The sequence below is a fragment of the Heterodontus francisci genome, chromosome 4, assembly GCF_036365525.1.
Source record: "Heterodontus francisci isolate sHetFra1 chromosome 4, sHetFra1.hap1, whole genome shotgun sequence".
In the NCBI taxonomy this organism is placed as follows: domain Eukaryota; kingdom Metazoa; phylum Chordata; class Chondrichthyes; order Heterodontiformes; family Heterodontidae; genus Heterodontus; species Heterodontus francisci.
Window position 1 is genome coordinate 55,531,794 of NC_090374.1, and position 288,358 is coordinate 55,820,151.

The following is a 288,358-nucleotide window of genomic DNA, read 5'->3' on the forward strand; positions in this document are numbered from 1 at the left end:
TGGAAGCATTTGATTAGAATTCGCCTGTTCCAGTTTGGCTCATTTGTTCACACTGTCACTTCTTCAGTCAGAAGATCGTAGATTTAAGCCCCAGTTGAAGAACATAAGCTAGGCCAACACAAGTGCTGCACTGAGGGAGTTCTATGTAATCACATCTTTCAGATAAGATGAGGTTCCATCTGCCGTTAGGTGGCCATAAAAGATCACCTGCCTCTATTCAAAGAGTTCCCTGCTGTCCTGGTAAACCTCCTTCCTTCAACCAATACTGCCAAAGTTGCTTATTTGGTCCTTTATGTGGGACCTTACAATGTGCAAATTGGCATCCACATTTATCCATGCAATAATAGTAACTACACTTCGAGTGTTTGTGGATATCCTGTGACCATGATGAACTACTTTATAAATGGAAGATTTTTTTTTGTCTTTTGCAAGTGTCTCTCAGAGATACTAAAGGTGTAGGGCCCAGAAGGAAGGAACAGAATTTTCTGGTTCTGCACCTTTGCGTTGAAATAGCACTTAGCAATGTGTAAGATGAAGTGCAGGCTGGTAAAGTAACAAACACAAATCATTGAAAGCTTTCCTATCAGTTCAAAATGGACAGACTGAGATTCTATACTTGCAGAATTTTTGATATAGCGGAGGCAATAGATCAATAGAAAAAAGATTTACAACACAGAACGAAGCTATTTGACTCATCAGAGGTGATTTTAACTTTTGATGCTGTAAAATGGATGTTATTGGCTCAGCTGCCCATTATAAATCATACCACATCTCCCTTTCTGTTGAAGTTAATAGAATGGAAAATTATGTAGGGTGTATAATGTTTCTGTACTTTTCCCTTAAACAATGCCTCAATTATTTCCTGTAGCAAGGCATTCCTTACTCTAATGACGGGATAAAAGATTTCTCTCAATCTCTCTTTTCAATCTTTTGGTCAAACTTTAAATTGATAACCCCTTGTTACCTAATGCCCAACCAGAAGAAACAGAGTAAATAGGGAAAGACTATCAAAAACTCAACATAATTATAAAAACCTGTAATAAATTCCCCCTTAGCCTTTTCTGTCACTGCAAATAGTTCCAGTATCTGAAGACTCAAAACTATGATATATCATTCCGGTGGACATTCACCGTATACTATAGCTTTAACACTTTCCAAATGGAGATAAAGGTACACAGTACTTTAACTGTGGCGTAACCAATGTTATATATAAATTCATTATTACTTCTTTATACTTGTTCTCTGCCCGAATTTCTAAAACCTAAAATTCTATTTGCCTTTTTAATGGCTTCATCAACTCGTACTTGCCCTTGCGGGGAATTTTATATTTGAATTCCTAGGCTTCATGTTCATCTGCATCCCTCAGTGTCTTTTTATTAAACATATGCCTCAATTCCTTGTTTATCTTCCAAAATGTATCATCTTACATTTATCCACATTAAAATGTATCTGCCGTCTACCTGTCCATTCTGCTAAGCGGCTATACACTCTTGAAGTATTTTAAAGTTTTCTCAGCTAATATTGCAAAGGTTCTAGCTCATACTAACAGTTCCCTAGACACTGGCACCCTTTCAGTATCTTGTCCAAATAGGCATTCTGCATAGGTGTGCTTAGTCAGGGGGATGTTGGTAATCTTTATCTATTGCATATCCTCACCGAAAATTGACATATGCACTTGCCAGATGCGGTTGCTGAATATCGATCAGGATTGCAACCCTGGCTAATTTTTTTTTTTCCTTTCCAAAGTAGTAGGGCCAATTATGTGGCCATCACCGTAATTAAATGCGAAGTTTTCCTTACTATTTTGTAATAAATTTCTACCTTTTGCTTCCAAAGTCAGAAGGTCAAGCCCTACTCTAGGACTTGAGCACATAATCTAGGCTGGCACTTCAATGCAGTACTCCATTGTCGGAGGTGCTGTCTTTCAGCTGAGATGTTAAACTGCTGCCCTGTTTGCTTGTTTGGGTGGGCATAAAAGATCCCATTGCATTTTTCAAAGAAGAGCAAAGAGCATGCCTGGTGGCCTGGCCAACATTTTCCCTTATACTAATACCTTCAAACAATGGAGTAACTAGTTACTTTTCTTACTTTCTATTTGTGAGGCTTACAACATGGCAATGACTACATTTTTTAAAAAGTAGTTTGCTATGGAGTGATTTTAGAATAAGGCACTATATAGGTGCAAGTTCTTTTAATGCAGTGTGCAAGCTATTGAAGAAACTCATCCACTTGGGGAGATAGAAACATAGAAAATAGGAGCAGGAGTAGGCCATTCGGCCCTTTGAGCCTGCTCCGCCATTCATTATGATCATGGCTGATCATCCAACTCAGTAATCTGTTCCTGATTTCACCCCATACCCTTTGATCCCTTGCACCCCAAGAGCTATATCTAACTCCTTCTTGAAAGCATACAATGTTTTGGCCTTAACTGCTTTCTGTTGCAGCGAATTCCACAGGCTCACTAATTTGTGGGTGAAGAAATTTCTCCTCATCTCAGTCCTGAAAGGTTTACCCCATATCCTTAGACTATGACCCCTGGTTCTGGACTCCCCCACCATTGGGAACTTCCTTCCTGCATCTACCCTGTCAAGTCCTGTTAGAATTTTATAGGTTTCTATGAGATCCCCCCTCACTCTTCTGAACTCCAGAGAATATAATCCTAACCGACTCAGTCTCTCCTCATACGTCAGTCCCACCATTCCAAGAATCAGTCTGGTAAACCTTCGCTGCACTCCCTCGATAGCAAGAACATCCTTCCTCAGATAAGGAGACCAAAACTGCACACAATATTCCAGGTGTGGCCTCACCAAGGCCCTGTATAATTGCAGCAAGACATCCCTGCTCCTGTACTTGAATCCTCTCGCTATGAAGGCCAACATACCATTTGCCTTTTTTATGGCCTGTTCAACCTGCACGCTTACCTTCAGCGACTGATGTACAAGAACACCCAGGTCTCGCTGCATATTCCCCTCTCTCAGTTTATAGCCGTTCAGATAATTTGCCTTCCTGTTTTTGCTACCAAAGTGGATAACCTCACATTTATCCACATTATACTGCATCTGCCATGCATTTGCGCATTCACTCAACTTGTCCAAATCACCCTGAAGCCTCTCTGCATCCTCCTCACAACTCACCCTCCCACCCAGTTTTGTGTCATCTGCAAATTTGGAGATATTACATTTAGTTCCCTCATCTAAATCATTATTATATTGTGAATAGCTGCGGTCCCAGCACCGATCCCAGCGGTACCCCACTAGTCACTGCCTACCATTCAGAAAAATACCCATTTATAGCTACTCGCTTCCTGTCTACCAACCAATTTTCTATCCATCGCAATACACTACCCCCAATCCCATGTGCTTTAATTTTACATGCTAATCTCTTATGTGGGTCTTTGTCAAAAGCCTTCTGAAAGTCCAAATAAACCACACCCACTGGCTCCCCCCTCATTAACTCTGCTAGTTACATCCTCGAAGAATTCTAGTAGAATTGTCAAGCATGATTTCCCTTTTGTAAATCCATGCTGACTCTGCCCGATTCTACCACTGTTCTCCAAGTGCCCTGCTATAAAATCTTTGATAATGGACTCTAGAATTTTCCCCACTACCGACGTCAGGCTGACTGGTCTATAATTCTCTGCTTTCTCTCTACCTCCCTTTTTAAATAGTGGGGTTACATTAGCTACCCTCCAATCTGTAGGAACTGTTCCAGAGTCTATAGAATCTTGGAAGATGACCACCAACGCATCCACTACTTCTAGGGCCACTTCCTTAAGTACTCTGGGATGCATACCATCAGTCCCTGGGGATTTATTGGCCTTCAATCCCATCAATTTCCCCAACACCGTTTCTCTACTAATACTGATTTCCTTCAGTTCCTCTCTCTCACTAAACCCTGTGTTCCCCAACATTTCTGGTATGATATTTGCGTCCTCCTTTGTGAAGACAGAACCAAAGTATGCATTTAGTTGGTCAGCCATTTCTATGTTCCCCATAATAAATTCCCCTGTTTCTGATTGTAAGGGACCTACATTTGTCTTCAATCTTTTTCTCTTCACATACCTATAGAAGCTTGTAGTCAGTTTTTATGTTCCCCGCAAGCTTGCTGTCGTACTCTATTTTCCCCTTCTTAATCAATCCCTTGGTGCTCCTTTGCTGAATTCTAAAATGCTCCCAATCCTCAGGTCTGTTGCTTTTCTGGCAAATTTATATGTCTCTTCCTTGGATCTAATGCTATCTCTAATTTCCCTTGTAAGCCACAGTTTGGCTACCTTTCCCGTTTTACTTTTGCACCAGACAGGGATAAACAATTGTTGCAGCTCATCCATGCGCTCTTTGAATGTTTGCCATTGCCTATCCACTGTCATCCCTTTAAGTAACGTTTCCCAATCCGTCATGGCCAACACGCGCCTCATACCTCCGTAGTTTCCTTTACTAAGATTCAGGACTCTAGTCTCAGAATCGACTATGTCACTCTCCATCTTGATGAAGTATTCTATCATATTATGGTCGCTCATCCCCAAGGGGTCTCGCACCACTAGATTGTTAATTATTCCCCTCTCATTACACAATACGCAGGCTAGGATGGCTTGTTCTCTAGTTGGTTTCTCAATGTACTGGTCCAGAAAACCATCCCGTATACGCTCCAAGAATTCCTCCTCTACGGTATTGTGACTAATTTGATTTGCCTAATCTATATGCAGATTAAAGTCATCCATAATTACAGATGTTCCTTTATTGCATGTGTCTCTAATTTCCTGTTTAATGCCATTCCCAATATCACCACTACAGTTTGGGGGTCTATTTTTGCCCCTTAGTGTTTCTCAGCTCTACCCATAAAGATTCCACGTCATCAGAGCTAATATCTTTCCTCACTATTGCGTTAATTTCCTCTTTAGCCAGCAACGCAACTCCACCACCTTTTGCTTTTTGTCTGTCCTTCCTAAATACTGAATATCCCTGGATGTTCATTTCCCATCCCTGGTCACCTTGCAGCCATGTCTCGGTAATCACAACTATATCATACCCGTTTACATCTAGTTGCGCGATTAATTCATCCACTTTATTGCGAATGCTCTGCGCGTTAAGGCACAAAGGCTTAAGGCTTGTCTTTTTAACATTACTTGTCCCCTTCCCACTATTTTTCACTGTGGCCCTGTTTGATTCTGGTCCTTGATTTCTCTGCCTATCACTTCTCTATTCCCCTTACTGTCTTTTGTTCTTGTCTTTGATCCCCCCTCCTATGACTCCTTGTAAAATGACTCCCATCCCCCTGCCATTTTAGTTTAAACCCTTCCCAACCACTCTAGCAAATACTCCCCCGAGGACATCAGTCCCGGTCCCACCCACGTGTAACCCATCCAGTTTGTACTGGTAGCAGAGGGCAACTGGCATGCCCAGTAAGAACGGAACACAGGACAGGAAAAGAAAGAGTGTTTATAGTACAACTTAGATGTCATCAGGACATTCTAAAGTATTTCAGACTAAGTATTATTTTTGATGTGTTGTGTATACAAATGTTGTAGCCAATGTTGTGAACAGTAAGACCCCATAAACAAGAAATGAGATAAATGATGAACCATCTGTTTCTGGTGATATTAGCTGAGATATGAAACTCGACCAGGAGAACTAATGCTCTTCTTTAAGTAGTGCTACAAGGTCTTTAACATCCACCTGAACAGTCGGGGAGGGTTTCTGTTTTGTATCTCATCAAATAAAAGGAAACTCACACAATATACTATCCCCTCAGTACCAAATTGAAGTATCAACCTAGATTACATGCTGTAGTCCTGGGGTGGGGTAGAATCCACAACAGGGAAATCATGCTTGACAAATCTTCTAGAATTCTTTTGAGGATGTAACTAGTAGAGTTGATGAGGGAGAGCCAGTGGATGTGGTTTATTTGGACTTTCAGAAGGCTTTCGACAAAGTCCCACATAAGAGATTAGCGTGTAAAATTAAAGCGCATGGGATTGGGGGTAGTGTATTGCGATGGATAAAAAATTGGTTGGCAGACAGGAAACAAAGAGTAACGATAAATGGGTCTTTTTCCGAATGGCAGTCAGTGACTAGGGGGGTACCGCAGGGATCGGTAGTAGGACCACAGCTATTCACAATATAATAATGATTTAGATGAGGGAACTAAATGTAATATCTCCAAATTTGCAGATGACACAAAACTGGATGGGAGGGTGAGTTGTGAGGAGGATGCAGAGAGGCTTCAGGGAGATTTGGACAAGTTGAGTGGGTGGGCAAATGCATGGCAGATGCAGTATAATGTGGATAAATGTGAGGTTATCCACTTTGGTAGCAAAAACAGGAAGGCAGATTATTATCTGAATGGCTATAAACTGAGAGGATAATGGGGAAATGGCAGACATGCTTTGCCTCAGTATTTACAGTTGAAAAGGAGGATCACTTGCCGGAAGTCTTGAAAAAATTAATAGCCGATAGGGGACAGGGGCCTAATACAATTAACATAAGTAAAGCATCAGTAACAAGGAAATTAATAGAACTAAAGAGTGAGAAATCCCCAGGACCTGACTGTTTCCATCCGAGGGTGTTAAAGGAAGTAGGGGAGCACATTGTAGATGCCCTAACTATAGTCTTTCAGAGTTCCCTAGATTCAGGAGTGGTCCCTCTGGATTGGAAAGTTGCACATGTCACTCCACTTTTTAAGAAGGGTGAAAGGGGGAACCAAGGAAATTAAAGACCAGTTAGCCTGACATCTGTGGTGGGCAAGTTGCTGGAGTCTATAATCAAGGATAGGGTGCCTGAACAGCTAGAAAAATTTCAGTTAATCAGGGACAGCCAGCTTGGATTCATGACGGGAAGGTCATGCCTGACAAATCTGATTGAATTTTTTGAAGCGGTGACTAAGGTGGATGTTATTTTTATGGACTTCCAGAAGGCATTTGATAAAGTCCCACATAAGAGACTGTTAACTAAGGTAGAAGCCCATGGAGTTGAGGGTGAATTACTGACATGTTTAGGAAGTTGGTTGAGTGGTAGGCGACAGAGAGTGGGGATAATGGGTAAGTACTCCGATTGGCAGGATGGTGTCCCGCAGGGATCTGTGTCGGGGTGTCAATTATTCACATTATTCATTAATGACTTGGATGATGGCATAGTAAGTCAATCTATGCCAGTATATTACCTCCTATCCCATGTGCTTTAATTTTGCTAACCAACCTCCTGTGGGGGATTTATCAAAGGCCTTTTGAAAATCCAAGTATGCCACGTCCACTGACTCCCCTTTATCAATTCAGTTAGTAACATCCTCAAAAAAACTCCAACAGGTTCGTCAAACATGATTTCCCATTCATTTTGACTATGCCCAATCAGATCATTATTATCCAAGTGTCCATTTATCGCATTCTGTAGAATAGATTCTGGCATTTTCCCAACGACTGATGTAAGGCTAACAGGTCTGTAATTCCCTGTTTTCTCTCCCTCCCTTCTTAAATAGTGGGGTGACATTTGCAACCTTCCAATCTGCAGGAACCGCTCCAGAATCTATAGAATTTTGGAAGATGATCACCAATGCATCCACTATCTCCATGACTACCTCTTTCAATACTCTGGGATGTAGAATATAAGCCTGGGGACTTATCAACCTTCAGCCCCATTAATTCCTCCATTACAACCTTCTTACTAATACTAATTTCCTTCAATTCCTCATTCTCCAAGTCCCTTGGATCTCTCATTCTGGGAGATTTCTTGTATCTTCCTCAGTGAAGACAGACACAAAGTAATCATTTAGCTTCTCTGCCATTTATTCCCCATTATAAATTCTCCTGAATCTGCCTGTAATGGACCCACATTTGTCTTAGCCAAATGTTTCCTTTTTACATACCTATAGAAGCTTTTACAGTCCATTTTTGTACTTTTTGCCAGCTTACGTTCATATTCTATTCTCCCTTTCTTTATCAGTTTCTTCATCCTCCTTTGCTGTATTCTAAAATCCTCCCATCCTCAGGTTTACTACTATTTCTGGCAACTTTATAGGCCTTTTCTTTTAATCTTATACAGTCTTTAACTTCCTTTGTTATCCACGGTTGACTGCCTTTACTTTTGGAGTTTTTGTGCCTGGAAGGAATGTATAGTTGCTGTAAACTATGTAATATTTCTTTAAAGACTATCCATTGCCTCTGTACTGTCATATCTTTTGATGTATTTTCCCAATCCACCTCAGCCAATTTTCTCAGCATACCTTCATAATTTCCTTTATTCAAATTTAACACCCTGGCTTCAGATTGAATTACCTCACTTTCAAACATAAATCAAAATTCTATCATATTATGGTCACTCATCCCTAAAGGTTCTTTTACAACTAGATCTAAAGTAGCCTGTTTTCTAGTCGGTTTCTCAACATACAGTCTTAGAAAACCATCCCTAACACACTCCAGAAACTCATCCTCCACAGCATTAGTGCTCATTAGGTTTACGCAGCCTATATGCAGATTGAAGTCACCCATGATTACTGTATGACCCATGCTACATGCTCCTCTAATCTCCTGATTAATGCTATGCCCCACATAGGTGGCCTATAAACAACTCCTACCAATGTTTGCTGCCCTTGCTGTTTCTTAGCTCCACCCAAACAGATTCCACATTTTATTCTTCAGATCTGAGATCCTCTCTTGCTAATGTACTGATCCCATCCCTTTATTATCAGCACAACACCACCTCCTTTTCCCTTTTGCCTGTCCTTTCTAAATGTCGAAGATCCTTGAATATTCTGTTCCCAGTCTTGGTCACCCTGAGGGAGTGCCGTCTTTCGGATGAGACATTAAACCAAAGTCCCATCTGCCTGCTGTCAGGCAAGCCCCCCACCTGCCAAGAATGGGGAAAATTAATTTCGCCACTTGAACATTGATTTTAAACTGCTGATGTTGAAGAAAGAACTTGCTTTAAAAGACAACTGGAGTCTTTGGCTGGAGAGAGACATTAGCATATCAACAGACAAGTACTTCAAAGGACAAAGGAGCTATTCCCTGCTCCAATTTAATCCACAATGGACTTTTGATTACCAGACGTTGAAGCATTCCAGGTTAACCACTAAGATGGCCGAATACACAAACAGATGTAGTTAGGCCAGTTTGGTCACATGACTGACTTGGAATTTTTTGAATTTGAGCTTCCAACAGAATTCTGAGCTCAGAGGGCTGTTTGCTCCTGGACTGAGAACACCTCTCTCCTGTCTGCTCTCATCTCGCTCTCACCAGCTTCGGAAACCATTGAAGACATATGAACCCCAAGAGAGATAAGGCTCCTACAGTGAGCAAGGTTTAAGAAGAATACTGGGCCCCAACAAAAAGCAAGACTACCTACAATCAAGGACCCTACACCAAGCTCAAAGCACAGTAAAAAGAAACCCTCTTCAGAGATTACCTCAAATCTCTCCATTTTATTTTTCTCCTCTTTTCTGTCTCTATTTGCATGTGCATATCGCATGTGCATGCTAGCATGGGCGCGGCGTGTATCCATAGGCGTTAACCAAATCAGAGTTTAAGTTTAGGGTTTAATAAATTTCACTTTTCTTTAAACCTAAAGAAAACCTGGTGTGCTCATTTCTTTTGCCTTATAATTGGAAAACTGTGAACAAGGATTCCCAAAGACGGAGCTCAAACCACAATAATTTGTATATTAAATCCTGTTACAATAAGGCCAGGTGAAAACCATAAGAGACCCCTAGATAACTTTCTCACCTGGTCGTAACACTGCTGTAAAAGATCCCATGGTGCTACTTTGAAGAAGAGCAGGGGAGTTTTGCCTGGTGTCCTTGCCAATATTTATCCCTCAATCAACATCAGAAAACAGAGGGAGTTTGATGTGTGCAAATTGGCTGCTGTGTTTACAACAGTGACTACACTTCAAAGGTGCTTCATTGGCTTATGTTGTTTAATATGTATATATGAGTTGTCTGGTGGTCATGAAAAGCGCTATATAAATGCAAGTTTTTTGTTTCTTTTAACTGGTATTGTGAGGTAGGCAGAGCATTTAATATCCTCCTTCATGTCAGCTGTTTCCCAAAAAATGGCATCAGTCCTGGCCTAATGTCTGTCCATTTTCACACTTTGTAGCATTCCCCATCCAGCTCAGTAACATGCAATATTGTGCTCCACCACCACTTCAATTCAGATCATGCAATTCAGCACAGACACCAAGGGTCAAACCTGGTTGTTTCCTGCTCAGTACCATGTCACATGGTACATTTATTCCCTAAACCATCAGCCAGCCATTGGTTCTTAAAATAATTTAGAGGGATCATCTTTAGGGAGGTGGAGATTGAAATGAGATGCATGTCAGATGAGTAAATTACAATGTTGGAGGGGTATAAGAAAGTGCTTGTTGCTGAGACTGCAGGATTGTAAAACAATAATTCCAGCTGCTGCAGTTAATGATGTCATTCAAATTAAAGTATAGAAAACATTTCCCTCGGTTATTCCCCACATATAATACTTTTAAAACATGGAACAAAGTGATTTGATGTGGAAGTTAGCATCTGGGTGACGCTGAGAGGAAAAAAAAACATACATCAGTAAGAAAGAGACCAGTGTCAATCTTGTCCCTCACCTTCCTGTAACTTTTCAACAGGAGAGTTTTATTTAAATTAGCTCATGGCTACTTCTAGAATCATTATTAATACTTGTGGTAGCAGCATAGAAAACTGAATATGAAGATGGTGCTGAAAAAACATGATGTCGTAGGGGACATGTTTCCAATCTGTCATCTCTGGAGGCCTATTACTGTTTTTAAAAAAAAACATTCTGCTTGTGAAAGTGAAGGTTGACAATCGCAGCCAATTGACTGCAGGTCAGGATTGGTTCCTAATTATTCTCTATACTGTAGTTCGCTTATCTTGGGGAACTTTGCTGAGTTGTGAAACTCCATTTAACAATTTATGCACAATTTTCAAAATCTAGTAACTATTTACATTCATCCAAAAAGAAATTTATAATAATTTGGCAGGAGATATTCTGAAGTGGAGTAGAAAGAATTTGCATTAGCAAAGTGTCTTATAATGTATAAACACAAAGCAGGACTAGAAGTATTAATTACAATTGATTGTAAACAGGTACTTTTAATTTAATTTAAATCAAACATAGCCATCAAACATTCCTAATATTGATAGAACGGGGTGCGGAGCGGACTTTCAGCTGAGCGGTCAATTTCAGTAAGTTACAAGTTAATCCCTTTTTTGTTTCGGAGGACCGGGGACTGCTGGGTAGGGGAAAACTATTTATTTGGGCAGTTTTAAAATCTTTGTCTTTTGCGAGGAGCAGCCTTGATAGAACGGGGTGCGGAGCGGACTTTCAGCTGAGCGGTCAATTTCAGTAAGTTACAAGTTAATCCCTTTTTTGTTTCGGAGGACCGGGGACTGCTGGGTAAGGGAAAACTATTTATTTGGGCAGTTTTAAAATCTTTGTCTTTTGCGAGGAGCAGCCTTGATAGAACGGGGTGCGGAGCGGACTTTCAGCTGAGCGGTCAATTTCAGTAAGTTACAAGTTAATCCCTTTTTTGTTTCGGAGGACCGGGGACTGCTGGGTAGGGGAAAACTATTTATTTGGGCAGTGGCAGTACCCGAGACACTACACGTGTAGTGTCTCCCAGCCACCCTCCTCCTCTAACCAAAAAAAAAAGGACTCTAGGGTGTTGATAAGGTAAGCTTTTTATTTAAAACGTCAGTCCGTCGGATTGCTAAGCGAACAAGTTTTGACTTTTTTTTTTCGTTTGGTTTTTCAGTAGATTTATTGGGAATCTAGAATAGTGGGAATGGAGGTAAAGGCAGTTGTATGTTCCTCCTGCAGAATGTGGGAGGTAGGGGTCGCCAAGAGTGTCCCTGCTGACTGCATCTGCGGGAAGTGCACCCAACTCCAGCTCCTCGCAGACCGCGTTAGGGAACTGGAGCTGGAGCTGGATGAACTTCGGATCATTCGGGAGGCGGAGGGGATTATTGACAGGAGTTATAGGGAGGCAGTCACACCTCAGGTAAAAGAAGTAGGTAGATGGGTTACCGTCAGGGGAAGGAAAGGGAACCAGCAGGCAGTGCAGGGATCCCCTGTGGCCGTTTCCCTCAACAACAGGTATACCGTTTTGGATACTGTTGGGGGGGACGACTTACCAGGGGTAAGCAATGGGGTGCAGGTCTCTGGCACAGAGTCTGTCCCTGTTGCTCAGAAGGGAAAAGGGAAGAGGAGCAGAGCATTAGTCATTGGGGACTCCATAGTTAGGGGAACAGATAGGAGGTTCTGTGGGAACGAGAGAGACTCACGGTTGGTGTGTTGCCTCCCAGGTGCCAGGGTACGTGATGTCTCCGATCGTGTTTTTGGGATCCTTAAGGGGGAGGGGGAGCACCCCCAAGTCGTGGTCCACATAGGCACCAACGACATAGGTAGGAAGAGAGATGGGGATTTAAGGCAGAAATTCAGGGAGCTAGGGTGGAAGCTTAGAGCGAGAACAACCAGAGTTGTTATCTCTGGGTTGTTGCCTGTGCCACGTGCTAGCGAAGAGAGGAATAGGGAGAGAGAGGAGTTGAACACGTGGCTGCAGGGATGGTGTAGGAGGGAGGGTTTTGGTTTCCTGGATAATTGGGGCTCTTTCTGGGGTAGGTGGGACCTCTACAAACAGGATGGTCTTCACCTGAACCAGAGGGGTACCAATATCCTGGGGGGGAGATTTGTTAGTGCTCTTCGGGGGGGTTTAAACTAAATCAGCAGGGGAATGGGAACCTAAATTGCAGTGCCAGTGTACAGGCTGTTGAGAGTAGTGAGGTAGGGGATAAGGTTACAGGGACGCAAGAGGGCACTGGCAAGCAAGAACTTGGTTTAAAGTGTGTCTACTTCAACGCCAGGAGCATCCGGAATAAGGTGGGTGAGCTTGCAGCATGGGTTGGTACCTGGGATCCTGATGTTGTGGCCATTTCGGAGACATGGGTAGAGCAGGGGCAGGAATGGATGTTGCAGGTTCCGGGATTTAGATGTTTCAGAAAGAACAGAGAAGAGGGTAAAAGAGGGGGGGGTGTGGCATTGTTAATCAAGGAAAGTATTACAGCGGCAGAAAGGACGTTTGAGGACTCGTCTACTGAGGTAGTCTGGGCCGAGGTTAGAAACAGGAGAGGAGAGGTCACCCTGTTGGGAGTTTTCTATAGACCTCCGAATAGTTCCAGAGATGTAGAGGAAAGGATAGCGAAGATGATTCTCGACAGGAGCGAGAGTAACAGGGTAGTGGTTATGGGGGACTTTAACTTTCCAAATATTGACTGGAAATACTATAGTTCGAGTACTTTAGATGGGTCTGTTTTTGTCCAGTGTGTGCAGGAGGGTTTTCTGACACAGTATGTGGACAGGCCAACCAGGGGCGATGCCACATTGGATTTGGTACTGGGTAATGAACCCGGCCAGGTGTTTGATTTAGATGTAGGTGAGCACTTTGGCGATAGTGATCACAATTCGGTTAGGTTTACCTTAGCGATGGGCAGGGACAGGTATATACCGCAGGGCAAGAATTATAGCTGGGGGAAAGGAAATTATGACGCGATTAGGCAAGATTTAGGATGTGTAGGATGGGGAAGGAAACTGCAGGGGATGGGCACAAACGAAATGTGGAGCTTATTCAAGGAGCAGCTAATGCGTGTCCTTGATAAGTGTGTACCTGTCAGGCAGGGAGGAAGTTGTCGAGCAAGGGAGCCGTGGTTTACTCAAGAAGTTGAAGCGCTTGTCAAGAGGAAGAGGGCGGCTTATGTTAGGATGAGACGTGAAGGCTCAGTTAGGGCGCTTGAGAGTTACAAGCTAGCCAGGAAGGATCTAAAGGGAGGGCTAAGAAGAGCAAGGAGAGGACACGAGAAGTCATTGGCGGATAGGATCAAAGAAAACCCTAAGGCTTTCTATAGGTATATCAGGAATAAACGAATGATAAGAGTTAGAACAGGGCCAATCAAGGATAGTAGTGGGAAGTTGTGTGCGGAATCAGAGGAGATAGGGGAAGCGTTAAATGAATATTTTTCGTCAGTATTTACAGTAGAGAAAGAAAATGTTGCCGAGGAGATTACTGAGATACAGCCTACTAGGCTAGATGGGATTGAGATTCACAAGGAGGAGGTGTTAGCAATTTTGGAAAGAGTGAAAATAGATAAGTCCCCTGGGCCAGATGGGATTTATCCTAGGATGCTCTGGGAAGCCAGGGAGGAGATTGCAGAGCCGTTGTTGTTGATCTTCAAGTCGTCATTGTCGACAGGAGTAGTGCCGGAGGACTGGAGGATAGCAAATGTTGTCCCCTTGTTCAAGAAGGGGAGTAGAGACAGCCCTGGTAATTATAGACCTGTGAGTCTTACTTCGGTTGTGGGTAAAATGTTGGAAAAGGTTATAAGAGACAGGATTTATAATCATCTTGAAAAGAATAAGTTCATTTGCGATAGTCAGCACGGTTTTGTGAAAGGTAGGTCGTGCCTCACAAACCTTATTGAGTTTTTCGAGAAGGTGACCAAACAGGTGGATGAGGGTAAAGCCGTGGATGTGGTGTATATGGATTTCAGTAAGGCGTTTGATAAGGTTCCCCACGGTAGGCTATTGCAGAAAATACGGAAGTATGGGGTTGAAGGTGATTTAGAGCTTTGGATCAGAAATTGGCTAGCTGAAAGAAGACAGAGGGTGGTGGTTGATGGCAAATGTTCATCCTGGAGTTTAGTTACTAGTGGTGTACCGCAAGGTTCTGTTTTGGGGCCACTGCTGTTTGTCATTTTTATAAACGACCTGGATGAGGGTGTAGAAGGGTGGGTTAGTAAATTTGCGGATGACACGAAGGTCGGTGGAGTTGTGGATAGTGTCGAAGGGTGTTGTAGGGTACAGAGGGACATAGATAGGCTGCAGAGCTGGGCTGAGAGATGGCAAATGGAGTTTAATGCGGAGAAGTGTGAGGTGATTCACTTTGGAAGGAGTAACAGCAATGCAGAGTACTGGGCTAATGGGAAGATTCTTGGTAGTGTAGATGAGCAGAGAGATCTTGGTATCCTGGTACATAAATCCCTGAAAGTTGCTACCCAGGTTAATAGGGCTGTTAAGAAGGCATATGGTGTGTTAGCCTTTATTAGTAGGGGGATCGAGTTTCAGAGCCACGGGGTCATGATGCAGCTGTACAAAACTCTGGTGAGGCCGCACCTGGAGTATTGCGTGCAGTTCTGGTCACCGCATTATAGGAAGGATGTCGAAGCTTTGGAAAGGGTGCAGAGGAGATTTACTAGGATGTTGCCTGGTATGGAAGGAAGGTCTTACGAGGAAAGGCTGAGGGACTTGGGGTTGTTTTCGTTAGAGAGAAGGAGGAGGAGAGGTGACTTAATAGAGACATACAAGATAATCAGAGGGTTAGATAGGGTGGATAGTGAGAGTCTTTTTCCTCGGATGAGGATGGCAAACACGAGGGGACATAGCTTTAAGTTGAGGGGTGAAAGATATAGGACAGATGTCAGAGGTAGTTTCTTTACGCAGAGAGTAGTAGGGGCGTGGAACGCCCTGCCTGCAACAGTAGTAGACTCGCCAACTTTAAGGGCATTTAAGTGGTCATTGGATAGACATATGGATGTAAATGGAATAGTGTAGGTCAGATGATCGGCGCAACATCGAGGGCCGAAGGGCCTGTACTGCGCTGTAATATTCTAATTCTAATTCTAATTAACATCCAAATTAATTAATTAAATAGAATAGAGATGGCTGGGCAGCTGATGTGTTGCAGCTGTAGTATGTGGGGGCTGGTGGACGCCGGTGCGATCCACGGTGACCACATCTGCAGCAAGTGTTGGCTGCTCGAGGAGCTTTGGCTCAGAGTCGATGAGCTGGAGTCCGAGCTGCAGACACTGCGACACATCAGGGAGGAGGAGAGTTACCTGGACACTGTGTTTCAGGAGACAGTCACACCCCTTAGATTAATTACATCAAATTTGGACAGTGGTCAGGAGGGTGTGACTGTGAATGAGGCAGGTATGGGGATCCAAAATTAGCCTCAGCCAGTGCCCTTATTCAATAGGTACGAGGTTCTTGCTCCCAGTGTGGACAAGGGTACAGACTGCAGGGAGGATGAGTGAACTGACCACAGCACCGTGGTTCAGAGCGCCATTCAAGTGGGAGGAAGAAAAGAGTAGTAGTAATAGGGGATAACATAGTTAGGGGAATGGATACTGTTCTCTGCAGTAAAGACAGGGAGTCCTGAAGGCTGTGTTGCCTACCTGGTGCCAAGGTTAAGGACATCTCTTCTGGGCTGGAGAGCAAGTTGGAGTGGGATGGGAAGGATCCAGTTGTCGTAGTCCACATAGGTACCAATGACATCGGTAGGACTAGGAAAGAGGTTCTGCTGAGGGACTATGAGCAGCTCGGGGCTAAATTAAAAAGCAGAACCTCAAAGGTATTAACCTCTGGATTACTACCTGAGCCATGTACAAATTGGCATCAGGTAAATAAGATTAGAGAGGTAAACGAATGGCTCAAAGATTGGTGCGGGAGAAATGGGTTCCGATTCATGAGGCACTGGCACCAGTACTGGGGAAGGAGAGAGCTATTACATTGGGATGGGCTTCATTTGAACCATGTTGGAACCAGTGTCCTGGTGAATCATATAACTAGGGTAGTAGTTAGGACTTTAAACTAATTAGTGGGGGAGGGTTCAATTGAAGGGAAGTTTAAAAAATCAAAAAGAAACGAGAGAACAGAGGTGCAGGGTAGTGAAGAGGTGAATGGTAATCAAAGTGAGACAGGAAGGGGCAGAAAATATAAGCAGAAAAGTGCAGCAGAAACTAGAACCAGAATGAGTAATAATGGTAAAAAGTCAAAGCTTAAGGCTCTTTATCTGAATGCACGCAGCATTCGTAACAAGATAGATGAGTTGACAGCACAAATAGAAATAAATGAATATGACTTGATAGCTATTACAGAGACATGGTTGCAGGGTGACCAAGACTGGGAACGCAATATTCAAGGGTATCCGACATTCTGGAAAAATAGGCAAAAAGGTAAAGGAGGTGGAGTCGCTTTGATAAAGGAAGGTATCAGTGTGGTGCTGAGTAGTGATATAGGTGCAATAGATCGTCATGTGGAATCAGTTTGGGTGGAAATAAGGAATAGTAAGGGGAAGGAGTCACGGGGGGGGGGGGGTCGTCTATAGGCCCCCGAAGAGTTGCCTCATTGTAGGACAAAGTATAAATCGGGAAATAATGGAGGCATGTAAGAAGGGTGCTACAATTGTCATGGGTGATTTTAATTTGTATATTAACTGGACAAATCAGATTGGCAGAAGTAACATGGAAGATGAGTTTGTAGAGTGCATCAGGAATTGTTATTTCAAGCAATACATTGTAGAACCGACCCAGGAACAAGCCATTTTAGATCTAGTAATGTGTAATGAGGTAGGATTCATAACTTAAGGATCCTCTAGGGGGTAGCAATCACAATATGGTAGAATTTCAAATTCAGCTTGAGGTCGAACAACTCGGGTCTCAAACCAGTGTCCTCAACTCAAACAAGGGCAATTACGGAGGTATGAAGAAAGAGCTGACTAAAGTGGGCTGGGAAAATAAACTAAGGGGAACGTCAGTGGATGAGCAGTGGCAGGCATTTAAGCAGATATTTCAGAACACTCAGCAAAAATTTCTCCCGCTCAAAAAGAAGGACTCTATGAAAAGGACGAACCACCCGTGGTTAACAAAGGCGGTCAAGGAGCCTTTCCAATCAAAACTAAGACATACAAAGCGGCGACAACTAGTGGTAGGCCAGAGGATTGGGAATATTTTAAGAACCAGCAGCTGATGACTAAAAAGCTAATGAAGAGGGAGAAAATTGATTATGAAAGTAAATTGGCAAGAAATATAAAAACAAACGGCAAGAACTTCTACGGGTATATAAAAAGAGTAGCTAAAGTGAACGTGGGACCCTTGTAGGATGCAACTGGAAAGTTGATAACGGGTAACAGGGAAATGGCAGATAATTTAAATCAATATTTTGCATCGGTCTTCACAGTGGAAGACACTATAAATGTTCCACGACTCACTGGATTCTGGGAGGGTCCCAGCGGATTGGAAAACTGCTAATGTGATGCCCCAGTTCAAGAAGGGAGGGAAACAAAAAGCAGGAAACTATAGGCCAGTCAGCCTGATATTAGTCATTGGAAAAATGCTGGAGTCCATTATTAAAGAAGAAATAGAAGGACATTTAGAAAAGCTTAACGCTATCAAACAGAGTCAACATGGTTTGGTGAAAGGATAATCATGTTTGACAAAATTTGGTAAAGTTTTTTGAGGATATAACAAGCAGAGTTGATAAAGGGGAACTGGTAGATGTAGTATATTTGGATTTCCAGAAGACATTTGATAAGGTGCCACATAAAAGATTGTTGCACAAGATCGGAGCTCACTGTATTGGGGGTAATGTATTAGCATGGATTGAGGGTTGCTTAACTCACAAAAGACAGAGAGTCGGGATTAATGGGCCTTTTTCAGGTTGGAAAGACGTAACTAGTGGAGTGCCACAAGGATCAGTCCTAGGGCCTCAATTATATTAATGACTTGGAGGAGGAGGCAGAGTGTAATATATCCAAATTTGCTGCTGATACAAAAATAGGTGGGAGGGCATGTTGCGATGAGAACATAAGAAATCTGCGAGGGGATATAGATAGGTTGAGTGAATGGGCAAAAACTTGGCAGATGGAGTTTAATGTAGGAAAGTGTGAGGTCATGCACTTTGGTAGGAAGAATCAAAAGGCAGACTATTATTTAAATGGAGAGAGATTCCAAAAAAGTGCAGCACAGAGGGATCTGGGTGTTCTTGTGCATGAAACACAAAAAGTTAGCATGCAGGTGCAGCAAGTAATTAAGAAGGCAAATGGAATTTTGGCCTTTATTGCTAGTTTAAAAATAGGGAAGTCTTGTTACAACTGTACAGAGTGTTGGTGAGGCTGCACCTGGAGTACTGTGTACAGTTTTGGCCCCCGTATTTAAGGAATGATATACTGGCATTGGAGGTAGTTCAAAAGAGATTCACTGGACTGATTCCTGGGATGACAGGGTTGAATTATCAAGAACGGCTAAACAGGTTAGGCCTTTATTCATTAAGAGTTTAGAAGAATGAGGGGTGATCTTATTGAAACATCCAAGATTCTGAGGGGGCTTGATAGGGTAGATGTTGAGAAGATGTTTCCACTAGTGGGGGAATCTCGAACTAGGGGACATAGTTACAGAATAAGGGAACACTCATTTAAAACTGAGATGTGAAGGAATTTCTTCTCTCAGAAGGTAGTGAATGTCTGCAATTCTCTACCCAGAGAGTTGTGGAGGCTAGATCACTGAAAGTATTTAAAGAGGAGCTAGATAGATTTTTGAAATATCAGGGAGTTGAGGGCTACGAGGAGTTGGCACGAAAGAGAAGTTGAGGTCTGGGGCAGATCAGCCATGATCTTATTGAATGGCGGGGCAGGCTTGAGGGGCCGAATGGCCTACTCCTGCTCCTATTTCTTTTGTTCTTATGTCCTCAGGACATGTCAACGTGTTCATTAGCAATTTTATGCTAATTGTATGTGAATTCTTCATAAATGAATGAGCACATCTGTTATATTCAGAATGAAAATGCAGATGAGTGTCTTACAGTACATTTCCATTAAGGAAGGTGTGTTTAGATTTGAAATTGTTCACTGACTTTCAATAGTGAATAGATTTTAAAGGAGATAAAGCAAATAGTGCTTTATTAAAGGAAATTTTGTCTACATCAAAATTAGTCAAGCAATTCTTTAAATCAATGTGTATCCATTTTACTGAGGTACTTTTAATGAAAGTCATTGTGGACTTTTACATAATTGTACAAAGAAGTTTTATTCTTTAAAGTTACTGATTTCAGGCAGGTATTTTGAGAATGAGAATGAGAACGGGCAGAGACTGCTTGAGTTGTGTACCTATCATAACCTCTGCATCACCAACTCGTTCTTTCACACTAAACCCTGTCACCAGGTTTCATGGAGGCACCCAAGATCACGTCGTTGGCACCAGCTAGACCTCATTGTCACAAGGCGAGCCGCCTTAAACAGTGTTCAAATCACACGCAGCTTCCACAGTGCGGACTGCGACACCGACCACTCCCTGGTGTGCAGCAAGGTTAGACTCAGACCAAAGAAGTTGCATCATTCCAAGCAGAAGGGCCATCCGCGCATCAACACGAGCAGAATTTCTCACCCACAGCTGTTACAAAAATTTCTAAATTCACTTGTAACAGCCCTTCAAAACACTCCCACAGGGGATGCTGAGACCAAGTGGGCCCACATCAGAGACGCCATCTATGAGTCAGCTTTGACCACCTACGGCAAAAGTGCGAAGAGAAATGCAGACTGGTTTCAATCTCATAATGAAGAGCTGGAACCTGTCATAGCCGCTAAGCGCATTGCACTTTTGAACTACAAGAAAGCCCCCAGCGATTTAACATCCGCAGCACTTAAAGCAGCCAGAAGTACTGCACAAAGAACAGCTAGACGTTGCGCAAACGACTACTGGCAACACCTATGCAGTCATATTCAGCTGGCCTCAGACACCGGAAACATCAGAGGAATGTATGATGGCATGAAGAGAGCTCTTGGGCCAACCATCAAGAAGATCACCCCCCTCAAATCTAAATCGGGGGACATAATCACTGACCAACGCAAACAGATGGACCGCTGGGTTGAGCACTACCTAGAACTGTACTCCAGGGAGAATGCTGTCACTGAGACTGCCCTCAATGCAGCCCAGCCTCTACCAGTCATGGATGAGCTGGACATACAGCCAACCAAATCGGAACTCAGTGATGCCATTGATTCCCTAGCCAGCGGAAAAGCCCCTGGGAAGGACAGCATTACCCCTGAAATAATCAAGAGTGCCAAGCCTGCTATACTCTCAGCACTACATGAACTGCTATGCCTGTGCTGGGACGAGGGAGCAGTACCCCAGGACATGCGCGATGCCAACATCATCACCCTCTATAAAAACAAAGGTGACCGCGGTGACTGCAACAACTACCGTGGAATCTCCCTGCTCAGCATAGTGGGGAAAGTCTTTGCTCGAGTCGCTCTGAACAGGCTCCAGAAGCTGGCCGAGCGCGTCTACCCTGAGGCACAGTGTGGCTTTCGTGCAGAGAGATCGACTATTGACATGCTGTTCTCCCTTCGTCAGATACAGGAGAAATGCCGTGAACAACAGATGCCCCTCTACATTGCTTTCATTGATCTCACCAAAGCCTTTGACCTCGTCAGCAGACGTGGTCTCTTCAGACTACTAGAAAAGATCGGATGTCCACCAAAGCTACTAAGTATCATCACCTCATTCCATGACAATATGAAAGGCACAATTCAACATGGTGGCTCCTCATCAGAGCCCTTTCCTATCCTGAGTGGTGTGAAACAGGGCTGTGTTCTCGCACCCACACTTTTTGGGATTTTCTTCTCCCTGCTGCTTTCACATGCGTTCAAATCCTCTGAAGAAGGAATTTTCCTCCACACAAGATCAGGGGGCAGGTTGTTCAACCTTGCCCGTCTAAGAGCGAAGTCCAAAGTACGGAAAGTCCTCATCAGAGAACTCCTCTTTGCTGACGATGCTGCTTTAACATCTCACACTGAAGAATGCCTGCAGAGTCTCATCGACAGGTTTGCGTCTGCCTGCAATGAATTTGGCCTAACCATCAGCCTCAAGAAAACGAACATCATGGGGCAGGATGTCAGAAATGCTCCATCCATCAATATTGGCGACCACGCTCTGGAAGTGGTTCAAGAGTTCACCTACCTAGGCTCAACTATCACCAGTAACCTGTCTCTAGATGCAGAAATCAACAAGCGCATGGGTAAGGCTTCCACTGCTATGTCCAGACTGGCCAAGAGAGTGTGGGAAAATGGCGCACTGACACGGAACACAAAAGTCCGAGTGTATCAGGCCTGTGTCCTCAGTACCTTGCTCTACGGCAGCGAGGCCTGGACAACGTATGCCAGCCAAGAGCGACGTCTCAATTCATTCCATCTTCGCTGCCTTCGGAGAATACTTGGCATCAGGTGGCAGGACTATATCTCCAACACAGAAGTCCTTGAAGCGGCCAACACCCCCAGCTTATACACACTACTGAGTCAGCGGCGCTTGAGATGGCTTGGCCATGTGAGCCGCATGGAAGATGGCAGGATCCCCAAAGACACATTGTACAGCGAGCTCGCCACTGGTATCAGACCCACCGGCCGTCCATGTCTCCGTTATAAAGACGTCTGCAAACGCGACATGAAATCGTGTGACATTGATCACAAGTCGTGGGAGTCAGTTGCCAGCATTCGCCAGAGCTGGCGGGCAGCCATAAAGACAGGGCTAAATTGTGGCGAGTCGAAGAGACTTAGTAGTTGGCAGGAAAAAAGACAGAGGCGCAAGGGGAGAGCCAACTGTGCAACAGCCCCAACAAACAAATTTCTCTGCAGCACCTGTGGAAGAGCCTGTCACTCCAGAATTGGCCTTTATAGCCACTCCAGGCGCTGCTTCACAAACCACTGACCACCTCCAGGCGCGTATCCATTGTCTCTCGAGATAAGGAGGCCCAAAAGAAAGAAAAGAAATTTTGCATTAAAATCCCTCTCAAATAACATCAACAGGTTCTAATCTAATATAATCTAATCCAATTGTGGGTTGTGAATAGTACTTGCATGAAGCCATCTGAGTGGAGTTCTGCACAAAGGGATGATTTGAACTCCTCAGCAGGAACACAGCAAAGTGAGCAGCTAACCTGGTTGCAGGCAAGCTTAGCAGATATTCGTGGCCAGCCCTCATTAAATGGCACTTGGCGACTTCCTGAACAAAAGGGACAGAAAGTCGACGAGAAGCAACTACCTGACCATTAAAATCAAATGTTGGGGACCCAGGGAAACTGTCCTCAGCACAAGTTTAGTCTCCAGAGGGAAACCTGATCGGGGAGGAGAGGGGGACTTGGGTCAAGGGAAGTCCAAGGTTTCCTTGTGGAGCTTGGAAAAGGATTCCTACTCTCCTGGCCCACAAGGAAACATAAAAAGTTTCAAACTTACCTTGTGGGGCCCCTTCTGGCTCTGGCTCTGTTTTGGCTGATGGGGAAACCACCACTGTTCTCCTACTCAGGCCTCAAGTTAAAATAGCAGATTGGGTCCTGATGACGTCAATTAGTTTTCTTTTAAATTGCAGTCAGCCAGATCGGGGCAGCAATGGAGTAAGTTTCCCATTCTACACTGTCTCTTACCTAATGGAAGTGACTCCAAAACGTTGACCCCCAGCCTGCTTATCTCCAGCAGTGTTAAAGGACAGAAGAAGGTAACTAAGAAACATTGATTGATAAATGCACGAAATGCAGTGGTTTTTGTCGAGGTTCATCCCAAGCAGCTCTGTAACACAGGAGTCTGTGCTCTACGGGCTGTTCCCAGGGATGCACACCGAGATAAACATCAACTGCTGCTGGAGGACTATCAATTCGATGAAAGGCACCCTTTGGTCTGCCCGAAACTTGCTGGTCTTCCAGCACAAAGAGTTGTCCCACCACCGAATGTTGCAGACTGGCACATTCCAAGGTCCAGGACTACGTGCTGAGGATGCACTAAAGCATGGGGCAGCCGCAGCAAAGGCTCAATGGGGAAAGACCACAGTGTAAGATCCCCCACCAAGCTGAACTGAGGGGCTGGATCCATGGGAAACCCCTCGAACTGTATTGGAAAAAATTTCATTTGCTGTAAAATGTAAAAATGTTAATGGCATGACAAATGAAATGGAAGGGTTGTGAGGCAACTCATGATTGTATTGAAGGAACCTGATCTTCCTTGCAATGTTTGTATTTTTTGGTGCTGTTTGAAACTGTTTGGCAATGTATTTTTTACAGATTTTTATGAATAAAGTATATTTTGGAAATAAAAAAATAAATAAATGCACATCTTCTATCTTTCTCCCTTTATATTTAGAATTATGAGAACAATTTAGACAATAGTATTTCCTCCTTAAGTCAGTTAAACGCCCACTCTCCAAACAAATTCATATATAAACTCTAATTGCTTTAATGCAAATTAAAAGTGGACTGCAGTAACATAAGTTTGTACGGTGTAGTTTTGTCAGAAATGAAACAAACCACAAGGTGTGTTATAACAGATTCTATCCCTCTCCTTGCAATTAGTTTCTCATAATTCAAGCAGTCAAAATTAGTTTAATGTAAGGAGTGACACCTGTGCTCAAAACAAGAGTAATTTCTGATCCTTTAACTGTGTAGCTGTGATTGCTTTTAAAAGTAATACATTAAAATAATGTCCTCCTGTAAATGATTTAGAATTGACAGAACTAGATTTAGAATTACACAATAGACAAGGCCTAGAGGTGTAAATGAAACTTTCTGTGATTGCTGCAAAATTGCATTACAATTTAAGCATCAAAAGTATCACAGTTCAATTTGATTTAAGTATTTACCTTCAATTTTGTTATCATGGTTTAGGCTATGATTATGACAGAATATATCTCTAAATAGAATCATCAATAGATCATTGTTACAATAAATCATTTAATTCCACCAAGGGTGCAATCTCATACAATTAGTTAAGGTTAGCTTGTAAGCACTGGGCTAATTTGAAATTACATGCTGTGGAACAGTGAGGACTCTGCATCGTCCATAAAAACACAAATTGACCAATTTATTCTTTTTACTGCCAGGTTAGAATTGATTTGATCATTTGATGTCTAACATTAAATGTTTCTGCTGAGGGTTCTTCCTGTCTTTATTGAGAATGGTGTTGAATTAGGTCATCAATCTTTGCAACATCATACCCCTAAATTCCCTACTGTTTGCCATCCCTAAATCATAGAGCAAGAAAAAGTTAATTGGCCCATCCAATCTACTCCCTCCAAAGATAATCTACATTCTATCCTATCATGCAAAATCTAGAATGTTCATTAATATTCATATCACCATTGTTTAGCCTGTCCTCCAAAACTTCTCTCAATTTGTATTTCATTATCTCATTCCATGCCTATCATATTTATCCACTTCTTTTGAAAGAGTTTAATCCACTCGACCTCGACTGCATTTGTTGCACCTAATATTAACTACTGTGTGGGAAAATAGCTCAGACTTCCTAATTTTTAACTGGTGTCTTCTAGTTCTGATCTTGCAGTCCAATTTAAATAGCCTGATTGCCTCGACATCATACAGAGCTCTTGGCAATTCAACCATTCAGATCATTTCTCTGTCACAAGAGTTTTGTTTTTTTATTTGAAAGCTTAGAATTCTGTGTTTTTAAAAAGACTGAGAAAAAGGATTTTCTGTGAACATTGAATGCTGAAACTTGGTGTTTGAACTGATTGGAACAGATGTCTTGCAGTCTGTCCTAACAACAACAAGAAAAATGACCGGTCATATGACTTGATTGTTAGAGTTTCAGTTTCATTTTTGCATTGGTGGAGACCAGTAAGCTGGGCAGCAGGAGGCAGAACAAACTGGCTGGGACCTGTTTTTTGCAGACCAGATAAAAGACCTCTCCCTGAAAAAGAAGGCTTGTCGCTCTTGTAAAAAGAAATTCTACATTTGAGGTGGTGGCTGTGGTATGCCTGGAGAGAGAAAAAGACTCCTGGAGAGAGGAAAAGATCCAGGAAAAAAGGAGTTGCTGCTGTCTGTGGAGGAAGGCTGCTTTGCAGGGAGGAAGCCCTGTATTTTTAAAGGTAGCAGATTCCTATTGCCTCCAGTCTCTGAAGTATCCCTGCCACAAGAGTGATTCCTGTTGCCTCTTATGTTTTGGGAGATCCTGAAAGCTTAAGAAAGCTTCTATTGCTAGACTGCTATTTCAAAACCCAAGTAGACCTGTTGCTACACCCTTTGCTGAAAGATCTGTGTGACACCTGCTGCAGACGAAGTGCAGTGAATGCCTACCCATCAGACTGTTCATCAACTTCACCTGGAGAGACTTTGAGTGGCATCCGACAATTCGACTCTGGGGTACCTCACTGACCCAAAAATATCCCAACAGAACGTAACAACCCAGTTATTTTATTATTCCTAAGAAACAGGTGTAAACCAAAACATCCTTTTAAAACCAGTTAACCATTTTTTTTAATGTATGTGTGTGTGCATGAGGGCTAGGAAGAATAAGAAATTTGAAAAGAATCCTTTCACATATAGAGTTATCTCATTATTGTTTAAGACTTAGTTTATTAATAAATAGTTAATTTTGTTGTTTAAAGAAACTTGGCTTGGTGTGCTTTATTCTGGGGGACAAATAGAGTATTAAATTTTGCTATTTTCTGGTTGTTGGGAAACTTTATTAGATATGCTATGACCTGTGGAGTAGCGGGACTAAATTGACGGTGTATGACTCCCACCAGAGACTGCTAAGGTGATCCAATCCAGGACTGGTTAGACTATCTGGTCACATGACTAACTGGCTGTTCTTGGGTCTTTTAAATTATCCACAGAGAGTTTGAACTCAAAGATTGTTTGCTCCTGGATTGAGAAGATCTCTCCTGGCTGCTCCCAGCTGTTTCTCACAAACCTCTGAATCCACTGAAGGCACTTGAACCCCAAGAGAGAGATGTCTCCTACAGTGAACAAGGTTTAAGAATAATACTGGGCCTCAACGAAAAGCAAGATCTATCTACAATCAAGGACTCTACAGTGAGCTCGAAGAACCGTAACAAAAACTCTTCAGATATTGTCTCAAACTTTTCCACTTTATTTTTCTTCTCTTTTCTGTTTCTATCTGCATATGTATATCACATATGCATGCTAGTGTAGGTGCGTTGTGTATCCGTAGGCATCAACCGAGTTTAAGTTCAAGTTTAATAAATTTCAACTTTTCTTCTTTAAACCTAAGAAAGCCTGTTTGTGCTGGTTTCTTTGCCTTATAATTGGAAAGCAGTGAACAAGGATTCATCAAGGGGGAGCTAAAAAGACAGTGTGTTTAATATTAAACCCTGTTATGGTAAGACCAGGTGAAGGCTGAGAGGGACTCTCAGACACCTTTCTCACCTGGCCCTAACGCAATAATTAACCTTATTATGTCTTTAGGATATTTGAAAGCACTCCACTGCCAATGTGTTTTTTTAAAGTGTCATTACTGCTTTGTAAAAAATTGTGCAAAATCACGCAAACACGACATTACCGGTTAACCTATTTTTGGTTGCTGTTACCAGGACAATATCATGTTCTTCTGTGAAATTGTTTATATTCACCTGAACAGGCAGGCTGGGCCTCGAGTTACCATTTCATCTGAAAGATGGCTGATCTAATCACTACCCCCCTCAGTCCTACTCTGAAGTGTCAGTCTAGATTATGTCCTCAAATCCTGGAGTGTAGTTTGATTCCACAACCTTCTGATTTAGAAGCGAGAGTGCTATCAAATGAACTAACACATTGGCCTGTGTTTTGCAGTGGCAACCACAGCAAAACTCAGTGTTCACCATCATTATTTCACTAAAGCTGACAGCAGCCTCTGGAGCCCCCATATGCACGAGTAACATGGAAATCCATACATTCCTGTCAGTGATTATACACTTTTCTAGAGGTTGCGCTGTTGAGACACCCCAAGACTGCAATCAATAGAAGATCTATGAATTGATGAGAACTTCTACTCTTCTGCTGTTAATCTCACTAAAAATCTTGAAAAAGTTATACCTTGTCGAATGAGATATAACTGGGCTTTTAACAATGTCCTAACTTTATAATTACTGCTCAGCACCCTCACTGGGCCTGAGAAGCTGAATTCTGATATCTGAAAATTTTAAAGTGAAGTTTATTAAGTGCTTTTAATTTCTTGGTTTGCTGTGTGTGAATACTTTAATATAATTGGCTTTTTATCTGCTTGCTGACATCCCCTTGACTTGGCAGCAGATTTAAACTGCAGACTGGAAAGCCAAAGAGATCGCTAGGTCAACAACGAGCACCATCGCTTCGCCGCTGACTGCAAAATTCAGGCCATTAATACAGAACTGTTAGACACAATAAATGACTGTCCTAATAAAGAACCTCCAGGTATGGTCTCACTCTGTTTATATTTCAAAACTCTCAATCTTGCTCCTTTTTAAAGAAGTTAATAATTTCAGATTTAATTGCTCTCAAATGTCGTTAATTTAATGGATTAGAGTCCAGGACTTACAGTAGTGTTTGTTTTCATAAGGTCTAATTATATTCCATTTAGAATCACAGACATTTACTCCACAGGCCATTCAACCATATTGCGCCACCTCTCTGCTCTCTCCCCATAACCTTGAATATTCCTCTGCTTCAAATATTTATGCACTCTGTAAAAGGTGCATTGATCTCTGCAACTACTCCCTGTGGCAACACATTAACTTTGTGTCCAGAAATTTCTCTCCTCACTCTGACAATTTTAAATTGATTACCCCCTTTGTGCCGATTCCCCAAAGGAAAATATGTTTCCCTTTTCACTCCAGCAAAGCCCTTGTACAAATTTCCCATTCGAATAACTATGGACTGGGACAGCAGGTGGGAAATGTATTTACCTCATACTTGTGCATCTTACAAACATTGCTGGGGAAAAAAATAACCACAACTCAATTGTTGTATTTCATTTTATTGTGGGTTTTAATTTAATTGTTCCCTTTACATCAAATACTCCAGTGGCAGGGGATATTGCACACAATATCTGAAAAGCACTACATAATACTTTCACTGAAAACTAAGTTCTACATTAGATATGACTGGATAGAATTTTGCAGGATTATAAGACATAAATACCATACACAGCTGCAGTTTGACACATAAAACATTATTCAGATAATGGGAGGATTGTGAATTGCTGCTCAGCCAGCAGTAAGGCTGGTGCTTTCCATATTTGGAAGATAAAACTGCATGCAAGTGTTAAAGCAGATTTTTTATGTTCGCAGTCTATTCATTTTTACAAGTCATCAGCGGAACCTCTGTGAATTAAGGATGAGAGTAAATTTGGACAGTCACAAGATTGGTTGCAGTCACTTACTCAGCAATTAGGCATTAACAGTTTTTGGTCACTATTACTTTGTAATGTCACAAACATCCCATAAACAGCATCACTTAGTAAATCAGCTGATGTATCATCAGGTCACAGCTACACAATGTGGTTTCACACACATAATTCAATGTTTCAAACATTCTTGCAATGAGATTTGTTTTTTAAAAACACATTCGGAACCCCAAACACACGTTCATTCTGATCTTTAAAAGCAAGCCAGTTCCCTCACTGCAGTTGTTATCCCAATTTTAATGTACTCAATTTTTCTTTTTATTAAAACAAACTTCACAACACATACCCTTTTGATCCACAGACTACTATAAAGGGCACATGTTTGTGGTAAGGTGGGAATGAATTGCATTGCAACCTTTAAACTTGCAAGTGGATTGTGAACAAAGTTGCACCAGAACCCAGTACATTAGTTTGGATACAGTATATAAATCTGGAAGAAAATTAACTATGGCAGGATTGTCTATTTCAAAAAATGTTGGTTATTGGAATGTAACATGTTCATACCCACTTAGTTATGGCAATTCGTCATGGCTAGTTCTTTGATCCTCAAAGTCCTTGGAAACCGTCAGAAATAAGTACACAATCATTTTCACCTTACTGACATTGTGAGATTGAAGGCTTTTAAAAATACCACACAAAAAGGAAACCGTACAATACATTGTTAAATTCAGGTAAACTCGTTCCATGCTCCCACGGCACAAAGTTCGACTCCTTACCAAGTTCCTTTTAATATTGACATTTATTATCATAGTGCAATCTCACAATTACACAACATGATTTGTCCAACTCAATAAAATGACCTTTATTATGTGAGGAAATGTAAACATGAAACAGGAAACAAACAGGGGTGCAATCATCAAATACAACTTGCCGTTTATTTTTACAAATAGCAAACTTTGATTATCTAGACTTTACCCCCACTTCCATATTTGCTGTCCCCACTTTGTTACAGCAACTTAACCTGTTCTCTGAAGGCCCGGTTTTGATGTTTTATTTTTCTAAAGAAAAAACGGTTCCTACAAAACATTCTATCCCTTTTCAGTAGAAATGAAGGAAAAAAGAGCCATGGGAAGAGACCTGTAGAAAGGTAAGCTTTAAAAGTACAACAATGTATTTAAAGAACTACACCCCTTGTCAAAAAAAGTGTGTACCATTCAGAAAAAGTTATACACCACAGTGTGCATATATGCACCTTGCTCTGGGCAAATGACATGCCACTTCAACTAGAACTATTTGAGAGGGTGTAAAGACTCATTCAAAAGTTGAAGCAAGTCTCCACCAAAATTTTACACAGGGACATCAATACAACAGCACACCACGTGCACATTCTCTCAACACTCAATCCATGATAACACAACTATTTACTCGAGATGTCATTATGCTTTCAAAGAAGTGTAGGGAAGGGCAATTTATCTTTAACAGTCATAACAAACTCCTTTGCAAAAGACATAAATTAGAACAGCTTATCTTACAATATTTTTAAATTCAACCATTGATTCTAGACTAAAATCATACAGAACAGGAGGAGGCCATTTTGGCCCATCATGCCTGTGCTAGCTCTTTCAAAGAGCTATCCAATTAGAAAAGGAATTTTTTAAAAAGAAATTTTTATAGTTTGTAATTTTGTAGAGTCACAGCTATGGGCTATAATGGAACTAAATCTTCAAAAATTCTGTGTTCAAATAAGTTAGTACAAGAACAAAGTTACTAGTGTCAAGAAGCTGGAGGGTTTGAAACCAGGGCTGGTACATCTTTCATACTTTGTCTGTCTTCAAAGCTGTGCTAAGGATGTTCCCCTGTGTGAAGAACCATTCAAACAATTTGAATCTTTTGAATTTAGCTGTTTTTGTATCTCTCCATGATTCTACAAATAAATGCTACTCAGCAACGTAATGAGCACAAGAAGATAGGTGGCATGGTGTCACTTTTGGACCTTTGTAATGTGCCTGATCCATCCCCCACCCACCTACCGTATGCTCCCAGTCCATACCACACTACTCTTGAGCCAGCTGGCAGGAGATGTGCAATAGTGCCCTGGGGCTTAGTTCATTGAATTTTTTAAAAAAAATCCTGTCTTGTGGGGGAAGTATCAGAGATTTCACCGGGCTCTTTGTCTTTACAGTGTGGTTGCTAATAGGACCAAATGCATAGAGGTTGAATTCTGTCACCCTGTAATATAGTGTATTAGAGGACCATCACACAGCAACACCATGCAGTTTCTAACAGTAACAGCTTTGAGCAGCTCAAACAAGCCAAATATAAAGTACATGGTCACTGACTTTTTAAACTTCTATTATTATGAGGGTGCGGCCATCGTTTAAAAGTAAAGTCTTTAATTTAGTCGGCATTCAAACCATACAGGTACAAAACCAACACCTTTAGAGCATCTAAAATTTACTTAAAATTGAAGTGTTGGCATTAGTTGTAGAAGCTAAAATTAAAAAGGTTTTTCTTAAATAGCAAAAACAAATAATTTAAAACCATGTGCTCCAGTAATGCTTCTTAAATAATCTACTTTGAAAAATATCCTCAAATAAAATACCACAATAATAAAACTTTATATTACAAATGTAATATTGCATAAGTTCAGTGTCTGAAGCAACACGATAAAATTTGACTCCAATGAAGCCTGCCCACCTTAGGAAAGCTGCATACAAAAACAGTGCAAACGTAACGGTGCTTTCATTTTCTGTTAAAACAACTTTGCATCACATTTTTGTTTACATAAAGTATTTAAAAATAAAATAAATCACCTTTTTAAAAAAAAAAGTACTATATAAAAATGAGGTCATACCTGTGGGGAAGCAGCTGCTTAAGTTGTACATCTGACAAAGTTACAATCAGTGGGGTCAAAGGTCATCTAATTCCAGACTAAGGCTCATCAACTAGATCCAACAGTGGACATATTTGGACTACGATGGAGAAGGGAGTTAAATCAGATATGAAGGGTTACTAAAAAGTCAGTAAGTTTTCACTGTCCTCATACATATTTTTTTCTGTGCATCAATTAATCATTGTGTCAGGGCAGAAATCCCATTACGTAAATACTGTAATGATCCACTTTGTAAATAACAAGCTCTATAGGTATTCTGGCAGGTGTGCACAACACTACCTACATGTAATGCCTGCCTTTCATCACAGTAGTTGGAGGCTATAATTATTAAACCCTATCAAGAATCTCAATAAAGAATCCATAAATCTGAATGACACATGATACGACAATCCAAGTGATTTCTGATCCTGCACATTCAGCTGGAGGTGGAAACGTGCAAGTATTACAGCAAAGAAATAGCTGTCATATTTGGTATAAAAGAAAAGTACATTTGTGTCACAAAGATTTACATGGTATTCTGCTCTCAGCTATTAGGATTTTTAACTGGGAAACAGCAAGCCTTGGAAGAGTAAGCATAGAAGAATGAATCAAGACGATAAGAAAATAATGGGCTTTAGATTATCATTAATGTTGCACATTCACATCTTATGTAGCACTGAGTGTTGTACTGCACTACCACTTATCAGATTAAAACGGAACTACTGTAGTTCTCAATGCATTTCACTTGAACATTTAGGCATTTGTTGACTTGCATTTCTCCCAAAACTAATTTCCCCTCATTCAACAAACCAAATATATTTACTAAAATATACACCTAATACATTCTCAACACAAAAATATAATATTCAAAAATATATGAGCTTCCTTGCTAGGTTTTCTAGGAAAGGTTCATAAGTAGGAACAAATTATGAGTATTCATGAGAGGGTATTTGCAATTGTCATAGATACCTATATGGCTTATGTGGACTCCAATCATACTGCTGAAGAATTCCCAAATCCGCCTTACAAGTGCCTAGTTCACTGTTGAACTGCTGGTAAACCAAGTGAAATAACTTTGAATTGAAATAGCTTCATTTTTCCAGCATTACTTCAGTCTTCAACTAACCAATCATCATCCACACACACATTTTTTGTTAAAGGTACAAATTGATTTCTGAAAACTCTCCCAATATTTCCAACAGCACCATCTCTAATTGGGAATCCATTTTTATACAACATGAAGCTGCTTAATTTACTTGCTCAAAAACATGCAGCATACATTTTTTTCTTTACCAAAATAATGTAAAAAATCTTCTAGTGCTTCCCAGGTTCTGACACTGCACTCCCTCACTTTTCAAGTCATTAGATTGATTAGTTTTAACCTTCTAGTAAAGCAGTGGTGTGAAGAAATGCACTCAACACTTCTAAATTCCTTGCATGACACAAAACTACAATTCTGTTCACCACAGTCTGGTACACTTAGACTTACACCTGTACAACTTGTGTCTTGTGTGTGGATTTCAAAGTAAAACAACTCAATTTTATAATTACAAATGCTTTGCATGTACAACTTATTGAAGAAGATACACCAAAATATTTTCCACTGTTGGATCTTTTATCAAATATGAATTAAAACAGAATTAATTTAAATTTGGATTATACTACATTAACAGCATTACACCAGAGACTGCACATTACCAGATCTAGTCAAAATTGGATGTACTAAGCTATAAGGATTATCAATAAGGTCCTAGCAAAGATAATTTATAGAACTATAAATGGTCAATAGTTTAGCGAGTTACAAAAGCCAGCACCCCTTCTGCCCAAGTCAGCATAATGCACCCAGCTAGTGAACCATTATTGACTTTTTTGGCTAAAACAGAAATTAATTCATACAAACAGCATAGGCTACATATTAATAACATGGTACATAACCAAAAGCAAGGAATGAAACTTTCTGCATACTTGAACTGACTTTTCTCCATATTTAAGTACCACCTGATCCTGTGCTTGCTAAAAACTACTTTAGAAAAAAAAGTATACATCACATTTGAACATCTGCTATGACTGGTCTCAAGGAAATCATGGTGTCGCATACACAAACAGACACATCCACACCCACACCCACACCCACACACATCACAGCACTATTCAAACTACTGTCCTACACTGATCTTCATTACTGATCTGTTGTCTGCCTCATACACTTCCCATTTAAAAAAAAAGTGCAACCTAGATCACAATACATTCAAGTCACTGTCTAAGGCAAAATGACTAGTATGTGTACTCCCAACTCCTTTGGTCTCTGCTTAAGTATATTAGCTGTCATTTTTTTAAGCATGCAGTTTTATCAAGGCTTAATGGCAATATGCCATGTTCAAATGCAGAATTAAATCTGTCAAGAAGCTGGTACACAGGGAACATGCCTTAGTTAAATATCTCTGCATATTTATGGAGGGTGAGGTGGATGGGCTGGTTATGTGAATAGGGTTCAAAATACTTGAGTTTTGTACATGTTGCATCACCATGTGGACTTCAAAGTTGTATACTGCCTTGTACAACATTATAGTCATTAAAAAGCTAAATCTCACACTTTTTAAAACTATTGTTGTTTACAGTTTGTTATGGTTTGCTGCTGTGTAAAGGTTCTATTCCCACAGGTAAGAATCATGTAACTTTCCTTCACTAAATCAGTTTCTTCTAAACACAAAGACCCTGAACCAGGATCAACCACACCACAAATGTAACAGATTTGGAGCTTAGCAGATTCAAGTATTTTAAACCCTGCTGTTACTTTTTTTTAGGAATACGAAAGTTTTGCCTTAGCATAGGAACTAAATAGTCTGGAAAGTGTTACACGCTAGTGACCTGTATAACAAATCTATCGTACAATATTCAGCAGACGCTGATTTACATCTGCTTTCCCTCCTTTTTAAATTTCCATTTGAGTGCTTCCCCTTGGACAACTGGTTGAATGTTCTGGTTTTATGGGACTCCCAATTACAGTTCGATCTTGCATGCAGGAAACGACTCGTCTTGCATGACGACAGTGCTGCTGCTTGCTAGTACCATGATGTTGAGGTCCTGTTGCTTCTCATGAGTTTGCTGGTACCATTCCCGCATGACTTCGGAATCATGGGTTGGGATCAGGGTAACCTAAAATCCAACACAAAACCATGGTGAAACTCTACTCCACCTACTATTTAAACAATCAGAATCACAACTACTCAATATTCCATGAGTCGATATGTGGATAGTAGACGTATGAGACAAGTTGCCAGCTGGTGCGTTGAGTACTGACCCTCTGCAAACGTTCAAAAGAGAGCTGAACCAGTTCCCGGCTGGGGCAGAAATCATATCTTATAAAATGCAGCTGATCTATCAGCTAATAAAAGCAACAACAACTTGCATTTATATCGCACCTTTAGCGTAGAGAAACATCCTAAGGCACTTCACAGCAGTAACTTTCAAATGAAATTTAACACTGAGCCATATAAAGAGTTATTAGGGTAGATGACCAAAATCTTGGCTAAAGAGGTAAGTTTTATGGAGTGTTTTAAAGGGAGAAAGTAATGTTGAGAGGTAGAGGGGTTTAGGGAGGGAATTCCATAGCTTACGGTCTAGGCAGCTGAAGGGACGGCTGTCAATGTTATAGCAAAGAAAATTGGGGATGCTCAAAAGGCTAGAATTGGATGAGGGCAGATACATTGGAGAGTTGTAGAACTGGAGGAGATTACAGAGATGGGAAGGTGTGAGGCCATGGAGAGATTTGAAAACAAGGATGAGAATTTTAAATTTGAGGCGTTGATGGACTGGGAACCAATGTAGATCAGTGAGCAAAGAGGTGATGGGTGGACCAGACTTGGGGTGAATTAAGATACAGGCAGCAGAGTTTTGGATGAGCTCAACTTTGATGGACTGTGCAAGGTGCGAGGCCAGCCAGGGTCAAAGTGGTCTCCTGGACTGGTTTTGATTGCCTAAGCGGGGTCGGAGATGCTTTCTCCTGGTTTCTTTTCTGTAAATTGGCTATGGGTTTTTACCATTTCTTTGCCTCTCAAAGGAAATTGCATGACTGCTAGTGAATGGGTGGAGGAGGGGTGACTAATCATGATGCTTCAGGCATCACTACTGTGCAGGCTTGAAGGACCAGATTGTCTTTTTCTGCCCATCATTATTGTATGTTTGTATGTTCATGTAAATGATGCTGATTAATAAAATCGGTCTTTTTAGACAATACTAAGCAGGATTTGCTAATTATGATTTTTTTCATCTTTACAGTAGTTAATATTTTATATTACATCACTGGTTTTGAGGCCGCCATGCTTGGCTTTATGTTCCACCTTGGCTCCTGCCCTAACTGTGTTGATGGTGAAATAGCATTTCATTTCTAAACACTGCCTTTTACTCATTTCTCCAGCTCCTTCTCCATTTTTGAACATTTCATTCTTACAGGCCTCACACCGCTTCATGATCCTCCTTATTTAATCACTCACAGTTGCTTTCCTCAGAATTTTCTTCCCTCATAACTGTCCATATGACTTTTTTTCATTCGTTCCAGGGGTGTGAGTTTCGCTGGCTAGGCCAGCATTTATTGTTTATTCCGAACTGCCCTTCAGCATGGTGAGCCGCCTTCTTGAACTGCTGCAGTCCATGTGGTGTACGTACACCCACAGTCCATTTAGGGAGGGAGTTTTTTTTTGACCTAGCCATATTGAAGGAACAGCGGTATAGTTCCAAGACAGGATGGTGAGTGATTTGTACGGGAACTTGCAGGTGGTCGTGTTCTCATGCATCTGCTGCCCTTATCCTTCTAGGTGGCAGAGGTCACGGGTTTGGAAGGTGCTGTCGAAGCAGCCTTGGCGAATTACTGGAGTTCACCTTGTATATGGTACACACTGCTGCCATTGTGTGCTGATGGTGGAGGGAGTGAATGTTTTAGGTGGTGAATGGGGTGACTATCAAGTGGGCTGCTTTGTGCTGAATGGTGTCGAGCTTCTGAGTGTTGGAGCTGACTCCTGACTTGTGCCTTGTACATAGTGGAGTTACTCTGGGAAGTCAGGAGGTGAGTTACTTGATACAGAATTCCCAGCTTCTGACCTGCTCTTGTAACCACAGTATTTAGAGGGCTGGTCCAGTTAAGTTTCTGGTCAATAGTAACCTCCCAGGATGTTGATGGTTGGGGATTCAGCGAATGACTATTGAATGTCAAAGGCAAGTGGTTAGATTCTCTCCTGTTGGAGATGGTCATAGCCCGGCACTTGTGTGGCACCAATGTTACCTGCCACTTATCAGCCCAAGCCTTATTGTTGTCTCTGTACCGAGAATCCACATCTGTGGTGATATTAATTTCCATCTGATCTCACCTTGGCTGACTTCCGTGCCCTCCCTTCCATTGCCAAACTCACCCTTCAAACTCACTCCCCCATTGATACCATGGCCATCCTCTTTAATGTCATCACACGAGTGGAGAAATTGGACTTGCACCCAAAACGTGCGACAACTCAGCAGAGAAATTGCTTTGCATGCTGACCTGAGACCCAAGTCAAATTTAGCATTGGACCTTATTTGAATAAAAGCAGCGAGTTGTGGGCACCAAAGAGACCTCCCGACTTCAGCTTGCCAGTCACGGCCTGACAAATTCTGGCCACTCCACACTGAGCCTGGTGCGTGTGCAGGGTGTAGGAGAGGTAAAGCTGAGCCTAGGGTGGGAGAGTGGGAGGGATGGGGGTCAGGGAAAATGAGTGTGGGTGGCTGAAACCTGCCATATATAATATTTTTTAAGTTTTGAGGTCAGTTTTTTAGCAGTCCACAGTGGTCCCTTTAGGGATTACAGGTTAGGCCATTCATGACCTCCAACCTACTCCAACACTAACCCTCTATTCAGGATGACTAACACCGTTATTTTCAGTAGATTCCAGTCTATTATGAACTTAAGAAATAGGAGCAGGAGTAGTCCATATAGCCCTTTGTGCCTGCTTCACTATTCAATATGATCCTGATTGATCTAATGCCTCAAAACCACTTTCCCACCTGCTCCCCATATTCCCTGAGAGACCAAAAATTTGTCTTTCTCAGCTTTGAAAATATTCAATGATGAAACATCCACAACCCTCTGGGGTAGAGAAATCCAAATATTGACAACCCTCTGACTGAAGGAATTTCTCCTCATCTCAGTCCGAAATGAACAACTCCTTATCTTGAGACCATGTCTCAAGATCATGTTCTAGGTTCCCCAGCCAGGGGAAACAACCTCTGTGTCTACCCTGTCAAGCCCTTCAGAATCTTTTATGTTTCAATGAGATTGCCTCTCCTTTTAATTTCCAGAGAGTATAGGCCCAATTTACTCAGCCTCTCATCATAGGACAAACCCCTCATCCCAGGGACCAATCTAGTGAACCTTCGCTGTACCACCTCCAAGGCAAATATATCCTTCCTTAGATATGGAGACCAAAACTGTGCACACAGCTCCAGGTGTTGTCTCACCAAAGCCGTATACAAGTGTAGCAAGACTTCCTTATCCTTGTACTCCAATCCCCCTGCAATAAAAGCCAACATGCCTCTTGCCTTAAATAAAAACAGTAAGTACTGGAAATACTCAGCAGGTCAGGCAGCATCTGTGGAGAGAGAAGCAGAGTTAACATTTCAGGGTCTGTGACTATTCATCAGAACTGGACTGTTTGGAGCCTTGGATAATGAAGAGAGAGGATTTAAAAGGGCAGGTATTACACCTCCTGTGATTACATGAGAAGGTGCTGTGGGAAGGGGATGAGCTGTCGAAGGTGATGGAGAAGTGGACCAGGGTGGCGCAGAGGAACGATCCCTTCGGAATGCTGACAGGAGGGGAAGGGGTGTTTGGTGGGGGCATCACACCGGAGGTGGCGGAAATGGTGGAGGATGATTCTTTGGATGTGGAGGCTGGTGGGGTGGAAAATGAGGACAAGGGGAACCCTGTCATGGTTCTGGGAGGGAGAGGAAGGGATAAGTGTGGGAAATGAGTCGGATATGGTTGAGGGCCCTGTCAACCACAGTTGGGGAGGGGGGGATCCTCAGTTGAGGAAAAAGGAAGACATGTCAGAAGCACTGTTGTGGAAGATAGCATCATCAGAACAGATGCGTTGGAGACAGAGAAACTGGGAGAATGGGATGGAGTCCTTACAGGAAACAGGGTTTGAGGAGGTGTAGTCAAGGTAGCCAAGGAAGTCGCTGGGCTTATAATGAATATTAGTAGACAGCCCATCGCCAGAGGTGGAGACAGGGAATTCGAGGAAGGGAAGGGAAAGTGTCGGAGATGGACTATGTGAAGGTGAGAGAAGGGCGGAAATTGGAAGCAAAGTTGATGAAGTTTTCCAGTTCAGGGCGAGAGCAGGAAATTGCACCAATACCAGAAAAAGAGGGAGGGAGGGGGCCTGAGTAGGACTGGAACAAGGAATGTTCGACACATCCCACAAAAAGATAAGCATAACGAGGGCCCTGCAGGTACCCATAGCACACCTTTTATTTGAAGGAAGTGAGTGGAGTTGAAGGAGAAGTTGTTCAATGTACGAACAAGTTCAGCCAGGTGGAGGAGGGTAGTGGTGGATAAGGACTGGTTGGGCCTCTGCTCAAGGGAGAAGTGGAGAGCCCTCAGACCTTCCTGGTGGGGGATGGAGTTGAAGAGAGATTGGACGTCCATAGTGAAGAGGAGGTGGTTAGGGCCAGGAAACTGGAAATTGTCAAAATGATGTAGGGTGTCTGAAGAGTAACGGATGTAAGTGGGAAGAGACTGGACCAGGGGGGGAGAAAAAGAGTCAAGATAGGAAGAAATAAGTTCAGAGGGGCATGAACAGGCTGAAACAATGAGTCTGCCAGGACAATCCTGTTTGTGGATTTTGGGAAGGAGGTAGAAGTGGGCTGTCTGGGGTTGCGGGACTATGAGGTTGGAAGCTGTAAAGGGAAGATCTCTGGAGGAGATGAGGTCAGTGACAGTCCTGTGGACAGTGGCTTGATGTTCGGTGATGGGGTCATGGTCCAGGAGGAGGTAGGAATAAGTGTCTGAGAGTTGGCGCTCAGCCTCTGTAAGGTAGAGGTCAGTATGCCAGGCTCTATGACTCTATGACAACAACAGCACCACCCTTGTCAGCAGGTTTGATCACAATGTCAGGGTTAGACCTGAGAGAACAGAGTGCAGCAAGTTCAGAGGGAGACAGGTTAGACTGAGTGAGGGGAGCAGAGAAATTAAGATGGCCGATGTCACGCCGACAGTTCTCAATGAAAAGATCAAGAGCAGGTAAGAGGCCAGAGGGAGGGGTCCAGGTAGAGGGAGAATACTGGAGGCCGGTGAATGGGTCTACTGATTGGGGGGAGGACTCCTGGCCAAAGTACTGAGCCCGGAAGCGAAGACGACAAAAGAAGAGCTCAACGTCAGGCCAAGCATGAAATTCAGTGAGGTGGGGGTGTAAGGGGATAAAACTGAGCCCTTTGTTAAGTAAAGATCATTCAGAATCAGGGTTGGGAAGGTCAGAGGGTATTGTGAATACACGGCAAGGGGTCAGATCAGAAGGGACCGGGTCAGAGAGAAGTGAAGGGGAAGAAGGATCTGGAGGGGCACTGGTCCTCATGAGCTGCTGGAGCTTGCATTCCTCAGCACCTGAAAGGAAGAGAAAAGGTTTTTTGTTCACATGTCGGATAAGATGATGGATGAAATGAAACTGCAGAGCAGAACAGCTTTGAGATAGGGTAAATCTGTGCTTCTGGAGAGAGAGGTCCCGTGTGTACATGTGGCAGCGCATGGCACTGAGTGTGGATCTCAGGATGTGGAGAGAACAGCAGTCTGAGGAACACTGTATTTCTTGGAGATACCTGTAATCCTGGGTGGATTCAAAACATGAAGAATGAAACTTCAGTTGGAATCCACGTGGAATAAGTCGGAGCCGGAGACAGTCACTGAGGAAGGAGATGTGGATCTGAAAATGAGTTTTGCTAGAAACCTTATCAAACAGCAGGAGGGAAATAGAAAGCAATGAAGGTGAAACAAGGTAAAAGAGACAAACAGAAATTCCGTCGGAGAGAAGAGCAGAACTTCTTCAAGGTCGGCATTCCTGAAAGAGAAGTGACAGTGAATTAAACACTAAAATAAAAGCAAAATACTGCATATGCTGGAAATCTGAAATAAAAACAGAAAGTGCTGGAAATACTCAGCAGGTCTGGCAGCATCTGTGGAGAGAGAAGCAAAGTTAACGTTTCAGATCTGTGATCTTTCAGAAGAAATGCCTTTTGCCTTCCTAATTCATGCTGATTTTCTGTGTTCCTTGTACGTGTACACCCATGTCTCTCTAAACATCATTTAGAAGTTTCATGCCTTTTAAAAAATATTCTGCTTTTCTGTTCTTACTACCAAAGTGAATAACCTCACACTTTACCACATTATACTCCATCTGCCACCTTGAGCTGACACACTTCACCCGTCTATATCTATTGACAGCCTCTTTGTGTCCTGCTCACAGCTTACATTCCCACCTCGCTTTGTATCGTCAGCAAACTTAAATACATTACATTCGGTCTCTTCGTCTAAGTCATGAATATCGATTGTAACTAGCTGAGGCGCCAACACTGATCCTTGCAGGATTCTACTAGTTACAGCCTACCAACATAAAAATGCTCCATTTATCCCTACTGTCTGTTTCCTGTCCATTAACCAATCCTCCACCCATGGGGTATTCACCTTTTGTGTGGCCTCTTAGGTACATCCTGAAGAACACTAATAAAATTGTCAAACAGGGTTTCGCTTTGTAAAACCACGTTGACTCTGTCTGATCATACTATGATTTTCTAAGTGCACTGTTAAGACTTCCTTAATAGTAGTTTCCGGCATTTTCCCAATGACTGATGTCAACTGGTCTTTAGTTCCCTTTCTCTCTCCCTCCTTTCTTGAATAGTGGTATTACATTTGCTAACTTCCAATCTGCTGGGACCGTTCTAGAACCTAGAGAATTTTGGAAAATTATAACCAGTGAATTCACTAACTCTGCAGCTACCTCTTTTAGTGTCCTAGAATGTAGGCTGTAGGCCATCAGGTTTAGTTTAGAGATACAGCACTAAAACAGGCCCTTCAGCCCACCGAGTCTATGCCGACCAAGAACCACCCATTTATACTAATGCTACACTAATCCCATATTCCTACCACATCCCCACCTGTCCCTATATTTCCCTACCACCTACCTACACTAGGGGCAATTGCTAATGGCCAATTTACCTATCAACCTGCAAGTCTTTGGCATGTGGGAGGAAACCGGAGCACCCGGAGGAAACCCACGCAGACACAGGGAGAACTTGCAAACTCCACACAGGCAGTACCCAGAATTGAACCCGGGTCACTGGAGCTGTGAGGCTGTGGTGCTAACCACTGCGCCACAAGGTCCTTGAGATCTGTTAGCTTTTAAACCTTTAAGTTTCTCTAATACTTTTTCTCTTCTGATACTAATTACTTTAAGTTCCTCACTCTTATCAGCCCCTTAGTGACTCTCTATTTCTGGTTTGTAATTTGTATCTACCACCATGAAGACAAATACAAAATATTTGTTCAACATCTCCCATTTCCTCATTCTCCATGATAATTTCTCCTGTCTCTGCCTCTAAGGGACCAATATTTACTTTAGCTACCCTCCTCCTTTTTCTATACTTGTAAAAGCTCTTATAATCTGTTTTTATAATCCCGGATAGTTTACTCTCATATTTCTATTTTTTTCCTTTTTTTATATATCAAACTTTTCGTCACCCTTGCTGATTTCTAAAACTCTTCCAATCCTCAGGCTTACTATTATTCTTCGCAACAGTGTAAGCCTCTTCTTTTAAACTAATGCTATTCTTAACTTCCCTAGTAGTTTCTCACTGATTTTTTTGTTTTTAGCAGAACATATTTTTGAACATTTTGAATCATTTCTTTAAATGTTTCCCTTTATTTATTTACCAGCATACCTTTTAAACTATTTACCCGATCAGCCATAGCCAGCAGTCTCCCCATGCCTATGTAACTGGCTTTCTTTAAGTTTAAGATTCTTGTTTAGGACTTGAGTATGCAGCTCTCAAACTTTATATGGAATCCAACTGCATTATTATCATTCTTTTCCCAGAGGATCTTTCACAATGAGATTACTAATTAACCCTGCTTCCTTACACAATGCTAGATCTAAAATAGCTTTATCCCTAGTTGGTTCCACGATGTATTGTTCCAGGAAACTGTCATGAAAACATTCTACAAACTCATCTTCCAGACTATCTTTGCCAATTTGATTTGTCTAGTCTATATGAAGATTAAATTCCCCCATGATTATTACATTGCCTTTGTTAGAAACCCCAATTATTTCTTGCTTAACATTCTACTTGGTACATTAGCCATCTTCATAGCCTAGTACAACTAGTCCCACAAGTAGACCCCAATAAGTATAGAAAAGCAGTGACCAGCCGGTTTCAGGTGGGCAGGCTGCTCATCCACTTAGAGCCCTGGCACTTGTCTGATTTACAATTCTGTGAAGAGCCTTGAGATGTTTTCTACATTAAAGGCACTCTGTAAATGCAAGTTAGTCTTCTTGTCATACAGATCTGAACCATAGAACCATAGAAAAGTTATGGCACAGAAAGAGGCCGTTCAGCCCATCGTGTCTGTGCTGGCTGAAAGAAGTAGGTGCCCAATCTAATCTGATATTAAAAGTTAATGGCTTTCTGAAGAATCAAGGAGTTGAGGTACAGGTTTAATCAAATGGTGTAGCAGGTTCACAGGGGGCTGAATGTTCCTCTGTTCCTAAGTTGAACAGGAAACCAGGATTCTTAAAGACAATTTTAGTAATGAAGATATTTTATTCGAGGACACAGTGATGCTGAATATAACAAGAGATGAAGAATGTTTAAGGTTGGAGCCAAAGGAAATAGTTACAACTGTTGATTAAGCTTGTGAAAGACATGAAACTGTATGTTACAGGAATTAAAAGGAACAAAATTGAAGGGCATGCAAGAAATCAAGCTACAGCAATTCAGCTAGTGTACTGCAAGAAGACAGGGGGGAAGACTTAATACCACAGCGTAACAGTGCAGCCAGCAGTGAAGTTCACTGACATGCTTCTGCTGGAGGTGCCTGTTTGTACTCATCAGTGTTCACTTAAACTTATCAACAGTAACATGAATGGAAAATAGATTTATAATGCCGTGCAGGTAAACATTTAAAACATTATAAATACATTATTTAACTGTGAATCATTTGGAAAATTGTAAAAACATAAAAATTATAAAATAGGATTTGGAAAGAGAGAGGTAGTAACCTTACCTGCATGTTACTGCCCCACTGAGACTTGCCATCCAGGAGAGCATCCAGCACAGCCCTGCTTGGTTCCTCAGCTGCATGGTCATTTCCACTCACTACATAGTAGGAAGATCTCACTTGTTTGAAAAACTCTGCATCCACAGTCTTGGCACTGCAGTGATTTGGAATGTATACCAGGTCAAGGTACACAGGAGGTCCTGGGGGCACCAATGGCATACCTGCTGCCTTACTGCCACTGGAAGCTTAAACAGAAAGGATTCAACGTTTCACTATAATGGCACTGCAAAAATCAATTCCCTAAAAAGAGAATATGAATTCCAAAGTTTTGTTCTAAACACAATAATTTAGCGACAATACTTAAATCAAATGCGTTTTCCCCCAATGTCTCCATGCCATTTCTGGAGGCACTGATTCATGTTGGGTATAGTTCTGCAGGCGCTGGTAGCCCAACAGTACCTTGGTCAAGGTATTCATCATGCCTAGACAGTGCACACTGGTAGATGATTCAACCACTGGGGGGTCTAAGTTGTCCTTATCTGACGTCTACACACAATGGCGTAGAGTTTTATCTTGGGTGGTCGTTCTAAATGGAGGGTTTCACATCGCCACCAGTTATATGCCCCACCATATTCAGTTCAATTGTGTATTACCATCCAAAACTTCCACCCCATACATTTTCCAGCAAGAAGCACCAAACAGTGATTAGCAGCGGGAACTCTGGTTGATTTTTTTGTCCTCCTTAACCCAGGGCCTTTGAAGCCATAAGCTTTGGGGTCTCCTGTTATCTTGGCTGAGATCAGTGAAGCTAGCACAGACTGGCAACTGAACCTGAAGCTTTCCTTGTTTTATATTGGAGTTCTCAATTAGATGGTTCCCTCTACCCAATGATGGGCAAACCTGTCATGGATTTTAATAGACATGGGGCATTTTGTTTTAAACAGTTGGCTTTAGCTTGAACTAAATCAATCCTATCTCTGCTGTAGTTACAATGGGCTGAATTTAGTGCAGCCATTTGGAGCGGGAATAGTAGTGTGAGGGGACAGAAAATTGCATTGGAAGCGTCTGCCCCAAAATCCGGCGTCGTGATATTGGTTCTGAATTTAGTCAGCGGCGGGAAATCACCAATGCAGCATCGATGCCCCAACGCAACGGGAATGTAATTTAAATTGTAGAGCACTTATTTTTAATACATTTGCATCGAATTAATCGTGATTCAATGGGGGACTTGGGATTAAGTGGACCGCAGTTACCCTTATGTGCTTTCGGATTCCCAGCCTTTAAAAGCTGGCAGCACCAGTGCCACAATGGGTTGGCAGCCATGACCAGTGCTGCATAGGAGGAGGGGGGAGCAGAGGCCATTGTCGGCCTACAGTGCTGTAGAGTAGCCAGGAGGATCGTGTTCTCGGCTACTCTGCAAGGGATGTCGGAGTCTCAGGCGCTCTGCAAGGGATGGGGGGGGGGGTGGATTTTGGGTTTTGGTGGCTGTATTGGGAGACCAAACTGTTGGTGAGATATTTGGTTTTCCATACTGCTGGATGAGAGGGTCAGCTATCAGCAAGGGTGGGCACTGTGGGCCATCAGGGATTCTGCTGGGAGAAGTACTAAAAGCATAGCTGCCAAGGCAGTGTCATCTCAATATTGACAGCACTCTGGAGGCCCACTGGTCACATGGCATTGGTCTCATACACCCTGTCTTTTTGGACCCCTGTGGCATGATGCGGCACCTCCAACGGAGGGAGGGCCAAGAGTCATCCGTGCCTGCCCATGAAGCTCCACAATGAGAGCAACAGCAGCCAATAATGCCAAGAAGGGCACACCTGGACCGGAGAGTGTACCAGACTTGAATCAGCTACCTCCATATGTCTGAGTGGCACTGTCAGCAAAGACTACGCTTCTCCAGGGAGACAGTGACTGGATTATGCACCCTGCTGCAGGACCAGTTGTGACCTATGGTGTTATCTTCCAAAATTCTATAGATTCTGGAAGGGTTCCTACAGACTGGAAAGTAGCAAATGTAACCTCACTATTTAAGAAGGGACTGAGAGGGAAAACGGAGAATTACAGACCTGTTAATTTAACGTCAGTAGTAGGGAAAATGTTAGAATCTGTTATAAAGGATGTGATAATTGGACACTTGGAAAATAATGATAGGATTGGGCAGAGTCAACGTGAATTTTTGAAAGGAAAATCACATCTGAAAACCGGCTGCAGTTTTTGAGGATGTTATTTGTAGCAAAGAAAAAGGAAAATCAGTGGATGTGGTATATTTGGATTTTCAGAAGGTTTTTGATAAGGTCCCGCACAGGTTAGTAAGCAAAATTACAGCACCTTGTTTAAGAAGGGTAGCAGGGAAAATCCAGGTAATTATAGACCGGTGAGCCTGACGTCAGTGGTAGGGAAGCTGCTGGAGAAGATACTGAGGGATAGGATCTATTCCCATTTGGAAGAAAATGGGCTTATCAGTGATAGGCAACATGGTTTTGTGCAGGGAAGGTCATGTCTTACCAACTTAATAGAATTTTTTGAGGAAGTGACAAAGTTGATTGATGAGGGAAGGGCTGTAGATGGCATATACATGGACTTCAGTAAGGCGTTTGATAAGGTTCCCCATGGTAGGCTGATGGAGAAAGTGAAGTCGCATGGGGTCCAGGGTGTACTAGCTAGCTGGATAAAGAACTGGCTGGGCAACAGGAGACAGAGAGTAGCAGTGGAAGGGAGTTTCTCAAAATGGAGACGTGTTCCACAGGGATCCGTGCTGAGACCACTGTTGTTTGTGATATACATAAATGATTTGGAGGAAAGTATAGGTGGTCTGATTAGCAAGTTTGCAGACGACACTAAGATTGGTGGAGTAGCAGATAGTGAAGGGGACTGTCAGAGAATACAGCAGAATATAAATAGATTGGAGAGTTGGGCAGAGAAATGGCAGATGGAGTTCAATCAAGGCAAATGCGAGGTGATGCATTTTGGAAGATCCAATTCAAGAGTGAACTATACAGTAAATGGAAAAGTCCTGGGGAAAATTGATGTACAGAGAGATTTGGGTGTTCAGGTCCATTGTTCCCTGAAGGTGGCAATGCAGGTCAATAGAGTGGTCAAGAAGGCATACGGCATGCTTTCCTTCATCGGACGGGGTATTGAGTACAAGGGTTGGCAGGTCATGTTACAGTTGTATAAGACTTTGGTTCGGCCACATTTGGAATACTTCGTGCAGTTCTGGTCGCCACATTACCAAAAGGATGTAGATGCTTTGGAGAGGCTGCAGAGGAGGTTCACCAGGATGTTGCCTGGTATGGAGGGCGCTAGCTATGAAGAGAGGTTGAGCAGATTAGGATTATTTTCATTAGAAAATCGGAGGTTGCGGGGGGACCTGATTGAGGTGTACAAAATCATGAGAGGTATAGACAGGGTGGATAGCAAGAAGCTTTTTCCCAGAGTGGGGGATTCAATTACTAGGGGTCACGAGTTCAAAGTGAGAGGGGAAAAGTTTAGGGGGGATATGCGTGGAAAGTTCTTTACGCAGAGGGTGGTGGGTGCCTGGAACGCATTGCCAGCGGAGGTGGTAGACGCGGGCACGATAGCGTCTTTTAAGATGTATCTAGACAGATACATGAATGGGCAGGAAGCAAAGAGATACAGACCCTTAGAAAATAGGCGACAGGTTTAGATAGAGGATCTGGATCGGCGCAGGCTTGGAGGGTCGAAGGGCCTGTTCCTGTGCTGTAATTTTCTTTGTTCTTTGTTCACATGGGATTGGGAGTAATATACTGGTACGGATTGAGAATTGGTTAACAGACAGAAAGCAGAGAGTAGGAATAAATGAGTCATTCTCTGGATCGCAGGCTGTACTAGTGGAGTACTGCAAGGATTAGTGCTTGGGCCACAGCTGTTCACAATCTATTTAAATGATTTGGATATGGGGACCAAAAATAATATTTCCAAATTTGCTGATGACACAGAACTAGGAGGGAATGTAAGTTGTGAGGAAGATGCAAGGAGGCTTCAAGGGGATTTAGACAGGCTAAGTGAATGGGCAAGAACATGGCAGATAGAATATAATGGGAAGAGGTGTGAAGTGATCCACTATGGTAGAAAAAACAGAAAGACAGAGTATTTCTTAAATGGTGAGAGATTGGGAACTGTTGATATCCAAAGGGACCTGGGTGTCCTTGTTCATGAGTCACTAAAAGCTAGTATGCAGCTGCAGCAAGCAATTAGGAACGCAAATGCTACGTTGGCCTTCATTGCAAGGGGTTTTGAGTACAGGAGTAAAGTAGTCTTGCTGCAATTGTATAAAGCCTTGGTGAGACCGCACCTGGAGTATTGTTTACAGTGTTGTCTCCTTATCTAAGGAAAGATATACTTGCCATAGAGAGAGTGCAACAGAGGTTCACCAGACTGATCCCTGGAATGGCAGGATTGTCTCATGGAGAAGAGACTGCAGAAACTGGGTTTGTATTCTCCAGTTTCGAAGAATGAGAGGTGATCTTATTGAAACTTACAAAATTCTTACAGGGCGTGACAGGGTAGATGTGAATAGGATGTTTCCTCTGGCTGGTGAGTCTAGAACAAGGGGACACAGTCTCAGAATAAAGGGCAGGCCATTTAAGATTGAGATGAAGAGGAATTTCCTCACTCAGAGGGTGGTGAATCTGTGGAATTCTCTACCCCAGAGGACTGTGGAAGCTCAATAAATGAACATGCTCAAGACAGAAATTGATAGATTTCTGGATACTAATGACATCAAGGGATATGGGGACAAATGGCATAGAGGTCCATGTTCAGCCATGATCTGTTTGAACGGCGGAGCAGGCTTGATGGGCTGAATGACCTACTCCTGCTCCTATTTCCTATGATCCTTTGGATTTGGGGGTCACCCTATGCCAGTGGCCCTGAAGATCACAGCGGCACTAAACATTTACGCATCTGGATAATTCCAAGGATCCACTGGGGACATGTGTGGGGTCTCCCAAGCAACAGCCCACCACTGCATCAAGGAGGTGACCAATGCCCTATTCAAGAGGGCTGGTGACGTGTGCTACTGAACTGACCCTGACAGTTAGACTGAGAGGGCCATTGGATTCAGGGCCAATGCTGGATTGGGCCGGGAGCAAGCTGTGATGCCTCCTTCCCCATGTCCCACTTCCTCCTGTGTAGCCACTTGCAATCACTGGAAAAAGAGAAAGGTGTGGTGCACTCACCTTGGCAGAACACAGGAGGTCATTGACCCTCTTGTGGCATTGTACCCTCTTCCTGGGGGTGACCCCATGGCTGATGACCTCCTCAGTGATCTCCATCCAGGCTTGCTGAGTCAGGCGAGAGGACCTCATTTTGCCATCGCTGCAGAAGTGGATCTCCCGCCTTTCCCTTGCAGGCTGGAGGAGAATCTGTAGGGAGGCATCACTAAACCAAGGGTTGGGGGGGGGGGTGGTGCGGGTGGCTGGAGTGGTCCAGGAGTCACTGCATCACCGGTCTCAGTTGTGAAGAGCAAGCAACAAATGAGTCCAAGGCAGCAATGAAAGCAGGGCTGGCAGGGATTTAAATATGGTGCCAAGACCTGCTCCAGAGTTTTCGGACATTATATTCAGTGTCTCGCATCCCGTCCCCGCCAGGTGAATGACTGGGCCCCACACCATCATTACGCAAAGTGAGCACCCACCACATGATCACAGTGGGCTAACTACCCACATGACTAGCGAGAACAGCGCCCACTTCCGGGTCCACCGCCGGGCTCACTAAATTTATTTAGGGCTGGTATATTTGATATTTGTCCCAGACTAAAAGTATAGACATCCTCTGCGCTCAGTTATAAAATGCAAACATAACCATTCACACTTCAAGCACTGAATCAACCATCTTTTCGTTAGTTATTGCCTAAAATGCATTAAAACATGCAGGTTTATTGGAAGTGTTTGCTGTGAAAATATGAGACAGATTTGGCAAGTGCAAGCTTGTTTATGCATGTATAGTTTTTTTTAAAAATTGGCAATAAAGTTGCTGGAATTGTAAGAGCAACAGTGATTTTTTTAAAAATTCTTTCACAGGATGTGGGCATCACTGGCCAGGCCAGCATTTATTGCCCATTCCTAATTGCCCTTGAGAAGGTGGTGGTGAGCCGACGCCTTGAACCGCTACAGTCCTTGTGGGGTAGGTACATCCACAGTGCTGTTAGGAAAGGACTTCCAGGATTTTGACCCACTGGCAGTGAAGGAACGGCGATATAATTCCAAGTCAGGATGGTGTGTGACTTGGAGGGGAACTTGCAGATGGTGGCGTTCCCATTCATCTGCTGCCCTTGTCCTTCTAGGTGGTAGAAGTCACAGGTTCGGTAGATGCCGTCGAAGGAGCCTTTGTGAGTTGCTGCAGTGCATCTTGTAGATGGTACACACAGCTGCCACTGTGCATCAGTGGTGGAGGGAGTGAATGTTGAAGGTAGTGGATGGGGTGCCAATCAAGTGGGCTGCTTTGTCCTGGATTGTGTCGAGCATCTTGAGTGTTGTTGGAGCCGCACTCATGGAGGCAAGTGAGTAAACCTTCTCTGAACTGCTCCAAAGCAGTTACATCCTTCCTTAAATAAGGAGACCAATTCTGTACACAGTATTCCAGATGTGGTCTCACCAATGCCCTGTATAGCTGAAGCATAACTTCTCTACTTTTGTATTCAATTCGCCTCGCAATAAAAGATAACATTCTATTAGCTTTCCTAATTACTTGCTGAACCTGCATACTAACCTTTTGCAATTCATGCACTAGGACACTCAGATCTCTCTGCATCTCAGAGCTCTGTAATCTCTCACCATTTAGATAATATGCTTCATTTTTATTCTTCCTGCCAAAATGGACAATTTCACATTTTCCTACATTATACTGCATTTGCCAGAACTTTGCCCACTCACTTAACCTCTCTTTACCCCTTTGCATCCTTCTTATGTCCTCTTCACAAGTTACTTTTCCTACCCTACCTGTGTGTCATCAGCAAATTTAGCAACCATACCTTCGTTCCCTTCATCTAAGTCATTTATACAAAATGTAAAAAGATGAGGCCCCAACACTGATCCCTGTGGCACACGACTCGTTACACCTTGCCAACCAGAAAATGACCCATTAATGCCTACTCTCTTTCCTGTTAGCTAGCCAGTCTTAGAACTATAAAAATGTTACTGCACAGAAAGAGGCCATTCAGCCCATCGTGTCTGCACCGGCTGACAAAACTATCCGCCCAATCTAATCCCACCTTCCAGCATCTGGTCTATAGGCTTGCAGGTTACAGCACTTCGGGTGCAGGTCCGGGTATCTTTTGAAGTTGATCTTCTATCCATGCCAAAATGTTACCCCCTACACCATAAGCTTTTATTTTCCACAATAACCTTTGATGTGGCATCTTATCAAATGCCTTCTGGAAATTTAAGTACAATACATCCACCAGTTCCCCCTTATCCACAGCACCTGTTACTTCTTCAAAGAACTCCAATAAATTGGTTAAACATGATTTCCCTTTCACAAAATTTTCCATGATTACCTTGAATTTTTTGAAGTGCCCTGCTATAATGTCTTTAATAATAGCTTCTAGCATTTTCCCTGTGACAGATGTTAAGCTAACTGGCCTGTAGTTTCCTGCTATCTATCTCCCTCCCTTTTTGAATAAAGGAATTACATTCGCTATTTTCCAATCTAAAGGAACTTTCCCCGAACCCAGGGAATTTTGGAAAATTAAAACCAACACATCAACTATCTCACGAGCCACATTCTTTCAAGACTCTAGGATGAAGTCTGTCAGTGCCCGGGCACTTGCCAGCCTGCAGCTCCAACAATTTGCTCAGCACCATTTCCCTGGTGATTGTAATTTTCTTTGGTTCCTTCCTCCCTTCCATTTCCTGATTTACAGCTATTTCTGGGATGTTTCTTGTATCCTTTATAATGAAGACCAATGCAAAATACCTGTTCAGTTCATCTGCCATCTCCTTATTTTCTCTTTAGTTCCCCAGATTCACTTTCTCTTGGACCAACACTCACCTTGTTAACTTTTCTTTTTCAAATATCTGTAGAAACTCTTACTATCCTTTCTTATATTTCTCGCTAGCTTGCTCTCATACTCTAATTTTTCCCTCCCTATTAATATTTTAGTCGTTCTTTGCTGCTTTTAGGACCCATTTTGTCCAATCTTCTGACCTGCCACTCTTTGTGCAATTATATGCTTTTTCTTTAAGTTTAATACTATCTTTAACTTTTTTAGTTAACCATGGATGGTGGGTCCTCGCTTGGAATTTTTCTCGTTGGAATGTATCTATTCTGTGTATTCTAAAAATATCCCCTTAAATATCTGCCACTGCATCTCTATTGACCTATCGCTTATTCTACTTTGCCAGTTCACTTTTGCTAGCGCTGCTTTCATGCCCTCATAATTGCCCTTATTTAAGTTTAAAATACTAGTCTTGGACCCACTCTTCTCTCCCTCAAACTGAATGTAAAATTCAATCATATTATGATCGCTGCTGCCTAGGGATGCCTTAACTATGAGGTCATTAATTAATCCTATCTCGTGGCACAATACCGGGTCTCGTGTAGCCTGCTCTCTGGTTGGCTCCAGAACGTGCTATTCTACGAAACTATCGCGAAAACATTCTATGAACTCCTCATCTAGGCTACCTTTGCCCATCTGATTTTACCAGTCTGTATGTAGATTAAAATCCCCCGTGATTATCGCCGTACCTTTCTGACAAGCACCCATTATTTCTTCCTTTATACCCCATCCTACTGTGTGGTTACTGTTAGGGGGCCTGTACACCACTCCCACAAGTGACTTCTTGCCTTTACCATTTCTCATCTCGATCCAAACCACTTCTACATCCTGGTTTCCTTAACTTAGGTCACCCCCTTCTGTTGTGCTAATATTATCGTTAATTAACAGAGCCACCCCTCCACCTTTTCCTAGCTTCCTGTCCATCTGAAATGTCATGTACCCTTAAATATTCAGGTCTCAATCTATCTCATTCTGCAGTCATGTCTCTGCAGTGAACATCCCCACTTCTGACCTTATGAAGGCGGGGGGGGGGGGGGGGGGGGGGAAGGTCATTGATGAAGCAGCTGAAGATGGTTGGGCCTAAGACACTACCCTGAGGAACTCCTGCAGTGATGTCCTGGGACTAAGATAATTGACCTCCAACGAGCACAACCTGATGAACAATGGGACAAACAGTGTATCTCCTTGACCAAATAAGATTTAAAGATTGAGAAATAAACTGAGAAGGAAGGTGATCTGGAGTGGATGAATTCATTGTCAAAGTAGGTACAGAAACAAAAATAAAGGGAAAGAAAGATTGGGTTAAGAGAGGGAAAAAAAGTAAGAAAAATACTTAAATTTAAAATTTTACATTTTTAAAATCTCGTAAAACAATTCACAACCTGAAGGAATGAGATTCCACACTTACAATGTTCACTTTCTGGGCAGGAGAGGTTGAATGACACTCATTATCAATTTTTACATCATTAAAAAGGTACTTACACTCTTAATTACTAGATTGAACTTACTGTGGCAAGTTTAATGGGAAATTAATGTGAAAATGCAGCAACTTCATGAAACTCAGGGAGGTTAAATGCAAGATGTCATTTGCTTGAAGCTAATAACAGAGCAGTGCAAATTAGCCATTCGCAATTCATGGGGTACATCTTCCTCACTCCAAGTTGCTGGCCAATTTGGGCATTAATAGTGAGTGTAATTCAGATGTCTGTATCTTTTTAGGAAAATCAGGTCCAATGTTTCAGGTGTAAACAAACGGTCAACACATGAAACAGTAACTGGTCTCTTCTCTCCCCAGGTGCTGACTGACTTGCTGTTCCCAGTGTTTTCAGCTTTTGTTTTAGACATTACGAGTCATTCTTTGTTTTCTACATTACTATGCTTTACATTTATTTCTTTGGGGTGACTGACACTTTGAACTGTGGAAAAATATATGCCCAGATGTATTTCAATCTAAATCACACTATAAAAAGGGAACTTTATAACTACAAAAGCCAAGGCCATTTATTTCTCAGTGCATTCATTTTAATTAAGAAGTGCACATACTCAAACAGGGAGAAAGTGGTAAAAGATTGTTTGTAATGCTACTCTATATCCTGCTCCCATTCCAAAATGTGTTCATGGAAATTAGTAACACAAAGTACATTTTGCTTATCAAAACCAATTATGTCAATCAAGAACAACTTGGTCAGAATTATGCAGTAGGACAGCAGCAGAAGGAAAGAACAAAGAAAAGTGGGGTTGAGTTCCAGTTCAGAATGGTGTTACACAGGACAAGATTTCAATGTATCCACAGCACTCAAAAGTAAATGGTATAGATGAGCTTTCAGTTCACAGCTAGTGCAGCAGCCATTGCTGAGTAACTTTTAGTGCACTGGGTTGGAAGAACAGAACAACCTAAGAATACAGAAAGCAGATGAGCTCAAGTCTTGGAGAACAAACACTGCAGACAGTAGATTTAGCACAAGAGCATGAAGAACCAGGTAGCTTGACAAAGGTGCAATAAGGTTGCAAGTTGAACAGAGAGGGGGCATTGTTGCACACTGACAGTTGATGGAATGCCACCAGAAAAAAAGAACAGTACATCTAGGCATGGTGTCTATGCAATGTTTTCATTCTGAGGCTGTCAAATGTGACAGAGCTCCATGAAGGAGAGGAATAAAGAATAACTGGCTTTTTGAAGGTGTCAGCTACATTGAGCAGCCATGCCCAGTGACACCTTTGCACAATCCTTCACAGCAGAGAACAGGACAGGGTCTCAAGTCCAAACTCTTTGGGATCAAAGTAGCACTAAGATGACAAAAAGAATGGAAGGTTGTAACCAAGCCAACCTTCCACGGTAGATTCAATTATCTGATACATGACCTGGCCAGTTCACAGTGTTCTAAGGACTACTGATGACTGACGAGCCAGCCTGGCTCAATAATGGAACATCAAGGGATATGCAGGTTAATGTCAGATGGTATTCATCCCACTAAGGCTCTAGATATCCTGAAAGCCAATACCCTAATGGATAATAAAAGCAAAATATTGCAGATGCTGGAAATCTGAAATACAAACAAGAAGTGCTGGAAATACTCAGCACCTGTGGAGAGAGAAGCAGAGTTAACGTTTCAGGTCAGTGATCCATCATCAGAACTGGCAAAAGTTAGAAATGTAATAGGTTTTAAGCAAATAAAGCGGGGGTGGGGTAAGAGATAACAAAAGTAAAAGTGTTGATAGGACAGAGTCACAGAATAACTGACCAGAAGGTCATGAAGCAAAGGCAAACAGTATGTTAATGGTGTGTTAGTGCAGAGAGGGTATTAAAGGATAGAATGGACCCTAATGGATAAGGCAGGTCTAGTGGAACAAGTAGCAGGAAGCTTACCTACATTCTGTGGTAATAAACCGCAGTTTTAGTTGGTCCAACTCAAGGAGTACGTTTCAAAAGAAGAGGAAAATATGGCTCATAATCAACCATTTAACTCCTTGAGGAATACTACAGCAAAAAATGCACCAAAATCGTAGAACAAGAGCACTATGAGTGAACAAGTACTCAATCATTTAGTGTATTCCTGCTTCTACTTAACACTAACCTTTACAGAAATTGAGGTTTCGATACAAGATGGAATACAAGCAAGAGTCCAGAAGGTTGTGTTGCCTGCCTGGTGCCAGGGTTCAGAACATCTGCTCAGGGCTGGAGAGGAACTTGCAGTGGGAGGGGAAGGATCCAGTTGTCGTGGTCCATGTGGGTGCCAATGACATAGCTAGGAGAAGGAAAGAGGTTCTGCTTAGATTATGGGCAGTTAGGGGCTAAATTAAAAAGCAGAACCTCAAAAGGTAATAATCTAGAGATTATTACTTGAGCCACGAGCAAATTTGAGTAGGGTAAATAAGATTAGAAAGTTAAATGCATAGCTCAAATATTGGTGTAGGAGTAAAGGGTTTCGATTCATGGGGCACTGGGGACAGTGGGAGCTTCACCTGAACCGTGCTGGGACCAGTGTTCTGGTGAGTCGTATAACGAGGGCAGTAAAGAGGGTTTTAAACTAAAGTGGGGGTGAGGGATCAAGTGAGGGAAGATGTGATAAATTAAAGAGAGAGGACAAGGCAAGAGAGCAAGGGGATTGATAATCTGAGTGTGGCAGGAAGGAACAGAGCATACAAACTTAAGAGTGCACCAGAGATAAGGCTAGATGTTGTGAAAATAATAAAAAGACAGAATTAAAGGCACCCTATCTGAATGCACACAGCATTCGCAACAAGCTAGATGAATTGACGGCACAAATGGAAGTAAACAGGTATGATCTAATTGCCATTACGGAGATGTGGCTGCAGAGTGACCAAGGCTGGGAACTGAATGTCCAAGGGTATTTGACATTTAGGAAGGATAGGCAAAAAGGAAAAAGAAATGGGGTAGCGCTGTTAATAAAGGGTGAGATCAGTACATTAGTGATAGAGTATGTTAGATTGGAAAATCAAGATGTAGAATCAGTTTGGGTGGAGCTAAGAAACAGCAAGGGACAGAAAACATTGGTAGGAGTTGTTCATAGGTCAAACAGTAGTGGTAGTGTGGGGCATGGCATTAATCAGGAGATTAGAGAAGCATGTAGCATGGCTAATACAGTAATCATGGGTGAGTTCGATCAGCATATAGACTGAGCAAACCTAAGGAGAACACTGCTGTGAAGGACGAGTTTCTGGAGTATGTTAGGGATGGTTTTCGAGAGCAGTATGTTGACGAACCGACTAGCGAACAGGCTATTTTAGATCTAATATTATATAATGAGAAAGGGCTAATTAATAATCTTGTCAAAGAACTTTTAGGGATGAGTGACCATAATATGATAGAATTCTACTTAGTTTGAAAGTGAGGTAGTTCAATTCAAAACTAGGGTCTTCAATCTAAACAAAGGAAATTACGAAGATATGAGGGGCAAATTGGTTATGGTCGATTGGGAAACAACGTGAAAAGGTATGGCGGTAGACAGGCAATGGCTAGCATTTAAAGAATTAATACATGGTTTATAACAAATTAAAGTTCCTTTGTGGCACAAAAACCCATTAGGAAAAGTGATCCAACCACGGCTAACAAGAGAAGTTAAAGATTGTATTAGATCAAAAGAAGAAGCTTTTAAAGTTGCCCAAAAAATTAGTAAGCCTAAGGATTGGGAGCATTTTAGAATTCAGCAAAGGAGGACAAGGAAACTGATAAAGAAAGAGAAAATAGAATATAAAAGTAAACTAGCGAGAAACATAAAAACGATTGTAAAAGCCTCTATAGGTATGAAAAAAGGAAAAGATTGGCAAAGACAGATGTGGGCTCACTACAGGCAGAGACAGGAGAAATTATAATGGGGAATAAGGAAGTGGCAGAGAAACTAAACAAATACTTTTCAAGGAGGAAGATACAAAAAATCTCCCAAGAGCACGGTGAGAACCAAGGGACTAGCGAGAATGAGGAACTGAAAGAAATTAGTATTAGTAAAAGAGTAATACTACAGAAATTAATGGGACTGAAATCCCCTGGACCTGATGATCTACATCGCAGAGTGTTGAAAGAGGTGACTGTAGAGATAGTGGATGCATTGGTGGCCTTCATCCAAAATTCTATAGATTCTGGAATGGTTCCTGAAGATTGGAAGGTAGCAAATGTAACCGTACTGTTAAGGAAAGGAGGGAGAGAGAAAATGAGGAACTACAGACCTGTTAGCCTGACATCAGTGGTAGGGAAAATGCTAGAATCTATTATAAAGGATGTGATAACTGGACACTTAGAAAATAATGGTAGGATTGGGCAGAGTCAACATGGATTTATGAAAGGGAAATTGTGTTTGACAAACCTGTTGGAGTTTTTTTGAGGATGTAACTATCAGAATAGACAAGGGGGAACCAGTGGATGTGGTGCATTTGGATTTTCAGAAGGCTTTCGAAAACATTCCACAAAGGAGGTTAGTAAGCAAAATTAGAGAACATGGGATTGGGGGTAATATACTGGCATGGTTTGAGAATTGGTTAACAGACAGAAAACAGTGAGCAGGAATAAACAGGTCATTCTCAGGTTGGCAAGCTGTGGCTAGTGGGGTACAGCAAGGATCAGTGCTTGGGCCCTAGCTAGTCACAATCTATATCAATGATTTGGATGTGGGGACCAAATGTAATATTTCAAAATTTGCTGATGACACAAAACTAGATAGGAATGTGAGTTGTAAGGAGGAGGCAAAGAGGCTTCAAGGGGATTTAGACAGACTAAGTGAATGGACAAGAACATGGCAAATGGAATATAATGTGGAAAAATGAGAAGGTACCCACTTTGGTAGGAAAAACAGAAATACAGAGTATTTCTTAAATGGTGAGAGATAGGTAAGTGTTGATGTCCAAAGGGACCTGGGTGTCCTTGTTCATGAGTCACTGAAAGCTAACATGCAGGTGCAGCAAGCAATTAGGAAGCCAAGTGGTATGTTGGCCTTTATTGCACAAGTATTTGAGTATAGGAGTAAAGATGTCTTACTGCAATTGTATAGAACCTTGGTGAGACCACACCTGGAGTATTGTGTACAGTTTTGGTCTCCTGACCTAAAGAAGGATATACTTGCCATAGATGGTTTTTTTAGGGCGGCACAGTGGTTAGCACCGCAGCCTCACAGCTCCAGCGACCCGGGTTCAATTCTGGGCACTGCCTGTGTGGAGTTTGCAAGTTCTCCCTGTATCTGCGTGGGTTTCCTCTGGGTGCTCCGGTTTCCTCCCACATGCCAAAGACTTGCAGGTTGATAGGTTAATTGGCCATTATAAATTTCCCCTAGTATAGGTAGGTGGTAGGGAACTATAGGGACAAGTGTGGTAGGAATATGGAATTAGTGTAGGATTAGTATAAATGGGTGGTTGATGGTCGGCACAGACTTGGTGGGCCGGAAGGCCTGTTTCAGTGCTGTATCTCTAAACTAAACTAAACTAATCTAAAGAAGGACTGCAACGAAGGTTCACCAGACTGATCCCTGGGATGGCGGGATTGTCCTATGAGGAGACTGGGCCTGTATTCTCTAGAGTTTAGAAGAATGAGAGGTGATCTCATTGAAGCATACAAAATTCTTACAGGATTCGACAGGGTAGATGCAGGAAGGATGTTTCCCCTGGCTGGGGGGTCTAGAACCAGGGGGCACAGTCTAAGAATAAGCAGTGGGCCATTTAGGACTGAGATGAGTAGGAATGTCTTCTCACAGAGGGTGGTGAATATGTGGACTTCTCTACCCCAGAGGGCAGTGAAGGCCCAGTCATTGAATATGTTTAAGACAGAGATCGATAGATTTCTAGATATTAAAGATATCAAGGGATATGGGGATAGTGTGGGAAAATAGCGTTGAGGTAGAACATCAGCCATAATCTAGTTGAATGGTGGAGCAGGCTCAAGGGGCCGATTGGCCTTCTCCTGCTCCTATTTCCTATGTGGGAGAATTTCCACATAGTTTAAGCCACAGGAGTTTCTGTAGTATTCTCCCAATTTCCTGCCATAACTTCAGTGGATGATCAGCAGAAATCCTTGAAAAATGGCTTAAATTCTTCCTGGGTTTCCACCAAGGTTATGGAAGGAGATCAAGAGGACACTCGTGGAAATTCCGGGCAAATACATTTATTTATTTTAAAAGAACTTAAATACTCAAAGTGTGATATTCTGGTTCTAAATTGAATTATTCAATATCAGGTCACTATACAACAGCTAAGCATTTTACCTGGATTTTTAGTAGTATGTGTAGATTTTGAATTTGTGGTGTTAGTGACATTCTTTGCTTCTTTGTCATCACCTCGAGCGGCCTTTACTTCTGGATTAGTGCTAGCTTTGGCTCCTTTGTCCACTGAATCCTTCTTTTTAGGAGAAGCTGTTTTTGCAGTTTTATCAGACGATTCCTTAGCAGATGCTAGTGTATTTGTTCTGGAAGGAGTGGTGGAATGCTTTGGTTTGCTGTCAGCTTTTCTGGAAGGAGAGGAAGACTTTGTCTTTGTGGCCTGTTTTTTCGTCTTTGTTCTCTCTTTAACCTCTTTCTTCAATGGTTTATCTGCCTTCGCCAAGCTCTGTTCAATAGGCAATGCTTCAGGATCTACCATGCAAACATCCGGATGTGGTGGAGGAGGACTAGGGTCCTTTAACGGAACAGGTGGTGGATCCATTTGCCTGTGTACAAGTGTTCTGTCTGTAGGAAGAGTTTCTGACTCATCTTCAGAATCTAAGGCAGCATCTGCAGTGATGGAAGGGCATTCTTCTGTTCCAGGAGGAAAATCTGAATCAGTCTGTGATGGAGCTGACTCGCTGACTGACGTTCCTGGGGTATCATCACACTGACGGGCCTGCTGCTTTCCACCAGATGGTGGTTGGGCTCCTCCACCCTGTGTCAGTGGTCTTTCAAGATCTTCAGGGGCATCATCTTGCTCAAAAAATTCTAATGGGCTTGGATTGATGAAAGAAGGGGAAAGATCAGCTATATTAAGCTTGAATGAAGTAGGAGTTTTAAAACATGTATCGGCACTATGTTGAACTTCTGTTGGATACGCTGTTCTGGATGCAAAATGTCCATCTCCAAGCTCATCTTTGGCTTTATCTAGTTTGCTACTGAAAGCCTCAATTTCTTCCATGTCTGACTGCACTGTTGGAATTTTGCTTTGTGAGAGGGCAGGCTCTTGGAAAGAGTGTGATGCATAAACAGCAGATACTTGCTCTGTGGATAGCATTGATGATACCACTGGAGTCTTCTCCTGTAGCAGACCCGAGCTTGATGAATCAGATGTGTGCAGATGAGACACTTCTTTTGCAAGTGAAAGAGGTTGTGAAAGATCAAACATCTGCAGTTCCTCCTGGTCTTGCAGTGGAGAACTTCTCTGTGGTGAACGAGCAGATGATATCCTTTCTGAAAGTAATGGCTCTCCAGAAATAACTGGTTTTCCAGATAGGACTGAAGCACAAACACCATATTCCTCTTGCAGTGGAGAACTTGTTTGTGGTGTCCGAGCAGATGAAGTTGATGGAGAAGCCTCTGTTGGTGGGGTTGAACCAAATTGCAAATGATCCCTTTCTTGACTATAGAATGGTCTGTCAAGTGTAGGCAAAGCATGTTGGATAAATCCAGACTCATGCATATCTGATGGGCTATAATCTACTTCAGTGGGCCCATTTTCAGATATGTGCTGGAAGCTGGCATTAAACGCAGGTTGTTCAGGAGATTGTCTGCTGAAGTCCAAAGCCAAAGACTGTTCGGGTGACTCCTGACTAAACTCCACAGACATTGTTGAATGCTCAGGTGACCTAACTTCCTGTACAGGAGTTCCGGATTTAGCAGTTTTTGGAGACACTTCTGGAGGAGAAATTGACATCGGCCTTGGGCAATCCTCTTTCGAAGGTGAAACTTCAGCTTCTTGGAAAGCTGTAGGTGTTTGAACAACAGATACTGAAAGGGATTCATCTACTTCAGTTGAATGAGGAGACCCAACTTCTGCATGCAATGAGGGAGATACGTCATCTGCTGTCGGTTCTGGAAAAGAACTTGTAGCAAGAGATGCTGTTGAAGCTGAAGCAACACCTTCTATATGGGAATAAGTGTCTTCTGCTACCACCTCATCGACAGGAGTAGCAGATTTATCTGATGTGGTTCCTTCAGAAATCGACATTTTGCTGTCTTCTTTAACAGAACCCATTTGGCTGAGATCTACCAGTGTTGGGGACAGTTCAGCTGCTGTTTTATGTGCTTCAAAGGGACCGAGTGATGGGAAGGTAGGAACGGCACTTTCTTCCACTTTGCATTCTTGGCTACAGCGATCTTTGGGGGTCAATAATTCAAAACCTGCTGCATGTTCTTTTTCAGGTGCAGCAGGACTGGATGAAAAATCATTAAATGGATAAAGATGGGGTGAAGAAAGAAGTTTAAGCTTATCACTTGTGAGTTCCATTGCACCTTCAAGAAATTGTACTGGGAATTCTTCTCCATCATTTGGAGAGCTATCAACAGGTGAACTGGAACCCAACATTGGTGGACTTCGTAACGGAGACAAAACCTTTTCTACAGGTGATTCTGAATCAGGTACAGGCTCATCCATGGGGCTATATCTTGGACTGGTCTCATCGACTTTCATATCGTCAGTTTCAATAATAATTGGGGCTGGTAATTTTCCTGTTATTTCAGTTGCAACTTTACTGTCTTTCTCATCTACTGGAGACTGATAAAATGGGGTGTGACCAGCACTAGGAGGACCAGACTGTGTGGGAGATGCCATCTCTAAGGTCTTTTCTTCAGGACTAGCACAATGATCATCTGGAACGTCATGGTCAGATGTTGTAAGATCTGTGGATGCCTTGATATCTGATGGAGTCAAATCAAAGTTGACATTGCGATCACTTAAAGGTGTCCTAGACTGTGGCGATGACTCAATTGGACTCCTTACAGGACTTAGTTTGGTTTCAAGATCTTTTATTTGATTCTCCTGTTTTTCAGTCTCTAAGTCCACCTGTTTTTCAAATTCATCAGGTTTCGGAATACAAATGCCAGGAGATGGGCACTTAAAGCACTTGTCTTCTTCAAGAGAAGATGAGGGAGATATTGTTGAGGCCGAAGCTGGATAATCATCACCTTGTGTCACTTCGGTTTTTGAAGTTTCTAATGAGAGTCCATTGTAAGTGTCAGGAACAGGAGAAAGCTTAGCTCCTTCACGACCCGGAGATATAACAGTAGTTTCAAACTTTGTCATGCTTACAAACTCCTGAGTAGGAGACTCAGTTTCTTCATTGTTGGTCTCATCACTCATAATGTCTCTAGGTGTGGACATATCATCCATTGGGGTAGGTTCACTAGAAATTTCAATTGTAGATTGAGTAAAACCTGATGTAGCTGTAAATTCTTCTGGTGGTTCTTCATGGGTTTCTTCATCAGAAACAGTTGCTTCACTTTCAAAATCAGTAGGTATTGTCTCATGACGAATGGACAATGTTTGATCAATAGCTAATGAATGAAGTGCAGAGAGTTTATCCAAAGTTGCACCAGGGGATGAAACGTTTACTTTATGTGTCTCAGTGCTTTTAGTCTGACCTATATCTTTCTCTTCATAAATTTCAGCTTCTTTGCTATCATCTACTCTATTCTTTTCATCTTCTGCCTCTTTCACAGCTTCAGCCTTTTCAAGAAAGTCTTCTTGTTCTCTATGATCATCTCCAGCTTCAGATTCTTCTGTCTCTTCTTTTTCTAGTATCTCTTCATCTTCAACTGGTTCTTCAGTTTCAATTAATTCTTCTGCTGCAATGTCATCGGTCTCAACTTTTCCCCCAGTAATGACATGTTCATGTTCAGCTTTGCTTGGAAGCATCTTTTCCATAATATCTTCTGCTAGTTCCTCAACATCTTCAGTCTCTGCCTTTTCTTCATAGTCACCAGGTTCAGAGGATTCTTCAAAAGCAGCACCTTCATCCTCAAATCTTTCTAATGTAACCTTGTTTCCAGTTTCAATGTACTCTTGAGGAGACTGTTCAAATTCACCTTCTGCTTCAGTGGTTGTTATTCCTTCATCAGGAGATTCATCTGTTTCTAAAGAATCTCCACGAATTATAAACCCTGTTTTTTTCACATGTGTAGCTTCTTGCACTTCATTATTTATCAAATTTTCTGTTGGAACAATAGATGCTTGGATTTCTCTTTTTTCTTCTTCATTAAGTTCTTCAAAGTCCTTAGTTAAATCTTCTGGTGAAGACATTAATGATCGTTCAATCTCAAGTTCATCTGTAGTCACTGCAACTACTGCTGCTGCCGCTGCTGCTGCTCCCACCATGGCAACATTTTCAATTTTGGTCTCTTTCTTGCCTGGTTTTGGCTTTCCTTTTTCTTTTGGTTTACTTGTGGTAGTGTCCTCCTTCTTTATTGGTTCATTTTTCTTTTCCACTTTGGGTTTTGTTGGTAATTTTTTGGCCTCAGTTGCAGTCACAGGTTTTTTAGTTTCCTTAGCAGGCTTCTTCAGGTCTTTCTTGACATCTTTGACATCATTTCTTTTGATTTCTTTCTTCTCTTCCTTTTTTGCTTCTTTCAATGGTGTTTCTTTTTTCTTCACTTCTTTTTTAATATCTTTCTTTGTTTCTTTCTTTATTTCTTCTCTTTTAGGTTTCTCTTCTTTTTTAACCTTTTCTTTTTTAATAACTACTTTGTCTTCCTTTGCCTCTGGCTTCACAATCTCTTTTTTCACTTCCTTTTCCTCTTTTTTCTTGTCTTCTGGTTTCTTTGTTTTAACCTCTTTCTTCACAATTTTTTCTTTTACAGGTTTTGGTTTGTTCTCAGATTTTAGCTTTTCATCTCTCTGTGTTTTCTCTTCAAGTTCCTGTTTAGCTGGTTCTTCTTTTGCTTTAGTTTCCTTCTCTTCAGGCTTTGACTGTGACTCTGTTCTGGGTTTTTCCTTCTTAACTACAGGCTTTTCCTTTTTCTCTACCTTTTGAAGTTTTTCTTTAACAGTCACTTGTTGATTAACGGCCGTAGGTTTCACCACCTCTGGTGTTTCTTCCTTGGCATCCTTCCTAACTCCTTTAGCAGTGGGTGGCTTAGAATTAGATTTCAGACTCTCCTTGCTGTCACTCCGTTGTTTCATCTTGGCCTGTTTAACAGTTGGGACAGCCAAACCAGCTGTTAGCTCTTTTTGAGTTACCACTGGGTGCTTAAGGAAGTCTAAATCTTTGAGTTTTTCTAATCCATCCAGGATATTGTACTGTGGAGCATTTCCTGGGAACAGGGCACGTACTATTTTTTCAGTTGGATTAGCTGGATGCCATACAATCAGTGATGATATTGAAGTCAAGTATGGAAATGAAATTTCTGCATCTTTGCCATTTGGTAACACTAGTCCAGTTTTAGCTTTGTTGTTACTGGACCAATGTTGCATGAAAAATTGTAGCTCTTTGCTTCCTTTCACTGGATTTAAAATGTACATTTCTAGTCTACCTACGCCCATTTTCTGGAACAGTATTACTGGATCAATAACATTTCCTACAGTCCTATACAAGGGTTCTGGTTTTATCGACAATTTGTTTAAGTACTGGAGAGTAAGGCAGGTTTCCTCAGTATTTCTCCTGACCCTGAAATTAGGTTGCAAGTTTGTCATATTTTCTGGGACATTAAGAAATACAACTCCCAGCTCAGGTGAGATTAGATTTTTCAGCCAGTCACTATTAGCAGTGGACCCTTGTGACTGCTCCTCTTCTAGTTCTGCTATTTTACGTTGCAACAAACTGTTGACTCCAGGGAGATTATCGGCTCCATTGTGGGTGAGTAGAATTGAGTCGACTCTGTCCAAATGTCGAACCAGTTTCCAGAAGCATGACTTACGATCTGAACCCCCATTTATAAGCATGTTAAATCCATTCACAGCAAACAAAGCAGAGTCCCCTCTCCCACCAGGGAAAATATAGCAGCAAGGTTTTGACAGTTTCAGGAATCCGCCTGAGGCTGGGGGCTCCAATACGTCAAAGGATGATGGTACCTCAACCGATTCTGAAAGATATTCAGTGAATTCTGAAAGTCCTTCCATTTCTGGTAGAATGGAGACAGAGTTCAGTTTTATATTGATGAAGTCCTGCAGGTTATGCTTTTCCAAGTTTGTGTTTTTCCAATCGCCTTCTTCAAGGCAGAATAATGTGAGGCTGGCTTTATTGGCTGGATGTGTGGTGCTTAGTAATTCTCCAATCTAACAGAAGAATAAAAGATAATACTTAATTAGTAGTAATTTGTGAAAGACCTCAATTAACACTGTGTTGCCTTTTATAAATAGATTGCACTACAGTCAATTCTTGCCAAATAAATTATAATTACTGATCAGGAATACTTGCATTGGAAGGAAACAATGCAATATCCTTCCATTTGTACCTTCCATTACCAAAATAAATGTAAATATTTTGAATTGCTAATTTTAACTTGGTGTAGTTAGATTATAGAGATAGCAGAACTCATAACCTGTTTGTGTGCACTTTCACTTTTCTCTTAGTCCCAATTCAATTCAGTAAATCCCCATCCATTATTCCATTCATGTTTTCACATGTCGGTATATTTGAAGGTCATTTCCCTGCCACCTCTTGCTAACTAGATATCCAGAGATGTGGGAAATCTGATGATTGTAAAGGATAATTAATTTTATTGTAACCTGAAACCTCGGGTTTTGTCGGGAAATAAAGCAGTATGTAAATTTATACAGATGAGCCAATAAAATACAAGATACCATTTTAGTACCAATTCGATGCTGGAAATGTCTTTAAAGGAGAAGTACCATGGAATTATTTATTTACAGCTTGGAATTTCTGCCTTACAAGCAAGAAATTCTTAAATGTATATAAAACTGCCTGTTTACCACAATCTGGTAAGCTTAAATGGCAACATTTTTGGCATGCTTAAACACCAGCTCAAAGCAACTGCTGACTACCAATATCCTAGATAACCCATTTCTACCAATGATGGATTATCCTATTTTCTTTACCTTGAAACGGTTTGACAAACCGCTCCAAGATCCAAAGCAAGTTGGTCAAAACAATGTTTTACTGCAGAGCAGCACTGGCAGTATGAAAGTGCGAAGTGTATGTTGACATACCTCCTGATCTGTAAAAATTTCAATGAAGTTCTGAAATGAGAATGAACCTGATTGTAGAATCAGTTCTCCTGTGTTTTCACAGCATTGTCCAGTTAGCACCAGCAACTTGTGTCGAGCAGCATCAGTGATCAAGAGGCGTACCTAGGAAAAAGATACGTGGCTTAGGAATGTGAAAATAGCTACGAGAATACACTTTACAAACTTGCACTCCCAGCGTGCAGCTTCTCATGCCTGATGACCTCCCTTTAGGATTTAACCAATATGTGCTCCCAGTACATGAAGGTCTGGGATGGGAGCATGGGTAGATTTTACAAATTTGCAGTCCACACATTGAACATCATGTGATGGGAGCACAGATAGAGAGAATCTACCCTATAGTCAAGTGTTACTGTTAATAATCAGTAAAGGAAGAACAAATGTTGCACTGAATGTAATATTTTGCTGGAACAGACTGGCACTCCGGATAAACCATGTACTATGGCATAGCTTTGCACCTGTGATTCCCAAACAGAGGGTTCCCAATATAGGAATGTCATTAGGAACAGCACTGACTTTTAGCAATGATGTTACAGGTGAAATAAAACATGCCTCCAAATGCATACTATAGTAACTGCAGATAGGTTATACCGGAGAATACACTGAAAACTGTTACACAAGATTGGAATGACTACCTGAAGCTATGAAGAAATGGACAGCAAAATTCGATGGCCTCCGAAAACAGGCACAGGGATTGCAATGTGGGATTAATCCGCGGTGGTTGCTTCTGATTCAGGCAGCATGCCAACTTCGCGCTGCCTGCTAATTAAAATGATTGCAGCATGCAACCAGCACCAACCCTGCTGTTGAGTGGCTGCATGCCAAAACTGTAACTTCCTAGCACCACTTAAAGTTAGCCTGCACCTCTTAAAGGAGAGGCACATTGTGGCTGCAGTAGATGCTGGAAGTCATTGTGCAACTTATTCTGACATTGAAAAGATGTAATAATTGCACAACATGGGAGAGAATGGGCTCAGAGATTTTCCGATTGTGCACTGGAGGCCTTGGTTGAGCAGGTGCAGAGGAGAGATGTACTCCATCTTCAGATGCCGGGAGGCTCACTAGACAAATTCTCAGCAGGTAGTGGGGCCAGGTAGGCATGGTGGTCTGTGCCAGGAGTCAAGCCCACAGACCTGGATGTGCTACTGCAAAAAGTTCAATGAGTTCACACCAGTGATCAAGGTCAGTGAACGTATCTTCAAATGCCATATCCCACCCACTGCACCAGTAACCTCAAAGAATGCACAACACCCCGATCACTCTCCTCCCAACAATCTCCATCAAGCAGGACTCATACTTAACATTCATAGCTTCACCTCCTCCTCACACTTAGCACTGCCGCAAGCTTCACACCCACATCTCACAATTTTCACATACTGCCAGCTATTCAACCGTGACAGACACATCACCCAACCACACTGCACCACACTCAGTGACACATTTCTGTCTCTCTTGCAGGACAAGGTGGTGGACAACTGGAGGCAACAGTTGCTAACCACTGAGGGATAAGTGGGGCTGCACATCCTTACTCTTTTGGAGGAGATGGCACTTGCCATTATTGGAGTGGCACTGCTGAGGCTGTGACCAGTGCCGGGGCTCAAATATCAAAGATGACAGAATACTCATACCTAATCCTCCTTCTCACATCACATTTCACCCTCATTCCATGATCTCTTCTGATTTACAGGCTGCAGATGGTGTAAGCATGCACCTCCAGTTTTCCAAGCCTCCCCTCACCACAACCCCACCCTCATGTCTTTCTTCTTTCAGGTACTCAATAACTGAAACCTGGAAGGGGTGGAAGAGCGGGAAGACAGTGATGATAGAGAAACACTTATCACTTGATTTCACACTTGCAGCCACCAGCTCAGATACCGACACTGTGTGGGATCTGCATGTGCTGAGACACCAGGCATGAGTGGCTTGTAGCCAGACAAGGGGCACAGGTGGCAGCTGCACATGAGTGCTGCTGCAGAGGATTCAGATGAGGACACTGATGGGTTAGCCGACAGATAAAGATTGATGGCTATGCACAATGAAATGCATGGTTCATTGGCAGGCCTGCCAGGAAGCCTGTGTGTAATGTCAAGGACAATGGAGAAGTCCAGCACCAACTTTGGACAGGGCTTTGCAGGAGTCCATCCTATCCAGCATGGAAGTGGTGGCCAACTCCATCAGCACACCTGTGGACCCAACCATGATGCAAAGTCTGATTACTAATATCTCTGTTTCCATTGAAGCACAAGTCGAAGTCACCAACACGTTGGTGCTGCAGTGGAAGCTCAGATTTCAGAGATGCAAGCTCAGACTGCCTCCATCATGGCTGCAGATACCAGTGTTCAAAGGGGCTTTCAGGGTCTCACAGCAGTCTAGCAATCTGTCCTCCAACAGATTACCTGGATTACTGAGGTGCTGCCCCTGAGAAGTAGCAGTGGCTCCGTGGAGCACAAACCTGCTATCTTCGTTCAAGGTAACAGCATTCGTTCTCCCAACACTGCCACTTCATCAATGCCCTTGCTGTTGCCTGTCAGCCAGCCAGCCCAGACTACTCTCGCTCATGCTGAGAGTTGCTCGAGTTCATCCTCCAATGCCATTTGCAGTCTCCTACACTGAAAGTCATCAGCCTTCCACCAGCCGTACTGCAGCCACTGGGGTTGTACTGTGCAACAGCACTAGGACAGACAAAGGCACACAGAAGACAGGCACTAAGGGAATGCACAGTATGATTAGTTGACATTTATATGCAATATGGCATGATTTAGTTTATAAATTTAGTTTGGAATGTTTATTTTGTGTTGGCTTTTATTTTTGTGTTGTGACCAAGTAGATGCCTTCATGGTCAGTGACAGAGGGAAGGTGGGACAGTTAGAACACAAGAATATAAGAAAGAGGAGAAGAAGGCCAATCGGCCCTTTGAGTCTACTCCACCACTAAATAAAATTATGGGTGATCTCCAACCTCACACCTCACCTTCTCACACTGTTCCCATAATCCTTAATTCCTTAATACTCTATCTTGAATATACTGAATGAATGAAAATCCACAGCTCTCTGGGTAGAAAATTCCAAAGATTCACAACCCTTTGAATGCAGAAATTCCTTCTCATTTCAGTCCTAAATGCCAACCCCATATTCTGAGACTGTGTCCCCCTAGTTCTAGACTCCCCAGCCAAGGAAAAACATCATCCCTGCATTTACCCTGTCAAGCTCCTTAAGAATTTAATGTTTCACTAATATCACCTCTCATTCTTCTAAATTCCAGGGAATATAGGCCTAGTCTACTCAATCTCTCCTCATGGGATAATCCTCTCAACCCTGGCCTCAGTCTAGTGGACTTTTGTTGCACTCCGTCCAAGACAAATATATCCTTCTTTAGGTATGGAGACCAAAACTGTACACAGAACTCCAGGTGTGGCCTCACCAAGGCCCTATATAATTGTAGGTAGACTTCTTTACTTTTATACACCAATCACTTTGTAATAAAGACCATTTGCCTTCCTAATTGCTTGCTGTACCTGCATGTTAACTTTGTGGTATGTGTACAAAGGCACCCAGGTTCCTCTGAATACCATCATTTCTAAGTTGCTCACCATTTACAAAAGACTCTGCTTTTCTATTTTTCCTATCAAGGTGGATAACTTCACACTTCGCTACATTATATTCCAGCTGCCATGTTCTTGACCACTCACCCAATCTGTCAATATCCCTCTGTAGCTTCTTTGCATCCTTCTCATAGCTTACGTAGCACACCAACATTGTATCATAAGTTAACTTGGATACATTACACTGTCTCCTCATCTAAATCATTGATACAGATTGTAAATAGGTGAGGCCCAAGCATTGATCTTTGCAGTACCCTGGTCGTTACAGACTGCCAACCTGACAATGACCTATTTATTCCTACTCTGTTTTCTATCCGTTAATCAATCCTCAATTAGGGCTCACGAGATTGGGGGTAGTAACCTCTTGTAGGGCACCTTATTGAATGCTTTTTGAATATCCAAATACACGACTTCCACCCTACTAGTTACTTCCTCAAAAACTCTATTGAATTTATTGAAATGATTTCCCTTTCATAAGACGATGCTGACTCTGACTATTCAGATTATGATTTTCTTAAGTGTCCTGTTACCATGGTAGGAAATAGAAAAGCAGAATCTTTTGTAAATGGTGAACGACTGAGAAGTGATGGTATTCAGAAGGAACTGGGTGCCTTTGTACACATTTCACAATGTTAACACATCTAATAATAGATTCTAGCATTTTCCCTACTATTGATATCAGGCTAACTGGCCTATGGTTCCTTGTTTTCTATCTCCCTCTTTTCTTGAATAGCAGGATTCTGTTTGCTATCTTCCAATCCATGGGGACTCTTCTAGAATCTAAGGAATTATGGAAGATTAGAATCAAGGTGGGATTTGTTGCCATTAATTTCTCCAGTACTATTTCTTTACAAATACTAATTTGTTTAAGTTCCTCATTCTCACTAGACCCTTGGTTTCCCACTATTACTCGAATGTTTTTTGTATCTTCTACCGAGTAGACAGACACAAAGTATTGTTTAATTTCTCTGCTATTACCTTATTTTCCACCATAATTTCTCCTGCCTCTGCCTTTAATGGCCCATGTTTACTTACACTCCTCTCTTTCTATAGAAACCGTTACAATTTATTTTTATGTATCTTGCTAGTTTATTCTAATATTCTCTTTTCTCCTTCATTATCATTTTTGTTGTAATCCTTTGCTGAATTCTAAAATCCTCCAATCCCCAGGCTTATTACTCTTTTTGGCAACATTATACATCTCTTCTTTTAATAACAACTTGTACTTATATAGTGCCTTTAACATAATAAAATGTTCCAAGGTGCTTCACAGGAACATTATAAAACAATGTATGACATTGAGTCACAGAAGGAGATATTAGGACAGATGACCAAAAGCTTGGTCAAGAGGTAGGTTTTAAGATGTGCTTTAAAGGAGGAAAGCGAGATGGAAGGTAAAGAGGTTTAGGGAGGGTATTCCAGAACTTGGGGCCGAGGTAGCAGAAAGCACGGCCACCAATGGTGGAGTGATTAAAATCAGGGATGCACAAGAGGCCAGAATTAGAGCAGCGCAGATATCTTGGAGGGTTGTGGGGCTGGAAGAGAATATGGAGATAGGGAAGGACAACACCATGCACGAATTTGAAAACAAGGATGAGAATTTTAAAATCAAGACATTGCTTAATTGGGAGCCAATGTAGGTCAATGAGCACAGAGGTGATAGGGGACCGGGACTTGGTGTGATTTCAGATACAGGCAGCAGAGTTTTGGATGACCTCAAGCTTACAAAGAGTAGAATATGGGAGACCAGCCAGGAGTCAAGTCTAGAGATAACAAAGGCATGAATGAGGATTTCAGCAGGAGATGAGCTGAGATTGGGTCAAGTCGGGCAATATTACGGAGGTGGAAATAGGTGGTCTTAGTGATGGCACAAATAGGAGGTCATAAGTTCATCTTGGGGTCAAATGTGACGTCAAGGTTGCAAACAGACTGGCTTAATCTCAGATGGTTGCCAGGGAGAGGGATGGAGTCAGTAGCTAGGGAATGGAGCTTGGAGTGGGGACCAAAAACAACGGCTTCAGTCTTCCCAATATTTAATAGGAGGAAATTTCTGCTCATTCAGTCCTGGATGTTTAGCTAGAGGATCTGGATCGGCGCAGGCTTGGAGGGCCGAAGGGCCTGTTCCTGTGCTGTAATTTTCTTTGTTCTTTGTTTGGATGTTGGAAGTGGCGGTGAGGTAAAGCTGACTATCAGCATACAAGAAAACTAAAGGTGTGCTTTGGGATGATGTCGCCAAGAGGCAGCATGTAGATGAGAAATAGGAGGGGTCCTTGGGGTACACCAGAGGTAACTGTGATGGAGCAGGAAGAGAAGCCATAGCAAGTGATTTTCTGGCTATGATTAGATAGATAAGAATGGAACCAGGTGAAAGCAGTCCCACCCAGATGCACAACAGTCTATCTTTAACTATCTTTAAATTCTCTTGTTAGCAACAGTTGGACCACCTTTCCCATGGAGTTTTTAATTATTAAGGGAATGAATATTTGTGGCAAATTATGAATTAATCCCTTAAATGTTTGCCAATGCTTATCTATCATGATATCTTTTAATGTACCTTATCTACCTTTAAAGGTTTTCTTTATTCAGACTTAAGACTTTAGTTTCGGACTTAACTAAATGACTTTCCAACTCAATATAAAACTCTACCATATTATGATCACCCTTCCCTAGAGGCCACTTTAAGAAAAGGTTATTAATTAACCTTTGCTGAACAATACTCTATCTAAAATAGCTAACTGATGAATGGGAAATTGGGGTTACGATTTCTGGTATCGCAGTTGGATGAGTTGTTCACAGACTGCCTGGCCAGAAAGCAACTGTTTAGGTTGCCTCCTCTCTTCCATTTCCTTCTTCTCTTCCTTCTTGCCATATAGTTGGTGGCAAGGGCTGTGCCCTAATAATGGCGTGGTTGTGCAGCATACAGCATCTTGACATCTGCACTGCCAAGGACAATATGTCTCCTCCACAAAGGTCCAGACAGTGGAAACATTTGTTTCAGCATACCAATGATCTGCTCTATCACATTTCATGTGGCAGCATGGCTTTCATTGTATGCATGCTGCCCAAGCGTGTGTGGGTTGCACACCAGAGTCATAAGCCATGTCATCAGTGGATGGTTCTTGTCGCCCAGTAGCCACTCTTTGGTTTGTCATGGTGGCTCAAATGGAAATGGCATTGCAAATTCCCACAGGATGAAGGCATTATGACTGTTTCCAGGATACTAGGCATTGACTTGAATGATTTGCTGTGCCTGGTTGCACACTAGCTGGGCGTTGAGGGAGTGGAATCCCCTTCAGTTGCATTACATCTCAGAGGTGACATGAGGTGCCCAATGGGATATAATGAGTACATAACCTGAGCAACAGTCGTGGGAGTAGGCCACATCACCCCTCGAGCTTTATCCAATACTCAAATAGATCATGGCTGATCTTCGACCTCAACTCCACCTTCTTGCCCAATTCCCATATCCCTTACTTTCTTTAATGCCTGAAAGTCTATCAATCCCAGCACTGAATATACTCAAATAATGAGCATCCATAGCCCGCTGGAGTACAGAATTCCAAAGATTCATAACCCTCTGAGTGAAGAAATTTCTCCTTGTCTCAGTCCTGAAGTGCTCTTATTCTGAGACTTTGCCTCCTAGTTCAAGATTTTCCAGTTACGGAAAACAGCCTCTTAGCATCTACCCTGTCAAGCCCTCTCAGAATCTTATATGTTTCAATGACATCACCTCTCATTCTTCTAAACTTCAGCAAATATATCCATTCTACTTACTTTCTAGTCATAGGAAAACCCTCTCATCTCAGGAATCAATCTAGTGAACCTTCGCCATACTGCCTCCAATGCAAGTATATCCTTCCTTAGATATGGAGACCAAACTGTACATAGTACTCCAGGTGTGGTCTCACCAAAGCCCTAAACAACTGCAGCAAGACTTTCTTATTCCCTTGCAATAAAGGCCACATACCATTTGCTTTCCTAATTGTTTGCTATACCTGCGTGTCAACTTCTATGCTTTGTGTACAAGGACACCCAATCCCTCCGAACACTAATATTTCACAGTTCCTCACCATTTCACCTTGGAGGTTCTACTAATTAATTTGGACCTCAGCTACTCAAACTCCCCCATGGACCTTGGCAATGGTATTCTCCCACCCACCACCCCACCCCCCCCACCCTCCATTTCAAGCTGTTTTTCAACTGTGATGAGATGTCCTTAACCCCAGCACCAGGCGGACAACCACACTCCACTTGCCCTACTTTATTTCCCAGAACCAGATCTAAAATTGCTTTCTTCCATGTTAGGCCGGAGGCATATTGATTGATAAAATTCTCCTGTGCACATATCAGAAATTCCTCTCCTTCCCTACCCTTCAAAGTCTCCTAATATTCTGCTTTATTTTTGTTACACGCCTTTAAAATTTGCCAACTAATTTGCTCATCTATCTCCTTCTCACTGTTTCGAACTGTGTAAAAAAATCTCCCAGCACTGTAACACCTCCCACTCTGTTCCTCAACTCAAGCCAAATGGATTCAGTTCTAGAAGCATCTTGTAAATCCTTCCTATTTAGAACTGTACCATCATCCTTAATCAATACTGCCAAGCCCCCTCCTCTTTTTCTTTCTTTATTAATACTGAATATTTGGTAATGTTATGAACCCATTCCTTGCCTTGTTGGAACTACTTCTCCGTTAATGCAATCACATCATAATCCCACTATGCTTGCAGCTCAGCAACTTAATTAGTGCATTACGGACATTGACGCAAATATAATTTAATACCTCCTTTCGTCATTTTTGTCATTTTCCTCAATCTAATCACACAGCGAGTGGTTAAGGTCTGGAATGCGCTGCCTGAGAACTTGGTGGAGGCAGGTTCAAATGAAGCATTCAAAAGGGAATTAGACAGTTTTATGAAAAGGAAAAATGTGTAGGGTTACGGGGAGAAGGCAGGGAATGGAACTGAGGGAATTGCTCTTTCAGAGAGCCAGTGAGGACACGATGGGCCAAATGACCTCCTTCTGCACTGTAATGATTCTGTAACCCCTGCAATTTTTGGGGTATTTATAATTTTACTGCTGTTTATATATCTCTGACCTCTAGTCTTATTTCTGTGCCTCTCTGCTATTTTCTGGTTCCCTTCCCCCTACCAAACATTAGTCCCAGCTCTGTTCAAGTGCAACCAATTCATCTTGTACAGGTGGCTCCTCCCTCAGAGCTGGTCCCAATGCCCAAGAACCTGAAGGCTTCCCTCCCGTGACACTTCTCCAGCTATGCATTCACCTGTGTTACTTTCATGTCTCTATACTCACTGGCACTTGGCACTGGGAGGAATCCTGAGATTACTATCTTTGGGGTCCTGTTTTTGAACTCTAGGTGACAGATGTTACCGCTGAGGAACCCTTCCTATTTCAAGCATCCACTGTCAGTATCAAGCATTTCTAGATGAGGTTCAAGGTCTGTCTTCGTGCCTCAACCTTCGAATTTAAGGCATTTTTTCCCCATTCCTCACATCAGTTACCCAAGTAAGATTGCTTACTTGTGCTGAATTATGGGCAGTTACTGTGCCATAGCTCATTTGTACAAACCATTTGTACAAAGTAAACTACTAAATCTGATAGTAATTTTTTGCTGTGCTTTTTTTGTAAGTTTGTACAGTATCCTAGCAATTCAGAAATGTAAAATCAATTGATGTATTTTAAATTCTTTTGAATAAGAATGAAATGTGGTGGAAATGGAGGCAGGGGACCGGGAAAATTCTGCCCCAAATTTCCAAAAAGGTTTGTTCAGATGTGTGGGGTCTATTTGTGATGTGCATCTGCCGACAGTGGGCATGAGCAAGTGGAATCAGAATTCTCACTGGCAGGGAAGTTTCCATGGGGTGGGCCATCAGGTAGATCGGCTTCATGGCATTGGGCTGCCAATCTTCATAGTTAAAGCCCCAATTAGGGGCCATTTCGAGTGCTCAATGGCATTTAAGCTTAATGGAGGCAGCCTCCCTGCAGCAGTCTCCCTGCGGCAGTCCAGAAGGCCATCGGAGCCAGAGGCTTCATCTCCCACAGAGGAGGCCACCGGCAGAAAAGGCCACACCTAAGGCCCAAACACTTCTGCTGCAGGGTTTTCCTCTGATCAGAGGAGCCTGCCTGCTTGGCCCTTCTCAAATAATTTATTAATTTTCACCCCTTCGAGGATACCTCCATTTTGAGGCATCCTCATGTTCCCCTAGCTGCCTTAGCAGCACCCAGCTCTCTCGGTGGGGCTGCCGAGGCTCTAGAGCTGCTGGCCCTGTGATTAGGCCAGCAGCATTGGGAACCCACCCGCCTCCCTTAACTGGACGGTGAGCTTGGAAGCAGCCAGTTAGGAGGCTGCCTCTCGGAAAATAGCTCCCCTGGTCTGGCTCCCAGCAAGTGCAGGCTCGGGACCCCATTTGATCCCAGTGCCAGGGTCCCGAAGCCTATGAGAAAATCCTGCCCTTGATCCATACTTTCTTTTCATGCACCCTCTTAGTCTGCATTGTCAGAGAGTCCACGACATAGAGGTTGGTTGATGGTTTCAATGTTCTTTACTGTAGAATCAAGGAAGTGGTGGATGGATAACAAGGACTGTTAATACTGAGGGTTTTATTTTTGATTTCAAGTCGGAAATTGAGAAGCTCACCAAAATCGCTTCTCTATTAATTGCTTCCTCCCTGAAGGACTTTAGGGAACCGGATGTGTTTTTAGAACAATCCAGAAGCTTCATGGTCACTTTTACTGTCTTTTTATTCCAAATTTTTTAGAAGACTGAATTCAAATTCTCATGTTGGCATGGTGGGATTTGAACTCATGATTATTAATCCAGATGTGGGGCTTATGCTACAAACTCCACAAAGCGATATGAACCCAACCATATCAACTCTATCCCTTTACCACTATGACATCATCTGCACAGCATTATACAGTTTTCAACCTACAAAGCCCACAGGGAGCAAGCTATAGCATAGTACATCAGTGTTGCATTTCAACACTCTTCACTATCTCATTCCCTTATGCTCTTTGCTATTTGTCCAGTTCCTGCTGTTCTCTTACCTCAGTGCTCACTGCCTCATCCGAAGGATTGATCAAGACAACAGTTTCCAGAACATCACTTCTGTGGTGAAGGATTTTCTGACCTATCACAGAAAAAGAGTGTGTAAATAAAAATCAGGAGAATTCAGTGCATACCGAATAGTGAATCCCATAAATAGGATTTGCAACTACGACAGCCTACCAAAATACTGCGGATGCTGAAAATCTGAAATTAAAGACAGAAAATGCTGGAAATACTCAGCAGGTCGATGAAAGGCATTGGATCTGAAACACTGGCCGGAATTTTACACCCCCCTCAAAGAGCAGGATGATGGAGGGGGGGTGGGGGGGGGGCGTGTAAATGGATTGGGGGGTAGGGGTGCCCTTCCCGACCCGCTCCAGCCTCTGCTGCCATTTTATGCTGGGCGGTGGCTGCAAGAAACGGCCCGCCAGCCCCAGGCCTATCAAGGCCCTTAAGTGGCCAGTTAACGGCCACTTAAGGGCCTCTGCCCACTGCCACGGGGATTTTACCATTGGCAAGCAAGCGGCCCAGGCACAAGAAAAGCCACCTGTTAAAAGTAAATAAAAGCAAAATACTGCGGATGCTGGAAATCTGAAACAAAAACAAGAAATGCTGGATTCACTCAGCAGGTCTGGCAGCATCTGTGGAAAGAGAAGCAGAGTTAACGTTTCGGGTCAGTGACCCTTCTTCGGAACTGACAAATATTAGAAAAGTCACAGATTATAAACAAGTGAGGTGGGGGTTGGGCATTAACATATTGTTTGCCTTTGCTCCGTGACCTTTTGGTCAGCTATGTGGCCTGGTCCAATCTGCACCTTCTCCTTTGTTATCTCTTGCCCAACCCCCACCTCACTTGTTTATAATCTGTGACTTTTCTAATATTTGTCAGTTCCGAAGAAGGGTCACTGACCCGAAACGTTAACTCTGCTTCTCTTTCCACAGATGCTGCCAGACCTGCTGAGTGAATCCAGCATTTCTTGTTTTTGTGTTAAAAGTAAATGGCTTTCCGATGCCCTGGAGTGGGGGCCCTCCTGATGAGGCACCCTGTGCCCGATGGAGGGCCTCCCCCAATGCCCGAACCACTCCCAACGCCCAAGACGCCCCCCCCCCCACCGCACCCCCATCCCCCTAATCGACTACCCTTGCCTCGCCGGAGCCCGACCTTCCTCTTCTTCTTGAAGCTGGGTTGCAGTCCCAGAAGTGGCCACCGCTCCCGATGGCGCTGCTGGGACTAAGAGCTGCCGGCCCACTGATTGGCCAGCAGCTCCATTAGGTGAGACCTCCTGCCTCAATGAGGTTGAAGTCCCGCCTCAGACCAATTCAGGGCCTGGGGACCCTAAAATGCAGTCTGAATCCCCACACCAGGCAGAAGCGGGACTTTTCCATCAGTGCACGGCTCCCGTCCGATGAGAGTAAAATTCTGGCGATTAACTCTGTTTCTCTCTCCATAAATGCTGCTTAACCTGCTGAGTGTTTCCAGCTTTTTCATTTTTATTTTAGCCCACCACTTATACCTGAATATGAGGACAGTTTCAAAGTTCAAATTCAGGAATAAAAATACCAAAGGCAAATATTTTTGGACAGGACCAGTTATTCATTTACATTTGCTCATTAAATTCACTTTAGGAATTGCATCAGACAGTTTTTAAATTGGCATTCAGAACATTAGGAGTCCTGTATGTCAAACATGGATCAATTATTTGCTAACATTCCAAAACTTAATTAGTATAAACTTTGGGAACTATTAAAATTAACAGTATTCTGTTCTTTTGGACTATTTCACTGTACAGTGATAAATGGAAAATTGAAGAAGGAATTGTCCATTCCGAAGTGGTAACGTCATTGGTGTTTCTGATTTAATGAGTATCTTCCCTCAAAATACATGAACTGAATTTCAGCAAAGCTTCAGAATATCAATAGTAATGACTTGGCATTCAAACATGTTAGTCCTTATATATTACTTCAAACACATAAATGAAGCTGGGAAACATTTTCCTTCTTTTATGTGAGATTCTCCAAATTTAACTAAGAAGTCTTCCTATTCACTCTTAAAATCTTTCATAACTTTTACAGAATCACCTCTTAGCCGTTTTTGCTCTAACAATTCCAGTATCATAAATCTCACCTCATAACTATGGTGTTCCATTGCTGCATCATCCTGGTGAATCTATGCTGAATGCTCTCTAGGGTTTTAATATCCTGTCTATAAAGAGGTGTGTAAAACAGTACACTGTATTCTAACTGTAACCTAACCAATGTTTTGTATACATTCATCATTGCCTCTGTACTCTATATCCCTATATATAAAATCAAAAATTGTACTGTGTTTTTTGACTTTATTTGCACTCAGCACTCTTAACCACCACCCCCATGATTTTTACTCATTAAAATTAATGGACAAAAAAATCATGGGACCATATCCCAAACTTCCAATATGCATCGCTGACATGAAAAGCTCTGTACCAGGATTGATACAGCCACAGAAACTTAAAGCACAGAAGGAGGCCAAAAGATCACATAATTATGGAAATATCTCTTTAATTAAACCATTCAGATCATCTTACAATTTTAGCTTTCTCCCCATAGATCTTCTCTTCCTTTGATTTTTTTTAATAATAAGCATTTGTCTGACCTTTTTGTGCTCTGATTTTGGCCCAGGCACTGTTGTTGATTGACCAGTCAATCTAGCATGTTAATGGGACCTATGCAATAGGCCAGTCACAGAAGAGAGGGAATCTTTCCACTTGGCTCCTGCTAACCCTGAAAACTAATGCCCTAATAGCTGCACATTTTTGCCAAACTAAACTAAATCAGTACTGCTTGCCAAGCTACCGTTGAACGCTCTGGTTTAGACAAGTGTGATGTTCCCGACAGGAAAAGAGTGCACACTCCATATCAGGCTAACAGAAACACTATTTGTGCAGACTTTTCAGTTGCTTGGCTTGAAGACTCTTAAACGCAGTGTTGAGTGTCTATGCATATCAGACACTTGGCTAAACAATAAATAAATAAATATTTATTTATTCTCATCCAGGTGAGGGGAATGTTAGCACTACTTTGACCCACAGCCCGAGTCTCAACAGGTTCAGCCAGGGTCACTCAGCTCCTGACCTCATTACAGCCTTGGTTCAAACATGGACAAAAGAGCTGAACTCAAGAGGTGAGGTGAGAGTGACTGCCCTTGACATCAAGGCAGCATTTGACCGAGAATGGCATCAAAGAGCCCTAGCAAAACTGGAGTCAATGGGAATCAGGGGGAAAACTCTCTCCTGGTTGGAGTCATACCTAGCACAAAGGAAGATGGCTGTGCTTGTTGGAGGTCAAACAGCTGAGCTCCAGGACATCACTGCAGGAGTTCGTCAGGGTAGTGTCCTCGACCCAACCATCTTCAGCTGCTTCATCAATGATCTTCCTTCTATCATAAGGTCAGAAGTGGGGATGCTTGCTGATGATTGCACAATGTTCAGCACCATTCGCGACTCCTCAAATACTGAAGCAGTCCATGTAGAAATGCAGCAAGACCTGGACAATATCCAGGCTTGGGCTGATAAATGGCAAGTAACATTCGTGCCACACAAGTGCCAGGCAATGACTATCTCAAACAAGAGAGAATCTAACCATCTCCCCTTGACATTCAGTGGCATTACCATCGCTGAATCCCCCACTATCAACATCCTAGGGGCTACCATTGACCAGAAACTGAACTGGAGTAGCCATATAAATACCGTGTCTACAAGAGCAAGTCAGAGGCTAGGAATCCTGCGGCGAGTAACTCACCTCCTGACTCCCCAAAGCCTGTCCACCATCTACAAGGCACAAGTCAGGAGTGTGATGGAATACTCTCCACTTGCCTGGATGGGTGCAACTCCAACAACACTCAAGAAGCTCGACACCATCCAGGACAAAGCAGCCCGCTTGATTGACACCATGCACAAACATTCACTCCCTCTACCACCGACGCACAGTGGCAGCAGTGTGTACCATCTACCAGATGCACTGCAGCAATGCAGCAAGGCTCCAAACACGCGAATTCTACCACCTCGAAGGACAAGAGCAGCAGATGCATGGGAAACATCATCACCTGCAAGTTCCCCTCCAAGTCACACACCATCCTGACTTGGAACTATATCGCCGTTCCTTCACTGTCGCTGGGTCAAAATCCTGGAACTCTGTTCCTAACAGCACTGTGGGTGTGCCTACCTCACATGGACTGCAGCGGTTCAAGAAGGCAGCTCACCACCATCTTCTCAAGGGCAATTAGGGATGGGCAATAAATGCTGGCATAGCCAGTGACGCCCACATCCCATGAATGAATAAAAAACAAGTGTGACAGTTCTTCATTTCCCATCTTATATCCCTCTGAGTTCAATATAATGGTAATCAGTGCAGTTTTGTACCCATTAAGGGTTCAACTGAAACTGAAGGACAAACAAGCTCAAGATCTGAATGACTTACTACCGTTCCTGTGGCTAAAGTCATTTCATGTAGGACCCTTACAATCAGGAAATGGAGAAAACTTTCATCCGTCAGTCTGAGCTGGGTTTGAACCTTGATCCTCGATGTGAAAAACCACTGTCTATCTCTGGTGATCAAAATCAGTTTGGGAGATCACACTGACCAAGCATATGTTAACTCACAAAGTTAGCCCAGAGTATAGTATTGCTAATATTCTTATTGCAATGCAGAAAAGTTTACCTCTACTTTATTTTTAATTTCTCCTCTTCCTCTCCTAAAGACTTATGCAGGACTCTGCTGTTTTAGTGTGTGGCTATTTCCCCAAGTAGTTTGGCAATGTTTGCAGGTAACTCTACTAGAGTGGATGGTGGAGGCAGGGAAGGTGGTGGGGGAAGGAGGAGGTACATACACAACCAAAACTAGACACGTTTCTTCACCACACAGCCACTCATGCGTATTTCCCTGTGGAATCACTGGTTAGTGATCAGGGGTGGGAACTTCAGCTAATCCCCCGCTCTCTTTATTCCTAGTCCACTTGTACTCAGTTTGATTATAGTGTCAGAGCTAATCAGTACAGATGAGAGATCAATCCTGGATCCTCCTGGCCTCCACTGCTCTGTTCCTTTACCAATGGAAGCACTAGCTCTCTGGTAGGTTTTAGAAAATACATTTAAACTTGACATGATTGGCATCAGGAAATTAGAGCTGCATTTAATAATGCTAATACAGTAATCATGGGGGACTTTAATAGACTGGGCAAACCAAATTTGCAGTAATAGTGTGGAAGATGAGTTCATGGAATGTATACAATATAGTTTTCTACATCAGTAAACTGAGGAACCAACTAGAGTACAGGCTATTTTTGGATCTAGTATTATGCAATGAGAAAGGGTTAATTAATGACCTTGTAGAAAGGGGCCTCTAGGGAAGAGTGACAATATTATGATAGAATTTTATATCAAGTTTGAAAGTGATTTACTGAAGGCTGAAATTGGGTTCTTAAATCTAAACAAAGCAAACGATGCGGGTATGAGGGGTGAGTTGGCTAAGATAGATTGAGAAACTACATTAAAAGATATGATGGTAGACAAGCAACGGCTAGCATTTAAAAAATTAATACATAATTTGCAAAAAATATACAATCCTTTAAAAAAAAAAGTGATCCAACTGTGGCTAACAAAAGGAATTAAAGACAGCATCAGATCAAAGGAAGAGGCTTATAATGTTTCCAAAAAGTGTGGTAAACCTGAGGATTGGGAAGATTTTAGAATTCAGCAAAGAAGGACCAAGAAATCGATGAGGAAAGAGAATGAGGACAGAGTAGCAAGAGATAAAAACGGACTATAAATGTTTCTATTGGTATGTAAATAGGAAGAGGTTAGTGAAAGTAAATGTGGGCCCATTTGAGGCAGAGACAGGTGAAATTATAGTGAGGAATAAGGAAATGGCAGAGATATTAAACAAATATTTTTTATCTGTCTTCACAGTAGAAGGCACAAAAAACATTCTGGAAATAATAGGGAAACCAAGGGTCTAGCAAGAAGGACGAATTTAATTGATAATAATTAAAGAAATAGTACTGGAGAAATTAATGGGACTATGTGGTGACATAACTCCTGGACCTGACAACCTACATCCTTGGGTTTTAAAAGAGGTAGCTGCAGAAATAGTGAATACACTGGTTTTGATCTTCCAGAATTCCTTAGATTCTAGAACAATTCCCAAGGATTAGAAGGTAGCAAACGTGACCTCGCCATTTAAAAAAGGAGGAAGAGAGAAAATGGGGCACTGTAGGCCAGTTAGCTAAACATAATCCATTATTAGGGATATGGTAACAGAGCACTTAGAAAATCATAATATGATTAAGCAGAGTCAACATGGATTTATGAAAGGAAAATCATGTTTTGACAAATCTGTTAAGAATCTTTGAAGGATAAAACTATTAGGATGGATAAGAATTAGAATTAGAACATTACAGCGCAGTACAGGCCCTTCAGCCCTCGATGTTGCGCCGACCTGTGAAAGCATCTGACCTACACTATTCCATTTTCATCCATATGTCTATCCAATGACCACTTAAATGCCCTTAAAGTTGGCGAGTCTACTACTGTTGCAGGCAGGGCGTTCCACGCCCCTACTACTCTCTGAGTAAAGAAACTACCTCTAACATCTGTCCTATATCTCTCACCCCTCAACTTAAAGCTATGTCCCCTCGTGTTTGCCATCACCATCCGAGGAAAAAGACTCTCACTATCCACCCTATCTAACCCTCTGATTATCTTATATGTCCCTATTAAGTCACCTCTCCTCCTCCTTCTCTCCAACGAAAACAACCTCAAGTCCCTCAGCCTTTCCTCGTAAGACCTTCCCTCCATACCAGGCAACATCCTAGTAAATCTCCTCTGCACCCTTTCCATAGCTTCCACATCCTTCCTATAATGCGGTGACCAGAACTGCACGCAATACTCCAGGTGCGGTCTCACCAGAGTTTTGTACAGCTGCAGCATGACCTCGTGGCTCCGAAACTCGATCCCCCTACTAATAAAAGCTAAAATAAGGGGGACCTATGGATGTACTATATTTAGATTTTCAAAAAGCAATCCATAAGATGCCACAAAGAGATCATTACACAAAATTAGGGCTCAGTGGATTTGAGGTAATATATTAGCATGGATTGAGGATTGGTTAATGGAAAGAAAACAGAGACAGGATTAACTGGGACATTTTCAAGTTGACAAGACTAAGTAGCAGGGAACCACAAGGATCAGTACTTAGGCCTCAGCTATTTAAAATCTATATTAATGACAGATGAGTAGACCGAGTGCAATATATCCAAGTTTGCTGATGATACTAAGGTAAGAAATTAAGTGGTGAGGAGGACACAAAGAGACTGCAGAGGGATAAAGACAGATTGGGTGAGCGGGCAAGAGCATGGCAGATGGCATACAATGTTGAGAAGTGTAAAGTTATCCTCTTTGGTAGAAAAAATAATAAAGCAGAATATTTTTAAATGATGACAGACTGGGAAACATTTGCATTCAGAGGGACCTGGGTGGCCTTGCATATGAATCACAGAAGGTTAACATGCAAATACAGCAAGCGATTAGGAAGGCAAATGGTATGTTATCTTTTGTTACAAATGGATTGGAGTATAAGAGTAAAGAGTGCAATGAAGGTTCACTAGACTGGTTCCTGGGATGAGGGTATTGTCTTATGGAGAGAGATTGAGTAGACTAGGCCTATATTCCCTGGAGTTTAGAAGAATGAGGGCTGATCTCATTGAAACATATAAAATTCTTATGGGGCTTGACAGGGTAGATGCTGAGCAAATGTTTCCCCTGGTTGGGGAATCTAGACCACAGGGTCACAGTCTTAGAACTGAGATGAGGAGAAATTTCTTCACTCAAAGGGTTGTGAATCTTTGAAATTCTCTACCCCAGAGAGCAGTGGATGCTCAGTTTTTGTGTATATTCAAGACAGAGATTGACAGATTTTTGGGTACTAAGGGAATTAAGTGATTTGGGGATAGTGCAGGAAGGTGGAGCTAAGGTACAGGATCAGCCATGATCTTATTGAATGGCGCAGCAGAGTCAAGAGACCGAATGGTCTACTCCAGCTCCTATTTCTTATGTTCTTATGATGAGGTTGCAAATTCTTACAGTACTAAATAAAACATGAAGTGGGATTTTCAATCTGGAAATACCCTAACATAAACTTGGTAGGGTCTTAAAACTGTTCCACAACTGCACTCCTCACCTTGGCTGACTTTCAGAGTAAGACTAGTACAAGATAATCACCAAGAAATCAAGCAGGGAATTCTTCACTCAGAAAGTGGTGAGAATGTGGAACTCTCTAACGCAGGGAGTAACTGAGGTGAATCGTATGGATCGATTTAAAGGGAAGCTGGAATAGCAGATGGGGAAGAAGGGAAGTGAAGGTTATGCTGACAGAGTTAGATGAGGAAAGATGCGAGGAGGCTCGAGTGAAACACAAACACCAGCATGGACTGGTTGGATCAAATGGCCTGTTTCTGTTCTGTACATTCTATATAATTCTATGTAATTTAAAATTGTTTGCAGCAGGCCCCTGACATGTTTCCTACCTCTGTCAGAAAGTTTGCCTAAGTTGGAAGTACGCTATGACAGGTTTGAGCCTCCTGCCACAGTGTAACATGACAAAAGCTGGCCCAAAACGTAAAACAAAAAGTTTAAAAAAATTCTGTTGTGTCCAGTTATCCTGCAAGGTGACCTTTTACATTTTAAATCCTCCCCCTGCCTCCCTAGCAACCCTGGACCACCATTAATACCCCTGATTGCCAGCAAAAATGACCAGAAAAACAATGTATGACCTATTCATGTCATTTGCACATCTTTTTAAACACACCTACCCATATTTGAGCAGATGCAGACTACATCCCTCAACATTTCCGGGGGAATTGGTGGAGTTTCTGGAGAACTAATGGAATAGTTCCCCATCTGATTTTCTGATGCCACCTACTAGAATTATCCCAAGGAACTAATGTAACGCCAGCGGAAAATCCTGACCCTGAAATTTGAACTATCTGGCACTCCGGGAAAAATAATACATAAAACAACATGTTACATGCCCCTGAACACTCCTCTATTCACACTATGGAAGGATAGAGAAACAGATTTTAAAAACTGTACAACACGGATTGCACTGGAATAAAAACCCATGAAATAGAATCAGTCATAACACTGGCACCTCAATTTAAACAGAACTGATGTGAATAATGCAGAATACCTTCAAAACAGGTTGTTTCTGTGAACTCTTCAATCCATATGGAGACAATCCTCAGGGCATTAAGGCAACTTGGTTCTTCAGAAATCATTGCAGGCAGAGTGTTGCAGTCAGCATAGCTCTCTGACACTGGCACCCTGCATTCCTCATCAATTCAAACTGAGCTGTCAGTGCACACAGCTCCCCAGAGGCCTGCCTACAGGTTAGATAGTGCTCAGCAAATTACCGGGCTGTATAATGAAAACACTTCCAGCCAGTCTGCCGCCACCACCCACTTGCAAATTTTAGAGGAAAGTAGACTGTGCTTCACATAGTGTTTATTTGAATACTGAACATTCCTCTCCTAGATTTCTAAAAAGGCATGTGGTTGTGGGGTCACAAATCTTGCTGGATAAATTTTATTTTTGATGTCATCTGAAGTTTCCCAAATCAGAAGAAATGCAAATTTAGGTTTATACAGTGCATGAGCCATCAAAATATAATAACAGGCAAATGCTGGTCTTAAAAGAATTTTCCTAACTCACATGAAGTATTCATCAATAACATGAGGAAAAAGAGTGCTAGTTAGCATCAATGAAAACATGTCACCAAAGATTACAGAGATTTGCAACTGCTGCTGCCTAGCATCTGAGACTGTAGGCTTTTGAAGGTAAAACATTAGGCGCAATTTTATGATGCTCCACCACTAATAAGAGGCTCTCTAGCAGCAAATGAAGGTCAGAGAATTTGGTCTGTAAAAGTAGATTTCATGAATTTGTGTACCCACTAAGAAGTTTTCTGAAGCAGGAGCACCGAATGAGAATTTAAGATCAGCGATCAGTGGTCCTTGGAAACTTCAGTATGACCCGCTAATCTCTATGTTCTCATTTTTAATATACGTCTGATGTATAAGGGTCCATGTCAAGTGTATAGATTTGAACAGTCCATCCTATGTTGTGCTATTTCTCTCTTGGGCATGTGTTCCCATTGAGTGAGCCCTGCACTGGGATTGCAAACTTGCTGAAATTGCCTTTACTGTCCCATCTCTGAGCTGTGTTCATGTCTAGCAAGGTTCTGTGCAACTAATCATCTTCTTCTTTGGCCTCCTTGTCTCGAGAGACAATGGGTAAGTGCCTGGAGGTGGTCAGTGGTTTGTGAAGCAGCACCTGGAGTGGCTATAAAGGCCAATTCTAGAGTGACAGACTCTTCCACAGGCACTGCAGATAAAATTGGTTGTCGGGGCTGTTACACAGTTGGCTCTCCCTTTGCGCTTCTGTCTTTTTTCCTGCCAACTGCTAAGTCTCTTCGACTCGCCACGCTTTAGCCCCGTCTTTATGGCTGTCTGCCAGCTCTGGCGATCACTGGCAACTGACTCCCATAACTTGTGATCAATGTCACAGAACTTCATGTCACGTTTGCGGATGTCTTTAAAGCGGAGACATGGACGGCCGATGGGTCTGATACCAGTGACGAGCTCGCTGTACAAAGTGTCCTTGGGGATCCTGCCATCTTCCATGCGGCTCACATGGCCAAGCCATCTCAAGCACCGCTGGCTCAGTAGGGTGTATATGCTGGGGATGTTGGTCGCCTCGAGGACTTCGGCGTTGGAGATACGGTCCTGCCACCTGATGCCAAGGATTCTCCGGAGGCAGCAAAGGTGGAATAAATTGAGACGTCGCTCTTGGCTGACATACATTGTCCAGGCCTCACTGCCGTACAGCAAGGTACTGAGGACACAGGCTTGATACACTCGGACTTTTGTGTTCCGTGTCAGTGCGCCATTTTCCCACACTCTCTTGGCCAATCTGGACATAGCAGTGGATGCCTTTCCTGTGCTCTTGTTGATTTCTGCATCGAGAGACAGGTTACTGGTGATAGTTGAGCCTAGGTAGGTGAACTCTTGAACCACTTCCAGAGCGTGGTCACCGATATTGATGGATGGAGCATTTCTGACGTCCTGTCCCATGATGTTCGTTTTCTTGAGGCTGATGGTTAGGCCAAATTCGTTGTAGGCAGCCACAATCCTGTCGATGAGTCTCTGCAGACACTCGTCAGTGTGGGATGTTAATGCAGCATCGTCAGCAAAGAGGAATTCCCTGATGAGGACTTTCCGTACTTTGGTCTTCGCTTTTAGATGGGCAAGGTTGAATAACCTGCCATCTGATCTTGTGGAGGAAAATTCCTTCTTCTGAAGACTTGAACACATGTGAGAGCAGCAGGGAGAAGAAGATCCCAAACAGTGTAGGTGCAAGAACACAGCCCTGTTTGACACCACTTAGGATAGGAAAGGGGTCTGATGAAGCACCGCTATGCTGAATTGTGCCTTTCATATTGTCATGGAATGAGGTGATGATACTTAGTAGCTTTGGTGGACATCCGATCTTTGCTAGTAGTCTGAAGAGACCACATCTGCTGACGAGGTCAAAGGATTTGGTGAGATCAATGAAAGCAACGTTCTGTGCAACTAATGAAGCCTCAGAAAATTACCCCTATTAATGTTCAACCGATTGCTTGCTTTATCTATGTGACTATTGTGTGTATTTCCTTCAGAATTTATAACCCACTGTGCACATCTGTTTTTAGACCACTGCTTATTTGTCAGCAAAATCCTGAGAGTTTCAGACAGGACACCTTTCATTTTTGGCCAAATAGTATTAATAGCATAAACCTATATCCCAGAAATTCAGAAGCACCAGCAGTATTAAAAATAGACGTCAAGAAGATGAGGACAAAAACTGTTAATAAATGTTCTGTATGCCAGCAGAAAAATGCTCCCTCACTTTACCAACTATTTATTTTCTACTGTGTTTTACTAATATATAAATATATACACACACACCTAAGGCCATGCAGATAAATTGAAGGGGTTTCTTTAGGATAAACGGACCCTCACCCGAGTTTGCCAATATAATTTGAACTTGGATTAGGATTTCGATAAACCGGAAATTAAACAACAAATCTTTGATACCAATTATTTTTTCAGTCAATCAACTGCCACTGTCATAATTTATTACATATTAGAAAAATTTATATTTTATGCATGTGATCAAGCTATCACTTAGTATGTTATCATCTCTAGGTTAAATGGAACAGCAATTCATTTACCTCTGCTCTACGTTGAGCATTCAAAACTGGATCATTTAGTAACATTTTATACTTGGAACATGACATTGTATAAGGAAGGCTGGATTGGAAACTTGCTACAGTGATGAATGGGATTTTGTTTTGGTGCATTGTAACTCTGCTTGAATTAGAATTATTCTTGAATGACATTAGTTATATTGTACAAAGCTTACTTTAAACCAACTGAATACATCGATTAAATAAATGAACTGTCTCTAAAAGACCATTGTAAGCAACTCCAAATATCAAATACTTGCAATACATCTATTCCTCATTCCTCATCCCAACAACTTTATAAACATACAGTTTTGTGCTCATAATTTACTTTAAAAGTAATGTTGTTCAGCTGAACTCATTCAGTATGCAATTATATTTTTTTCTCCCTTGGTTGACCTTAAATATTTGGGTATAATTCGGCATCATTAGCTTCTGGTGTATGCTGCAAGTGCTAACAAACATTTGGTAGTTGTTAAAAATTCTCTTCCAATAAGTCTTAAACATTAAGATTATGTGACGATCCTTTATATGAAACCTACTGTAGCAGACAAAAAACTGGATTTTTCTTTTTATTTAACAAACAGGCATTTTAATGTAATGATCTCCAAGGGGCACTAAAAAGCTTGGCTATGCCATTAAGTTAGCAGCAGCCTCCTCATATGGTGACTCACATCAATAATGATTCCCTGTGGTACTGTAGTAGAAGGCATCTAGATTTAGTACACTCACGCTTTCCTACAGCCAGCATATCAACACAATGTGTGGGTTCAAAGCAATAGGTCTTGATCCATTGTCCTGCTGGATGAACAAACACATTGTGACCAAGACTTGGTCTGACCCCAGACATGGTCCACAAATGCACATTCATCACCTTAGAACAAGCATTGTTCTGTTAATTCAATCAGACTTGTGCAAGATCATATGTTTGGTATGAGTGCTGATCAATCAATCCCTTCTTTTCTTGCTGTTGGCTACCAAAGGGCAGGCAGCTGTTGGATGAAATCACATTGCTTTCCAAGCTCAGAGGAGGACTTACTTAACAATTTCAGGACATTGGTACATTTTAGTTCCATCATTGAAATACTGTGGACATAAAAATCTTCTGTTGTTCATTGTTATTTGTTAGTAAAGCCATATTCAAAGAAAGTTGATTTTAAACCCTTTTGTTCTCACCTCTATCTTATTAAAATTAACATAAGGTTGAAATGAATGTTTCCTCTGGTGTTTGTAATTACAGATTAAAGCATTATGCTAATCATTTTGCTTGCATTCTTTAAAGAGTCCATGGTATTTGTTGTCTATAAGAATCAAGTGCTACTTTTTTCTAGTTTTCTTTCCCACTATTTTGCAGGTGCTTATTCTTGATCAGGTACAGTTTTATGGGCAAAAGCAGTCTTCGTGAGCCTGCTCTCCCTTTTTGCCCCTCACCGAGCCAGGCCACCTTTCCTCTAATTCTTCTCCAGCATCAGGCCCATCCCAATCCTTACTCCCACCCACAGTCCTCCTCATAAGGGGCTGTGACTCAGGCTAATGTCCACGCAAAACTCCCTTTCATCAAGGAAACAACCCAGGCTATTTTATTTCCCAGGCCTCAATGAAGTATTTACCACAGTTTCCTGCCGGGAACTGGCTCAACAGAGCAGGAACTATTGCCCATGTACAGTCACTGATCTCAACCTACAATGCTCCCTATCCACCAATTCCATTCTCAATCAGGGGGTAAAATTGTGTCATCAATTTTAGCAAAAAATTTGCACGATTATTGGACATTCACACCAAAATTAAAATTAGCAAAGGCAGAAATTTCAATATATTCCCTGCTATCCGCATCCCTCACCCCATCCCACCCCATCCCACCAATAGATACTTGCCCACTTTTCTTTTTTAAACTGTTTCAGTTTCAACAGTTGTTTTATATTTATCATAACAAGACTGTATTGCTTCAAGGACTATGTTTAGAATATGACATTTATTCTGGTCAAACTGCAGCATTCAAATCAGTATTGACAATGGTGAGAATGGAGAGGGGATGAATTGCAAAACTTTACAGAATGTTACTAAAACAAACAGGCCACCATTGAAATGAACACAGAAGTTTTTGTTTTCCTATCTTCCCCTTCTGGGCTCTCTCCAGAAAACATAATAGCACGAAAGAAACAAACGCCTCAGTAATACAAGGTATGTGCTATGTAGATTACATTTAATCCTGCCAGTTTTTATTATTAGGAGAATGCCTACAACTGGGGAGGTGGTGGCGTAGTGGTATTGTGACTGGACTGGTAACCCTGAGATCCAGGGTGTTGCTCTGGGGACATGGGTTCGAATCCCACCATAGCAGAAAGTGGAATTTGAATTCAATTAATAAATCTGGAATTAAAACCTAGTCTAATGATAGTCATGGCCATTGTCGATTGTTGTAAAAACCCATCTTGTTCACTAATGCCCTTTAGGGAAGGAAATCTGCTGTCCTTACCTGGTCTGGCCTACATGTGCCTCCACACCCATAACAATGTGGTTGACTCCGAAATGGCCCAGCAAGCCACTCAGTTGTATTTAAACGCTACAAAGTCAATGAAACTGGCCGGACAAACTCAGCCCTATTGACCTGGCAATGTCCTCCTTACTAACATCTGGGGGCTTATGCCAAAGTTGGGAGAGCTGTCCCACAGACTAGTCAAGCAGCAGCCTGACAGAATCATACCTTACAGACAATGTCCCAGACACTGCCATCACCATCCCTGGGTTTGTCCTGTTCCACTGGCAGGGCAGATCTGGCAGAGTGGTATACAGTCAGGAGGGAGTTGCACTGGGAGTCCTCAACATCGGCTCCGGACCCCATGAAGTCTGATGGTATTAGGCCAAACATGGGCAAGGAAACCTCCTGCTGATTACCACCTACTGCCCTCCCTCTGCTGATGAATCAGTACTCCACCATGTTGATCACCACTTGGAGGAAGCACTGATGGTGGCAAGGGTGCAGAATGTACCATGGGTGGGGGACTTCAATGTCCATCACCAAGAGTGGCTCGGTAGCACCACTACTGACTGAGCTGGCCGAGTCCTAAAGGACATAGCTGCTAAACTAGGTATGCGGCAGGTGGTGAGGGGAAAAACATACTTGACCTCGTCCTCACCAATCTGCCTGCTGCAGATGCATCTGTCCATGACAGTATTGGTAGGAGTGACCATGTGGAGACCAAGTCCCGCCTTCAAATTGAGGATATCGTCCATTGTGTTGTGTGGCATTACCATCATGTTAAATGGGATAGATTTCTAACAGATCTAGCAATGCAAAACTGGACATCCATGAGGCGCTGTGGGCCATCAACAGCAGCAGAATTGTACTCAACCACAATCTGTAACCTCATGGCCCGGCATATTCCCCACTCTACCGTAATCATCAAGCCAGGAGACCAACTCTGGTTCAATGAAGAATGCAGGAGGGCATGCCAGGAGCAGCACCAGGCATACCTCAAAATGAGGTGTCAACCTGGTGAAGCTACAACACAGGACTACTTGTGTGCCAAACTGCGTAAGCAGGATGCGATAGACAGAACTAAGCGATCCCATAACCAACAGGTCATAACTAAGCTTTGCAGTCCTGCCACATCCAGCCATGAATGGTGGTGGACAATTAAACAACTAACTGAAGGAGGTGGTTCCACAAATATCCCCAACCTCAATGATGGGGGAGCCCAGCACATCAATGCAAAAGATAAGGCTGAAGCATTTGCAATAATCTTCAGCCAGAAGTGCCGAGTTGATGATCCAACTCGGCCTCCTCCTGAAGTCCCCAGCATCACGGATGCCAGACTTCAGCCAATCCAATTCACTCTGTGTGATATCAAGAAACAATTGAAGACACTGGATACTGCAAAGGTGATGGGCCCTGACAATATTCTGGCAGTAGTACTGAAGATCTGTGCTCCAGAACTTGCCGCACCCCGAGCCAAGCTGTTCCAGTACAGCTACAAAACTAGCATCTACACGGCAATGTGGAAAATTACCCAGGTTTGTCCCGTACCAAAAAACAGGTCAAGTCCAACCAGACCATTTAGCGCCCCATCAGTCTACTCTCAATCATCACTAAAGTGATGGAAGGTGTCATCAACAGTGCCATCAAATGGCACTTGCTTAGCAATAACCTGCTCAGTGACACTTAGTTTGGGATCCGTCAGGGCCACTCAGCTCCTGACTTCATTACAGCCTTGGTTCAAACATGGACAAAAAAGAGCTGAACTCAAGAGGTGAGGTGAGAGTGACTGCCCTTGACATCAAGGCAGCATTTGATCAAGTATGGCATCAAGGAGCCCTAGCAAAACTGAAGTCAATGGGAATCAGGGGGAAAACTCTCTGCTGGTTCGAGTCATAGCTAGCGCTAAGTAAGATGGTTGTGACTGTTGGAGGTCAATCATCTCAGCTCCAGGACATCACTGCAGGAGTTCGTCAGGGTAGTGTCCCAGGCCCAACTATCTTCAGCTGCTTCATCAATGACCTTCCTTCAATCATAAGGTCAGAAGTGGAGATGTTTGCTGATGATTGCACAATGTTCAGCACCATTCGCGACTCCTCCGATACTGAAGCAGTCCGTTTAGAAATGCAGCAAGACCTGCTGGACAATATCCAGGCTTGGGCTGATAAGTGGAAAGTAACATTCGCACCACACAAGTGCCAGGTAATGACCATCTCCACCAAGAGAGAATCTAACCACCTCCCCTCACATTCAATGGCATTACGATCATTGAATCCCCCATTATCAACATCCTAGGGGTCACCATTGACCAGAAACTGAACTGGAGTAGCCAGATAAATACCGTGGCTCCAAGAGCAAGTCAGAGGCTAGGAATCCTGCGGCGAGTAACTCACCTCCTTACTCCCCAAAAGCTGTCCACCATCTACAAGGCACAAGTCAGGAGTGTGATGGAATACTCTCCACTTGCCTGGATGGCTGCAGTTCCAACAGCACTCAAGAAGCTCGGCACCATCCAGGACAAAGCAGCCCGCTTGATAGGCACCCCATCTACAAACATTCACTCCCTCCACCATCGACACACAGTGGCAGCAGTGTGTACCATCTACAAGATGCACTGGAGCAAAGCACCAAGGCTCCTTAGACAGCACCTTCCAAACCCGTGACCTCTACCAACTAGGAGGCAGCAAATGCATGGGAACACCACCACCTGCAAGTTCCCCTCCAAGTCACACACCATCCTGACTTGGAATTATATCACCGTTCCTTCATTGTTGCTGGGTCAAAATCCTGGAATTCCCTTCCTAACAGCACTGTGGATATACCTACCTCACATGGACTGCAGCGGTTCAAGAATGCAGCTCCACACCACCTTCTCAAGGGCAATTAGAGATGGGCAATAAATGCTGGCCTGGCCAGTGATGCCCACATCCCATGAATGAATAAAAAAAAACTGAGAGCTTCTGAAACAAATCAAACAATTCAGATGAAATCCATTTTGCCACATTATTAATTTACTGTATCAGATCCCTTCAACTTTAGTATATCATCTTTAGAAATTCTTACATATTTTCCAATCCTACCAATCAGGAACATCCCTGGGTATAAAGACTCTTGCTAGTCATTCCATATTTGGTGTTAAAAATCTAAAGGAACACAAAGCGTAATGTCCTACTAACATACTATGACTCCAAACACAAATCCTCCTATTTAACTTCTACGAATTAGGATTTAAACAATGCAACATCTCAGACTGTTTCAAAAATAGGGATGACTTAGACTCAAACTAACAGTGAACTGATTTAATATTTTATTAGCTGTTTTCTTCAGGAGCTTACAAAATGCAGTGTTGTAATGACCTACTTTTCTAAATATAATCATCTCCCAGTTTTAGAGCTTGAGCAGCATCTGGTGTCACTGCGGTTCATCCGCAAGGCTGAAGGTTTCGAGGATAGCACGTTTATAAATGTGGTTACCCCGCAGCTTAAGGGTGTAGAGGCAGAGAGGGAAAGGGTGACTTCCAGATAGTCAAGGAGGACCAGGTATGTAATGCAGGAGTCCCCTGAATGCATCTCACTCTCCAACTAATATTCAGTTTTGAATACTGGTGAGAATGATGATTCATCTGGGGAGTACAGCCAGAGCCAAGTCCACGGCACCACAGATGGCTCAGCTGTACAGGGCTGGGGGGCAGGGGGAGGGGTGGGGGAGCAGGAGAAAGATTAGGAAATCAATGGTGATAGGGGATTAGATAGTTAGGGGAACAAAAAGGCGCTTCTCCAGGATGGTATGTTGCCTCTCTGATGCCAGAATCAAGGATGTCACTGAGAAGCTGCAGAGCACTAAACTTCTGCAGTGGGTGAACAGCTAGCAGTCGTGGTCTATATCAGTACCCACGACATAAGCAGAAATAGGGATGAGGTCCTGCAGGCAGGGTTTAGGGAGCTAAGCAAGAAACTAGCAAGCAGGACCTCAAAAGGTAGTAATCTCTGGATTACTTCCGATACCACACACTAGTAAGTATAGAAATGGGAGGACAGAGAAGAATGTGTGGCTGGAAAGACGGTGCAGGAGGGAGGGCTTTAGATTCCGGGGACATTGGGACCAATTCTAGGGGGAGATGGGACCTGTACAGGCTGCACGATTTTCACCTGAACAGAGCCGGGACCAATTTCCTTGCAGGGCAATTTGCTAGTGCTATTGGGGAGGGTTTAAACTAACCTGAGAGGGGTTTGGAAATCAGGAAGTAATATTAGTGAGAAAAAACAAGGTTCACAGAGAATTGGCAAAGACAGATTGCACTAGAGTAGGAAATAGTAAGGTATTAGGTGGTGTCAGTGTAAAGCGCATGTAATAAGGTGTAAATTAGGTTTACAGTGCATGTATGTGAATGCGTGGAGTGTGGTAAACAAGGTTGGTGAGCTGCAGGTGCAGATAGCCAGGTGGGACTATAATGTTATGGTGAGAACGGAGACCTGGCTCAGAAAAGGGCAGAGCTGAGTACTAAGTATTCCTGAATACAGTGTTCAGGAAATATAGGGAAGGAAAGAAAGGAGGGTGGCGTGGGGGTGGGGGGGGGGGGGTGTTGCAATGGGTAGCAGTATTGATTAAGGAGAACATTACTGAGCTGGAGAGAATGTCCTAGATGACTCAAGGACAGAATTTATATGGTTAGAGCTAAGAAACAATAGAGGTATCATTACACTACTGGATGTATTCTATAGGCCACCAACTAGTGGGAAAGATATAGAGGAACAAATTTGCCAGGAAATTACAGAGGTGCAAGAATTATACAGCAGTTATAATGGGGGCCTTTAATTATCCTAATATAGACTGGGATAGTAATAGTGTAAAAGGCAGAGTTGGCGGTGAGGGAGGGGGTGGAAATATAGTTTCTGAAATATATTCAGGAGAATTTTCTAATTCAGTATGTTTCTGGCCCAATGAGGAAGGAGGTACTGCTGAATCTGATTCTGGGGAATGAGGTGGGTCATTGTATCATAAGGTTGAGGTTGGCTATGGAAAAGGCCAAGGAGCAATCCAGAGTAAAAATAATTAATTGGGGAAGGGCCAACTTCAGTGGGGTGAGAACAGATCTGGACCAGGTAAATAGAAATCAAAGATTGGCAGGCAAAATTGTAAAGGAACAATGGGCTGCCTTTAAAGAGGAGATAGTTCAGGTACAGTCAAGGTACATTCCCATGAGGGGGAAGGTAGGACAACCAAATCCAGAGCTCCCTGGATAATGAAAGAAAGAGAGAGCAAGATCAAGCAGAAAAAGGGAGCACACGACAGATGTCAGGTGGATAATACAATTGAGAACTAGGCTGAATATAGAAAGTTCAGATGGGAAGTGAAAAAACTAATAAGAGAAGCAAAGACTGAGTGAGAAGGGACTGGCAGCTAACATAAAACACAATCCAAAAGTCTTCTATAGTCATATAAATAGTAAAAGGGTAGTAAAAATAGTAGGGCCGATTAGGGACCAAAAAGGGGATTTACACACGGAGGCAGGGGGCATGGAAAGAGAGGAGCACGGTGGGAGTGGAGATTTAAAAAGCACGCCAAAAGCCCAGAGTCAGAAATGGGAGACAGAGAGAGAGAGAGAGAGAGAGAGATTGGAGCACGGCAGGAGCAGAGCAGGGAAAAATCGAAAAGTGCCATCAGAGTGACATCACAATCGATAGTGAGAGCAGGGAAACAGAGCTGCCAGGGTGAGTATACAGGTAAGCTTTTAATTTAATTTAAATCAAACATAGCATAACACTTGATCAATTTATTAGTATATAAACTAAAAACTAAAGCGAATTTTAGAATTTATAATACAGAACAAGAGACCAGTAGTGAGAGTATTAATTCAAATTAGGACAACTTTTTACATAAGCTGTATTAAGTATAATTAGGGTTTATCAGTATTTATAAGGTTTACTAATAGTAGTAAGGTTTATTAGTATTGGCAAAGCTTTCTTATCATTGGTAAAGTCTATTAGACTCATGGAGTGCAGATTAAAAGCTGAGTGTGGAGATTCGAGTTTGGTGAGTGGCGAGTTTGGTGAAGGGGGTAGAGATGCTTTGTTTTTGTACTCTTAACCCTCCAGTATTTGGTTTTTGCTTCAGTGCAGTGGAAGGAGCTGCACAGTGAGTCTCTGCAAGCAAGTAGGTGATTGGTTTGGGAAGAAGCTACCTGTTTGGTGAGTATCTAGTAAGTGATTAAGGTCCATTCTAATCCTAACGTTTAAAATAGTAAAGGAACTAGTGGTAAGCTTAATAAAATATATAAAAAAAGGAAACTAAAACAAGTAATTGAATAAAATAATTAAGTAGTTAATTAAAACACATTAAGGATGGCAGGACAGGTGATGTGTCACAGCTGCAGCATGTGGGAGCTCCTGGATGCCAGTGTGATCCAGGGCAAGCATGTCTGCAGTAAGTGTTTGCGGCCCAAAGAGCTTCGGCTCAGAGTCATTGAACTGGAGGCCGAGCTGCAGAAACTGTGACACATCAGGGAGGGGGAAAGTTACCTGGACACTTTGTACCAGGAGGCGGTCACACCCCTTAGGATAGGGTCTTCTGATTTGGTCAGTAGTCAGGGACAGGAGAGTGTTGCTGCAGCTGAGGCAGGTAAGGGGACCCAGAGGGCAGGAGTGCAGGAGCCTCAGCCTTTGCGATTGTCCAACGGGTCTGATGTTCTTTCAGCTTATTTGGATGAGAGTGGGGGCTGCGGGGTGGATGAGCAACCTGACCATGGAACCATGGTACAGGAAGCCATTTAAGTGGAGGGAGAAGGAATATAGTGGTAGTAGGGGACAGAATAGTGAGGGGGGATTGACACTGTTCTGTGCAGCAAACAGCGAGGGTCCAGACGACTGTGTTGCCTGCCCGGTGCCAGGGATCAGGACATCTGCTCAGGGCAGGAGAGGAACTTGCGGTTGGAGGGGAGGATTCAGTCGTCGTGATCCATGTGGGTAACCAAGAGATAGGCAGGACAAGGAACTATGCAGTACATACCGGACAGTTTAACCTCAGTGGTGGGAAAGCTCTTAGAAATGACAATTTTCTCTTGAATTTATAGTCACTTGGATAAATGTGGACTAATTAAGGGAAGCCAGCACGGATTTGTTAAGGGCACATCGTGTTTAACTAACTTGACTGAATTTTTTGACCAGTAACAGAGATTTGATGAGGGTAATGCAGTAGATGTGGTGGACATGGACTTCCAAAAGGCATTTGATAAAGTGCCACGTAACAGGCTTGTCAGCAAAGTTAAAACCCATGGAATAAAAGGGACAGTAGCAGCATAGATTCGAAGTTGGCTGAGTGACAGAAAAAGAGAGTACTGGTGAACGATTGTTTTGCAGATTGGGGGAAGCTTTATATTGTGGAGTTCCCCAGGGGTCGGTGTTAGCACCACTGTTTTTCTTGATATATATTAATGACCTGGACTTGGATGTATAGGGCACAATTTCAAAATGCACAGATGACACAAAACGTAGAAGTATTGTGAACTGTGAGGGGGATAATTATAAACTTCAAGAGGACATAGACAGGCTGATGGAATGGGTAGTCAAATGGCAAATGAAATTCAATCCAGAGAAGTGCGAAGTGATTCATTTTGGTAGGAACAATGAGCAGAAGTAATATAAAATAAAGGATACAATTCTAAAGGGAGTGCAGGAGCAGAGGGACCTGTGAGTATATATGCAGAAATCATTGAAGGTGGCAGGGCAGGTTGAGAAAGCGTTTAATAAAGCATACGGGATCCTGAGCTTTATAAACAGGGGCATAGAGTACAAAAACAAGGAAGTTATGGTGAACCTTTATAAAACACTGTTTGGCCTCAACTGGAGTATGGTGTTCAATTCTGGGCATCACACTTTAGGAATGATGTCAGGCATTGGAGAGGGTACAGAAAAGATTCATGAGAATCATTCCAGGGATAGGAACTTCAGTTACTTGGATAGATTGGAGAAAATGGGGCTGTTCTCCTTGGAGAAGAGGAGATTGAGAGCAGATTTGATAGAGGTTTTCAAAATCATAAGGGGTCTGGACGTATAGATTGTTCCTGTTGGAGGAATGGTCGAGAACCAGAAGACATCAATTTGGCAAAAGAAGCAACGGCGACATGAGGAAAAACATTTTTTTTTTACAGGGGTGGTTAGGATCTAGAATGCACTGCCTGAGAGTGTGGTGGAGGCAGATTCAATTGAGACATTCAAAAGAGAACTGGATAATTATCTGAAGAGAAAAAAATAGCAAGGCAATGAGGAAAAGGCGAAGAAATGGGACTAGGTGAGTTGTTGTTGCAAAGAGCTGGCACAGATACAAAGGGCTGAAAGGCATCCTTCTGTGCTGTAACCATTCTATGATTTTACAAGATCACAGATGTTACATAATTCGAATCTGAAATGAAATTTAATGCATTCATAATATTGTTAGAATAGACGTAATTCAGCTTGTGCTGCTCAAGTCCGATGTTACTTGGTTATAAGCAATTGATACCTCCTGGAGGTGTTGATGTTCACTTCACTTCAATACTGTTACTCAGAGTGTGGTATCAGATGTCTATGAGCAGATGTGATCGTTATTAGCAAGGACTCAAAATTAGCTTTGATGGCTTGTTGGCAGATGTGTTCAACCTCATGGAAATGAGATATAACTTTGTCAAATGTTAAAAGGGTTTTAAAAAAAAAAATGAGTGCAACTGATTGAAAACATGCATGCCTCTATTCATTGGCTGAACTAGAGAGTATTAATGAGCTATACTTGGCAAACTGATGGTACTGTGGATCCATGATTATGTGGGTCTGTGAATAAACTGTCAAATGTGCCAGAGTTGCAGGAACATCAATGTTTGGAGCCAGTGTCTATACCTACTTTCCTGAAATTAACACAGCAAATATGTTTCTTTATACTTGAAAGAAGGTGGCTGAGATGGAACATTATAGGACACAGGGTTTTAAATAGTACAGATAGCTTCTTTATGAAGAGGGATGGAGGACATGGAATGCTTTGCCGTAGGGAGTGGTTGAGACAGAAACCACTGATTATTTTTTTCAGAGAAAACTGCAAGAGGAAGATATAGGCGATAGAAAGAGTATGCAGCAGGGAGACTGGTTTTGGATTGCTCTCACAAAGAGCCAGTAAAGACAGACTGAACTCAGTGTAAACTTCTACGTTCTCTGTGCATGGAACTGGCAGGAACATGTTAATACAGAAACCAAAGGGGCAAAGGTTTGATTCAAGATACAGTTAAATGATTGGATGCAGGAATGTAATTTTTGTCCAGCATGGACAAGCCAAACGGCCTCTCTCATCTGATGCCAGTTTCTATATTTCAGTTGTGATGCAATACTAAAGACCACTGACTGATCTCAGACACATGATTTGTAATGCTGGCTGTTTACAGGATGCATGTAAGATACTTAATAGATGTGACTGAATTAGTAGCATTTGCTCAGTGTCAGTCGTCAAATATGAAGTCCTGGTTGCCCAATCGTGACAAAAACCCGTATTTACCCACTCCACAGTGAGTGCCTGTTTTGCCAGTAACTTATGCTTAGAAAGATGAAGAAATATCACCAAGTTGCAGCGCACCTATAGAAAGGACAGGGTAGCCTCTCACTGTTTAAAGTTACTATTGCTTGAGGTGGGAATTGTTAGCTATAGCATCACAAATAATGTTTAGAGATTCTACTGGTAAAATCTGCTAGAATCAGTAACATTTTGTCAAAATGAATTAAAAACAGATTAACTCCCATTCTGCCGTCACTTTCAGTGTGGAGGATGTGAGAACTTTAGCTGTATGACTTTTTCTGTCTGCAATTTGATTACATTTACTAGGTGATCCAAGGACAAGCTATAACAGTCTTGACCCACAGGCAGCTGCAACTGCAAGGATATTTCAAATATTTTGCATAATCAGTCACCATGGATCAAGCAGGAATTCACAGTTTTGTATCAGAATTTATGATTTGTATAATAATACTGCAGTTCTACAGTGTTATACTTGAAGTAGACAACAGTCAATTTCCTTTACACTCGCAACAATTTAATTCCATTGAATAATACTTATGACCTGTCTGTGACGCCTAAAATTATACAGCAATTATGTCTTTATTCCCTCTTTGTTTTTCATACTATGTCAAATTTTAGTACTGTTGAATTCTAAAACTGTAAATGCTGTGATTTTTGAAGAACACAGATGACAGTTTGTCATTCCCAAGCAGCTGAAGGCTACATTTGTCACTTGGTCAGTGAAGATGAAGCCCATCTGTTACAGAATGCATGGTAACCAATATTTAATGCACAGATGCTGCAAAGAACCCAGATCCTTTCAATGTTAAACATTCTCAAAATCCAATTATACGTTCGGCTTCTGTAAAAAATGACTTTTTCCTGATTTCTAATGCTGAAATTTTTTTTTAAAAATGTAGCACCTCACAGATCATTTCATAAATAAATTCATGGATTTATCGTTTGATACAGAAATGCTACCACAACAGAGAGGGGGTTAGGACTGGTCGAGACAGAAGCCTTTATGCTGTTTACAGTGGCTGGGTGTTCTTTCTGCTCACTCACTCAGAGGTAGGTGGGTAACCTGCTTCCAGGCATGTGCCTATGCTGCTTTTGGGCATGGCTTCAAAAGATACACAACAGCAACACTGATTGTGATCCTGTGATTTTCCTTCTCGCTCTCTTGGGGGAAGTACTTTGCCAGACCTGACACCTCCTGACTGCTGCTTTCAGATCAGAGACATTGACATGAAGAACTATTGGTGCAGATCTTAGTCCTAATGCCCTATTTAAGGCAAGGTACAGTAGCACACTAACGTGCTGCACTAGTAGGCTCCCTAGACCAGTTGATTTGTAGACCTATGGGGCTGATAATGCATGTCCAAAGCTGTGCAGTGCTTCAAGTTCCAGGGCCTTGCACTATTAGGCATGGAGGCTGAGGCCTGCCAAGCATCCAATGCTCAGAGCACCCCCATACAATCAGACAGGACACTGTGCATGCAGTCTGCACAAAATTGGTTGAATTTAATGAGCCCGCCGCCGGTCCTGGAAATGGGTGCTACCCCCGTCCGTTACATGGGCGACCGACCAACCGCGATTGCACAGTGGGTGACCATTTTGCATAGTGGAAATGTGGGTGCCCTCCCACCCCCTCCAAATCATGTGGCGGGGGCGGAAGGTGAGTTGCCAATTACAGCATCAGATGACTCCAGTGCTGGAGGCAAATTTAAAAGCCTGCCAGCCCTGCAATCACTCCTGCCTTTGAGTCATTGTCAGTTTTGTGCAGCTAAAAACGTCACTGGACTGGTTCCTGGACACCCCCCCAGACCCCCGAGGAGGACAGCACAGGATGACCAAGGCAAGACAAAGGGTGGCCCCATGGATCAGTGATGCCTCCCTGCAGATTCTCCTCCAGCTGCCAGGAAAGGCGGAATGTTTTCGTCCCCGGCGATGACACGAAGAAGTCCTCCTGTCTGACCAAGCTAGCCTGGGCGAGGGTCAGCAGTGTGGGCTTACCCACCGGAACTGGGTGCACTGTCAAAAGAGGGTCAACAACCTTCTGCGTTTGGGCATGGCTGCATCTCGGCCACAGGCCACCTTCCTTCAAAGTTCACCCCTGTTAACTCCCCTGACAGCGTGTGTCAGCATGAGATATATCAGATTCCCCAGTAGATGACGAGGGGCTGGCAGTCGCAGAACTGACATGTTGATCTCTCTGCCAATTTTTACTATCTCCATCCTTCCTCTTACAGGACAAGAGGGCCCACAACAGGAAGGAGACAGCCCAGACTGGCGGTGGAGTTCTGGATCTATGTCCTCTCACCCCAGCTGAGGAAGCGGCCTTAGAACTAGTGGGAACCCAGGGCAGTCGCGCAATCTCGGACAAAGAGACTGGAGTCTCTGCGCAAGGTAGTGAGGATTGGTTTCCATCGACATATTTTTGGAGACCCACATCACGTCTGGTTGCCATGGCGAGATCTGCACAGCCGAGTCCACATGTTTGTGTTCTCTCGTGTAGGTTGGTGTGCGCAGGAGATTGCACCTAGTCACACTTGGGGACTCATGAGTGTAGGAAATATGTAATCTATTCATTAATTACAAGTTCTTTTGAGCAACTCATTAGTGATCATTTTCTGAATGCCATTTTCCACTATGCCTTAATTGTGAGCTGCTGACTTCCCACTTACTGCAATGCCATGTGACCACAGCCCTCGGTTCTCCCATGGGGACTAGCGAGCATTGCACCTGGTCGCAAGTCAGGGAACACAAATGGAAAGGAGGTGACAGAGCTCATGCATTAAGGTGAGTCTTTATTGGATTCTCTGGAGTGGACATCAGGGTGGCTGGAAGCGGGTGATTATGAGGTTCTCTCTTGCCTCCTTGGCACGTCGCTCAATCTGTCTGGTTTCCAGCGCAAGGTCTTCACCATCCATTATTGCTTCCTCCCCTCTCTGCGTCCTCCTTGTCAGTGGGTGAGTGTCGCTCAGCCATCTCATTGTCATGTAAAGCCTTCTCCCTCTGCAGTGTTGATTATGCAGACCAACATGATACATGAGACCCTTGCTGGGGCATACTGCAGGGCTCCACCAGATTGTTCGAAGCAGCGGAATCTCATCTTCAGTAGCCTAATGGCCTGCTCCATAGTCGCTTGAGCGGCGCCGTGACCACCGTTGTACCTCTCCTCCGCTCATTGCGAGGGTCCCTCACTGGCATAAGGAGCCAAGTCTTTGATGGGTAGCCCTTGTCCCCAAGAATCCATCCCTGAAGGCGAGCGGGGTGCCTGAAAAGGTGTAGCACCTTAGACTGTTGAAGTACATGGGCATTGTGGCTCCTTCCTGGGAAGCGGGCACACACCTGCAGGAAACGCTTTTAGTGGTCGCAGACCAGTTCAACATTGATTGAATGGAAGCCCTTCATCAAATGAAGGTGTCTGGCTTCTCCGTTGGAGCCTTGATGGCCACACGCATGCAATCTATCATGCCTTTCACCGGGGGAAATCCAGCGATGGCCCCAAAGTCAATGGCCCTCTCTGCCTGACTGTCAGGGTTGGTCCAGTAGTGCACATAGTCACTGGCCCTCTTGAACAGGGCACTGGGTCAGCTTCTTGATGCAGCGGTGGGCTGCTGCCTGGGAGACCCCACACATGTCCCTGGAAAGATCCAGATGCGTAGCAGTTTAGTGCTACGGTGATCTTCGGGGCCTCCGGCATACAGTGACCCCCAAATCCCATAGGTCGCAACTCATCCTGCAGCAGGGCACATAAATCGATGACAGCCTCCCTGGAGAGCTGCAGTCTTCACTGACAATAGTGCTCCGATATTTGGAGGTAGCTGATCAGTGACTGGTACACTCTCTGGTGTACGTGGGCCCTTCTTGGCCTGGCCGGCTGCTGGTGGTTTCATTGTGGAGTTTCATGAACAGGCGCAGCTAGCTGCCTCTTGGCCCTCTCTCCATCAGAGGCAACACATCACGCCACAGGAGTCCAAAAATACAGGGTGTATGAGACCTGTGCCAGGTGATCTGTGGGCCTGCAGCTGACTGTCGATGCAGAGACGACCCTGAGTAGGCAGCTGAGCATTTGGCAATTCTCTCGGCGGAGTCCCTGATAGCCCTTAGAGCCCAACCGTGCTGATAGCCGACCCTCTCTTCCAGCAGTATGAGAAACCAAACATATCACACAACAGTTTGGTCATCCGATACAGCCACCCCAAATCCACACTAAACCCTTGCGGAACCCCTGAGACCCCGAATCCCCTAGCAGAGCCCCCAAGAACCCAAAACTCCTTGCAGAGCCAAATGCTCAGCTGCCTAGGCAGGGTCGTCTCTGCATTGACAGTGATCTGCAGGCCCACTGGTCACCTGGAAGGGGTCTCATATACCCTGTCTTTTTGAACCCCTGCAGAGCACACAGCAACAAAGTCCAACAACGGCCTCCAAACCCTCCTATTCCCCTATGCAGCAATGTTCAGGGCTGCCTCTCCATTGCAGCACTGAAGCCTCTTGCCTCAGTGTCGCCAGGTTTTAACAGTTGTGAACCTGAAGGCATGTGAGTACCACCCACCATCGACTAAATCAAGGGCCAATCGTTAAATCGAGAATTAGATTTAAATGTATTTAAAAAGCTGCTCAGCAATTTAAAATAAATTCCTGTCCCGTTGGGGTGGCAATATTGCCATGGTACCTTCCCACAGCTGACAAAATCCAGAACTGACGTCACGCGCTGGATTTCCGGGCAGACGGTTCCGATGTGATTCTCCGTCATCCAACGCCACCAGTTCCACCTTAAATGGCCGCATTAAATTCTGCCAAACGTGTGCAATACACATTAATAGCTCAGAACTTATTTAAATTAAGGAACACCCCATAATATGGTGTCATGTTTCCTTGTTGCCACGGTTTGGCCTTCAATGGCCAAATCTAGCAAGGGAACTTAATTCTCCTGCAGTTGAATAAATAAAGTGGCAACGTATCATTGACAGGTAGCATTCTTCACTAGCTGCTGGTCCTTAAAGTTCCAACCCTTCATCTCTCTGGCACTCGTTGATCATGCAGCACATATTGGGAGTGCCCATTAAAGAAAGAAAAAACTTGCATTTATATAGCGCCTTTCATGATCTCAGGGTCCCACAGCATTTTACAGACATTAACGTACCTTTTGAAGTGTAGTCACTGTCATAATGTAGGAAAGGCGGCTGCCAATTGGTGAACAGCAAAGCCCCACAAACAGCCATGTGAAAATATGAACATACATACGAACATACGAACTAGGAGCAGGAGTAGGCTATTCGGCCCCTCTAGCCTGCTCTGCCATTCTATAAGATCAGGGCTGATCTGTTTGTGAACACAACTCCACTTTCCTGCCTACCCCAGATACCCTTTGACTCCCTTGTTTGTCAAGAATATGTCCACCTCTGCCTTAAAAACATTCAATGAACCTGCCTTCACCACTCTCCAGGGAAGAGAGTTCCACAGACTCTCAACCTTCAGAGAAAAAAATTTCTCCTCAACTCTGTCTTAAATGGGAGACCCCTTATTTTTAAACTGTGTCCTTTAGCTTTAGTCTCTCCCACAAGGGGAAACATCCTTTCAACATCTACCCTGTTAAGTCCCCTCAGGATTTTATATGTTTCAATCAGATCACCTCTCATCCTCCTAAACTCCAATGAATACAGACCCAACCTGTCCGACCTTTCCTCAGAGGATAACCCTCTCATCCCAGAATCAGTTGAGTGAACCTTCTCTGAACTGCTTCGATTTTGGCGATGTTGTTTGAGATAAAGATTGGCTCAGAATAAAGCCTGGCTACCCGACCCGAACCCGACTAGACCCGACTACAGGTATTGGGTTCGGGTCGGGTCGAAATTCCGAGTCCAGCATTCGGGCTCGGATCGGGTCGGGCTGGACACTGCTTCTGAGAAGTCATGGGATCAGGCTTACCCAAGATTCCCCACAACTTCAGCTGCAGGGATAGCCTGGCTGCCGGAACAGATGAAGGAGATTTGTTTCGGGTTGGGATCGGGTCGGGCGCAAAGTAAAATTAATAGGCTCGGGTTGGGTTCGGGTTGGCTGTGGTCAGGTCGGGCCCGGGTCGGGTTTTAATTTTATACCCGAGCCAGGCTTTAGCTCAGAACACTAGGGTGAACTCCCCTGCTCTTCTTCAAATAATGGCATGAGATTTCATACATCCACCTCAAAGGGCAAACAAGGCCTCGGTTTAACAATTCTTTCAAAAATCAGCACTTTGGACAGTGCAGCACTCCCTCAGTATAACACTGAAATGTCAGTCTGGATTTTATGGTCAAGTCCATGAAGCAGGACTCAAACCCGCTACCTCCTGAAGCAGAGGCAAGAGAGATACCAACTGAGCCACAGCCAATACACAATTTGTAAATGAACTGTCCTAATACTATAGCTGTGGCAGAACAGCATCAGCAAACCTTAAACATTACTGGAATAGCATCCCACCCTCCATTAAATGAGGTAATGCATTTGGGGAGGGCAAACAAGGCAAGGAAATGCACATTAAATGGCAGGATACTGAGAAGTATAGAGGAACAGAGGAACCTTGGAGTGCATGTGCACAGATCCCTGAAGGTAGAAGGACAGGTTGATAAGGTGGTTAAGATGGCATATAGGATACTTATTTATTTATTTAATTTATTTAGAGATACAGCACTGAAACAGGCCCTTCAGCCCACCGAGTCGGTGCCGACCAACAACCACCCAGCTCTGACCCCTTCCCTTCCTCGACTTCTCTGTCTCCATCTCTGGGGATAGGTTGTCTACCAATATCCATTATAAGCCCACTGACTCCCACAGCTACCTCGACTACACTTCTTCACACCCTACCTCCTGAAAGGACTCCATTCCATTCTCCCAGTTTCTCCGTCTCCGACGCATCTGCTCTGATGATGCTACCTTCCATGACGGTGCTTCTGATATGACCTCCTTTTTCCTCAACCGAGGATTTCCCCCCACTGTGGTTGACAGGGCCCTCAACCGTGTCCGACCCATTCCCCGCACCTCTACCCTCACCCCTTCCCCTCCCTCCCAGAACCGTTCCCCTTGTCCTCACTTTTCATCCCACCAGCCTCCATATCCAAAGGATCATCCTCCGCCATTTTCGCCACCTCCAGCGTGATGCCACTACCAGTCGCATCTTCCCCTCCCTTCCCCTGTCAGCATTCCGTAGGGATCGTTCCCTCCGCGACACCCTGGTCCACTCCTCCATTACCCCCACCACCTCGTCCCCGTACCAGGGCACCTTCCCCTGCAATCGCAGGAGGTGTAATACCTGCCCATTTACCTCCTCTCTCCTCACTATCCCAGGCCCCAAACACTCCTTTCAGGTGAAGCAGCGATTTACTTGTACTTCTTTCAATGTAGTATACTGTATTCGCTGCTCACAGTGTGGTCTCCTCTACATTGGGGAGACCAAGCGCAGACTGGGTGACCGCTTTGCGGAACATCTCCGCTCAGTCCGCAAGCAGAACCCTGAGCTTCCGGTTGCTTGCCATTTCAACACTCCCCCCTGCTCTCATGCTCACATCTCTGTCCTGGGATTGCTGCAGTGTTCCAGTGAACATCAACGCAAGCTCGAGGAACAGCATCTCATCTACCGATTAGGCACACTACAGCCTGCCGGACTGAACATTGAGTTCAATAATTTCAGAGCATGACAGCCCCCCATTTTACTTTCATTTTTAGTTATTTTTTCTTCCTTTTTTTTTACATTCCTTTTTACATTTTTTACAATCTTTTTTTGCATTTATTTCATTTCATCTTAGTTTGTTCAGTTTGCTTACCCACTGTTTTTTTCAGGTTGTTTTTCTTCAGGTTTGCACTTGCTGCTGTTCAATATTCGGTGTATTCACACCTAATCTGTACTAATGCTTTGTCTTTCAACACACCATTAACATATTGTTTGCCTTTTCTCCGTGATCTTTTGGTCAGCTATGTGGCCTGGTCCAATCTGCACCTTCTCCTTTGTTATCTCTTGCCCCACCCCCACCTCACTTGTTTATAATCTGTGACTTTTCTAATATTTGTCAGTTCCGAAGAAGGGTCACTGACCCAAAACATTAACTCTGCTTCTCTTTCCACAGATGCTGCCAGACCTGCTGAATGATTCCAGCATTTCTTGTTTTTGCACCCATTTATACTATTCCTACATTAATCCCATATTCCCTACCACATCCCCACCATTAACCTACCACCTACCTACATTAGGGGCAATTTACAATGGCCAATTGACCTATCAACCTGCAAGTCTTTGGCTGTGGGAGGAAACCGGAGCACCCGGCGGAAACCCAAACGGTCACAGGGAGAACTTGCAAACTCCGCACAGGCAGTACCCAGAACTGAACCCGGGTCGCTAGAGCTGTGAGGCACAGAATATAAGAGCAGGAAGGTTATGATAAAACCGTATAAAACACTAGTTAGGCCACAGCTAAGGTACTGTATACAGTTCTAGTCATCACATTACAGGAAGGATGTGAGTACAGAGGAAATTTACACGGATGTTACCAGGATTGTAGAATTCTAGCTATGCAGGAAGATTGGATAGGCTGGGGTTGTTTTCTTTGGAACAAAGGAGGGTGACGGGCGAGTAAAATTGAAAATGGATAGGGAGGACCCATTTCCCTTTGTAGAGAGGTCAATAACTAGGGGCATAGATTATAAGTAATTGGAAGAAGGATTAGAGGGGAGTTGAGGAGAACATTTTTCATCCAGAGAGTGATGGGGGTCTGGAATTCATTGCTTGAAAAGTGGGAGGGGCAGAAACCCTCATCGCATTTAAGCAAATACTTGAATATGCACTTGAAGTGCCATAACCTACAGGACTATAGACCAAGAACTGGAAAGTGGGATATGCTGGATAGCTTTTCCAGCCTGCAGAGACACGATGGGCCAAATGGGTTCTTTCTGTGCTGGAAATTTTCTATGTTTCTGTGCAAATCTGTATTTGAGGGGGGAGGTGGCAAATAATAATGAAAAAACTAAGAACATTTCCATTTGATGCAAAATATCTGAGTATTTTAAGCTCTAGATAGTAAAAATGAAAACAGCTTGCCTGTGTGTAGTGGCATCACATCTGTCAGAACTGTTTCAACATGCTTCATATAAAATGAAGTGCAATGGCTTGTTATGTAGGCAATTATTTCACACAGCAAGATTTCACAAATAGCAAGAAAATAAATGATCAGTTAATCCATTTTTCAGTTGTGTCAGTTGAGCCAATGTTGGGCAAGAGGTTAGTTGACAAAACAGCTATTGCATTGCATTGCATTGAACAGGACACATCCAATTCTTGGATGACAGTAGCAAACCACTTAAAATCCACAACAGTTAAATTACTACTTTATGTTACAACACTCTGCAAGCTAAATGTCAAAAGAGTCAGACATCATCATTTGGCAGCCAGCCCTGCTGAGAATAAAGACTGCTGGTAATGTCTCTGTCACAACCACTTGGTGCAGAAATGCTCCAGGAATAAAGGTTAATCAAGGACAATAATGTTCATTTCCTCTCTTAGCCTTTTCTGTCTTGCAGTGTCGTACCAACTCACATTTCCTGTGCCATTTGGAGAACTGCCTTTAATCACACTATCCACAGAAAATTGACATTAGAAATAATCTGTGGAGGGTTTCAGGGAAATTATTTGGTCCGACAAATCTTGTGTGATCTATAGGGCTGGAACTGTACATATTTTTAAAGCAGACATTAGATGATCAATGAAGATTTCACAGACATCAGCAGCAAGGTGCATAGTTAAATTAAAAATGGGACTTGGGCACTAGCTTTGTGTAGTGTTTTATAACTGTAAGCCTTAGATAAGAGTATGATCATGTTAAGGGCATTCATTTTGATCTCTGGACATACAGTTGGCCACAGCACTTGTAGTAAAGTTATTTATTTAATATATATCATTGACAAATGGGGCTGTACAGATTTTTAAAAATTCATTCATGGGATGTGTGCATCATTGGCTAGGACAGCATTTATTGCCCATCCCTAATTGCCCTTGAGAAGGTGGCGGTGAGCTGCCTTCTTGAAGCGCTGCAGTCCTGGCTTCTTGAACCGCTGCAGTCGTGGGAGGTAGGTACACCCACAGTGCTGTTAGGAAGGGAGTTCCAGGATTTACACCCAGCAACAGTAAAGGAACGGCGATATAGTTCCAAGTCAGGATGGTGTGTGGCTTGGAGGGGAACTTGCAGGTGGTGGTGTTCCCATGTATCTGCTGTCCTTTTGCTCCTAGTTGGTAGAGGTCGCGGGTTTGGAAGGTGCTGTCTAAGGAGCCTTGGTGCGTTCTTGAATTGAATAATGGCGTAATTGATTGAATAAAAGACATAAACAAAACTGGATACAAGTGATTTCATGCATGAGCAGATCACCATTTTGATTCTATTTCATTAATAATTTTTACCTGATGGAGTCAGCATTCATTTCCTTTAATCATTTTCATCAATAATTTAGAAATTGATTTCAGGCACTTTTGATGAAACTTGCCAGTGGTCCTTGGCTGGTAGTTATTAACAAGAGCTGGGAGCAAGCAAAGTAACCCTGGAGGAGATTTGTCATGGAGAGTAATGACACACTACAGAATGTTTAAAATCCAGTTTGAAAAAAAAAATAATAAAGGGAAAAAATAAAAGGTGGTTGGTGAGGAAGGAATAAAATAATGAACTACATTTATCTCTTTGAAAATACTCAAGGTAATTAGATCTCAGGCTTCCCCTGCATTTAAAGTTTTAAATGTGAGTGATTTCTTGAGGAGGCATCTGTCTCTGCTCTGAGGCCATTAAGTGATTCACTTAATCCATCACTCATTTGGCCATTTTCTCTGGCTTCACCGTACAGTTTGATCTGACTAATAGCACTGTGACCCTTCTCTTTCCTGAAGCAGTTTATAAGAATTAGAGCCATTTCTGAAAGAAATTGTGTAGCATTTCAGAGAATCAGTTAACTAAATAAAATAGTCACCAATATCAATATCACCAATAGGGCCCTGGAGCACAACTTAAATCATTCCAATATCACTTTTTGGTATATTAATCATTTTTAAGGACCCATTTATAACATACACATTTCTGAGTTTAATCTAGAAAAAGAACAATTCATAAGCAGACATATGTTACTTCTTGCAGACTTTTCCTAGTCAAACTAACCCCAGTTTACCCAATGGCACCTGCTAGCGCTCTTTCATTTGAGTCGGAAAGTGGTGGTTTTAAAATGTAATTCCAAGACAGAAGCTGACACAACAGTGCAGTACTGAAGGAGTGCTGCACAGTTAGAGCTTCTGTCCTTTGGATGAGACGTTCAATTGGGTATCTGTTCAGGTGGGAATTAAAGATCACAAGGTACTGCCTGAAGCATAATGGGGCATTCTCCTGGTGTCCTGGCCAAAACTTTCTCCTGGGGTCATTTGCATAGTGGGGTGGGCTTCTGGCACCTATAGAAGTGCATCAATGTTGGGCACTCCAGCCCAATTTGTCATTCCAAAGCAGAGCAAAGTATCCCGGATGCCGAAATGGACTGAAGATTTTTTTTTTTAAGTTCTCAGATCCCAGTGGAGCCACTCCAACTAGAAAAGGTAATCAGTTCCCTTCGGGATCAATTACGTTACTTTATTGAAGGTTTGTCGAGAAAGTCTCAAAGGAACTCATGTCAGGTCTCAACTGGAATGAGTTCTGAGGCCCTTCAAAGCATAAGGGAAAGAACTGCTCAGGGAAGTCTGGTAACTTTTGTCGACATGCCCCGTGACACAGAGGGATGGCAGCAAAAATCCACCCACATTCCCCCGTCCAGAAATTAAAAGTCCGTCCAAATGTGATGGAGTTCTAGCAGAACCTGAATTCAGCCCAAGTTCTGCAACCAACACAGAAGAGGGTAAATGTGACTTATGCTTTCTCCAGTCCCAAGAATTTCAGGGCCATTATCTTTTAAGAACATGTTGACAACAGTGAAAATAATAAATTAACCAGTTCTATGTATAAACAAACCTATCTCTTATAAATATGATACAAATAATACACACGATATGCATTTCCCATTATAAGTAAAGTGTCATACTCAATTTTCTGTATTACATTTCAAAAGGAACAACCTCTCCAGGAACAGAAAATGGCAGCACATGTATGGTCCGTTAATTGAACTCACCTAATGTTTACTTCACAGCAGAGGTGGCTGACCTTAAAGGGGCACACACTTACATTTTACATGTTAAAATGTCTCTGATCTTATAAAAGACTGCATCATCTGAGTTACCATGAGCAGTGCCATGAGAAATCAGCTAGTAATATATTAAAAGCAATACGTAGCCAGACATTTGCTATTGCCCTTTGGTCACATTTCAAATGTCACACTCAAATTTCTGTCTCAGATATTTTGGAACACCATTATAAGGAAGCAAGAAAACTCTGCTGAAATATTAATGAACACCAACAGTAGTATTATCCATTTCCCCACATTTCTGTATTCCTCTGTCAAGTGTTCATGATGCCTCGCACATAGGTCCAGTTGCTACTGCAGTCACATATCAAAACATCTGTTCTGATCCATCTTCTGAGTCAGCAGATAAACCCCAAGAGTCAAAGAAAATTACTTCTCCATTTTACCTCATTATTAATTGAAGGTTAGATGTTTTCATTTTGGTATCCACTGCCCAGCTCCAAGCAAACTAATTCACTTGTCTGCTTTACTATCTTGCAAAAATGGAACTTGTTTCAAATATAAATAGCTCTTAAAGGCCTTTGAAACTGGAAGCAATCTGTTTAGATCTTTCAGATCAAAATGCAGTTTCAAGAACTTCTACTACATTGTGCATCATAGAACAGGATGCTTTTGTTTTTTTTTTACAAGCAGTGTTATGTAGTTTAAAAAGGTAGCGTGCAATACACAGTATTTTGGCACAACATGTTACTCGGGTGACTTTAGGTAACATTGGTCCAAAACACCAACTTTAGTCTGAGCTACCACAAATTTAAATGTAATAAAAATCTAAAGATATTTGAAACAATACTTAAATTCATTTTTTTTTAAAATTCTGAATACAGCATTTATTGCCCATCCCAAATTGCCCTCGAGAAGGTGGTGGTGAGCTGCCTTCTTGAACCACTGCCGTCCATGTGGGGTAGGAACCCCCACAGTAATGTTAGCAAGGGAGTTCCAGGATTTTGACCCAGTGACAGTGAAAGAACAGCGATATAGTTCCAAGTCAAGATGGTATGTGGCTTGGATGGGAACTTGCAGGCGGTGGTGTTCCCAACTATTTGCTGCTCTTGTCCCTCTAGGTAATAGAGGTTGCGGGTTTGGAAGGTGCTGTCTAAGGAGTCTTGGTGCGTTGCTGCAGTGCGTCTTGTAGATGTACACACTGCTACCACTGTGCGTCGGTGGTGGAGGGAGTGAATGTTTGTGAATGGGGTGCCAATCATGCGAGCTGCCTTGTCCCGGATGGCGTCGAGCTTCTTGAGTGTTGTTAGAGCTGCACCATCCAGGCAAGTGGAGAGTATTCCATCACACTCCTGACTTATGCCTTGTATCATATATGTAGTATAAATGTGAAAAAAAAGCAATTTTACTATACAAATTATTTTTGGATAAGGTTGCTGGATTAGGTACAAAACTGACCTAAAATTGCAACAAAAATGTTCTGAAGATGGTGAAAAATCAGTGAAATTTGCAGTAAAAATTATTTGAATTATTTCATGTGGGTATGCTATTTGACTTTGAATCATTTGATAAGAAAATGGCGTCACGACCCTAATATATGATAGAACGAAGATAGATCATAGGAAAAGAGAAATGTCCTGGGAACAGACTTCGGCTATTTCTGGCCAATAAATCTGATTTCTTTTGGTTGATCTCAACAGAACCTTCTCATTTTCACTTCTCAGTCCCTTCTTATTTTAGCTTTTCAATCCCCTATTTTTCCCAACTCAGTTATAATTTTTCTTTTAATACATTCCCTTGATAATTTATCCCAAACATGTATGTCCTTAACAATGAACTGTCTCCCTGAATTCCCTATTTACTCTTGAATTCCTCATCTATAAAATATGTTCCCTAGTTTTTGAACTGACATGAACAGACACTGCAGAACCACATGGATTTTAAAGGGGGAACTCATGTCTGTCAAAAACACAATGACAGGTTTGGTGCTATTCTTCAAGACTCTACACAGTAAGCGCTGGCTATTCAATCATGTAGATATCACACTGTGCCTGATCCTGTCCTCATGCAACACTCACACATGCTAATTTTCCAGCAGGAATCATTGGACTGGAGTGGAGCAGGATTCCTCAGTGATTTTATTTCTCCTCATTAACTCAGAGGCACTAAAGATAATTGAAGGTAACCATGGTACAGATTAGCTAATTGAGAAAAGGCCAGAGATCAAACTGGGGTCCTTCCTGATCTCTATGGTTTGGTTCTACACCAGGAAGCGTATTTATTCATTTATCCATTAGAGAAGCCCATTGGGAGAAACTGTTTAAAATGAACCACCATTACATTACAATGTTTGCTTTATATTACTCTTCTGTGATTGTAACTGACGTCTTTGTTTACGACTGTGACTTATGCAGGTGTTTTACTCCGAATATATAGTAAGGGTATATAGTACTGCAGCTCTGCACTCTATTGAGCTTCATAACTGCAATATTGGCTGTGTACACAACTCTGATATGATAAAAACACAGGTCTTCAGTATCGCAACTGTTCCATCCAAATTTATTGCATTTTTAGAAAGGCCAGGATTAATAAACAGGATTTAAAGATGAAATGCTGATGCGTTTTTGATTTTTTTTTCTCCTGTAACATGTCCAAAAATATGTAACAATACAATTCAGTAAAGCATTATTTATTAGTTGATAATGCAGATAGAAACTGATTTACCCTATTCATAGATCAGATGTTATCATTGTTAACCACAGCACTGCACTGTAGGCCAATTCAAACCAGTAGCTACTGAAGCAGTTTAACTAAGTAAAACAGCATTACTCAAATACCAAAACTTTCTAAAACCTTATTTTGGGAGGAGGCAGCAAGAATATCTTGACAGATTGAAGCATTAGCAGAGCAATTATTTTCAAAGGCTTTGGGCCACATCTGTGGCTTCTGCTTTAATTAAATCTGCCAAAGATAGGGGACTTATAGTAATGTGGATTCTCTGACCTGCAGTTTTGCTATAGGCTGATTTCATTTGTGCAGCCACTTATCAACCTTGGGATGAAATCAAAGTAGCAACTGGTCTCCTGCTTTCATTAAAAACAGTTATGAAGCAAAAACATGAAAAGAAATGAATATCTTCTTCCATTCTAATTCCATTTTCTCATTTGTGCAGGGCTTCAGTTTTGTGTATACTTCTACTGGTAAGATATTAAATGCAAATGATTTACTAGTTGCAAAGAAGACTCAAATGATATAAATGCTGCTTAGTATCTAGAATGGAATATCTTCTTATCAGGCTCTGTGAAATACTCTGAAAGAAGATCTGCAATTTCATTTAAAAATGGGTTTATTGATTAATTATTTCCATGTATTTAGAATGTTGTTTGCCAGCTATGAATAATTCATCAACCAGCCATTTTGCAAGCAGCTTGTACAGTCAGCAGTGCATCCAGAACATTCATGTCTCACAAGCTGCAGCTCCAATACCTTTGCAAGCAAAATGGCAGAGTTACCAATGCAGAAATGAGAGGAGCAACTGTCCCATTCAACATGAGCTCTCCTGTAAGCATCAGTAGGAGACTGGAACAAGACTCTCTGAGCTCTTTTGCCTCGAGTGAAGCTTTGCAAATTTCTTTCCATAAAATAGTACACCACTATGTGATATTGCAACGATGCACTGGGGAAACTACATTGGAGCAGGGTGAGGGGGTGTTGGATAGGGGGAAATTTCCTGAGTATCTGGTATAGCAACATCATAAACCCATTCTTTAAAAACTGGTTTACAATTTCACTATATCTAGCACACAATGGAAATCTTCTCTTCACATATTTAACTGTTTCTGTTGATTGTTACTTGCTTCAAATTTTCCTTTGTGCTGGGACAGGATTTCTGTGGATGGAGTGGGTTTCTGGCAAAATCCATACTTCTTTTAGATGCAAAGCATGAATTCTCTTCAGTATCACAATGACCTCAACAAAATAGTGCTGATTAACTTTACCATGGTATAATGTTTAAATTGCACCTCTGCATCTCAGCTTGTGTTCCATGAAGGGGAAAAAAGGCTATCACCACTGATTCAAGTTCCCTACCCTTTTCTTCTTTCCTAAAGGTGGCGATAAACCAGTTGGACATTCTGCAGGCTTAAGTCTAATAGTGTGTGTCTGCAAACCATTGATCACAATGAACATCATAGCTGGGCCTGTTGCTGTCCTTACCTGACATCCACACACAACAACAGGGGAGTGGGTGAGAATGGGGTAACCCTGCACAGCAATCAAGAGTGGAATGTGTGCCTGATCTTTCTCCACCCTAAAGGGGGGGGGGGGAAACACTTATACACAGCTTCATGTAGGGAGAAGAAAAACGACCTGGACTGACCTGTGCTGTTTGGTGACCATCTATACCCAGTACTCTAGGACAAATATGACTTTATAGACCTGTAAGTATTTCAGAAGTACTACAAGTTCCAAATGTACATGCTGATTCATAATATCATGTCACAGCATCTAACAGAACTCTGTTTGTTTGCCAAATCATTTAGTGAACACTAGTGTCAATGGTGATAGTATTATGCTCAATGGTTTTATGGAACAATGATGTCCTGTTATTATATAGGGATCTGCAAAACAAGTTAAAACAAACATTAACTAAAAATAATGTTGATTAGCTACAAAGGATTATCAAAAATATAATACTGACAGTATCTGCATTTTCCCTGTTCCTTGACTGGTGGCCAGTTCGCTCACATTGCAACATAGGCCATAGGGACAACAACCTTGCGGGAGACGGGAGCAAAAAAGGAAGCAGATGTCTTTCCCAATTTCTTTGTCATGAGCAATGGCTCCCACCCCACTGTACTCTCTAATTATGCCCCTGATGTCCCCTTGAATTCTATTACTCGGTTGCGTCTCTTCGCCACCGCTTTGTTATAAATGACTTACATCACTCCCAAATATCAACAACATTAATTATACAGAAATCCTTTATTGTTCAGAAAGCTCACTGAATTCTGATGAGTCCTGGGAAAAACAAACACGAATCTGTGTAACTAATCTGTATTCAGCTCACATGATGGATCAGTGGCTAAATGCAGTGGCTGATTTATTACTGGGTCATGCAGGCCAGGAAAGTTCCAAGTTTAATCTCCAGTCTGTGCTGATTTAACAGATTGCTGCCAAGACAGTTGCGAAGATACAAGAATTGTCCTCAGTGCCACTGCTGTGGTAGTGGTGGGGGTGGGGGGGGGAATGAGGGGTGAGAATCCACCTGATTTCTTGCTCCCATCCAGTGAGCCCTGCTGTAGCATCTCGATGGACAATTCTACCCCCAGTTTAGTGGCCTTTTGGCCACGGTACTATGCAGCGGCTAGCACCCATGGAACCATATTGGGTTGGGTCACTGATCTTCGGGCTGGATTAGCAGATATGGGGAAATAAAGGTAAGCAATATTTACAAATGTACATTTAGCATAATAAACAACAAGTATCTTAAACAAAATAGAATTCTCAAGTCTTAAAAACTACTTGCCTTCTCTGAAACAGGGGCTTTATCCATGTTCTTGACTACTACTTTTAACTTTGCAAAAACTTTTTAAATTATAAAAGATAAGTCTAGAAGTTAAAACAGTAATAAGACAGTCTACCAATTACAAATCTTCTCTGCTCCATGAGAAAATGCAGTCCAATTGAAATGTTGAGCTTTAGGATGGAGTTTAATACTCATTATAAAATGTAATTGTTTAATAAAGTAGATTAAAATGTTGTCCATTTGTTTCTACTAAAAATGCCACTGAATCTCCTTTAATAATCCTATTTATCAAATAAATTGTACAATCTTTGAAAAGAAATGTAATTATTACAACTGTTGGTCCTGCCCTTCACTATGGTCCAGATGCCCTTCTGCCTTTGAGCTGAAGGGTGCAGGAAAAAGTCTAACAGTGTACACTGCGAGATGCCCTACCCCAACAAGATTTGGCCCAATAAGTGCATTCTAAAAGATGTTTGTGATTTCACTAGAAACAGTCATCAAAGATCAGACCTAAAACTTTGTTTATTTTGAGTCCAAGTCTAGTTTATGAACTGATTTGGGCTTTCCCTCTAAAGCTATATGTAGCTGAGGGAAAGATATTCAAAATATGCAAAAAAACATGGACCTGATTACGTACAGGTACTTATTTAGAAGATTTCCATTGGCAGGAGGTGTACATTTGTAGCTAATTTAGCGTTTATATACTTTTCATCTAGTAGTCTTAGGTTATCATCTCAAATCACTCTTACCACTACCATCACACTTTAACTTGGTTTTAGAATTCAAAGTCTCCTTTGATCCTCATGCAAGAATGGAGGATATTTTCTGGGTATTCCTCCAAGGATATTTCATCCACTCATCATTATATTTAAATGAATCCTAACAACAACACAATAATGAAACATTAATAATCTGACAGGAAAATGGTTCTAATTACTCAGGAGTCCCAAGGTCACTAAAATATATTTCCAAAGCTTTTCTTTCTGACTTCAGCAATTGAAGTGATGGGAAAAGCTGAAGAAATGAAACAAAATGAAAGTATTAAATGTACAGTTGACATAATAATTAGAAAACAGTCTTGCTCTGCAAAAATATGCAAATTTCCAATAAATTACTCTACCACATATGCAATTAAATGTACTCAAGCATGAAGGAAAACTTGCAGTCTAAAAAACATGAAGAGCTTAGGCAGAAGAAAACAATTAAAATATTTCTGTTCTTATTTCACAAAAAATAAAGACATAGATGTAACAAAGTGTAATTTCACAAATTTTCACAAAGCCTTGACTGAACAATTATTTCCTAATCTTTTGTTAAATGGTACTTAGGTTCCTTCTCGGATTGAAGCTGGTGAGATGGCCCATTTGTTCAGACTAAATTGCCAGCTCACCTAAAAGCGGCTCCCAGCTGGTTTCTTTATTTCCATAAGCCCATAGGCTACGCTCCCATCTGTGCCCTGACATCAACACAGGTCACCTGTTCTGACAGCTTCATTTCCATCTCACTGCTTATTTGCACAACTGTTGCATAATTCTTGCTTAACTTGCATAGCGTAGAAGACGACTGCAACTTTATATAAGTGGTGGGCACAGATATGTCAAGGCTTTTAATGCATCAAACACTAACATTAATCCTTTAGACAATATCTGGCGCTCTACAAATAACAGAACATATTTTATCTTACCTTGGCCGCTAATGGAGCATCAGGCACCAAATTATAATTTTGCTGTTGATTTCAGACAGGCATGAGCAGCTCACAGGCTGCATGTAAATGATATATTCCTTCCGTTCCCCCAGTTGCTGACAGAATGCTAGAGGATATGATGTGTTGTATGTAATGTGCAGTATATTATTCTGCTGCTAAGGTGCAGTGCCACATAAACTGGCCTGTCTCTTAAACACTGCAAGGTCTAATTGCAGATTCTGCAATCAATTAGAGCCACTCCTTTCTAGGTGCTCCTGGAGTCAATTAACATGTGACTGTTTCTCTGGAGATTGGCGGTAGCAGGAAATAACTGGCTGTCTTTCTTTTACATCTTTAAAAAAGAAATGTTCTTCCTCTGCCTGCTGTAAGGAAATAATCCATGGCTGGAGATTCTAAAACTAGGGGGCATAGTCTAAAAATTAGGACCAGACCGTTCAGGAGAGATGGTAGGAAGCACTTCTTCACACAAAGGGTGGTAGAGGTTTGGAACTCTCTCCCACAAGCAGTAGTTGAAGGTAGAACATTTGTTAATTTTAAATCTGAGATAGATAGATTTTTGTTAAGCAAAGATATTAAGGGATATGGGGCACAGGTAGGTATGTGGAGTTAGGCCACGGATCAGGCATGATCTCACTGAATGGCGGGACAGGCTTGAGGGGCTGTTCCTATCTTCCTATGTTCCTATAATAAACCATAAATCAATAAAGGTCACAACTTTCTAGTCATACTGAAATTTTTCCATTCCTATCTTTTTCTCAGAAATGGCAGATATTTTGTTACGTATAGTTTTATTGCACAGTATTTAGGGGAGAATATATTAAAGTAGTTGGTATGATTGCACATCTGCTGGAAATTACATGTTATTTCGAGATCAAGATAATTTGGCAATGTTCTTGGGAGTTTTGGAAGGGCTGCAACCAAAAGGACAAGAACCATCAGCAACCCTGGCCATACTGTCTCATTCAGTCATTTTGACAGCAGTCCAGGAGGCCACAGAAAACATGGCGAAGCTGATAAACCCTGTCAAATGGGCCTGTTTTCTGGAGCATGAGCTGTTAACCTGGCAACAGGTCACAGCTAATGGCAGGAAAATGTATGATGGTTCATGGCGAAATGTAACCCTTCCTGCACAAATGTGTGGGGGAAATATGCATAGAATGGAGTCCACCTGGAGTTCTAGAGGTGCCAAATAATCTGCACTGGGTGAGATGCATGCACCCACACTCAATCGAGTATCAGCTGATGGTCCAGCCAAAGAGGAAACCACAGGTAAGTGTATGTTTATGGAGGTCAGGAGGAGCAGAAGTGCTTCCCTATGCTCCATAAAACCAACGTGGATCACTGCCGCTCCAAGAACCTCCAGCCTGACTTACTTTCGACAGACCTAGAGGCCAGCCAGGCTGCCCCAGGGCACCTGATACTGATGAGGCCCTGCCATCCGTTCCCCCTACCCCCCTCCCCCCTCCCCTTCACAAATGCTGGATTTTGTGGCACCAGCAGGGCTCCCGGCGCAGGGTCGAAAAGGCAGGGGGATCCCCACCTTGGCCTTTTCAAGCCCTCCCTCAGCGCGATCCTACATTGTTCTGGAAACTAAGTGCCTGGCGTTGGGATCCCTGTCCTTGTAAAGATGGGGATCCTGCCTCCAAGAGCTGCCAGCCAATCACAGTGGAAGCGGTGGCCACTGATGGTACTGCTGAGGCCTTGGACCCAGACTCAGCGCCGGACCCCCAAAGGCTGTCGTCGGCCTGTCCCGCCGCAGACAAAATTGCTTGGTGACGGGGAGATGACAGGCCTTCTGCTCCCCGTCACGATTCTATTGGCCACCACCCCTGACCCCCACCCCTCCCCTCCCCACATCTCCAATTCTGTCTCGGGGAGCCCATAAAATCCAGCCAGGTCTGCCAATGGCACTCTGCTCAATATTTAAAATCTAGGTCATGCTGTCAGTAAGGATTTAGCCATCAGCTTGTGCTGAAGAGGTATCATCTTGAGCTTTGAGAAGGGAGTAAATCCACGTATCTTGACTGTCAGGCAACATCACACGCAAGTAATGCAATAATCTTTTTCCAGGTACAAAAATACATATGGGTAAACAAACAAAGAATGACTTTGGTCGCACATTTCAATACAAATAATGGGGCTGAATTTCCTCAGGGCTTTGCCTGCTCCACAGCCATTAGTCCAGCCGAAACACACTTACACAATTAAATGGGCAATGCCAATTTAAAAGTGGAGGGATCAAACAGTAAGTCATTACCACATCTATTTTAAAAGCTCAAGTAATGGGCACATAAATGAAGCAACATTTTTAGTGTGAATAATGATGAATGTGCAATATAAAAGCAACAGTATCTCTGAATAGTTCAAGTCCAAATAATTTTGAGTGCCTCCACAATTGAACTTCATTCCAATGTATTGCAATCTATGTCCTTTTTTTGAGATCTTATGGATAATAAACAGGTGTAAAACTTCTGGAAACATCTACACTAAATAAAGTACTAATTTTTTTTCCAACCGAATCTTGTACACTCTATTGACTTCCAATCCATGAGCCCAGTGCATCACATTGGAAATCAGGCTTTGCTAATCGCAGGTTAGTCACCGTTCAACCTCACCAATTTTCACCCTGTGCCATGGAAAAAAAGTGTTAGTTGTGCTGACATTGGACATGCCGCACAGTTGGAACAGCAAAAAAAATCAATTATAATGGAGACTTGAGAATGGAGAGTTAGGACCTGAGAAAAATCTGCAGCAGATACAACTGTCTAGATCAGAGTTGTCCAACCTCTTTGGGCAGAGGGCCGCATTACCATTTTTGCTCGGTCCAGGGGGCTGGTGAGCAAATTTCGAAAGATAAAGGCATTAAAAATTTATCTTACTAATAAAAACAACAAATGTGCATTTTGTGAAGAAGCTTTAAATGAGAAGACTAATTTATTGACTTACTTTCTCGTCACTATATTGAAAACTGATTTAGTGACATACCTGGCATTGTTTTTGCTTGCAAAGTACTCAATCTCTGCCCGCACACTTGATGTAGCGTTGCAGAGTATTCTGGATAGATGTCCATCTTTCAGGAGTAAGATCTCACTCTCCGTCTCTGTCTCTCTCTGTCCCTGTGTTCCCCCCTCTCTGTGTTGTTCCACCTCCCCACGTTCCCCCCTCTCTGTTCCCCCTCTTTCTCTCTCTGTTCCCCCCTCCCCCACGCCCTCTCTCTCTCTGACAGTTGCACTGAGTGGATGCGCACAGCACAGCAGCTTTGTGGTTGGTCAGTTTGTTTAAAAACATCGCACTGTCAGTTTCACAGATGACAGCTGCTGAAGCAGGAACACACTTCCCAACATCGGACAGATTCGGGGTTTCCGACTCTTTTTAAAAGCCGGCCGTAAAACCCCAAATCTGCCCGATGTTGAGAAGCACATTCCTGTTTCAGCAGCTGTCATCTGTGACATTGACAGCGCAATGTTTTTAAAAAGGCCGCTCTGCAGGAAGACAAAGGGAAGTTTCCCATCTCCACTCATGCAGCCCTGGCAAAGGTGAGGAACGGTCATGGGCCGGATGGAAACCTTTGGTGAGCTGGATCCTGGCCCGCGGGTTGGACAACCCGGGTCTAGAGGAAAACAAACAAATTTGTCAGGAGTGAATGAAGGACAACTTTCTTTCCCTTCCTCTGCCCCCAGTTTCCTCCTAAAGAAACTGAGGTATACTTCTACAAGCACTCTAGTCCTCCGGTACCTTGCCCAAGTGGCTATACTTCATATAGGAGCCTTGGCAATAACTGGTAATAGGTTATTTAAATATTGAAGACATCAGAACTGAGGTAATTTTGCTGTTGTTGATGTCCAGAAATATCCAGCACGAGATAACAGGAACTCTCATTGATTTCCCTCGACCCCTCCAGAGATCAGAGAACAACTTAATTGCAGCCCAACTGAGATCAGTCAGACCAGTGATTAAACTTGGCACTTTTGACATTGTGGCCCCTCTGAGATAGGTTTGGAGGCTGGGGGAGCAGTGGGCCCATTGTTTCCCCATCACAATGCTATTTTGTTGGGGGTGGGATAGGCCAAAGACGGCCTTCCTGCCCGCAGAGGCCTATTGAGGCCCTTAAGTGGCCGCTAGGCCTCTTCTTGCTGCTGCTAGGATTTAACCAGTTGGGGGGGGACGAGGGGTGGAAAGTGGGTGGTCTCTGCCACGTGGGAAGGTCGCCCAGTAAAATGAGGCGACCTCCCTGTGGGCTTGGTAGGGGGGGGAACCTTCTCTGTGGACAATCTGTGACCCACGGAGTGCCCTCATCAGGAAAACCTGCAAGTCCCCGAACCTCCCTCCCCTTGCACTTAACGCCCATCCCCACACCCCCTCTCGCAGGGGCCTTCCGAACTGGCTCCAGCAACCCCATCTCACTGACCTTGAATCCGGGCTCCAGCGCTGGGCCTGGGTCCAAGGTCTCTGTGGTACCAGCAATGGCCACCACTCCAGGTGGCGCTACCAATACTATTGAGCTGCAGGCCCTGTGATCGGCTGGTAGCTCTTGGAGGCAGGACCCCCATCTGTAAAAGGACAGGAATCCCAGTGGTGGGCTGTTAATTGGCTCGGTGCTGTAGAATCACTCCGGGGGTGGGGGGGGTGGTGGGGAAGGTGTAGGTTGTGGGGGGGGGGGGGCGGGGGTTCTCCTGCTGGCCGGGCCAGGACTTCCCCCACCTTTTCCGCCTGGCGCTGGGAGCCTTGCTGTGTACTCAAAATTAGTATCATACCTGGATTTAACTACTAGATCACCAGAGGAATTGAGAGCTAACTTTCAAGTTTTCTGTTCTGAAATGAAATAATACCCCACTGGCCTGGAGAAAACCATTATTTTTGACTATATTTGGTGGTGAGTAATTAATGTTCTGTGAATTAAAAATTAAATTACGCCATCAGATACAGGTTACCTAACATAAATATATTTACTTACAATTTGGCTCAGAATCCCCAATGCAATGAAGTACAATATTTGATTTTCATCAGAAGTCAGTTGCCAACGATCGCCAGAGCTGGCGGGCAGCCATAAAGGCGGGGCTAAAGTGTGGCGAGTCGAAGAGACTTAGCAGTTGGCAGGAAAAAAGACAGAGGCGCAAGAGGAGAGCCAACTGTGTAACAGCCCCGACAAACAATTTTTTCTGCAGCACCTGCGTAAGAGTCTGTCACTCTAGAATTGGCCTTTATAGCCACTCCACGCGCTGCTCCACAAACCACTGACCACCTCCAGGCGCTTACCCATTGTCTCCCGAGACAAGGAGGCCAAAGAAGAAGAAGGGGGACAAATTTTCAAACAATTGCGGCAGTGGGATCAGAGGCAGACGAGCCCACAATTTCCCACCACCAGCCTTCGAGTCATTTTTGAACATGAAGTTCGGGGGCGAAATGGCTACTGGTCGATAAGCACGGGTAACCAATTAGACATCCTCAAAGGACTATCAGGGCCACTCTGCCAATGCTGACTGGAATTTTCCAGTTGACATGCAGAGCCCCCACTGAGGCCAAAACCCAGCTGAGCGATGGAGACATCCTCCCAGCGGTAGACCAGGGGAACCAGGGCTTCATCATGAAAGTTAAGCCCCCTGCAGCCTAAATAACCCCAGGGCCACAACTGCAGCCGCAGGCTACCCTGTAGAGGGATCTTCCTCCACGATGACAGCCTAGCAATTGTGGCCTTTTTGCATTTTAACGCTTTTAAAAAGTCTTCAGACGGTCCCTCCATCTTGAGGTGCCCTCTAATTCTCCTACCTACATCGGCAGCTCCCACCTCTGACGGTGGGGCTGCTGATCTTTCAATGCTGGATAACCTCCTGTTGGCCTTCCAGCCTCAGGAGCCCACCCGCTGTCCTTAATTGGATGGGGTCCTCAAAAATCGCTTCCAGGGTCCCACCACCTGTAGTTCCGGCATTTGGATTGGGACCCTGGAGCAAAAATCCAGTCCAGGGTCTTTTAATGAGGTAAGTGAATGTCAATTGCATCGGAATAGCTTTCACTCTCCTAACCATATAAGCTGCAAGAGGGAATATCTTGAAGTGTGCAGAGTGCTCCCTGTGCGGGAATACAGCAGAAGAAAGATCACTAGATTGCTTCCATGGTAGCAATATAGCATAAATGTGACAACATAGTACAATTTAGCACATCCAGTCCTCCAAGCTGAAGGAAACACGGCAGGGTAAAATTTGGCATATAAAAAACTTGGGACGTTATGGCTAAATAATTTCAACTTTGACCAGTAGCTTTATGAAATTAAGTCATTCTTACATAATTTAAATTTACAATTATATGGATGAAGCCAATTTTTAAAAATGCAGATTTTACTGTAATATTCTGTTCAGAAACTACTTGAGCACAGCAACACAAAAGAAAACCTGTTGGACAATTAGCAACAGCTAAATTTCCTCCAACAACACAGCAGAGGTTTAGATTCCCATTCTAGAGCTTGAGGTCATGTGCAAGAGCCACTCTGTCAGCTAAATGTGATGAGCTCCTCCATTCTTCACAAGGTTACGTGGTGCATAAAGTATTGGACTATGAGGCGAAGAAAATATCGACAGCGAGTGAAGTGATTTTATACCATTTTGTGCTGAGTAAGTTGATCTCAGCCAGAATAGTGGTCCACCACAATTACTTAATGTCAGCAGGTTAGGGGGAAATGAAAAGGGTTCCTCCCCCGATAAGTGCCATTCCCCCTGCTGAAATTCGATGCATCTGGATGTTGAGTTAGAAAATTATCAGGCTTGGATTTAATAGTCCAGTGAGTTGCATAGGCTATCAATACTCTCTACTCTGTCTTAGCAGACAGGGTATTGGAGGACTGACTTCAATAGAGGGGAAAAGAGGGAAACACAATCAAGTGAACAGAAAATAGCTTTATGAGATTCACTGACTTTGATAATTCAAAATTTGTTATAGTCAAACCTGCCCATTCCACCAAAATCCACTTATCATTACAATAGATAGAAAAAAGTTTGAAACATCACAGCCCTTTTATTTAATTTTGTTTCATAATGCCTGGATACTATCATACATTTTTCTAGACTAAGGCAACTCAGCTGACTAAAATTAGGTTGCATTTAGCAAACAGCAAAACTTGTTGCACCGAACCCAGGTGTGAGCAACATTGTTGGGCAGGATTTTCCCTGTGGGCTTCTGAACCCCGTCACCAGGCTCACATGTGGATCAGAAGGCCGCACTGTGTGGGGAGCAGTCACTCAATGTGATTTTCCCTGGAGCAGCCAATTAATGGCCAGAGGGTGGGCTCGCCGTCCAATTCAGGACAGCAAGTGGCCTCCCAAAGCTGGAAGGCCAATTAGAGGCCTTCCAGCTTGAAAGCAATAGCAGGATGCCATTCAAGAGGAAGAGGACACTTTAAAATGGAGGTTCCCTCATCTCCAGCTTTGTAAATAAAAAAAATAAAAAAATGTCTTTTGCAGCCAGGCCAACACTGTGGGGGCGTGGGATCTCCTCTGCAGGGTAGCCTGCAGCTGTTGCTGCACCCACGTAGGCAGCGATGGCCTCTAAGTCGGGCTGGAGCAATGGCCTCCTGGTCTGCCACCAGGAGGCCGTCTCCTGGCAGCTACACAATCCCCTGCCACCTCTGGAAACTTGGAGGCTGACTAGAAAATCCCATTTGGCCTCCATTAACAGGCCTTATTAGCTCTTTAACTGGTTTAATCGGCTATTCACTGCATGTAGGCGTGTAGCTCTGCTACCACCCATCCTGCCTCTGGGGAAAAGGCCGAAGAGCGAGATGGAGCCAGTGAGGCAGCAGGCAGGCCAGCGATGCTATTTTTAGCACCTTCCCATCTCTGTTCCCACCCCTAGCAGAGGCTGAAAATCAAACCCAATGTCTCTACCACATCCCTAGCCCACCAAGCAGTCAATTCCCCTTTCTCTTGTAATGCCATTCTCCACTGAGTGCCAGAAGGGAGAGGAAGGACAGCACAAGATAACATCCTTGATTTCTTCCCACTTCTTCCCTGTTGGAAAGCATATGGCCTCTAACTAAACTGATCCCACCCTGGCAGGAAATCAGGTCAACTATTGTTACCCATTAAAATATCCAATTGCTTTTTGAATGATTCCAGAGTTTTCTCCTCCACTTTTGTGGGATCCTTAAGGGGGAGGGGGAGCAGCCCCAAGTCGTGGTCCACATAGGCACCAACGACATAGGTAGGAAGAGAGGTGGGGATTTAAGGCAGAAATTCAGGGAGCTAGGGTGGAAGCTAAGAGCGAGAACAAACAGAGTTGTTATCTCTGGGTTGTTGCCCGTGCCACGTGATAGCGAAGCGAGGAATAGGGAGAGAGAGGAGTTGAACACGTGGCTGCAGGGATGGTGTAGGAGGGAGGGTTTTGGTTTCCTGGATAATTGGGGCTCTTTCTGGGGTAGGTGGGACCTCTACAAACAGGATGGTCTTCACCTGAACCAGAGGGGTACCAATATCCTTGGGGGAGGGGGAGATTTGCTAGTACTCTTCGGGGGGGTTTAAACTAATTCAGCAGGGGAATGGGAACCTAATTTGTAGTTCCAGTGTACAGGATGTTGAGAGTAGTGAGGTCAGGGATAAGGTTACAAGGACGCAAGAGGGCACTGGCAAGCAAGAACTCGGTTTAAAGTGTGTCTACTTCAACGCCAGGAGCATCCGGAATAAGGTGGGTGAGCTCGCAGCATGGGTTGGTTCCTGGGATCTCGATGTTGTGGCCATTTCGGAGACATGGGTAGAGCAGGGGCAGGAATGGGTGTTGCAGGTTCCGGGATTTAGATGTTTCAGTAAGAACAGAGAAGATGGTAAAAGAGGGCGGGGTGTGGCATTGTTAATCAAGGAGAGTATTACAGCGGCAGAAAGGACGTTTGAGGACTCGTCTACTGAGGTAGTATGGGCCGAGGTTAGAAACAGGAGAGGAGAGGTCACCCTGTTGGGAGTCTTCTATAGACCTCCGAATAGCTCCAGAGATGTAGAGGAAAGGATAGCGAAGATGATTCTCGACAGGAGCGAGAGTAACAGGGTAGTTGTTATGGGGGACTTTAACTTTCCAAATATTGACTGGAAATACGATAGTTCGAGTACTTTAGATGGGTCTGTTTTTGTCCAGTGTGTGCAGGAGGGTTTTCTGACACAGTATGTAGACAGGCCAACCAGGGGCGATGCCACATTGGATTTGGTACTGGGTAATGAACCCGGCCAGGTGTTAGATTTAGATGTAGGTGAGCACTTTGGTGATAGTGATCACAATTCGGTTAGGTTTACCTTAGCGATGGGCAGGGACAGGTATATACCGCAGGGCAAGAATTATAGCTGGTGGAAAGGAAATTATGATGCGATTAGGCAAGATTTAGGATGCGTAGGATGGGGAAGGAAACTGCAGGGGATGGGCACAATCGAAATGTGGAGCTTATTCAAGGAGCAGCTACTGCGTGTCCTTGATAAGTATGTACCTGTCAGGCAGGGAGGAAGTTGTCGAGTGAGGGAGCCGTGGTTTACTAAAGAAGTTGAAGCGCTTGTCAAGAGGAAGAAGAAGGCTTATGTTAGGATGAGACGTGAAGGCTCAGTTAGGGCGCTTGAGAGTTACAAGCTAGCCAGGAAGGATCTAAAGGGAGAGCTAAGAAGAGCAAGGAGAGGACACGAGAAGTCATTGGCGGATAGGATCAAGGAACCTACCTATAGGCTTTCTATAGGTATATCAGGAATAAAAGAATGACTAGAGTTAGATGAGGGCCAATCAAGGATAGTAGTGGGAAGTTGTGTGTGGAATCAGAGGAGATAGGGGAAGCGTTAAATAAATATTTTTCGTCAGTATTTACAGTAGAGAAAGAAAATGTTGTCGAGGAGAATACTGAGATTCAGACTACTAGGCTAGATGGGATTGAGGTTCACAAGGAGGAGGTGTTAGCAATTTTGGAAAGTGTGAAAATAGATAAGTCCCCTGGGCCAGATGGGATTTATCCTAGGATTCTCTGGGAAGCCAGGGAGGAGATTGCAGAGCCTTTGTCCTTGATCTTTATGTCGTCATTGTCGACAGGAATAGTGCTGGAAGACTGGAGGATAGCAAATGTTGTCCCCTTGTTCAAGAAGGGGAGTAGAGACAGCCCTGGTAATTATAGACCTGTGAGCCTTACTTCGGTTATGGGTAAAATGTTGGAAAAGGTTATAAGAGATAGGATTTATAATCATCTTGAAAAGAATAAGCGATAGTCAGCGCGGTTTTGTGAAAGGTAGATCGTGCCTCACAAACCTTATTGAGTTTTTCGAGAAGGTGACCAAACAGGTGGATGAGGGTACAGCAGTGGATGTGGTGTATATGGATTTCAGTAACGCGTTTGATAAGGTTCCCCAGGGTAGGCTATTGCAGAAAATACGGAAGTATGGGGTTGAAGGTGATTTAGAGCTTTGATCAGAAATTGGCTAGCTGAAAGAAGACAGAGGGTGGTGGTTGATGGCAAATGTTCATCCTGGAGTTTAGTTACTAGTGGTGTACCGCAAGGTTCTGTTTTGGGGCCACTGCTGTTTGTCATTTTTATAAATGACCTGGAAGAGGGTGTAGAAGGGTGGGTTAATAAATTTGCGGATGACACGAAGGTCGGTGGAGTTGTGGATAGTGCCGAAGGATGTTGTAGGGTACAGAGGGACATAGATAGGCTGCAGAGCTGGGCTGAGAGATGGCAAATGGAGTTTAATGCGGAAAAGTGTGAGGTGATTCACTTTGGAAGGAGTAACAGGAATGCAGAGTACTGGACTAATGGGAAGATTCTTGGTAGTGTAGATGAGCAGAGAGATCTTGGTGTCCAGGTACATAAATCCCTGAAAGTTGCTACCCAGGTTAATAGGGCTGTTAAGAAGGCATATGGTGTGTTCGCTTTTATTAGTAGGGGGATCGAGTTTCGGAGCCACAAGGTCATGCTGCAGCTGTACAAAACTCTGGTGAGGCCGCACCTGGAGTATTGCGTGCAGTTCTGGTCACCGCATTATAGGAAGGATGTGGAAGCTTTGGAAAGGGTGCAGAGGAGATTTACTAGGATGTTGCCTGGTATGGAGGGAAGGTCTTACGAGGAAAGGCTGAGGGACTTGAGGTTGTTTTCGTTGGAGAGAAGGAGGAGGAGAGGTGACTTAATAGAGACATATAAGATAATCAGAGGGTTAGATAGGGTGGATAGTGAGAGTCTTTTTCCTCGGATGGTGATGGCAAACACGAGGGGACATAGCTTTAAGTTGAGGGGTGATAGATATAGGACAGATGTTAGAGGTAGTTTCTTTACTCAGAGAGTAGTAGGGGCGTGGAACGCCCTGCCTGCAACAGTAGTAGACTCGCCAACTTTAAGGGCATTTAAGTGGTCATTGGATAGACATATGGATGAAAATGGAATAGTGTAGGTCAGATGGTTTCACAGGTCGGCGCAACATCGAGGGCCGAAGGGCCTGTACTGCGCTGTTCTGTTCTAATTCACTATCCTACCCAGAGGATATTCCAGCTATTAAGAAGCCTTATCTCACATCAGGCCTGAACTTGCCTTTTACCAGTTTATACTTTTTCTCCCTTATCTTGCAGTCATTGGTTAACTTGACATTTCTGATTTATTGTCAGAATTTTCTCAGCATGTAACAATGCATTTATGAAATATGATAAATGTAAATTGGGTAAAAATACCAATGTGGATCAACTTGATATTAAACAGCAATGATTGTTCTGCAGAAAAAAAAACAAAGTTGCAAGTGTGAAATTCCTTATTTCATTCCACTGGAGCAATTACTAACTCTAATGTTAACATCTCTGCATGATTCTTTTTTGCTTTCTGCCCATTTGAGCACTAGTTCATCTAAGGCAGGTACCCAAACACAGCATGCACTAACCGCAATGAGTCATGACAGCCCAATGCCTCATCTGTAGCCAATCAGCATCCACAGCAGAGCTGCATACTGATGCAGCAAGAATATCAAAGAGGAGCCATTTCACTGCAAGGATTCAATTGGGCAAAAAACACTTTAACATTCATATTTTATCCAGTGTCTGACAAATGACTCATCAACCCTGAATAATGTATCCAGAAGGTAGCTCAGTGCTGGATGTACTGCATACAGAGTACTGGTGAATATCTTCAGTTTAACCTCACATACTTGCTTTCCACCATCTGGCACTAATGTTAATAAGCATGAATTGATGACACCTCTCTGCAATTTAATATTTAACTATCTTGAGCTTGGCTTCCAAATAGCTATACTATTTGCACACCCTGCCTATCATATTCAACCAGATTTTCTTTTTAATATTAAAGAGTTTTGCATTGCTTCTGAAATGCACTTGATTTTTTAAATCTTAGTTGATAAAATTATATACAGCAGCACAGAAATGGTAAAACACAAATCAGCACTATGAAACAAAATTAAGTGAAACTATCCCAAATAAGTATTACTCCCTTCAGACTCCATACCAGCTGCACTCAGTGGGAGCTAACAGCAGTTTCCAAATGGGTTGCTATAACTGTTGCACTAACATGATAAAAGGTAATGCCCCCTTTCCAGATGATTATCCTTATACAAATTAAGCAAGTGGACAAATTCCATGTGCTATAACTTTAATCCCCAAGTAAAAGGAATTAAAGGGAAATCCTCAGCCACATGATATTGTGTGCTTAAAGAGCCTTCTAACCAGTTATATTTCCATAATCCCAAAAGATTTAAGTGGGTGTAACTAACCCGATCTTAAATCAGAAATAGCATATCATCTGGATATTGAAGTGTTTTGTATCCCTGCTCTAGATCCTAAAATGCACCAAACAATTACTGTAAAGAATCCAGTGACAATACACAGCAGGGTAAGCAGAGTGGAAGGAAAAGGGAATGTTCCTTAGTTTACCAGTGTTGTTTGAGCCTAGCTCTGTAACTTTAGTGAAAAAGCAATGAATTAAAAAATAGTGAACTTGATATTTATGTGGAGGTGGGGAGGGTGTGGGGGAGCGTAATAGCATGGGGAAAACCCAGCAAGGTTGCAGGCACAGAGATAATGCTGCACTTAATAGAAGAATGTCATTATAATTTTTTCTTCCATTTCCCACTCGGGTGCTGACCAAATTGCCAGGCTGGCTGGTTGTTGGGTGAGAAAACCAAAGGCAGCAGGCCACAGCCAGAGATACTTGGGGACAGTCCCCAGCAATTGGAAAGGAGGGAGCGAAAGATCGAGGCTTGCAAGAAAGCAGCAATTGGGAGGTATAGTGCCAGAGATTGGGCTTGGTGAGGGGGGAGGAGGTTGCTCATTGCAATGGGAGGAGACAGAGGCCATGATCGGCAGAGGGGATACCGAAGGCTTCCTTGAAAGGCAGCAGAGTGCTCTTACTGCTCCTGGGACACAAGGAGTGCTGGAAAAGCTTCTGGAGTTGACAGCTTTCAAACCCCTGGGAAACCTGCACAGCAAATGTAACATTTAAATTGGGTTTCCAGTTATAATGTGCGAGTCTGATTTAAATGTATTAATAAATTGCCCCCCTCTCCGAAGACAGAAGGTACACTCACATAGCACACCCCCACTGCTGTAAAGATGGCAGCAGATGCTTATGTAGCAGAACGCCTTATCTGTTTTTTTCAATTTTAACTTCCTCCCCACTGCACTCCCCCCACACCCACCCCAACCTTCTATTGCCTTCTTGTGAGGGGTGGGGGTTAATATAGAGACCAGTAATTCACAACTTTATACTCATGTCATTTATGTTAAAATTAATGTTGAAGGGGATTTCACCCTTTTTGTGTTTTCTAGCCCAGGACAAGTATAACAATACTCTATTTTTCTTTTTTATTTACTCTTCCAATCTTCATTGCAAAGGATTAAATGGATTATTAATTATTATTAAGGAGATTCATTAATGATTGCTTCCAATTGTTCATTGCACTGCAACTCCAATCTAATCCACCCCGTTTTCTCTTATGCTTTGTATCAAAAATGAAAAGGATGCACAATTTTTTTTAAATTATATTTTCCACACTATTCAAAATTCTATTGCATCATTACCCCCTGTGATTCCAGATAACGTTCTGTCTATTGGTTTAACTGACTACTGTTCAGACGACCTGAGATGAAATATTGTAATCTTTACATGAACTGACATTGACTGGTTTCTACATGGAAAAATCTATCATTACATTCACAACAATGTATTTCCTCTGTGCCTAAGCTGTTCTCATAGCAAGATAATGGTGCATTATTTAAAAGTTAAAATAATTATTGTTGTCTTTAAAGTAACAGGCTGCAGAACTGATTAACAAAAGAGATTACACATGAGTGGGTTTCACTTCATTTTAAAATTCACAATTCATGCACTTATACCAAAGTAAATATGAGAATTTTCCATTATCGATCCAATTCTCACTAAACTGCTGATCACCCAACTTCCCCTTCTGGTCCAATGCAGGCTGATATTATAAACGGTTCTCTCAGATGTTGTCCCTCTCTCCTTTAATTCTGCCGGCACCACCCCTCACCTCAAAAAACCAACCCTTGACCCCACCACCCTTGCAAATTACCATCCCATCTCCAACCTCCCTTTCCTTTCCAAAGTCCTTGAACTTGTTGTTACCTCCCAAGTCTATGCCAGAACTTTCATCTTTCCCAGAACTTCATGTTTGAATCCCTCCAATCAGGTTTCCACCCCTGCCACAGTACCGAAACAGCTCTAATCAAAGTCACAAATGACATCCTATGTGACTCTGACAAAGGTAAACTATCCTTCCTCATCCTCCTTGTTCTATCTGCAGCCTTTGACACAGTTGACCATACCATCCTCCTCCAATGCCTTTCCTCTGTCATAAGGTCAGAAGTGGGGATGTTGTTGACGATTGCACAATGTTCAGTACCATTCGTGATTCCTCAGATACTGAAGCAGTCTGTGTAGAAATGCAACAAGACCTGGACAACATCCAGGCTTGCGCTGATAGATGGCAAGTAATATTCATGCACACAAGTGCCAGGTAATGACCATAGAGTCATAGAGCCATCTCCAACAAGAGAGAATCTAACCATCTCCCCTTGACATTCAATGGCAGTACGATTGCTGAATCCCCCACTATCAATATCCTGGGGGTTACCATTGACTAGAAACTGAACTGGTGTAGTCATATAAATACTGTGGCTACAAAAGCAGGTCAGAGGCTAGGAATCCTGAGGCAAGTAACTCACCTCCTGACTCCCCAAAGGCTGTCCACCATCTACCAAGGCACAGGTCAGGAGTGTGATGGAATACTCTCCACTTGCCTGGATGGGTGCAGCTCCAACAACAACCAAGCAGCTCTACATTATCCAGGACGAAGCAGCCCGCTTGATTGACACCCCATCCACAACATTCACTCCCTCCACCACTGACGCACATTGGCAGCAATGTGTACCATTTACAAGATGCACTGCAGCAATGCACCAAGGCTCCTTAGACAGCATCTTCCAAATGCCTCAACCACCTAGAAAGACAATGGAAGCAGATGCATGGGAACACCACCACCTGCAAGTTCCCCTCCAAGCCACACACCATCCTGACTTGGAACTATATTGCTGTTCCTTCACTGTCACTGGGTCAAAATCCTGGAACTCCCTTCCTAAAAGCACTGTGGGTGTACTTACCCCACACGGACTGCAGCGGTTCAAGAAGGAAGCTTACCACCACCTTCTCGTGGGCAATTAGGGATGGGCAATAAATGCTGGCTTGGCCAGCGATGCCCACATCCCCATAAACGAATAAAAGAAAAAGCTGGGTGGAACTGCTCTCACCAGGTTCATTCTATCTAATCGGATCAGAGAATCACTTGCAATGGCTTGTCTTCCTGCTCCCGCACCGTTACATCTGGAAGTACTGAGAGCACCTTACCTAGTGAAGTAGTGCCAAGATAACAGCAGATCCCGTCGGGGGTTTGCAAAGAGCTCCAGAGATGCTCCATAGCCAAAGAAGACGCGGAGAGTCACTGAGTCAGCTGTGCAGTCGTTCAGACTGCACCAAAGAAGCTTGATGATCTGCAACAAAACATCCAGGTCCAGTGATCGGGTACCAAGTCACAGCGCCGAGCGACGGTCCAGGATCGGGTGACAGAATTTTAAAAGGGGACATTGTTGGAGAACGGCGCATTGGGTTGGAAAAGCAGGGAGAGAGGCCAATCTCTAGCGAAAAGGTGATTCGAGAGTCAGGTGAAGTTGGCAGCCATTACTCAACCAGGCCACAGAGAGAAAGCGCGGGAACTCCCGCAAAGCACGAGAAACCTCCAGAAAGACCGCAAACACCTACATTAAAGTCTGAACAATAAAAAAGGGGAACATGCGGAAAAGCCTAGGAAAACAAAATGGATTCAAAATTTAGATTACCTGAAACTTTCCACGATCAGGAAGGACTCAATCTGGTATAAAATTGGTCCTTATGGAGAAAAAGATTCCTATGATTTAGAATAGCTTCCCAGCTGCATACTAAATCAGAAGCAGAACAGGTAAATACCCTTTTATATTCTATGGGTTTAGTTGTGGATGATGTGATTGTGAGGCAAGGAATAAACGAGGCTTCTGATAAATTTGAGGATGTGCTACAAGCCTTGGACAAATATTTCAATTTACGCTGCAACAAAATTCTGGAAATTTAACAAGCGAGTCCAGAGGATCGGTGAATCCATAGATTCTTTTATAAATGATTTGTACAAATTGGCTGAGAGATGTGACTATGGAGAATTCAAGGTGGAACTGATAAGGGACCAATTAGTTGTTGAAATAGCTGATGAGTCGTTATCAGATCTCTTACAGTCAAAAGATGACCTTACAGTCGAGAAGGCAATTCAGATCGTACGGCAGACGGAAGTCCATGGACAAAACAGGGCCATTCTGCAGGCTGAAGAGAAGCCTTGGATTAGAAGAAATCCAATGACTGTACAGTTCCTGAAGCCAAAGATGGAGAGGTGATCTATAGAGAAGAAGACACATACAGGTGAGAAGGTGCATGACACCAGGAAACTGTGCCAGCACTGTGGAGCTGGGAAGATCCACAGACGGGAGCAGTGTCCTACTAGTAAAAAGACTGGGCATAATGAAAAAATGTGCCCAAGCAAGACCTCTTCACTCAAAATCGCAAAGCAAAAGACCTTCACACAGACAGCAGTGAATGAAGTGCATCAACTTCCAGCTGAAAAGGAAACAGGAGATTTCCTTGGAGCAGGGAAGGCTGAGGGGGGACATGATTGAGGTGTACAAGATTATGAGGGGCATTGATAGGTTAGATAGGAAGAAACTTTTTCCCTTAGAGGAGGGGTCAAGAACCAGGGAGCATAGATTTAGGGTAAGGGGTAGGAGGTTTAGAGGGGAGTTGAGGAAAATTATTTTTACCCAGCAGGTAGTTGGAATCTGGAATGAACGCACTACATGAGCTGACATTGACTGGTTTCTACATGGAAAAATCTAGCATTACATTCACGACAACGTATTCCTTGGTGGCAGGAACCCTCTCAACATTTAGGAAGTATTTAGATGAGCACTTGAAACGCCATAGCATACAAGGCTATAGACCAAGTACAGGAATATGGGATTAGAATAATTGGGTGCTGGATGGCCGGCACAGACATGATGGGATGAAGGGCCTGTTTCTGTGCTGTATAACTCTGATTCTAAATCAAGGATTTTGGACGGCAGCCATTTATGCAAATAGACTTCTAACGAATTTCAAACTGGACACGGGTGCTAGTGTCAGAGTTCTGTCAGACCTAGAGCCATGGTTGATGAGACATTGCCTACAACTGGCAGACACACAGTTGCATAGTCCAAGCGGGACCCAACTGAAAGTGAAGGGTAAGCTTCAAAAACTCTCCACTTTAGAGGGAGACAAATTATGGAAACCTTATAATCTTGCAAAACCAAGAATTTTCCCCATTAAGCAGAAAAGTGTGCTTAGACCTACATCTGATCAAAAAGATTGATGAAGTCAAACAGCCACAAGTAAACAGTTGCTTCCAAGACTATCCGAAACTTTTCACAGGTCTAGGAAGACTGAAGACAGTATAGAATCACACTTAAAGAAGATGTCAGACCAGTTTGGATCTTTACACCCATTGACGAACTAAGTTCCAGACCAGCTGGAAGAGATGACCAGGATGGGCATCATTTCTCCTGTTACAAAACCAAAAGAGTGGTGTTTGGCTATGGTTCCAGTCCCAAATCAAAATGGTACTCTTTGTATCTGTGTGGATTTAACGCAGTTTAACAAGGCAGTGGCACAAAAAATTCATCCAATGTCCACAGTGGATGACAGCTTGGCAAAATTGTCTCAGAGCATAATGTTTACCAGATTCAACGCCAAAAGTGGGTTTGGGCAGGTTCCCTTTAAAGCCTGGCTACCCGACCCGAATCTGACCAAACCCGACTATGTGTCGGGTTCAGGTCAGGTTGGGTCTATATTCTGTGTCCAGCATTTGGGCTTGGATCGGGTTGGGTTCGGGTTGGCTGTGGTCGGGTTTTGTTTTGTATTGTTTTCTTTTTAATCTACATTTTGACATGATTTTTTTTTCTGTACTAATAACATGTTTGATATTTTCGGGTCGGTATTTGATATTTTCGGGTTGGGTCTGGCATGAGAAAAAATTGAAGGTCTCAGGCCCAGATCAGGTTCGGGCTGGCTGTGGTCGGGTTGGGCCCGGGTCGGGTTTTAATTTTATACCAGAGACAGGTTTTAGTTCCCTTAGATGAGACCTCAAAATTACTAACCACATTGGAAATTTGGAAGGTTTTGTTTCAATTGGTTACTGTTTGGGATAACTTCCGCACCAGAGATCTTCCAAAGGTCTATGTCTAACATCTTCAAAGGGCTCAAGAGAGTTATTTGTCACATGGATGACATCCTGGTACATGGGCAGTCAGTACAGAACATGGCCAAAGAGTCCGAGCACTGAACAAGAAGTGCGAATTCTCCAAGACATCAATTTGTTTCTTGGGACACATAGTAAGCAGTAAAGCTATGATGGCAGACCCACAGAAGACACGAGCCATTACAGAATTCCCTACTCTTAATTTGGTTTAGCAGCTCCAAAGGTTCCTTGGAATGGTGAATCAGTTAGCCAAATTTCTACCTCATTTAGCACAGGTAACAGAACCGCTAAGACAATGTCTCAAAAAAGATCAAGCGTGGTATTGGAGTTCACATTGAGAACAAACATTCCAGAAGATTAAAGAAATGCTAATATCACTGGACATCTTGGCACACTATAACCCTACACTACCAACAATAGTTGCAGACACCTCCTCCATGGGGTTAGGGGCAGTCCTTTTCCAGGAGCAACCTGATGATTCTCTCAGACCAATATACTACGCATCTAGAGCTTTGCCCGAGACAGAGGCAAGGTATGCAGTAATTGAAAAAGAAGCACTTGCCGTCACATGGGTATGTGAGAAGTTTTCTGATTACATTGTTGGATTGAGAGTCGTCATCTAATCAGACCATAAACCTTTGCTATCTTTGTTGGATGAAAAGGCTATCGTAAAAATACCTCCAAGAATCCGAAAAGATTTCATTTAAGATTGATGCGGTATACGTACAAGACTGTATATGTCCAGGGAAAGATGTAATTGTTCGCTGATGCACTGTCAAGAGCAATGGTAGACCATCTGACACAAAATGATGTGAATTCTGTGGATGAGATAGAGTCACATTCACAATATACTGCACAACAATGGCCGGCAAGTATACAGAAACTGCAAGAAATTGGTCACGCCCAAAAAAGTCCAAATGTATTTGTTTAAGGCAGTGTTGCACACAAGGGCGACTACAAGAACGTCCTAGTGGGTAAACGATGGAAACTTTCTATGAATATAGAAAATACTTCACTATCATCAGTGCCTTGCTAATTTATAATGACAGACTAGTCATTCCCAGATCACTTAGACCAGATATCTTGGAACGTCTACATCAAGGCCACAATGGACCACAGTTTACAAATATTTCTCACAGCTTGCAACAAGAACAGGATTTCAACATCACACAGGTTCACCACATTATCCACAGTCGAATGGTGAAGTGTAAAGTGGCATAAGAACGTAAAGTTCTTATTGAAGAAGAATGAAGACCTTCCAACGTCACTTCTAATTTATCAATCTACACCGTTGATGTGAGGACTATCACCTGCAGAGTTACTGATGGGCAGGAAGATAAGAACGCAACTTCCTGTGTTGCCTAAAAAATTGCTTCCAGGATTGGATGTCCAGGAAGAGATAGAGTAGGAGACTGGGAAAACTCTTATCAAAGGCAACAAACTCAAAATTACAACAAAAGATTTCATGCCAGAGGCTTACCAAAACTGAATGAAGGCCACAGAGTATGGATACGTGACCTTGAAAGGGAAGGTACTGTACCACAGAGATGAAAACTACCAGTTCACACAACTCAAGGGAACATACATTGAAATGGGAGAAACATCATTCCTATTCCCCAGAAGCGACAGTCAATCATTTATTTGGAAGAACCAGATGAAGAAACCCAGAGCAAACAGAATACTACAATCCTTCGTAAAAATCAACCAAGTCAGCAATCAAAACTTACAAGGAAGACTGCTGATCATCCCAGTCAGGCTAGAACAAGATCAGGGAGAGTCATGAAACCTCCTAACAAACTAAATCTGTGAAGTCAGAGACCTGGGAGGAGAAAAGATAGTAGGTAAAGTCAAGAATATATATATGTTAAAGAATATATATGGATAAAGACTTGGGGGGAGATTTAGTAGAAGGACCTGAAAGGGTTAATGTTGGAGACAGCGAGAACAACGCCCCCCACTGTAGCAGTAGAAATTATGCTGGAGAGGCTTGTGGCGAGGGTAAATAGAGATGTGTAAATAATAAAAGTTATGAGTTGACCTTATCCAGACTCTGAGACTTTATCAATAACACCCTAGTTACTCTACAACTACAGCAACACACAAGTGTTCCCCAAGGATCTATCCTTGGGCCCTCCTATTTCTCGTCTACATGCTGTCCCTCGGCATCATCATCTGAAAGAACAGTGTTAGTTTTCACATGTATGCTGATGACACTGAGCTCTACCTTAATCCTACTTCCTTTGATTCCTCCACTGTTGCTAAATTATCAGGCTACTTATCCGACATCCAGTACTGGATGAGGAGAAATTTTCTCCAATTAAATATTGGGAAGACTGAAGCCATTGTTTTCATTCACTGCTCTAAACTCCATTCTCCAGCTACTGACTCCATCCTTCTCCCTGGCAGCAGTCAGAGATTAAGCCAGTCTGTTCGCAACCTTGGTGTCACATTTGAACCCGAGATGAGCTTCTGACCTCATATTGGTGCCATCACTAAGACCGCCTATTTTACCCTCCGTAACTTCGCCCGACTTCATCCCTGTCTCAGCTCATCTGCTGCTGAAACCCTCATTCTTGCCTTCATTACCTCTAGACTTGATTATTCCAACATATTCCTAGCTGGTCTCCCACATTCTACTCTCCGTAAGCTTGAGGTCATCCAAAATTCTGCTGCCCATGTCTTAACTCGCACCAAGTCCCGTTCCCTATCACCACTGTGCACGCTGACCTATACTGGCTTCCAGTCAAACAAAGTCTTAATTTTAAAATTCTCATCCTTGGCCTCCATGGCCTCACCCCTCCCTATCTCTGTAATCTTCTCCAGCCCCACAACCTTCCAAAATATCTGCATTCCTCTAATTCAGGCCTCTTGTTCATCCCTGATTTTAATTGCTCCACCATCGGTGGCTGCGCCTTCATTTGCTTAGGCCCCAAGCTCTGGAATACCCTCTCTTCACCTCTATGCTTTTCCACCACACTTTCCTCCTTTAAGACACTCCTTAAAACCTACCTCTTTGGCCAAGCTTTTGGTCATCAGACTAATATCTCTTTTGTTTTATAATGCTCCTGTGAAGCACCTTGGGATGTTTCATGACATTATAGATATAATATAAATGTAAATTGTTGTTGTTATCTATTCAGTGCATGATGCTGCCATCAATCGTATCCAACAACAGCCTGTCAAAGAAGAACTGGATGAAAGCCCAACTCTGGAGGAAACTCTGACCGCCATCAACCAGATGAAGAACAACAAAGCCCCCAGAGTCGATGGAATTCCACCCAAAGCCTTGAAGCATGATGGTCCTGCCCTATACACCAAGCTCCATGAGTTTTTCACCGCCTGCTGGGAACAGGGCAGGATTCCACAGGATCTTCATGATACTGTTATCATCACCTTGTACAAAAACAAAGGAGAAAAATCAGACTGCTCAACTACTGTGGGATCAGCCTCCTTTCTATTGCTGGGAAGATCCTGGCTAGAATACTTCTGAACAGGCTTGTGCTTATCATTGTGAAAGAAAACCTCCCAGAGAGCCAGTGTGGTTTCAGAGCAAACAGAGGCACCACAGACTTGGTATTTGCACTCAATTACACGAAAAATGTCGTGAGCAAAAGAAAGGCATGTATGTCACTTTTGTAGACCTGACGAAGGCATTCGACACTGTGAGCAGAGATGGACTTTGAAAAATCCTTGAAAAACTTGGATGCACACCCAGGATCCTGGCCATGGTGAAGCAGTTTCATGAAAATTAGTACGGTCTGCGTGGGTTTTCTCCGGGTGCTCCAGTTTCCTCCCACAAGCCAAAAGACTTTCAGGTTGGTAGGTAAATTGGCCATTATAAATTTCCCCTAGTATAGGTAGGTGGTAGGGAAATATAGGAACAGGTGGGGATGTGGTAGGAATATGGGATTAGTGTAGGATTACTATAAATGGGTGGTTGATGGTCGGCACAGACTCGGTGGGCCGAAGGGCTTGTTTCAGTGCTGTATCTCTAAACTAAACTAAACTAAGTCAAGCAAAACAGCGACCTCTCGAGTCCCTTCCGAAGCAGGGATGTGTGCTGGCCCCGACCATATTCACCATCTTTTTCAGCATGATGGGATGCAGCAGGCAACGGAAGACCTTAAAGAGGGAGATTACATAAACTTTTGGACTGAGGGAGGCCTTTACAACCTCAGGCATCTTCAGGCTCACATAAAGACCCAAGAAAAACTCATCCGTGATCTTCTTTTCACCAATGACTGTGCTCTCCTGGCCCACAGTCTGTCAGTCAGACCTGCAATGTATAACAATACATTTTTCCAAGGCCGCACAACTCTTCAGACTAAAAATCAGTTTCAAGAAAACTGAAGTCCTGCATCAGCCTGCACCCCAAGAGGAATATAGACCACCAAGCATTGTCATCGAGGGAACTGAGCTGAATGCCGTCAAGCAATTTACTTATTTGGGGAGGGTCATCTTGTTTGATGTCACCATAGACAAGGAAGTGGACAATAGGCTGTCAAAAGCAAACAGTACATTCGGCAGACTCTACAAACGTGTGTGGAGCAACCACAGTCTCAGAGCACAGACCAAACTCGAAGTGTACAAAGCCATCGTCCTCACCACCCTTCTGTATGGCGCTGAGTCATGGGTCTTATACCACCGTCGTGTACGCCTTCTAGAGCGCTTCTATCAGCGCTGCCTCCGCAGCATCCTCAAGATCCGCTGGCAGGGTCGCATCTCAAACATTGAAGCCCTGGAAACAGCCAACATCACCAGCATCAAGGCCATCCTCCTACAAAACCAACTGCGTTGGATGGGTCATGTTGCCCAGATGGACGTCAGTCGCCTGCCCAAGATCGTGTTGTATGGAGAGCTGACCACGGGTAAATGAAACAGAGGGGCCCCATGCAAATGTTTCAAGGACTCCCTGAAGAAGTCCCTCTCTGTGTGCCACATCGACCATCGCCAGTGGGAGGCGCAGGCCATAGATCGTGATGCCTGGAGATGCTACATCAGGAGGACTACAGATACCTTTGAGACTGAGCGAAGAACCAGCATGAAAGAGAAAAGGAGGATAAGGATAGATCCAATTGCCACCAGCAGTAACTACACTTTCACTTGTATCCGCTGTGGGAGAAACTGCCGGTCACTGATAAACCTGACTAGCCACCAGCGGGCCTGCAACCAATGAGTACAAGCTTCCCAAAACCTTTATCCGCGAAGAAATGCCTAGAGAGACAGAAGCACCTTGGGATGTTTCATGATGTTATAAACATAATATAAATGTAAGTTGTTGTTGTTATTTATTCTGTATGTGGTGACTAAGAGATATCCAGATGTGACACAAGTAAACTAAATTACATATGACTGGAGTACAATAATATACAAAACAATTGCTTTCACAGCTCACTGTTCAAATACCAAACCCAATCTTTCTAAATAGCTCCTTTACAACTGTATAGCCAGATCTAGGCTGTGTGACTGCTGCCACTGCTGCATGGGTCCAGCCCAAACTTCTCATTCTCAGTTGATCCTATGGAGGAGGATTTTCATGGGGACTGTACTTGATTAACGTGGCTCATGGGCTCTGAGCTTCTCTGATAAGAGCAGGCAGACTCTCTGAAGGAACCAACCACAAATATTCAATATACTCAACTGCCACATCAGCAATTTCCAGAGCATAAATTACTCTGGGGGCCCTGCCAATGATTCCAGTGTACCATTGCTTCTTGTAATATTAAGTCTGCTTCCCTTAGACAGTAGCACTCTATGTCTAATCTAATTACAGATTTCAAATGTAATTGAAGTTGGGTAGTGAGCCATTTAATCAGGAAGTTCCTAAGCCTGTATTGCATTAGTTGACTTCAAGCAGGGTAAAATATGGGGCTGCAATTTCCTAGAATCATGGAATCATACATCACAGAAGGAGGCCAATCAGTACATTGTGCCTGTGTCGGCTCTTTGGAGGAGCTTTTCCAATTAGTCTCACTTCCCTGCTCTTTCCCCATAACCTTGGAGTTGTTTTAGTTACCCCGGGGCAGTGAAGAGGGAAAAATGGCCAGGGTCTCCACTATGCATTGTTATCCAGTAACCTCTGTTGGAATGTGAGGATGTAGATGTTGGGAGCAGTTAGGAATAGGAAGGAAGGAGGGAGGCAGCAAAGAGGCACGTCAACTTGAGTTGCTGAAAATATAGGATAAAAAGGCCTGCTGCTACTAACATATCAATAAGAGCAACTTGGATGAGATACTAGAGGATTATTATTGCCCATAACAATTAGTGTCAGTCTTCTTATATTGAGTAAGGAGACAAGATGGGAAAATTTAAGCTAATATTTAATAAAAACAGACCAAAAGGAAAATTAAAGGCACCAGTAGCAAAAAGATCAAATAAGTAAAGATTTGCACAATAGACCAAAGTAATTCAGATGCTTATGTGTGAAAGATAGAAGAATTTGTAACAATGTCATTGGACTTGAGGCTGTTATTACAATTGGGAACTATGATTTATTAGGAATCTCAGAAACATGAATGACCCCCAATGATGAGTACAGCATAGAAAGTAGTGTTCATCAAGGCAGGACAGGAGCAAGAATAGCAGGTACACCTGGAGGCTGGGGGCGGGGGGCAAGGTGGTTAAAGATATAGGATATTCTTACCAATGGTTTTGTATCATACACAACCTCTACCAAAATCTTTGTCCATGAAGAAATGCCAAGAGAGAGAGAAGCACCTTGGGATGTTTCATGGCATTATAAATATAATATAAATGTAAGTTGTTGTCATCTATTCTGTGTGTGGTGACTAAGGGATGTCCAGAAATGACTTTTTGTTATGATGTGACACAATAGATATACCCAACATGTCGTGTCTTGCATTGGAAAAAACTTTATTTTCTTCTATTCATTCAGGGATTGTGAGTGTCGCTGGCTAGGCCAGCATTTATTGCCCTCAAAAGTGATTGTGAGCCACCTTCTTGAACCGCTGCAGTCTATGTGGGGTAGGTACACCCACAGTGCTGTTAGGTAGGGAGTTCCAGGATTTTGACCTAGTGACGACGATGCAACAGCGATATAGTTCCAAGCCATGATGGTGTGTGACTTGAAGAGGAACTTGGATGTGGTGATGTTCCCATGCACCTCCTGCCCTTGTCATTCTAGGTGGTAGAGGTTGTGGTTTGAGAGCTGCTGTTGAAGGGCTGACAGATTGCTGCAGTGCATCTTATAGATGGTACACACTGAAACCACCACGATGCACCACTGATGGAGGGTGTTTAAGGTGGTGGATGGGCTATCGAGCAAGTGGGCTGCTTTGACCTGATGGTGTCGAGCTCTTGCTGGAGCTGCGCACATCTAGACAAATGGGGAGGATTTCATCAAACTCCAAACTTGTAGGTGGTGGAAAGGCTTTGAGGAGTCAGGCGGTGAGTCACTCGCTGCAGTATTTCCAGCCTCTGACCTGCTTTTCTAGCCACAGTATTTATGTGGCTGGTCCAGTTAAGCTTCTGGTCAATGTTGACCCCAGGATATTGATGCGGGGGAATCAACAATAGTAACGCTAGCAAATATCAAGGGGAGGTGTTTAAATTCACTCCTGTTGGAAATGGTCTTTGGTGAAAATATTACTTGCCACTTATTAGTCCAAACCTGAATACTGTCCATATCTTGTGCATGTGAGCTCATCATCTAAAGAGTTGCGAATGGAACTTAGCATTGTGCAATCATCTGCAAACATCCCAATTCGGATCTTATGATGGAAGGAAGGTCATTGATGAAGCAGCTGAAAATAGTTGGGTCTAGGACACTGCCCCGAGGAATTCCTGGGGCTGAGATGATTGTGCATTTATGCATTTATGCTAGGTATAACTCCAGCCAGGAGAGTATTCCCCCCAACATACCCCCCGCCCCCCTGCCGGATTCCCATTGAATTCAATTTTACTAGGGCTCCTTGATGCCACACTTGATCAAAGGCTGTCTTGATGTGAAGGCTAGTCACTCTCACCTCACTTCTGGAATTCAGCTCATTTATCCATCTTTGGACCAACTTTGTAATGAGGTCTGGAGCCAAGTAGTCCTGGCAAAACACAAACTGAACATCAGTGAGCAGGTTATTGGTAAGTGCCACTTGGTAGCACTTCCATCAACCCCTTCCATCATTTTTCTGTTGATTGTGAGTAGACTGATGGGGCAATAATTGGCCAGATTGGATCTGTCCTGCATTTTGTGGACAGGGCATACCTGGACAATTTTCAATTTTGTCAGACAGATGCTAGTGTTGTAGCTGTACTGGAACAGCTTTGCTACAGGCATGACTAGTTTTGGAGCACAAATCTTCAGCTCTACAACCAGGATGTATCCAATGCACTCAGCCATTTACTGATTTCATGTTGTTTAAATCTAATTGGCTGAAGACTGGCATCTGAGCTGGTGGGGACCTCAGAAGAAGACCGAGATGGGTCATCCACTCAGCACTTATTGCAGAAGATGGTTGCAAATGCTCAGCCTTGTCTTTTGCACTCATGTGGTCGGCTCTGCCATCATTGAGGATGGGGATGATCGTGAACCCGCCCCCTCCTGTTAATTATTTAATTGTCCACCACCATTCAGAACTGGATGTGGCGGGAGTGCAGAGATTTGATCTGATCTGTTTGTTGTGGTATTGCTTATCTCTATCAGTAGCATGTTGCTGCCACTATTTAACAAGCATTTAATCCTTCACAAGCTAGGCACCGCATTTTTGATAAGAACATAAGAAATTGGAGCAGGAGTAGAGCATACAGCCCCTCAAGTCTACACTGCCATCCAATACAATCATGGGTGATCGCCTGCCTCAACTCCACTTTCCCACCCGATCCCCATTCCCTTGATTCCCTGGAGACCAAAAGTCTGTCTATCTCAGCCTTAAGTATACTCAACAATGGAGCATCCACATCCCTCTGAGGAAGAGAAGTCCAAAGATTCACAGCCCTCTGAGTGAAGAAATTTCTCTTCATTTCAATACTAAATGATTGACCCTTTATTCTGAGACTGTACACCCACGTTCTAGATTTCCAAGCCAGAGGAAACAACCTTTCAATGTCTACCCTGTCAAGCCCCTTCAGAATCTTGAATGTTTCAATGAGATCACCTCTCATTCTTCTAAACCCCAGAGAGTAAAAGCACAATTTACTCAGCCTCTCATCATATGACAATGCTCTCATCCCAGGAACTAATCTAGTGAACCTTCACTGTACCACCTCCAAGGCATCTATATCCTTCCTTAAATATGGAGACCAAAATTGCACACCATACTCTAGGTGTGGTCTCACCAAGGCCAACATGCCATTTGCCTTCCTAATTGTTTGCTGTACCTGCTTGCTAACTTTCAGTGTTCCTGATACGAGTACAACCAAGTCCCTCTAAAAATCAGCATCGTCAAGTTTCACAGTAGAAACACAGAAAATAGGAGCAGGAGTAGGCCATTCGAGCCAACTCCGCCATTCATTATGATCATGGCTGATCACCCAACTCAGTAACCTGTTCCCACTTTCACCCCATATCCTTTGATCCCTTTAAGCCCAAGAGCTATATCTAACTCCGTCTTAGATTTAGATTTTTTTTAGATTTAGAGATACAGCACTGAAACAGGCCCTTCGGCCCACCGAGTCTGTGCCGACCATCAATCACCCATTTATACTAATCCTACACTAATTCCATATTCCTACCACATCCCCACCTGTCCCTATATTTCCCCACCACCCACCTATACTAGGGGCAATTTATAATGGCCAATTAACCTATCAACCTGCAAGTCTTTGGCATGTGGGAGGAAACCGGAGCACCCGGAGGAAACCCACGCAGACACAGGGAGAACTTGCAAACTCCACACAGGCAGTACCCAGAATTGAACCCGGGTCGCTGGAGCTGTGAGGCTGCGGTGCTAACCACTGCGCCTTTGAAAACATACAATGTTTTGGCCTCAACTGCTTTCTGTGGTAGCAAATTCCGCAGGTTCACCAATCTCTGGGTGAAGTAATTTCTCCTCATCTCAGTCCTGAATGGTTTACCCCGTATCCTTAGACTATGACCCCTGGTTCTGGACTCCCCCACCATCAGGAACATCCTTGCTGCATCTACCCTGTCAAGTCCTGTTAGAATTTTATAGGTTTCTATGAGATCCCCCCTAACTCTTCTGAACTCCAGCGAATATAATCCTAACCGACTCATACGTCAGACCCTCCATCCCAGGAATGAAGTCTGGTAAACCTTTGCTGCACTCCTTCTATAGCAAGAACATCCTTCCTCAGATAAGGAGACCAAAACTGCACACAATATTCCAGGTGTGGCCTCACCAAGGCCCTGTATAATTACAGCAAGACATCCCTGCTCCTCTACTCGAATCCTCTCGCTATGAAGACCAACATACCATTTGCCTTTTTTACCGCCTGTTGGACCTGCATGCTTACCTTCAGCGGCTGGTGTATGAGAACACCCAGGTCTCACTGCATATTCCCCTCTTTCAGTTTATAGCCGTTCAGATAATAATCTGCCTTCCTGTTTTTGCTACCAAAGTGTCGTAGTAGACACTTGTCCAAAGACAACTTGTCCAAATCACCCTGAAGCCTCTCTGCATCCTCCTCACAACTCACCCTCCCACCCAGTTTTGTGTCATCTGCAAATTTGGAGATATTACATTTAGTTCCCTTATCTAAATCATTGATATATATTATGAATAGCTGCGGTCCGAGCACCGATCCCTGCGGTACTCCACTAGTCACTGCCAGCCATTCGGAAAAAGACCCATTTATCCCTACTCTTTGTTTCCTGTCTGTCAACCAATTTTCTATCCATCGCCAATACACTACCCCCAATCCCATGCGCTTTAATTTTACACCCTAATCTCTTATGTGGGACTTTGTCCAAAGTCTTCTGAAAGTCCAAATAAACCACATCCACTGGCTCCCCCTCATCAACTCTATTAGTTACATCCTCAAAGAACTCTAGTAGATTTGTCAAGCATGATTTCCCTTTCGTGAATCCATGCTGACTGTCCAATTCTACCACTGTTCTCTAAGTGCTCTGCAATAAAATCTTTGATAATGGACTCTAGAATTTTCCCCACTACCGACATCAGGCTGACTGGTCTATAATTCCCTGCTTTCTCTCTACCTCCCTTTTTAAATAGTGGGGTCACATTAGCTACCCTCCAATTTGTAGGAACTGTTCCAGAGTCTATAGAATCTTGGATTCTATGCATCCACTATTTCTAGGGCCACTTCCTTAAGTACTCTGGGATGCATACCATCAGGCCCTGGGGATTTATCGGCCTTCTATCCCATCAATTTCCCCAACACCGTTTCTCTACTAATACTGATTTCCTTCAGTTCCTCTCTCTCACTAAACCCTGTGTTCCCCAACATTTCTGGTACGATATTTGTGCCCTCCTTTGTGAAGACAGAACCAAAGCATGCATTTAGTTGGTCAGCCATTTCTTTATTCCCCTTAATAAATTCCCCTGTTTCTGAATGTAAGGGACCTACATTTGTCTTCACTAATTTTTTCTCTTCACATACCTATAGAAACTTTTACAGTCAGTTTTTATGTTCCTTGCAAGCTTGCTCTCGTACTCTATTTTCCCCTTCTTAATCAATCCCTTGGTCCTTCTTTACTGAATTCTAAACAGCTCCCAATCCTCAGGTTTTTTTTTTGGCGAATTTATATGCCTCTTCCTTGGATCTAATGCTATCTCTAATTTCCCTTGTAAGCCATGGTTTGGCTACCTTTCCCGTTTTACTTTTGCGCCAGACAGGAATAAACAATTGCTGCAGTTCATCCATGCGCTCTTTGAATGTTTGCCATTGCCTTTCCACTGTCATCCCTTTAAGTAACGTTTCCCAATCTATCATAGCCAACGCGCGCCTCATACCTTCGTAGTTTCATTTACTAAGATTCAGGACCCTTGTCTCAGAATCAACTACATCACACTCCATCTTGATGAAGAATTCTATCATATTATGGTCACTCATCCCCAAGCGGTTTCGCACAACTAGATTGTCAATTATTCCTCTCTCACAATACCCAGTCTAGGATGGCCAGTTCTCTAGTTGGTTCCTCAACGTATTGGTCCAGAAAACCATTCCGTATACACTCCAAGAATTCCTCCTCTACAGTACTGTGGCTAATTTAAGTGACACACCTTTTAAAGAATACTCCGCTTTTCTATTCTTCAAACCAAAGTGAATAATCTAACACTTTCCCATATTCTTCTCCATCGGCCACCTTGTTGTCCACTCACTTCGCCTCTATATCTCTTTGCAGTGTCCGCCTCAAAGCTTACATTCTCACCTAGCTTTGTATTGTCAGCAAACATGGATACATTACTCTCGGTCTCTTCCTCTAAGTCATTAATATAGATTGTTAGGTATCTGGGGCCCCGGCACTGATCCTTGCAGCACTCCACTAGTTACAGCCTGCCAACTCAAAAATGCCCCATTTACGCCCACTTTCTGCTTCCTGTGTTAACCAATCCTCCATTCATGCCTGGTGCTGCTCCTGGCATGTTCACTTGCATTCCTTATTGAACCAGAGTTGGTCCCTGGGCTTATGGTAATGGTAGAGTGAGGGATATGACAGGTTATGTGATTACCGATTGTAGTGAAATACAATTCTCCTCTGCTGATGGTCCACAGCACCTCATGAATGCCCAGTTTTGAGGTGTTAGATCTGTTCTGAATCTATCCCATTTAGTGCCACACAACACAATGGTGATGGGACTTCATTTCCACTAGGACTGTGCGGTGGCCACTCCTACCATTACTGTCATGGACAAATGCATCTGCAATGCTGAGTTTAGTGTAACTGCAAGAGAGGGCAAATCCAAATGCTGAAGAAACAAAATTGGTGGTGTATTTCGAGGAAATCTGGCAGCATGCATTCTTGTTAATTTTAAGCAGATTTATACTTCACTACTCACAGCTTTTTCATTTTAGGGAACTAAAAGTTAGATTTTCAGCAGTCTAATCAGACCAAATCCCCGCCAGTTACCTCAACAGCCACTGTGACCCTATGATTCCAGTTCACACAGACGCAATACTCCATCCAACTCCCCACTCTTTCAGAGACTCGCTGTCCTATTCCAACCCTCCCAGTTCACACTGGGACTCTGCCCTTCTTCCACCCTCTCAATTTAATCTGCCATTCATTTGCTCCTTAATCCAAATCAAGCTGGTACTCTTCTTCCATCCCCCCCAGTTCAAGTCGTCATTCTTTTCCCTCCACATTTTCTTCAGTTCAAACTAGCAGTCCTTTTCCCTCTTAAAGCCCTCCACTACCCTCCACCCCCCCCCCCCCAACTTATTCTGATACTCGCCTTCCGACTTCATCTCAGTTCATTCTGGCATTTTACTTCCATCCCACTTCAAAGCTCTGATCCCAGCTTCTGTCCCCTCAGGGTCATCCACTCCCCTTCCCTCTCCCCTTCATTCTCATCAATTCAACAACCCCCGCATTCCCCCCAATCTCCACCTCTTGCTCAAGTCGAGAATTGATTCTGGTCACAGCATTCGACAGAATAGAACCTATATTTTCATGAGGATTCCTGACCATAGTATATAGCATCTAGTTTGCAAGCACTGATACATAACAGCATTCAAAATGTCAACATGAAAGTGGTTGTTGACATGTATGAAGAATAAATGAAAGACAGAAAGTGACAGCAAGGGAGGATTTACAAAGAGTTACAGGGGAAAAGATGTGGCCGTGCCACAGGCACAAGGCTTCAGAGAAACACAGGCCAAGAGAGCAGATGGAAAGGACTCAAGGAGGACACAAATTTATAGCACTTAGATGTAAGACTTAGGGCTTCAAAATGTTGGATTCCAGGGACAGATTGCTTTTATACAATCATCACAGAAACTTTATTATTTTCACACAGATTGATGATTATAAAATTCATTTTATGGCTTTTGAAACCACAATATTCTTCTTTGGCCTCCTTGTCTCGAGAGACAATGGCTTTTGAAACCACAATATTATCAATTATTTAATTTTTCGGGAATTTCTTTTCCTTCATCTCATCAATTATCAATCTTTCTTTTGTAACTTTTGCATCTGTGATTCCACATATTGCACTTATGCTGAGCTTCAAACTCATCAATTCAGCTTAAAATAGGAGAGATGTGACTGCACTACTTCAACGACAGCCTCTCTTTCACAGAGATGCTGTTGGACTGATTGCAAACATTTAAAACATCAGTTTACACCAGCCCTTTTCACTCAGTACTGGCGACAGAAAGATTTAAGTGATCATGACTCATTTCTGTACTGGCAGCCAAGGCACACAGAGCTTTCTCACTAATATTTTTGACATTAGAAGCTTAAGATTGTAGATACTGCTACCAGCAAGCACATCATATTAAAATAGCAAGAACGGTACACTCTGTAAATTTATGATGAAAATAAGTTCTATTTAAGGATTATTTCAATACAACTGTTGTTGCATAGCTAAAACTTGTATCATCAGAATAATTATTACCAATAATTAACTTAATTAGAAACAATTAACTTGATGGGATACTTTTAAAGGTGAACCTTTACTGTCTTTCATTATGTGTATCAGAAGTGCCAATTTGGGCATCTGAAGAACAAGGAATAAAATTCTGGTCCACAACATATGGTATATTATCCAGACATGTCACCCAACTGGGTAATGGCTGTCCTACGTAAAGAATTACACTTCCTTTTCCCCAATGTTCTGGGTGCCCCACCCTGAAGATGCTGATTTGCAATGTGGTACAGCTCCACATTCACCAGCAGCCCTCAGGAATCTCAACCATTTGGCCAATCATGTACAAGCCTAGTTAGTGTGTGCTGAAGACAACTTGACCAAAGAGGCCATCATAATGGAGCTCAATCCTACCTCACTCAATGTGGCATGTGCATTTCCAAGAGGGATTGCTGAATAAAAAAGCTGCACTTAGATGATTTCCCTCAAATTAACACAGGGATGCTACGGCCCATTACTGAGCCCAACTGAGATTCACCAACTGCACTGAATGGGGATTAAACCTCAAACTTTCCTTGTCTATGGGGCTCAGTATTACAATAGGCTGTGCAATCATTCACCAAACCATTGGGGAACTGCATAATTACATTTCATAAAAAAGTAACTGCTAGAATTAGTATGTGCCACAGTGTCCTATGACTGGTGACAAGATGGGTTCACATTAACGAAGTTCTTTAGCCCTTATGCTTTCAACCTTCCAAAATACTAAACCAACCACCTTCCCAGTATAACATCAAGCGATTATTTAAATAAGTCCAGCATCCTGGCCTCAACCAGGAAAACTGCTTCAGATGTTAATCTACTTATCAGTAGAGGGACTTCCTGATGTATGCCTTAAACGTCACTTCAACAACCTTCAGCCCGTTTCTCATGTATCTGCAAATATTGTTCCAGCTTTTCTTTTCTATATACCTCTCAATATCTCAGATGTCTATAAGTTAGTCTCTGAAGTGTCTCTTTTCAAAGCTGTAGAGACCTAGTTCATCGAATCAATCCTCATAGCTCTACTGGAGATTGATGCTGTCCCCTGCAGTGTCTCGAGTTCCTAGATGGCCTTCTTGTGCAAGGCTAATCAGAAATGTCTGCAGTTTTACATCTTCAACATGACCACTGGGGATTTCTACTCAGGTGGGGGTGAATTTTAACTGTCCCCATTAGGCAGGAAATGGGCAGCAGCCGGTCAATGCAAAGGATAATCGGGCAGGGTATAGACCGACCCGCTGTTGCCCGTTTTCCATTTTTTTAATGCCCACAGCAACAGTTAAAAGCAACCCCCGATTTACCAATCCATCAGCACCCTATTCTTTACCACTAGCTCCCATTATATACAAGTTATCTAAGGCTCAAAAGTCTGTTTCAACTCCTCTCAGTATATTCTGACCCACCTGCACAACACATATGTTCCCAATATGTACTACCTTGTATCTGACCGTACTGAACTTCATTGGCCAGTGATCAGCCCTTTTCGTCAAATCTTGCAGTCTCCTGCTTATCTACAGATCCCCACAATGACTCTGATCCTTACTGATACAGAGAAATACTGTATCCTTTTGTCAACTCAATGCTTTAGCCCATAGGCTGAAATTACAAAAGTGAACCTTGAAGCAAATCTAGATTTATAATTCATAAAACATATATATAAAAAATATACTACTGACTGGAAAGTCAGGGGCTGAGGTCGTGGCTTCTGCCCCTCAAAGGCAGGATGTCCCGACTCCAAGAGCGACCAGCCAATCGGAGGGCCAGCAGCTCTTCTGTTCCAGGAGCGCCACCGGCAGCAGTGGCCACAAATGGGTCTGCACCTGGCCCCAGAGCAGCAACCAGTGAGGAGGCCCCAGAATGCAGGTAAGTGGGGTTGGGGCTCGCCAGGGCCAACCAGGCCCCAGTGAGGGGGAAGGTAGTCTATCACGAGAGCAGGGATGTCCTTCCAGTGGGGCAGCCATGCCGCTGGGGGGGACCCTCCATGGGGCACAGAGTGCCTGATCAGGATGGACCCCCGCCCCAGCCTTCAGGATGGCTACTCGGTTTTACTCAGAAATACAATGATCCTTTTTAAAACAGTCTTTCCCGTCAGACACAGATACAGAGATAAATCCTTCCCGGTTTAAAAGGTGTGCTTTGACTAGGATCTCGAGTTCACTGACTCCTGACAGACCAGGGCACCACCAGGTACCTCCCCAGGTCAAATACCAGTGGCATCAGGAAGAGGCCCTTAAATCAAGGGCCTCAATTGGCCGAAGGACAAGCAGGTAACCCACCCACTACTGCTGGTAAAATACAAGTGGAGGCAGGTGGCGACGGGCATGGCACCCCCCTGCCTCCCATCCGATTTTATGCCTTACCCTGCCTCCCAACCCACTCCCAGGATGGCGTAAAATTGTGGCTTGTTTCAAACTGCTGTGTTTTACCACAAAGTAAGCAACCAGGAGACTGTGACATTGAGTCGTGTTATGAGCAGTGGGAAACCCTTACTAGATTATATATAACAAAATGCATCTTAAAGAATTGTTCACCCTATAATGTTCAACCAATGTTGGTCACAATCATAAATTAATGACTCAGACTTGTTAATAAAGTCAGAAGCCACTGAAGTCAGTTTTAAAGACTAATACCTATAGGCAGGTTTCACCCACAGTCAAACAGTCATTAGTTCAGAAGAATCCAGTAATCTCTGAATGTCAGGATATGGTGTTGAATAATTCAGATTTGAAATGGCTAAATACCAATTCAGCCAGCCTCTGCTATCACGCAACTCAAAGACTGAACAACTAAAACAAGATAAACCTGATCCTAGTGGGGATAGTAGAAGCAACACTGCAATTGACCACTGCACCCATGGTTAGGGAAGGGGATTTGCTTCTGATAATAACTCCTGCTGCAAATGTGTTGACATGTACAGCAAATAACAGAACTGACTACTGTGATGTCCTCCACAGTTGGATTGCCTGACAACATTCACTGTCAATGTTTACAAAGAATAGGAAACCATTGCACGAGTGAAATTAGTCTCTTGTGAAGGGTCAATACCTTCAGGAGAGGAAGGGAGAACAAAAATAAGATAAACTAATGAAACTCTGTAGGGCTCACTCCCGATCAGATTGTACCGCAAACAATGTGGGGGGAATATTAGATACAAGAAGGATAATGAAAGAGGAAGTACTGGAGGAGCTGACATCCTTGAAAGTGGATAGATCACCAGTGCCGGATAGATTGCAACCCAGGCTGTTAAAGGAAGCCAGAGAGGAAATAGCAGATGCTCTGAGGATCATCTTCAAATCCTCACTAGATAGAGACAAGGTACCAGAGGATTGGAGGTCTGCGAACATAGAAAATAGGAGCAGGAGTAGGCCAATCGGCCCTTTGACCCTGCTCTGCCATTCATTATGATCATGGCTGATCATCCAACTCAGTAACCTGTTCCCGCTTTCCCCCCATATCCTTTGATCCCTTTCGCCCCAAGAGCTATATCTAACTCCTTCTTGAAAACATACAATGTTTTGGCCTCAACTGCTTTCTGTGGTAGCAAATTCCACAGGTTCACCACTCTCTGGGTGAAGAAATTTCTCCTCATCTCAGTCCTGAAAGGTTTACCCCGTATCCTTAGACTATGACCCCTGGTTCTGGACTCCCCCACCATCGAGAACATCCTTCCCGTATCTACTCTGTCAAGTCCTGTTAGAATTTTATAGGTTTCTATGAGATCCCCCTCACTCTTCTGAACTCCAGCGAATATAATCCTAACCGACTCAATCTCTCCTCATACGTCAGACCCGCCATCCCAGGAATCAGTCTGGTAAACCTTCGCTGCACTCCCTCTATAGCAAGAACATCCTTCCTCAGATAAGGCGACCAAAACTGCACACAATATTCCAGGTGTGGCCTCACCAAGGCCCTGTATAATTGCAGCAAGACACCCCTGCTCCTGTACTCGAATCCTCTCACTATGAAGGCCAACATACCATTTGCCTTTTTTACTGCCTGTTGGACTTGCATGCTTATCTTCAGCGACTGGTCTTTGCTATTTTACAGTAGTGGAGAGATAAATTTAGCAAGCATGTCTTAATATCCATAAGCTAAAATCACCAACAGCAATTCCTGTTTAAGTTGTTTGCACTCTCACCTGCATTGGAAAATCGTACTTCCTCAGGAAGTGCTGCTTGGTCAGAGGTGCTTCCTTTCAGATGAGATGTTAAACTGAGTTCCTTTCTGCCAGTTGACATGGATAATTCAGATTTGAAATGGCTAACTACCAATTCAGCCACCCTCTGCTATCACACAACTCAAAGACTGAACAACGAAAACAAGATAAACCTGATCCTAGTGGGGATAGTAGAAGCAACACTGCAATTGCCCACTGCACCCATGGTTAAGGAAGGGGATTTGCTTCTGATAATAACTCCTGCTGCAAATGTGTTGACATGTACATCAAATAAGAACAGAACTGACTTTACTGTGATGTCCTCCACAGTTGGATTGCCGGATAATAAAATGTCCTATGGTCTATATGCAGTCTTGCTAAGCATCCTTAGACGTTTGCGGCCAATTCTGGGCACCTAACCTTCAGAAGGATATCAAAACCTTGGAGGTAGTGCAGCAGAGATTTACAACTTATAGCGTCTTAAATTGTAGAATCGTAGATTGGTTATAGCACAGGCGGCCATTCAGCCTGTCGTGTCTGTGCTGGCTCTCTGAAGGAACAATTCACCTAGTGCCACTCTCCCACCTTCTCCCCTTAGCCCTGCACATTCTTCCTTTTCAGATAATAATCCATTTCCATCTGAATGCCTTGATTGAACCTGCCTCCACCACACTCAGGCAGTGCATTCCGATCCTAACCACTCGCTGCATGAGAAAGTTTTTCCTCAAGTCACCATTGCTTCTTATGCCAATTACCTCAAATCTGTGTCCTCTGGATCTCGATCCTTCCTCCAATGGGAACAGTTTCTCCCTATCTATTCTGTCCAGACCTCTCAGTGATTTTGAACACCTCAATCAAATCTCCTCGCAACCTCTTTTCCAAGGGAAACAGTCCCAACTTCTCCAATCTATGTAACTAAAGTTTCTAATCCCTGGAACCATTCTTGTGAATCTTTTCTGCACCTCTCTAATGACTTCATATCCTTCCTAAAGTGTGGTGCCCAGAACTGGGCACAATACTCCAGTTGAGGCCGAACCAGCATTTTATACATGTTTTACATAACTTCATTGCTTTTGTACTCTATGCTCCTATTGATGGAAGCCTAGGATGCTGTATGTTTTATTAAACGTTCTCTCAACTTGTCCTGCCGCCTTCAATAATTTATGCACATATACACCCTGGTCTCTCTGCTCCTGCACCCCCTTTAGAATTGTACCCTTTATTTTGTATTGTCTCTCCGCACTTCTCTGCATTAAATTTCACACCTGCTACTTGTCCACCCATTCCACCAATCTGTTCATGTCCTTTTGAAGTTCTACACTATAGTCAATAAAAAGGAATGAAACCGGACGGACCACCCGGCATCGGCCTATGCACCAGAAATGACAACGGTAAACCCAGCCCTGTCGACCCTGCAAAGTCCTCCTTACAAACATCAGGGGCCTTGTGCCAAAGTTGGGAGAGCTGTCCCACAGACTAGTCAAGCAACAGTCTGACATAGTCATACTCACGGAATCATACCTGACAATGTCCCAGACATGGCCATCACCATCCCCGGGTATGTGCTGTCCCACCGGCAGGACAGACCCACAAGAGGTGGTGGCACAGTGGTATACAATAGGGAGGGAGTTGCCCTGGGAATCCTCAACATCGACTCTGGACCCCATGAAGTCTCATGGCATCAGATCAAACATGGACAAGGAAACCACCTGCTGATTACCACCTACTGCCCTCCCTCAGCTGATGTGTCTGTACTCCTCCATGTTGAACACCACTTGGAGGAAGCACTGAGGGTGGCGAGGGCATAAAATGTACTCTGGGTGGGGGACTCCAATGTTCATCACCAAGAGTGGCTTGGTAGCACCACTACTGACCGAGCTGGCAAAGTCCTAAAGGACATATCTGCTAGACTGAGTATGCGGCAGGTGGTGAGGGAACCAACAAAAGGGGAAAACATACTTGACCTTATCCTCACCAATCTGCCTGCTGCAGATGCATCTGTCCATGACAGTATTGGTAGCAGTGACCACCGCACAGACCTTGTGGAGACGAAGTCCCGCCTTCACATTGAGGATACCGTCCATCGTGTTGTGTGGCATTACCACCATGCTAAATGGGATAGATTTCGAACAGATCTAGCAATGCAAAACTGGGCATCCATGAGGTGCTGTGGGCCATCAGCAAAAGAATTGTACTCAACCATAATCTGTAACCTCATGGCCCGGCATATCCCCCACTCTACCATTACCATCAAGCCAGGAGACCAACCCTGGTTCAATGAAGAGTGCAGAAGGGCATGCCAGGAGCAGCACCAGGCATACCTCAAAATGAGGTGTCAACCTGGTGAAGCTACAACCCAGGACTATCTGCATGCCAAACTGCGTAAGCAGCATGCGATAGACTGAGCTAAGCGATCCCATAACCAACGGATCAGATCTAAGATCTGTAGTCCTGCCACATCCAGCCGTGAATGGTGGTGGACAATTAAACAACTAACTGGAGGAGGTGGCTCCACAAATATCCCCATCCTCAATGATGGGGGCGCCCAGCACATCAATGCAAAAGATAAGGCTGAAGCATTTGCAACAATCTTCAGCCAGAAGTGCCGAGTTGATGATTCATCTTGGCCTCCTCCTGAAGTCCCCAGCATCACAGATGCCAAACATCAGCCAATTCGATTCACTCCACATGATATCAAGGAATGACTGAAGGCACTGGATACTGCAAAAGCTATGGGCCCTGACAATATTCCGGCAATAGTACTGAAGACCTGCGCCCCTAGCCAAGCTGTTCCAGTGCAGCTACAACACTGGCATCTACCGTGCAATGTGGAAAATTGCCCAGATATGTCCTGTGCACAAAGATCAGGACAAATCCAACCCGGCCAATTACCGCCCCATCAGCCTACTCTCAATCATCAGTAAAGTGATGGAAGGTGTCATCAACAGTGCTTTCAAGCGGCACTTACTTAGCAATAACCTGCTCAGAGACACTCAGTTTGGGTTCCGCCAGGGCCACTCAGCTCCTGACCTCATTACAGCCTTGGTTCAAACATGGACAAAAAGAGCTGAACTCAAGAGGTGAGGTGAGAGTGACTGCCTTTGACATCAAGGCAGCATTTGACTGAGAATGGTATCAAGGAGCCCTAGCAAAACTGAGGTCAATGGAAATCAGGGGGAAAACCCTCTGCTGGCTGGAGTCATACCTAGTGCAAAGGAAGATGGTTGTGGTTGTTGGAGGTCAATCATCTGAGCTCCAGGACATCACTGCAGGAGTTCCTCAGGGTAGTGTCCTAGGCCCAACCATCTTCAGCTGCTTCATCAATGACCTTCCTTCAATCATACGGTCAGAAGTGGGGATGTTCGCTGATGATAGCACAATGTTCAGCACCATTCGTGACTCCTCAGATACTGAAGCAGTCCATGTAGAATTGCCGCAAGACCTGGACAATATCCAGGCTTGGGCTGATAAGTGGCAAGTAACATTCGCGCCACACAAGTGCCAGGCAATGACCATCTCCAACAAGACAGAATCTAACCAACTCCCCTTCACATTCAATGGCATTACCATCGCTGAATCCCCCATTATCAACATCCCCGGGGCTCCCATTAACCAGAAACTGGACTGGAGTAGCCATATAAATACTGTGGCTACAAGAGCAGGTCAGAGGCTAGGAATCCTGAGGTGAGTAACTCACCTCCTGACTCCCCAAAGCCTGTCCACCATCTACAAGGCACATGTCAGGAGTGTGCTGGAATACTCTCCACTTGCCTGGATGGGTGCAGCTCCAACAACACTCAAGAATCTCGACACCATCCAGGACAAAGCAGCCCGCTTGATTAGCATCCCATCTACAAACATTCACTCCCTCCACCACCGACGCACAGTGGCAGCAGTGTGTACCATCTACAAGATGCACTGCAGCAACGCACCAAGGCTCCTTAGACAGCACCTTCCAAACCCGCGACCTCTACCAACTAGAAGGACAAGGGTAGCAAATACATGGGAACACCACCACCTGCAAGATTCCCTTTAAGTCACACACCATCCTGACTTGGAACTATATCGCTGTTCCTTCACTGTCGCTGGGTCAAAATCCTGGAACTCCCTTCCTAACAGCACTATGGGTATACCTACCCCAAATGTACTGCAGCGGTTTAAGAAGGCAGCTCACCACCACCTTCTCGAGGGCAATTAGGGACGGGCAATAAATGCTGGCCTGGCCACCGACGCCCACATCCCATGAATGAATAAAAAAATCTATCCATCTCACAGTTCACAATACTTCCATGTTTTGAATCGTCTCAAATGTTTAAATTGTGCCCTGTACACCAAGGTCTAGGTCATTAATATACATCAGGAAGAGCAGGGGTCCCAACACTGACCCCTGTTGAACTCCACTATAAATCTTCCTCCAGTCCAAAAAACAACCATTAATCACTACTCTGTTTCCTGTCACTCAGCCAATTTTGTATCCATGTTGCTACTGTCCCTTTTATTCCATGGGCTTGAACTTTGCTGACAAGCCTGTTATATAGCACTTTATCAAATGCCTTTTGCACTCCATATACACCACATCAACTGCATTGCCCTCATCAACCCTCTGTTAGCTCACCAAAAAACTCAAGCAAGTCAGTTAAACATGATTTGCCCTTAACAAATTTGTGCTGGCTTTCTTTAATTAACCTACATTTGTCCGAGTGTCTATTAATTTTGTCCTAAATTATCATTTCTCGAAGCCTTCCTACCACCGAGGGTAAACTGACTGGCCTGTCGTTACAGTGCTTATCTTTACACCCCTTTTTGAACCAGGGTGTTACATGTACAATTCTCCAGTCCTCTGGCATCAGCCCCGACTCTAAGAAAGATTGGAAAATTATGGCCAGTGCCTCCGCAACTTCCATTCTCACTTCCCTCAGTATCTTGTATGCATCTCATCTGGTCCTGGTGCTTGATCAACTTTAAGTACTGACAGCCTATACAATACCGTCTGCTTATCAATTTAAAACCCTTCAGATGTCTTAACTACCTCCTCTTTCACCATGACCTGCACAGCATCTTCTTCCTTGGTAAAGATGGATGCAAAATATTCATTTAATACCTCAGCCATGCCCTCTGCCTCCATGCATAAATCGCATTTTTGGTCCCTAATTGGCCCCACTCCTCCTTTTACTATTTATATGCCTATAGAAAATTTTTGGATTCCCTTTTATGTAAGCTGCCAGTCTCTTCTCATATTCTCCCTTTGCTGCTCTTACTTGCTTTTTCAATTCCCTTCTGAACCTTCTATATTCAGCCTGAGTCTCGGTTGTGTTATCCACTGTATTCTGTGGTTCTGTGATTCTGTAATAAAGTGTACCTGACATCTGTCATTCGCATACTTTTTCATCTTCATCTTAATCTCCATCTCTTTTGTCATCCAGGGAGCTCTGGATTTGTTTGCCCTACCTTTCCCCTTCGTGGGAATACACCTTGACTGTGCCCGAACTATCTCTTCTTTAAAGCTAGCTCCTTGTTCAGTGACAGTTTTTCCTGCCAACCTTTGACTCCAATTTATCTCAGTCAGATACATTCTTGCCCTTTTTAAGTTGGCTTTCCCCCAGTTAATTATTCTTACTCTGGATTGTTTCTTGTCCTTTTCCATAAACAACCTAAACCTTATGATACAATGATCACTGTCCTCCAAATGATCCACTTGGCCCATGTCATTCCCAAGAACCAGGTCTAGCAATGCCTCCTTTCTCATTGGACTAGAAACATACTGCTGTAGTAAATTCTCCCGAACACACTCTAGGAACTCTTGCCCTTCTTTGCCCTTTAGGCTATTACAATCCCTGTCCATATTCGGATAATTGAAGTCCCTCATTATAACTACTCTATAATTCCTGCCCCTCTCTAATTTCCTTGGAAATTTGTTCCTCTACATCTTTCCCACCAACTGATGGCCTATAGACTACACCGAGCAATCTAATTGCACCTTTTTTGTTCCTTAGCTCTAGCCAAATAGATTCTGTCCTTGCCCCTCTGGGACATCCTCACTATCCAGCACTGCAATGTTCTCCTTCATCAATACAGTCACCCCTCCCCCTTTCATTCCTTTTCTATCTTTCCTCAACACCTTGTATCCAGGAATATTTAACACACAGTCCTGCCCTTCTTTGAGCCAGTTCTCTGTTGTAACCACAACATCATATTTCCACGTCAATCTGCGTCTGTAACTCACCAATCTTATTCATCCGCCATTCACATACATACACAGTAACCGTAATTTAGACTTTATTACTTTCTCCCTTACTCTGAACCCACCTAATAACTCACTATTTCCTACTCTAGTGCTATCTCTCCCTCCCAGTATTCTGTGCACCTTGGTATTCCCCTCTAGTATTACCTCTTCTTTCCCGCAGTCCTTCCAAATTAGGTAAAATCCTTCCCAATAGCACTAGCAAATCGCCCCACAAGGAAATTGGTCCCAAGTCTGTTCAGATGCAAACCCTGTGGCCTGTACAGTTCCCATCTTCCCCAGAAATCTAAAGCCCTCCCTCCTGCACCATCTTTCCAGCCACACATTCATCTTCTTTATCCTCCAGTTCAATACGCACTTGCGCGTGGTACTGGGAGCAATCTGGAAATTACTACTTTTGACATCCTGCTTGCTAATTTCCTACCTAGATCCCCAAATTCTGACTCCAGGACCACATCCACCTTTCTACCTATGTCGTTAATACCAATGAGAACCATGACTGCTGGCTGTTCACCCTCCCCCCTCAGGGTGCTCTCCAGCCAGTCAGTGACATCCTTGACCCTGGCACCCGGGAGGCAACACACCATCCTGGATTCATGTCTGTGGCTGCAGAAACGCCTGTCTGTTCCCCAAATTATCAAATCTCCTATTGATTTTCCAGTCTACTTCATGCCCCCTGTACGGCTGAGCCAACCGTGGTGTCATGGATTTTGCTCTGGCTGCAGTCCCCAGATGACCATCTCTCTCACCAGTATTCAGAACTGAATACTGATTGGAGAGTGAGATGCACTCAGTGGACTCCTGCACTACCTGCCTGTTTCTTCTTGGCTGTCTGGTGGTCACCCATTCCCTTTCTCCCTGCATACTCTTAAGCTGTGGGGTGGCCACATCCATAAACATGTTATCCATGAAGGTCTCAACCTCACAGTAATGTAGTAAAGCATCCCAAGGAGCTTTACAGGAGGGTTATCAAACAAAATTTGATGCTGAAAAGCATAAGGAGACATTATGACAGGTGACTAAAAACTTGGGCAAAGAGGTCTTTCAGGAGGAGAGAGAGGTAGAGAGGCGACGAAGTATAGAGAAGGAAATTCGAGAGCTTAGGGCCTAGACAGCTGAAGGCACAGCAACCAATGGTGGAGCGATTAAAATCAGAGATGAGCTAGAAGCCAGAATTGGAGAAGTGCAGAGATCTTGAAGGGTTGTGGAGCTGGTAGAGGCTACATTTATCAAAATTACATCAGGGATGAGGGATTTCAGTTATGTGGAGAAACAGGGAAGCTGGGATTGTATTCCTTTGAGCAGAAAAGGGTCACGGGAGATTTAATAGAGGTGTTCAAAATTATGAGGGGTTTGATATAGTAAATCAGGAGATTCAGGAAATCAGGATTCCACTGATCAGTAACCAAAGGAGACAACATAAACATGATTGGCAAAATTGGCAAAAAACTAAAGGGGAAATAAGAATGTTTTACCTTACTCATGTTGCTATGATCTGGAATGCACTGCCTTTTATTTTAATTAGTTTTTTGGGGTGTGGGCGTCACTGGCTAGGCCAGTATTTATTGCCCATCCCTAATTGCCCTTGAACTGAGTGACTTGCTAGGCCATTTCAGAGGGCATTTAAGAGCACGTTGCTGTGGGTCTGGAGGCACACGTAGGCCAGACCAGGTAAGGGTAGCAGATTTCCTTCCCGAAAGGACATTTGTGAACCAGATGGATTTTTACTACAATCAACAATGGTTTCATGGTCGCCACTAGACTAGCTTTTAATTCCAGATTAATTGAATTCAAATTTCACCATCTGTCATGCTGGGATTTGAACCTGTGTCCCCAGAGCATTAGCCTGGGCTCTGGATTACTAGTCCAGTGACATTCGCACTACACCACTGCCTCCCCTACATTGTTAACCTGAAAGGGTGGAATTCAATAGTAGTATTTCAAAAAGGAATTGGATATATACTTGAAGAAGAAAAATTTGCTGGGCTATGTGGAGAGGGCTAGGAAGTGGGACTAATTGTAAAGATCTTTCAAAGAGCCGGAACAGGCACAATGCACCAAATGACTCCCTTCTGTGCGAAAAGATTCCACGATTCAAGATCCTGGCCACCATTTCTCCCTGAATCAACATCGCTAAAAACTGATCAAGTTATTTGCTTTTTTGTGAGATCTTGCTGTGTACAAACTGGTCACTGTGTTTAGCTATACAATAGCAGTGATCATAGTTCAAAAGTAATTCCTAGAGTGTAAAGCATTCTACGACATACTAAAGATGTGAGAAGGCGCTACACTCTAATCTGAATTTGCTTAATTCAAATTAATTGATAATTCAGTGTTTTAATACAATTAAAAAACCCTCTGTGCTTCGTTATTTTGTTAATTAAAATTACTCTAACTTATTAGTCCAAAACAAACATTAGGATTAGAATGCGTATGAATGCAAATTCTTTCTTCTACCTTTTTTTAAAGTTGAATTTCTCCAACAGAATGAAATGAAGCAACAAATTAAAGCCTGTTTCATTAATCAACATAAAAATGACCTGCAAAGTGTGCATCACTGCTGTCTCTGAAATAATGTCTAGCTTTATAGAATTGTCCATTTTGTGCTAATTAACTGTAAAGAATTACATTCTTGTCATGGCCAAATAATTAATTTTGATTAAAAGTGGGTATTTAAATGGTCCATCAAATTTAATTGCATTTGGCTATCAAGCACGAAATAAATCTGCATAATTGACTAGCACAAGACAGGGTCGAGTTATAAGCAATAAAAACAAGAAATGCTGGAAATACTCAGCAGGTCTGGCAGCATCTGTGGAGAGAGAAGCAGAGTTAACATTTCAGGTCAGTGACCCTTCATCAGAACTGACAAATATTAGAAATGTAAAAAGTTTTAACCAAGTAAAGCAGGGGTGGGGCAAGAGATAACAAAAGAGGTGTTGATAGGACAAAGTCACAGAGAGTAACTGACCAGAAGGTCATGGAACAAAGGCAAACGGTATGTTAATGGTGTGTTGAAAGACAAAGCATTAGAACAGAGAGGGTGTCAATTGACTGTAAAATGAACAGCCCTGGCTCCAAGCACAAACATTTTAAAAAGTGGTTGGCATAGTAGAAACAAACTAAAATAAAATAAACAAATAAAAAAGAAAAAATAACTAAAAATGAAAAGGGGGACCCATCATCCTCTGACATTATTGAATTCAGTTTTCAGTCTAACAGGCTGTAGTGTGCCTAATCGGTAAATGAGAAGCTGTTCCTTGAGCTTGCGTTGATGTTCACTGGAACACTGCAGCAATCCCAGGACAGAGATGTGAGCTTGAGAGCAGGGGGGGTGTGGGGTGGTGTTGAAATGGCGAACAACCAGAAGCTCGGGGTCATGCTTACGGACTGAGCGGAGGTGTTCCACAAAGTGGTCACTCAATCTGCGTTTGGTCTCCCCAATGTAGAGGAGACCACATGTGAGCAGCGAATACAGTATACTGAATTGAAAGTAGTACAAGTAAATCGCTGCTTCACCTGAAAGGAGTGTTTGGGGCCTTAGATAGTGAGGAGGGGGTAAATGGGCAGGTGTTACACATCCTGCAATTGCATGGGAAGGTGCCGTGGGAAGGGGACGAGGTGGTGGGGGTAATGGAGGAGTGAACGAGGGTGTCGTGGAGGGAATGATCCCTTCGGAATGCTGACGGGGAGAGGAAGATGCGTTTGGTAGTGGCATCATGCTGGAGGTGGCGGAAAATGATCCTTTGGATGTGGAGGCTGGTGGGGTGGAAAGTGAGGACAAGGGGAACCCTGTCACGGTTCTGGGAGGGAGGGGAAGGGTTGAGGTTAGAGGTGTAGGAAATGGGCCGGACACAGTTGAGGGCCCAGTCAACCACAGTGGAGGGGAATCCTCAGTTGAGGAAAAAGGAAGACATATCAAAAGCGCTGTCGTGGAAGGTAGCATCATCGGAGCAGATGCGTTGGAGCCGGAGAAACTGGGAGAATGGAATGGAGTCCTTACAGGAGGCAGGGTGTGAAGAAGTGTAGTCGAGGTGGCTGTGGGAGTCAGTGGGCTTATAATGAATATTAGTGGACAGCCTATCCCCAGAGATGGAGACAGAGAAGTCGAGGAAGGGAAGGGAAGTGTCGGAGATGGACACTTATAAGCAGCCTTTAATTGTCCCATGAGATTACTGGAAATGTGATAATGATTAAGGGATGGAGACCACAGGCAACTCATATGTACATATTCATCCCCAGCCTCCTTTGGTGGAGATTAAGGGCGCCAAACACAATTCTTGCTCGCACAGTGAGATTTAATCGTTTGAGGATTGTACCAAAAACAGTAATTCTTTTACAAAAGCAAAATTCTGCAGAAGCTGGAAATCTGAAATTCACAGGAATTCTTTTGTTTAATTTGGAGAATACTTAAAATTAGAAAGCAATCGCTCATTCTCCACCATTCTCAAGTTCCACTTTATTCAATATTTGTCTTAATTAATTAAGATTTAAATTAATAAATCAATATTATGTGAAAGACTGCATTTTGAAATCCAAGAAGCTTCTGAAAAATTCTTCTTCTTTGGCATCCTTGTCTCGAGAGACAATGGGTAAGCGCCTGGAGGTGGTCAGTGGTTTGTGAAGCAGCACCTGGAGTGGCTATAAAGGCCAATTCTACAGTGACAGACTCTTCCACAGGTGCTGCAGATAAAATTGGTTATCGGGGCTGTTACACAGTTGGCTCTCCCCTTGCGCTTCTGTCTTTTTTCCTGCCAACTGCTAAGTCTCTTCGACTCGCCACACTTTAGCCCCGCCTTTATGGCTGCCCACCAACTCTGGCGATCACTAGCAACTGACTCCCACGACTTGTGATCAATGTCACAGGATTTCATGTCGTGTTTGCAGACATCTTTAAAGCGGAGACATGGACGGCCGGTGGGTCTGATACCAGTGACGAGCTTACTGGACAATGTGTCCTTGGGGATCCTGCCATCTTCCATGTGGCTCACATGGCCAAGCCATCTCAAGCGCCGCTGGCTCTGTAGGGTGTATATGCTGGGGATGTTGGCCACCTCGAGGACTTCGGCGTTGGAGATACGGTCCTGCCACCAGATGCCAAGGATTCTCCGGATGCAGCGAAGATGGAATGAATTGAGAAATCGCTCTTGGCTGACATACGTTGTCCAGGCCTCGCTGCCATAGAGCAAGGTACTGAGGACACAGGCTTGATACACTCGGGCTTTTGTGTTCTATGTCAGTGCGCCATTTTCCCACACTCTCTTGGCCAGTCTGGACATAGCAGTGGAAGCCTTTCCCATGCGCTTGTTGATTTCTGCATCGAGAGACAGGTTACTAGTGATAGTTGAGCCTAGGTAGGTGAACTCTTGAACCACTTCCAGAGCGTGGTCGCCGATATTGATGGATGGAGCATTTCTGACGTCCTGCCCCATGATGTTCGTTTTCTTGAGGCTGATGGTTAGGCCAAATTCGTTGCAGGCAGCCGCAAACCTGTCGATGAGACTCTGCAGGCACTCTTCAGTGTGAGATGTTAAAGCAGCATCGTCAGCAAAGAGGAGTTCCCTGATGAGGACTTTCCGTACTTTGGTCTTCACTCTGAGACGGGCAAGGTTGAACATCTGTTCTTGTGTGGAGGAAAATTCCTTCTTCTGAAGACTTGAATGCATGTGAGAGCAGCAGGGAGAAGAAGATCCCAAACAGTGTAGGTGCGAGAACACAGCCCTGTTTCACGCCACGCAGGATTGGAAAGGGGTCTGATGAGGCACCGCTATGCTGAATTATGCCTTTCATATTGTCATGGAATGAGGTGATGGTACTTAGTAGCTTTGGTGGACATCCAATCTTTTCTAGTATTCTGAAGAGACCACGTGTGCTGACGAGGTCAAAGGCTTTGGTGAGATCAATGAAAGCAACGTAGAGGGGCACCTGTTGTTCGCGGCATTTCTCCTGTAGCTGACGAAGGGAGAACAGCATGTCAATGGTGGATCTCTCTGCTCGAAAGCCACACTGTGCCTCAGGGTAGACACGCTCAGCCAGCTTCTGGAGCCTGTTTAAAGCGACTCGAGTGAAGACTTTCTCCACTAAGTTGAGCAGGGAGATTCCACGGTAGTTGTTGCAGTCACCGCGATCACCTTTGTTCTGATAGAGGGTGATGATATTGGCATCGCACATGTCCTGTGGTACTGCTCCCTTGTCCCAGCACAGGCAAAGCAGTTCGTAGAGTGCTGAAAGTATAGCAGGCTTGGCACTCTTGATTATTTCAGGGGTAATGCCGTCCTTCCCAGGCGCTTTTCTGCTGGCTAGAGAATCAATGGCATCACTGAGTTTCGATTTTGTTGGCTGTACGTCCAGCTCATCCATGACTGGCAGAGACTGGGCTGCATTGAGGGCGGTCTCAGTGACATTTTCCCTGGATATACAGTTCTAAGTAATGCTCCACCCAGCGGTACATTTGCTTGCGTTGGTCAGTGATTGTATCCCCTGATTTAGATTTGAGGGGGGGCGATCTTCTTGATGGTTGGCCCAAAAGCCCTCTTAATGCCATCATACAGTCCTCTGATGTTTCCGGTGTCAGAGGCCAGCCGAATATGACTGCATAGGTGTTGCCAATAGTCATTTGCGCAGCGCCTGGCTGTTCTTTGTGCAGCGCTTCTGGCTGCTTTAAGTGCTACGGATGTTAACTCGCTGGGGGCTTTCTTGTAGTTCAACAGTGCAATGCGCTTAGCGACTATGACAGGTTCCAGCTCTTCAAAGTGAGATTGAAACCAGTCTGCATTCTGCTTCACACATTTGCCATAGGTGCTCATTGCTGAGGCGTAGATGGCGTCTCTGATGTGGGCCCACTCTGCATCCCCTGTGGGAGTGTTTTGAAGGGCTTTTTCAAGTGAATTTAGAAACTTACGTAACAGCTGTGGATAAGAAATTCTGCGAGTGTTGATACGCGGGCGGCCCTTCTGCTTGGAGTGATGCAGCTTCTTTGGTTTGAGTCTAACCTTGCTGCACACCAGGGAGTGGTCGGTGTCGCAGTCCGCACTGTGGAAGCTGCGTGTGATTTGAACGCTGTTTATAGAGGCTCGCCTTGTGACGATGAGGTCCAGCTGGTGCCAACAATGTGATCCTGGGCGCCTCCAAGAAACCTGGTGACAGGGTTTAGTGTGAAAGAACGAGTCGGTGATGCAGAGGTTATGATAGGTACACAACTCAAGCAGTCTCTGTCCATTCTCATTCATCCTTCCAATGCCATAGTTCCCAAGGCAGGAGGGCCATGAGTCATGGTTGGTCCCAACCCTGGAATTAAAGTCCCCCAGCAGGAACAGATGTTCGGTATTAGGAATGCTACTAATGATATTATGGAGTTCCTCGTAGAACTGGTCTTTAGCTTCAGGTGGGGAGCAGAGTGTTGGAGCATAGATGCTGAGTAGGTGTACTGGACCAGAGGCGGTGAGCATTCGAGCCATTTAAGGGTGGCTCTAACATGCTGAGCAAAGAGATTCTGATGGCGAAGCCCACTCCATGCTGTCTTGGTTCTTCAGGATCCCTACCCTGCCAGAAGAAGGTGTAGTCTTGCTCTCTTAGAGATCCGCTCGCAGGGAGGCGTGTCTCCTGAAGTGCTGCAATGTCCACATTGAGTCTACTGAGCTCGTTGTTAATGATGGCGGTCTTCCGAGAATCGTTGATTTGTGTTAGGTCATCCGACAGGCCGGGACACATAGTTCTGACGTTCCAGCTTGCAAAACGAAGGGCTGGTAATGACCCTGAGCTCCAAGTACCCATTGAAGCAGGTGGACTGTGGCGGGATAGAACCTTACTGACCGGGGGCTGCCCGGTCTGAGGCGGGCGGTAGCTGTCCAGTGAGGTGCGGTGACCTCTCCCACCGACAAAGGCAACCCGTGGCGCCCCATCTCTACGCCAATTGAGCTGGGCTTATAACCCGTAACTACTGCAATCCGTGTTGTTTTGGTCGCTGTGAGGCGACTATGGAGTGACCTCTCCATGGCGCATGCCTGGGCGGAAGTATGGAGGTTGTGAGTTGCCCAAGCGTCAAAACCCCCCTCTCGGCCTTCCTCGTGGGGTCCAAAGGAGTGCAGAGCACGACGTTTGGCACCAGTATGGCTGCAGGAACTGCCAGAAACATGCCAAAGGTGACACATGACCGCCTTCGGGGTTCTGCTCTGGATTTTCTGTTAGGGTTTATACCCTTAGCCTTGGTCTCTCCCGAGACGCCCACAAGGCAGTGGGGTTTATCGGGACCCTGCTCAGGGATAGGTGGATGCCGGTGGGAGGAGATGGGGGGGAAGGGGGTGCGGGGGGAGGGGTACGGTGGGAAAGGGTGGAGGGAAGGGGGTGCGAAGGGAGCAGGTGCGAGGGGGGAGCTGGGAAGGGGGTGCGAGGGGATGGAGGGAAAAGGGGGTGCGAAGTGGGTGAGCTGGGAGGATAATTACATAATTAATTAAAATTAATTTTATTAATTAAAATTACAGGATAATCAAATCATAATTCACTAAAAATTTTCCAGTCCATGATTGCCCAAACAGTATTGGCAGTTAAATTGCTGTGTTATTATTTCTGGATTACAAGCCTGAAACTTCATCCAGCTATCACATTGTCTCTGTAGCTGCTCAGCAATCCAGTAGAATATGGCAACAGAAAATAAGAGGCTCACAATAAAACTTACAATAAAGACTTATCTTCAATCTGAAAAGGGAGCTTCAGACTAAAACTTTTAAACAAAAGATGTATTTCTAAAATAAGGGGCGGAGTTTTCACAAAGCGGGTGGCGTGTCGGCATGGGCATCAAAACAGGAAATGCAATTTTATTGGGCTCGTCCAATTAATGGCCGGCTGGCCAATAATTTGGAGTGGATGGGGTAAGTCCCAGCAGCTAACAAGCAGGCGCCATATTTAAAGGGGAGGCAGCACTCTGTGGTAAAGCAGCACAAGCAGAGGAGAGTGAAGGGGAGGTCTGACACCACAGCATCTCGAGGACAGATGACGACCAGGGTTCAATGATGCCTCCTTAGATAAGGTACTGTCCAGGTGGCAAGGGTGCAGAGGGAAGTCCTCTTCCTTTGTGATGGCAGGAGGAGGCCAGCAAGGAAGACCAGGAGAGCATGGCTGAAGATTGCCGAGGAGGTTAATAGCCGTGGGGTGGTCCCACGGAAATGCTTGTACTGCCAGAAGACAGCCAATGACCTCATGCAGTCAGGAAAAGTGAGCGGCTCGCAGCCTTGAATGTTACAAAAGGTGCATATGAAATGTGAGAAGAAGGTGCCCACCCAGTCATCAGCCATGACCAGCCACCAGCATTCGCTGTCAGGTGCCTAGCAGCCCGTCAGTGGTGGACGCCAGTCAGAGCTGACCACAGCCCAATACTGAATGCCCAAATTCTGTGGTGCAATGGTGGACATTGATGCTGCCACCAACACATGCATGCAGCATGGTTATGATGGGCAATTATAATGGGTATTTCTATGTTTGCAGGATAAAAGCACTCACAATGCCAGAGAAAGGCGAAGGGCTGGGGGAGGTATGTTCACCTCGCAATGACTCCGATGGAAGAGGAGGCAATGGAGCAAGGCAGCCTGGAAAGAGGACATTCTGTTGCTGATGGTGAGGCAGGTGTGGAGCACAAGACAGTGAGCAACCTAATGGAAGAGGCCAATAAACCTTCAGGTGAGCAACAACTCTAGTAGTCCTGTGCCTATCACTGAACACAGGGAGCTCCAGTTACACATCAGTCAGAAGGAGGTGATGAAACGCACATTGCCTTCACATCACTCCTCTCTCTCGCAGGTCAAGTAGAAGATGAGGCAGCAGCCGAGCCTATGGGAAAGCTTGACATCTCAGAACAGGAGCAGCCATCTGAGGAGGCAGCATCACAGCATTCCACCTCACCCTCTACCAGCGCAGACACTCGCATACGAGTGTGCTTAGGAATGGTGGCACCATCTGGTGAGCACAGCACAGATGTGCCTGAGCAGCTAACAGAGGCAGTGACAGCTGCAGTCACTCCCAATAGGAGGACTATGGAAGGGCCAAGCAATGCTCAGCTTCAGGCTGATGACATGCCTCAGGAGTCATTAACAAGGCGGTAGATGCTGGAGCTGCAGCGTAAGGTGCATGGACATCTGTTGGAGCTCCCAGAGGCTTTGCACCCCCGTACGTGGACGATGGAGGAGTCCATCAAGGCGATGAGTGCAGCCATGTCTCTGGGGCATGTGCGCATGGCCTCCTCCATTGAGAGAGTCCCATCCAGCACACCAGCCAGTGGATGCAGGCGATGCACACGGTCCTGCATGCCATCACCTCTTCCATGAGCTCTATGGAGCAACGGCTAGGTGAGAGGGGCACGAGATGCCTGGAGTCCTAGCCAAGTGCTCATGCTCCTCAGGTGCCCTGAAAGGGTAGAGGAGCGGCTGCCTGAAGTCCCTGGGGGTTCCTCTAAAATGTGTTTGTGGCATGGACAGAGTGTCCTCAGCCCCTCTGACTGTGACACCCACACCTCATGAGGCCGCTAAGATACAGGCGGATCCTGCACAGATGCAGGAGGCCCCCAATGGGCTGGGCCTTCTAGGCCTCAGGCAAACAGAGGACAACTGCCACAGTTATCGAAAGCAACTGAGCAGAAAGGTAAGCAGCCTACTTCCACATCAGCTGCTTGTGCAGGGGGAGCACAATGTAGGAGCACCCACATGTGTAAATCCACCTAGCAGCATTTAGGTATCACTGGGTGATAGTTTATTGTTGTATGTCACATCGTTGCCTAAATGTGTGAAATGAAATGTAATCTTTTGCACAACAGAATGATTCCTGTACTATTGGGCCCTTAACAGCTGGAGTTCTCTGGAAAAGAATGTGATGGATAGGTCCGGACTGCATGAGGTCAATGCGTTATCTGTGCCTTGGCCTGATGTCATGATGGGCCCAATGAGATCTTAAGAGCATTCAAGGAAAGGCCAACAGGACTATAGAAGGGAGAAGATTTAATTTTTTACATGGGTGTCTAAGGAAGGCTTATGAGAAACGTGTCTGTGTTAGTGACCCGCGTGTCTCCCTAGCATGTATGTCATTACACTTTGACGGTAGTCCCTTGGGTGCATTCCCATTATCCACCAAGTCCGCTGCCCCCTCCAAATCTTTCTCCTCGGAGGAAGCGGGATCATGCTCTAGGAGGTCCTCACTCTCCAAAGGTTCTCTACTCTGCAGAATCAGGTTTTGCACAATGATACATGAGACCCTTGATGGGGTATATTGAAGGGCTCCACCAGATCTATCCAGGTATCTGAACCTCATTTTCAGAAGGCCTATGGCCTGCTCAATGGTTGCCCTTTTTGTTGCTTGGCAGCTGTTGTACATTTCCTCTGCATCTGTGCTGGGGTTCTGCACAGGCATAAGGAGCCAATGTTCAGTGCAAAGCCCTGGTCACCCAGTATCCATCCCCAAAGGTGCATGGGCAGCCCGAAAAGCTCGGGCACCTGGGACTGCCTTAGAATGAAGGAGTCATGTTAGCTTCCTGGGAACCATTTGCATTAAGTGGAAGTCCTTCTCGTTGATGAAGGCTGCTGCCTGGTCTGTGGGAGCCTTGATGACTACATGTGTGCAGTCGACTATACCCTGCACCTGGGGGAATCCAGCAATGGCCCCAAATCCTCCAGCCCTCTCTGCCTGACTGGCCGGATCGGTGCAAAACCACAGGAATTGGCCAACCTTCTTGAACATGGCATCTGTGACCTTGATGCAGCGATGGGCTGCAGACTGGGAAATCCTACAAATGTCTCCAGTGGAGTCCTGAAATGATCCAGAGGTGTAAAAATTTGACACCACTGTGACCTTCACTGCCACTGGCAATGGATGCCCACTACTTCCCAATGGGCTCAGATCCTCCTCCATCATAATGCATTGTTCGGTGACCAGGTGAACAGGTGTAGTCTTCGGCAACACTGATGCTCTGGCATCTGCATGAAGCAGAGTCTCTGTTGGTTAATCCTCTCTGGTGGGTAGGGTCTGCTGCACACATGAGGCCGGCTGCATGCTCCTCTGTGCCCTCCGTGTCCGTGCCCCCTTCCACCCTCAAGATCCTCCTGTCTCTCTCTCACTCTCTTATGCTCCTCCTCCTCGGAGGCCTCAAAGCCATTGTCACTTACAGTGCCCACTACTCAAGGCCTCTCACTCCCCCTTCATCTGCATACACAGGTTGCACCACAAGCAACACTCAATCTGTATGCCTTCAATATGCTCACCTCCAGCTTGTCACTCCTGCGATTTATTAACTCTCATCCTCCCTGCACTGAAACACTGCTGCTCACAATGGCTGCCAACTCCAGCTAACACTGACCTGCCTCTGAGCTGCTGCCTCCTTATCGATAGCAAGGCTCTGAAGTTCTGTTCATCACATGCGCCCCTGGTAAAATTTCAAATTTTCCACAAACTATCATGTAATTGGCTCCTTCATAGGCTCAATTGCCTGCCCACTGCCAAGAAGCGCAGTGTCCACCCAGCGGCCCAACTGCCTCCGGCAAAATTCACCAGCACCGTCAGTACATCAGATTTCCGTACTGAGGGGTTCCCCCACCATCCTGCCCGCCTCCCAGCCTCTCGCACAGGGTGCAGAACATTAGAACAGAGCAGGAAGACAGGTTTTACACTTAACAGCTCTTGATCACATCCTCATAATGTTTCAACATATTGTTTTTGAAGTGTAGTCACTGTTGATATGTAGGCAAATGCAGCAGCCATTTTGTGCACAGCAAGATTCCACAATAGCAGTGACATGCATAACCAGTTTTCTTTTGGTGAAATTGATTGGAGTAGGAATATGGGCCAGCATAGCAGGAAAACTTCCTGTCCTCCTTCAAATTCTGCTCTGGAATCTATAATCCACCTGAATGATGTCGTGAGGATGCTGGCTTAAACTTTCATCCAGCAGACGGGAGCTCCTACAAAGTAGTACCCAATCAAACTACACTGCACTCTCAGTCTAGATAATATATCAAATCCTGGTGTAGGACTTGGACCTGTAACCTTCTTACTCAGAGATATCAGTACTGCCAACTAATTTGATTGCTCACAACATTCCTCTTCCTCATTGGTTCGCTCTATGCAATGTAAAGCTGTATTCAATTGTTCTGCCTGTAAATTCTGGCACTCTAAATTATTTCACTACATTTTCTGGACATTCAGAGTTATGCTTACTATTACTACCATCTCCTTTCTAAATCTCACTATTAATTCTCTTCTATTCATTGTACATTTCACCCACATCATTTTCTTGGTATAGCTCCCACCTCTGTATCCTAAAATCTGAAAGCCACCTGTCGATGAAGACTGATTAACATTACTCCATCATGTCAAGTGTTATTACATCTCCTTCTCCAAATCAAATCCTCCTACTACTTCAGGATCATTCTTAGGTTTAAGGGTTAAATCGCAACTTTTTTTTTCCATAGAAAATTGTCACCTCCAAGCTTCTTGCCTGTCCCCCTTCCACAATCACCTGTAACTCCAAGTGCAAGCAGTTTATGAGCCTCTTTGGGTTACAAGTTGAGACCTTCTGATATGCTTCCTCAGCTGCCACTTCCCTGCCCCAAATCATTCCTAGCTCCTCAATCATCACCGACTTGGCCTTTTCCTGATCCTATCAGCTTCTTGAGCCTGTTCATGATCATGGCTTGTACCTCAGCTCCGTTTTCAGGATTTGTACTTAAGGGACAGAAGAACACCATTTACTTTTTTGGTGGATATATTAATGCATCCAGAGCAGTTCAATGTACAGTAACTTACCAACTTCAGGCATGCTATTGGTCTCCCTTCAACACAGTGCCATGTGATACTCAGGCAAACCTACCTACAATCTGAAGGAATATTTGCTACATTTCCAGTGCAGGAACAAGGCAACTCCAAGTTAAAATATCTACATTGATGATAAGGGTTTCTTTATTTCTACATTTTATTTTAGAGAGCTTGCACGTAGCTGAACAAACATTTATTGCTTTGTGATCCTGTGGACTCTTGAAATTCTATAATTAAGCCAAATGCACATAACAACCTGGTGATAAAATGTACACTGAGGATAGTCCCTGTGAAAAATAAAAGACAAAATGAAATAAAGAAAAAAAGAAAATTGTGAACTTATGTCTGCTTGCTGTACAGTATTGGCTGGTATATGTGCCAGCTTCATTTTTTAAAGGGAATACATATTTTAAAGTTAACAAATTATTCTACTTCCATTAAAACCAAAGAGCCCCACTGACTTTCCGGGATGTGATAATCCCTCCCTGGTCCTGTAATGACATTAGTCTGTCCCACCCACCAGTGCAGAAACCGTGGCTCAAGTTGTAATTGCAGGGCTTGTATTTTTCACAAGCTGCACAACAAATGTTCTCACTAGGGAGGCTCCAAAGACAAAGAAAGATCTACCAGTAACCTCAAGGGGCATTTGATGAAACAGGCAGTCCTTTACTCAAGCTAAAAAAAACAAAGACTTTAACAGATTACTATGAGAATTTAAATAATCAGTTTCTGCAGCTAAAGCAAAGTTTTGACTGCAAAGACGGAGCATATTATAGATATAGCCATTCAAATGCATGAAAGATTCTGCAGTAGAAATAGCATGTTGCCTGTTTTTATTGATTGATAGAACTGCTACACTACCTAAACAAAAGAAAATGCTGCTATTGTATTTTATGGCTAGGTACTGAATATAATTTTCTCACATATACTGTAAAGAAAGGGAAACTGAAAAATGTTAGATAATATAACCCATTCATTACAAGTTAAAGATATTGCAATAAGGTCAGATAAAGGCAAACAATTTATACAATATGGCCTGAATTTTTAAGTTCTGCAGGGGGTGGCAACAGAGGCAGGCAGGGGATGAAAATACTGGCACTGGCCAGCGTGCCGGTTCCCCATCGCCATTCCCACCACTGGCGAGTTTCACCAAGACGGAGGGGAGGGCGGCCCAGAGAACACACCCGATCTGTTGATAACTGCATTAAAAACATTAAAAGCAAACGTTAACTCTCCACAGATGCTGCCAGACCTGCTGAGTATTTCCTGTACTTTCTGTTGTTATTTCATGAGGTGAGGGACTGCTGTATCAAGAAGTAAGTAGGAAGTCCACTTGCCTGCTGGATGCTGCCTGGACAAGCCCCACAATCAGACACACATCACACTTCCCTGCTCTCTTCCTGACCTCCCCCTACAAAGCCTCCAACCTTGCCCACTGAAACCTCCAATCCCTCCCCTCCACTCCAAGGCCTCAGATTGCATCTCACCCATCTCAACAAGTCCACCCAATTTGCCCCCCACTCCCCCCACCCCACAACGCCTTCAATTTCCCCGGGTAGCCTCTAGCCTCCCCTGCCCCCTCGAGATTGGACCCTGCCAGGCAGGGAACTACTTGGTCCTGTGGCCTCCTCCAGACTGCTCCCCACCCAAACGGAAGCCAAGCCTATCAATCAATCAGGCTTCCGGGCAGGGAACCTGTCAGTGACATCGCACACACAGGGCTGGATTTTGTGCAAGAGATGGGGGTGCCGGCACTGGGCTGAACAGGTTAGGGGAACCCCGACTCTGCATTTTTCCAGCCCCCTGGAGCGATCCTCCGGTCTTTTGCCATCAAAGTTTAAGGAGGCAGGATCCCCATCCCTTTATAGACTTAATAGGGATGGGGATCACACTCCTAAGAGCTGCCAACCAATCACAGGCATGGCAGCTCAGCAGCATTGACAGCACCACCGAGAGTGGTGGCAACTACCAGTACAGCAGAGGCTACAGCCCCAAGCCCAGTGCTGGAACCCCGGAGGAGAGGTAGGCGAGGCGAGGTTGCTGGGGTCAGTCCGAAAGGCCCAGCAAGGGGGTAGTGAAGGAGTGGGCATTCAGTCCGGGGGAAGGGGGTCCCCAGGGGTATTGTTCCCAGTGGGGGTTCTCCACAGGGCACAGATTGCCCATGAAGGAGGGACCCTCCCCCAGCATGCAGGGAGGGCGGCTCATTTTCTGAGTCGTCATCCCCGCACAGCGGAGGCCCACTGCCACTGGTAAGATCCCAGCGGCGGCAGCAATATGCCCTTACTTGGCCTCTGGGCGGCAATGTTGCTGTCGGCCTCTCCCGCCCCGGGAGAATCGGAACCAGGATTCCCAGCGTCAGGTTCCATGGCGGGCCGATTCTCCGTCATCCCCCAGTCACGAAACCTGCCGTCGGGGTGAAAACAAAATCCGGCCTACACTGTGCAATTAAAACTTTACTGTGTGCAGGGGAACCAGGCCTAAGGTTTCCCCATGATCTACCAGGTCCCCCCGCTCCAGCAGACGAAGAATTTAAAAACACCCCCAATCTGTGGATGTCAGGTGAGGTCAAGATCGGAGTCAACTGTGGTAATTTAAATGAGTTATTCGGCGTCCGCCATCCTTAGTCCCTGCTCTTTAACTGAACCACGGAATCCGCAGCCCGCCCCCGGGTTCTCTGGCCAATCTGAGAAGGTAGGTGGGATATCAAAGGAAGGAATTCTAATTAAAGGGACCCTGGCATGCGTTACAATGGCGCACCTGCACATGGATTTTTGAGGCTTCAGCAACCACAGGAATGCAGATGACACCTGGGAAGACTGCTCCCCTGGTCTCTCATTTTTACTTAGAGGTTCTACTTCATGATCTGAGGGGCTGCAGTGAGGAGATCTTTCCCAAGGGCAGAAACAAAAGGACAACCTCTCCAACCAAGCAGGCATGGATGGATGTGACGAGGAAATCAGCAGCAGCAGAAGTATGCTCCCTCTAACCTGATAAATGTACATCGAGGATCCAGGACCTCAGGAGGACAGGAAAGGTGAGTGGCATAGCAATTTCAGGTGCCAATCACCATGCTCTGACTTACCCAGCATTCTCCTGCACAGCACTCCTCAGAACAACACATCCTACAACTGCACTCATTCGTCTCTCTCCAGGTACCTCACATCCCTATCTGAACAGCCAACACTCACACTCATCCTCATCCTAGTGCCCTCTCGCAAGCATGCTTCACAGTCACCCTCCACAAATGTTGTCCTTCCCTGCTACCCCCACACAAGCCATCCTTAACATTCATAACTCTCAGCTTTCCCTTGCAGGAAAGACAGAACACAATCTTGGAGAGAGCACTGTCCCGGAGGAGGCTCCATTGACAGACAACTTGACGGCCATTGGCAACACCTGGTCCATTGGGAAAGAGGTTTTGTTTCAGGAGGCTGCAGGTATCAGGAATGAACTGTCGTGAAAATCTGAGCCTCATGAGGCACTGGTGCTCACACACGTTGAGAGAACTGATCCTCCGCCTTTAGACCCTGGGTAGGGGGATCCCACCTCCTTCCAGCTGGATCTCTGAGTCCATCCCCTCTGCCCTGTGGAGAAGCACGTGACTGAGGAGAAAGCAGCTGATGCTCCTGCTCCTGCTAGGGCTGTTGCTGCTCCTCTTACTCTTCATCAGAGGTGAAAGGTGCAGCTGCATAAGCTGCTCCCATGCCGACGTGAAGGTTGGCAGAAGGGAAATGCAGCTGAAGGTGAGTGAAGTGCAAGATAAGTTGAAGTGACTTCCAGATTGTCAATCTCCTGCCAAGCAGTGAAAGTGCTCTCTGAGAAGGAGTGCTGTGAGCAGTAACCTCTCACCTGGCCATGGCTGGAACTCCTCAGTTTCACTGGTCAAAGGCTGCCCCGCCTCTCAGTTTCACTGAAGAAACATTCCCCGCTGTGTACTCACCTCAGTGACCATGACAAGTTGCTAACAGCTCAGGAAATAGTTCTGTTGGCTGTTAAAGCCAGAATCCTTGGTTAAAACACAAGCTATTTGAATATTTAAATGATTTACCCCATAGCTGCACTGGGATTCCCCACTCACCTTCAAACCCACACAAGTGAAACCCGGAAAAGGGCGGAATGATGTCAGGCTCCCAACCCGATGTCACTCCCCACAAGCACAAGAACCTGCCTCTCCTTGCCCGGGAAAATTCCCCCCTCAGTGTCTTGAGAATGGCCAATTGAGCAAAGTAGTGGAGCCAGCTACTGTGGAGCCAAACCCATATGAATTGATGGGAACAAGAAATGAAAGGAAAATTTATTAGAATGTAATTTGTCAAATTCAATAGCTCCGTGTAACAATCATATGGATCACTCCTTGAATTACAGATTTCATAAATGATAAGCACAAAAAGGATCATTTAAATTTTACTTAGAAGTATTTAATAAGCTATCAGAATATCATAATATTAATATAAAACATTACTTGTTCTACTCAGTAAACTTGTAAGTGCCTCCTCAATAGAGGCCTTTGCCACTCCTATGTCTGAATGTCAGGTCACTCACTGCACTGCTTGCTGCATGATTTTAAAGGTTTTCAGCAGAACTGATGGAATAATTCATCACTGTTGTCAGCTGGGACAACACATCCCACATTGAAATAACTCAGCTGTTATGCCACCACATTCTGTTCATCTCACTTTTAGATTTACACTGCAAATGTATTTTTTCCTCCAAGTGACAAATCTTCAAATATAAGCCAGTTAAATGTTACTTAGATCACATCTGCTTTAAAAAAAAATCCTCTTCTATCCTGCAACAACCACAGAATTAAATTCTTCTTTTCTTTAAAATTTTACATTTACTGCCCCCCCCCGCCACATTTTGTTTTGGAAAATGACTACTTATCCTTCTTCACATCCCTTTTGCTACATATCATTTGATGACCTGACTCTATCCATGGCGCTCTGTAACCAGCCAACAAGAAGGGTTCAGGAGCAATGCTGGGTGAGAACCACATTGATTTTATCTCTCTTTATGTCAAGCCAGGTGAGACTGCAACAGCATCATTTGAGTAATCAGTGGCACAAACCCTAATGCCAATGCAACACATTATTACACCAATTTGCACGGAAGTAGGATACCAATTCCTATAGTGCTAAAGGCGTTAAGGAAAACCACCTCTTCACTGTATTAAATAAAGAAAAATGCCATCCTTCAGTCACCTTATAATGTCCACAGTGTTTGCAATCCTACACTTGGCAGTGCAAGCCAACGTTAGTCACATAAATCAAAGATCTCTCACGAAATACAACATTTTCAATAATAAATGGCTGTGAGTGTGTACAGTTGGTTAAGTGGCTTTGCTTCATACTGGATTTAAAATCCTGACGACAGCACTTTGGGGATGACTGTATCCTTAACCCTTGGAAGAAAACTTCAGTCGCATTTGAATTATCAACATTAAATATAACTTTTTTCCCAAAACTTACTTATTAATCTTGATTTTTTAAATGTTGTATAAACACCAATCATTGGTAGTTGTGAGTTGAGCGGAGTTGACTATTTATAATTTTACCCCCTTCTCATTATTAAGAAAATTTAGCGCACAGAAAAATCATGACTCCCAAATGCCCATTACAGTTTCAGGCCGTGTGCATTTTAGTAACACTAAACAGAAATCGGCTTTGCAATTACTGCATTGAATATACTAGTAAATATTAGTAATAAGATTAACTTAGACCAAAATTTGTTATGCTGAATAGTATCTTGAAAGAAATAAAGATTATTTCCTGGAAAATGTGCATTTTGCATATTACTATATTGTATATTGGACAGGGAGAGTGCTCCTTCATAATAAATTGTCAGCTTGGAGCATGAAATAACATTTTGCAGGTCCAGTCAAGTTAAAGCATAAACAACAAGAGAGAGAGGGCTGAAGAAAGTAATATAAACAGTGTCTGGAGATGCTCAGGAAAAACCAATAAAACCAGCCAGAAGACTGAAGATTTACAACAGTGTAAAATGTAAATAAGAAGTCTGGATCATCATGAAATTGCCCAATATGGAAGCTCAAGGATGATAAGTGTAATGACGGAATCTGACAAGAATACTTAATGTGAGTCTACAAGCTCAGAATCCTTCTTTTATTTGTCAAATCCATTCTTAATTGACCAGCTGCAGGAAATGAGTGTCAGTTCAATGCTGTTTGCAGACACCACAATACTGATACATTTGCTTCTGATCGTTTCTCTTCAAACACTCCTATTGAAACTGAATTACATTATAGACTATGATATATACACTTTGCACAATCTGCCTGTGGAAAGGCACAGAGCTGAACTCGACATTCAGCTTTACTGCAGCTTGGACATCATTCTGTATTATTAATTATGCAGGTCAACGCGATTCATTGTCCATTCAAGATTGAGAATGTCTTTCACACTTAGCAGCACTGTAACTAAACATATTAAAATCCAATTCAGATTTTTGAAAATGCTCTTTTTTAATAAAAGAAGTTTTCATTTTTAAGAAGATTATAGTTGAAGCCAAGTGCAACTGGAATAATCTTAAGGCGCAGGAGGCAGAATCACCCATAGACTGCATGTTACTCTTCTGTTCCACACTGCAATGCAGAGTTTTGAGGGTTTGCTTTAGACGTCATATTGTCCAAAAATAACTCACACCATATTGAGTGTTTCCCTCTGCGCAGCATCCCCCGTGTCCCCAAATCCTATAAGACCATCAATTACGTGCCATCTCCAGCTAGTATGTTCTGGATCACAGCTTTTGTTGAAATCTTTGGTACATTCCAGTTAGAAACAGTAATATTTGGGGATGTTAGTTAATAATAATGTGATACCATTAAGTTAAATGAATCTTCAATGATCCCCCAAGTATTTTTTTAAACTGAAGTAATAACTTGATTTACAATGAAATAGCAGAACAATAGCATATTACATACATCTTGAAAAAGCATCAATTTCAATCGGTACCATTATTGTGGTAGTAACTAGCTGCATCATCAAGAAATGTCATTTCCTGTATGTTACTACATTCCCAATGTCTGCAGAGAGATGATGAGTGAAGACCAGGCACCTCTTCATGAGAAGGTGAAAGAGAAGGGAGCATCAATGCTGAGTCACGATATCATGCATCAGTGATTAGCTGAAGAGGGCACGAGGTCCAGGTCATGGAGGTTTTGTGGTCTGACAAAACCAGGAGCAAAAATATAATCTAATCCCAATGTTTATCTAGTTTATAGTATGGTCATTGCCCATATCAGCTCCTATTTTTTTTATAAATGCCTTATAATTTAAGTACTCTTTTCACTGTGATAAATATTAAACACATTCCTAAGAAACTAAGATTGAGGTCTAAATGAAATTTCAAATCCATATCAAGCCAAATTGCACATAAACTGTGAAAATGTCTAATTTTGCCTATAGTTAGATAGTTTGAATGTACCAACTTCTAGAAGAAAATGGTGACATTTTGTATCAAGATGATCCTGTCTATTCTGCTGCTATGGCAATACCATTTTGCTGGCATCCTGGAGATAATTTTTGCGTCAGTCGGTAGAAAACAGCAATTGACAAAGAACATCACTATCTTTACTTTAAAAAAAAAATGACAATTTGATATTGATTTGTTTCTAAGGCATCCAACGTCCCAATAGTCTAGACAGACATGCATCCAAAGATTAATTTCTCTGCTATTCTAAAGTTAATCTCTCTGAAGTATTTGTTTCACTGATGATCTGGAATCTATTCAATGAGGCAATCTGTCTAGGAAGCTGCCCCTATGGACACTCTTTTTCTATTCTTAATTCAAAATAGATGGCTGCTTTCCATTAATAGACTCCTTAAAATTTACAGATGTGGGAAAAAGGAATTTTTTTCTAAATTTCTTAGTATTGACCTGGTTGAGAATTTTCAATAATATTCATCAGGTAACTTCTACAAACCTTGTTCTACATATAACTTTAACTCAATTCACCTTCATCTGCATCAGCATCTCTATGAGGCAGTGTATGTTTTTCCCTCAGTTTTTTTCTATACTTTTTCCTTGCTCCACAGGAAGTGGGAATCCTCTGGTACCTTGCATACGTGGACATTCATCATATGCAAGCCTTTTTCTCTTACCTTGTAAAGGACCTTGGGGCATCCTTCTATCATAAAGCTGTGACATAAAAGTACTGTTGCTACAGTAATAGACAGTGAGTGTGAGCAGGTTTTTCCCACCATGGAGTGTTTTCCAGCAGTTCTGTTTTCACCAGATAGCCACACATGTGAATTTCCAGCTAGAAATACTAGATAGTATCAGCACTGGGAACCCAAGCTGATTTTCTCTCTTTAACGCAAAGATGTTGAAACCAGTTCGAAGAAGCTAACTGTTTCCCTGGGGTCTGTGCTAGTTAGGCATCACTCCTGGGACCTTCTAGTCTGTTAGGCTTAACACTACACCCAACAGCATCTTCAGGCCATAAGCCATTCAGGGAACTGCTGTATGGGGGTTTCTTTGGCTACCATGTTCATATATAGGAAAATATTACAAAAGAGCCTCAGCTATACACGACAGGATTTAGGTATATCATAATCATCCATCTTTAATATAAATAATATTTAAATAAAATGCATGACTTTAGACACTTTAATTCATTACCAGAGTAGGAGATACTATTAAACTGCAAAGAATGTCGATTTCTATTCTCCTGCAGGCATATTTCAGAAACTACATTGCGGTATATCATAACTGAGTACAAAAGTATTCTGGGATTGCATGTGGCACAAGTGCCAAAGTTTGGGGCTGGTTATGCCACATTTCAATCCCTATCTTGTATACACTACACAGATGTTGCAAGCCATTTACAGCACTTTTATTCATTTGCTTTTCATTTTAATACTTCATCTCACAAGCTGGAGCAGTGCCGGCTACAACCACAAATAGAACTGAACATGTATGTCTACAGTAGCCCCACTTACTATCATAGTCAATTAATGTTATTCAGTATTTCCAGACATTTTGATCCTGAAATTCCACTGAGGTTCCACTGGTGCACATCAGCATCCTATGCTACTTGATTCTCCCAACTTATTAAAAATAAATTATTTCAAAATTATTTATCTGTTCATTGCTTAAATAAAATGCTTGTCATATGGAACTAAACCCAGATGAATTGGCATTACAATAGCATTACAGTCCTGCAGAGGATTCATATAATTCATGGGTTACTGTGTCTTACAAGTTCATGCGATCTAATATCTCTGAATATTCTTTAAGTATTTTCTATAAACATATTTAAATACTATTAATATTCAAATAGTTTAGTGATTTGTTGAAAAACTAAATTAATTTTGATTTTGTTACTGTATCAAATGAACTAGTGAATGATTTGAAGGATTTATCAATCTCACATCATGGTTATATTAATTTAAGATAAACTGTTTTATTTTTATAGTGTAGTGTTTCACAATCAGCTGCTATTTACAATTTGGGTTGCATTTATGACAAGCCTTACCTCTAACATCTGCTGAAAATCTAGCTGAATGGCGTGATACAAAGAGTTTGAGTTCCTGGTCTAGGTTGCAGGCTATCAAGTCTGTGTCCCAGGAGCGGATACCTGGAAAGAGCAGAGACATTGGATTATTTCAGCACATACCAGAACCCATAGTAAAGAGCACTCGCCTTGCTCAGTCTCTATATTACAGATTATGTTTTTGAAATGGTGGTAACTAACTGGTAACCCTTGGCTTAAAGGAATTAGCTTGTATTTCCAAGAATTCCCTATGAATGCCCAAAAAAACTTGAAAAAATACAATGTCATAATATAATGCATTGAGATAGCTCAAAAGTAAGATATTATTTTATTTTCATTGAATGAACACTGTCCAGTACTGAACCATACACCTCAGGAAAGTCCAAAGTTTAATCTTCAGTTTCTGGTAAGTTAGCTGATATCGGACAGGACATTAGTCGGAATGCTACTGCTGGTCTTGGGAAAGAAAAAAGTCAGACAGAGTTTCTACTCCTGACTCCTAGCCAATTACCCATGCTAATTAGTGCATGTGCATAGCCATAGGGTCAAGACAGGACTGAGCTTGGTTCAAATGCCCCACAAGACCAGACAGCCTGGTGACACTGCCTGTCCCACCTTACACATGGAGAATGTGCACTTGGCTGAGATACTGATGGGCATCTAACCCCATTGATCCATACTCTAAATCAGGAGAAAGCAGAATTAAAGGGGTAAAAAATACTTAGTGCATATCACTTCAGCAAAATGATTATGTCCATTTTAACATCAAATCTCATGTAATATTGACTAAATAGAGCATCACATAAATTCATGATCATTCTTAGAGCATCTGGGTGAGGAACTTTGCTGTAGTAGACTTTGCCTACATTGTTGGCACATACTCATGGAGGCTCAGTGACCAGTTACAGGTACTGTTTATTACACCACTGACATCATCAAGTGCTATATTTCAAAATAGATTTATTTTGATTCCTGCTGTTACATTTCCTACTTATTTATATTGAATGCCCTTGATCAATAATTCTATACAGTATTCCCCTGTACCTGAGGAAATGATAGAGAAGTGTTGAAACTCTACTGTTTTTACAGTATTGAATAGGAACACTGGGAGTGCAAAAGTGGCTTCCAAGGATCATAGCAAGCCAGTACTATCACCATCACATCTGACCTTATAGACCAGAGTAAACAATTCTATAGTGAGAAACAAAGCAGCCTTTGGTCAATAATACTGCACACTTCCCATTATATCTACCTCTTGCAATGAAATAACTGAAGCATCGTAATGCTCTTAGTAGATAACTATCATTGATCCATTTCATTCAAATCTTGATAAAATCCTGAAAATATTCATTTAGATCTTCACTTTGTTTCCTGTGTATGATTTAAGGAAATAGAAGAGAATGTTCCTACTTGAGTAGCAATTCAAGTAGGAATAGTGAATACAATAGTGCCTCTGGCCCTATGGGGTAAACAAATCACTGGTTAGCACGCAGCCTCACAGCTCCAGTGACCCGGGTTCAGTTCTGGGTACTGCCTGTGCAGAGTTTGCAAGTTCTCCCTGTGACTGCGTGGGTTTTCACCAGGTGCTCCGGTTTCCTCCCACAGCCAAAGACTTGCAGGTTGATAGGTAAATTGGCCATTATAAATTTCCCCTAGTATAGGTAGGTGGTGGGGGAAGGTGGGGATGTGGTAGGAATATGGGATTAATGTAGGATTAGTATAAATGGGTAGCTGATGGTCGGCACAGACTTGGTGGGCCGAAGGGCCTGCTTCAGTGCTGTATCTCTAAATACATTTTTTTAAATGTCGACTGGCTCCTGGAGCCAAATGTTAGATTGCTGAATTGTTCTCAAGCCAATAAAATGCAAACCATAGAGTTAATCTACTCTTGCATTTATTTGCTGTTAAAGTTGCCTGTGCCAAACTCACAGATACATTTGTTCCTTCTTATGAGCTGTAAAAGCAGCAACAGGACACTGTGACTAATTAGTTTAATGTCCAGGCATGAATCCAATTCCTAGCTCTACTCACTGCAGTGAAAAGGGTGGGCCATCTCAAAGGCAACTCTTTGGTATCAAAGCTAGTATCTATTAGGTTATTTCTATGATTTCTTGTTTGCCTGCCCATATAATCTGGCTCGCAATATCTCCCCAACATTCCTGCTTGATTCTCAGCATGCATCTCTCTCTATCTAACAGGTACAACTGACACTCATCACTTCCCCACCTTTGCTGCATTTCATTGCTGTATTTTTAAACCCATCTGTTTCAGTAATAAATAAATATCCATATGTCACAAGAGTTATTTATATAACTGTTGACGCATTGTTCATTAAAAATGTAGAATATAGTGGAAAACATCATTTTTAAAGAGATCATTCTTGGGATATCGGCACTGCTAGCAAGGCTGGCAGTTATTGCTCATCTTGAGGTTTGATACAATTGAATGAATTGCTCGGCCCCTTCAGAAGCCATTAAGAGTCAACCACATTGGTGTCGGACTGGAGTTACATATAGACCAGACTGGTTAAGGACAGCAGCTCTCCTTCCCTCAAGGGTATTATTAGTGAACCAGCTGAGTTTTTACGACAACTGACATCTTCGTGGTCACTTTTATTGATACCAGCTTTTTATTTTATTTCCAGATTTTTTTTAATGAATTCAAGTTCTCAACCTGCCATGGTGGGATCATTCATCCGGGCCTCGAGATTATTAATCTAGAAACTTAATCACTATATCACCAAAGCAATGATACCAATGATGCAAAAGGACAGAAGAAAGTTGTGACTTATATTTATTTTTGTATAAAATATTGCAAATTAGGAGAAATTTAATTTATCTCATATTTCTCAATAACATTTCCTCAATATATATTCTATTGCAGCATGATGTTTATTTCGGAAATGTTGCATATGTGCTTTTGGCCATCTCCAATACGACTGCAGGATTGGGAGAAGTCAGTTATGCTGACATTGTGGAAATGGAGGACAAGCAGGAAGAGGCAATGCATACTGTACACCAAAAATATATCTACTCCATTCATTAAAAAATGATGTGTTTATGATGAATTTATGAAAATATTAGGAAAATATAAGCAAATATTTACAATGAATGGATAATAAAAAAATGTACCTGTTACAAAGGGAAAGCACTATAATTAAATAAAAGCTCATTTAAAATCGCAAAAAAAAACACAAAGAAGTTTAAAAAGAACATGCAGCTCTACCGATGACATTTTTCTTCATGAATTGCTTTTTGTATAGCAGCAATCTTCACCAGCATCTCTTGCTGTCTCAAGATTGATGGGCAGGTCTCACTGTCACTCATTTTATTCATAAACACACGCATACACTTACAGCTAACACTGTAAAACGTATGCTTCCCTTGTTCTCTAATTTCAAGGATACTGCTCTAGAATACTGCTGTTGACACCACATCCTTGACAGCCACAAATATTCTTTGTCAAGCCGCTAGCTGGAGCTTTCCACTCTCAATGGTGGCAGAGGGGAAATTGAGAAATTAAAACTAATCCAACCTTTGAGCAGACATGTCCCCTGTTGACTGTGCATGGAGTAGCAACCAGTGACTATGGAGAAATCTGCTGCTCTAGTTGCCCCACCCATCTGAATGAACAATGAGACATGGAGTCCAAAAGCCTAAGGAAATTTAAATAGGGAAGCGGGCCAAGGACAGGTGGGGCTGGGGAAAAGCACAGCAATAATTATTAATAGATTTATTAAAAATGTAAATATGCCACCTACATTCAATTCAATGGTGGGAGAGGTGATGGAAATGTAATTCACTCTCTATTCCCCCATTCATTTACACACACACTGTGCTAATGGTTAAAATGGCTAATTTATAAAGCTTTTTATTCATACTGAACCAAACCTGGTTGCAATACACTTTTTTTATTGGAATTGCTGTATTTTTTCAACTATATCTTTTTACTCACAATATTTGAAAATTACACCATTATTACCCGTCACACTAATTAATCCAAATTGCAGATCTTGGTTTGAAATATCCATGTGGGTATCACTTGTGAACATCGTATTATGCTTGGCAACAGTTCAATTTTCCAGAACAATCTAATTGATGTGGAATGTGTCTTTAAAACAGCAGAAAAAATGCACCTCCATCTCTTTCAAAAGGAACAGAAAAATTCTGCACCTCATACCAAGCTTCCCCACCCCCGCCTCCCTTTACACACCCACGACCTTTACGTCTGTTGAAAATCAATGTCATGCATATTATATCAAATTTAAAATACTCAAGTTGCGTATATTCATTTATAAAAGTGTTGGAGCTTTCAGAATATCTTGGGGTGTGGTGGTGGTGGTAGTGGTGGGGGAGGGGGGGTTCCTAGAAGTTGCAGGACTACAATTCCCAGCAGGCGCCTGGCCTAGTGTCCCTCCCTTTGTCTGAATGTTCGCTCGCAGCTTCCGTAGAGACCGCAGTGCGGAGAGAGCGCCACGCCCACTAGCCGGTACCGGCTCAATGAATGAGAAGCGGTAGTTCCGCCAATTGCTCAGCATCATTCTGCTTTCTCTCTTTCATTACCCCCTTTCATTCAACACATCATTTAAAATAAAATCCCCTTTTGGTGCATTTCTCCCTTAGCTACAGAAACCTGCGTTTGAATGGGATCGAATAAGAATTCTGCTGCTGTCAATTCCAGACAGTATCAATTTGAGACTCAATAGCTTTTACACATGGGGGGGGGGGGGGGGCGAGGAGCAGGACAACGCCTTTAGTCTCACTAACTCCATCCAGCGCCTCAATGTCCTACCCAGAAGAAAAGCAATGAACCCATCGATGCGAAATATCAATTACAACATCTTTTAAAGAAACAAAATGTGGACATCCTGCAATAAGTTTGCAGCAATGCACACACAGAAAAAAGTGTCAGCTCTTCATCGTACAAGCCGGGTGGATGCATTGTTACACATGCTGGTGACCTGTGCTCATTCAATACCATTTTTAGTCGTACTTTTTTGCTGTTTAGGTGCTTTGGCAAAGGGTCCACATGCAATGAAGCAACAAAAGCGAGTGGATTTTAATGTACTATCCCATCAATTCTCTCTCTACGTTTGGGGCAATACTTTAGCATTATCTATTAAATAGTGTGCAGTGATAAGAATTTTGTCTGCTTCAAATAAATGCGCTTAACAACAAAAAAAAAACAAGCCAACGATCCAGATTTCCGGAATTGCCTTTAATGGTAACTTAGATCCGCAGCGCCAACAGATGATTTAATGTAGGGTCGACAGGGAAGGGTGGGACAACCTTCAGCTACAAAGTATATTTTTTATCCATAATATAAATTAAGGATCCAAGGAAATTCTACCTCTTAAATGTATCGGTGCTGATCACCTTATTGATTGATTTCTTCAAGGTTATCTCCAAGTCGTAAAATACAGTACAGGTTAAAATTCCCAAAGCTAGACCAGCTAGCTTCCAAATCATTGAGAAGTGATTTTTTTTCTAATGTTGCAATATTATATTTGCATTCAGCATTAACATACTGAACATTTCTCCCTGCGTTTATCCCTAATGCTCCGCGTTATAATACCAGTTAATGCTGCTGGCAAGCCCCTTACCTCGCTCTATATCTGAAATGGCACATCTCAGATGGTCTTCGGTAACAATTTCCCCAATAACCACTAGTAAATAGAACTTATTGTCGAGAAATCGGTGAGTCAGGCTTGTGTTTGATGGTGATGGGCTTAGTTTGCTACACGAAGCTTCTGGGTCCTCGTCTATGGTCGCCATCCTCAGCCTCTCTGCCCGTATTCGGCACTAGACAGGGAGTGAGTGAGCCTGGGAGGCGAGGATCGTCCGCTTTTATAGCACAGACGTTCGCCTGGTCCTGGGGAGGAGAGACAACGAAACTGCCTACTTCACATCGCCAACTGATGTCATCGGCAGCGAATCAGACCCTCAGCAAGCACAGGCTAAACGTTCTCCAGTTTGCAGCAGTCATTAGATTACTGTGCAGGCAAGATTCCGCCAAGTTTTATTGTTTTGGTTTCCCAACTGTACTGTACTGCCTTCTCCTTCTGATAGAACGAGAAGGCTAGTCGAGGTCAGGATAGATCCCAGGATTAACGCCTCCGAATTCCAAATGTTTCTGCGGGAATAGCTGGGATAATGTTGAAATGAGTCATGACATCAGGGATGTTTCACTTATGTGGCCAAGGCCAATAAATAATGATATACTAGAACCATTAACTATTGACTATCACCCAGTGGACACAGTGATTACATCAGTCATCTTGCATGAATGTCAACACGTCAATGACACACAGTGTCATAGAAACATGGGAAGATTTATGGCACATAAGGAGGCCATTCGGCCCATTGTGTCCATGTCAACTGAAAAATTGCTATCCAGTCTAATCCCCATCTTCCATCTTGGTCCATAGCCCTGTAGGTATTAGCACCTCAAGTGCATATCCAAGTGTTTATTATTTGCTGTTTGCTGCCTCAACCACCCTTGCAGACAGTTCCAGACCTGAGTGAACAAATTACTCCTCCAACTCCTCTCTGATCCTTCCACCAATTATTTTACATCTATGTCCCATGGTTATTGACCTCTCTGCTAATGGAAATAGACCCTTTCTATCCACTCTAAATAGGCCCCTCATGATACAATTCAATTAAATCACCCCTCAAACTACTGTGTTCCAAACAAAACAAACCAAACCTATCCAGTCTTTCCTCGTGGCTAAAATCTCCAGTCCTGGCAACAATCTCATATTGCTGTTCTGTACCCTCTCTATTGTGATCACAACTTCCCTGCAATGCAGTGACCTTAACTATATGCGGTAATGTAGCTGTGACCTAACTAATGTTTTATAGAGCTCTAGCATAACCTCCCTGCTATTGTACTCTGGGCCTCGGCTTTCTTGACCAATTTCTCTATCTGTCCTGCAACCTTTAGGAATCTGTAGATGTACAGTCCAAGGTCCCTCTGTTCCTCTACACTTTTCAGAATCCTACCATTTTGTATTCCTTTACCTTGTTTGTCCTCCCCAAATGCATTACCTCACACTTCTCCAGATTCAATTCCATTTACCACTTTTCTGCCTAGCTGATCAGTCCATTCATATCTTCCTGCAGTCTACAGCTTTCTTCCTCACTATTAACCACACAGTCAATTTTTGTATCATCTGCAAACTTCTTAATCCCGTCCCCTACATTTAAGTATAAATCATTGATATATTCCATGAATAGCAAGGAACTCAGTACTGAGCCCTGCAGCACCCTACTGGAAACAGCCTTCGAGCCATAGCTCTGTCCAAAAGCACAAACATGAAACGTAGATTGAATGACCGCTTTGCGGAACATTTCTGCTCAGTCCACAAGCATGACCCCAAGCTTCCGGTTGCTCACCATTTCAATTCACCATCCTGCGCCCATGCCCACATGACTGTCCTTGGTCTGCTGCAGTGTTTCAGTGAACATCAACGCAAGCTCGAGGAGCAGCCTTCTGGACTCAACACTGAGTTCAATAATTTCAGAGCATGACTGGCCTTTTTTATTATTATTTTATTTTATTTTTTAACCATGTGCCTGCCTTAAACTTGGTTTTTCATGTTTATGCTTTTGGACAGAGCAGTTCATTACTCTGTCATTAACACTCTCCCTAGACTAATGCTTTGTCTTTCACCACAACCATTAGCACTCCCTTTGCTTTTGAACCATGACATTTTTGTCATTTAACCTCTCCTGCCCTCTGCCCTAACACGCAGCTTCCCTTTTGTTCCCTCCCCACATCCCCACTTCACTTGCTTAAAACTAATTACTTTTCTAACCTTTGCCAGTTCTGATGAAAGGTCACAGACCTTAAATATTAACTCTGCTTCTCTCTCCACAGATGCTGCCAGACTTACTGAGTATTTCCAGCACTTTCTGATTTTATATTGGAAAACGATGGTCAGAGCCTCTGCTATTTCTGTCCTTCCTTCCTTTCGCATCCTGGGATATATTTCATCGGGATTTTCCAATTTATCCACTTTCAAGGATGCTAATCACCTATGCCTTCCTCTTCAATTGGGATACTCAGGATACAATACGTGCCTTGGGCAAGGATTCCCAGGAGTAATTCTTTTCAGACATACTGGGGGTTACATAGAAACACAGAAAATAGGAGCAGGAGTAGGCCATTCGGCCCTTCGAGCCTGCTTCGCCATTCATTATGATCATGGCTGATCATCCAACTCAGTAACCTGTTCCCGCTTTCGCCCCATATCCTTTGATCCCTTTTGCCCCAAGAGCTATATCTAACTCCTTCTTGAAAACATACAATGTTTTGGCCTCAACTGCTCTCTGTGGTAATGAATTCCACAGGCTCACCACTCTCTGGGTGAAGTAATTTCTCCTCATCTCAGTCCTGAAAGATTTACCCCGTATCCTTAGACTATGACCCCTGGTTCTGGACTCCCCCAACATCGGGAACATCCTTCCTGCATCTACCCTGTCAAGTCCTGTTAGAATTTTATAGGTTTCTATGAGATCGCCCCTCACTCTTCTGAACTCCAGCAAATATAATCCTAACCGACTCAATCTCTCCTCATACGTCAGTCCCGCCATCCCAGGAATCAGTCTGGTAAACCTTCGCTGCACTCCCTCTATAGCAAGAACATCCTTCCTCAGATAAGGAGACCAAAACTGCACACAATATTCCAGGTGTGGCCTCACCAAGGCCCTGTATAATTGCAGCAAGACATCCCTGCTTCTGCACTCGAATCCTCTCGCTATGAAGGCCAACATACCATTTGCCTTTTTTACCGCCTGTTGCACCTGCATGCTTACCTTCAGCGACTGGTGTACGAGAACACCCAGGTCTTGTTGCATATTCCCCTGTCTCAGTTATAGCTGTTCAGATAATAATTTGTGTTACTGTTTTTGCGACCAAAGTGGATAACCTCACATTTATCCACAATATACTGCACCTGCCATGCATTTGTCCACTCACTCAACTTGTCCAAATCACCCTGAAGCCTCTCTGCATCTTCCTCACAACTCACCCTCCCAACCAGTTTTGTGTCATCTGCAAATTTGGAGATATTACATTTAGTTCCTTCATCTAAATCATTAATATATATTGTGAATAGCTGGGGTCCTAGCACCAATCCCTGCAGTACCCCAATAGTCACTGCCTGCCATTCGGAAAAAGACCCGTTTATTCCTACTCTTTGTTTCCTGTCTGCCAACCAATTTTCTATCCATCGCAATACACTACCCCTAATCCCATGAACTTTAATTTTACACGCTAATCTCTTATGTGGGACTTTGTCGAAAGCCTTCTGAAAGTCCAAATAAACCACATTCAATGGCTGTCCCTCATCAACTCTACTAGTTACATCCTCGAAGAATTCTAATTGATTTGTCAAGCATTATTTCCCTTTCATAAATCCATGCTGACTCTGTCCAATTCTACCACTGTTCTCCAAGTGATCTGCTGTAAAATCTTTGATAATGGGCACTAGAATTTTCCCCACTACCAACGTCAGGCTGACTGGTCTATAATTCCCTGTTTTCTCTCTACCTCCCTTTTTAAATAATGGGGTTACATTAGCTACCCTCCAATTTGTAGGAACTGTTCCAGAGTCTATAGAATCTTGGAAGATAACCACCAATGCCTGCACTATTTCTAGGGCCACTTCCTTAAGTACTCTGCGATGTAGATTACCAGGCCCTGGGGATTTATCAGCCTTCAATCCCATCAATTTCGCCAACACCATTTCTCTACTAAGACTGATTTCCTTCAGTTCCTCCCTCTCACTAAACTCTGTGTTCCCCAACATTTCTGGTATGATATTTGTGTCCTTCTTTGTGAAGACAGAACCAAAGTATGCATTTAGTTAGTCAGCCATTTCTTTTCTCCCCATAATAAATTCCCCTGCTTCTGACTGTAAGGGACCTACATTTGTCTTCGCCAATCTTTTTCTCTTCGCATACCTATAGAAACTTTTAAAGTCAGTTTTTATGTTCCTTGCAAGCTTACTCTCGTACTCTATTTTCCCCTTGTTATTCAATCCCTTGGTCCTCCTTTGCTGAATTCTAAACTGCTCCCAGTCCTCAGGTCTGTTGTTTTTTCTGGCAAATCTGTATGCCTCTTCCTTGCATCTAATGCTATCTCTAATTTCCCTTGTAAGCCATGGTTTGGCTACCTTTTCCGTTTTACTTTTGCGCCACACAGGATTAAACAATTGTTGCAGTTCATCCATGTGCTCTTTGAATGTTTGCCAGTGCCTATCCACCATCATCCCTTTAAGTAACGTTTCCCAATCCATCATAGCTAACTCGCGCCTCATACCTTCATAGTTTCCTTTATTAAGATTCAGGACCCTAGTCTCAGAATCAACTACGTCACTCTCCATCTTGATGAAGAATTCTATCATATTATGGTCGCTCATCCCACAACTAGATTGTCAATTATTCCTCTCTCATTACACAGTAGGCTTTGGTTAGTAAGTGCCGCACAGTGTGGTGGGATTGAACACCTATCAGACCGACTTCATGGCTGTCCCGCCCACCTGTCCGTTATGTGGACAGGACAAAACCAGAGGGTTAACCCCTGAGTTACACTTAGAGTTCTCCATGCACGCATCATGGAATTGGGCAAGTGGGCTTTATAAATAGAGGAATAAAGTACAAAAGCAAGGAACTTATGTTGAACCTTTGTAAAACAATGTTCAACTTCACTGGAGTATTGTGTCCAATTCTGGGAACCACATTTCAGGAAGGATGTGAAGGCATTAGAGAGGGGTCAGAAAGGATATTCAAGAATGGTTCTGGGGATGAAAGACTTCAGTTACATTGATAATTGGCAAAGTTGGGGCTGTTCTCCTCAGAGAAGAGAAGGTTGAGAGATTTAATAGAAGTGTTCAAAATCATGAGAGGTCTGGACAGAGTAAATAGGGAGAAACTGTTCCCATTGGCAGAAGGGTCGAAAACCAGAGAACACCAATTTAAGGTGATTGGTGACAGAAGTAAAGGCAACATGAGGAAAAACCTTTTTTATGCAGCCAGCAGTTAACATTTGCAATGCACTGCCTGAGAGGTTTTTTTTATTCGTAACTCGTCTGTGAGTGTCGCTGGCTAGGCCAGCATTTATTGTCCATCCCTAATTGCCCTGAGAAGGTGGTAGTGAGTTGCCTTCTTGATGCCCTGCAGTCCATGTGGGGTAGGTGCAGAATTTTGACCCAGCGACAGTGAAGGAACAGCGATGTAGTTCCAAGTCCTTGTGGAGATGAAGTCCCACCTTCGCATTGAGGATACCCTCCATCGTGTTGTGTGGCACTACAACCATGCTAAATGGGATAGATTTCGAACACATCTCGCAATGCAAAACTGGGCATCCATGAGGCGCTGTGGGCCACCGGCAGCAGCAGAATTGTACTCAACCACCATCTGTAACCTCATGGCCTGGCATATCCCCCACTCTACCGTTACCATCAAGCCAGGAGACCAACCCTGGTTCAATGAAGAGTGCAGGAGGGCATGCCAGGAGCAGCACCAGGCATACCTCAAAATGAGGTGTCAACCTGGTGAAGCTACAACCCAGGACTACTTGCATGCCAAACTGCGTAAGCAGCATGCAATAGACAGAGCTAAGTGATCCCATAACCAATGGATCAGATCTAAGCTCTGCGGTCCTACCACATCCAGCCATGAATAGTGGTGGGCAATGAGACAACTAACTGGAGGAGGTGGCTCCACAAATATCTCCAGCCTCAATGATGGGGGAGCCCAGCACATCAGTGCAAAAGATAAGGCTGAAGCATTTGCAACAATCTTCAGCCAGAAGTGCCAAGTTGATGATCCATCTCGGCCTCCTCCTGAAGTCCCCAGCATCACAGTTGCCAGACTTCAGCCAATTTGATTCACCCCACGTGATATCAAGAAACGACTGAAGATACTGGATACTGCAAAGGCTATGGGCCCTGACAATATTCCGGCAATAATACTGAACATCTGTGCTCCAGAACTTGCTGTGCCCCTAGCCAAGCTTTTCCAGTACAGCTACAACACTGGCATCTACCTGGCAATGTGGAAAATTGCCCAGGATTGTCCTGTACACAAAAAGCAGGACAAATCCAACCTGGCCAATTGTCGCCCCATCAGTCTACTCTAAATCATCAGTAAAGTGATGGAAGGTGTCATCAACAGTGCTATCAAGCGGCACTTGCTTACTGCTCACTGACGCTCAGTTTGGGTTCTGCCAGGGCCACTCAGCTCCTGACCTCATTACAGCCTTGGTTCAAACATGGACAAAAGAGCTGAACTCAAGAGGTGAAGTGAGAGTGACTGCCCTTGACATCAAGGCAGCATTTGACCGAGTATGGGGTCAAGGTGCCCTTGCAAAACTGAAGTACATGGGAATCAGGGGGAAATTCTCTGCTGGTTGGAGTCATATCTAGTGCAAAGGAAGATGGTTGTGGATGTTGGAGGTCAATCATCTGAGCTCCAGGACATCACTGCAGGAGTTTCTCAGGATAGTGTCCTTGGCCCAACCATCTTCAGCTGCTTCATCAATGACCTTCGTTCTATCATAAGGTCAGAAGTGGGGATGTTCGCTGATGATTGCACAAAGTTTGGCACCATTCGCAACTCCTCAGATACTGAAGCAGTCCGTGTAAAAATGCAGCAAAACCTGGACAAACTGGGCTGATAAGTGACAAGTAACATTCATGCCACACAAGTGCCAGGCAATGACCATCGCAAACAAGAGAGAATCTAACCATGTCTCCTTCACATTCAATGGCATTACGATCGCTGAATCCCCCACTATCAACATCTTGGGGCTACCATTGACCAGAAACGGAACTGGAGTAGCCATATAAATACTGTGGCTCCAAGAGCAGGTCAGAGGCTAGGAATCCTGTGGTGAGTAACTCACCTCCTGACTCCCGAAAGCCTGACCACCATCTACAAGGCACAAGTCAGGAGTGTGATGGAATACTCTCCACTTGCTTGGATGGGTGCAGCTCCAACAAAACTCAAAAAGCTCGACACCATCCATGACAAAGCAGCCCGCTTGATTGGCACCCCATCTACCACCTTCAACATTCACTCCCTCCACCACTGACGCACAGTGTCAGCAGTGTGTACCATCTACAAGCACTGCAGCAATGCACCAAGGCTCCTTAGACAGCACCTTCCAAACCCGCGACCTCTACCAACTAGTAGGACAAGGGCAGCAGATGCATGGGAACACCACCACCTGCAAATTCCCCTTCAATTCAAACACCATCCTGACTTGGAACTATATCGCCGTACCTTCACTGTCGCTGGGTCAAAATCCTGGAACTCCCTTCCTAACAGCACTGTGGTGTACCTACCTCACAAGGACTGCAGCGGTTCAAGAAGGCAGCTCACCACCACCTTCTCAAGGGCTATTAGGGATGGGCAATAAATGCTGGCCTGGCCAGTGACGCCCACATCCCATGAATGAATAAAAAAATAGGCAGGATGGTGTATGGCTTGGAGGGGAACTTGCAGGTGGTGGTGTTCGCATGCACCTTGGCCTTCGCGATGACAGAGGTTGCGGGTTTGGAAGGTGCTATTAAAGGAGCCTTGGTGAGTTGCTGCAGTGCATCTTGCAGATAGTACACACTGTTGCCACTGTGCGTTGGTGCTGAAGGGAGTGAATGTTTAAGGTGGTGGATGGGCTGCCAATGAAGTGAGTGGCTCTGTTGTGGATGTTGTCAAACTTGTGCCTTGTAGATGGTTGACAGGCTTTGGGGAGTCAGGAGGTGAATTACCCGCTGCAGGAACCGAGCCTCTGATCAGTTCTTGTAGCCATTGTATTTATATGGCTGGTCCGGTTGATTTTCTGATCAATGGTAACCATCAGGATGTTGAGGATTCAGCAATGGTAATGCTGTTGAACGTCAAGGGGAGAAGGTTAGGTTCTCTCTTTTTGTAGATGGTCCTTGCCTGGCAATTGTGTGATGTGAATGTTACTTGTCATTTATTAGCCGAAGTCTGAATGATGTCCAGGTCATTTGGCATGCAGGCACAGTCTGCTTCAGTATCTGAGGAGTCACGAATGTTGCTGAACATTGTGCAATCATCAGTGAGCATCCCCACTTCTGACCTTATGATGGGGGAAAGGTCATTGATGCAACAGCTAAAGATGTTTGGGTCTGGGACACTACCCTGAGGAACTCCTGCAGTAATGTTCTGGGTCTGACATGATTGGCCTCCAACAACCACAGCCATCTTCCTTTGTGCTAACTAAGACTCCTAACAGTGGAGATATTTCCTCCAGATTCCCATTGACTTCAATGTTGCTAGGGCTCCTTGATGGCACACTCAGTCAAATACTGCCTTGATGTCAAGGACAGTCACTCTAACCTCACATTTTGAGTTCCCCTCCTTTGTCCAATTTTGAACCAAGCTGTAAGGAGGTCAGAAGCTGAGTGGCCCTGGCAGAACCCTAACTGAGCGTCAGTGAGCAGGTTGCCATAAACAAGTGCCGCTTGATAGCACTGTTAATGACACCTTCCATCACTTTACTGATGATTGAGAGTGGACTGATAGGTGGTAATTGGCCAGGTCAGATTTGTCCTGCATTTTGTGGATGGGACATGCCTGGGCAATTTTCCACATTGTTGGGTAGCTGCCAGCATTGTAGCCGGACTGGAACAGCTTGGCTAGGGACATGGCTAGTTCTGGAGCACAAGTCCTCAGTATTACAGCCAGCATGTTGTCAGGGTCCATAGCCTTTACTTTATCCAGTGCCTTCAGCTGTTTCTTAATATCATGTGGAGTGAATCGAATTGGCTGAAGATGCATCTGTAATGATGGGGAGTCTGAGTAGGATCATCCACTCAACACTTCTGGCTGAAGATTGTCGCAAATGCTTCAGCCTTGTCTTTTGCACTGATGTGCTGGGCTCCATCATCATTGAGGATGGGGATGTTCATGGAGTCTCTCCCTTCGGTTAGTTGTTTAATTGTCCTGCACCATTCACGACTAGATGTGGCAGGTCTGCAGAGCTTTGAGCTAATCCGTTGGATGTGGAATCGCTTAGCTCTATCTATCGCATGCTGCTTCCACTGTGTAGCATACACGTAGACCTGTGTTGTAGCTTCATCAGGTTGGTACCTCATTTTTAGATATGCTGGGTGTTGCACCTGGCATGCTCTCCTAATATACTCATTGATCGAGACTGGGTCCCTGGCTTGATGGTAATGATAGAGTGAGTGATATGTCAGCCCATGAGGTTACAGATTGTGGTTGAATACAATTCTGCTGCTGCTGATGGCCCACAGTGCCTCATGGATGGCCAGTTTTGAACTGCTAGATCTATTTTGAATTTACCCCACACAACACAATGGAGACTATCCCCAGCGCAAAGACAGGACTTCATCTCCACAAGGACTGTGCAGTAGTTACTCCTACCTATGCTGTCATGGACAGATGTATTTTGCGACAGGTAGATCGGTGAAGACGAGGTCTGTCAAGAAAACCCCATATGCCAAATTAGAAATATTAATTTCATCAGTTGGAAACTTACATTAGACTTTTAATGGGAAAAAAACCTACAGTTAACTTTCTAAAAATTGGCAGCCAAGATGGCCCCTGCAATTTGAGGAGATTGAACTGGAGACTAAAGTCTAACAAGAAGCCCAGCCGGAACAATGCTTTGGCTAACTGAGTAAATTATGCAGATCATCCTTGTTAGTGGGACAGTCAAAACTATCTTGAGGAATTCATAAGTGGAGACATTCCTCCAGGGGGTAAACACTGACAACCCCACTGAAGAGAGGTTTTGGGTTCTCGACTTTGGACCTCATTAAAGACAAAGGGGATTGGGAGAATCATGTGACCATCTGTCCATCTCTGAAAAAACTTAAGAGTTTTGTTACACCCACAGAAGACAAGCAGTAACGGAGACTGCTGCAGCACCGAAAGCTGTGTGCCTCCCTTTCTCTCTCTCTCTCTCTCTTTCTCTCCAGAAAACATCAAGTTTGAAAACTGTCTGTGACTGTGGTACCTCCAAGCCTACAGACTGCTACACTCAGAGACCAAGGGAAGAGAGCCAACTACAATTCTGCCTTCAAGAAAACCCTGAGCAAAGCAGGCTAACCACAAAGTGCACTTTGACCAACCAAGGACTTCAAGAGTACCACTCCAGCCAGGCAATCACTGAATCATCCAACCTCAAACTGTGTATTTAACTTTTATTTATTTTGGACTTTAATCCAATCAAAAACCCTACTTTCCACTTTGTATTCTCATGTGATTCTCGTGTGAATGTGTGCGTGAATGTGTAGCATATTTTTTATTACTTTTAAATCAGAGTTAGAGTGTTAAATATAATAAACTAACCTCTTTCTTGTTTAAACTCAAGAAAACCTGTCCAATTGGTTCTTTCACGATCACATTAAAGGCAAAAGATAAAACACTCACAGAGGTGGTAAGCACAACCACTGTTTAAAAAAGAATAACCCTCTTGCGGTCAAATAAAAGGAAGGACAAGAGGGGCGATTATAACCCCCTCCTCATTTGGCCATAGCAGAAATTTGGGGGCTATAGTCCAGGATTGTAACCCAAAGACAAACGAGAAATTGGATGTGGGAAATCAAATTGATCCCTATTGTTATGACCAGGTAAGAAAGGTGTCTAGGGGTTACTCTCAGCCTTCACCTGGTCTTACCGTAACAGGGTTTTTAAAAAAACACCATGTTTTTAGCTCTCCCTTGGTGAATCCTTGTTCACTGCTTTCCAATTATAAGGCAAAGAAACCAACACAAATAGGTTTTCTGAGGTTTAAAGAAGAAAAGTTGAAATTTATTAAACTTGAATTTAAACTCTAATTCAGTTGATGCCTACGGATACACGACACGCCCATGCTAGCATGCGTATGCAATACACACATGCAAATAGAGACAGAAAAAAGCAGAAGGAAAAAAGAAAGTGGAAAAGTTTGAGGCAATATCTGAAGGGTTTTTATTACGGTTCTTCGAGCTCACTGTAAAGTCCTTGATTGTAGGCAGATCTTGCTTTCATTGGGGCCCAGTATTCTTCTTAAACCTTGTTCGCTGTAGGAGACTTTTCTCTCTTGTGTCTTCAGTGGATTCAGAGGCTTGTGAGAAAGAGATGGGAACAGACACGAGAGATCTTCTTAGTCCAGGAGCAAATAATCTTTTCAGTTCAAACTCTCTGTGGCTAGTTCAAAAGACCCTGGAACAGCCAGTTAGTCATGTGACCAGCTGGCCTGAATAGTATCACCTTAGTAGTCTCTGGAATGCTCCTCTTATACACAATACCTGGTGATCAAGGTCCATTGTGGGTTGAATCTGTCAGGGATTGATCCTTTGTCCTTCCAAGCACTGTCTGTTAATATGCAAATGTCTTTTCCAGCCATGGCTGATCTGTTTAACAGGTCATTTCCTTGCTCCAGCATCAGTTTAAAATCAATGTTCATGACAAAATTAATGTGCCTCATTCTTGGCAGGTGGGGGCCTAGCACAACACTATCAAAATTTTTTTAAAAACTTCAATACAGGCTTTCTTGTGCTTTTTGCTGCTAGAGTACTAACATGTCCACATCCGACGCCAGTACCTCCCTAAGCCAGGGTAAAGCAACTTTGGATAGGTTAAAGGTCCTATCCATTGAAGAGTTGAGGAATGTAGCTCTCCGTTCAAAAGCTAAGAAATCTGAAATCCTAAGACTTTTGGCCAACCATTTTTCACTTGAACCTGAAGAGTCAGAAACAGACAGGGTAACGGTAGCAAAAATACAATTAGAACAGAGGAGACTCAAGTTTGAATTCCAGAAAGAGAAAGAGCAGAGAGAATATCAAGAAAGGGAAAGAGAAAGGGAACAAAGGGAAAAAGAAAGAGCTTTCCAAAGGAAGTTAAGGCAACTAGGGGCCACCTAATACCCCTGGTGAAAGCACGGCTAGTGAAGGAGCTACCCCTAGCTCAGGGTCATGTGCTGAGCTCTTAAAGTTCTCCCAGTTGATTCCAAAGTTCAATGAGGGGGATGTGGAAGCATTTCTCATCACTTTTGAAAAGTTTGCGAGACAGCTGAAATGGCTGGCCGAGAGCTGGACACTGTTGTTACAAAGCAAGATAACAGGAAAAGCCCATGAGGTTTATTCACTGTTGCCAAATGAAAGTTCATCAGATTCTGAAATGACTAAAAATGCTATCCTGGAGCATATGAGCTAGTACCGGAAGCATACCGCCAGAAATTCTGAACCCTCTGGAAGCAGCCTGACCAAACTTACCTCAAGTTTGAAAGAGTTAAGCAGCTTGATTTTGACCAGTGGATAAGGGCCTTTAAGGTACAGCACACATATGAAAACCTCAGATAAGTGATCCTTCTCGAGGAATTTAAAAACTCACTTCCCCTTTCTATTAAAACCCATGTAGAGGAACAAAAGGTTCAAAGAGCCAGGCAGGCTGTGGTTCTGGCTGATGAATTTACCCTTGTACACAAGTCCTTACTCCAGCCGAAACTCTTCCCTAGTCACCCCCACAAACCCAAAAAGGATAAAAGGAGGGAGGGTGATAGGAGCTCGAACAGCCCGGGGCAAGAATGGAAAGATGGACACACAGGGGGCCCTCCTCAAGCCAAAACAGACAATGCTGAAAGCAGGAGTGAAACCTGAAGACCCGTGTGTTTCCACAGTAACATGGTAAGTCACCTTCGAGCTGACTACTGGAAATTATGGGGAAAACCTGTCGGATTAATCAGGGCACATCAGACCAGTGCAGGAGAAGGGGTCCTGATGGAAAGCACAGCAGAGCAAGCTGTGGCTTTAACTGGAGTAGTCAGACCCAGCAAACATACTGCTGTGGGTATGGGAAACATTAACAAAATTGCTGAAGGTTATCTGGATTTTGTATCCTAAGGAAAAATGACCCCATACCCCTCGAGTGGGGCAAGCAAGCCCATAGTCATACTCGGCATACAGGGGCCACCAAATCCCTTCTGCTGGGCATGACCTTTCCCCCAGAGAGTGCAGTGAATACCAGTGAATGGTATCAGAGGGCGGTGTATGCCCATACCTTAATCTCTGGTGCACCTGGAGTGCAACCTAGTTTCAGGACTGGTAACCGTGGGGATTGTCCCTAGTTTATCTGTGGATGGGGTCGACCTGTTCCTGGGTAATGATCTGACGAGGCAAAGGTGGTAGCTTCCCCAGTAGCAAGACTGAAAGAGGTCGGGGAGACAGGGCAGTTGCAGGAGACGGTCCCCATCATTTTCCCTGATTGGGTTGTGACTCGGTCCATGGCCAAACAAGCTCCATCAGATAAGGATAAGGGCCCAGAGGAAATCTTAAGACACCTCACAGGGGCTAAAAACCAATTTATTACCCACTACCACTATAGGGAGAAAAATTAAAACCACGTGTTGCCAAAACAGCAGTTGAGGGGTTAAAGCTTGTACATAGAAGAGAACGTGCCTTGAACAATAATGGAAATTTGTAGACCCCACGTTTCACCAACAACATGTTTATTGAGATGCACATCCCCAGGGTATTACAAATAGATACTAGAGAAACGTTAACCCCATTTGACAACACATGACCATACCACACAAGACTCCAAAAAAAATTTAAATCAGCATAGCTGTTGCAGCCAAAGACAGCTGCAACAGTTCTAAGATTAATAATGGAATTTGAGGAGTCAGTGAGAATGAATGTGTGTTTGTTTCTTTTTCTTTTCCACTTCTTTAATGAAATGTTCCTATAGTCACATTTCATTCCGCATGGTACGGAGGTGTCAAGAAAATCCTATATGCCAAATGAGAAATATTAATTTCATCGGTTGGAAAAAATCCTAAAGTTAACATATAAAAAACCAGCAGCCAAGATGGCCACTGCAATTTGCATCTGAAATGCCAGAAGATTGAACTGCAGACAAACATCTAACAGGAAGCCCAGCCAGAACAATGCTTTGGCTAACTGATTAGATTATGCAGATCATATTCGTTAGCAGGACAGTCAAAGCTATCTTGAGGCATTCACCGAATCATCCAACCTCAAACTGTGTATTTTACTTTTATTTATTCTCAACTTTAATCCAACCAAAATCCCTACTTTCCACTTTGTAATCTTTTTGTGTGTGTGTGATTCTCGTGTGAATGTGTGCATGAATGTATAGCATATTTTTTATTTTTTAAAATCGGGATTAGAGTGTTTAGTATAATAAACTTACCTCTTGTTTAAACTCAAGAAAACCTGTCCAATTGGTTCTTTCACCATCACAGTAAAGGAAAAATGTAAAACACTCACAGAGGTGGTAAGCACAACCATTTTTTAAAAAGGAATAACCTGTTGCAGTCAACTAAGAGGAAGGGCAAGAGGGGCGACTGTGACCGCCTCCTCACTTGGCCGTAACAAGCTCAATTATGTTGTTCCCTGTTGGTTTGCTCACCACCTGTCTCAGGCCCAAGAAGGCAGATATGTCCTTCAGGACTTGACCAGCTACTGAGCCACTTGTGGTAATGGACATTAAAGTGCCCCACCCAGAGTACCTTCTGTGTCCTTGCTACCGTTTGTGCTTCTTGGACTACTGATTCATCAGCTTACAAAGGGCAGTGGGTGGTTTCTTTGCCCATGTTTGACGTTATGCTATGAACCTTCATGGGGTCAGAGACAATGTTGAGGACTCCCAAGGCCACTCCCATGCAACTGTATACCACTGTGCCGCCACCTCTGGTGTGTCTGTCCGGCTGTTGGGACCGGACATACCCAGGGATGGTGATGAAGGATTCTGTGAGTATGACTATGTCAGGCTGTTGCTTGACTGGTCAGTGAGACAGATCTCCCAATTTTGGCACAGTCCTCAGACGGTAGTTTGCATGGTCGACTGGGCAGGGTGGGCCCTTGTCATTCTCGGTCAATGCGTTTTATTCTTCAACTTTTCTGTAGTGGTTTGATCCAACTGAATGGCTTTTTAAAAAATTTATTCGTTCATGGGATCTGGGCATCATTGGGTAGGCCAGCATTTATTGCCCATCCCTAATTGCCCTTAACTGAATGGCTTGCTAGGCCATTTCAGAGGGCATTTAAGAGTCAACCACATTGCTGTGGGTCTGGAGTCACATGTAGGCCAGACCAGGTAAGGACAGCAGATTTCCTTTCCTAAAGAACATTAGTGAACCAGATGGGTTTTTACAACAATCGATAATGGTTTCATGGTCACCATTAGATTAGCGTTTTAATTCCATCCCTAATTGCCCTTAACTGAGTGGCTTGCTGGGTCATTTCAGAAGGCAGTTAAAAAGCAGCCACATTGTTGTGGGTCTGGAGTCAAATGTAGGCCAGATCGGGTAAGGACAGCAGATTTCCTTCCCTCAAGAATGTTATTGAATCTGATGGGTTTTATGACAATCCAGTAGTTATTACTGAGGCCAGATTTTTATTCCAGATGTATTATTTAATTGAATTTAAAATTACACCAGCTGCAACGGCAGAATTTGAACTCATATTTCCCAAGTATGGGTCTGAGCCTCTGGTTACTAGTCCAGTAACATTACCACCATGCTGCCAAAGAACCATAGAAAAATTACGGCACAAAAGGATGCCATTCAGCCCATCATGTCTTCATCACCCAATCTAATCCCACCTTCCAGCTCCTGGTTCGTAGCCTTGCAGGTTACAGGACTTCAGGTCCATGTCCAGGTACTTTTTAAATGAGTTGAGGGTTTATGCCTCCACCATCGATCCAGGCAGTGAATTCCAGACACCAAACACCCTCTGGGTGAAAAATATTTTCCTCATGTCCCCTCTAATCCTTCTACCAATCACCTTAAATCTGTGCCCCCTGGTAATTGACCTCTCCACTAGGGGAAAGAGGTCCTTCCTGTCTACTCTACCTAGGCCCCTCATAATTTTGTACACCTCAATTAAGACACCCCTCAGCCTCTGCTGTTCCAAGGAAAACAACCCTAGCCGATCCAATCTTTCCTCACAGCTGCTACTTTCAAGCCCTGGCAACATTCTTGTAAATAAGCCTGCCATTGCCATGTTGTGAAAGCAGATTCAATCATGGCTTTCAATAGGAATTGGATAATTATCTGAAGAGAAACGATTTCCAGGGCTACAGGTAAAAGGCCGGGGCATGGGACTAGCTGAGTTGCTCTTGCAGAGAGCTAGCATGGACACTACAGGCCAAATGGCCTATTTCTGTGCTGTAGTCTCCAAATCTTTTGAAATTTTTGACTTCTTTGGCACAGATTTCCCACCACAGTATTGCTGCTGCCACCAGATGCCAATCACAGCTCTAACAGCTCACATTGCCCTGCCAATGGCTGCCATGGACCTGGAGGAGGAAGAAGAGATCATGTAGAGGTAAGAAAGTCACCAACTTAGAGTCTGCTCAGCAACTATGTCTCCAAATCCAGGTACTTGAAATCTGGCCGTGCCTGAGGAGATCTTCTTTCACTACCTCTGCTGCAGGAGGAAGGCTGTGGCAGAGTTATACCAACGTTTTTTTTAATCCATTCGTAGGATTTGGATGTCACTGGCTAGGCCAGCATTTATTACCCATCCCTAATTGCCCTTATGAAGGTGGTGGCAAGCTACCTTCTTGAATCGCTGCAGTCCTTGGGTGTAGGTACACTCACAATGCTGTTAAGAAGGGAACATAGAACATAGAACATAGAACATTACAGCGCAGTACAGGCCCTTCAGCCCTCGATGTTGCGCCGCCCATCTAACCTACACTATTCCATTTTCATCCATATGTCTAGTCCAGGATTTTGACCCAGTGACAGTGAAGAAACGGTGATATAGTTCCAAGTCAGGATGGTGTGTGACTTGCAGGGGAACTGGCAGGTGGTGGTGTTCCCATGCATCTGCTGCCCTTGTCCTTCTAGGTGGTAAAGGTTGCGGGTTTGGAACATGCTGTCGAAGGAGCCTTGGTGAGTTGCTGCAGTGTATCTTGTAGATGGTACACACTGCTGCCACTGTGCATCTGTGGTGGAGGGAGTGAAGGGTGAAGGTGGTGGATGGGGTGCCAATCAAGTGGGCTGCTTTGTCCTGGATGGTGTCGAGCATCTTGAGTGTTGTTGGAGCTGCCCTCATCCAGGCAAGTGAAGAGTGTTCCATCACATTCCTGACTTATGTCTTGTAGATGGTGGACAGGCATTAGGGAAACAGGAGGTGAGTTACTTACCACAGAATTCCCAGCCTCTGACCTGCTCTTGTAGCCACAGCATTTATGAGGCTGGTCCAGTTCAGTTTCTGGTCAATGGTAACCCCTAGGATGTTGATAGTGGGGGATTCAGCGATCATAATGCCATTGAATGTCAAGGGGAGATGGTTAGATTCTCTCTTGATGGAGATGGTCATTGCCTGGCACTTGTGTGGCGTGAATGTTACTTGCCATTTATCATCCCAAGCCTGGATGTTGTGCAGGTCTTGCTGCATATGGACACGGGCTGCGTCAGTATCTGAGGAGTCGCGAATGTTGCCAAACATTGTGCAATTATCAGCCTCCATCCCCACTTCTGAGCTTATGATGAAGCAGCTGAAGATGCTACTCTAAGGGACTCCTGCAGTGCTGTCCTAGGACTAAGATGGAGCCTGGACGGCAGACAAGGTCAAGCAAAGGGATACCGACCAGATCCTTTCAACCCACTGCTGGTGACATTCACAAATCAGTCAGACTTCTGTCCACTAATGCATCAAGTAGGTCACAGAAGCTTTGGTGTCCCAAAACCAGCATTTCTGTCACCTTCCCCATGGGAAAAAGTAACTGTGACAGTGTATTGGGTTACATTAATTAACAGTGTATTAGACTGTATTTATAGAATCATTAAATAGAAGGCAAAATACACCATTTTGTCATTATACAGCTCACTAGTTAGATTGCATCTGTGTCCAGTTTTTAGCCCCCTCACATGATGGATGACTTAGTGGCCTTGGAAAGGTTCAGGGGAGAGCTACAACAATGATTACTAGTTTTACAAAACTGAGTTACTCAGATTGGCTGAAGAAGCTGCTTCTATTTACTTCAGAGTAGCAAAAACTTAGAGGCGACCAGATAAAGTTTTATAAAATAATGAAAGGACTGGATGCCATACCTAGTGATAGATTATTCCAGTTTGACAGACTGGGGAGAGCCAAGTGACCTGCATTGAAACTACATGACAGTAGGAATACACTCGATTTTAGGCTGTTCTTCTTTTCTCTCGAACCTCTCGAATACTTTGCCTACTGGTGTGGTGGGTGCTGACTCTCTGCCTGTCTTCAGGAAGAAGCTGGACTGGTTCTTGACTGGGGTAGAGATCATATCACATAGAAGGGAAGTGGTTTTACAGAAAACACATTGTCGATGTGAACTCCAGGGCTGGTTTTTATCACCTAAAAGGATTGGAGAAGAACCTAAAAGGGGTTGGAGAAAAACTTTCCAGAGTATTTTTCCCTTATTGATCCTGGTATTTTTTCCAGGTTTTTTGCCTCTCCCCAGGAGATTACACAGTTGTGGAGGTGTAGGAAGTGTCTGGTCTTGACACTCCAGCCACCATGAGCTTGGGCCAGGCTTGAGGGATGAGCTGATCTTTTCCCACCCACCATTTTCATATAGAATCATAGAATGGTTAGAGCACAGAAGGAGGCTGTTCAGCTCATCATGTCCATGCCAGCTCTCTGCAAGAGCAACTTAGCTAGTCTTACTCCGCTGCAAATCTTTTCTCTTCAGATAATTATCCAATTCTCTTTTGAAGCTACAAGTTAATCTGCCTCCAAGACACTCTCAGGCAGTGCATTCCAGATCCTATCCACTCCTTAAGTAAAAAATAGTTTTTCCTCATGTTGCCTCTGCTTCTTTTGCCAATCACTTTAAATCGATGTTTTTTCTCAGTTTTTTTTAATTCATTCATGGGATGTGGGCATCGCTGGCCAGGCCAGCATTTATTGCCCATCTCTAATTGCCTTGAGAAGGTGGTGGTGAGCTGCCTTCTTGAACCGCTGCAGTCCATGTGGGGTAGGTACACCCACAGTATTGTTAGGAAGGGAGTTCCAGGATTTTGACCCAGCGACAGTGAAGGAACAGTGATATAATTCCAAGTCAGGATGGTGTGTGACTTGGAGGGGAACTTGCAGGTGGTGGTGTTCCCATGTATTTGCTGCCCTTGTCCTTCTAGTTGGTAGATGTCGCGAGTTTGGAAGGTGCTGTCTAAGGAGCCTTGGTGCATTGCTGCAGTGCATCTTGTAGATGGTACACACTGCTGACACTGTGCGTCGGTGGTGGAGGGAGTGAATGTTTGTAGATGGGGTACCAATCAAGCGGGCTGCTTTGTCCTGGATGGTGTCAAGCTTCTTGAGTGTTGTTGGAGCTGCACCCATCCAGGCAAGTCGGTGTCCTTTGGTTTTCCACCCTTCCGCTAATGGGAATAGTTTTACCCTATTGTCAGGCAAACGGCAACTGCCAAGACTAAGGCACACATTATTTTGCCACATGAACACTAAAACTTTAAAAATTTCAATCTCTGACTCAAAGGACATTTGCACAGTACCAGACAATGTGGAAACAAAGGGAAGCCAGTCCCTGTACCGAATACACAGAAGTGGTTGGGCCAGTTTTAGTCACATGGCTGACTGGCTGTGACAGAGAAATTTGAACCTCCAACCAAGGATGTTGAAGAGGCTGTCCCATATAAGGAGCTAGTCACATGACTATCCTGCTGAGTACCCTGGAATAGTTTTGAATTTGAACTGCCAAACAAAAGGATTTGAACCTGCCAGTGAACGCTGTGTGCTCCTGAAACTGAAGCAAGAACATCTCCTCTGCCTGTCTGCTCATCTGTCAAGGAACTGAAATCATTGAAGACAAGTGAAACTCAATGAGAGAAGGGTTTGCCACGTGAGCAAAGTTTTAAGAAGATTACTGGGCCCCAATGAATCGTAAGACCATATCTTCAATCAAGGACTACAGCGAGCTTGAGAAACAGTAACAAGATATTGCCTCAAACTGTTGTACTTATCTTTTCTTCTGCTCTTCTCTATTCCTATCTGCAAGTTTATATCGCGTGTGCGTGCTAACGTGAGCGCGTCGTATTAGAGTTTAAGTTTTAAGGTTTTAATAAATTTCCTTTTTCTGTTTTAAACCAAAGAAAGCCTGTGTGTGCTCAGTTCTTTGCCTTATAATTGGAAACTGTGAACATGGATTCACAAAAAGGGGAGCTCAAAACACAGTGTGTGTAAAATTAAACCTTGTTACAATAAGACCAGGTGAAGACAGCAAGAGACCCCTAGACACATTGTTCACCTGGCCGTAATACTATCTACTCTGCCCAGACTCCTCGTGATTTTGAAATTTCCATCAAATCTCCTCTCAGTCTTCTCTAAGGAGAACAACCACAGCATCTCCAATCTACTCATGTAACTGAAGTCCCTCATCCCTGGAACCATTCTCGTAAATCTTTTCTGGAGCGTCTCTAATGCCTTCACATCCTTCCGAAAGTATACCAGAATTGGACACAATACTCCAGTTGAGGCCAAATCAATGTTTTATAATGGTTCACCATAACCTCCTTGCTTTTGTATCCTATGCCTCTATGTGTAAAACCCTGGATTCCGTATGCTTTATTAACCACTTTTTCAATCATCCCTACCATCTTAAATGATTTGTGCACATATACCCCCGGGTCAGTCTGCTCCTGCACCCCCTTTAGAATTGTATCCTTTATTTCTTTATTTTATATTGCATATCCTTATTCTTCCCAGTCAAAATATATCATTTCACACCTCTCTGTATTAAATTTCATCTGCCATGTGTCTGCCCATTGCACCAGCCTGTCTATGTCCTCTTGAAGTCTATCACTATCCTCCTCGCAGTTCACAATACTTCCAAGTTATGTGTCATCTGCTAATTTTGAAATAGTGCCCTGCACACCCAAATCCATGTCATTAATATAGATCAAGAAAAGCAGTTGCTCAAATACTGACCTCTAGGAACCTCACTATTTACGTTCTTCCAGTCCGAGAAACACCTGTTCACCAATACTCTGTTTCATATCACTCAATCAACTTCATATCCACGCTGTCATTGTCCATTTTATTCCAGATGTAGGTAGCATGCTTCTCTAAAGTGGAAGGCCTCACAATGATCCACTGTGCAGTCATCAGGGCCCCAAACAATAACCTCATGGCATATATGAGTAGGAAAATCAGGACCATAAGCATAGAATAATGTTAAAGCTGGTAAAAGGCTAATATCAGGAAGGTCTTTGGGCAAAGAGTGAAGGGTCAATGTTAAAATGTTTTCATGCAGAGAGCGATTAACACTTGATATGTACTTATAAATAGTGTAGTAGAGGCAAAGTCTTTGTATCATCTAAGATACAACTGGATGGTGATGATTGGGGAATGGTGGTGTACTGCAGGCTTTTTATAGATAGATGGACAAAAACACATTCCTCATCTGTTCATATTTTATGATCCATCCCATGAACCCAGTGTTTTCTCAGCACGTGGCTAGATACGACACATTCCACCCGAAGTCTGACTCGGATTTACGAACATATGAACTAGGAGTAGGAGTAGGCCATTTGGCCCCATTCTATAAGATCATGACAGATCTGTTTGTGGACTCAACTCCACTTTCCTGCCTAACCCAGATATCCTTTGACTCCCTTGTTTGTCAAGAATTTGTCCACCTCTGCTTTAAAAACATTCAATGACCCTGCCTCCACTGCTCTGCAGGGAAGAGAGTTCCACAGACTCACGACCCTTTGAGAGAAAAAAAATTCTCCTCATCTCGGTCTTAAATGGGAGACCCATTATTTTTAAACTGTGCCACTTAGTTTTAGTCTCTCCCACAAAGGGAAACATCCTTTCAACATCCACCCCGTCAAGTCCCCTCAGGATCTTGTATGTTTCAATAAGATCACCTCTCATCCTTCTAAACTCCAATGATTACAGACCCAATTGTCCAACCTTTCCTCATAAGATAACCCTCTCATCCCAAGAATCAGTTGAGTGAACCTTTCACCCTTCCCAATCCAGATACACCCATGATCACCATTATCACCATGATACTGGACAGTGAACATAACTTGTTTAAAAAGACCACAGAGCTGAACGGCTGAAAACATGGCTGCACATTTGCATTCTGAGAGACAGTTGAATTGAGCGACAATGGGTGTGCTAGATAGGGCTGGGAAACAGTGATGATCCACATCTTGTCTGTGTAAGAGCCAGCACTCCACACAACTCCCACCCCACCCCACCGAGTGTGTCTAATATGTCTAGTAAGCTTTGAAGAATCAACAACCCTTGCAGACGATGCTGTTTCAAACAAAGAGCTGGTCACATGACTAACCTGCTGGCCAACATGGGAATTGATTGAATTGTGCCTCACAGAAAGGTTTGGGGCAGACTGCAATTGAACTTCAAGAAGAAAGCACTCCTCTATGTCTCTCTCCAGCAAAGTTCCAGGGACCTACAGAAGCAGTAAGCCTTAAGACAGAGGACTTCATCAGCCTTCTGGCACCAGCAAAACAAGTTTGAAAGTGTGCACTGGGCCCCACTGAGAACTGCAACACTTAACTTCAATCAAGGACTTTACATCCAAACGAAAAACAGTAACTGAATTCCATTTACTACCCCCCTCCCCTTTATTCTTTCTCCCCCTCTGTATCTATTTGTGTGTGTGTTTATCATGTATGCATGCTAGCGTAGTTGGGTCGCATATTTTTAGTAACTTTAACTGAGTTAGAGTGTTAAGGCTAATAAACTTATACCTTTCTTGTTTAAACCTAAGGAAGCTTGTCTGATTGGCTCATTTACAATTACAATTAGAGAGCAGTGAGCAAGGACTCACTGAGGTGAAGCTAAAAACACTGTGGTTTTTAGAAGTTAAATCCTGTTATGGCTAAACCAGGAAAGGGGTGAGAGGGAAGCCTGAGACCCCTTCCTCACCTGGTCATAACACATACTTGTCTCACCCTCTCTCTTCATCAGCCTGAATCATTTTATTTTAGAGCTCTTCTGCTCCTCAGTTCCAAATCATCCTTCATTTCACATGGTGCTTTAACAAAAAGACTTCTCCCTGTCAGGTAGCAGGGACTGTAAGCTTCAACAGCTCCAGGATGTCAACTGAGTTATCTTCTAGTTCTGATGAAGGGGCCATACCTAAAATGTCAACTCCACGGTTCTCTTCACTATGCTGTCTGACCTGCTGAGTGTTTCCAGCATTTTCTGTTTTTATTTCGGATATCCAGCTTTTGCAGATTTTTTTCCCTGTATATAAAATAAAACCACCAAATGCTTAAAATTAAAAATTGAGAAAGGTCCAAAAGCCATGTGCGCCATCACTGAGGAAAACCAATGCAAATGATTAGTGGCTGTGTTGGGAGAGCTAAAACAGTTTTTCACCAACACAACCTACTTCTTCCCTCCCACCCCCCCACCACTTACTCCTCAACCCCACATCTTTTACCAGTGGTAGCTATCAGTTCTAGTGTGAACTATGAAATGCCAGATATTTTGCTTTGCCCAGCAATCAAGTTCGTTTCTGGTCAATTCCAAAGTGGATGCAGGAGATAGAACAAAAGGTAAGCAGCAAACATTTTTTAGTATTTTTTTTATCCTGGAACATGACTATTTCAGTGACAATGATTCCCCCTGGACAGAGTTCTTTTTGTTTCTTTTTTAAAATATTTGTGGACTTTGCTGTGCATTAACTTACCTCACAACAGATGTTATTGAATGAAAATCCTTTGTCTCCTGTGTAGAGGACACATTTGGAAGCTGTTCTTACAATAATATATAGTGCCTTTTGTATCAAAGTAATGTGCAAACAGCAGCTCCTTACTATTTCTGTTACTAGGGAAACAGCATTTCAAGTCTTAAAAAAGGTCAGGCTTGGCTCAGTGGGATGCTCACCTCTGAGTTAGAAGGTTATATGTTGAGCCCCACTCCTGAGTGTCGTTACACATAATCTGACATAATTCATCAATATAGTACTGAGGAACGACTCCACCATTGGAAATGTCATCTTTCAAGTGAGACATTAAACTGAAGCCCTGTCTGCCCCTTCAAGGGGAAGTAAAAAATCCTATGCTACTCTAATTATCCCTCAACAGACATCACAATGACATGTTTCCAGGTCATTTATCTCATGTATAAATCTCAGCATTTTAGAAAACTAGGACCATGTCTGTTCCACAGAGTTCTTTTCTCTGATATGAGTTCAGTTTTGTGAGCTTCCCATAATTTGGAGCACTAAGTTTCAGCTTCATTCTTGTTGTCCTATCTGCTGTCCCTCCAATGCATCAATCTCTTTCTGAAAAAGGGGTCAGTTTTGAATGTGCACCATTGCCTTTTTTGAAGGTAGCGTGCCCAAAATTGCATAGTATTCCAACAGAGGCCACAACAAAGTATGAAAAGAATATTTGTTTCAACTTACAGCCAAATGCCCTTGAGATTTATTCTTTTCTTTGATCAGTTTTGTTGACAACAGCCTCATATTGATTAGCAATTTCAGTGGATAATCAATAATTATACCCAGATCTCTTTCCTGTTCCACCCTTATTAACAGACACCTTTCATCATGTACACACATTTATCAATTCTTATTCCAATATGCATTTCTCTACATTAAAATCACTTCAGGATCTTGCGATGGACAAATTGGCTGCCTCATTTGCCTGCGAAATAGTAATGACACTTCAAAGATGTAATTCATTGGCTATGATGTGCTTTGAGGCATTCTGAGGACATGAAAATATATTATAAATTCAAGGTTTTTAATTGTTTTGGGACATCTGCTTGTTTGGTTGAACGGTATTTATCTCCCTTATGTTTTTTTACCTGGCATATATTGATATCTTGCAGAGTGCACAGCAGGGAACTTTGAACAAGCTCTTGAGGAGCTCCACCAATACCTCACAGCCTACAACAACAACAACTTATATTTCTATAGCACCATTAAAGTAGTAAAATATCCCAAGGGACTTTACAGGAGTATTATAAAACAAAATGACACTGAGCCACATAAGGAGAAATTAGGGTAGATGACCAAAAGCTTAGTCAAAGATGTAGATTTTATGGAGCATCTTAAAGGAGGAAAGAGATGTAGAGGAGTTAAGGGAGGGAATTCTAGAGCTTAGGGACTTGACAGCTGAAGGTGTGGCCACTGCAGAACAATTAAAATCAGGGTTGCTCAAAAGACCAGAATTAGAGGAGTGCAGATGTCTTGGAAGGTTATGCAGCTGGAGGAAATTACAGAAGTCGGGAGGGGTGAGGCCATGGAGGGATTTGCTGAGAATTTTTAAATTGAGGCATTGCTTAACCAGGAGGTTAACAAACACAGAGGTGATGGTTGAATGGGACTTGATGTGATTTAGGACATGGGCAGCAGAGTTTTGGATGACCTCAGGTTTATGGAGGGCAGAACGTGGAAGGCCAGCCAAGAATGCATTGGCATATTCAAGTCTAAAGGTAACAAAGGCATGAATGAAGGTTTCAGCAACAGATGAGCTGAGGCAGAAATGAAATCGGGTGATGTTATTAAGGCGGAAGTAGGCAGTCTTAGCAATGGTGTGGATGTGTGGTCGGAATCTCATCTCGGAATCAAATAGCAGTTGATACTAGGTCAATAGAAAAACTGACATTGATAACAAAGACAACACTGGTATCATAAGTGAGAAAAACAAGCAACTCAACTTCAGAACACAGAAAATATTACAGGTAAATTAATTGTCAGCTTGTATCATAAAACCAACACACATTACTTGTTCCCTACCACCTCTACTAGTGAATATAAAGGAATAAAGCGTAATGCAAAAAAACTTACAATTATGTTCAGTGTCTGCAATGCCACACTATATTTGTTCACAACTTTTAGAAATGATTGCATCAATGTATGTATCATATAATCATAGAATGATACAGAAGGAGGTCATTTGGCCCATCATGCCTGTGCTGGTTCTTTGAAAGAGCTATCCAGTCAATCCCACTCCTCTGCTCTTTTTTCATAGCCTTACAAATCTTTCCCCTTCAAGTAATTATCCAATTCTCTTTTGAAAGTTACTATTGAATCTGCTTCCACCACTCTTTCAGGAAGTACATGCCAGAGCATAACAACTCACCGCATTGCCTAGCACCTTAAATTTGTATCCTCTGATTTCCAACCCTTCTTCCACTGGAAACAGTTTAAGAAGGAACTCCTTATTTACTCTATCAAAACCCTTCTTGATTTTGAACACCCCTATTGTAGTATGATTACCTCTAAGAATGATGTTCTTTTAAGATCTTAGTGTGCTAATGCACTAAGTACCTTGATGTAGTCATGTGACTACAAGCCGGAGTCACTCTGCAACTGTAACACCTAGAGGAAGGTTCTGTAAATAGTTTGCTCTCTACTGTATACAATAGTTTAGCTGTAATAAATCTGTTTGAGAGCTTCAACCAACTGGACTCCACACACCTCAAACAACATAAAGAACTCATTAAATGGTGGCAGCTGTGGTGAGAAGACAAAGTCAAAGTGAAGACCACAGGTAGAACAGCTTTAAAAATGGCCCTTCCTACAGCCAAAAGAGAGAAAGTTCCACAGAAATACTGGCCCAAACAGTAGAAAGAAAAAATAACACCTCCAGCTGTAGAAGACAGAGCACAGAACAACAGGCTGCAAGTAAATCAGGTGAGTAATTGTGCCAAAGGTCAAGGGATACTGGTGTTAAAGGATTGATCTTTTTCTAAAGACTCCATGAAAAAAAACGGGCAAGATCCGACCCCCCCCCCCCCCCCCCTCCCAGGCTGGTCAACATTGGCTCCATTACAGAAGGCGTTCGATTGCAAAAAGCATGGGAAAACCCCAATCAATGAAGAGCCTCCATTCACACAGCCACAGCTATAAAAATACCATTAAACCACTCGAGCATGGAGAACATATACAAACACTAGCATAAAAAAGGTATTGAACTGCCTATCGAGCAGCTGTGTAAACAGATAGGCTTAAGTGTTGCAAGCAAGATAAGCATAGTTCACTGTCAATTCAAGCAGCTAGTCCAAATAACAATGAATCTTTTAAAGGAGAAACAGCGCAGAGTCATAGCACAAATCTTAAAGCAAGTTTTAAGCAAAAGAACAGCAGGAAGATGGATACCAGATTTCCCAGCATGAACTGGAGGGCCATGGATGTCCTATCTGAGTTCCAACCTTTCAAACAAAGAATGCTGTTAAACTTCACAGACTAAGTGATTACAGAACCAGATAAACAGGCTCTAAAAATACTGATAGCAGCTGGAAATGAACAATTATACAGAATCTGAAGAGAAGGCTTATCTGAAGAGGATCAGAAAGATATGGAAAATGCTAGAAGATCAGCTCCAATTAAGACTGAATTTCAGAATTCATCACCTGGAATTGATGCCCTACAGGCAACAGCCAGAGGAATCAATAGATCTGTTCATCAGTAGATGCCATCGTAAGGACAACAAATGTGATTTTTCAGCAACAGAGCTGTCGGAGCACCAAATGGAGCTGGTGATTGTCTCCACACCATTGAAGTGTTTCAGAAAGACCTCTTGGGGACAAAGAAAGGTCACAAACATGAGACATGACTCAGAGAGAAGTAATTCTCAGTCAGAAGACAAGCAGGTGTTTCACATTGTGTGCCTGATGCATCATGTTGATGAAGTCAAACAACTGGAAGCTTTTGCTATTATTACCATCATATGCCCAAAGAAAGCTGGCAAACACACATTCAGGGTCAAGATTGACACCAGTGCTAGTGCAAAAATCCGATCAGTTCAAATCCTGAAGAATATGTACCAGAGTCATTGGAAATCAATATTACAACCGACAACTACCAAGTTGTCAATGGGTCACCCATCCCTTGCAGTGGCACATTTACAATGCAATGCAGCTATGGTAAGTTGACATGGAAACCACAAATATTCTACCTGGTAGACATGAGCGGACCAGCAGTGGCTGGACTACCAGTGGGTAAGGACCTCAACATCATAACCATCCACGAGGTCACCATGGCATGCATTGCAGCAGAAGAGACCAAGGGTACCCATATTGGGTCAGTCCATGATTTACAACAAATGTACTTGGAGAGGTTCAACACCACAGGAGATTTCAAAGGCGATGCTGTACTTCGCCTCGGAGAAGATGCAATTCCGTCAATCGACCCTCCCAGAAAGTGCAGTGTGCACATACAAGAAAAGCTTAAGTGCGAGTTAGATGGAATGCAATGGCGTCAGCTGTCATGTGCATTATCACACAGACTGGTGCAGCTCAATTACGTGCGTACTGAAGAAGGATGGAGCAATCAGGGGTATGTCTAGATCCGAGGCATCTAAACCTCTCCCTAAAGAGAGGCCCCCATAAAGATTCCGACATTAGAGGAATTGAATCCCAAGTTCACAGGAGCCAAATTCTTCTCCAAGTTGGATGCTAAATATGGATATTGGTCGGTACACCTAGCTAAGGAATCTCAGGAAGTCAACACCTTCAGAACATCATTTGGAAGATACTGCTTCCAGAGACTACCTTTCGGCTTATCTGTCAGTCAAGATCTGTTTCAGCAGCATATGGTCAGAATGATAGAAAACCTGCCTGGCTGCATGTGCATTGCCGATGACATTGCGGTAATGGGCAAAACCAAAGAACATAATCAAAATCTCCATTCACTGATGGCAGTAGCTCGTTGCGAAGGGCTTATTCTTAACAGCAAGTGCCAGGTGAATGTAAATCAGATCAATTTCTTTGGCTCCATCTATTCCGGTTGTGGAACCATCCTGACCCAGGCAAAATTGAAGATGTGAGGCATATGCCTATTCCACAAGATAAGGAAGATCTCCAGAGATGTCTTGGATTTTTCAACTTCTTGGCAGCATGCATTCCAAATTTTTCTGACAAAGTATCATCACTGAAAGAGTTCTTTAAGAAAGACGTACCATTTATATGGCAGGATATGGCAGGATACTATCAGCATATGTTCCAGTCTCTCAAACAAGCAGTGTCAGCAGAAACCTGTACCCTGCAGTACGACGACCCAAGGAAGATGACAATCCTGGAAGTCGATGCCTCACAGAAAGGGCTAGGAGTGTGCATCCTGCAGGACGGCACACCAATTACGTTCGAGGACAAATGTTTATCCCCAGCACAGTCTAATTACTCAAATAGAGAACATGAAACACTTGCTCTGGTGTTTGGCATCACAAGATTCCACACCTACCTGTTCAGTAAGCTAGCTTCTGGAATTTGACCCACAGACAAACGAGAGAAATTGGAAGTGGGAAGCCAAATTGTTCCCAATCAAAAAAAAGCAAGCTTTAGAACATTACAGCGCAGTACAGGCCCTTCAGCCCTCGATGTTGCGCCGACCTGTGAAACCATCTGACCTACACTATTCCATTTTCATCCATATGTCTATCCAATGACCACTTAAATGCCCTTAAAGTTGGCGAGTCTACTACTGTTGCAGGCAGGGCGTTCCACGCCCCTACTACTCTCTGAGTAAAGAAACTACCTCCAACATCTGTCCTATATCTATCACCCCTCAACTTAAAGCTATGTCCCCTCGTGTTTGCCATCACCATCCGAGGAAAATGACTCTCACTATCCACCCTATCTAACCCTCTGATTATCTTATATGTCTCTATTAAGTCACCTCTCCTCCTCCTTCTCTCCAACGAAAACAACCTCAAGTCCCTCAGCCTTTCCTTGTAAGACCTTCCCTCCATACCAGGCAACATCCTAGTAAATCTCCTCTGCACCCTTTCCAAAGCTTCCACATCCTTCCTGTAATGCGGTGACCAGAACTGCACGCAATACTCCAGGTGCGGTCTCACCAGAGTTTTGTACAGCTGCAGCATGACCTCGTGGCTCCGAAACTCGATCCCCCTACTAATAAAAGCTAACACACCATATGCCTTCTTAACAGCCCTATTAACCTGGGTAGCAACTTTCAGGGATTTATGTACCTGGACACCAAGATCTCTCTGTTCATCTACACTACCAAGAATCTTCCCATTAGCCCAATACTCTGCATTCCTGTTACTCCTTCCAAAGTGAATCACCTCACACTTTTCCGCATTAAACTCCATTTGCCATCTCTCAGCCCAGCTCTGCAGCCTATCTATGTCCCTCTGTACCCTACAACATCCTTCGGCACTATCCACAACTCCACCGACCTTCGTGTCATCCGCAAATTTATTAACCCACCCTTCTACACCCTCTTCCAGGTCATTTATAAAAATGACAAACAGTAGTGGCCCCAAAACAGATCCTTGTGGTACACCACTGGTAACTAAACTCCAGGATGAACATTTGCCATCAACCACCACCCTCTGTCTTCTTTCAGCTAGCCAATAAAAGCTTAATACAGGTTTTCTTGTGGTTGTGTGTGACTGAATACTAACATGTCTGCAACTGTAGCGACTAGCTCTCCAAGCCAGAGTGAAGTAACTTGGGATAAGTTAAAAACACTGTCTATGGAGGAGCTGAGAAAAATGGCTGAGCAGTGTGGAATCACTGTACGTGGCAAGGCTTGGAAGTCTGAACTCCTAAGGCTAGTGACCAACCATTTTTCCCTTGAATCTGAAGACGCACAAACCGGGTTAGAAGCAGAATCCGACAGGGTATTATTAGCAAAGATACAATTGGAACAGAGGAAACTTGAATTTGAGGAAAGAGAGAGCCTTCCAGAAAGAACGGGATGAGAAAGAGAGAGCCTTCCAGAAGGAACGTGAAGAAATAAAGACAGAAGAAAGAGAGAGACAGGAGAGAGAAAGAGTATTCCAGAAAGAAAGGGAGCTAAAGCGGCTTGAGTTAACTAGGGGGCAACAGAGTAACCCCAGTGAAAGCATGACCGATGGAGGAGCAAAATTCAGGACGTCTATTAAATCTCTTCTTAACCTTTTCTAGCCTATCTAACCTAACTGAAGTCCTTCATCCCTGGTACCGTTTTAGTAAATCTCTTCTGCACACACTCGAAGACCTTGACTTCCTTCCTAAAGTGTGGTGCCCAGATTGAACGCAATACTTCAACTGAGGCCCAATGAGTGTTTTATAAAGGCTTAGTATGGCTTCCTTCCTTTTGTAGTCTACACTTCTACTAATAAAGCCAAGCACCCATATACTTTTTCAATGGTCTCCTCAAGTTGTCCTGTCACCTCAGATTTGTGCACATACATCTCCAGGTCTCTCTGTTGCCACAACAACTTAAAGATTGTACCATTTAGTTTATACTGCCTCTTCTCATTCTTCCTACAAAATGTATCACTTCACACTTCTCTAAGTTAAATTTCATCTGCCATGTATCTACCCATTTCTCTAGTCTATGTCCTCCTGAAGTTGATTACTTACCTCCCCATTGGTTTACTGCATTTCTGAGTTTTGTGTCATTACAAACTTTGAACATGTGCCCTGATTACACAAGTCCAGGTCATTAATATATATCAAAAAGAGCAGTATTCTAATACTGACATCGGGGAACATCACTGTATACTTCCCTCCAGTCTGGAAAACAATGGTTCATCACTATCTGCTTTCTGTCCCTTAGCCACTTTCATACCCATGCTGTCCCTTTAATACCTTCAATTTTTCTAGCATGTCTATTATGTGATATTTCATCAGACACCTTTTGAAAGTCCATATACACAATGTCAACCCTCTTCGTTACTTCATCAAGGAAATCAATCCAGTTAGTCAAACATGACTTACTTTTACCAGGATATAGTATATTTTGATTTACAGAAGGCATTCAATAAGATGTCACACAAAAGTTGTTACACAAGATTAGGGATCATGGGATTGGGTGTGATGTTTAGCGTGGATTGAGAATTGGTTGACAGACAGAAAACAGCAAGTAAGAACAAATGGGTTATTTTCAGGATGGCAGGGTGTAACTAGTGGAGTGCTGCAAGGATTAGTGCTTGAGCCTCAGTTATTTCCAATCTATATCAATGACGTGGATGAGGGAACTGAGTGTAATGTATCCAAATTTAGAGTCATAGAGTCATAGAGTTATACAGTCCAGAAACAGGCCCTTTGGCCCATTGTGTCTGTGCCGGCCATAAAGCACCTATCTATTCTAATCCCATTTTCCAGCACTTGGCCCGTAGCCTTGTATGCTATGGCGTTTCAAGTGCACATCTAAATACTTCTTCAATGTTGTGAGGGTTCCTGCCTCTACCACCCCTTCAGGTGGTGTGTTCCAGATTCCAACCACCCTCTGGGTGAAATTGTTTTTCCTCAAATCCCCTCTAAACCTCCTGCCCCTTACCTTAAATTATACCCCCTTGTTATTGATCCCTATAACTGGGCGCCAAATTTACCCCCCGGGCCAATAAGGCCCTTTGCATGTGAAAATCGCATTGTGTCAGCAGGATCAGTGCCCGGAAGTGATCTGGGATTGGGTGCCTGACCTTGGATTGAAAACCCAGGCCCAATTCTCTGAACAAATTGGCTTTCCAATTAAGCAGCTCACCCACCAATGCACAAGCAGCAATTCTCTTCCATTCTGCTTTGGGGCATTGCTATTCATAATTTAATATATCTTCTGAAGATCTCTTTGGGGCTAAACTCCAGATTTCCTGTGACTAAAATACTACCCTGTCCTGTTCAGTATCTCACCATATGGAGAATGCTTTCAGTGCAGGAACCACCCGAACTTTAACAAATCTGTGATAAAGACATAGTTTCAATATCTTGACTTCTGCCATGCAAATGTTACACCCCTTATTGTTTTAGAGATACAGCACTGAAACAGGCCCTTCCACCCACCGAGTCTGTGCCGACCATCAACCACCCATCTATACTAATCCTACACTAATTCCATATTCCGACCACATCCCCACCTGTCCCTATATTTCCCTACCACCTACCTATACTAGGGGCAATTTATAATGGCCAATTTACCTAATAACCTGCAAGTCTTTGGCATGTGGGAGGAAACCGGAGCACCCGGAGGAAACCCACGCAGACACAGGGAGAACTTGCAAACTCCACACAGGCAGTACCCAGAATTGAACCCGGGTCGCTGGAGCTGTGAGGCTGTGGTGCTAACCACTACGCCACTGTGCCACCCTGTTCAAAAAAAAGGGGAGAGGAATAAACTTGGCAACTACAGGCCAGTGAGCTTAACATCAGTGGTGGGAAAACGTTTAGAGACAATAACCCGAGATAAAGTTAACTGGCACTTGGAAATGTATGAACATAAGAAACAGCAGCAGGTGTAGTTATTTGACCCTTGAGCCTGTTTGGCCATTCAACAAGATCATGGCTGATCTACCTCAACTCCACGTTCCTGCACGATCCCAATTTCCCTTAATTCCCTTCATATCCAAAAATCTATCAACCACTGTCTTGAATATACTCAACAACTGAGCATCCACAGCTCTCTGGAGTAGAGAATTTCAAAGATTCCCAATCCTTTGCGTGAAAAAATGTCTCCTCATTTCAGTCCTAAAGGGCTGACCCCTTTTTCTGAGACTGTGTTCTTGTGTTCTAGATTTCCCAGTCAGGGGAAATAGCCTCTCATTTTCTACCCTGTCATGCCCTCCAAAATTTGTATATGTTTCAATACGATGACCTCTTATTCTTCTAAACTCCAGAGAATATAGGGACGCTCGACTCAATATCTATTCATAGAATAGCCCTCTCAGCCCAGGAATCAGCTGCACCCCCTCCAAGGCAGGTATATCCTTTCTTGGGTAAGGAGACAATATCAGTACTCCAGGCGTGGTCTCACCAAAGCCCTTTATAATTGCAGCAAGCCCATGTTATCTTTATACTCCAACCTCCTTCCAATAGAGGCTAATGTACCATTTGCTTTCCTAATTGCTTGCTGTACCTGTGTATTAACTTGCTGTGATTCAAGTACAAGGGCCCCAAATCCATCTGAATACCAACATTTACTAGTCTCATACCTTCTAAAAAATATTCTGCTTTTGCATTCTTCCTAACAAATTGGATAATTTCACATTTCCCAAATTATACTCCATCTGGCACCTTCTTGCCCAAACACTGATTCATTCTATATCTCTTTGCACCCTCCTTACTTTCCCACCTAGCTTTGTATTATCAACAAATTTCGCAGATGACACGAAAATTGGTGGTGTCGTAAATAGTGAGGAGGAAAGCCTTAGATTACAGGATGATATAGATGGGCTGGTAAGAGGGGCGGAGCAGTGGCAATTTAATCCTGAGATGTGTGCGGTGACGCATTTTGGGAGAACTAACAAGGCAAGGGAATATACAATGGATGGTAGGACGCTAGGAAGTACAGAAGGTCAGAGGGACCTTAGTGTACTTGTCCATAGATCACTGAAGGCAGCAGCACAGGCAGATAAGGTGGTTAGGAAGGCATGTGGGATACTTGCCTCTATTAGCCAAGGCATAGAATGTAAGAGCAGGGAAGTTATGATGGAGCTGTATAAAATGCTATTTAGGCCACAGCTGGAGTACTGTGTACAGTTCTGGGCACCACATTATAGGAAGGATGTGATTGCACTGGAGAGGGTGCAGAGGAGATACCAGCATGTTGCCTGGGCTGGAGCATTTCAGCTATGAAGAGAAACTGGATAGGCCAGGGTTGTTTTCCTTAGAGCAGAGAAGGCTGAGGGGGGACCTGATGGACGTATACAAAATTATGAGGGGCATTGATAGGTGAGATAGGAAGAAACTTTTTCCCTTAGCAGAGGGGTGACTAACCAGGGGGCATAGATTTAAGGTAAGGGGCAGGAAGTTTAGAGGGGATTTGAGGAAAAAAAATTTCACCCAGAGGGTGGTTGGAATCTGTAATGCACTGCCTGAAGGGGTGGTAGAGGCAGGAACCCTCACAACATTTAAGAAGTATTTAGATGAGTACTTGAAACGCCATAGCATACAAGGCTATGGGCCAAGTGCTGGAAAATGGGATTAGAATAGTTAGGAGCTTTATGGCTGGCACAGACATAATGGGCCGAAGGGCCTGTTTCTGGACTGTATAACTCTATGCAGGATAAAATAGCACACAACTCCTGGGAAATGTCTCAAGTGGGTAGTGGTGGGCCGATACTCCACATCCTGACCACGATGAACTGGAGGCACCGGAAATCGCAAGGGTGGCATCATATCAGGCTGTGGGCAATGGCGAGATGGAAAGCCATGAATATCACCGTCATTTGATAGCTCTTCCTTCAGGTTACTGTACTGCGGCTATACAACTGCTGTCATTTATTGGGTTGGTTGTGCTGAGGCACCTGCTGAGTAACCTGAGTGCTCATCACCACCATCTTGTGTTTCCCACAGGACCAGTTGCAGAGGGGGAGCAGAATGTTCCGGCCCTATCGTCGCCGGCCTCCATGGCGGCGGGGGAGATTTTCCAGAGCCTGCACCGTCACATCATTCCTCTGCAGCTTCCACCAGTGTAGACACACTCATCTCGGTTGGGCCACAATCCAGCTTAAAACAGGAAGCACTGGGTGGGTGAGCACCACATCACACATGAGCGGGAGGAGGAAAGTGAGGTAGAATCAACTGTGGGCAGTCCCCCTCAAAGGCCAGAGGACAGACATAGCCATGCTTCACTGAATGGAGATGCTGGGCCTCGGGTGTCACACACAAGGAGGGTTTTTCTGGAGCATCAGAGGCAAATGAGTTCCCAAATGTTGGAGATCTCTGAGGCATTGCAGACTCATAGACAGACAACGGAGGGGTTCATGCAGTGCATGTGCACAGTTATGACTTCGGGTTTTGAGTGCATGAGCTCCTCCTTTGAGAAAGTGGCCAAATTCTTGGTGAGCCAAATGCAGCACCACGCCAAGTGCACAGAAAGAGGGAGACTCTCTGTAACATGGAATGCTTGCTGATGGTGCTGAGATGCTCGAGTGGATGCCAGCTGTATCCTAGCCGGCGGCCTCGCCAGCATGCATGGGTGCCATGAAAGGGCTTAGGAAGTCGAAGAGGATAATGAGGGGACCACTCCTCAGGGGGCACTGGCATCATCCCTCACTTTGTCTGCCACTCTGACTCAGGAACAATCCATGCCACAAGGCCCTGTGACAGAGGCTGCCCGTGCAAGGGCGCAGGCACAGCAGCCTGCGGAGTAGCCCCCACAGGCACCTCCACAATGAGGATGGAAGCCACGGGCATCTCGGTTGAATGCAGAGATAAAGGAGCAGGCAGCCTCCACCTCATCCTCAACCACAGGGGGAGCATGCCATAGATGGATGGGAAGACAAGGCATCCTTTGCGCTAGGTATGACTCCAGCCAGCAGAGGGTTTTCCCCCTGACTCCCATTGACCTCAGTTTTGCTAGGGCTCCTTGATGCCATACTCGGCAGCATTTGACCGAGTATGGCATCATGGAGCCCTTGCAAAACTGAGGTCAATGGGAATCAGGGGGAAAACCCTCCACTGGCTGGAGTCATACCTAGCGCAAAGGAAGATGGTTGTGGTTGTTGGAGGTCAATCACCTGAGCTCCAGGACATCACTGCAGGAGTTCCTCAGGGTAGTGTCCTAGGCCCAACCATCTTCTGCTGCTTCATCAATGACCTTCCTTCAATCAGAAGGTCAGAAGTGGGGATGTTCACTGATGATTGCACAATGTTCAGCACCATTTGTGACTCCTCAGATACTGAAGCAGTCCGTGTAGAAATGCAGCAAGACCTGGACAATATCCAGGCTTGGGCTGATAAGTGGCAAGTAACATTCGCGCCACTCAAGTGCCAAGCAATGACCATCTCCAACAAGAGAGAATCCAACCATCTCCCCTTGACATTCAACGGCATTACCATCGCTGAATCCCCCACAATCAACATCCTAGGGGCTACCATTGACCAGAAACTGAACTGGAGTAGCCATATAAATACCGTGACTACAAGAGCAGGTCAGAGGCTAGGAATCCTGAGGTGAGTAACTCACCTCCTGAGTCCCCAAAGTCTCTGCACCATCTACAAGGCACAAGTCAGGAATGTGATGGAATACTCTCCACTTGCCTGGATGGATGCAGCTCCAACAACACTCAAGAAGTTCGACACCATATAGGTCAAAGCAGCCCACTTGATTGGCAACCCATCTACAAACATTCACTCCCTCCACCACCGACGCACAGTGGCAGCAGTGTGTACCATCTACAAGATGCACTGCAGCAATGCACCAAGGCTCCTTAGACAGCGCCTTCCAAACTCGTGACCTCTACCAACTAGAAGGACAAGGGCAGCAAATACATGGGAACACCACCACCTGCAAGTTCCCATCCAAGTCACACACCATCCTGACTTGGAACTATATCGCCGTCCCTTCACTGTCGCTGGGTCAAAATCCTGGAACTCCCTTCCTAACAGCATTGTGGGTATACCTACCCCAAATGGATTGCAGTGGTTCAAGAAGGCAGCTCACCACCACCTTCTCAAGGGCAATTAGGGATGGGCAATAAATGCTGGCCTGGCCAGTGACACCGACATCCCATGAATGAATTCAAAAAATCACGCCGTTAGATGCCTTTTTTGGGTCACCTGGGCGATGTATTCTCAATTTGTTTTTCATCGATTTTTCCTGTAATAAAAATTGCTTATGTTTTCGATCAGGCTTGTGTGTTATTATTGCTTGATGTCAAAAGAGAAACGAGGTTTAGGAGGGGGCAGGGAGAGCGCCGGGCGGGCCTGTGTTTGCTACTATGTCATGTTCTGTGATATGGGCAAACGTTGGCATTGGTGATGCCATGCTCAATCATTTTGGGTGGCAATGGGCTTCTTCAGATGTGTGTGCTTGCTGAATGATTTCTCTCTGATGGAAAGTGAGTTATGGGACGGCCTCAGTGCTCATTTCCAATGCCTTGGCGCTGGGCACTTCTGGAGCGTCCCCTTTGTCCTCTTCTTCCTCCTTTCTCTTCTCCTCCGAGGAAGATTGACTTCCAGGCCCTCCTCTTCATCCAACTCCAGGCCCCTTTGTATAGTCATGTTGTGCAGCATGCTGTAAATGAACACAATCTGAGACAACCTGGCTGGCTGATACTGGAGGGCAGCAGCCAACCGTCAAAGCAATGGAAGTGCACCTTCAAGATGCCAATGGTCTGTTCAGTGCAGTTTCAAGTTATGTGATGTTTCTGGTTGTAGCGCCTCTCTGCATCCGTGTCTGGGTTTTGTACAGGTGTCAGGAGACAGCTCTTCAGGGTTAACCCTTGTCCTCCATGAGCAACCCACGGAGTTGGGATGTTGGCTTGAAGAGGTGCAGTACCTGCAACTCTCAAAGGAAAGGAATCATGACACATGCATGCAGACACCTGAATGATGCACTTCCTGTGGTCATAGACCAGCTGGACATTCAGTGAATGGAGGTCATTTCTGTTCAGGAATCTGCCTGGTTGGTCTGTCGGTGCCTTGATGGCTACGTGGGTACAATTGATGACCCCCTGGACCTGAGGAAAGCCATCAATGGCGGCAAAACCCAATGCCTTCTGTGTCTGCGCTGGTCCATCTATCTCAAAGTGGATGTAGTCCCCCGCCCTCCAGAATATGGCATCCGTAACCTGCCTGATGGCGTGATGAGCTGCCAACTGCAAAAATGCCACCCATGTCTGCAGCTGGTCCCTGCAATGATCCAGATGCATAAAGGTTCAGGGCAACGGTGACCTTGACAGTTGCAGGTAGGGGACTGCCGTGGGGCCCCTGGATCAGAGCGCAGATGTCTGAGACCATCTGCCTGGATAGGTACAGACTCGTACAGAACTGGCGCTTTGTCATTTGTAGGTACCTGATTCTTGGGTGGTAACAGCTGATGTCTAGGGTAGCGCCTTCTTCCCCTTCCCTCTGTGTTCCTCTGGCCGCCTCCTGACCAGGAGAATGCATCTGCTGAAGTTCCTCCTTGCTATGTATTTAAAAGGTACCTGGACGTGATCCTGAAATGCTTTAATCTGAAAGGCTACAGACGTGGAACTGGAAGGTGGGATTAGATTAGGCAACTAGTTTTTTTGGCCGGCGCAGACACGATGGTCTGAATGGCCTCCTTCTGTGCCGTAGTTTTTCTATGGTTCTATGGTTCTACGTCCTTTGTCAGAGTAGCCTGCTCCCATCTCAGCTCCCTCAGCTGGCACCCATATGTTCATCAGGGCTTCCTCTGCCAACCTCTGCTCCCAAATGATGCCAGCAGCCTCATGTCACTCCAAAGAGTACTACTGCTCACTGCTCACAAATGCAATACTGTCAGCGCCAGAGATGCCACTGGTTGAGAAGCTGAGCATTATTCTCCACATCTTAAGTTTGTTGTCTCGTGCATCCATTAGCCCTCGTGGCTCCCTGCTGTGTTCATGACAGCTACACCCTAATGTGTCCCAGCCACTGTGTGTTCCTCATGCCTCTTGAGAGAAAATTTCAAACTGCTCCTCTGAAATCCTGTAATGAGCTCAACAATGAGCTCAACAACCACTTAATTGGAAGTTTGAGGGGTTTATGGCTCACCTCCTTCTGCCTTCCCTTTGAAAATTGCATCTCATTCTGGCTGCATCAGGCTCCAGTGACACCATGTTGGAACCCAGTCTTCAATGTGTGCATGCACTCGCCCCAGGGGCAATTGAAAATCAAGCCCCTGTTGTCAGTCAATTCCATAATATTATGCAAAATGGCCATATCAGCATGCAACTGGATGTTACCAGGCTGACCACTGGCATGGACCATCATTAGTGTGATCTAGAATGTCTGTACTGGCTTTCAATTAGCTTTGGGACAATGGTGGTGGTGTGGGATATCACAAGAAAACAGCAAGTAAAATCAAGGAAATGTTGTTTTATAAATACATTAAGCGCAAGAGGATAAATAAGGGAAGAGCAGGGCAAGGTTAATCAAGGATTTGGATTTGTTAAGGGAAGATCTTGTTTGACCAACTTGATCGAATTTTTTGAAGAAGTAACATGGAAGATAGATGAGGGTAGTGCAGTTAATGTGGTCTACATGGATTTTAGCAAAGTTTTTGACAAGGTCCCACATGGCAGACTGGTTAAAAAAATAAAATTCCATGGGATCCAGGGAAATGCAACAAGGTGGATACAAAATTGACTCAGTGGCAGGAAACAAAGGGTAATTGTTGACGGGAGTTTTTGCGACTGGAGGGCTGTTTCCAATGGCGTTCCGCAGGGCTCAGTACTGGGTCCCCTGCTTTTTGTGATATATATTAACGATTTGGACGTAAATGTAGGGGGCATGATCAAGAAGTTTGCAGACGACACAAAGATTGGCCGTGTGGTAGATAGCGAGGAGGATAGCTGTAGGCTGGAGGAAGATGTTGATGGTCTGGTCAGAACGCCAGAAAAGTGGCAAATGGAATTCAACCTGGAGAAGAGTGAGGTGATGCATTTGTGGGGGTTAAACAAGGCAAAGGAATACATGATTAATGTGAAAATACTGAGAAGTGTAGAGGAAGTGAGGGACCTTGGAGTGAATGTCCACAGATCCCTGAACATAGCAGGACAGGTCAATAAGGTGGTTAAGAAGGCATATGGAATCCTTTCCTTTATTAGCTGAGGTATAGAATATAAGAGCAGGAGGGTTATGCTGGAACTGTGTAACTGAGTGGCTTGCTAGGTCATTTCAGAGGGCATGTAAGAGTTAACCACATTGCTGTGGGTCTGGAGTCACATGTGGGCCAGACCAGGTAAGGACAGCAGATTTCCTTCCCTAAAGGACATTAGTGAACTAGATGGGTTTTTACAACAATGGACAATGGTTTCATGGCCATCATTAGACTAGCTTTTAATTCCAGATTTATTAATTAAATTCAAATTCCACCTTCTGCTGTGGTGGGATTCGAACCCATGTCCCCAGAGAAATACCCTGGGTCTCTGGGTTACTAGTCCAGTGATAATACCACTACGCCACTGCCTCCCCTGGAAGGCTGTTTCCAATGGGATTCTGCAGGGCTCAGTACTGGGTTCCTTGATGTTTGTGGTATATATTAATGATTTAGATTTATATGTAGAAGTTTGCAGATGGTACAAAAATTGGTCATGTGGTTGATAATGAGGATGAAAGCTGTAGACTGCAAGAAGATATCAATGGACTGGTCAGCTGGGCAGAAAAGTGATAAATGAAATTCAATCCAGAGAAGTGTGAGGTAATGCAATTTGGGAACACTAACAAGACAAGGGAATGCACAATAAATGGTAGGATTCTGAGAAGTGCAGAAGAACAGCTGGACCTTGGAGTGCATGACCACAGATCCCTGAAGGTAGATAAGGTGGTTAAGAAGGCATATAGGATACTTTCCTTTCTTGGCCGAGGCATAGCATATAAGAACCTGGAGGTTTTGCTCGAACAGTGTAGAACACTAGTTAGACTGCAGCTGGAGTACTGCAGTTCTGGACACTGCAACTGAAGTACTGCAGTTCTGGACACTGCAGCTGGAGTACTGCAATTCTGGACACTGCAGCTAGAGTACTGCAGTTCTGGACACTGCAGCTAGAGTACTGCAGTTCTGGACACTGCAGCTGGAGTACTGCAGTTCTGGACACTGCAGCTAGAGTACTGCAGTTCTGGACACTGCAGCTAGAGTACTGCAATTCTGGACACTGCAGCTAGAGTACTGCAATTCTGGACACTGCAGCTAGAGTACTGCAGTTCTGGACACTGCAGCTGGAGTACTGCAGTTCTGGACACTGTAGCTAGAGTACTGCAGTTCTGGACACTGCAGCTAGAGTACTGCAGTTCTGGACACTGCAGCTGGAGTACTGCAATTCTGGACACTGCAGCTGGAGTACTGCAGTTCTGGACACTGCAGCTAGAGTACTGCAGTTCTGGACACTGCAGCTAGAGTACTGCAATTCTGGACATTGCAGCTAGAGTACTGCAGTTCTGGACACTGCAACTGAAGTACTGCAGTTCTGGACACTGCAGCTGGAGTACTGCAATTCTGGACACTGCAGCTAGAGTACTGCAGTTCTGGACACTGCAGCTAGAGTACTGCAGTTCTGGACACTGCAGCTGGAGTACTGCAGTTCTGGACACTGTAGCTAGAGTACTGCAGTTCTGGACACTGCAGCTAGAGTACTGCAATTCTGGACACTGCAGCTAGAGTACTGCAATTCTGGACACTGCAGCTAGAGTACTGCAGTTCTGGACACTGCAGCTGGAGTACTGCAGTTCTGGACACTGTAGCTAGAGTACTGCAGTTCTGGACACTGCAGCTGGAGTACTGCAGTTCTGGACACTGCAGCTGGAGTACTGCAGTTCTGGACACTGTAGCTAGAGTACTGCAGTTCTGGACACTGCAGCTGGAGTACTGCAATTCTGGACACTGCAGCTGGAGTACTGCAGTTCTGGACACTGCAGCTAGAGTACTGCAGTTCTGGACACTGCAGCTAGAGTACTGCAATTCTGGACACTGCAGCTAGAGTACTGCAGTTCTGGACACTGCAGCTAGAGTACTGCAGTTCTGGACACTGCAGCTGGAGTACTGCAATTCTGGACACTGTAGCTAGAGTACTGCAGTTCTGGACACTGCAGCTAGAGTACTGTAGTTCTGGACACTGCAGCTAGAGTACTGCAGTTCTGGACACTGCAGCTGGAGTACTGCAGTTCTGGACACTGCAGCTAGAGTACTGCAGTTCTGGACACTGCAGCTGGAGTACTGCAATTCTGGACACTGCAGCTGGAGTACTGCAGTTCTGGACACTGCAGCTGGAGTACTGCAGTTCTGGACACTGCAGCTAGAGTACTGCAGTTCTGGACACTACAGCTGGAGTACTGCAATTCTGGACACTGCAGCTAGAGTACTGCAGTTCTGGACACTGCAGCTGGAGTACTGCAATTCTGGACACTGCAGCTAGAGTACTGCAGTTCTGGACACTGCAGCTAGAGTACTGCAGTTCTGGACACTGCAGCTGGAGTACTGCAGTTCTGGACACTGCAGCTAGAGTACTGCAGTTCTGGACACTGCAGCTGGAGTACTGCAGTTCTGGACACTGCAGCTAGAGTACTGCAGTTCTGGACACTGCAGCTGGAGTACTGCAATTCTGGACACTGCAGCTGGAGTACTGCAGTTCTGGACACTGCAACTGGAGTACTGCAGTTCTGGACACTGCAGCTGGAGTACTGCAATTCTGGACACTGCAGCTAGAGTACTGCAGTTCTGGACACTGCAGCTGGAGTACTGCAGTTCTGGACACTGCAGCTAGAGTACTGCAGTTCTGGACACTGCAGCTAGAGTACTGCAATTCTGGACACTGCAGCTGGAGTACTGCAGTTCTGGACACTGCAGCTGGAGTACTGCAGTTCTGGACACTGCAGCTAGAGTACTGTAGTTCTGGACACTGCAGCTAGAGTACTGCAGTTCTGGAGACTGCAGCTGGAGTACTGCAATTCTGGACACTGCAGCTAGAGTACTGCAGTTCTGGACACTGCAGCTGGAGTACTGCAGTTCTGGACACTGCAGCTGGAGTACTGCAGTTCTGGACACTGCAGCTAGAGTACTGCAGTTCTGGACACTGCAGCTAGAGTACTGCAGTTCTGGACACTGCAGCTGGAGTACTGCAGTTCTGGACACTGCAGCTGGAGTACTGCAGTTCTGGACACCACATTACCTGGATAATGTGATGGCGCAAGAAAGGGTACAGGGGAGATTTACAAGGATGTTGGCGGGAGTATTTTAGCCATGAGGAAAGATTGGATAGGCTCAGGTTGTTTTCTTTGAAACAGAGGAGTCTGAGGGGAGTCCTAATAGAAGTGTATAAAATTATGAGGGGTCTAGAAAGAGTGGATAGGAAGGACATATTTCTGTTAGTAGAGAGGTCAATAACCATGGGGCATAGATTTAAAGTAACTGGTAGAAGGGTTAGAGGGAAGTTGAGGAGTAATTTGTTCTCCAAGAGGGTGGTGGCAATCTGGAACACACTGCCTCAAAGGGTGGTAGAGGCAAAAACCCTCAGTGCTTTTAAAAACCTCTTGGATATGCACTTGAGGTGCCATAACCTAGAGGGCTACGGACCAAGAGCGGGAAGGTGGGATTAGGCTGGATGACTCTTACGTGGCTGGCACAGATATGATGGGCCAATTGGCCTCCTTCTGTGCCCTAAATTGCTCTATCTTTCTATATAACATATATTTGGATGAAAAAGGTTTTTTGAATCATTTTGTCTCATCCTTGTAGAATGCTAACTTTTCTATCTTGCCATTGCAGTGCTTTTATTTATTTATTGATACAGCACTGAAACAGGTCCTTCAGCCCACCGAGTCTGTGCCGACCAAGAACCACCCATTTGTACTAACCCTACAGTAATCCCATATTCCCTTCCACCTACCTACACTAGGGGCAATTTACAATGGCCAATTTACCTATCACCTGTAAGTCTTTGGCAGCGGGAGGAAATCGGAACACCCAGCGAAAACTCACACGGTCACAGGGAGAACTTGCAAACTCCATATAGGCAGTACCCAGAATTGAACCCAGGTCCCTGGAGCTGTGAGGCTGTGGTGTTAACCACTGCGCCACTGTGCCGCCCTTATTCATGGTGGTGTGAGTCCACCCACCACTCTCCGTTTTATGCTGCTATTGTATTCCAGTAGTCTCTGTAGACCCATCAGAAACTGGTTTGTGATGTGCCTGGGAACATTGTATCAGGTGCAATTGTTCACCATTGCCAGTAGGTCAGTTTTAAAAAGAGAAAAAAAAAGATATGAAGTCCATCTGGAATATCTATCATACAGGGAGTCTGTGTAGCATTTTTTTTTCAAAAACTGCAAGAGTAACCCTTTGGTATATTCAGGATGATTTTATTTATACCCAATGTACTATCACAGAAACACTAACAGTGGTTAGCACCACAGCCTCACAGCTCCAGCGACCTGGGTTTGGTTCCGGGTACTGCCTGTGTGGAGTTTACAAGTTCTCCCTGTGACCGCGTGGGTTTCCGCCGGGTGTTCCGGTTTCCTCCCACAGCCAAAGACTTGCAGGTTGATAGGTAAATTGGCCATTGTAAATTGCCCCTAGTATAGGTAGGTGGTAGGAGAATGGTGGGACAAAAACAAGAAATGCTGGATTCACTCAGCAGGTCTGGCAGCATCTGTGGAAAGAGAAGCAGAGTTAACGTTCTTCCGAAGAAGGGTCACTGACCCGAAACGTTAACTCTGCTTCTCTTTCCACAGATGCTGCCAGACCTGCTGAGTGAATCCAGCATTTCTTGTTTTTGTTTCAGATTTCCAGCATCCGCAGTATTTTGCTTTTATTTTAGAGGAGAATGGTGGGGATGTGGCAGGGAATGTAGGATTAGTATAAATGGGTGGTTGTTGGTTAGCACAGACTTGGTGGGCCGAAGGGCCTGTTTCAGTGCTGTATCTCTCTATGATTCTAAATGTTGGTATCCAGAAATTGTACATGAAATTAACATGCGGGTACAGCAATCAATTAGGAAGACAAATGGTATGTTTGCCTTTATTGCAAGGGAGTTGGAGTATTATAGTAAGGAATTCTTATCTGCAATCATTTAGGGCTTTGGTGAGATGATACCGGGAGTGCTGTGTAAAATTTTGGTATCCTCACCTAAGGAAGGACATATTTGCCTTGGAGGGGTTGCAACGAAAGTTCACTGGACTGATTCCTGGGATGAGAGGGCTGGCCTGATGGGAGATTGAGTAGAGTGTGCCTATATTCTCTAGAGTTTGAAAGCATGTTGGGTGATCTCAATAAAGCATATTTGACAGCATTGCCAAATTTGTGGAGTTCAGTTCATTGCCTGCCATCATGATGATAGCCCAATTACTCACTCATTTTGATAATCAAGTATTGACATCATACCGAAACTGTACATTAAAGTGACAGGACAAGTAGTAAATTGATGAGTGCAGATTTAAAACTAGCTGTGTACAAGCAGAACAGAGAATTTGATACCAATGCACTGGACCAGCTGTGTGTGTTTAGCAGGCTAGCCCAGGATGTTGTTCTTCTGACAGGAGATACAAATTCCCGCCAAAAAGTGGGCCTTTACTCCCTTGGGAACAAGGTAGGCTGGATTGTTTATGTTTACAAGTGCCACTATGGCAGAGAACTGTGCCTTTGCTGTCAGCTGCAAATTTGTACTGTGAAAACACCTTGGAATAATTTGTGTGTCCCAGCCTCAACCGTCCTTCTTAGTAACCTATCCCAGCTGGTGATGACTCTCTGCATGACAAATCTTCCTAAAATCTGTTCAGAACCAGAACCTATGTCGTCTTATCCACTTACCCTGAAAGTATAGTATTGAATATGCTTTCTTTATACTATTATATATATTATGCAACTTTGCAAGATTCCCTTTGAGACGTCACTTCTTGAGACAAAGGAGACCTAGCTTGCCATATTGTTTCTTATAGCTCTAGTTTGCAACACTGGGGATCAGCTTTGTTGCTATTCTCTGAATTGCCTCCAGGGCTTTTGTTGGTTCCCTTATGTCACACTGACTGAAACGCTAGGTAGTTTTCTGGTTGCTGTGACATTTGGAAATAATCCAGGTTTTAGAGGCAATTTAGAGAGCAACGAGGTTGATCCAGTGTGCAGTACTCCAGGTGGGCTAATTTGCACACACTACAGTTTGCACAGTGTGCACCAGAGAAAGGCTGTATGAAGGAGCTAGCTGTTTCTTGACACTTGGCAGCGCAGTGTGGAATCTGTCCTTTAGTGACTGCAAATGGTTCCCTACTGCCTTAAGAGTTGCCAGCTCCCTGTGTTTGGTTGCTGTTCTCTTCTGAGAAAGTTATAACCTCAGCAATCAGTGCTGTGGAGCTGGAGAAAAAATGTCCAATCTGTGGAGGTATAAGAAGCATTGTTCATGAGTACGCTCTACTGTATGTGTATTGGAAATGCAGGAGGAATGCAACTTAGGACTTTATTCATCTGAATTAATGAAACTGCTGTTATTAGTGCATTTACCAAGATAGTTATGAACGGTGCTTTCAATCAATTCTCACTATTTAGGGACAATGTTTTGAAAGAAGTACTGCATTTCATACTTGTAAAACTGCTAACACTCTGGTGAAGTGCTTTATCCTCATATTCATCTCTGCTACTGTGCTCATAAAACCATAGAATCACAGATTCTATCACCCTATGTGAATGTTTACTTCAGTATCTCAGGGCTGTCCTGGTGTGGTTTGAGCCTTTGCTTAAGGCAATCCATTTTGTTCATTGTTTGAGATTGTTGATCCACTTTTCACAATCCTCTGGAATTTGTGGAATCTCAGAAGCTTTGTTGACTTTTCTTTGGATACATAATTCATTCATAAATCCATCCTGTGGTTAGTGTTCATTCCATGTCAAATGAAGCATATTGTTGTTTCAGCAATTGTCTTACTTAAATAAACTGATTCCATCCCACAAAGCATGGTCACCTTGTGAATTTAGCCTGTGCCTCCATCTTGCAATCCTTATCGCCATTGGAACATTCTGTAACATTCATGAGCATTTGTTAGAATAGATTAACATACATGAAGAGCCTCATTCTCACTTGTTGAGGTGGTATGTTTGATTAATTCTTGCTAAATCCTGTGTGGGTGGCTTAATTATACTGTGGGTGCTTATTTAAGGTGTTGCGTATCACGATTTGCTATGCTTCCCAATGTAGACAAATAAATCACTTACCTCTGTATCAGTGCCTAAAATGCCCTCATACCTTCCAGTCAGATTTTCCCACTGTAATGTTTGGAGCCACTAGTATTTTTCCAATTTATATGCAAACTTGGCCCTTGAGGTAGGTAGCAAGCTTCTGCCTGGCCTCAGGAAGTGTGTTCAAAGCAACAAGCTGTAAATTCTGCTGTGTTAGAGTTTGGTTGCCAAAGGGACATTTGGCTTAAAAATAACTAGTTGCAAACCTATGGCTACCTGACTGTATTCAGAAATCCAAATGTCAGTAGTTCTTGGAAAATGACAAGCTTCACTGGGAGAAAATCAGTGTTTCAATAGATTGTCTCAAATTCCACATGAATGCAGCATTGTAAATGGCGAGTATTTAAACCTATGAATTGCATCTGATTTTTCTTCACTAATATACAATAAAACAAATGAAATTTATTCAGGAGATCTGGTATAGTTCACAAATATCTTGGAGTAGCTGTTTCTTTTTCCCTTCAGTACATTGTGAAAATTTGATTTTAGTATAGGTCATAAATTTACTTGGCTATTCTGATGGACTGTAACTGCACTGGGGGTCTGCCAGAAAAGCCAGAAGCTTTGCTTGAATTTGCTGGGCCCTGGCCTAATGCTGGCTTTCCAGTGTCCTGGCTTGGCACAGAACCTCTGCACATTGACAAGAGGGTGTAGGGCTGAGGACAGGACTCTCCACATAGTGGGCTGAATTTTATTAGCTTTCCGTTGTTCCCTGTAAAATGAGTGCCCTTCCCTAATGACATAGAGGGGGCAGGTGCTTCGTCCCCGGCAACGGCATTCGGCCCCACCGCGCAGATGCTGACGTCATTTTTAAAGGGCTTCAAGCCCTGACAGCTAATTTAAATTTTTAAAGAGTACAGCATTTGGAATTTAAATTTAAACAGTCAATTAAAGATCAAAGCCCCTCTTCCACCCACCCCCCCCCCCCCCGCATGACCAAACAAGCTATTTATTTCCCTCTCCCACCACCCCGCTCCCCGAAAAAACTTTTTTGCCGGTTCTGACCTTTCACGCCCAAACTTTATTATCTTTGCCCTTCAATCACTTCCCACCATTCCCTCAGCCAATCGTAACAGTTTTCCACACCCCGCCCTGAAAATTTCACTCCTCCCCCCCCCTCCCCAACAGTGTTCCGCCTCGGATCTCCAAACAGAGATCCAAAGGCTCGGGACTTCCGGCAACCATCCAGATTATCAGCGTGGGGTGGCTGTCATTGAGAGATAGGTTAATTTGCATTCATTAAGCTTCATTAATATATGTAAATTATGTTTTTTTTTGCCGAGTGACAGGGGTCCACCCCGAGGTCTCGCCACCGCCAGTAAAATGGGGCGGGGCCTTCCCAGCATCGAGGCCCATGACGGGCCTCTCCTGGAAGGATTTTCTGGGTCCCCCCACCCCCGATATCAGGGGGCCTGTAAAATTCAGCCCAGTGAGTTTGCATATCCATGGCCTTAATGAGAACCTGGTGTATGGTTGAAGGATGGCACGCCAACTGAGATGAGGCATTCTGGTCTCCTGAAGGGCACAAATGAGGCCCAACAGGGTCTAAGCCAATGCCAAGACATGGATCTCCTGAAAATCAAGGCAACATTTTATTTTATGATCTTTTGTAAGGTTCTACCGACACAGAAGGCCACGTGGACAGACTCTTCAGTGGGTAATGGGTGCCTCAGATTCACCCCACATTGCAGAATTGTGCATCTACAGACTCCACCCACAGATCCTGCAAACTGTATTGGGGTCAGCGGTAGAGTACCACAGCACAGCAGGCGCAGTCTATGATTGTATGATTTTATGAATCCTGGTTAAGCAGCTAGGATATTGGGTCTAGGTTATGGGCAATGTTGAGAAGATGCAAAATTCAGGCGCATCTATCTTATTGGATGGGATTACACTCTACTGTGATCTCAAGCGTGAGGTCTTAAAAATAATCAATTACACAAATTTCCAGCCTTCTCCAAAAAATGAATGCTGAAATTAATGTAGCCAGAAGGACACACTGTGGTCATGTCTCAAAATTCAGACATATTGACCCCAATTTTATGGTAATGATAACCATGAGGCTATTAGCACTCACCATTATTATGAGGTAAGTCAGATAGCAACCTCTGCTGTCCACACATGCACAGCTAAATGTGGAAATATGGAAATTGCTGACAGAGATACCCTGTTCCTCCACATGATGCACTGTTGCAGTCCTTTCCAATAGTCTTAGCATTGAAATGATTGCAATGGTGTGAACTTGCTTGACTTGCCTACTGGTTCTGCAGTAAATTCAGATGAAAATGTTAGGGCTGGTGCATTCAAGGGTAAGAAAGTTTTTAATGGCATGATAAGTGATAATTGCCAATGAACAACCTCTCTGGCCCTGAAAAATAAAGTTTGCAAGAGTGGAGTCTCATTCCCTCAGAAAAATATAGCGTTGTAGATTTCGAAAAGTAATTCAATAAATAAATAATTGCATTAATTTAAATTACATATTTTTTTCCCTTTTCTGTCTGTATTTTTATCCCTTCCCCCTTGATACTATTTATATTTCCTAATCATTATTTCACTTTCTGTACATCACTTAAATCTAATTTATATTTTCTGGTTTATATTCTGCATGTCTCAATGTGGATTCTTCAGTCCGGTTGGTTGAAGAGCCTTGCTGTTGTTTGCCCTGCTCATAGATGTCACATATTCCCTGTAGAAGATGCCATGCTGGCAAAGACATGGGATTAGAGGAAATCTACATGGAGAAGCTCACACCAATTCTGTGGGCAGTGAGGTGAACGATAAGCGCCGTTCCTTTGCTACTGACAGCAAAATGTTGGCCATTGTAAAACCAGAAAAGCTATGATTGGAAAAACTCAGCAGGATAGTTTGCTACTGAGGAGAGAACAGGTTAACATTTCTGAAATAACTCCTCATCAGAATTGGAAAAAAATTAAAGATGAGCAGCATTTGAAGATGAACAAAACAAAGGGAAGGATTGGGAGAAAGAATACTTGCACACATACGTGTCAGTGTGACTTCCAGCATTTGCAGGTTTCGGCATTTCATTAATTTCTGCAGAATTGTTTTCTCGATACTTAGTGGAGTTTTACTTGGAGCTGTGGTACTTAGTCACCACCGTAGTCCCTTCTGACATGGCTTGGCCAGTTGCCTGGGCAGTAGTAGGTGCACGGTGATCTCGGTTTCTTGGGAGCTGATGGCATGGCTCCTGTTGTAATGGCCAGGCAGGCAGTCTCACCTGCGATGCGCTTGAAAAGATTGTTCACAAGGGAGTTCTGCAGAGTTTGATTAAGGAGATGCCAGTGTCAGGGTGAACCTGCTTCATCTCTGATTCCAGGAGAACGTAACAGCAACACTTTGCTGCAGTCAAGATGCTCCTCAAAACAAATGTGACAATACTAGTTTGTGGACAATATAACAATATAACAAAAAAGAGATTACATTTATATAGTGACTTGCCATACCCTTCAGAAATGTCCCTAAAGCACTTTATGTACAATGAAAGGCTTTTGAAATGCCAACACTTTCATATGGGTGGTGCATAATGTCAAACTATCTCCTGGGTAGATTGAGTACTGAAGGGCCTCATCATCTTCTCTCATCTTACACTGGTAGTGAGGAGGGCTAGCCTTGTACCTGGCCAGACAAAGGATAGGAAAGGAGAATAGAGGAAGACTTGCATTTATATAGCGTCTTTCATGACCTCAGGACCTCCCAAAGCACTTTACAGCCAATGAAGTATTTTTTGAAGTGTATTCAATTTTCTAATGTGTGAATTTGAATTTGAAGTGTGGGGGGTGAAGTGGGGGAGTTTTATGGGGACTGCAAGAGTGGAATTCCTGGCAGGCGGGGTGACCTGATTAGGTGGGAGTTGATATATCAATACCAACGGCAGGTTCAAATGTGGAGATTAAGTCAGCGGTGTGTTTGTGGCGGGTTGAGCCTCACACCACCCCGTGGTGGGTTCCAACTTTTAATATATTTGCATACCTTGAATGCTCATCACCTTATAATTAATTGAAATTAAGTCCTACCTGCCAGATTCAGTCAGTGGTGCACTGGAATCTTCTGGCACCCGGTTCATGTCCATTTAAATGTGACGTGCACCAGTCGGCTTTGTGCAGTTGTGTCTGAGTGGTTTTCTTTCTTGAACTCTTCAGCACAACAGAGGGCAACATTGGAATGGCTGTTTGGCTCCAGGCTCAGGACCAGCAAGGGCGAATTGTGGTGGGGTGGGGGTGGGGGATGCGGGTGGTTGAGAGGGTGGGGTTCAGGTGCCTGGAGGTGTTGAGGAGGGAAAGGCCTAGCGTTCTGGGTGTGGAGTCAGTGGTGGTGGTGGGGAGGCAGGGGGGGGGGGGGGGTGGGGGAGATTGAAGCAGGTAATAAAGGTGAAGGGCCTAAAGGGAGGGGTCGGTGCTGTCAACATCGGGGTCCTGTGGGACGGACGCAGGATGCTGGCTGGCGGAGGGAACGGTCACAGTCATAGTCACAGTGGGCAGTGTGATGAGGTAGAGAGGCAGGTCCAGAGTCATGGTTGGGTATTGGAAGACCTAATAGGGTGGGGCATGGGACTGGGTGAATACATGACTGGAGGAGCTAGGGTGAGAGTGGGCATTTCGATGGTTTAGGCTCAGCGGGGAAAGATGGTGTGTAAATGTCGATAATTATGTGGTCCAGTGTATTGGGGAGAGGTTCAAAGGTCACAGAGGGAAGGTGCAAGATAATGTTGGGTGGGTCAAGGGTGATGGGGGCAAGCTGGAAGGTGACAGGAGGAGGGTGGAAGGTGGAGGATCTTGCCTCAAACCGGATGTGCACCATTTTGCAAAATGAGATGATAACTCACGCGGCATGCAAGGAGTGTAGATCGAAGTGGGAGGAGGCCAGTGTTGGGTGGGTGGAGTTGCTGCTGTGCACAATGGGAGACGCTCATGAGTTCAATGATTGAAAATCATGGTCAAGCAAGTGTTCATTTCAATACCTGTCTCATTCGAACAGTTTTTAAGGTGCAATGACATGGGTTTCATACACCCAGTATTTTTACAACCTTGGAGCAAGAGAAGAGGATGCGACAGAGGAGGGCGAAGGCCCCAATGCCAACAGCAGGCAGCATGAGAGGGGGTAGCTGCTCAGCATGATGCCATCCAGGGAAGGCATTATAGAAGGTGTATCAACGCGTCCTCAGGACAAGGACTAACTACCTTCAGATGTCAGAGAGGGAATGTCAAAGTAGTATGAGGATGTCACATGAAATGGTCACTGAGATTTGTGCGATCATTCAGCAAGACCTGTAGCCACGTGGTTTTGATGGGAACCCCATTCCAGTTGCCTTCAAGGTGACTGCAGTACTCAATTCTTTTGCTAGCGATGCTTTCGAGGGCTCTATGGGTGACACATGTGGCATCTCACAGGCTGCCACTCGAAGGTACATGAAGGAGGTGACCAATGCCCTCTTTTGTCATGCCAATGATTTCATCTATTTCTCAGTAGTCGAGGACAGCCAGGCAGCAAGATCATCAGCTTTCGGTGTCATTGTTTGTTTCCCGAGAGTGCAAGGGGTGATCGACTGCACTTGTGTGGCTATAAGAGTTCCCTGGGACCAGCTAGCTGCATTTGTGAATCACAAAGGCTTTCACTCTTTGAATGTTCAACTGGTTTGCAACCACAGGCGAAAAATCATGCAGGTCTGTGCTTGTTTCTCAGGGAGCTGTTACGACGCATACATTTTGCGAAACTCACAATTCCCAGAAATTTCTGAAGCCCCAGCCCAAGTTGACGGCTGGATCCTGGGTAACAAGGGTTACCCACTTAGGACATGGTTGATGACACCAGTGAGGCATCCCCAAAGAGCAGCAGAAGAGCGATACAATACAGCTCATGCCTCCACCAGAATCATTGTCGATCACATCATTGGCTTGCTGAAAATGCGCTTCCGCTGCCTTGACTGGTCTGGAGGGGCTCTGCAGTACGCACCACAGAGGGTCTCATGAATAGTCATAGTCTGCTGTGCACTGCACAACCTGGTAATGCAATGCAGGCATATTTTGCAGGAGGAGGAACGGGAAGACCACCACTCCTCCTCAGATGAGGATGATTTGGATGAGCCTGAGGAGGAGACCATTAATGTGAATGAGCCTTTAAATGCCAGGTCCATGGAGAGACGTACACGGGACATCAGGGACAGCCTTAAATTCGCACGTTTCGTCCCAGAGTGAGACACCTACAGGATTATTGCTCCAACGCCAGAATTCCATTGCCTTCCTGGGATCTTGACCTACCCCTGCCAGCCTCCCTAGTTCTCCAAACTCAAAACAGGTGTCCTCTGCCATCTACAAATGCATGGGGAATGCATCTTTGATAAATGCACTCGCCGAATCCAACGAAATCTGTGCCACATCTAGACATATGTCTATTATCCAACCATGACCACTGAATCAGTACCAGCACCATCATAACATTACTTTGAGTGCACCTGCAGTATCTCCCGTCTACGAGTAATGAGCAGACTCGGACAAACTCCTTTGCAAGACATAGAAGTGAGGACTCGCTGAACCTCCATATGAAACCATGTCCCGCAGACTGACAGGCGCAAAACTGCAAATTCAAAATAACAATCAGTGAAGAATGAACACACAAACTAAATACTTTCAGCAAGAAAGACCAGGGCCATTATTCCTCCGTAGGCATCAAAGTGTTCTGGCCATGAAGCATGTCATTACATGTAGCTCTCTACCAAGGCAAGACTCAAGAAATGGCAAAAATGTACAAAATAATAAATCAGAAAAAATATATTGTGAACTATTTACATGTGTAATATTGTATACCTAACTACCCATGACACCTTTGTGCTCATAATTACTTGTGTTTATGCTTTCTCCCACTACCATCTTGGTGCAACCCTGACTTCAGCAGCTGAGGTGGAGGCAGTCAGCTCATTGCACTGTCCCATGGCAGGTGTCCTCTGGAGGTATGGACTCTTGAAGGCTCCATCCTGCTGGGGGTCTCCTGTACTGGTACAGGGGCATCCCCCTTGGCCTCACCTTCTTGAGGTAATGGGGTCAATGTCTGGGGGTTGAGGAGACGCTGCTCACCCTGGGGGTGTCTTGAGAGGAAGGCCTCGGGCAGCTGACACACACTGCTCCTCCATCTGGGTGTGCAATGGCACCTGTCTGTCTCCCTCAGGGGAAGGGGCACCCAGAGGGAGGTCCAACTGCCTCATTCCCTCTCGCTTAGACACTACTGCACTGAGCCCACGGATACAGCGATGGAATGCAGATCAGGGTGCATATGGGTTGAGTGCTCGACCTGGTCCTCCATGGCCAAGCCATACACTCACACACCTGGGACAGGGCAGACATCATGGTTTGCATGGACTCCTCTATCACCTACGCAAAGCTGCGCATGACCTCTGGCATCTCTGACATATGTTTCCCAAATGTTCGCTGCATTTCCGGCAGGCTTCTTGTGGCCTCAAACAGAGGATCATCATCAGTGTGGGGCTCAGCAGGGGCCTGGTCCCTAGCAGAGTGTCAGGGAGCTGTAACATGCTTCCTCAGCTGCTGAGATATGTCTGTGCAGTGCTCACCAGATTGTGACCCTGATTCTATATGCGACTACCCCCTGCGGACTGTGTGACTATGACTGCACTGGCAAAGGATGCAGAAGAGGCAGGTAGCTATGCATCCTCTGGGGCATTGGTGTAATCGGCCCCAGAGGAGGAGTCAACAGTTTGCTGCTTTGTCATTGTCCTTGTCATGCGATTGCGGGGAGCTACAGTGGAGAACAAACAGACCACATGAAGCATCATCACAGCATGAGCGCATCATTTTTTCATGCGGTCCTCTTGTGTGCCCGTATGGTTCTTCATCCTTACGCCTCAATGATCCAGCCTCACCATTGGTGATGGCTTGTCCTCCCTCCTCTCCTGTTATCTGGACTGCCTCCTCCTCTACTGGGGTCAAGAGTCTTAGATTTGGAACACTACCCCGTGTCTTGTTGCACTCATGCTGATTTTGGTCTGTTTGTCCAGCATGAGAAAGTGCTGAGTTAATGACATGTCAAGTGATGCCTAACTCCCGCTTGTCTGCATGCACCCCATCACACATACTGGCCTGTCAGTCGCACGCTGCATCCAAGCACAACCAGACTCCAGACTTACACATTCTCTGTCCACCATCGTTATGTGGCACCAAGGCTGATCACGCATTCACCCGCCTGCTATGGATGCCCACTGACAGACATAAACTTTTGAGGGCCCCACGAGATACCATTTGTTAAGATTCAGTCGCATCATTTACCTTCGTCAATCTGAGCAGGTCATTGACCCATTTCCTACATTGTGCACAGGTTCTACATCGACACCTCCTCTGCCACCTCGTCCAGACCACCTTGGTCAGGTGGAAGGGTCTTCTGATGACGTCTGCAGAAAAGAGGACCTCCTGCCTTTCCCTGACTGCCTGGAGGAGTACCTGCAGAGAAGCATCACTGAATTGTGAGACTGGTCTCTGCATACTGGCTAACATGGTGGTGTTAGGAATGAAATGAACTAAAAAATTACAAAGTGTGGTGGTGATGGTGTTGGAGTGGTGTAAAGATGGCTGTGGGTGGGTAAAATATTATATTAAGTTCAGGGGAGAAAATAGAATACTCTCCTTAAAGACAAGCACCCGCGCTGATGAGCCTCCATGATTTCACTGAAGGATTATTTGTAGCCCTGCCGTACATGATGCTTCACTGAATGATGGCGGGTTCCCCAATGAAAAGCGTTCCCCGCTGCACGATCGCACGTGACTCCCGTGCCCACGGCCAGCCCTTTGATTTTCAATTATAATCACGTGGCAACTGGCAAAAAGAGAGGGAGCAGAAATGCCACCCACTTGCAGTTCCGCCATCGGAAAAGGCACGACATGGATAAACTCTCGCCTGTAGTCACTGTTGTAAGGTAGCAAATGTGGCAGCCAATTTGCACATAGCAAGCTCCCATATAAAGCTATATGATAATGACCAGGCACCTGACTTTGAGGGATAAATATTGTCCAGGACACTGGGGAAAACTCCCATAGTTGCTCTTCAAAATAATGCCATGGGATCTTTTATACCTTAGAAAGTAGACAGTTTAACATCTCATGTGAAAGACGGCACCTCCAACAGTATAGCACTCCCACAGTGCTGCACTGGAGTGCCAGCCTAAATTTTCTGCTCAAACCTCTGTAGTGGGACATAAACCCACAACCCTGTGACTCAGAGGTGAAAGTGTTACCAACTGAGTCACAGCAAACACCTAATTCAGCCTCTGTGTTCTGTAAATTATGGGAGTGTTTTTGTTGCTAAAAATAAGAGAAATATTTTAGCAAAAGACCCACTAACATAACACAGAGTGCTTCACTGTAAACTTTGTGGAAGATGACATAGATAATGCACAACACTCTAGCAATATTCGATGGGGGATACAATTTCTCCTGATCCCCCACTCTAACTCCATTAGAAGGTCAGTGGAAATCGCAGAGAAATGGCCTCAAGAAATCTTTTCACTGAACATTCCACTGATTTTCCATCAAGGCTATAGCTGGAGATCAGGAGACTCCTAAGGAATTTAATCCCTTACTTTCCAAATACACAAGTATCCCCAAGTAACATAGAAACATAGAAAATAGGAGCAGGAGGAGGCCATTCGGCCCTTCGAGCCTGCTCCACCATTCATTATGATCATGGCTGATCAGCCAACTCAGTAGCCTGTTCCCACTTTTGCCCCATACCCTTTGATCCCTTTAGACCCAAGAGCTATATCTAACTCCTTCTTGAAAACATACAAAGTTTTGGCCTCAACTGCTTTCTGTGGTAACAAATTCCACAGGCTCACCATTCTCTGGGTGAAGTAATTTCTCCTAATCTCAGTCCTGAAAGGTTTACCCCGTATCCTTTGGGAACATCCTCCCTGCATCAACCCTGTCAAGTCCTGTTAGAATTTTATAGGTTTCTATGAGATCCCCCCTCAGTCTTCTGAACTCCAGCGAATATAATCCTAACCGACTCAATCTCTGTTCATACGTCAGTCCCGCCATCCCAGGAATCAATCTGGTAAACCTTCGCCACTCTCCCTCTATAGCAAGAACATCCTTCCTCAGATAAGGACACCAAAACTGCACACAATATTCCAGGTGTGGTCTCACCAAGGCCCTGTATAATTGCAGCAAGACATCCCTGCTCCTGTCCTCGAATCCTTTCGCTATGAAGGCCAACATACCATTTGCCTTTTTTACCGCCTGTTGCACCTGCATGCTTACTTTCAGCGACTGGTGTACGAGAACACCCAGGTCTCATTGCATATTCCCCTCTCTCAGTTTATAGCCGTTCAGATAATAATCTGCCTTCCTGTTTTTGCTACCAAAGTGGATAACCTCACATTTATCCACATTATACCGCATCTGCCATGCATTAGCCCACTCACTCAACTTGTCCAAATCACCCTGAAGCCTCTCTGCATCCTCCTCACAACTCACCCTCCTACCCAGTTTTGTGTCATCTGCAAATTTGGAGATATTACATTTAGTTCCCTCATCTAAATTATTAATGTATATTGTGACTAGCTAGGGTCCTAGCACCGATCCCTGTGGTACCCCACTAGTCACTGCCTGCCATTCGGAAAAAGACCCATTTATTCCTACTCTTTGTTTCCTGTCCACCAACCAATTTTCTATCCATCGCAATACACTACCCCCAATCCCATGCGCTTTAATTTTACATACTAATCTCCTATGTGCACGTCACTCGCCTGCTGCTTTAACAATGCCTTTTCCCTGTGAAATATGACAAGAAACTGACACCAAGCTCACAGCCAGTGTGCTGCAGGCTCACTTAAGGTGGTTAATATCTGACATCCTCCACTTCATTAGCATCCCAAATGGTATTTCTGATTGAGGCCAGTGACTCATTGCAGTTAGATTGTTTTGCTGTTCACAAGTTTTTCAGTGAGATCAGCCATGATTGCACAGGAATGCCCTGTTCTCCCTGCAGCTATAGTTTATTCGAGCTTTCAAATAATGTGGGCACCATGAAGTGCAGCATAATAAAGGCAATATGGGTGATTATTGCATTCTGGTGTTTCTGTGGTTAGGCTCCACCTGAACATTAACTGAATGGAATAACTCTCTGCTCATGGAGACTGTGGAGGTTGATGTTTGGACCCCTGATGCCCAAATGGGTGCCATGTATTATGCCCTGTATTATTGGCCACCCTGCCACCTGATGAAATTTCTGCATCCTGTTGAGCTGATGTCTCTTTTACCCAGGGAATGTGCATAAAGCCCTTGTAAATATAGCAGCCCCCTTCTGTTCTTTGGTAGATCTGAGGTGGGTGAGCTGGAAAATTGCCTCCCACACTTTATAATCATGGAGCCTAGTGGCGTAAAATGCACCCGGCATTATGTGTTTCCTGCTATTTGCCCTGATTGAATGCTGGACACAAGGGCTGCCTGTTAGGCCCTGGCATCCAGCGTAGTAAAGTTGGAGAAGTTTGTTGGTTAAAAGGGGCTTTGCCAGCAGAGCCATGTACAAGCCCTATAAAACAAATTTCTGCAGGCAGTTTAGTGGCTGCCTCTTCCTTCTGCTGCAGGAGGCCCCAGAGGTACCAGAAATTCATGCAGCGAGCAAGATATAATAAAACATCAATGCTTCTTGGGGGGGAAAAACATATTTATTATTAACTATTTGAATAAAAAACCTAGCAGGCAAAGCCAATGTTTCAGCCGTGAACCAGTTTTACATGGGCAAGGGAAGCATGGGATGGAGCTTGTGTGAAAAATGTGAAATTCGGCATGGTACTTGATTACCATAATTAGCATGTTAAAGTCAGGCTGGTGTTGGCAACTTAGCCCAAATTGTTTTGGGCATGACGTGTGACGTGTGCATTCTGCGCTGGGCTGCATGTCCAGTTTCATGACATGATGTCATCTCTGCCACAGCTACATGCCAATTAAACCTCAAAAAATTCAAGACTTATATTTGAACAGCAGTCCCAGGAATTTCAATTCTCTGCTATGACTGCCATTGGAGGCAGCCTGGTGGGACTTCAGGGAAACACTTTGCCATGTAACATTAAGGCAGAGACTCAGTTCAAGAATTATTCAGTGCTCTTTGTTGTTCGAAATAGTTAAGTAGTAAGTCAAGTTTGATAATATTAGTTTCCACTTCTATGTAGTTAATTTACTTGTAAATAAATGTAACTATTTGTATTAGCCTGAAAGCAAAGGGTTGAAGTGATGGTTTTACAACTATTGAAGCAAATAGGTTTAAACGGTGGTGTGTAATCCAAGGTTTGGTGCAAAATACAAAGGTAAAAAAGGTAACTTACTTGTAGTATTATTGCATTACTTGTATTGCAATTGAGGAAGTTTCAGCTCATAGTGGATGCAGGTTTGCTTATCTAAACTATTTTTGTGATGTGTACATAATGAGTGAGGAGAATTGGGAGAGAGTCTGACTTGGAAAATACATGTACCAATCTGAACAGGCAAAGTACAATTTCCACATATAGCCGCAGGATATCAGTCAAGCTGGCCCCTCTCCTGAAAATTCAAATGACACAAGCACATGCACATCTAACATACCCATGGGGGAATGCAGCGTGCAGTATGACAGGAAGACTTGTAAGTAACAGCAGGAATCCAGTACAGAGCACCTCTAAATGCCCAACCAGTGACGTCTTGTCCATGACTATAATCAACAAACTTTCCACAACTTGTTAATATGCAATGTTTTCCAAACTTGTAGACCTATTGAATCTATGTCCTTCCAAATACCATGTGAACAATATGTAGCATGGTTTAGTCAATTAGTTAAAATTGAAAAATAAAAGAAATAATTAAAGAGCATTTAAATGCATGAGACAAATTAAGCAACATCGACACCTGGACTTCCAGGAGTTTTTTTATTCTCTCATGGGATGTGGGCCCATCCCGAATTGCCCTTGACAACTGAGGCTTGCTGGCCATTTCAGAGGTTAGTTAAGAGTCAGCCACATTGCTGTGGGTCTGGAGTCATATGTAGGCCAGACCAGGTAAGGACAGCAGATTTCCTTCCCTCAAGGACATTAGTGAACCAGATGGGTTTTTACACCAATCGATGCCATGTGGATGATCCATCTCGGCCTCCTCCTGAAGTCCCCAGCATCACAGATGTCAGTCTTCAGCCAATCTGATTCAGCCCACGTGATATCAAGAAATAGCTGAAGGCACGGGATCCAGCAAAGGCTATGGAACCTGACAACATTCCGGCAATAGTATTGAAGACTTGTGTTCCAGAACTGGCTGCGCCCCTAGCCAAGCTGTTCCAGTACAGCTATAACACTGGCATCTACCCGACAAAGTGGAAAATTGCCCAGAAATGTCCTGTTCACAAAAAGTAGGACAAATCCAACCTGGCCAAATACCGCCCCATCAGTCTACTCTCGATCATCAGTAAAGTGATGGAAGGTGTCATTGACAGTGCCATCAAGTGGCACTTGCTTATCAATAACCTGCTCAGTGACGCTCAGTTTGGGTTCCGACAGGGCCACTCAGCTCCTGACCTCATTACAGCCTTGGTTCAAACATGGACAAAAGAGCTGAACTCAAGAGGTGAGGTGAGAGTGACTGCCCTTGACATCAAGGCAGCATTTGACCGAGTATGGCATCAAGGATCCTTAGCAAAACTGGAGTCAATGGGAAGCAGGGGGGAAACTCTCCACTGGTTGGAGTCAAACCTAGCACAAAGGAAGATGGCTGTAATTAGTCATAGTCATAGAGTCATAGAGTCGTACAGCATAGAAACAGGCCCTTCGGCTCACCGCATCCATGCCGACCATAATGCCTATCTATACTAATCCCACCTGCCTGCATTAATTCCATATCCCTCTATGCCTTGTTCATTCAACTACCTGTCCAGATGCCTCTTAAATGTTGCTACTGTTCCTGCCTCCACCACCTCCTCTGGCAGCTCATTCCAGATACCCACTATTCTTTGTGTGAAAGATTTACCCCTTTGATCCCCTTTAAACCTCCTCCCTCTCACCTTAAATCTATGCCCTTTAGTTTTAGTCACCCCTACCATGGGAAACAGACTCTGTCTATCTACCCTATCTATGCCTCTCATAATTTTATATACCTCTATCATGTCCCCTCCCAGCCTCCTTCGCTCCAGGGAAAACAGACCCAGCCTATCAAATCTCTCTTTATAACTCAAGCCCTCCAAAACAGGCGACATCCTTGTGAATCTTTTCTGCACCCTCTCTTTGTTGGAGGTCAATATTCTCAGTCCCAAGACATCACTGCAGGAGTTCCTCAGGATAGTGTCCTAGGCCCAACCATCTTCAGCTGCTTCATCAATGACCTTCCCTGTATTAGAAGGTCAGAAGTGAGGATGTTCACTGATGATTGCACAATATTCAGCATCATTTGCTACTCCTCAGATAGGCAGTCTGTATCCATATGCAGCCATACCTGGACAACATTCAGACTTGGGCTGATAAGCGCAGATGACACAAACATTGGCCATGTAGTTGATAGTGAAGAGGATAACTGTAGACTCCAGAATGATATCAATGGTTTGGCTGAGTGGGTGGAAAAGTGGCAAATTGAATTCAATCTGGAGATGTGTGAGGTAATGCATTTATTTATTTAGAGATAGAGCACTGAAACAGGCCCTTCAGACCACCGGGTCTGTGCCAACCAACAACCACCCATTTATACTAACCCTACAGTAATCCCATATTCCCTACCACCTACCTACACTAGGGGCAATTTACAATGGCCAATTTACCTATGAACCTGCAAGTCTCTGGCAGTGGGAGGAAACCAGAATACCCAGCGAAAACCCACGCGGTCACAGGGAGAACTTGCAAACTCCGCACAGGCAGTACCCAGAACTGAACCCGGGTCCCTGGAGCTGTGAGGATGCAGTGGTAACCACTGCGCCACTGTGCAAACAAAGCAAGAGAATACACAATAAACGGGAGGATATTGAGAGGGGTTGAAGAAGTGAGAGACCTTGGAGTGCATGTCCACAGGTCCCTGAAGGTGGCAGGAATGGGAGAGAGAGTGCTGAAGAAGGCATATGGAATGCTTTCCTTTATTGGCCAAGGTATAGAATGCAAAAGCAGAGATGTAATGGTGGAACTGTATAAAACGCTGGTTAGGCCACAGCTGGAGTATTGTGTACAGTTCTGGTCACCACATTACAGAAAGGACGTAATTGCTCTGGAGAGAGTACAGAGGAGATTTACAAGAATGTTGCCAGGGCTTGAAAGTTGCAGCTACGGCTGGGGTTGTTTTCCTTAGAACAGAGAAGGCTGAGGAGTGACTTAATTGAGGTGTACAAAGTTGTGAGGGGCCTAGATAGAGTAGACAGGAAGAACCTGTTTCCCCTAGCAGAGAGGTCAATTACCAGGGGGCACAGATTTAAGGTGATTGGTATAAGGATTAGAGGGGACATGAGAAAAAACTTTTTCACCCAGAGGGTGGTGGGTGTCTGGAATTCACTACCAGGAATAGTGGTGGAGGCAGAAACCCTCAACTCATTTAAAAGGTACCTGGACCTGCAACTGAAGTGCTGTAACCTGCAAGGCTACGGACCAGGTGCTGGAAGGTGGGATTAGATTGGGCAACTAGTTTTTTCAGCCAGCGCAGATATGATGGGCTGAATGGCCTCCTTTTGTGCAGTAACTTTTCTATGGTTCTATTGCTCTATGTGGCAAGTTATATTTGCGCCAAACAAGTGCCAGGCAATGGCCATCTCAAATAAGAGAGAATTCAACCATCTCCCCTTGACATTCAATGGCATTACCATCAATGAATCCCCCACTATCAACATCCTGGGGCGTTACCATTCACCAGAAACTGAACTCGACCAGCCATATAAATGCTGTGGCTACAAGAGCAGAGCAAAGGCTGGGAATTCTGCGGCGAGTAACTCACCTCCTGACACCCCGATTCCTGTCCACCATCTGCAGGGCACAAGTCAGGAGTGTGATGGAATACTCCCCACTTGCCTGGATGGGTGCAGCTCCAACAACATTCAAGAAGCTCGACACCATCCAGGACAAAGCAGCCCGCTTGATTGGCACCCCTTCCACCACCCAAGCACAGTGGCAGCAGTGTGTACCATCTACAAGATGCACGGCAGCAACTCACCAAGGCTTCTTCAACAGCATCTTCCAAACCTGCGACCTCTACCACCTAGAAGGACAAGAGCAGCAGATGCATGGAAACACCACACCGGCAAATTCCCTTCCAAGCCACACACCATCCAGACTCCTTCACTGTTGCTGCGTCAATACCCTGGTACTCCCTTCCTAACCACACTGTGGGTGCACCAACACCACATGGACTGCAGTGGTTCAAGATGGCGGCTCACCACCACCTTCTCAAGAGCAATTAGGGATGGGCAGTAAATGCTAGCCTAGCCAGTGATGGCCACATCCTGTAAAGAATAAAAAAAAAGGCGGCTTGAAGGATGACCACAAAAAATAATCAAACCCTGTGAAACACCTCCCAAACATGCCTCCAAAGTTGGCTGCACATGTGGGCATGTGGCAGGGTGGAGGCGGGGGATGGGGTGGTGAATCCTAGGTTTTTCCAATCCCCTGATCTAAATCTTGGACACAGCTTATACACAGAAGAAATTTAACAGACCCAGGTTCTGCCCCAAATTCCTGCACCCCTCCCTCTAGTGATCCGCCCAAGTTATGCCTGCCCACACTCCAGGCATTTTGCTCCTGTGGTCTTTTGTGTGATGCGTTAGGAATGGAATAGGTATTTTTGGGAGTTAGCCTGATAAGCAGATAATTTGATATTTGCAGGTCATGGTATTGGTGTTATCTTGGGGGTTGATGTGCTTTGCTCTGATGCTGCATATATTTCCTGAGGCTGTTTAAGGAATTGGTGCTTGCTATTATGGTGGGGAGTTGTTGGGGCGGGGGGTGGGGGGGTGGGTGTGGGGAGGTGGGGGGTGGGTGGAGGGAAACAGGGTGGTGTGCCACTTATCAATTTGGGAATCAGAGTCTTGTAGTTTTCTTTGCCATTTATCCAGTGGTGGGGTGCCAGGTTGTAGCATTGTGTGATGCCTACAACTAAAATCGGGCATGGAATGTTACTCAGAGTTGATCCTGCTCTGCAGTCATAATGTAACCAAAAGTAAGGTGGAAATCCTATTTACATATGTAAACGTGCACTACCGGCCAAGTTACATCAGAGGAACAGGAGTAGCTCTGAGAACATTGCTGGTCCAGCACTTTAGTTGTGAAAGCGCAATGAGTGATTGTAAAGTGATCAGAGGCTGTCAAGACCAGTGGCAGTGGTGGCAGAGGGAAACAAAGGCCAGAAGATGGTGGTAAAATCTACAGAGCAGGTCAGTGATGTGGAGAGAGGGGAAATTGATATAATGGTCAGGTGGAAACTGTGAATATTGTTTGAAGCGGCAGTTTGGATGAGGGGGTAAAGGGTACAGAGTGGGCTGGTCAGCAGGGGAAGGGCAAAAGACACAGCAGTGGTGGGCAAAAATGGGAGGAAAAGGTTGGGAGAACATGATTAAAAAAATGTTTTAATATACAGAATTAAAATTGGCATGCTAAGAAGGCAAAATGAGATTTAAAACAGGGCCAGATTTAAGCAACGTGTGCCACATGTTATGAAGGTGCTTCTATTTTTAATATCTTTCGAGGACTCGTGTTCAAAAGACTGTGAAAATACCTGTGGAGATTCAGGACTTTTTTTTTAAATGGTCAGTGGAAGGACACTTGGGACTTCATTTAAAAACAAACACTTACTGGAAGTCACATGTCTTAAGCTAAGTAAACAGCAGGAGCCTTGCTGACTATCGGAGTTGTTAACAGAGAAGTGACATCTCTAGATTTATGGTGGTCAAGATGTTGGTTTCATTTTTGGATATTGTTTGGAGTTCAGTTGGGGTGTAAGCCTGCTAAGAGAGAGAGGCTACCAGCTCATCGTATTCCACCTTTTAGAGAAACGCTGAGAATCTAGTGGAGAAACTGATGCAGCATTTCTCCTGAGAAGCTTCTGGAAGACTTTCTCTTGACATTTCCTGAATGAACTGCTTCTGAAAAGATCCCAGTGACAACCACATGTGTCTAGTGACACCCGTCCACATGTATCCTGACGCCAGACCAACTGAAACATTTCATATCTTATCCTTTTTCTTCAAGAATTAACAAGTATTTGGCCAAAGTACTTTTTTGTTTTTTTGTAAAGTTGATCTCTGCAGAGAAAGCTTCTTTATTTTTCTTTTAACCAACATGTGTGTGCGTGCGTGTTGGGGTTATTTAGAAGGGAATATATTTATACTTCCATATTTCAACCTGTGTGTTAATAAGCTTTGCATCTTTATTGAATGAGTCTTGTATTCTAATGAATTAATAAATTTGTTGTTTCTTAAAGAAACCTGGTTGGCGGATTTCTATTCTGAAACTAGAATAGATAAAGCATATAATTGGCCATAGCGATAACTGGGTAAAACATTTAAATATATGTTGTGATCCATGGAGAAGTGGAACTAGAGAAAGACAGTGCACTCTTCCATCCTCGGTCATAACACATAGCACCACCAATGGTAGGAGGCCTGCAACTACCACTTCATAGCACAGTGACCAGAAAGCTACCAGTACAGTGTGACATAGCCATTTGCAATGTTAAAATTCTAGTATATTCCTATGGCATTTTTCCAGCATAAATGTTGACATTGAAGTGTGTTGGAAAATTGTGAGAATAGGAAGTAAGGTTTTTTGGACAGGATGTGCTTGCCACTTGCAAGTATTTTAAGAACATGTAGATATGCTGTAACTGAGAGCAGTGTCAATAAGAGAAGGATGAGTGCACTTGCAAGGTAAGTGGGTGGGAGGAATGATGTGATGGAGTAGGCTTGAGAAGACAAAGTGAGGGGATGGGGTTATGTGCTACAGTAGGATGTGCTACAGTAGAATGTGCAACTGTACTCACCTTTCCTGACCTGGTTAGGTCATTAAAGCACTTTCTGCCCTGAATTTAGGAGCCTGGCACTAGCTCCTTCTGCTGACCTTTAGGCCACCTCCAGCCATATCTTCTTTGTGGCAGTAGCAGGTTTCTTCCTCCTATTGCTGGGGAAGAGTATCTCTCACCAGCTCCTCACAAGTCCCAGTAATTCATCAAAGGATCATTGAAACAGGCTGCAGCATTTGAGTGCTGCACCTAATCCATTGTCACACCTGATCTTCTCTTGCTTCCAATTCCAAACTCCTGCATATTTCCACCTTTGAATTGGTCCCTTAAATACTGGAGACAAAATCACATCATGCGGATCCTCATCATGCCCGTTACCATGCTATCAATGCCAAACCCAGAGGTAAAATGATAATGAGCTAGCTGCATTAAAATGCCACTGACAGGCACACAGAACTTACTTCTGGGTTTCTCATTTGATATTGGACCCCCAGACCTCAGTCAAAATGCATCTCTGAGGGCTGGATTTTGTTGTCCCACTGCTGGGAGTGGCGGCAGGTGCAGAAAATGGCGGTCGCCACACATAGGAGCCAGGCCGCCATGCCACGGCGATTACGCGGCAGGCGGCCATTTAACATATTGACAGCAGCCCCACCCCACCATCACCTGTTCACAGTGTCACCTGATGCTGGAGCAGGTGCTATCGCCATTTTTAAAAGGCTGTCAGCCATGCAAACAGTTCAAAATATTGCAGAGTTGCCCCTTCCCCCCCCACCCCATCTATACTCAGAATGCAGCGGTGACCCCTTTCCCCCCTTGCTGGTGCCAGCTTCTCCTGGACAGGAAAGCGAAGGCGTGAGAATGCCGTACGTCACGCTGAAGATTGGGAACGGATGGGAAGATCGTAGCGGATGACGTGATAATGTATGCAGAAAATTATTTTCAATTTTTAAACCAGGGTCCCATTGCAGAGTGACGGAGGGGCCGCCACAGAGCATCCACACCACCGGGAAGATTGGGCCCAGCAATTCTGGCATCAGATTCTGTGGAAGCTGCTGCTGCTGCTCCGATTCTCCAGCCCCCATCGCCACAAAACCCAACGTTGGGCTGAGAACCAAAGCTGGCCCTGAGTTAATAGTCTTTATTTTCAGAAGATTATTCCTACCCACGCCCAAAATAACAGAGGAGGAACTTTTAAATCACTTTTTGGTAGATGGTTCAAATCACTTGTGATTTCATGTAAACAGAACTCGAGGCCCTATGTCATTGTGGTGGGGATTCTGTTGAGCTAGCCTTAAATGATGAACGTTCTGTTGTTTTGTATCCCTGTGAATCTTTGCCGAGCTATAAAACAGGCGAAGGCTTTATCCATAATATTCTCCATAGTTTTTTGTCTACTGCCAAAAACTCCATCAGTTTACTTGCATCTTAAATGTGATATCTATAGTGAAACAAACAGTTAGCTGTGATCAGCGAGAAACTGGGTATAGTAGCAAAGAAGTTTACTGATAGCCTGTCTGCCTCAAGTATTTAACAGGACAATGTAACCGACCATAAACAAACAGCACCCTTTCTTGCAGAATATTCAGCGATATTCTAGTGATTTTTGCTGGATGCTGGCCATTCAAGTGCTAGTCTGTTGAACTAATTGTAATAAATCTGGTGATGTCATTTATTGACTCAATGGGATAGTGTTACCATCTGACCTTTGGAAAGCTACAATGCTGCCAATGAAATTATTCAAGACAAACACATGAGAGTGAATTTCCTCAGGGGGTCAATTGCCCCAGGGGGTCAATTTCCTTGGGCTGTAACAAATGTGAACCAAAGACGTGTGGACTGACTGGCAGAAAAATAGAGTAGGCATACAAATGTGGGTGTTTGTGATTTATTGCAATGATCAAGGAAGGTAATGGGAGGACTCATAGTTGTAAGCATCCTTAGGAGAAAGTAGGCGGGAATGTGGAGTTGGGGTTACAATCAGATGAACCATGGTCTTGATGAATGGCAGAGCAGGCTCGAGGGGCCGAGTGGCCTACTTCTGCTCCTAGGGGCTTTCATTGACCAGAAACTGAACTGGAGTAGCCATATAAATACCGTGGCTACAAGAGCAGGACAGAGGCTAGGAATCCTGAGGCGAGTAACTCACCTCCTGACTCCCCAAAGCCTGTCCACCATCTACGAGGCACAAGTCAGAAGTGTGATGGAATACTCTCCACTTGCCTGGATGGGTGCAGCTCCAACAACACTCAAGAAGCTCGACACCATCCAGGACAAAGCAGCCCGCTTGATTGGCAACCCATCTACAAACATTCACTCCCTCCACCACCGATGCACAGTGGCAGCAGTGTGTACCATCTACAAGATGCACTGCAGCAATGCACCAAGGCTCCTTAGACAGCACCTTCCAAACCCGCGACCTCTACCAACTAGAAGGACAAGGGCAGCAAATACATGGGAACACCACCACCTGCAAGTTCCCATCCAAGTCACACACCATCCTGACTTGGAACTATATCGCCGTTCCTTCATTGTCGCTGGGTCAAAACCCTGGAACTCCCTTCCTAACAGTACTGTGGGTATACCTACCCCAAATGGACCGCAGCGGTTCAAGAAGGCAGCTCACCACCACCTTCTCAAGGGCAATTAGGGATGGGCAATAAATGCTGGCCTGGCCAGCGTCGCCCACATCCCATGAATGAATTTTTTAAAAAAATTCTTATGTTTATATGTTTGTATGTTCGCATGTATCCCGTATTAAGGCTGGAATATGGCTCTTGCAGTTGCAAAAGATGATTGTACTGCTGTCTCCTCTGGCTGCTGAGGCACCTCAGTAATGATCTCTAGTTTCTCTTCAGAGGCTCTTGCTCCAGGTGGATCCTCTTTGACTTGCAATATTACAGAGAGTGTAGTTGACCATGATGATCTAGGAAAATGTGACTTGGTTATACTGAAGGGTGCCCTCAGACCTATTAAGTTATCAGAAGTACTGCTTCAGCATGCCTATGGTGTGCTATGGTGTTCATATAGTGAAAGTGAATCACTTTCCTCACACCCAAGTACAATGGTACACTCACTCCTTACACACCCTCACCTGCCACTTCCTCCTTTCACTGCTCCCAGTATGCCCACTCTCATCTCTTCTCCTCTGAGCTGATCAACCTACACCTCCTCTCGTAAACCTCTTCAATTCACACTGCAGACAAACTCTGGAAATGCATTTTACATCTGCCTGATTCTCACTTTCACTATATGAACAATATGCAGAGGAAGCACACATCCTTGTTAGCCAATCATAGAACCGTCCTTCCCCCTTCGCAAGAGAAGCATGTGCAAGATGCCAGAAAGATGTCCAGGAGCAGCATAGTACTGCCAGACCTGATGGAAATGATACCAGCAGAGCAGGAGGCACTGGAGATAAGCAGCCCCTCCAGCACCTTAAACATTAGTAACGGTGAGGTTAGTGGATCACCAGAGCGTGGTGACTCCATTAACCTTCCAACCCCACATCTCTCATAAACCAAATTCATCTTCAGCCAACTTCAGCGCAACTACTAGTATGATTAAGTGCTGCGAGATGTTGCAGGGTTTCTTGACCCTGCAATGTACCTTGGAGCATGTGGTCACCTCCATGGAAACTGTAGCCAGATGCTCACAAGACGAGTCACTGCTACCAGCCATTGTTGCCTGCTTACAGGCTCATATGGCTGTGATGCAAACTTTGGGTTCCAATGTCTGTTTCCCTTAGACAGGTTGGAGGACAGTGCACATTATGGCTTCCCAGCTGTGATTTATCTCCTCCAGTCTTTTCTCCCACAGTCATGCAGGACTGATGTGCCATTGTCCCAAGGGAGGGAGGTCGGGGGAACAGGTAAAATACATGAAGACCTTTCTCAGGACATCTGCATGTCTTATCCATTATCATCGGCTCAGTTAATACCTGACACAGTGCCTGAACTCCAGGTGGCCCAGACTGCTTCTTCAGTAGTAGGGCACTCACAGGCACCAGCACCCAGAGAGTGTTGGCCGAGCATCTCAGGCAACTGAGGAAAACACACAGCAGCCTGCCTCAATACTATCCAGCAACTGTTGTTAGAAGTGAGTATGATGTCAGATGAGGATAGAATTACAACTATTAATGCTCACTGTCCGGACTCACTCTCAAAGAGCATTGATTTGGATAAAGTACCTAACAGTTGTTTCTACCCACACAACTGTACTACAGTGAGAGTTCTTTCAGGAGAGGTCGATTAGAGTAAAAATTAGAGGAGAAAAGGAATTCAAGAAAAGATTCAAAATAGATTTAGAGGATAAATAGCTAAGAAAATTAAGTTCTTTGAAATCAGGTAATTATTGCATGCAAGCTATATCTCACATATAGTTGCAGCAACTTATTACCACTAAAAGCATTACAATATATTTTAGTCAATTGACCGCGCTCTCTGTAGTGTAATAGTTTTTAAAATAGTTTAAATAACAATATTCTACATGAAATGGTGAGGAGAAATGTAAATAGGTTAATTTGCAAAAATTAAAACATGTAACTGTAATTGACTGTAGATGTATAGACTTTATTTGAGTGTTAGATAATCTAACCTGTAATCCAGTAAATCCCAAAGCCCTCCCCCTTACAGTTAGGATTAATGTCAGAGTATCATTCCACAAATATACTATGCTGGTAACCCATATATGTAAAGTGCTTCCTCCTATTCTTCAGAAAATGACATAAAATGACAGCTGAATCTTTATGACTGAATATAAGAACGTAAGAAATGGGATCAGGAATAGGCCATTTGGCCCCTTGAGCCTGCTCCACCATTCAATATGATCATGGCTGATCTAATCTTGGCCTCAACTCCACTTTCCTGGCAGCTCCCCATAACTCTTGACTCCCCGACAGTTCAAAAATCTGTCTAACTTAGCCTTGAGTATATTCAACGACCCAGCCTCCACAGCTCACTGGGGTAGGGAATTCCAAAGATTTACAACCCTCAGAGAGAAGAAATTCCTCCTCTGCATTTTAAGTGGATGGCCTCTTATTTTGAATCTGTACCTCCCAGTTCTAGATTCCGCAAGAGGGGAAATATCCTCTCGGCATCTACGCTGTCAAGCCCTCTCACAATCTTATATGTTTCAATAAGAGCATCTCTCATTCTTCTAAACTCCAAAAAATATAATTGTGTCAGCTATGGCTCAGTTGATAGCCCTATTACCTTTGAGTTGCAATGTTCTCGGTTCAAGTCCCACACCAGGGTTTGAGCACAAATATCAAGGCTGACACTCCAGTACAGTCTTGAGGGAGTGTTGCACTGTCGGAGGTGCTGCCTTTCAGATGAGATGTTAAACTGAGGCCCCATCTGCTTGTTTGGGTGGATATAAAAGATCCTATGGCATTATTCTGAAGAAGAGCAGGGGAGTTCTCCCCAGTGCCCTGGCCAATATTTACCCCTTAATCAACATCACAAAAACAGATTATCTGGTCATTATCACATTGCTGTTTGTGGGAGCTTGCTGTGCACAAATTGGTGCCGTGTTTCCTACATTACAACAGTGACTACACCTCAGAAAAAGTGCTTTGAAAAATCCGGTGGTCTTGAAAGGCGCAATATAAATAGCAACCTACAAGCCTTTCTTTCAAAAGACAACCCCTACATTCCACAAATCAACCTATTGAACCTTCTTTGAACTGCTTTCAATGCAAGCATATCCCTCCTTAAATAATGAGACCAAAACTGTCCAAGGTACTCTAGGTGTGGTCTCACAAATGCCCTGTACAGTTGTCGCAAGACTTCCCTACTTTTATACTCCATCCCCTTGCAATAAAGGCCAACATTCCATTTGCCTTCCTAATTATTTACTGTACCTGCATGTTACGTTTTAGTGTTTCATGTATGAGGACACCCAAATCCCTCTCTACTGCATTATTCTGTAGTCTCTCTCCATTTGAATAATATTTTGCTTTTCTATTCTTCCTACCAAAGTGGATAGCCTTACATTTTCTCACATTAAACCGCATCTGCCAATTTTTTGCCCATTCACTTAATCTATCTATATCTCTTTTCAGACTCTTTGGGCAGAACTTCAGAACTTTATCCAGCCAGCAGGATTGGGATTGGAGGTGTCGGGGGGGGGGGGGGGGGGTGGGTCCAAAAGATTGGGAGGGGATGCGCCCACCCAGAAGCCTGATGTCGTAACGTTGGTTCCGGATTTTATCAGTGGTGGAAAAGGTCCAAGGTGGTGTTTCCGCTACAACAAGGCAGGACATCAATTTGAATTGCTGAGCAGGTACTTAATATGCATTTACATGCACCTCACTCCAAGTTAATGAAGGGTTTTGAACTTAATCAACAGCATATCAGGATCACATGCTTTCCGATCCCCACCTGCTTAAAGGTGGGCAGTACCCAGATAGGCCTCAGTGACGTCCATGGAAAACAGCCATGCAGAGTGTTGGATGAATGCAGGAAGGGGAATGTGGGGTGTGGTGGCCATTGCCTGACAGCAGTGAAGCCCTCAAGGCAAGGGTGGACTTCATCTTGGGTGGTGGGCTCTCTGCAAGGGTGGGTGCTGAGGGGCATTAGCCGATATTCAGAGGGAAGTGACAAGACAAAGGTTCCAAAGGCAAGGTACTTTCTCCAGGGACAATGCACAGAAAGGAGAGTGACCAGCTGGCATGGATCTCATAAATGTATCCATCCATGGATCTCATACACCCAGTCCTGCACTGTGCAGCAGAGACTCAGAGGGAGGCAGGGCCAGGCACCAGTTGGGAAAGTTGGTGAAGATAAACGACGGGAACCACAACAGCCGGCCATGCCAAGAGGGCCTATCCGCAGCAGAGCGTATCAGACTCACAGCCAAGCGGCAGTGTCAGCGAAGACTGCGGCTCTCCAGTGAGGCCGTCACCAACTTATGCGCCATGCTGCAGGATGATCTGTGACCTATGGACACCCAGTGCCCATGGGCCTGAAGATCACCATGGTAATCAACTTTTATGTCTCAGGATATTTCCAGGGATCCACTAGGGACATGTGTGGGGTCTTCCAGGCAGCAGTCCACTGCTGCATCAAGGAGGTGACCAATGCCCTATTCAAAAGGCCCGGCGGCTATGTGCTCTATCAGACCGACCATGACAGTCAGGGATAGAGGGCTGTCAGCTTCAGGGCCATCGCTGGATTCCCCCATGTGCAAGGTGTCTTCGATTGCACACATGTGGCCATCAAGGCTCCTACAGAGCAGCTAGCCACCTTCATCAACAGGATGGGCTTCCATTCCATCAAGGTAAAACTGGTCTGCGACCACCGAAACGTTACCTGCTGGTGTGTGTCCACTTCCCAGGAAGCATCCATGATGTCTACGTACTTCGACAGTCCCAGGCGTCACTTCTTTTCCAGCCCCCACTTGCCTCCAGGGATGATTCTCGGGAACAAGAGCTACTATCCGTAGCCATGCCTTCAATGGAGTTCTAGTGCCTGCCTCCATCCTGCGGAGCCTGCAGTATACCCCTGCAAGGATCTCACACATCGGACTGGTCTGCTGTGTTCTGCATAATCTAGCACTGCAGACGGGGAAGGCCTTGCATCAAGCGGGCATAATTGATCGCCATTCATCATCCGATGAATGACCAATAACAAGAGCAAGTGGCACACACCTGGGAAACCCCCAAGTGTGTCTAGATGCTCTTCTTCATGTGCTTCTGTGGGCTTCTACGAAGTGCTTCCCCTGCGCTGGCAGCTGAGGTGGAGGCAGGCTGCTGAACGCGCTCCCCGTGACCTGAGATGACCTTGGCGGCCATCCTCTGGCTGCCTGAGGCCTGGAGGGCCCCAGCTGCCTGAGGCATTCCTGTACACTCAGAGCACCCTGTGGGGAGCCCCCAGCTGTGGAGGTCAGCCTCTCCTCCTAACTTTCAAGGCTCAATTGAAATCTCTGCTGACCAGAGAAGGACAAGGAGCTGAAGAAGACTCCATCCTTCTCTTGCCTTGCCACTGCTGCGTTGAGCTCATGGCCAAGGCAATGGTGTGCAGGTGTGCACACATCTGTGGGAGCTGGCTCTCCAAGATGATTGCCAAACTCTTGATGGAGGAAGCCATACACTCATAGGCAACTCCGCCATATGTTGCCTTCCCTCTCTCTGCAACTCCAGCATGCCCTGTGCTGCCAACACCAGAGGCTCGTCATCAACCAGGGACTCAGCATGGGCCTGGCCACCCACAGTCCTTTGACTGTCAGTAGCCTCGTCTGTCATGGCCTCTGTCAGCTGTGTGGCTCTCTCACCCACTTGTGACTCTGAATCTAAGCCTGAGTGCATACCCACCAACGTGAGAGTATCTGCGCTGGTGGAGGGTACAGGGGAACAGTGGATTCTTCCTCCCCATCCTAGGAGGACCACAGGATTCCAGTGGCACTAGCAGATGATCTTCCCTCTGAGGTGCCACAACCTACAAGAGAAAACACAAACATTTAGGGGTTCTGCTGTATGCATCTGCCCATGCCAATCATGCATGATGTGGTTCTCTAGAAGGGCACTGGTTGGCATATGAACACAATGTTTCCTCATTCTGTTAGGTGAACACTCCATTCTCTCCATCTGCTATGGAATGGCCACCCTAGGAGCCTACTATTTCCAGGTCAGGGGTCAGTTCTTGGGTGTCCAGGCTCCCACTTCCAGTCTTCACCCTTTCCCTAGTGTTATGGGTCATTTTGTCCTGTGAGCAGAAAGAGGGGCACTGTTGTCTTCCCACAGCGACCAGCAATGCATTGACCCCCGAGGGGGCTCCTAAATACCTCTCCTCATTCACTCTCAAGGGATGTGCGCAGGGCAAGCTAGGACAGAAAGCTGGCTGTCTTGGAAATGCAGCCATGCATCTGACATGATCTGGTGATCTGCCTCAGACCCTTGCCATCCCCTTTGCAGTTAATCCTTGACCATGTCATGCTCTCTCCCGCATGACCACATGCAAGCCCCAAAGATTAGATGGGTATGGAGGACTCACCTTGGCAGAGTGAAGGAGGTCATTGACATTGGTCTTGCAGCATTGAAACCAGTTTTGGAGGGTAACCCCACAGCTGCTGACCTCCTCTACAATCTCCATCCAGGCTTGCTTGGTCAGATGGGAGGGTCTCTTCCTGGCATCCCTTGGGAAGAGGACTGTTGTATGATCACCTCAAGAGTGATGTCCCTTTAAGATCTCAGTATGCTAATGAGCTAAGTGCCAGAATGTAGTCATGGGACTACAAGCCAGGGTCACACTCTGCAATTGTAACACCCTGATGAAGGTTCTGTAAATAGTTTGCTCTGTACTGTATATAATAGTTTAGCTGTTAATAAACCTGTTTGAGATTTTCAGCGAATTGGACTCCACGCATCTCATTTATGTTACATCAGAGAACATAAAGAACCCATTAGAAGGACTTCCCGCCTTTCCCTTACAGCCTGGAGGCATCGCTAAACCGTGGGGCCACCTGGTGTCTTCTGCCTGACATGGTCCTTCTTGGCTCCCAGTCAGCCCCTGGCCTTATGAGGCCTTAGTCAGCAGCACAGGGATTCCAGCCAGGGGGACCACAGTCAGCAGCACAGCAGCACAGGGATTCCAGCCAGGGGGGCTACAGTCAGCAGCACAGCAGCACAGGGATTCCAGCCAGTGGGGCTACAGTCAGCAGCACAGCAGCACAGGGATTCCAGCCAGGGGGACCACAGTCAGCAGCACAGCAGCACAGGGATTCCAGCCAGGGGGGCTACAGTCAGCAGCACAGCAGCACAGGGATTCCAGCCAGGGGGGCCACAGTCAGCAGCACAGCAGCACAGGGATTCCAGCCAGGGGGACCACAGTCAGCAGCACAGCAGCACAGGGATTCCAGCCAGGGGGGCTACAGTCAGCAGCACAGCAGCACAGGGATTCCAGCCAGGGGGGCTACAGTCAGCAGCACAGCAGCACAGGGATTCCAGCCAGGGGAACCACAGTCAGCAGCACAGCAGCACAGGGATTCCAGCCAGGGGGACCACAGTCAGCAGCACAGCAGCACAGGGATTCCAGCCAGGTGGGCCACAGTCAGCAGCACAGCAGCACAGGGATTCCAGCCAGGGGGACCACAGTCAGCAGCACAGCAGCACAGGGATTCCAGCCAGCGGGGCTACAGTCAGCAGCACAGTAGCACAGGGATTCCAGCCAGGGAGACTATAGTCAGCAGCACAGTAGCACAGGGATTCCAGCCAGGGGGGCTACAGTCAGCAGCACAGCAGCACAGGGATTCCAGCCAGGAGGGCTACAGTCAGCAGCACAGTAGCATAGGGATTCCAGCCAGGGGGGCTACAGTCAGCAGCACAGTAGCACAGGGATTCCAGCCGGGGGGCTACAGTCAGCAGCACAGTAGCACAGGGATTCCAACCAGGGGGGCTACAGTCAGCAGCACAGCAGCACAGGGATTCCAGCCAGGGGGGCTACAGTCAGCAGCACAGTAGCACAGGGATTCCAGCCGGGGGGCTACAGTCAGCAGCACAGTAGCACAGGGATTCCAGCCAGGGGGGCTACAGTCAGCAGCACAGCAGCACAGGGATTCCAGCCAGGGGGGCTACAGTCAGCAGCACAGCAGCACAGGGATTCCAGCCAGGGGGGCTACAGTCAGCAGCACAGCAGCACAGGGATTCCAGCCAGGGGGACCACAGTCAGCAGCACAGCAGCACAGGGATTCCAGCCAGGGGGGCTACAGTCAGCAGCACAGTAGCACAGGGATTCCAGCCAGGGGGGCTACAGTCAGCAGCACAGTAGCACAAAGGCAAACCAGCATTGAACTCAATCAGTGAAGCAGCAGTTCAGGCAGGGCTGGCAGCACTTTAAATATGGCACCAGTACCTGCAATTGTCTCAGCTGACTCATCACCCGCCACCCACCACCCCACCCCCCTCCCCTGTCCTCCAATGGGATGGGCTCAGTGCCTCCTGCATTCTATTGGCCCGGCTGCTAGATGATTGTGGTCGGCCAGCCGCAAACGTGACGTGTGGTGATTCCACCCCCATGCGGGTCTGCTGCCAGGATCCGTGACAGGCTGATAAAATTGAGCCCTTTGAACCCCAGCTTGCTTTCCTTCCTAACTTTGTATTGTCAGCAAATTTGGCTCCAATACACTCGGTCCCCTCATCCAAGTTGTTAATATAGATTGTAAGTAATTGAGACCCCAAAACTGATCCCTGAGGCACTCCACTAGTTACAGTTTGCCAGCCTGAAAATGACCCATTTATCCCAACTGAAGCATACTCAACTAATAAAAAAAACCCTGCTGTTTCAATCTTTTGCTGGAAGCACTGCCTAACTTGACTACTGGCAGAAACTGAGTTTTATGTAAGACAGTTTAGTATGTGCTAACATTTCTGTGGCAGGAGCTGCAGGAAATAATTGAGTCCATTATTTTCCACACTGTGGGAGTAATTTTGACTTTGTGCAATTGATTTCAATAGAAATAAAAATCAAGCCAGATGTATAATGGGCAGATGAATTGCCCTTTTTGCACTATTGCCCCAAGTCAAAATTAGCCCCATTAAGTTCTTATCCCAATTGAAATGCAAGCCAGGTGCTGAGTGAAGGCTAAAGATGGAAAATGAAAAGTCAAGTTAATCAGGCTCACCATCCTGTGCTTCCTAGCAGCAGGATATAAATTGAGATTTGCTGGAGAGATCTAGAAGGAGCCACTTGTCAATTTCCACTGGCTAAGATGTTGTTCCTCGGTTGGTGGAGTGGGCCTAAAGACAGCATGCATTGAATGCTACATGAATAGTACTTACGAAAACAACACAGTTATTTGCTTAATAATGCAGATTGATCCACGGTCTCATTATCAAGTTGCAGCAATAAATGAGATGGGTGCTCTTGCATACTCAGGTTTTGGCTTCAAGAGGCCGGAATTCTAATCCTTTTGAGGCTAAAACAAAGACTAGATTTCTGATAATCAACTGCAATCCAAAATTATATGTAGAATGCTAGAAAATAAGGACTTCCTTCCCCTGAGTATGACAGCAGTCTGCCAGTTACCACCCTCACTCTCATCCAAGACTCAAATAAATCACCTCTCCCTTGACTTGCAGGCATCAAAAGTGCATTCCATTGATAGACCACAAAGGATTAGACACCCAAGTAAACTACCAGGGATTTGACCCTCCCCCAACTAGATCGTAGGAATACAAATAATGTTATTTCTTTTTAAACACAGTGTAGTGGCTCCAGACACAGCTGTCAGCTGCTGCACTCGCCATTAGGGCCAGACGGAAAAAAAAGCACCACACATGCACAGAGTGAGATGCCATTTCCTTTGTGCGGCTGTTTCAAAGCTAAGAGTGGATCCAATTGGATCAAATTCAGGACTTTATGAGTAACTCCTGAATGGCCGAAATTGACTCACTTTGTGTTAAAAATTCATTTAATTATGCATCGCTCATATACAGTACCACAGAACCACTTGTTTAAGGATGATTGAGACATGTTAAGAGACCAGTTACATATAACTATTAATTATGAATACAACTACAAGATTTATACTGATGCTTTTTAATTAACATTCATTTAGAGAATGGAAAGTATTATAACGAGCATCATGTCTCCAGAATTACTTCTGCTTCAGTAACTGCCATCATAATTTCCACAGCAAAACAGTGATTTGATATTCAACAAAACATAAGACTGTTAATAAGACCTGTACCCCCCCTAGGCACATACCCTGCTAGTCTAAGAACAGCAGTGTGGAAGATAACATTCTCTTTGTTCTTATTCTCTGCATTTATATCACATGTTTTATCTTAATATGAAATGTGGTGACATCACTGCATAGTTGTCAATACTGGTTTAATTTGAGGACACGTAGGACACAGCTTAATTTTTGTACAATGCACTCTGTAAGCAATAAACCTTTTCAATAATTTAAAGGCAGGATCTTTAATGGAGGTTCAAGTTTGGCTCATGTAATCACAAAAAGGAAAATATTTTGGGGACAAAAACAACTGGGGTTGTCAAAGCAAGAGCAAGTCTTTCTGATTTGAAGGGTATGAGTCTCCGACATCCCTTTAGTACTTGCAGAATCAAGATGGAATCTAACAGAGGGTAGAATAACAGCTGTACTGTCCATTGCTGGAAGTAAAGATGCAATTAGGGTTGTAGATCAACCATACTGAAACTGCTTCAATGTGTTTTCCTAGTAGCAGCCATGTGTTTTTCTTTATATATTAGATGGTATAACAGCAAGAGTGCAGTCAAAGACCAACACAACAACAGCTGACTCACAAAATTGGTTACTGAGAGCAACCAATCTGGAGAGCTTGTGCTGACATGTCAGTTGGTAAAGCCAAAGCCAACATATTTGGTTTACTGGGATGGTTAATTCCATATTTGAACAAAGGATAGCTTTCTAGCCAATGTTAGTGTCTGAGAGAGAGTTCCACAATGAGGTTTTATATTCCACTGGTATTCCATACTGATGTTTAGAGTATTACAGAATATCGAGGAGGATCAACAGCATTTCTCATGTTTCTCTCAGAAACTGAGATGTCTGTCCTGGTGTGATGCTCTTCTGGTCGTGTTCTTGACAAGGACAGGCAACCTGCTCAATACCAGTGATTTAAAAGTGAGGACTCATACAAAGTGTAGGCCATCCTCCTTCAGTCCACTGCAATATTAACATTCCAGGCTACTTAAACGTTAATGGGGTAGTTGTGCTTTATCTGTTGGACACTGGGCACTTTAGAAAGAAGCATAGCACCTTGTATTGTGCGTACAAGTTAAATCCATCTCTCATTTCCCCTGTAGCAAGGAAACTGTTATAATGGTTAGAATAGCTGACTAAGCATAACTCTTTATTTGAAAGCAAATATTGTTTTGTATGGAGACAACATATGCTGTCATAGGTTTAAAGGGTCATTGTTCTTTGGCCTATATCATATTTACATAAAATCACAAATAGAGCAATTAGGATGGGCAACAAATGCTGGCCTTGCCAGCAATGCCCGCAACCCTTGAAACAAATAACAAGAAATTTCCACGTGAAATACACTGCGGTGTAATTGAGGCATGACATTGTATTTGTTGTAGATATATATTTATTCAATTACAGTAGCTGTGAAAAGGAGACTACACAGGCCACACTATTGCTTGTAGACTTGCAGATGGCAGGGAGGTTACTGTCTATAATGATTTGTAGGTATTTGCTGCCTGTTACATACCCCTATCACTATCAACATCCTGGGGGTTACCATTGACCAGAAACTGAACTGGACCAGCCACATAAATACGGTGGCGACTAGAGCAGGTCTGAGGCTGGGAATTCTGTGAAGAGTAACTCACCTCCTATCTCCCCGATGCCTGTCCATCATCTACAAGGCACAAGTCAGGAGTGTGATGGAATACTCTCCACTTGCCTGGATGGGTGCAGCTCCAACAACACTCAAGAAGCTCAACACCATCCAGGACAAAGCAGCCCGCTTGATTGCCATCCCATCCACCACCTTCAACATTCACTCCCTCCACCAGCGACGCACAGTGGCAGCAGTGTGTACCATCTACAAGATGCACAGCAGCAACTCACCAAAGCTCCTTCGACAATGCCTTCCAAACCTGCGACCTCTACTACCTAGAAGGACAAGGGCAGCAGATGCATGGGAACACCACCACCTGCAAGTTCCCCTCCAAGCTACACACTATCGTTACTTGGAACTATATCGTTGTTTCTTCATTGTTGCTGGGTCAAAATCGTGGAACTCCATTCCTAACAGCACGGTGGGTGTACCTACATCCCAAGGACTGCAGCGGTTCAAGAAAGAAGCTCACCACCTTCTCAAGGACAATTAGGAATGGGTAATAAATGCTGGCCTAGTCAGCGACGCCCACGTCCCATGAATGAATTTTTATTTTTAAAAAACAGCCAAATTTCTCCCTTCCTCTTCTGAAGGCAATGACTCATCTCGAGTCTGGTACCATGATGCCTGGAGTTAATTGCCAAAGTGCCATTTTCCATGTGCGAACAGACTATTTAATTATTTAGAACATAACAAGAATTTCCTAAATCCTTCCCTAAAACAGAAATCAACATACATACACTTTCCCGCAGTTAAGAGCAGGAAACCATGCTGAACATTCCTCAGCAAAGGGGCATTGCGGGTGAAAGTTGTCTTCTGCAGTAGCATGAAATGCGCTCACAGTGAATTGACAGCTTGTTTTACATCACGCATTGACTTCAATGGAAAATAAAAAGGGCACCGTGTAAAACAGGCTGCCGGTTCGCTCGAAACATGTTTTACGCTACTGGAGAAACCTGTTTCACCTTTGTTGAGTCCAAATGTAATGATGCAACAACCATACTATCTAAGATCAGCTAACTAATCCAAAGCAGCAATCAAACCTGGACTTTGCTGGTCTGAATAGCTCAGTGCCATACCATTAGCCCCTTATTTTCAGGCATCTGGCCCCAATCATGGCCTGGACCCCAGGTGGGCCCCTCATTGGCCTTCGTTGCTGAGGTAAGCCTGGTGAGATGCTGGAATGGCTATCGATTTTTGTTGGACATCTTGGAGAGCTAAAGATTATTACATCACTGCAGGAGTTCCTCAGGGCATCCTAAGCTGAACAATCTTCAGCTGCTTCATCAATGACCTTCCCTATCTCATAAAGTCAGAAGTGAGGATATTCACTGATGATTGTACCAGTGTGTTCAGTACCATTCGCAACTCCTCTGATAATGAAGCAATCCATGCCTAGATGCAGCAAGACCTGGACAACATTCAAGGCTTGGGATGATAAGTAGGAAGTAACATTCGTGCCATACAAGTGCCAGGAAACGGCCATCTCCAACAAGAGAGAGTCTAACTACCTCCCCTTTGTAATGAGGAGCTGCCACCATATAATGAGTTTTTTTTATGTTGTCTGATGCAACATAAATGAGATGCATGGAGTCCAGTTGGTTGAAGATCTCAAACAGGTTTAGTAACAGCTAATTATTATATACAGTTCAGAGCTAACTATGTACAGGACCTGCCTCTAGGTTTTACAGTTGCAGAGTGAATCTAGCTTCAAGTCACATGACTGCATCCTGGTACTGACCTGGTACTTAGCATACTAAGATCTTAAAGGGACATCACTCTTAAAGGCGATCACACAACACCCTTGACATTCAACAGCATTACCATCACTGAGTCCCCCACCATCAACAACTCGGGGGTCACCATTGACCAAAAGCTTAACTAGACCAACCATATAAATACTGTGGCTACACGAGCAGGTCAGAGGCTGGGAATTCTGCGGCAAGTAACTCATCTCCTGACTCCCCAAAGCCTTTCCACCATCTAAAAGACACAAGTCAGGAGTGCGATGGAATACTCTCCGCTTGCCTGGATGGGAGCAGCTCCAACAACACTCAAGAAGCTCGACACCATCCAGGACAAAGCAGCCCGCTTGATTGCCACCCCATCCACTACCTTAAACATTCACTCCCTCCACCCCCCGGGCACCCTGCTGCAATGTGTACCATCTACAAGATGCACTGCAACAACTCACCAAGGTTCTTTCGGCAGCACCTTCCAAACCCATGGCTTTTATCATCTAGAACAGGGCAGCACCACCACCTGCAAGTTCCCTTCCAAGTCACATGCCATCCCAATTTGGAACTATATCACCATTCCTTCATTGTCGCTGGGTCTGAAATCTGGTACTCCCTATCTAACACCTCTGTTGGTGTACCTACAACCACACAGACTGCAGCAGTTCAAGAAGGTGGCTCACCACCACCTTCTCAAGGGCAACTAGAGATGGGCAATAAATTCCAGCCTTGGCAGGGATGCCCACATCCCATGAACAAATAAAAAAAAATTGATCTTGTCTCTTGGAGCAACAGGCTTTCCAAAAGATGGAGGATAACAGTGAGGTGCCACAGAAGAAAGCATGGCTTATCTTCAGCTTCAATATTCAAATGGGACAACATCGACCATGAGTGATTAAAATATAATTTTAATGGCTAGTGTAATAAAGTGTTTGAATCAATTGACATCAATCTGCTGCAAATACACAAATTACTTCTTCTCACCAACAGCAAGTGGAAGGACAATACTCACTCAACACTTTGTCTGGAATGTGCAATTTGATCCAGTTATTGGTAGGCAGGCTACAGAGTTTAGTTGGGGTACAGAGAATAGAAAGCACTAATGCTATCGAGTTCAGAGAATGCACAACGCTAACATTACCAATTTCAGAGAATGCACAGTGCTAATACTACTGGATTCAGAGAACTCACAGCACTAACACTTTGGAGTTCAGAGAACATACAGCGCTAATACTATCGAGTTCAGAGAACACAAACGCTAACACTCTGGAGTTCAAAGAATGTACAATATTAACCCTCCAGAGTTCAGAAAACACAGGATGCTAACACTATTGATTTCAAAGAACACATGGTGCTAACAGTACTGAGTTCAGAAAATGCGCATTGCTAACACTACTAAGGTCAGATATGGAGGAAGCAGGGCCATGAAGGAATTTCAACATGAGGATGAGAAGTTTAAAAGCCAGGTGTTAGTGGACCAAGCCAATGTAAGTCAGCAAGCACAGGAGTGATGGGTGAATGGGACCTGCTGTGAGTAAGGAGTTTTGGATGAGCTCAAGTTTATGGACAGCAGAAGATGGGAGGCCAGCCAGGAGAGCATTGGAATAGCCAAGTCTGGAGATAATAAAGGCATGGGTGAGGCATTCACCAGGAGATGGACTGAGGCAGGCAATGCTGTGGAGGTGAAAGTAGGTAATTTTTGTGATGGAGAGGTTAGGAATCAAATAGGTTGTTAAGGTTGCGAACAGTCTGTTCAGCCTGAGATAGTGGCCAGGGAGACAGATTGAATCAGTAGTGAGAAAATGGAGTTGATGGCGAGGACGAAAGACAATGGGCTGAATTTTCACAGCGGAGGTGAGAAACGGAAGTTGGGACCATTTCCGGTCACGAACCTGCCCCCGGGGATACAGTAATCAGCCCTGAGTTGCATGGGAGTGACCACTTAATTGGCCTGGAAATGGGTATGATGACCAATTAGCAGCTGCGGGGGTGAGAACAGAGGCAAGATTACTCAAGGTCAGGCCTGATTTAAACAGACTCCAGCAGCCAATACTGTGGCATAATAAAAGCAAAATATTGCAGATGCTGGAAATCTGAAATAAAAACAGAAAGTGCTGGAAATACAGCGAGTCAAGCAGCATCTGTGGAGAGAGAAGCAGAGTTAATGTTTCAGGTCTGTGAACATCATTATTACTGTGGCTGTCGTTTGAGTGTTGTTACTGCAGACTGGAAGAGTAGAGAGGATTTGCATTGAAGAAGGAGAGCTAGAGGCATGGAGCCCATGGAAGGGCAACCTGTCAATTCTCAGATTCAGGCCTGGAGGTCCTCTTGTAGGCCGTAAGAGAGAGGATGGAGATCCTGTTCCAGGAGGGTGGCAGGAGTTGGCCATCCACCCAGACTAAGTAGCCTCGGATGGAGATTGCAGACACAGTCAGCAGAAGAAGTGTCATCCAAAGAAGTTAGATCCAGTGTCAGAAGCAGTTCAATGACCTGATATGCTCTGGCAAAGTGAGTGCTACCCCCAACCTTCAGGATGCCTCCAACAGACACACCAGCTGAGGACCCTCAGGGCGCATGCTACTTTTGAATGCTGGTCAGGCCACATCTGGAGTACTGTGTGCAGTTCTGGTCACCACACTATAGGAAAAATGTGACTGCACTAGAGAGGGTACAGAGGAGATTTACAAGGATGTTGCCTGGACTGGAGAACTTTAGTTATGTGGACAGGCCAGGGTTCTTTGGAACAGAGGAGGAGAGACCTAATTGAAGTGTATAAAATTATGAGGGGTCTAGATTAGAGTGAATAGGAAGGCCCTTTTTCCTTGCTTGAGGGGTACATAACCAGGGGCACAGATTTAGAGAAGAGTTAGAGGAAGTTCAGAGGGGATTCGAGGGGAACTTTTTTCACCCAGAGAGTGGTGAGGATCTGGAACTCACTGCTTGAGAGGGTGGTAGAGGCAGAAACCCTCATAACATTTAAAAAGTACTTGGATATGCATTTAAAGTGCTGTAACCTACAAGACTACGGACCAAGAGCTGGAAAGTGGGATTCGTCCGGATGGCTACTTATTGACTGGTGTGGACATGATGGGCTGAATGGTCTTCTTCTGTGCTGTAAATTTCTATGGTTCTATGATTCCATGATTCATGGAGAGCCATGGGCGGCAGCACTTGGAGTGCATGCAGGAACTGCGCACTAACATACACAGGATACATGCCAAGCTATGTGTTATATTTCAGTTGGTGAAGGACAGTGCTGGAGCATATCTTTATTCAGTCCAACATTTATTTACAGAGTGAAACATTACAAACATACACCTCCTAACTCAACCACACCACAATTTCAGTAAGTGTCTCTTTATATGTCATAGAGTCGTACAGCATAAAAACAGGCCCTTCGGCTCACCACGTCCATGCCGACCATAATGCCTACCTATACTAATCCCACCTGCCTGTATTAATTCCATATCCCTCTATGCCTTGCTCATTCAAGTACCAGTCCAGATGCCTCTTAAATGTTGCTACTGATCCTGCCTCCACCACCTCCTCTGGCAGCTCATTCCAGATACCCACGATTCTTTGTGTGAAAAATTTATCCCTTTGATCCCTTTAAACCTCCTCGCTCTCACCTTAAATCTATGCCCTCTAGTTTTAGTCACCCTACCATGGGAACAGACTCTGGCTATCTACCCTATCTATGCCTCTCAAAATTTTATATACCTCTATCATGTCCCCTCTCAGCCTCCTTCACTCCAGGGGAAACAGACCCAGCCTATTCAATCTCTCTTTATAACTCAAGCCCTCCAAAGTGAAGTGAAATCCCAATTAATGCCCTCCACCTGCATATAATTAAACACAATTGATATACAATTAACACTGTGTTGCCCGGACTGGTCAATGGCACTTGTGGCACCAAGATGTTTGGAGGGGTTGCCAGCTGCAGCCCAATTGGTGTTCCCTTCCAGCCATCCTTGAGCGCCAGCCAAGGGTTGAGGATGTCACCGAGGAGAATAAGGGTGCCACCCCTCATGGGGCACCATCATCATCTTCGGTGTCCTTGGCCCTTCTGACAGAGGGAGCGTGTGTGCAACAGGGCCCAGTGACAGAGGCTGCCCCTGAAAGCATTAGGGTGCAACGGCCTCTGAAGATTTCCCATGGCACCTCCACAACAAGGATGACTGCCATATGTATTTCAGCTGCAAGCCAAAGCAAGTGAGCAGGCTGCCTCCACCTCCTCCGAGGTCACAAGGGTAGCACCGCATAGGAGTGGCTGAGCACAGAGGCCAACACGTTGCGCAGACCACTGCGTAGGTCACTAGGGTGTCTTCTTCCTGTAACTGCGGACTGTTTTCTTTTGGTGGACACATTGTAAATCATGACATTTGAAACCAGACGTGTGAGGCTCCTTTTGTTAATGACGGGACAAGAAAAGATGTAAGAGGTGGTGAGGGAGAGCAGGCATTTCCCAACGGTGATGGTGAAACCTCCAGGCAGATGTGCATCCTTCATTGGCGGTAAGAGTTTGCATGTTCCAGGCTGCATCTTCAATGGAAGTGTGAGTGCAGGCACCTTGGAGTGAGTTCCATACCATGCTGTTCCTCCTGGGTCAGAAGGGCTCAGCTGACATGCTTGAATCAGATGATCCCTGACATTGCAGACGACACTAAGATTGGTGGAGTAGCAGATAGTGAAGGGGACTGTCAGAGAATACAGCAGAATATAGATAGATTGGAGAGTTGGGCAGAGAAATGGCAGATGGAGTTCAATCAGGGCAAATGCGAGGTGATGCATTTTGGAAGATCCAATTCAAGAGTGAATTATACAATAAATGGAAAAGTCCTGGGGAAAATTGATGTACAGAGAGATTTGGGTGTTCAGGTCCATTGTTCCCTGAAAGTGGCAACGCAGGTCAATAGAGTGGTCAAGAAGGCATACGGCATGCTTTCCTTCATCGGGCGGGGTATTGAGTACAAGAGTTGGCAGGTCATGTTACAGTTGTATAAGACTTTGGTTCGGCCACATTTGGAATACTGCGTGCAGTTCTGGTCGCCACATTACCAAAAGGATGTAGATGCTTTGGAGAGGGTGCAGAGGAGGTTCACCAGGATGTTGCCTAGTATGGAGGGCGCAAGCTATGAAGAGAGGTTGAGCAGATTAGGATTATTTTCATTAGAAAGACGGAGGTTGAGGGGGGACCTGATTGAGGTGTACAAAATCATGAGAGGTATAGACAGGGTGGATAGCAAGAAGCTTTTTCCCAGAGTGGGGGATTCAATTACTAGGGGTCACGAGTTCAAAGTGAGAGGGGAAAAGTTTAGGGGGGATATGTGTGGAAAGTTCTTTACGCAGAGGGTGGTGGGTGCCTGGAACGCGTTGCCAGCGGAAGTGGTAGACGCGGGCACGATAGCGTCTTTTAAGATGTATCTAGACAGATACATGAATGGGCAGGAAGCAAAGAGATACAGACCCTTAGAAAATAGGCGACAGGTTTAGATAGAGGATCTGGATCGGCGCAGGCTTGGAGGGTCGAAGGGCCTGTTCCTGTGCTGTAATTTTCTTTGTTCTTTGCTCTTTATTCACAGCATCCTGATGAGACCTTTGAGCCCTACGTTGGATCCGGCCACCTCACGCTACCTCCTCTTCCTCCTCCTCTTCCAGGTCCTCCTCTCTTCTTCCTCTGATGAATTGTGTCCTTCCAGGGCCTCACCGTCTTCAAGGTCCACACCTGTCTGAAGGGCCATGCAATGGACAGTGCAGCAAACCACCACAATGACCGGGACCCTTGCAAGTGTGTGTTACAGGCTGCCACCCAACTGGTTCAGGCACCTGAACCTCATCTTCAGAAGCCTGATGGTCTGCTCAATGGTGGCCCCAGTGAGTTGATGTCTGGGCTTCTCATATTATTCTCATATCTGTTCAGGGATATCCTTTACTCCTAGAATCCATCCACGGAGTTTGTGGGATGGAGTGAAGATCTGCAGCAGCCTCCACTGCCATAGCATGAAGGAGTCATGGGAACTGCCGGGAAAGTGAGTGCACACACGGAGGAAGCTCTTGTTGGGTCACACACCAGTTGGTCATTAAGGGAGCGGAAGACCTTCCTGTTGATGAATCTCACTGGCCAGTCACTGGGTGCCTTGATGGCCATACGGGTGCAACCGATGATGCACTGCACCTCGGGAAATCCAGCGATGGCAGCGAATCTCACTGCCCTTTGTGCCTACGAGGCCCCATCTGTCGTGAATGAACGTATACCCCAGCTCTGACGTATAGGGTGTCCGTGGCCTGCGAGATGCAGTGGTGTGCAGCCATTTGCAGATGCCACCAAGATCCGCAGCTGATCCTTGGAGCCAGAAGTGAAGAATTTCAAGGCCACAGTAACTTTGACAGCTACTGGCAGGGCATGACAAGCAGGGCTGTGAGGTGTGAGGCCTTCCATGACAAGGACACAGATGTCTATGACCATCTGCCTGGAGAGTCGCATTCTCCTGCAACACTGGTTCTCCATCATCTCCAGGTAGCCCCTTCTTTGGCGGTAGATCCTGTGCTGAGGGCATGGCCTCCATTGTCTTCTTGTTTCTCTTCCCTCTCCTGTGATCTCCTGATACCCGCAGCTCCTCCCTACTTGCAGAGGATGTTGCTCCTTATCACCACTGGGACCGAAATCTGAGAGTCATGCCCCCATTGCCAGCTGCAGCCTTCCTTCTGCTCAGGTGGCACTCCAGTTGTGCTTGGCAACCTTGTCCACTCCTCTTATGTCCCCACAATGTCAGGAGGGTGAAGACCCCTGCACTGCTCGAGTGCTTAATGCTTACAATCCTCACCATCTGCGCTGAGCAGATGTCACCTGTCTCCCAATGGGCAAGTCCCCTTCTCCACCGTTCACCCTTTTAAAGGACTCAGCTAATTTGTTGGGGCGGCCATGACTGGTTTCCCAATGTGTGCCCACCTTCATTTAGCTGGTCTGCCCAGAAAGCACATGCAGCCATGTTCCCTTGTGAAAACTTTAACATCTCCCTTAGCAAGCTCGCAATGAGCTCTTTAACAATGTTAATTAGCCTTTGTAACGGATCGGGTGAGATCACAGGGCCGCCCTCCCCCCCGGCCCTGGTGAAACTGGTGAGTGCCGGCAATGGCATCAGGGAACAAGTCAACTGGCACCAGTATTTTCCACCCTCACCTGCCTCCATTCCTGCCCCCAACGGGACCTGAAAATTCAGCCCAATGTATTGTCTTCCAAATGTTTAATTGGAGGAGTTTGCATTTCATTTGAGACTGAACGTTGGTCAAGAAATCTGACAAGACAAGGACAGTGGGGGGGTCAAAATGGGTGATGATGAGGTAGGGCTGGCTGTAAGAGGATTTTGTCATCCACAGGAAGTAGACGATTCAGGAGAATCTCTATTAGGATTTTCCCTGCTATGTACAAGAGGGAAATACCTTGCTAGTTTCCACAGCATCATTTATCTTCCTTCTTGAAGATGGGTACAATTGTTGCATTCCTGAAGTTACGGGGGGAGTTCTTTTTCCTGTCAGATACATAGGATGAGTGTGTGGAGTCTTGATGTGAACAACAGTCCGCCGGCTTTGAAGACCTCAGTTGGAATAGCATCAGGGCCGCAGGCTTTGTTGTTTTTCATCTGTTTGATTGCTTGTTGCAGCTCTCCCATTGATTCTACCACAGGGTACTGGGAGATAGCCTAGAGGTCATCAGCTGCCACTGCGGTTTCATGGTTGAGGAGTTGGTCAAAATGTTCTTTCCAGCGTTTAATGAAGGATTACGTGGTTAACCGTGTTTAAACGACTGAAATAAAGTTGAAAAGGGATATTGCACCACGGCCACAATCATAAAGGATGATTTTGATAAGGGTCAAAACCTGATTGGAGAGATTTGAACATGGAGTTGCGGGAAAGATAGCAAACAGGTATACGGCGAACAGAGTGTAGCACTGGCCTCTACTCCACCACTGCAGATAAGGCACAGTGACTTTTGGAACGCAAGTGATAGCTGTTAGGAAATGCAGACAACCCAACCTGCACAGTGCCTCCTCTTCACTCCTACAGCTGCTCTGCCTGTTGGGTTATGTATATCTATGAATGCTGCTCACTCTCCTTCCTTTGTTCCTTCTCTTGCTCATTTAAAAATGAGGTGGTGGTGTAATGGTAATGTCTCTGGGCTAGTAATCCTACTGTCGAGGCTAATGCTCTGGGGGAACAAAAACAAGAAATGCTGGATTCACTCAGCAGGTCTGGCAGCATCTGTGGAAAGAGAAGCAGAGTTAACGTTTCGGGTCAGTGACCCTTCTTCGGAACTGACAAATATTAGAAAAGTCACAGATTATAAACAAGTGAGGTGGGGGTTGGGCAAGAGATAACAAAGGAGAAGGTGCAGATTGGACCAGGCCACATAGCTGACCAAAAGGTCACTGAGCAAAGGCAAACAATATGTTAATGGTGTGTTGAAAGACAAAGCATTAGTACAGATTAGGTGTGAATACACCGAATATTGAACAGCAGCAAGTGCAAACCTGAAGAAAAACAACCTGAAAAAAACAGTGGGTAAGCAAACTGAACAAACTAAGATGAAATGAAATAAATGCAAAAAAAGATTGTAAAAAATGTAAAAAGGAATGCAAAAAAAAAGGAAGAAAAAATAACTAAAAATGACTAAAAATGAAAGTAAAGTGGGGGGCTGTCATGCTCTGAAATTATTGAACTCAATGTTCAGTCCGGCAGGCTGTAGTGTGCCTAATCGGTAGATGAGATTCTGTTCCTCGAGCTTGCGTTGATGTTCACTGGAACACTGCAGCAATCCCAGGACAGAGATGTGAGCATGAGAGCAGGGGGGAGTGTTGAAATGGCAAGCAACCGGAAGCTCAGGGTCCTGCTTGCGGACTGAGCGGAGATGTTCCGCAAAGCGGTCACCCAGTCTGCGCTTGGTCTCCCCAATGTAGAGGAGACCACACTGTGAGCAGCGAATACAGTATACTACATTGAAAGAAGTACAAGTAAATCGCTGCTTCACCTGAAAGGAGTGTTTGGGGCCTGGGATAGTGAGGAGAGAGGAGGTAAATGGGCAGGTATTACACCTCCTGCGATTGCAAGGGAAGGTGCCCTGGGACGGGGATGAGGTGGTGGGGGTAATGGAGGAGTGGACCAGGGTGTCGCGGAGGGAACGATCCCTTCGGAATGCTGACAGGGGAAGGGAGGGGAAGATGCGACTGGTAGTGGCATCACGCTGGAGGTGGCGAAAATGGCGGAGGATGATCCTTTGGATATGGAGGCTGGTGGGATGAAAAGTGAGGACAAGGGGAACCCTGTCACGGTTCTGGGAGGGAGGGGAAGGGGTGAGGGTAGAGGTGCGGGGAATGGGTCGGACACGGTTGAGGGCCCTGTCAACCACAGTGGGGGGAAATCCTCGGTTGAGGAAAAAGGAGGTCATATCAGAAGCACCGTCATGGAAGGTAGCATCATCAGAGCAGATGCGTCGGAGACGGAGAAACTGGGAGAATGGAATGGAGTCCTTACAGGAGGTAGGGTGTGAAGAAGTGTAGTCGAGGTAGCTGTGGGAGTCAGTGGGCTTATAATGGATATTGGTGGACAACCTATCCCCAGAGATGGAGACAGAGAAGTCGAGGAAGGGAAGGGAAGTGTCAGAGATGGACCATGTAAAGGTGAGAGAAGGGTGGAAATTGGAAGCAAAGTTGATAAAGTTTTCTAGTTCGGGGCGGGAGCAGGAAACGGCACCGATACAGTCATCAATGTACCGGAAAAAGAGTTGGGGGAGGGGGCCTGAGTAGGACTGGAACAAAGAATGCTCGACATATCCCACAAAAAGACAGGCATAACTAGGACCCATGCGGGTACCCATAGCGACACCTTTTACTTGAAGGAAATGCATGGAGTTGAAGGAGAAGTTGTTCAATGTGAGAACAAGTTCAGCCAGGCGGAGGAGGGTGTTGGTGGATGGGGACTGGTTGGGCCTCTGTTCCAGGAAGAAGCGGAGAGCCCTCAAACCATCCTGGTGGGGGATGGAGGTGTAGAGCGATTGGACGTCCATAGTGAAGAGGAGGCGGTTGGGACCAGGAAACTGGAAATTGTCAAAATGACGTAGGGCGTCAGAAGAGTCACGGATGTAGGTGGGAAGAGACTGGACCAGCGGAGAAAAGATAGAGTCTAGATAGGAAGAAATAAGTTCAGTTGGGCAGGAGCAGGCTGACACAATGGGTCTGCCGGGACAGTCCCGTTTGTGGATTTTGGGAAGGAGGTAGAAGCGGGCTGTCCGGGGTTGCGGGACTATGAGGTTGGAAGCTGTAGAGGGAAGATCTCCAGAGGAGATGAGGTCAGTGACAGTCCTTTGGACGGTGGCTTGATGTTCGGTGGTGGGGTCATGGTCCAGAGGGAGGTAGGAAGAGGTGTCTGTGAGTTGGCGTTGAGCTTCTGCAAGGTAGAGGTCGGTACGCCATACGACAACAGCACCACACTTGTCTGCAGGTTTGATGACCATGTCGGGGTTAGACCTGAGAGACCTGCTCTGGGGGCATGGATTAAAATCCCACCACGACAGATGGTGAAACTTGAATTCAATTAATAAATCTAGAATTAACAAAAGCTAGTTTAATGGCAACCATGAAACTGTTGTCAATTGTTTTAAAAACCCATCTGGTTGCCCTTTAGGGAAGGAAATCTGCTGTACTTACCTGGTCTTGCCTATATGTGACTCCAGACCCACAGCAATGTGGTTGACTCTAACATGCCCTCTGAAATGGCCTAGCAAGCTACTCAGTTGTATTAAACTACTGCAAAGTCTAAGAGAAGGAATGAAACTGGATGGACTACCCGATATTGACCTAAGCACTGAAAATGACAAAGGCAAACCCAGCCCTGTCGACCCTGCAAAATCCTCCTTACTAACATCTGGGGGCTTGTGCCAAGATTGGGAGAGCTGACCCACAGACTAGTCAAGCAATAGCCTGACAGAATTATACCTTACAGACAATGTCTCTGACGCCACCATCCCTGGGTATGTCTTGTCCCACTGGCAGGACAGACCCAGCAGAGGTGAGGCACAGTGGTATATAGTCAGGAGGGAGTTGCCCTGTGAGTGCTCAACATTGTCTCTGGACTCTGTAAAGTCTCACGGCATCAGGCCAAACATGAGTAAGGAAACCTCCTGTTGATTACCACCTGCTGCCCAACCTCGGCTGACGAATCAGTGCTTCTCCGTGTTGAACACTGAGGGTAGCAAGGGCACAGAATGTACTCTGGGTGGGGGACTTCAATGTCCATCACCAAGAGTGACTAGGGAGCACCACTACTGACTGAGCTGGCCAAGTCCTAAAGAAGAAAGCTGCTAGACAGGGCCTGCAGCAAGTGGTGAGGGAAAAAGCTACTTGACCTCGTCCTCACCAATCTATCTGTCCATGACGGTATTGGTATGAGTGACCACTGCACAGTCCTCATGGAGACAAATTCCTGTCTTCACATGGAGGATACCCACCATCGTATTGTGTGGGACTGGCATCAACACTGCAATGTGGAAAATTGTCCAGGTATGTCCTGTACACAAAAAGCAGGACGTCCAACTCGGCCAATTACCACCCCATCAGCCTACTCTGAATCATCCGTAAAGTGATGGAAGGTTTCATCAACAGTGCCATCAAGCGGCACTTGCTTAG

The 288,358-nt window shown here is 44.1% G+C and overlaps 1 protein-coding gene across 1 annotated transcript; it reads right to left on the reverse strand.

Moving 5' to 3' along the window:
- Window positions 1–28,534: 28,534 nt before the first annotated feature.
- On the reverse strand, window positions 28,535–194,189 carry map1b (microtubule-associated protein 1B). Its single transcript, XM_068029566.1, has 7 exons — window positions 193,704–194,189; window positions 188,084–188,185; window positions 77,376–77,458; window positions 66,672–66,812; window positions 59,810–65,777; window positions 44,087–44,325; window positions 28,535–34,947 (listed from the first exon to the last, which is right to left on the reverse strand). Exons 1-7 carry the CDS (start codon window positions 193,873–193,875, stop codon window positions 34,792–34,794), a joined length of 6,861 nt encoding a protein of 2,286 aa, XP_067885667.1. The 5' UTR covers window positions 193,876–194,189; the 3' UTR covers window positions 28,535–34,791.
- Between the last annotated feature and the right edge of the window lie 94,169 nt (window positions 194,190–288,358).

Coding starts and splice junctions, on each gene's coding strand:
- map1b (XM_068029566.1), bottom strand. CDS start 193,875: ATGGCGACCATAGACGAGGACCCAGAAGCTTCGTGTAGCAAACTAAGC. Junction 77,459..188,083: donor ATTTTCAGCAGATGTTAGAG/GTAAGGCTTGTC, acceptor TTTCTGTGATAG/GTCAGAAAATCCTTCACCAC. Junction 66,813..77,375: donor ATGAGGCAGTGAGCACTGAG/GTAAGAGAACAG, acceptor TCTTTTTCCTAG/GTACGCCTCTTGATCACTGA.